The sequence below is a fragment of the Rissa tridactyla genome, chromosome 1, assembly GCF_028500815.1.
Source record: "Rissa tridactyla isolate bRisTri1 chromosome 1, bRisTri1.patW.cur.20221130, whole genome shotgun sequence".
Classification (NCBI taxonomy): domain Eukaryota; kingdom Metazoa; phylum Chordata; class Aves; order Charadriiformes; family Laridae; genus Rissa; species Rissa tridactyla.
In genome coordinates this window covers 25,516,825-25,742,574 of record NC_071466.1, presented here as the reverse complement: position 1 = coordinate 25,742,574, position 225,750 = coordinate 25,516,825, and the positions used below count along the sequence as shown (strand labels likewise).

The 225,750-nt window shown below is 41.8% G+C and overlaps 2 protein-coding genes across 12 annotated transcripts; one reads left to right on the top strand and one right to left on the bottom strand.

Annotated features, from left to right (window-relative positions):
* The first annotated feature begins 17,753 nt into the window (after positions 1-17,753).
* FLT1 (fms related receptor tyrosine kinase 1) lies at positions 17,754-130,463 on the top strand. Of its 2 annotated transcripts, XM_054219241.1 has the most exons (30): positions 17,754-18,041; positions 34,070-34,166; positions 34,466-34,686; positions 43,968-44,092; positions 50,385-50,547; positions 50,635-50,771; positions 52,289-52,463; positions 54,387-54,504; positions 56,478-56,647; positions 57,059-57,218; positions 72,430-72,544; positions 81,380-81,488; positions 87,797-88,087; positions 93,173-93,319; positions 95,265-95,396; positions 101,226-101,332; positions 104,242-104,380; positions 109,325-109,429; positions 112,656-112,769; positions 113,526-113,614; positions 115,435-115,594; positions 116,012-116,109; positions 116,655-116,777; positions 117,926-118,037; positions 119,698-119,797; positions 121,172-121,277; positions 121,367-121,497; positions 121,893-121,977; positions 122,837-122,928; positions 128,196-130,463. In XM_054219241.1, the coding sequence occupies exons 1-30, from the start codon at positions 17,984-17,986 to the stop codon at positions 128,398-128,400; spliced, it is 3,984 nt and encodes a 1,327-aa protein (XP_054075216.1). In that variant the 5' UTR covers positions 17,754-17,983; the 3' UTR covers positions 128,401-130,463. The 2 variants fall into 2 exon arrangements, with proteins under 2 accessions (XP_054075216.1, XP_054075226.1); XM_054219251.1 differs by lacking the exons at positions 93,173-93,319; positions 95,265-95,396; positions 101,226-101,332; ... (12 more) ...; positions 122,837-122,928; positions 128,196-130,463 and adding an exon at positions 88,251-91,167.
* A 1,192-nt stretch (positions 130,464-131,655) lies between these two features.
* On the bottom strand, positions 131,656-217,278 carry PAN3 (poly(A) specific ribonuclease subunit PAN3). 10 transcript variants are annotated; one of them, XM_054219264.1, is made up of 21 exons: positions 216,577-217,276; positions 210,782-210,922; positions 203,614-203,735; positions 193,176-193,242; positions 191,386-191,456; positions 189,100-189,162; positions 179,498-179,659; positions 170,681-170,831; positions 160,157-160,404; positions 159,480-159,584; positions 158,779-158,836; positions 157,475-157,636; positions 157,197-157,313; positions 156,996-157,097; positions 148,975-149,140; positions 148,443-148,530; positions 142,460-142,599; positions 141,500-141,629; positions 138,517-138,581; positions 137,649-137,787; positions 131,656-134,614 (listed from the first exon to the last, which is right to left on the bottom strand). In XM_054219264.1, the coding sequence occupies exons 1-21, from the start codon at positions 216,998-217,000 to the stop codon at positions 134,474-134,476; spliced, it is 2,862 nt and encodes a 953-aa protein (XP_054075239.1). In that variant the 5' UTR covers positions 217,001-217,276; the 3' UTR covers positions 131,656-134,473. The 10 variants fall into 10 exon arrangements, with proteins under 10 accessions (XP_054075239.1, XP_054075250.1, XP_054075272.1 ...); XM_054219275.1 differs by having other exon boundaries at positions 131,656-132,971; XM_054219297.1 differs by lacking the exon at positions 157,475-157,636.
* Positions 217,279-225,750: the final 8,472 nt, after the last annotated feature.

The window sequence follows — 225,750 nt, the reverse complement described above, 5'->3', positions numbered from 1 at the left end:
TGAGAAAAAAAGCATACATGGGTACAGAACAGGCATTGCTAGAAAATCTTGGCTGTGCTGGCAGCACAGCATAATAAACTGACACAAGAAGGTTTTCAGCACCACAAAAAAGACAGAAGAACCAATACCAGAGCTTTTGAACTCATTCTTTCAGAAAGGAAGAAGGTTAAGGAAGAGCTTCAGTTTTCATACCTTCTGGGAAGTATGTTACCAGTTGACAATGAAGCAACTGCATTCACCATCTTCAAGAAGACTTGATTACCGAAATATGAAACCTAAAGGCCTTCCAACTTAACTTAGTTAGGAGAAAATACAGAAAAAAATCAAAAAGTATGTCTCCACAAAACAAAAGAGCCTAGAAGGTGGATCTTCCTTGTGGAGACCAGATTATGCCCATGGAGCAGTTTGCAGTACAGTGTCTTAGCTCAGAAATCATTTCAACCAAACATGACTGTGCTGTTTCCAGATCCAGACTGGCTTTATTCAGTCAGCTCAACTCATTCAGCTCCTCAGTATTTCCAGTTCAAAGGGTAACAATACTACCAGTATGAGTTGAGGTCTGTCTGCATCCACTGGTGTGGTCGTGTCCTTTAGTCAGGCAGACCAAAGCCCACTTTGGTCCCTCTGCCTTGTTTCTTGTTGGCTCACTCTAGGCCTTCAAAGACAGTAGAAAACATCAATTACAAGGACTTAGTCTAAATCTAGGCCTAACTGCCTTTGAAAGTAAATTCCTTAGAAAATACCAGGTATTAAGTAGTATTAAATTACAACAGGTTTCAAAAGAACTTGGCAGTATCTTTTCTGGACGTTTCTGAGACATGTAAAAAAGAAAGCCTGAGGCACAATTCAGTTGTTCAAACACTGGCACCCAGTTTGTCATCATACAGACCCCAGGGAATCCCTCCTGGGCTCCGGCCATTGCTCCTGAGAGGCCTGGGTGTGCTGGACCCATGCCATCTGCAGGGGGACAGTTTGCATGCCCCAGGTTATGACAGGCGGGATTAGACACCTACGTCTGGCAACCAAATTGAACCCTGAATGTGGGCCAAAATGGCAGGGCTGCAAAAGGAGCATGAAGAAGTATCTGACTGAAAGATTCCTCTCCTCAACAGGGCTCGAGGGAGAAATATTTCACATCACAGGTCTTCAAGGAGCGCTCCATCCTGCGCCGACAGGCTTTGGTGAAACCTTTTCATACCCTCAAGTAGCACCAGTCTGAGAAGTTGACTGGTTCAGAAAGGAAGATGTTTCTCATTTCCCAAATGTTGCAAATGTTCATCTGTTGATTTTCTGCAACAGCTTCAGGATCTTTAAGTGGGAGAAGAGACAGAAATGCAAACAGGTTCGTTTCCTGTGAATAACAAAACTAAACATTCACTTTCAGGTCCATGTATTTGTTTTTGAATAGACTGGATTTTTGCAGGCACCTTGCTTTTTTGTTTCAGTTGGGTGGCTGTCTTCTGGAACAGTATGCAATTTTGGTGGTTGAAAACTCCTTCGGCTACGTTTTCAGAGGTTTGTCTCCTGAAATAAGAGTGTTTTGTTTTGGTTTATCTTGCAATATTGTGTTCTTTTCTGCAGACAGCAATCATCTCTTTCCTTGGCAAGGTGAACCAGAACTATTAGTTTTCATTCCCCATGGTTGCCAGTCTCACATTGCAAATTGCTGTGTATGAGAGAGGAGAAAATCCCCAATAAAACTGTTTTCAAAATGGAATAGGTTTGTACATAATACTTAAAATAACTTACCAAAATTTCTGAGTCAAGCTATGCTCATGACTGCATGAGACTGGGAAGCAGAGGGGTTATGAGTTCTGTTCTGAGTAAATTTCTCAGAAATATCTGCTATAGGTTTGGCAATCATGCATTGGCAATGACAGAGCAAAAAAAAAATGGACACATTAATTCATGACCCATCAGTGTGAAACTGCCATGAAAAGGCATGGTGGTTTTGTATGTTTAAAAAAAATTAGTTAAAACTGGAATAGGTGTAGGGGTTCGAAGGGATACCACTCTGCCATTTCATTTGAGAGAAGGGACAGACATTTAGAAATCATGGAAGCACCCGAGAGGGGTCTGGTGGGAAATGGGGCCCACACTCACAAAAAGGTGTTGGAGTCATTGGCACATCTGAAGTGCATCTATACCAATGCACGCAGTATGCGCAACAAACGGGGAGCTTGAAGCCATGATGCACCAGGAAAACTACAACATAGTGGCTATCACAGAAACGTGGTGGGATGCCTCACACGACTGGAGTGCCACAATCGATGGCTACAAGCTCTTCAGGAGGGACAGACAGGAAAGGAGAGGCAGAGGAGTGGCCCTGTGTGTTAGAGAATGCTATGAGAGCTCGGAAATCAAGTATACTGATGATGGGGTGGAGAGTGTTTGGATTAGGTTAAGGGCCGATAAAGCTGATATCGCTGTGGGAGCCTGCTATAGACCTCCCAATCAAAGCAGTGAGGCGGATGAAGCTTTCTATAAGCAGCTGGGGGAAATCTCACAGTCTTGTGGGGGACTTTAACCTCACGGATATCTGCTGGGAATACAACACAGCAGAGAGGGAACAATTCAGGAGGTTCCTGGAATGTGTGGAAGATAACTTCCTCACACAGCTGGTAAGTGAGCCAACCAGGGAAGGTGCCCTCCTGGACCTACTTCTTGTGAACAGGGAAGAACTTGTGGGGAAAGTAAAGGTTGGTGGCCACCTAGGGCACAATGATCATGAGATGATCAGATTTCTGATTCTTGGGGAAACAAGGAGAAGGGTTAGTAGAAGTGTCACCTTAGACTTCTGGAGGGCAAACTTTGACCTGTTCAGAAGACTGCTGGACAAAATCCCTTGGGAGGCTGCCCTGAAGGATATAGGAGCCCAGGAAGGCTGGGCATACTTCAAGAGAGAAGTCTTAAAGGCACAGGAGGAGGCTGTCCCCGTGTGCCGAAAAACAAGTAGGCGGGGAAGGGGACCGGCCTGGCTAAATAGGGACCTTTGGCTGGACCTCAAGAACAAAAGGAGAGTCTATGACCTTTGGAAGAGGGGGCAGATCTCTCATGAAGACTATAAGGGTATAGCAAAGCTATGCAGGGAGAAAATTAGGAGAGCTAAAGTGCAGCTAGAGCTCAACCTAGCTACAGCCGTTAAGGATAACAAAAAATGTTTCTATAAATTCATTAACAACAAAAGGAGGATTAGGGAAATTCTCCCTCCCTTACTGGATGCAGAGGGAAACATAGTCACAAAGGATGAGGAGAAGGCTGAGGTGCTCAATGCCTACTTTGCCTCAGTCTTTAGCAGTGGAACTAGCTGTTCCCTGGACACCCAGCCTCATGAGCTAGGAGACAGGGAGGGGAAGCTGGACGAGGTCATCACAATTAAAGAGGAAGTGATCAGTGACCTGCTACACCGCTTGGATGCGCACAAGTCTATGGGACCGGATGGGTTACATCCAAGAGTGCTGAAAGAGTTGGCAGACGTGCTCGCCAAGCCACTTTCCATTATCTACCTGAAGTCATGGCTAACTGGGGAGGTCCCAACGGACTGGAGGGTAGCAAATGTAGCGCCCATCTGCAAAAAAGGCAGAAAGGAGGATCCGGGAAACTATAGGCTTGTCAGTCTGACCTCGGTAGCAGGGAAGGTCATGGAGCAGATCATCTTGAGTGCCATTACAAGTCACATAATGGACAGGCAGGGGATCAGGCCTAGTCAGCATGGGTTTATGAAAGGCAGGTCCTGCCTGACGAACCGGATCTCCTTCTATGACAAGATGACCCAATTATTGGATGAGGGAAAGGCTGTGGACATTGTCTACCTAGACTTTCGAAAAGCATTTGACACTGTCCCCCATAGAATTCTCATGGAAAAACTGGCGGCTCATGGCCTGGATGAGCATACGATCTGCTGGATCAAGCACTGGCTGGATGGGCGGTCCCAAAGAGTGGTGGTCAATGGAGTTAAATCCAGCCGGCGGCCGGTCACAAGTGGTGTCCCTCAGGGCTCAGTGCTGGGACCATTTCTGTTTAACATCTTTATTGATGACCTTGATAAGGACATAGAGTGTATCATCGGCAAGTTTGCAGATGACACGAAGCTAAGTGGGAGTGTTGACCTACATGAGGATAGGGAGGCTCTACAGAGAGACTTGGGTAGATTGGACCGATGGGCCAATGCTAATGGAGTGTGCTTCAACAAGGCCAAGTGCCGGGTCCTGCACTTGGGCCACAACAACGCCATGCATCGCTACAGGCTTGGGGAAGTGTGGCTGGAGAGCTGCCTGGCAGAAAAGGACCTGGGGGTTCTCATTGACAAGCGGCTGAACATGAGCCAGCAGTGTGCCCAGGTGGCCAAGAGGGCCAGTGGCATCCTGACTTGTATTAGAAATAGTGTGACCAGCAGAAGGAGGGAGGTGATTGTCCCCCTGTACTTAGCACTGGTGTGGCCACACCTTGAGTATTGTGTCCAGTTCTGGGCACCTCAATATGAGAGAGATATCGAGGTGCTGGAGCGAGTGCAGAGGAGGGCAACGAAGCTGGTGAAGGGCCTGGAGAATAAATCTTATGAGGAGCGATTGAAGGAGCTGGGACTGTTTAGTTTGAGGAAGAGGAGGCTGGGGGGAGACCTTATCACTCTCTACAACTACTTGAAAGGCGATTGTAGAGAGGTTGGTGCTGGTCTCTTCTCACAGGTAATTAGCAATAGAACAAGAGGGAATGGGTTCAAGCTGCAGCAGGGTAGGTTTAGGCTGGACATTAGGAAAAAATTCTTCACAGAAAGAGTGGTCAGACACTGGAATAGGCTGCGCAGGGAGGTGGTGGAGTCACCATCCCTGAGTGTGTTTAAGACTCGTTTAGATGTGGTGTTGGGGGATATGGTGTAAGGGAGAACTTTGTGGAATGGAGTTTATGGTTGGACTCGATGATCCCAAGGGTCTTTACCAACCTAAATGATTCTATGATTCTATGATCTTCCAGTAGGACATTCCTGTCCTATGAAAGGAGGTAATTATAGTAAAAATAAAGTTGATTCTGTGTTCTGTGTCTTACATAAGTATTTACCAAGGAATAAATACCTGTAAATAGATAGCATTTCGGCTAGCAAGACAAAGCATAAGACCAGAAAAATGTAAAGTTGGCATGAATTCACTTAGACTGGAAATTGGAAGAAATTCTCTAAAATAGGGGAATAAGGTTCTGCTACAGCCTTTCTTTAGAAGGAACTGTGACAGCAAAAAAAAATAGGTAATTAGCATTGTTTTCTAAAAATTGAGAGTTATGTGAGCAACCGCCATGTACCTACATGGATCCTCCCTCACCAAAAAGCCCTTTGGAATCTGTTGGCCAGTTTTAATTAAAGCTGATATAAAAGAATGGGGTTTAAAGGTAATTATATTCCTACCGTTTTCATGAAAATAGGGGCTGGGTAGAGTAGAGAGAACCCATATGGGAACTAACTGAGGGAAAGGCTTTCATGTGGACTCATACCTCCTCAACCACCAGCGTGTCCTGGGCTCACTAGGGCATTTAAATACCTTATGAATGCTCAACCATGGGAAAAGCACCGATCAGAGCGCACACTTTCTCAAACACAGAAACCTCAAGCTATGTAGGAAACCCAGTTTCCGTAGTTCCTGTGGTCACAGCACTACATTTCTAGCACTGGAGCCTGGTCCACTATGAAAGGGATTGAATAACATCTCTGTCTGCAAAAGGACTGGTTTTGGTGACTTGACCGAGAGAATGCATTTTCTGACCCCTTTACTCATGCTGGGTGAAACCGGACACATAATTTCATTTTTACCTGATCTCTAGCATTACAGCATTTGTGAAGATTTACCCTTCACAAAGCAGGCAATCTGGCACCTTCAGGTGGATGATATTTTAAAGTGTTTGAATTAGATCTGTTAGTAATAGTGGCTTTTTCTGTGTGTGTGTGTGTGTGTGTGTGTGATATTAATGATGAACAGTTACAAATTTGTCCCTGTCTGGATGTATTGATTGTTTCAAACACACTGAAATTTTTAGACAGTTTGTACTGTACTGAGAAATCACAGGTAGAGGAGAAATTACCTCTTTGGTGATTTTGTGTTTCACAATTATGAAATATTTCTGTGGCAACTTCAACAATAGCTTTCATGGAACAGGAAAAACAAAGAGTTTATTTTTAGGTGCTCATTTGGTATATCCTATCCCTTAGGGCTGTGCCTATTTCCTCTCTTAATAAGCTTCATCCATCCCACCAAAATGATGGACATCTTAACTCCATTGCTGGCTGAATCCAGCATAAAGCAGATGACTAGACGTTTCCCAAGGTTCTAAATTCACAAGCGCTCTTTGTACTTTGCCATGAGGAGGTCATGCATGTACAGATGTAGGTGGGTGCAAGGCAGGGATCCCTCCCATTTCCAACCCATTTCCAGGAGAGGCCCAAGAAGCTGGGATAAATTGTTTTTCCATGGCTTGGTGACAGATGTTCCAGCAGGCATCGTCTGATACCCAGTGACCAGTCATCAGAGAGGCTGGAGAAACATACTTGTAACATTACAAATTTACTTCTGTTGTCAACCCTGAAAAACCCTTGAAAGCAGAAGGCGGCTGGCGAGTTGAAAGCAGAAGGCGGCTGGCGAGTTGAATGCACTCTTGTGCTCAGACAGCTCATGACAATCCTCCCGTTGTTACCATGTCTGCGTCAGACGCGCTGGCTCTTTCTTAACGTACTCTTCAGCTGCGAAATCTCATAAGCAGAACCTTTGCTCCTTGTGCTCCTTCTCCCACTGCACTCCTAACTCCCAACTTGGACTTGTGAGTACCCCCTACCATGGATGTTGAGTAGTAGCAGTAGCAACAGCAGCAGTAAAAATAAAGGAAATCTTACTTAGTGTTTTGCCTATGTCAGACTGTAGGTACTTACGTGATCTCTGTTATACAAATCGTGAGCAACTTTGTAGATTATCAGCCGCATTTAGACAACTACATCCCTCATTCCGATGGGAGTTAGGCACTTCAATGCCTTTAAGGATTTGTGCCTCTGGGGCTTATTCCAGATAACAGTAGTCTATGGCAGAGTCTGTGGGAGATAAACTTGAATTGCCCACATCTAAGAGCTGGGGGAAGGGTGGGCAGTACCACAGGCAGAAAGAGCTCACTTTTCCTGCCTGCAGTATGCCTGGCCTCTGTAGAAACCCTGGGAAGAGCCTGAAGAGCTGGCGTGCAGATAGCGTTGAAAACAACTGTATCTGAGTTTAGATGGGAGCTAAGGACCACGGGCCGGAGGTGGGCACAGCATTAGAAACTGCAGAGCCAAACCTGTGTCTCTGAGGAGGGAGGGCAGGGGTGTGTGCGTACAGCTGTAGGGTTGGAAGGCCACCAGTGATATTCACCACCATTCACAGCCAGCTGTATTCAGCAGCGAGCAGCTTGCAAGTTACTGGAAACCCAGGTGTTCTGTTTTACTTTGGGATTTTTGTTCTGTTTTGTTTTCACAGCAAAGGAGACAAAAAAGTTGTGCAAGATTTAGGATTTTTTAAAAGAGCCCTGCTCTTGGACATGGGAAATCCAGTTCTATTTTTATATAGGAAAGATTCATAATCGTTCTTGAAGGTTCCCCATATCCTCTTTCCTTGAAATGCCTTTAAAACAGCCTATCTACATGTGTGAAGAGGACCATTAGGTTTTCTTTTTGATGGCAAGGAGGCACATTTAAAGAAAATAATTTGCATTTTCTCATAATGAGCCGATGCCACTGTCACTCATTAATCGGCCGAAGTGATTCCATCCTGCAGACAGGTAGCTGCCAGAAAACAGTCAAAGCAAAAGCCTGACCCTGCTGCTCTTGCTGGACATAGACTTCCCTTGGAAATGGGATTGTATCCCATTAAGAAAGGCAGGAACTCGCCTTTAATAAGAACTAATAAGAAAGTTTATAACAACTATTTCAAGAATAAGAATTGTTCTTTCAAAAGCTCTTTTAAGAAAAGATTAACTCTTTAAGAACTATTGAACAAAAGGATAGCATCAGCAACAAGGGATAGCAGCAGCAAAATGGAATGAACCCAAATATCCAAAGATCCAAATACCCTCTTTTGGACTAACAGGACCCTTCTAGAGTAGGAATAAAGTGTTTCAGCCTTTATTACTTGTTTAAGGGAAGGAAAGCCATGATATTTTTCAAGCCTCTTGACAGGAAAGCTTGTCTCCCAAACTGCCTTTGGAAACACCGCGGCTCTTCTTCAGATGCTGCTTATCTTTTCATGCTCAGAAACCGGTGGGGCTCGCAACTGGCCCGAGCACAGTGTGCCCTGTGCCCTGGCCGGTGAGGAGAGGGATCCCCCCGGGCAGCCCGACCCAGCGGAGGGGATCCAGGCCCCTTGGTGCCGTGGGGGGTGGCGGTCGCCCGCTTCTGCCGCACCGCTGGCCACCGGGGCGCCGGGAGCGGGAGGTGCGGCACCGCCCGGCGCCCACCTGGGGGGACAAGGACCACGTACCCGAGGCCCGGGTCGTCGGCGGTGGGGGGGCTGAGGCAGCCCCAGCACCGACGGGGGAGACATTAGCTCCTTCCCGGTGACCGGGGCTTTGTAAATCATCTGCATTAAACCGGGGGGTGAGGGATGGGGAGGGGCGGGGGGGGGGAGAAGGCAGGAAGAGGCTCTTAATCCCTGGTGTCTTTGTTCCGGCTTGCACACATCGGAAGCGGGGCTGAAGCCGTGTGATCGCTTTTTATGGAAAAGGAAAGACATTTGCAGGCACTTCTGCGCATCCTGGCCGCCTCGGCGGGGCTGGAGGCACGGTGAGGGGCACTCCGGTACCGGCCGGGGCCGTCCGCGCCGCACCCCCCCCTCGCCCGCTGCATCCCCCTCAGCCCACAGCCCACACCCGCTTCTCTCTCTCTCTCTCTCTTTTTTTTTTTTTTACCCCCAAAGATCAAAAGCTCCTTGCTGTTGCAAAAGGACTATTTTCTCAGGCGTCCTTCCCCACCACGGCTTTGTGAAAAGGACAATAGACTCCTGTGTCAGTGTTGTTGGCACCAGCCTTGCATAATACAGGAAGCAGCATTTCCTTTCGGGGGTGGAAAATTAACTTGGATCGTGCGTTTCTCTTTTTATTGCTGACCGTACACACCCCGGGAAATTCGGCTCGCTGGCTCTCGGGAAGGGAAGCAGCAGCAGCCTCCTCTCTGCATCCTCCCCGGAGCAGGGGAAGACCCGAGCGTGGCTCCGCTGCCCGCGGGCAGCCGCGGAAGAAGCGCGCCCCGCTCCGCCCCGCTCCGCCCGCCGCCGGGGGCTTCCCGCCCGGACCCGCCTGGCCCCCGCCTGCCGCCTCGCCCGCCCGGTGCAGCGGCCGCCCCGGGGCCGCAGGGGGTCCCTCACTGCCCGGGGTGGAGCGGGGCTTCTGCTGCGCCCCCGGGTTCCTGCCGTTTGTCCCGCTCTCCCTCCGTCTGCCGTGGGCTGAAGGTGGCACCGGGAATCACACCCTCTCCTGGGTCTTTGAGTGGGAATGCAGCCTGCTTATCTCCTCTTCTGGGGAAAAAAAAAAAAAAGGAAAGAAAAAGTTTTGTTCCTAGTGGGAGAGTTAAAAACAACCAAACTGAGAGTTCTGCCCTTTGGCAGTTCATTGCTACCTGTAAAATCCGACTCCATGACATAACTTTTAACGAGTTTCTTCTAATGATATTAGCCCTTGGACAATGCTTGTCCCAGAAAGGTCACACACTTGTTAATAAAACATTAAAATGTCTTTCTAACCCAGGTCTCCCCAGGAGATGCTCAACCCCTTGTATTACAGGGTTAAAAAAGACATAGTTAGTCCCGTATAGACATAGAGCTTTGGGGCAATATTTACCTCAACAAAGACTGTGTGTGTAGAAAGTATAATACACATTCCACAACTGTTCTTCAAATATTGTGTTCTTCATTGCCTTGTGGTGTTCAGGCAAATAAATGTGGGTTTGGATTCAGCGACTGCAGCCCCATCCTGGCTTCTCCATCTTCCCTCTGTCTGCCCATTACTGGGACTGAGGAGAAGTCAGTGCAAACTCTGGGGATCTCAAGAGAAGTCATGCCATCAAAATCTCCTGGTCTGCTTCTCTTGCCTTTCCCCTCTTGCCAAAAACAACCTAAACCTCAGCTTCAGGATGCAAGGTAAGGACATGCATAAATCGTATCAGCAGCTCCTGGTACTTGTGAGATTAGTTTATGCACAGATCATTCTCCCTCCTAGACCTGTGCTGGATCCTGTCTGCCGGACCTGGTGACAAGAGAGCATTCCCAGACAAAGTTTCAAAGCACCAGATGGGCAGTTCTGAGGTTTGTCAAGTCATCAGGCAAGCCTTTTCTGCCCCCACGTTGTGCTGATCTGCCAGTTATGGTTTTCCTGCACCGCAGGAAGCAAAGATACTCATTTCATAGCGTGGAAATGACACTGTTGCATCATTAAGGTAATAACTGCCCACATCACCACGAGTGTCTTGTGGAACTGGAAGTGAAACAATCTTTCAATCGTTCCTGTCAGCCAGTTTCATTTTTTAACTGTGGTTTGTTGTGTTATTTTTTAACACTTTTTTATGCTTTAATTTTACTCATTTTCAAGGAAATGCATTGTGGAAAAGAGTTATCTTAGAACTGTTGTCTTGAAAATCTCAATCAAAAAACAATTCTAGTGTGTTTCAGAGGAAGGTCTTTTACTTCCCCCAGGCCATTGCAGCTGTCCTTAGTCTTCCTCTGTAAAACATCATCCTTGCTTCTTGCAGATGGAGCTGGAGATAGCCCTGGCATTGTTCTGGGCAAACATTGCAGTGGGCCCTCTTCCTTTCCACCAGTCTGGTGGGCTTGCATTGCTATTGATCTAGCCCAGTTGGACCTCCCCGTGCCCAGAGCTCCAAACTTGTGCCCTCAATCGTCTCTCCTGAAATTGCTCTGCTTGCAGTCGTGTAAGTGAACCAGCATGTGGGGCAGGGAGTACACCAACCCTACCATTTGGGGCACATGTGGTGTAACCATATGCATTACTCCTGTGCTGCAGGACCTTGACAGTGCTGTATGTAGCCCACATTTCCCAACACAGTTCCCAAGATACTCCTGTGAACATCATTTCTGTGGTCAGATAACTGTTTGCCTTTGTTCACATTTTGTATCTGATTTGTTCCAAAATAATCAGGACATAGGCATTCCTGCACATCACTGAGTCACCAGCTTCTCTGCGAGAAGCAGCTGCGCGGGCTCTTGGCGTGGAGGCCTGGTTTGTGTTATGGTGAGGGAAACACTAAGCCTCTAGGGGCTGGTGTTTGGGGTGGTAAGAGGAAAAGAGCTCTTCATTGTAAAGCTGGTTTTCTTTTCATGGCCCAATATTTTCTTGGGTAGTTTTCCCTTTTTGACATGTTTTGGTTTGGTTTTGTGGTTCTTTTGCTGACCTTCTGGTTGTCTTTCCCACTGAAATGCAGTGACCTTGGCCTGATTCCACAGGGAGGAGATGCAATCGATCCTTTCATGTGGTCATGCCTCTTTCTAAACACTTACCCTGCTACATTCATGTACTGATGGCTCCAGGAAAGGCATATATATATCCTCCGGGATAAAAGGAAGAAGCAAAGGCTGGGGACTGGATTTCACATGCCTGGGAGATGAAGCTGTGAGTGCTACGTCACCACCACACTAACCAAGCTATGCCCAAAGTGGGTCATTCCCATATTGATGCAGGTGTGCATGCGTGCGAGTGGGGTCCAGCATGCGTACGTGTGCGTATAATGGAAATGCTTACTAGCATTCTTCTATTGTACAAATAGAAGGACAAAAGTGCCCCTACCAATTAGGGACGAAAAATTCTTGTCCCACTCTTTTTTATCCTGTTCGGTGAAATATTGCTGAATACACATATAAAATCGGTTGTGTAGCATTTTGAAAGAAAATGTATATTGTAATAGAGTTTGCTTTTATTGAGGGGGGTGAAATCACTGACGTTCTGCTGTGTGGTCCTGACAGGAAGAGGAGATGCAGGCAGAGCCAAAATCGTGTTGGATGTGCCAGGGACCAGCGAGGGCTGGCTGCTTCCTCAGTGAGTCAAGCACAGTAAAAAGGCAGGTGGAAGCAGTCGCCGTGCCAGCAAGGAGCCAGGATGAGGAATGGCAAGTCTGTGTGAGGATCAGGTCCAGAGACAGTGATCAGACTCAGATACAGTCTGGTGATCCCCCCGCAAGGCCACAGTGATGCGGCAGGTCTGAAGGCAAGATAAGCCAGTGGGTCAGAGTCAAAATGGCAGAGGTACAAGACCACGTGCGGGTGTAGCTGCTGTGACACAACCACGGTGTAGCACAAGTGGGGACCAGTGGTACGGCCTCAGTTTCAAAGCCGCTCCCAAAGGACAAGAGTGGAAGATCCTCACCTCTCGGTTTCTCCACAACAGCAACTGCCAGCGAAGGCACTGACCATGTACTTGGCCAGATAAGCTCCTCAACTCAACCACCAAAACTCCTGGAAGTGGGGCTACTCTCCGTGCCCGAGTGCTACAGGAGCTCTTACTCATTAGCTTCCTAACCTCCCAATAAAATACCAAATAATCTGATTAATTGCTCATTCCATTTGACCAATTATAATAAAAAATGAGCTGTGGCAAATTATGCGCTCCCGTTGCTTCTGCTTGCTATGGTTAGACTGCTGCCTGCTTTGCCTGCCCTCAACAGTGGACCTAGCTTTGATGCAGGTGGGAAATTTGGATGACGAGGTGACACAAACTCTGCTCTGAGCTGTCGTACCCTTCGGTGAAGGATGGGCAGCACTGCCGTGAGATTGTCCTGCAAGAACTAATTCTTTGCTGCAGCTTTTGGCTCTCATTGCCACACACACTGACCGGGTACAGAGCCAAGAGTCTACATAATGTAAGGTAAAGCTCAGCCTACAGCACAACCACAGCTGTAGTTTGTGTCCCTGCATACACCTATCTATGCACCTGCCTGGTGGGCAGGTATAAGTATCTGTCCCAGTAAACACAATAGTATAGAAAAGACGTCTCAGCTTTTTCTTCTCACAGCCCTGGAGAAAACTAAAGCACTTTACTTTTGTTTACATGCAGCTTTCAATGTCATGGGCAAATCCAAATAACAGCAGCAGCTAAAGTTATAAGGATGATGGTAAATGGGACTTACTTTATAATGTGCTCCTTAAACTCTGTTCCTGCCATAGGGAGATGGGAGATGACAAAATCAGTGCGATCAAAACGACCTCATCGAAAAGAGAGTCAGAGGAAGGCCTTTGGAAGAGTAGACCCAATCCATCTCACCTAGGATCTTGGTTCAGGTTACAGTCTTTCTGGTAGCTTGATCAGTACCAAAAGCTCCAATATTCTTCCAGCTGTCACAGTTCACTGGGTCTTCCGTTATGTGGGTGTGCTGTAAGCTGTATCAGTGAAATGACACAGGTTCTAAGTGGCCCTCCATATAAAGCAGACAAGTTACATCCTGGCTTATTTCACCAAACTGTTTTACACTGAGCCCCAGAAACAATTGTGAGCCCCAGAAATGGTTGTGCCAGTGCAACTGACAAGGGACTCTAGGGATGGAGGAGGCTCCCACTGCTGCACAGGGAACATTGGACCCTTTCTCATTGACTCTGAAAAATTGTAATGTTTTTGGGCGACCAACTGAAATACTACTTTGCTTAAATTTTCAGTCCTGGGAGTACCCAGTCCTCTTAAAAGAAGTCAGTTGGCAGATGCAGATTCTGCAGAAGACCTGCAGAGGGAGATCCAATCTGCTCTGCTTTGACATCTTTCCTTCTTTCCCAACAGCTGAAGCTTGGGACCATCTCAAAGGCAACCTAGTCTGTTCCTGTGAGGTGCCTACATCTCCGCTATGAGTACAGTGATCAACAGATATCATAAGGTCCTTCAGCTGTAACTCTGGCCCATGTGGTCATCTTCTACAGGCAGGCACCTGCTGTGCAGGTGCTGGTAGTAGCCTTATGTGTAATGGTCTGAACACCAAAACCAGTGCCACTAGGAGCTATTTTGAGCACCAGTGCAAATAAAAAATTGCTTCTATGGCTGGAAAGAGACAGGTCAGGTTAGGAGGGTATCAGCTGCTGCTGTGAGTGGGATTTTCCAGGCTCTTTATTTTTGCCAGGTCCATGGGAACTGTCCAAGTGATTCCTCCCAGAAGACTTGGCTAAAGCCCTAACTCAGGATGTTCCAAGTGTCCTAATTCCAACAGGGAGTAGAATCCACAGCCTCAGGATGTGTCCCAGCAACTTGACTAAGTCACATCCGGGTTGAGAGGAGTCTCCACCCCACCTAACTCTTGAAACCAGACATGCAAGAGTCACAAAGGCTGGCAGAAAGCAAGCAAGAGGCAATGTCCTGGTTAAGTATTCAGCTATGAAAGGTCCTGTGGGCTCAGGGTGTTGTCTGTGTTTCTTTGCAGCATGGTAGTCTGCTGCTCAAGGCGGACCCGGGAGATGAATGCCCTGATTACTCGTCTTTTCAATCAAATTTCCTGTTGCTCATTTTCTGTGTTGTTCCAATGAGTCTTGTTGGCCAGGGAGGGGTAAGGGATGCACATTGGAGAGTTGGTGCTTCTGCTGCCTGACAACTAGATGATCAGATGTATGAGTTGTTCAAGCAAAAGGCTTGGTAGAAGACATCTTCCTGCAGAGCAGGGTAAAATGCAACAATACAAGGTACTGCTGGGCTGCAAGTGAAGGCTAAAAACAGATGTTGTCTACTGTGAAGGCTGTTTCTCCTCCCTCTTTTGCAGCTTCTGTAGTGCTGGAGATTGAGAAGATAATCAGCCTTGCAGCAAGGATGTTTGCCTGATACATTTCAGAGGGCTTACTCTCAGCTGCTAAATTTGGTTGATTTCCTTTCTAGTATTTAGTAATAGTATTTAGTAATAGTATTTAGTAATAGTCTTTTTAACAAATGCTAGAAAAAGGAAAAATCCCACATTTTAGAGCAGAAGGTAATGTAACAACAGTTACATATCCTGTATTCCAAGGACAACAATTGTCCTCATACCTGTTGGAGCGGATCCAGGGGAGGGCCACAAAGATGATGAGAGAGCTGGAGCACCTCTGCTATGAGGACAGGCTGAGAGAGTTGGGATTTTTTTTTTTGTTCAGCCTGGTCAAGAGAAGGCTCCAGGGAGACCTTATAGCCCCTTCCAGTACCTAAAGGCGGCCTACAGGAAAGATGGGGAGGGACTCTTTATCAGGGAGTGTAGCAATAGGATGAAGGATAACAGTTTTAAACTGAAAGAGGAGAATTAGGAAGAAATTCTTTCCTGTGAGGGTGGTGAGGCACTGGAACAGGTTGCCCAGGGAAGCTGTGGATGCCCCATCCCTGGAAGTGTTCAAGGCCAGGCTGGATGAGGCTTTGAGTAATGTGGTTTAGTGGGAGGTGTCCCTGCCCATGGCAGGGGGGTTGGAACTAGATGATCTTTAAGGTCCCTTCCAATTCTAATCATTCTGTGATTCTGTCCTCCCCACAGCTGAGCATCAGACCAAGGCCTAAGATTCTGGTATGAACAGATCATATTGCCTGGAGGATGGACATTTGCCTGGGACAGGTCTAGGACCAGCCATAGCACTTAAACCACTCTTCGAAATAACTTCTCACCTTACTATGTGTTGCCAGTTACGTGCTAGTACACAAAAAATAAGATCAAATAGGTTCCACACAATCCTCCCCTTCACACATGCACTGTCCATCTGCCCAGATATTTCAGCCTATGTGTTTAGAGAGGCCTTTCATCCAGTTCCAGGCACAGGCTTCCCACTGTTCCTTCGTTCTGCTTTATGGGAACGTCTGCTGCCTCTCCCCTGTATCTCACTACTGGTGTCTTTTCAGTCTTCATGCAGGCTCCACATCTCTCCCTGGCTTTAGTGTATGAAGAGTGATGAGGGGTTACGAGCAGATCTTCAGGTTTGCCCTTCCTAGTCCTCAGCTCCTTGGGTGGATCAGGAGCTGATGACATCTCTTGGAGACGGAAGGAGACATGCCTTGCCAAAGTCCTGTGGTCTTTGAAGGGCCATGGCTGAATGCAGCAGTGATGTAGGAGGTGTGAAGAGGGTGGGGAGGAACTGGTGTGGCATGGCTGCTGAGCTTGTGATGGAGCCTGCATCATCTCAGACTCAGCACATACTCAGCACTGGGTAGGTCAAAGGCAGGGACATACAGTTCTCTTAGCTCCTTCCACCGGCAGCCCTTGCTCCTAGGGGGTCTGAGCTGTCAGGATGCCCAGTGTCCTAGTTCTGGTTGGTCTGTCCTCACTGGCCGACTGTTTTCCCAGCTGCTGTCCTCTCCACTGGAGGAGGTGATTTCTTATGAGTCATCCTCTTCGGGAAAGAAACCTCTGGGTTGTTCCCCCCATGGTGTGAGCAGATGAGGAGGAAGGTATCCATAACCATTTTATTTTCAAGGTCTCAGCTGGGGGCAGGAAGATTGGAAAATGCAGACTTAAATTTGTAGCTTAGGGTGTAATTTATGAATAGGAGTTGGACAGAAGTGTGCAGGAAACATTCTCACAGACCTTAAACTTGAAAGCTAAACAGTTCTCAAGTTAAAAACAACACCAACTTCTCATCTTTTTTCTTGCACAGGATGGTCTGGTGGGACACAGGAGATCTGAGTTCTATTTCTGGCTCTTGTCACCAGCTTCCTATGACCTTGGACTAGCCGCCTAACCTCTCTATGTGCCTCCATTTCCTTCTCTGTAAAATGGGGGCGATCACATTTACCTGCCCCATGCAGATACTCTTGAGACTTATTTCATAGGACAAAAATATAGGAAGGGCCATACTGAGTCAAACCAAAGACCTGACTCACCCAATAGCCTTTCTCTAGCTACGCAGGGGAAAAGTGGAAGCACAGGGCTCGAGTTTTGCTGTCACAGGTTCTCTTCTGGTCTTTCACAAAATTAAACACGTATGAAAAACGTAAGGTAAGTGCATAGGGAGGAGAAATATGTTTCTAGGATGGTCCTGGATGTCACAGGGTCAGTGAAGGCCAGCAGCAGCGCTGGCAGGGCAGACTCCTGGAGCATCCTTAGCCAGTGCTGCCCCTTCCTGGCTTCCCCGCTCCGAGTGCTCCGTGCTGCTGGCAGGGGACCCGCGCCCGCTCCGGGATAGGCCCCGCACAGGGCAGGCTGCCCCGCCGCTCCCCCCTCCGCCACCCCAAGGAAGGCGAGTAGAGGAAAACCGGGCTCCCGGGGCACAGGCAGCTCTTTGGGGCGCCCCAAGCATCGTTCCCGGCGGCCGGGAAACGGGAAAAGACTGTGCGGCACCGGCCTGACCTGGCCCCCGGCCCAGGAGCCGGCGACGGGACGCAGCGCTGCCGGGGTCTTCTTGCGGAGCAGGAGGGGGGCTCTGCGGAGCGGGGACCCGCGCCGAACTCAGCGTTTCGTCCGGGAATCGCAAGTCCCTCTGCGCGCCTTCCCCGGAGGAGCCCGGCGGGTGCGGGCGGCGAGCCCCGCTCCTCGCCCCGGCAGCGCTGCGGCCCCGGCGGCTGGAAACTCCCCAGCGCCGGGCTCCGGGAAGGCACGGCCGGGCTCCGGGAGGGCATGGCCGGGCTCCGTGGGGGCCGGGGGCGGCCGGGGCCGGGAGATCCGCGGGGGAGCAACCCCGTGCCCGCCGGCGGGCGGGGTACGCGTCCCGGGGAGGGCGTGCTCCCGGCGGAGGATGTGGGCCGGGGTGGGGCGGAGGGGTGCGCGGTGAGGGGTGGAGAAGTTATAAATCAGCGGGGCTGGGGCTGAGCTGGTAATTGATGTCCGCGGGAGGTGAAGCTGGCAGGGCGGCTGGCTGCGGACACTCCCTTTCCGCGGGCCGGGGCGGGCGGGGAGGGTTCGGGGGCTGCTGGATGCGGATCCCGCGCCGCGCCGCGCCGTTATCTCCGCCACCGCGGGAGGAGCCCGGCACCGAGGAGAGCCCGTCGGAGCCTAGCCGGCGTCTCTGCCTCCGCCTCGCTGCCGTCGGCAGGGGAAGAGCCCTGCGCTCCCGCGGGCAGGACCATGCCCCGCCAGCTGCTCTCAGGGACCGTGCTGCTGGGAGCCGCCCTCCTGCTCGCAGGTAAGGGTCCGCCGGCACCCGGTGCCCCATCCAGCCCTGTCTCTGCTCCTGGCTGTCCGCGACGTGCCACCAGCGATGTGCCTCCTCGGCGGCGCCTGCCGTGCCCCCAGACCGGCCCCGCCGCACCACGCTTGTCGGCTGGAGCCGGCGGGCACCTGCCTCCCATCCTCCCCTCTCCCCTAGGTAGGGCCGGGGGACGCGATCCCCGCTTTTTAGAGAGTCGCGAAACGCCGCATCCCGAGCGGTCGTTATCCTTCGGATCCCCGGCGGTGTGCCCCGGGAGCAGCGCCCCGGGGGTGCCGGAGGTGCGGAGCCGCGGTGCCTCCCCTCCTCCGGGCAAGGCGGTGGTGCCGGCGGGGAGGGGACCCTCTCCCGGCCACAGGGGACAGCCGGCCCGGGCGACCTCCGAACCGGTGCATCACGGAAAGAAAGCATGTCTTGGCTGCAGGGCAGGCTTCTTTCCTCCCCGCTTTGTTTCCAAGTGTCAGCCTCTCCCAGCTCTGTCCGTGAAGCGGAAAAGATGCCCATTTCCTTCGCAAAAATCCAGCTCCTGCTGCCTCCTGCCCGGGCAGGGCGGCGGAGCGGAGCATCGGTCGGGGCTGCCTGCGGGGGGCGGCCGCACGGATACCCGGCGTGGATGTCTCTGGAGAGTGGGACGGAGCTGCTCTCCGGCGCCTGCATCCCGCAATGCTGCGTGTGCTGGGATGGATCAGCGCAGATTTGCTTTTCTTAATCGAGTTTTATTTTACTTTGAGCGAGTAGCCGTCCCTGCTGGGCCGGAGCGCCGTGGTGGGGAGCGCGTCCCTGTGTTGAGTCGTTTGGTCACCTGGGAGCAGGGCTGCGGGGGACCGGGCAAGGGCCAGTCCCGCGTGGGCACATCGCACCCCCCGTGGGGCTGCCCCACGGGGCGGTCCGGCCCTTCCGCAGCCCCCCCCAGCTCGGGATCTCCGCGTCCCCAACGGGGCTCCCCAGGTGCGCTTCGAGACGCGGGGCAGCTTCCGCGCAGCATCGCCGGGCTTGGCGGCCGGCTGGGAGCGACAGCAAATCGCGGGTGGGGAAGGAAAAACCCGAGCTCCCGCCGGGACAGGCGTCGAGGCCAGTGGCCGAGCGGCGGAGCGATTCTGCGGCTAGCGGCGCGGCCGCCCGACTCGTCACGCTCCCCCGCGCAAGTGGCCACGGGCTCGCTCTGCTCCGCACCGCCGCGGGAGCGGCTCCGGCGCGGCGCGGTGTCCGCCGGAGCGGTCCCGGCGCGGTGCCCGGTGTGACCGCCGGAGCGGTCCCGGTGTGGTGCCCGGGGTGACCGCAGAACAGCCCCGGCGCAATGCCCCGTGTGCCGGCCGGAGCGGCCCGGGCGCGGCGCTCCCCGGGCACTACTGGTGCCACCGGCCGGCGGCAGCCGAGTCTCGCGGCTGCCCGGGAGGAGGGCTGGTGGAGCCTCTCCGACGAGACGTTTTCCTGCTCGGGAAGTGCTGATTCATCAACTTTGAAACAGATATATAGGTTTGGTTTTGTTTTTTTTTCCCCAGGAAAACGCTAATTTCCCCACATTATTTGTCTCTGCCAAGGAGGTTCTTATGCCCAGGATGATATAGGCACAGGCATGGGACACCCACCCTGGATACAGGAAACGTGGGTTCAAATCCTTGCCAGGCTTCCTTCACAGCTTGAGCTTGAACTTCGGCGTCCCGCTCCCACATGGGCTCCTGCAGTGACCAGCTATTGCTGGGGGACTGGCTTCCTCTTTCCTGTCGGAAAGGTTTTCCATTGTGCAAATCATAGCAAACCCACTGCCCAGGGAGAAGGTGGACTCTGTGAGCTGAGGACTGTAAGAGACCCTGGTTCACCTTCCTGTTCCAGGGACTCTCAGGGACATGCACACCCTAGACCAGTTCCAATGGGAAAAACTTGGCTCGTTTAGGGGAAAACCTGGTGCTTTGGGTGCTGGGCTGTGTGGACGTACATCCTGGGGTAGCTCAAGTGCGATAGGCACTGGAAAGGTGCTTCTCTGTAATTTGGCTGAGTGCCTTTACAACCAGTTTGCTGGAAATTTGTATCCTCCCTCCTTAAACATACAAAAGATTGTCGTCCAAATCAGAATTTCAACTGTTTCAAACTCTTTGATTTTGTTCCATTTTTTTTTTTTGAAAGAAAATTATCCTTGCACAGCTTCATTTGGACATCCCAGATAGGTTGATCATGCTTCTTCTGGGTCAGTAGTAAAACTCTTCATACTTGACGTTTGCATGGCGTGTTTCAAAGTTGTTGGTGAAGTGGTGGGATGCTTTGTACCATGCGTCTCTCTATGCTTTTCTTCTCATTTCAGCCTCCTTCACTGCCTACCTACCTAAAATTCTTACTCGTGCTGTCCAGCACTTCCCTTTCAAATGTCCTTGATGAAACTTCATTCATCATCTCTGTATGGTCCGCTCTTGTAATTCAGTCTCTGCGGGTGTATGCGGAACTTCCATTTACTGACAGGTACCCGAAGAGATTCACAGAAATAGTCAGTGGCTCAGGAGTTACTACAGAGAGCTTCATAAGCATCCGATAGAAAGAGGTCTTTTAGCTTGTATATGTCTATTTATTAATCTAAATTTCCCCAAAACAACATGCAAGCTAGAAGCCATGAGAATCCCCATTTGAAAATGAGATTAAGGAAACTATGTTTCTTTGAAATGTGAGTGTTGGACATTTCAGCTCTTTTGTATTTCTATGCACACGCATATTTTGGCTGTCATAGGAAAGAACAATACTTTTGTCTGTGTTTTGCATAGTACTCGCATATGTTTCCTTTATAGCTTGTATATATTTATTCCACAAATTTTATTGCATACATTTATGCTACAGACTGTACACATAATGGTCAACGTGAAAATGTTGTAGTCATATTAAATTCAGTCTCCCAGTCCTAGACTTTGTATAACAATAATTTTAATCGATAGCATTTGGGAATGTGAAGGACTGGGTTTAAACCCTGAAAAGATCAGATTCTGCAGCCTGGATCGAGGATTATGTGGACACATTTCCAGAAACATAGGCAGATAATTTGGCTTTATTTCCAGCTGTCCACACAGAAGCAATACCTCACAATTAGCAGCTAAGAAATAAATAGAGTCTATTACAGTCTTATCTGTGGGCAGTGCTATATGATTCTCAGTTATTCCAGTTGGAACTAGATCATCAAAATCCCCAGCGAGTGGTAGACATTTCAATTTCATGGTCAGCTGGAAAAAACGAAGGAAGAAATTCCAGGTCAAATCTAATCAGCGCTGAGGTTAATTTCTTACAATAACTAACCTGACTTTTCTGAAAGTGCTATTCAGATGGAAGTTCATACATGAAGGTTTTGGTTTCATTTGGGTACTCAGCTGAAACAGCTGTGCAGACACCCAGCTACAGCGGTCTAATTTGGGATTAGGGCTGGAAATCTTAATGGAGTCTCGAAGAAAAGGGTTTCCCACTTCTTCTGGCTCTTCACAGAAACTAGGATCCCTTAAAAATTCTGGACTACATTCACATAAGGCAGAAGAGTTAGACCCAGCTGCATAGCACAGGTTTAAAAAAAAAGTATGCGTAGAGTTTAAGTATCAAACTTTCTGGCATTGCTAAAGAAAATCACTTACATCACTTACCGATGTTTTGCCAGATAGGCGCTTTGCTCATATGTTCTACCCAAAGCTAAATTTCATTCTCTTATAGCTGGTGTAAATATGGAGCAATTCCTTTGGGCTAGGCTAGCATCCTCTAGATTTATGGTTCACGTGGGAGGAAATCATGACTTGAGCTGTGCCTTGCCTAGTAAAGATCTTCATATCCAGAAGCACCCAATACATTAAAAACTCTACAAATTTGTCATTCGGGAGATCTGAGGATTTGTTCAGTGGCATTGGGTGTTTTTTTACATGTGAACAAACAAGCTGAGCCTATTTTTTGTCAAATGCTTCAAAGACTGAAACCAGTGGCCCTTCTCATTGTGTGGGTGTATAGGACAAAAGGAAATTGTCCACATTTTCAGGACAGTTGCTGAACCATATGCTTTAATGTGGTTTGGAAACTTCAAGCACAATGTTTATGAAGTTGCTAGTTTTCATGTCCGACTGAGATTGGGAAAGGAGGAAGCTCAGCAGATGAGGGTTAAGGTTTGGTCTTTCAAAAATCTGTGTCCAGTGGGGCTGTGGTGGGGCTTTATCAGCAAATTGTTCCTTTGAATCCCCCAAAGTAAGGCATTGGGTCTTTCTGCTGCAGCCCCAGTGGGAATGGAAAGTAAGAAATAAGTTTGCCATGAAGCATAGGATGCCCAGCTACCACAGGCACCTCTGCTCCTGGAGGCAAGTCTCTCCTACTGATGTGAAAGCAAACTGCAAACTTCTCCTTTCACAGCTGTGCTTTTTATCTTTAGATCTCACTCCCCCCCACCCCCAGCCCCGGCCCAAGAATCTTTTCATCCTCTATCACTGTTTGTAAGAATATGGGAAAGGTTTCTGGGCATATTTGAGCATGAATTCCACCCATGGACAGCACCAGGCCCTTCTCTCTTTGCCCTTATGATGCATCCTTACCACACATACTCCTGCAACTGAGAAACAGCCTTCCCCAAACATTCCCAGCTGGGAATGGCCTGACTTCTTAATCCACCACGTAGGAACCTCTCATCCTAAAACTGGTCCAATGATTGTCAAGAAGGTGCCCCACTGATGGAGGTCAACACTGCATAAATCCTGGTGGTTAAAAGAAAAAGATATGCTGCAAGCAGCAGCTTGAGAAGTGAAAATACAGGCATTAGTGCTCTCTCCAAAGCCAAGCGTGGCACAATATCTTGCCTTGCGCGATGGGCAGAATGAATTCATGCTGAAACTAAGCAAAGCGATAACAGATTGAGAAACACAAGGGTGTAGGGGAAGAGATTTGAAACTATATGTTTCAGAGGTACTTTTGGCTGAAACCTAATCTTGAGACATTGAGATGTATGGAGAAACTTGGACTGGGAGTGTGGATGACTGTTTCTTCTGTAGTAAGTCATGTTTGGTATTTGGGGTTTTTATTTTGTGGCACTAAAGATGAAGAGGAGGATGATTTTGCTTATGACGCATCTGTATTATTCAAGACCATTATAGATGCTTGTGAAACAGTTAATTGATTTATTCATCATCTTTCCCAGAGTTTTGTTTGGTTTGTATTAACGGAGAGGCAAAAATTCACGTTCATGATGACCTGATTTTACTGTCTCTGCTGTTTTTCCATCAAATCCCCATTGATTTTCATTACCAAAATCAATTTGTCCATATCCACAGTGTTAAGTCACCCCTGTAACATATTTAGACAGAGCACAATCCAGCGTGACGCGATTGACACCTATTTCTGGTTGCATGACTTTTCTAGGCGGTGGAGCTGCTCTTCCAACCTTCACTGTTAAGTGGCACTAAGCACTCCTAAGTGCAATCCCTTTTAAGTTGTATTCACTCTTTTGGAGCTGTGGCCTTGAAACAAGGTGCTGCTTGCCGTTAGAGCAGCTGAAAGATGTGGAAGTGGTTAGAAGGAAGCTATTTCTAGGACTTCGGTGGGTTGAAGATGCTGTGGCAATGCAGTGACATTATTTCCGCTCTGTGCCCGGAAGCGGGGGTGAAGCAGGCAGGGGACGGTGGCCCTCGCAGAGCTGGGGACCCATGAGCAGCTGTCTCTGCTCCTCGGAAGTTCCCTCGGGAAGCCCGTGCTCTGGGAACAGGACCCCCTGCTTAGTGCGTGGGGAGCGGCGAGGGATGAGTGTGAGGGCGTTTCATGAGAGGAATTTCACAATTTCACATAGTTCGCTTTGGCGTCCTTCCTGTGGGATTCTTCCCTGCCACGGAGCGAAGGAATTCGCCCCTTTTGTTCCCATTGTCCTTCCTCTGTGGAAAAACCTCTCATCAGGATCACCATGGACTAATGTTAACAGAAGCGTGAGAGTTGCCATCCTGGATCAGACAAGGGCTCTATTTAGCTCCGTGTCATGTCTCCATCAGTGTCCAACTTCTGATCTTCAGGGGAGGTTCAAGGAGCCTTGCAGGAAGCAGTTATCTGATAAAATTCTCCAGAGAGGAAATTTTTTTGTAGTATGATCTAAAATCCACTATTATTTACTAAGAAACCGTGGGATTGAGAGTCAAGGAAACTAAAATTAGTCTCTGCCAAAACTTAGGTGTTGCCTATGTTTATGGCAAATGGATATAACATAGTGGGATTAAATTGCATTATATTGTATAATCCAGAGAATTTTCTCCTTCTGTTGTGCTGGTAGCGTTTGGGGTGAAAACCTACCTTTCTTTGTTTCATCCAGTGTTTTATTCATTGACGCTCATTCTAATCTATTTTATGAGTATTAATGATTGTAATTTCCCAGTGTAAACTGAGCCATAGGCGAGCTTGTCAGAAGCTCTCTGCAAGTGCACCTACCCTAGGCTTTGTGATTTAGATGTCATTTAACTGCAGAATGGGTCCAGCCTCTTGAGCTGTTGCAAAGGACTCCTCTGCGCAGACTGTTCTGGTTTTCACCTCTCTAGTTTAAATTGTTGTGTCGCGTTACTGATTTTCCCTTGTTTTGAACCCAGGGCTTTTGCTTGTAGCTCTGTTTTATAGGTTAAAGTAGGGTGGATGGAAAGTCAGTTCCCGACTTTGTCTTTTTGTTGTTTTTTTTTTTTTTTTTTCTTGGAGTGTTACAGAACAGTTCAGCCATAATGATGGAGTATCGGAAATAATAACCGGCAGCCTTCAGTAAAGTGGAAATCCTGCAACTTTGCTTTAAGTTTTCTTTTATTTAGTTCTTAATTTACTTCAGTGTGCACAGCTTAATGGATAGTACAGCCCCAAATGGATTTGATAGGCCGGTGTTGCTGGGTGAGCTGACAGGTTACTGACAGGTAGGCAGTTTGACTGCTCAGATGTCTGTAAGAAATAGTCTTCCAATTCAATCCTATTATGTTGCTTAATTTGTCCTGCCGGGGAATCTGTAACAAAACTTAAGCATCAAGTTGGTAAATAAATAAAAATTGGCCAAGAAAATTTATCCCCTTAGTCTACATAGGAATTTTGAATTATTTTTTAGTCTTTTTTTTTTAATATACGTGCTTTGTCTTTGGTACCATATCAATGCTTTCCTACTACACTAGTTAATGATACAAACTTTTCTCAAAAAATATCAAACTGATGATTATGCGCTGGGATCCGGCACGGTGGAATTAGAGCAGAGGCGTGGTGATGGCTGACAGTGTCCGTAAGTGATAGAGTAGGATCTGATGGCTCACAGACGTAACATGGGTAGGGCTACCAACAGTCCTGTAAGCAGCACAGGCTTAATCGTGTATAGGGGCATGAAACCATATCCCTGGGTGAATGGAGGGGTATGTATGTCAGCCACACGGACCTGTGACAAATGTGGCTGTGAAAGCATTGCTACAGCCGAGCTCTGCTATAACCAGTCCTTACTGAGAACAGCCTCAGCAGACCTGGCTTTTTTAAGCTGGGAATTCATTCTGTTGGAGAGAAGACCAGACTTAGGTGGACACAACTGTGATACGGCTCTCGCTTTTCTTAATGCACGACATGTATTTGTGTGTTTTGCCCCGTTGGTGTGGTTTACCTGAGTGATGATCCCATGATGGTTCATAATGGAGGCGTTACACTGTGCATTTGGGCTGCCATTTTCAATTCCATATGCTCAAAGGGGAATAAAATCTTTGTGATCATGGCTGATTTAATTCTTCGATTTAATTCTTCTCTGTAATTGCTTTCTCCTTATATAGCTAATGAAATGAGCACCTTCGCCTCACTAGATGTTGGCAAAGGTGCTCGTGTCAGTGCTAAGTTTCTAAACTTATTAAACTTAGATGCATAGAAGAGGAAACTAAGATTATTTTTTTCCCCCAGGTTCTCTGAATGTTAAATTTTGAAAATTATTTTTAAATGGCATTATGTAAAGTGCCTGTGCCCATGTTCAAAATCGCCTGGTGACTTTAGGGCAGACAGGACACAGTGCTCTGACAAGCTGGTGTAGCTAGTGCCTTCAAGCAGGTATTGCCTGGGCACAGCACACTGAACTGCATGGCCTTGGCTGTCTTTGCAGCTTTCCAGATGCCCGGGTATGATGGGAAATGTTAATACTTGACTACTTGACTACTTGGTAGTAACTGGACACAGATTTATTTCAAATAACCAACTGTGATTTCAGCTTCCGAAATTTCTATATCTGAATTTTTAAATGAGCAACCCCTTTCACTCTTTAATAAAATGGTTTTACCACAGGCTTCTGCAAGCACCACCTTAGCTAGGGCAAATACTGGCAAAATATTTGGCATTTATAGGGGAAATATGTATTTGTTTACATTTGCAGCTATTGACCATATTGGCATCCTAATGTGTACTGCTCAGAAGTGCTAATGAAGTGCTCTCAGAATTGGACTTGCTCTATTTTTAGCTGCTGGGTGTTTTGCTTTGCCTTTATAGCATCTAGTCTTGCATCAGTGTGTTTACACACCTAGGGACAGCAAAAGTGTACAGATAGTAAATAAACTCTTATCACTTGCTCTGAGGTCCAGAACTGCGAGGGGGAGGACACACTTGCTCAAATAAGACATACGCATTTTTCTGTGCCTGTGGAGACCTTTCTTGGGCAGTAGCGTATCCATTTACCCTGATGACTGATTTTTAATTCCAGGGCATGGAGTCAGGGTCAAGGCATTTTAGTCTGCCCGGGACTCTTCTAATCTACTGTGATAAGTCTTATGCTGTTCAGACTCTGTTACGATGCTGTATCACACAGCAGCCCAGCTTTCTCATCCATTAACCTATCCACTTTCTTCGCTGACTGTTATGCCGTAATGGTACTGTAAATTCTGAAATTATAGTTGAGATTAATCAGATTTGAGCATTTGATCCAGAAATCACTGGGGATATGTTGCAGAACGTCAGACTGGATAATCGGACTGTGCCTTCTGGACCTGGAAGGCACAAATCAATGAATTGGTGTTTTTTATGCGTCAACGTGTAGTTTGTAAGTAAATAGCTTCCAACAATTTTCTTGATCTTGAAAGCAAACGAGAACACATTTCAGGCACAACAGAGGCATGTGTGAGTGATAGATCTGTTGAGAAGTGAGACAGCTTGAACCATGTCTTCTGCCCTGAGTGTGTTTCTGTTTGCGGCCGTGTCCCAGCACAAGAGCAACCAGGAAACAGGGACAAAGCTACCTTAGAGTCCAAGAACCTCATGTTACAATTAACCCTTGCAAGTCCACATGGCCCTTAGTTGCCCTGCAAAGCTTTGCTTTGATAGAAGTAGTGGTTACATTTTGCTGCTTCAGATCGTGAGCTTGCTCATCTGGACAATTGTCAGTGTCAGCTTGGGACATAGGTGTACCTCCTTGCTACCTCACAGATAAGCTGTCTTAGTTTCTCTTCTGCAGACTTTAGGTTGGATATTTGGATTTGCTTCAGAGAAGTGGTATGAAATTAGGTGTATGAAGGACTGTGAGGTTTCCTTTAGGATGGGGCTTGGATGGCATCTGAAAGACCTGGAGATAGTGCTTTGAACCTCAGGGTGGCTCATGGTTTGGCACTGTAGGCCTTTTCTGGAGGCTGTTTCTGAGTACAGGCAATGGAGATGGTGCTTTTACCTCTGGGTGCAGGAACCAGGCTGCGTTGGCTGCTTTGCCTGTGCCTGAGCTCTAGGAACCCAGGCAACATAGGTGAAATAGGGGCTATTGCTGCCACAGAGCAGGGAGAGTAGCTTCTTCCAGTAGCAGTTCTTCCCAGCAGTCACAGAAGTAGAAAGCTTCAGTATCCAGAGTGATCCCTTCTCCCTCTAGCCCTGTGGCAGGACAAGGCCAGACTTTCACCCTTCAGGCAGGAAAAAAAATCAATATTTTTTTTCCAATCGTCACTCAAATTTTGAGACAATTCTGCCTAGAAGTTTTCTTGTCTTATTGATGCAAGTATTGATGCTGATGAGAATCTCAGTGTTGATTAAACTGGGAAGCCTGTTGGTCAATATTTCTCCTTGTGGTCAGATGTAAATCAAAACTTTAAATGGATCTTCAGGGTTGACCACAAGTTCCTTTTTCTCTGTCTCCTTTTTTAAATAGAGTGATGTGGTATGATGGCGTAATTGGAATTATTATGGATAGGTACAACTGTTTGTCCAAAAAAAAAAAGTTATATTTATTCACAGAATGGCCTGAAGTACCTTTAGGAGTGTTGTTAATACAATAGCTTGCCAAGAAGAGCTTTGAAATAAAGAAAACTACCAAAACAGATTTCCTTATAAAATGGAGGAAAGCTGTGTGCCCCTTAGGAGGCTGGCTGGTGGCCACGTTCTGGTTAAGGTGCTGCTGAGACTCAGCTCATTTTCACTGGAGACGCGCTGAAGGTCAACCCACTGGGTACTGCATGCTCCTGAGCATTTCAGCCAAATTCTGCAGTTGCTTATTAGTTGCACGCGTGTGGGTATTACCATTCCCTTCAGTGGGACGACTCATAAGGAAGTGCTCATAAGCAAGAGTAAAGTCCTGGGCTGCATTTGAACCGAACGACCCACATTTTAAGGAGCACAGAGAGGTGAAGACCCTATTAAGAAATCATGTGTGCTCTCTTTCCAGTTCAGGAGTGTCCTCTACAAAATATATTTTTTCTGAATGTGTTTGAATCAGGAGGAAATGATATTTGATGGTAAAACCCACAAAGGGTCAGTTACATTTAACAAGCCTGCAAATCCAACAGTGACTGAAACAATTACTTCATGATGGATAACTTTATTGCTCACAGATGGCACTTGAAACCCAGAAGGTCAGATTCTTTGTACACACTGAAGTTGCAAAGATAAACTGATCGTTCTCCTTAACCTCTCATTGTGCAGGTGAAAAAAGATTAGTCAACATGTTCAGGATAACTGGAGCGGCTGGAAGACAGTCAGTCAGCCTTGAATTCTGAAAGAGATGTTAAAAGTAAAGGCTACCAAACCTGTTAACTTCAAGGAAATTTCTAATAATTTCTAATTTATTTAATTTTTTAACTAAGCCATAGAGCTAGCTTTTGGGTTTACTTCCTTTCGTCAAAGGTAGCAGAAATTCAAAGCGTATAAAAGGAAATTTAGAAGTAGAAGCTGGAAAAATCAGAATGGAGATAATAATCCAGAACATGCTCCCAATTTTGAGTTCAGCAGTTCTATCCTTTTAAGAGAAATTGCGGTTTAACTAAAATAAGTGGAAGGTTGTTCATGTGGACATCGTTACTCAGGTATCTGTCTGTAGAACTGAACTCACACATCATATTGGAAAAAAATATGCATGTTCATTTATTTTCTCTTCTTTTTAATTGCTTGTAATCAGTGTTTTTGGTTAAGAGGTAATTCAAATTTTTGTTTACTTCATTCAGGAAGAGCATCACCATTTCTGCAAGGCAAAAAATAATCAAAGAAAGTTAATTCTTTTGTTCCTTTGCAAATTACAGATTATACCCTCTGCTTTCTTTAAAAAAATATTTGTCCTTTCCTTGTTTTAGACAGAATGGCCAACTTTTGCAATCTAAATTAATGTTTGCTCATTAATTTAGCAGCCCTATTGACTGACTTTCCCATATATCTAATAAGCCTTCCGAAACAAATAGAATACGCAAAAAAAATCACCCCTTTCCCTATGGGAGGAGATTCCTCAGTTATCAGGATTAATTAGTTCTCTTGTTGTCACATGAAAAGAAGTTGCACCCCCCAATGTAGGTCAGTGTGAGGGTAGGCTGCTGATGGTCGCTTAGTGACAGGCACAATGATAAGTGAACGTGTCCTGTTGAGCCATGACCCTTCAGAAAAGACAGTGTCAAGTAAAATGCCCAGAGAAGGTACATAGAAGGCGTAAGCCGCTTCTAAATATTGACAGTAGGAATTTCCCTGCTATTCTCCTCCTTTTTTCTTTTCTGGTAAACATGTCAAACTCTATTGCGTTTGTATTCTGCTTCAGTTTTGAAGCATTTAAAAACGTAAGGAAGCTAATGACCCATGAATAGATAGGACGTCAAATAAAGCTATTTTTCTTCAAGACTTCGCATCTTGCTGGTAAAAGCATTGTCTCGCCTACTTGCAAAAGCCACAACGTTGGCTAGAAATAGGATCTTTTACTTCAGCTTTTTGTGAGTGAAAAACTAAATGAATGACCCTATAACAGATGTGGTATATCATGCCAAATACATTGATGTTAGCTCTTGAATATTAATATGATTAACTATTGGAGTTACATGTCTAAAATGTACTTGAAATCAACGATGAAACTCTGGCTTATATCAATGGGAGCAAAGTTAGACAAACACTAAGCACTCCTTAAGATCTCACCCACAATATTTACAAATACTGCGGTGTCTTTTAGATATACGTAATGTGTGTAAAAGGGCAAAAGCTTGAATATGTATCCAGTATATCTGGGTTTCTTTTTTGCCTGCAGGATGGGGTGAAAAGATCTGCTGTTTGTTTCTTTTTTATTTGATTTTAATAACTCTGAGGCAGATCTTCTGATACACAGGCTTCCAGGCTGTCTTGTTTTGTATGTTTGATTTAAGATTTTGAGATTTTCATGTGGATGTCTTTGCTTATAACCCCATAGAGTTACCAAGAGAAGAGTTTGTAACATTCATAATGTTTTCTTCTCCTTCGCCTTTGGCAGACTTTGACAACAAGAGCAGCCCACATTCCCAGGGCTGTCCCCCCGGTCCCGACATGGGTCGGGGGTGGGCACGGCGCTGCATGGCTGCCTTTGCCCCTGGGCAAGGTGTTGGTGCTGGTGCTGAGCAAAGCCGTGCACTCAGCACCACAGTCGTGAGCAGGCACTGCAGACTTGCTCTCCTGCCTTGCTCTCAGCGCTTGTGGATTATCCACCTTTCCATCAGTTTTAACTGAAAGTAATTTACACGTTACTCTCTAGCAACCGGGTTGAGTGTTGCAACTCCAGCAGCTGGGCTTTGGTCCCAATGGGTTCCTCTGGTAGACAATTGCTTACGGGTTTTTTCATACCTATTGAAGTGTCTGTAAACACCTTTGCATGCTTTCAGCTTTTCTAGAGGCTGAAATAAGGAGCAGTTCAGGGAAGCTTGGGGCCAAGTTGCCCCCTGAAGTAAGGAACAAGATTCTTAAAGCTGGATATAAACGCTGCCTTCTTGGGAGAGCATCTGAGCCTCCAGTTTTGGGATGACAAGAGGAATACGAATGAAATACAGGAACACGGTGGTTTTGTGAAATTGTCAGGTTGTTTAGTTGGAGTGCATTGACAAACCCGCTCAACCAAAGTGCCTGGGTTGGTCTTCACAGAAGCTGCCTGAGCTCTTGTAACGTCTTATCTCAGTTTCTCAGTGTTTAGCTTCAGGGACGTTATTTTAGAACTGCAAATGATTGACTAATAGACCGTAAGCATCTGTGGGAGACTGTCCCATACAAGCATGGTGCGCTATTTGGCAGAGCCAGCATTTCAGAGTTGAGATCCTTAAATGGTAGGTGAGAAAAATGTATGTTTGCAAGATACCACGTAACGAATTGCTTCTTCAAAGGTTTGCTGCATCGTTTTTCATCCCTCTTAATGGCTGGCAGAATATTTTCATTTCTAATCAGAAGTATGGTTGTCTAGGCAAATCACAGAGGAAGTCTGTATATTTGTACAGTTTCACCATTCAAATTTCTGGTAATGCTTGTGGTGCAGTTCAGAGGACCTTTTTTTTTCTGAAAACTTGTTATGCCTTTGCTTAAAGCCTGTTCAAGTGAGCTATAATTTAGTTTACATCTATGTTTAAGTGTACCCTTTAAATATTCTTTTGAATATGGATGGATGATAGCATATACAGGAAAAGTACTGGAGCTACAGCTTAAATAAGATCTACAGGGCTAAAAAGAACAATGCACATAAATGTGACTAACTTAGATGCCAAAGGTTAGTTAAAAGTTGGTTAACCCCTACAGTGTACATTTCCTATATTGCTAAGGAAAAGAAACAATCTCTGAAGACCTCTTGCAAACAGTTTTGCAGACCTAACCAGCTAATCGGTTCTTTGCATGGATTGTGTTAGGTAGTCCCAGAAGGTGATTTAGGTCTCTCGTCTCCCCTGATATTGTAGGGAATCAGTAGGAAATACTTACTGACAAATGGAGCAAAGCTGGCCCCTCAAAAAACAACCAAACCCAACACCCAAAACCAGCAGATGAGAGCAGTGCTTCTTTAACTTTTGTACAAAATCCGTGTACTTTTAGCATCTCTTTCCAAAAGTGGATACTTGGCTTCTAGGCCTTTCTCAGACCGAACGAGTTCAAGTCCACATCTCAGAACAAAGTTTTGCCGTTCAGCCTCTAATCTGAGGCTACATCTGGTGCTGGATGAAAGTTGCTGAATCTGAAGCAGCCATTGACTTTGGAGGGTTTATACAGTTGAAATTTAGTCACCAATCTCGGTCCAAAAGTTCCTTCTATAGGCAATGAAAGAGGGAGGCCTTTCCAGTGGGTGATCCATAGCAGCCAAAAAAGGTTCACGTATTTCTACTATGTTTGGTACATACAGCTGTTCATATTTGGTTGTGGCAGGAACCTCTTAGAAGGGCTTAAAATAGCTAAACTGAAGCTGTACTTGACTGCGTTCTAGTGGAAAATTCATATTATCCTTGTTTACATGATGCTGCTTCTCTTGTACATTGACAAAGAAATACTTTCTCTTGAAGTAAAGTGATCTCTCCCACAATACTGAAATCTTCATAAATTGCACTCAGGTCCAGATTTAGACTTAAACTGGTTTTCAACTTTAACTGTTTCAAAATATTTGCTTGTTTTGTTACTAGCTTCTGGAACACTTTGCTGTCAGTGAAAGGGCAACGGGATGAATCAAGGACTGTTTCTTCTCTAAGGCATGGATTTCTGTCTGCTTGCCATGAAAGCTTTTATGGCCATAGCCTGCCCAGGGAAGTAGTTGAGGCACCATCCCTGGAGGTATTTAAAAGATGGATAGGCGTGGTGCTCAGAGATATGGTTTAGTGATGGTTTTTGTCAGAGTTGGGTTGATGGTTGGACTAGATGATCTGAAAGGTCCCTTCCAACCTAGGCAATTCTATGATTCTATGAAAGATAAAACATTATGCCTTTCCAGCACTTGCTGGCTTGATGCAAGGGCAGGTCCTGTGTTCCTCTAGTCTTCTGACCATGGAACTTCATAGACTTCCTAAAAATTGCCTCCACATATCCTGTGAGAAGCCTGCCTTGATGTTTTCAAGTGTCCTAAGCCACCTCCACCTCATCTTATACTGACTCCCGGGGCTTCACCCATGCCAGAATGGTCTGGCCATGACTGGGGCCATGCTGGCAGGCTTGCTTTCTCAATAAGGAGCAAATGTTGTCTGGAAGGTGCCTTGAACTTATTCTCAGAATTTATCGTAGAGCTCTCCAGTTACCTTTTGACACCACTTCACTGGTAGGAAGCCTGCAGCTAGCGAGGGACCGTAGGTAACAGTGCTGTGACCTTCAGTCAGAAAGGGAAGATCTTTAATCCCCTTTCATTCCTTCCAGAGCAGTTCCAGCTTTGCAGCAAGTTGTTTGAGTAAGAATTCAGTATCTTAGAGGTCAATTCGTGGCTCTTGCCATGGAAGTGGCTGACTTTTGCCCTTCCCATTGAAGGGGCTGCCATGGTGGTGTTTCCTAAGGAAATGCAGCCAGCAGTGCTTGAGGGCACGCTTCCTTGGTTGGATGAGTAGCTGCAAGGTCCTGAACTTTTTTCATCGTACGCTCAGTGAATAGTCTGAGAGCAAAGTCATTGACCGAAACTTGCATAGCTTTCATTTCTACTCTCTTTCCTGAGTAATTCTCATGGAATATTATGTGAGTCCTGAGTCAGGACAGCAGGATTATGCTCAGAGCAAAAGAATATGTGTGGTAAGGCGAACATCTCCTTTTCTTTGCTTTCCCCTTCCAGTGTAACATCACAAATGCGAGTGGACTGGGAACAGGATGACTTGTCGTTGTTAATGTGTTTTTTTTTTTCTTTGTTTTTCTAGGATCTAGTTCAGGATCAAAATTAAAAGTTCCCGCGTTGAGCATAAGTGGCACACAGCACGTTGTTCAAGCAGGCCAGACTTTAAATCTCACCTGCAGGTAACCAGCTGGGTTGGATTCTGATAATTTGGCTGGGAGTTCATACACCTGACGCTTTCTTTTTTTTTTGCAACTGAAATTAGAAAAAAATGAAATCTTATGTTGTGGGGAAAGGTGGGGAGTGAACTTCAATGGCAATTGTTTAATAGTTCTTTGTTGTTTCTGTTGTTGTTTTTGGAAAACAAGATAAAAGAGAACCCCAGAAATAGCCTGATATAATAAAAAAGAAAGCTTGGGAACTGGAGCTATATAATTGCAGCCCAGCATAATTGTTTCTGCTTCCTTATCTGTATTTGCAGGGGGGAAATGGTTCATTCATGGTCTTTGCCTGAAACTCTAAGTAAGGACAGCAAAAGGCTGAAAGTAATTAAATATGCCTGTGGAAGGAATGGGAAGCAGTCCTGCAGCAGCCTGACCTTGAGCAGAACTCAAGCAAGTGACACTGGAAACTATAGCTGCAAATACCCAACAAGTCCAGCGAAAAAGAAGAAGGAATCTACAGTCTATGTATTTATTAATGGTAAGATTATGTTTTTTAACACTTCTTGGTACTTGCACTTCAATACAGCAAAATGGATAAGTAAGGCAGTTCAGCTGTGGTTAATACAAGGTTTTGAGTGGTATTTTCAGCCTTGCAAAATGTCACGATAATTTACCAATTAATGTATAAAATCTGCTTTGTCAGAGCTTGCAAATACAAAGGCTAGTGTTTTATCTGATAGGAAAAAAATGAAGGAAAGAACAAGACCCAATCCAGCCAGTCTGCTAGAGCAAATAAAAATCCACGTGGAAGGAGACTAGTAGTGGATCTGTGAAATGGCTATCAGAGAAATCACATCTTACAGAATCGGATGATGGCTGATGCAAACTATATATCTGGTACAACGTCCACTTCAACCTGTCTGTGTAAGATTATAGATTTCTAGGCAGCTGAAGGATGCCAGAGCTGTCTATCTAGATCACTGAATTAGGCTGTAGAAAATTACAATTTGCATGTTGTGGCATCAAAAATGTACCCTGTACTCCACACTACGCAGATTGTAAAAATCTAGAATAAATGGAATCAAACAAAACACTGAATTGTGTTCAGCAAACAAGTATTGTGTAATGTATGGGAAATGCTGGAATTAGGTCAGTTAGGCTATAACAGAAATTGCTTTCGGATCCTGTTTTCTTCCAGGATATTAATCAGATACTTCTCAGAACAGTTGAATTGAATAGACACAATAATAAAAGAAGGAATTATAAACACATTAGGGATTTAATTTAATTTTATATTTTAGTTTTTATTGATTTTTACAGGATAAAATTAATAGATTACTGTAAGATATCTGGATTCACAGATTTTTGAAAGCCCGTATTACAGAGAAAGTGCGACTGGAAGTTTTCCAAATTATGTGTCTGCTGCTTCTAACGAGTTCACATCAGAGTGAATTAGCCTTTGTTTTCATTTTGTGACACAAAGAGTGGGACTGGTGCTGTGAAAAAGCAGAATAAAGTGGATCTCTCACTACAGCGACAGAAAATAAGATAGTTTCCCCCCATTATTGTGTTTTGGTTTTTTGAGAATTATTGAATTCTCAAACATATTGAATTCTTGCTGTTCATCCTACTCTCCTTAATCTGAAATATACTCTGGAGTATTTTTCTTATCTAGCTATTTTCATGTAATTCACTGGATAACCAATTACAGATGCATCCATGGAAGCTTAACCAAAGTAGGTTATTCATTTAGCGACCAACATTTCCTGCTGCCTAGGAAAACTTACAATTTTCTTGGATGATTTTTGCAAGTTTGCCATCATCGTGGGACTTTCTTGAACCTCCCACCTCGGATGTCATCTCTATCTGAGATCTACCCACAAACCTCTTCATTCACCGCATGAGAAGGGCAAGGATTGCTGTGACTCTAACTGAGAACCTCTCTGCTAAACCCACTTTAAGTTATAAGGGATTAATTTACATTCTCTTGGTCTCTTTAATGTTCGAAGTGTTAATTTTTCTGGATCCTGAATTTTTACAAATGGAAGATGCAACCAGTCTTTCTAACTCTTCACTGCTTCCCAAGTTGTATGCAGCTTGCTTGCATGTGAAAGAGATCCTCAATGAGATGTATATGAACCGAGGTTATCTGCATAATGCACATGGTGATGGAAGAGAAACATATCATTGGAGAAATAGTTTTCGTACAGCCCCTTCCCCCCCTCCAATAATCAGTAAAGGAAGACTGCCTGAGTGTCTTGGTTTTGTTGATTTTTCAAGGACATTCAGTCATTAAATGTTGATGTCACTGTTGAAGGTAGGATTAGATTACGTTTCTCCTCCTATCTTACTTGCCAAAAACCAGTAAAGTATTTAAGGGACAGGCCTCTATCACACTTAGACCTCCTTAGCATCTTAGTTTTCTGAATTCAACAATCCTTTTGATTGAAACCCAATTTCTTAACATTTAATTATTGGTTGTGTCCTAGTAAGCACATATGAGAGTTAGGGCAAACTACTGATAATGAGGGAAGCTGCAAGGTAACTGCTCGTTTAACACCTGTTGAAAGTGTCACTTTGCCCTAAGATGGGGAAAGGTATATTAGTCCTCCAAAAATTTACAATTTCAGGAAGAATTTTTCAGTAGGTTGGAAAGAAACAAAATATGAAGTACCAAAGCTGACCCTTCCTGGTCAGTGTACCATTAGCATTTGGAAAGAAAATACTTAAGGAATCTCTTAATATAAGTTGTTGTTTCTGTGAACTTGCATGAAATTCAATTATCGGCTGAAGTTTGCGTGAGGGGGATAACAAAATCCTCTATGAAGACTACCTTTCTTGAGTTTGGTTTTGTTTTAAATGAATTTGTGGGTGCTTAGGAAATAAACATTTGTAAAATTTGGGTCCCTCCTAGTTTTGTATTGTTTCCTGTGGCAGGACGTTGTGTCAGTCCATTTCCCATATTAGCTCCATGTGGATCACCGAGGTGCCTGTTTCCCATGTCTTAGCATGCTGCAGATGAGAACAAATAGTTGCTATTTACAAACACAGAATCCGAATCAGGAAAGTTGATATTGTTTGTACAGGAAGTCATCAGTTATTGTTTTTAAAATGTTATTCATTTCCGTAATTAGAGTGATACTGAATATGAACTGTATTTAAAAAAAAAAAACACCCAATAAACCCAGTAAGTCCTTTAGTTCAGTAATGAGCATATACTATGGCAGAAGATGAGCTTCTATAGACAAAAACGAGATGCAAGACAATAAGTAGGAGACTGCAAGTCTCACGTGCCCCAGGATGGCTCGAAGCATTTCTGAAGTTCTGAAGCATTTGGGTGATCAAGAACAGGCAGGCTGGTGACATTTCTTTCAGGAGCTAGTCCTGACACCACCCTTCCTTCAGCTGGAGAGGTCACTACTGAGTTGCACAGGGGAGTGAGTGCGCAGTGTGTGCCGCAGCAGCTCTTGACCACACACAGCTCAGGAATTGAGACATCAAGCAAGGGAAATGAATTCTCTTAAGAGCCTTGGACTTTGCTCTAAGGAAGCTGATGGTCTGACTTCCACCACGAGCCATGGGAAAAATCTGAAATGAAGCAAAGTGTCTTTGCCAGTTCTTCCACTGTCTTGGACCAAAAGCTGCTCTGATCTTTGTTTTGTCATGCAACGGCAGCCTAGTAGTAAAATGGAAAAAATCATAATGAACACTCAGTGCCTACATTGGAGTGAGGCATGGGGAATTTTCTGCTTGAAAAGAGATAATTCTGGAATAAAGGCATTTAAGAAACACCTAATTATCACCAGGCTGTTTTGAAACCTATGTAGACTTCCCTGTGGACAATACTAAAGGCTTTTCTTTCTGCCTGCCTTTGTTTTGGTATCTCCAAGACTTTCTTTTCCAGTTGCTGGAGCTCATTCACTTTCTTCAAAAATGTGCAGTTCTTTTCATTCTCTACTCTCGTCATCTCTCACCTTTGATCAATTGTTCCCATGGTATGGCAGAGGAAAAGCAAAAAAGTTCAATTACATTGATATATCAAGGTTAGATTTTCGTAAGAATTTAAACAAACTTTGATTCAAGTGAAGTTTTGCTGCCTCCTGTGATGAGGGCAGCTTTCAGGTATTAACACACAAAAGTAATGTCTTAATTCTGCTGCAACAGAGAATTCACCTCTAAGTGAAGTTCTGCTTGGCTAAAGGGTATTAGCACATTTCTTAGTCAATGTTCTCCCTCTCCTTGTCTCTCCTTACGCTCCTGCTGTGCATGTCTTCTGACCGCATACTTTTCCTTGCAAAATGAAACCTTAACTGTTACTTCAATCAAGCACCATTCGAAATATTCTGGTTTAAAACCAGACCTCTAGGCTGAGTCAGTTGTCTATTCTCTTTCTATACTTAACAGAGAGAATAAAAAGAACCTTCTGGTGCGTGTTGCTCATCACTGACTATACAAGGAATCTAGAGAACAAGCTTATATAGATGTCTTGCTTTGAGATGATTTAAGTCAGGTGAGAGCTGGGTAAATAAAGGTACATGTCCTGAGAGTACTTGTACTCACAAATGCCTAGAGTGTCAAACATGTCCACTAGTTTTGGATATTTGGCTTGAGATGTGTCTCAGATTGTACAGTCCAAAATGAAGGGCTTTAGCATTAGTGAATGGTTCAAAATGTAAGACTTTGAAGTGCCAAAGCATCTGGGGTTTTGAGAGTGCATTTTCAAACTCTAGAGTTGCATTCTGCAAGTGCTGAGCATATGGCATCTCCTTGGGAGGTCCACTAGTTGACAGATAGTTGGATCCAGCCCCAGAACTGACATGGATTTAAGATTTATCTTGAATGGACTGACTCCTGTAACCCTAAAGGTACTATATTGCAGTACAGGGAGAGCATCCAAAGAGTTCTCCAAAAAGGTCTCTTATCATCTGAAGCATCAAAGCCAAAGTAGTTCAACAGGTGAAAAAAGCAGTAAGACAAAAGACCCTGAAAGCTAACAGAAAGGGAGATTTTCTTCTTTTTCCTTCTTATTTAGAAATAATATGCTGACAGAAGAACCTGCTGTGGCCTGGGAAACTCTTCCTCCCCTGTGCCTTTTTTGTGTCTTTGCTTTTGGCACAGTTTTAACGTATGAGCAGAACGGTTTTGGCTTACGCTGTCAGAGTCAATATTATGATAGGGCTTCTGTTATGAAAAGGAAACTAGTTGAACTTAAACTATGCTACAGCTGTATCAAGTATGCGGACACATTTTTAGTGTCTAATGAGGTTCCTGTTACAAAACAGAGCCCTCTAGGACTTGCTGACGTCAATCACCTATAATTGCCATGCTTTTGTCATTGCGTGTACATGGACTTCACATCATAGTACATTGTGTTGAGCGGAGCCTGCGTGGACCCCTTGGCAGCATCAAAGGCCATGCACTAAGCCCTCCGAGGTCCTTCTTCCTCACCAAGGCTTACAGCTCCTACTGAAACAGAAATACATTTCCAAGATGAACCATCGTGAGGGAGCGATACATCTGAAAAACTGTTCCTAACAACCACTAGCCTTTCTAGAGATTGCTTTCTGAACATAGTAATTGCTCTAGTGTGGATTTCCTGGCTGCTGCAGGCAAGAATATTTTTCCTTAAGAGTTTTAACTGTGTTTTATGTGTGTTATGGACCTACGTCGACGATAGCAAAGGAAAACAAACAAACGCTGCCTAAAAATCACTCCACAATTATGCTAGCAATGCTTTGTGTCTGAATGTGCTCCAAATATAAACTGTTCCCCACCTTTTTCTTTTTATTTTTGCCATGGACTTCTATAATTATTAATTTATATTTCAAGTCTCCCTTCAAGGTTTAGAAATCATTTGAATTTAGACAGTACTGTTTTACAGGCTAAGAAGAGGCAAGACTGGAAAAGCCCTTCTTGCAGATAAGTGTTGTGCTTCCAGACATACAAAATGGGAATTTTTTTTTCTCTTAAGAAACATAGCTATTCAACCTGCTCACATGTAGCTGTCTGCCTTTCCTAGGGCATGATTCATCTCATCATAAAACAAATGTATAAAAACAGGTCAGATGATGACTTCCATGGCAGAATTCCCCCTTTCTCCCCAGTGACCACACTAACAGTTTGGCCACTCAGCTCAGTGAGAAATGTCTATATTTTAGATGTGTAAGTAGATGAGAGCCACTCTTGGTGTGCGAGGTTATCCTCAAATTTCTTCTGAATAGGTCTACTAATTTAGCTGGGATAAATAGAGTTAGTTAGGGTGAATCCCTACAACGGAAAAGGGAATTTGGCAATTAGCCCATTAACTTTAATGAAGTTTACATGTCTGTGTTTTAGTAAAGACTTTGGTCCTATTCATGTGCATGAGGGAAAAAGTGTTACCTGAATGTGAGGAAATTGGTTTGGCTCTTTTAGTCTGAAAAAAATCTTAATAATGAGCCAAGCATAAGTAGGTATTTTGGAAGAACTTCAGAGGACAAACTTTCAGAGATTTCAAGGAGCTCAGACTTTCCTGTAGAGGCTTTCTTTTTTCTTGCAAGTGTATGTATAAGTACTCTGACTTACATAGCTCAGATTATTAAAAACAAAACAATCCCAAGAACAGTAGCTGAAGCTTGTGGAAATAAAGAACATCTCCATCTTTTCTGAATTTGGCATTTCAGTGTTGGCTAATTTAGTTGTTTGTGCAAACCCCATAAATAGCCTAGACAGGTTACTGATACCAGACATAATATTGCTTGTGTTAAGCCTCTTATCAAGTTTGTATCTGGCTGCCAACCAGCTTAATAAAAAGCTGCTATTTATGTTCTTTAACAATATAGCAAGTGACCTTCATGGATTTTGTGATTTCATGAATGCTCTTTGTGGTTTCATGTTGATTGTAACGGAGAGATATTGTAAGGAACGCAGTCAAACCACCACACAGTCATTAATTCCAGGCACAATTTAAAAATACACTAAACTTTCTTTTAAAGTAACCGTTAGCACATGCAAATACTCTGGCTGTCCATCTTTCATTTTGCTACCCTTGCATGCAGCTCTGAAGCAAAAGAAAAAAACCAACAAAAAACCAAACTCAAAAACCAGGGTCAACCCTCTTAGGTATTCCATTCCAAATCCTGATGGAGCTGAATGTGTAACTTGGATGTTGTCTTCAAGATAGGTCAATCCATGATGTTCCTTTTGTCTAGAGCTTTCTGAACATAAAAGTGAGTGAAGCTGACCCAGAAGACCTCTGGCGGGAGGTTAGGTCATCCCAGATGCGCTGCCAGCCAGCTGTTCGGGGAAGGATGGCATTTACCTCCCTGCAGGAAGGAATTCTGAGGAAATGTAGCAGAAGCTACTGGCAATATGTAGGACTATGATGGGAAGGAAAGAGGAAAAAAGAAGCAAGGATTGCCACTATTTGGGGGGTGGAAGGATTCCACATCTTTGGCACACCCTGCCAGCTTGGCATAATCTCCCCTGGTGCTGCTGTGGGTTCGTCTGTGCCTGATGTAGAGCCTGCACCAGATTTCTGGTCTTGAGGCACCAAGAGCATCCCCTTATGGCCATTAAGATTGAAGGGGAATAAAATCAAAGGGAATCAGGAAAAGCCTCCACACTCATTATGAAAACAAAACTGTGCTAGGAAACATGATGCGTATTTCTATTAATCAAAAGCAGGAAGACATTTGGAGCACTTGGGGCCATCGATTGCCCTCTGGCCCATGGCGGAAGTCCCCGGTGATGTCAATGGAAGCTCTGCACGCGAATAGCGGGGGCATGGAGACGCCTTGGCGTACCACTGCAGGGAGTGTACCAAGAAAGGCTGTGACTGGGCTTTAAAGCCTACCGAGAGCAGCCAGGGCGTTTGGTTGACTTTTATAGAGCACTTCATTAACTTCTCCAGGCACGAACGTGCATTTCCATTGAAGAAGAAGAAAAAAAAGAAGTCAGATGTGGTGCTCGTTTCCTGTCCCTGCCTTTGGATGGGCAGGAATCCTGTGAGGTCTGAGCTGCACAACCCCCACTGCCTTAATATTGGCATCAGTCAGTGGTGACACTGTGTCTGCAGACCTCTCCGGTAGTCTCCAGAACAGCTCTTCCTCACACTTGTAATGATCTGGAGATTATGATACAGGAAACTGCTTTGCAAAGCTTGCTGGTTTTGGGCAGGAGCTCTTAATTTTGTGACAAAGATGAACGAGTCTTTGGGGATTAGTAAATCCGTTTGGCTGGTGATGTTAAGGGGCAGGTGACCTCTTCTGTGGCTGCAGCCCCTGAAACAAAAAGGGTTCTTTTCACCGTGCTACAAACAGGTTCATTCTTGGTCTTTCCTTGAATCGTACTGCAGAGGAAACGTTAGCCTAACAAGTCCTTAGGGTATTTTTTTATTACATACGCATCCTCTATTACTCATAAGTTCCTCTTGCGATCTCAGTGGACATTTAACACCTATTATTAAATACAGCATTGTGGCTTTTATTTCAGAAAGTTTGTGTAACATTTTCATTAAACATCTTTAGGAAAACTTTTTCTGTATCCTGTGGTACATTTGCGATACTCTACCTCAGGATTCTCCCTAGTATAAATTAGAGCAGAATTTGCTTCTCTTCCTGTTTGATGTCTCAAACAAAAATATTATTGCATATAATAAGAAAAGAAGATCCTAAGGGCAGAATGGTTTTATGACACTGGGAAGTGCAGATCATACTTTTGAAAGAGAAACAAAAGTAATATATTTGAAGAACTACTAGAGTGAACACGCAGAACACTTGAATAAAATATCAGAATTTGAAGTTTTATGAAGGATCAGTTCTTGCTAGCTTTAATCATTTCTTATCCAAGAAAGATTTCCATTGTTATTTGTAAGATTTTTAACTAATTGAAAATAATAGGTTATGCCTGAAAAAGACATTGGAGCTGTAGGTAGGCACGGAATTAAGATCTGAATGTTCCACTTTTTTAAGAGTTAAAAACCAAACCTTATGTGAATTTCGAGGTAGTCTATCTGCAATGAGAGTCGAACTGAACCTTCAGATCTGAACACCTGCAAAGAAGATTTGGAACCAGAGCCTGTGGCTTGAGCCCCTCTTTGTTAAGTGGTCCAAACAATAGCAGCAGCTATGTGCAGCTATGTTCCCTGTTCCCAGCGCAAGCTATTTATGACAATGCCCTTTGTTAAAGGGATTGTTCGAGGGACGGTAAATTACTCTGCCAAGCTTTAGTTATTGAGTCGAACGGAATGAATGTTTTCCTGGCATTTTCATTTACCTTGTCACTTACAAAAGAGACATATAGGTATTGTGATAGTGGGAAGGAGAAGAATAATTAACTCTCGCTAGTCTGTATTCTCAGCGTTGAAAATATGGCTGGATAATCACAGTAGATTCTTTCTCCTGGTGAAGTTGATGTGAGTTTTTTCCATCAGTTTCCTCGCAGAAAGCAGGAATGTGTCCTGTTTAGTGAATTTCAGTCACTTCCCATCTAATTATTTCTCCTGGAGATAAAATAGAAATGCCCTGAAATAAGAAACACATCTCTCAGCAGTGGAGACGATGCTGTAATGGGAAAAATGTACTTTAACTCTTCTGGATTTTAAAGGAGATACCAAAGTACTGCTATTGATATTGAGTGATAAATATATTTTCTAATATTCAATAACATTTGATTAAAATTGTTTAGATAAAAGTAAACAGAAAAGTGATTTGAAGACTTTGTCTATCTTATGTTATGGACAGGGTTAGTCAGTTCTTTTGAGACTGTATGCACAGTTACAATTTCCATACACTGTCTTAAGAGTTCAGATATTAACGTTTTCTTTTTCTTCTCTTGCAGATACAGGCAACCCATTTGTAGAGATGCACAGTGATATACCTAAAATAATACACATGACGGTGGGAAGAGAAATGATCATTCCATGCAGAGTCACAGCACCAAACATTGCTGTTACTTTAAAAAAGGTACCTCAATCCAAGCATGCTATGAAAGTGTTATTGTGGATGATGCGTTTTTTGCTTGTTTGTTTACAACTATTGTAATGCTTTTGAAATATTTCAACAATTTAGTATTTCTTAAACAAGGTTTCTGGGTGGCAGTGTGTTTAGAAAGATTTCAATCCTGGAGGCTTTGTCTCATATCTCACAAAAGGGCTTCATCAAATCTCTTGAACTGGATGGGAGTTTTCTGAAGCAACTTAAGCTTTTCACACTGTTTTATTAAATTGTCACTAACAAAGGTTTCTTAAGCCCAGGAAGGAATTTCTTGTTAGGAGAAGAGATTTCCTCCCACCTCTTCCCCTGCCCTTCCTCCCCTTTCCTCTTCTGTCCTCTGGAACAGCCGGTAAGTGCAGTCCCCGGAGACTTGCTGGGGCTGTACAAGGATCTCACCAAGCCTTTACCCTGCCTCACTCCCACCAGCGACTTTGCTGCTTCCTTTTCCAGATAGTGCGCTTATTGTCAGGCAGGGGACAGCTTCTTTTTGTAAGGAAACGTGCAGAGTTTGAGATGGTGGGGGCAGTTTTAGAAAATCTAGACATTTTTGGTGTTCTGGGGAAAACATTTATTTCCTAGGTTCTTTGAGAGTTACATATAGGCTGTAGTAAAGTGCTTGGTATCAAGACAGAATGGTGCTGCTTTTTTTTACGGTTCCTTTTTTGGCTTAAAAATTAGGTGGAAGTGCTAGTGATGTTTTGTTTCTAAATACGGGGAGTTCTGTACGTAGTGGCATAAATGTTCATCATTGTTACATGGAAAAGAAATTTGTCTTTTTATAGAATAACATGTAATTGCCAAACAATCATAGAATCATAGAATTGTCTAGGTAAGAAGGGATCTTTCAGATCATTGGGTCCAACCATCAACTTAACACTGACAAAAAACATCACTAAACCTTATCACTAAGCACTATGTCTACCTGTCTTTTAAATACCTCCAGGGGTATACCTCCCTGAGCAGCTTGTTTCAATGCTTGATAACCTTTTCAGTGTAAAAATTTTTCCAATACCGCCATAAGATTCTTATCTAGATCAATACAAATCTTTGATTCTTTATTGACTATGGAGTTTTACACCATCCACAGATTTGATCCTGTGTTTTAACTTGCCCTAGAGGTTTACAAATTCTATCCAGCACTGCTTTGCTAATATACATACTGATTTTGCCTCCTGTTTTCCACCTGTTAAATCACATGCAAGAAAAAAAACTGCAGAGAAAAGGAAGTAATCTGACCTAGGACACCTTGTGTGTGTGTGTACACACACACACACACATACACGCGCGCGTGCACACACACACACACAGAGTTCTCCTGCAAGAAGTGCACCAGGGGTGGATGATGCACAAGATTCTGTGGCTCTAGAATCAAAACTAGGCGAGGAAACATCCATCTATAGGGTGGATGTTGTAAAGTGGGAACTTATTTGGGCAGTATATTGTCACACCTGAAATCTCAGAATATTAAATTCCTAACTGAGAAAATTCCTGTCAGGTTTTTGTCTTATTAAACAATATAAAAATATTTTTTTTCTCCTTATTTGGAGAAGATTGAGACATATATCTACTCTCTTTTTGTCATATTGACTTGTCTTTAGCTTGGATTTGCGGTGTAAGATGCATCTTTACACCATCAAAACCAGATATAATACTCTGGGAAGGAGAAAGAGGAGCTGGAGCCAAGTCTTGAAAGAAAGGATTGGTTGCTTACATGTTTTGCATTCCAGGAAAAATAAATGTGTTCCCTAATTCATCCCAGAATTTCCTGAAGTATGTAAGCTACAATGCATTACATCATATCTTACTTTATCTATCATCTGTGACACCCGTGTATGAAGATTCCAGCAAGTTTTTGCTCACAGAGCAATTAAGAGATGTGTTAAATGCATTTTACAGCTGCAGGCAAACTACTTCTGGAGAGCGGGCAAAAGCTATTCTGTGTTTTCCATTTAGCAATAAAGGAAGAAGTCAGTGTCCTCATAATGCAATCCTCTGGAGCTGGAAAGAAAATCCCAGCATTAGAGTCATTAGATTCTGCATTATATATTGCCAGGAAGTAAAAATACGGAATATTTTTTGGTAATCTATCTCTTCTGAAAGGACTCGTTGAGACAGTTGCATGAGCACTGCCTCCATCACTTTTTTTCCTGTGCCGTGCTGCTTCTTATTATCAGGAGACCAACATGGGGAAGGTTTAATGTCCATCTTAAACACTACAAATGATTTTTTTACTAAAACAGCATCTTTACCTTAGTCCTTTTGAGATACCGTGCTGCTCTAACTTCCAGGCTGAACATCTGCACAAATTGTATTCTATACCATGGTAATCATACACAACACAGGAGGAATCTTAAAAATTAAGAAGGTAACAAAACAGGGATCAGGAAATGGGGTTGGAGCTTTTCATTCCTGTTTCAAATCCAGCCTTCAGGTTCTGTTATAATTGCAACAGCTGACGGTCCTTTCTCTTCTTCATCATATGAAGACCTGTGAAATCAATTGATAGTGTTGCTTAATAGACGTTTGCTAATGCTTAATAGACAGATAACCAGAGCCTCTGAAACCATCATTCCTACCAATGTGACTCTGGCAGGCTGATTCAAGATCCCTAAAATAAGATAAACCTTATTGCAACTAAGGTACGCACTTCTCTTGCCTCTTCATTTCCTCTTATCTTGCTAAACAGAGAAAGCATCACCTTTTGGTACAATGGTTTGATCCCTCTGTTTACTCTCCTTTCGGATTCTCTGTCATAAAGTCAACAGCGACATTTGCAGGAACAGAAGTAAATAAACTTCAGCATAAGGAATAAAAAGAGGGGAAAAAAACCCCCAAGGATGTTGAGAGTGACCCACCTGGACAGTCTGAATTCTTAATAATGCTGTCTCAACCTTGCCAAATTAATGCAAGGGGAAACATGAAAGAAAAGACAAGCATTCAAAACTCTAATGCACATTTTTACTGTACTTTCAGCTGGCTCTTTCCAATACAATCTGCTTCTGGAGATGTGGAGAACCACAGCTTGCCTATATACGTATCTTGATCATACGTATATACCCAAAACCTTGTGATAGTACTGTGTTAATGCCAGCGGGTACCAAAAAGGTTCAGTGGTTGGTGCTGAGCAAAGAAGGAGGCGCAGCCTATACCAAAAGAAACTGAAGTCTAGTTTGAAATTAAGTACAAAGAAGGTAAAAGGCCAAGACTCCACTGGGAGCCACAGCGATGTGGTTCATGCAGATAAGTATGTAGACAGTAAATTCCATGTTTACTGCAGCTGTCACAACAAATTGATTCTTTGAATGCCTCTGACTATCTGCTGGTACCCATCTGTAAGCTATTATTTTAGCTGGATTTATCCCCTCTCTTCTGCTTCAGTGGAAATCTCACTGTTCCGGCACTATGTTCCTTCACAGGTTTTCTACTTCTCTCTGTGATGACCAAGGGCCAAGTTTTTTGGCAAGACCATGAACTATGTTGGCCTTGCTCGGTGTGGGGGATGGACCAGATGACCTCTGGAGGCCCCTTCCAACCCAAATTATTGTGTGATTCTGGGATCCCCTGTCCTGTACCATCCATGATATGATCATCATGGTGATGATGCCATGTCTCTAGGTGGTGGCCTGGAAGCTGGTTTAGGGCAGAGCTAAGCAACTGCTCTTTTTTGAGAGTGGGAAACAGGTCATCTGAACCAGTGGGGTTGGCAGAGGAGAACACTGTGGAGGAGAGCTGGGTAATGAACTGAAGCAAGTAAGGAAAGAGCGTAGAGCTGTGAAGGGCTGTGATGGTCAGCCCCAGCCACTGCCCTTGGCCTCTTCTGAGACAAAGTCCTGGTGTTTCCACACTCTGAAATTTGTTGCAGTTTCTTATTTCCCTGACTTACTGAGAGACCAGCCGTGCCACAGTGGTCTTTTGCTAGTCATAGACTTCAGTTTTCTAAAGTATTCCATACAGTAAACTAAAAATGTCAATTTATGTTTTTGTATGTGATTGCATGCAACTTTTTAGTCTCAAAGCTGCAAAAACTACACAAAAATATGTAGCTCTAGCTGTTTTTGAAAGGTATCAGGTGAGTACACTGTGCAGGCAAAGATTTGCCTCCAGGGCAGGTGAGCCTGTTGGATACACAGACAACGGACAGCATTCGGTGTTGCAGAACAAGATCATATTTATAAACACTTTATTTCCAAGACCCGGACACTTCCTGGGTCTTTTGGTTACTTTTCCTTTCCTGGAATAAGGCTAATACAAATTCAGTAATCCATCAATTAATTAATTAATGTGAAGTGAAAGCATTCCCTGGGAAATGTCAGTCTAGGGAGGCTCTGAAGTCTGACTTGACTCCCTCTTCATGGTATATATGAAAACCTATAGAGGAATACGGTCAGAAGTAGTTTGGTTTCCACCAAAGTAGCAAGGGGTTAAACCCAGTTGAAGCCCTTGAAAGCATAGCCATGAACTGGTTAAACAAAAGCTTGAATATTTGTTTTATTTAGAACAGAAATGGCAACAGAGCTCTTAGAGTCCAAGATTTTGTTGAATGGTAGCCAGCAGGCTATAATGTAATGGGCTTTACTTGTGTGTGTGTGTGTCTGTGTGTGTGTAACACACACTTCCCCTGTGATTTGCATGCTTATTATAGCATCTTATCAGCTGTTGTAAAGATAAGGAATTCTACCACGGCATTTTGTGCTCTGCAATTATTGTTCATTTGATTCATCGTGCACTTCTGGCAGAGGAAATAGCGTGAGATGAGTGGAGGTGATCTCGCGGGCAGCTTTTGGTCAGTGCTGAGCAGGCAGCGTCGAGGGTGCCGTGTTTTGGAGAGAGGCTGTGCCACGCAGGAAGGTGCCAGCCAGACACGTTTCCTCCGGTCCCTGGCAGCCGCCCACGCTGGCTTTGGCTGTAGGAAGGAGAGGGCTGGCCAGCGTACAAGTCCTCTGCTCAAATAACGGGGAAGAAAGAGATGAAGGGGGGATAGTGAGGCTGGGTGCACAGGGAGAGGTGATGGGCTGCGAGGTGCTTAGTTGACCCAGAGGTCTTTGCACTAATTCACTCAAACTCTGCTATATGCTATCTTTAAAAATATGTTATTTTTTACCATAAAATCAGGCTTTATAAAAGCAGAGACACATCCAGGCTTTGTACTTGTGGCTGATCTCTGTGTTATCCAAATGGTGGCATTTATTCCATCAAGAAGGTGTAACAAAAAAACCATGATGCGAAAACAAGAGGGCTTGTCTGAGCTGCAATGCCTGTGTCATGCTTTGCCTTTTCAGGGTTCTCTTGATACCTTATTAAAATGGGGCTTAAAATGCAAATGATCCTAATATAAAATATAATTTGTACTGCTGACAAAGTGAACACTTGGTCCCAAGTGGCAATATTTTAGTCAGTATTAGATTTCAAGTCTTAAGTTTAAAAACACCTGATGGCTTTACACTAATTACTTGTTGGGCCTTCAACTTCTGAGGGATTTAGAAGTGCCAAATTTTTAAAATGTGCTGAATACTTTTTCTGTGGAAATGTGATGTATTTAGTGTTTCAAGATGCCCTTTCAAAATCTCTAGTCAATATGACTTTCCTCATTCAGTATGATCAGTAGTTCTTAATAACAGTGGCCAAGGAAGCTTTGTACCTTTAAAATTTGCACGTCATGTTGTATGTAACGACCTAGAGATATGTACTCTGTGACCTGTTGACTTTGAAACAGCCATTCATGTCCTTAAATTTTTATTTTATTTTAACAAACCTGTCCAGTCCTTTAGACAACATAAACGTGATAAGCATCAGACTGAATCCTGGCAGGAATTTGTTAAAGGCACAAAATGACAGCAAATTAAGTCCATTTGTCACCTCCATTGAAAAATGTGTATTTGTGTCCCAGTGGTGAAACCAGGATACTTAATTGCAAAGGTTTGCCAAGATGAGCACTTTAGCTGCCAACCAGGAGCCAACGGAATAGCAGCCCAAGCGCTGAGACTAATGATAGCGTCGATCTATTGTGTCATAAATTACATCCTGTTATAAATAATGAAATCTTGGAAACAAATAAAACATTCACATTCTTCACCCCGATTTTTTTCCTCTATTTTGTGATGAAAATGTGACTTGAAAAATCTGCGTAATTAAATGGCATCCTTTCTACTTTGATTGGCATTTTTTAGGGCATTTTTTCCCCCATTCCTTTTTATTAAGCTGCTTTGATTCGTGAGTGGCATGAGCATGAGCTGCTTTTATGATACATGTTTGACACTTCCAGATTCCACGAGAAACCCTAATTCCTGATGGCAAGACAATAATCTGGGACAGCATGAAAGGCTTCAGAATACCTAAGGCAACCTACAGATTCATAGGGCTCCTGAGCTGTGAGACAACTGTCGGTGGACACAAGTATAGCACAAAGTACCTAACTCACCGAGAAAGTAAGTGGTGTTCTCCACTCCCCATCCTTCAGAGAGCACTTTGCCCTGGTGACATTATTCATTTTTCTTTCTCCTTGTCACACGCAGCCAACACAATTTTTGATGTTCAGTTAAGCACCCCACGTCTCGTCAAGTTGCTGAGAGGAGACAGCCTGGCAATTAACTGCACTGTCACCGCAGCCTGGAACACCAGAGTGCAGATGACATGGACTTATCCTGGAGAGGTGAGTGCTGTGGCTGAAATGAAGAATCCAGGGGTTCCCATAGATCACACTGCATCTGGCATCCTGGGAGGAATTTTGCCTCGAAATGCTTGCCGTTGTTCGCATTCCATCGTTTTGACCCTTGCTGACATGTCTTTAGAGGCTTCTTTTTTTTCTTTCTGGTGCTTAATTGAATAAGTAAACATGTTTACACAATGTACTCTGGTTATATTGCATAATTGCGAGCGAACGCTAGAGTTGTTTCGTCCCTGGGAGGTTCTTTTCAACTTGGAGAAATGGCAGAAATTTATCACACGGTCCCAGGCAGGGACTCTCTCTTGTGACAAAAAAGTTTTCAGCAAGGCTGTCTTTCTGAACACATTCATTTCAAAGACTGGCAGACAGTCAGGCACCCAACTCGAGCGTGTTTAGAAAAGATATTTTGATTTAGCTAGCCAAAATCTCATTTGTTAAGTGTCATATGAACAATCCTCTTGTTTTGACAACTACAGGAACGATCTTGAATGTGCTTCTCCTCCCCCCACATTGGGAGCATCCTCATAAATATTTGTCACTTACAGAATAACTGCCAGGGAGTCCGTGTAAAGCTGATAAGAAATTTGACATTAGTTTAAGGTTTACAACTCCCATTCCTTTCATGTCAGTTTGATTTACGCTGGCGATTCAAGTCAAGATCATTTATTATGTCACTCATTGTGCCTAATCACAAGCTAAAATTATGATTACATTACATAGGGAAGATTAATGCAGCCATTTCTTGCATACTGTAGCCATTTTTTCCTTGGCATTTTTTCACCTCCGAAATAAACAACTTAGCAACAAGAAATGCTCCAAATATATTGTATTGCTCATTGCTCTCTTACCAAGCCCTAGCCGGGCACCGCACTTGTGAAATTCTACTTTGTGGTTATTTGGATGGTAACCGAAGGGTGCTCAGTGTTTATAAGACACCAACGATGTCCTGGGTTAAATAAACTTTGAGGCCAAAGGCTGAGGGGGAGTTGCAGGAAATAACTCCTCAGACTCACATTATCTTCAGTTCCACCCTGTTATTCCCTTGCCAAATCTAGTCCCTTTTCCGTCTATAGCGTTTCCAGAATTCTCCCCTTCTTGTCTTAGTGAGCCCTTCTTCTATATGTCTGCTGCCTATGGACACTGAATCCAAGCACCAAACTTTGTGCCTGTGGCTCCGGGAATTTTTAAGAGCAATCTTGGACAAGAGCAATGGGGAGCCAGACGTGTTGGTATGGCAAGTTATACAGAAAGGATGATCTGTAAAGAACTATTGGATGCACTTAAAACTTTGTTGAAGATAAGAATGAATTGCCATATAATGTTACTTATAATTTTTATTGTTGACCCTCTGGAAATGGTAGGTGTCTTTTGCATGTCTGCGCTGTACAGAGCGATCCGGATTTTTTTATTAAGGTATGGTGGCAGTACAGTACAATAAAAATCTTAATAATCATTAAAATTGGTTTGATTAAGCTCTTTCTTGTTCTTTTTTGTTTTTATAGGCAAGGAAGAGAGGTTCTGTAACGCAGCGCATTGACCAGAAGAATACAGAAGCCAATATTTTTTACAGTATCCTCGTTGTTGACAGAGTGCGCGATATTGATAAAGGCCAGTATACCTGCCACGTGAAGAGCGGGCCATCAATCAAAGCTGTTAACACAACGGTCATTGTTTATGGTAAGAAATGTTGCAGATGTGTAGAATACTGAATGCCCATGTACTAAAGTCAGTCATATGATAGCTTGACACAAAGTGGAAGTTAAATTGTAGTGCATTCATCATTGGTAGAAAAAGGAGGGAGATAAGAGAGAATATGTGCCTTTTCTTCAGTGGCTGTTTTGTATTGTTAGCAGTAGACGCGTTAATGTTCATTTAGATCACCCTTGTCTGCTAAATACTGTGATGACCCTGTCCTTAGTCAGTTCTGGCAGCAGCAATCAGTTAAACTATAGTTTGCAAAAAAAATAAAAATAGATGTACAAGCTGAATTTAAATAGAAGAACCCCACTTCCTCTTCTACGGTACTTATTCATTGGTTTTAATGAAAAATGAAGAAGAAATAGATACACTAGCTCTACATGGAGCAGGTAGCTGCTAGACTGTTCCAAAAAATGAAGCAAGCACACGATACTGCAACTCATTGTTGTAGTTTTACAGTGGGAGCCTTAAACGAGTTCCCTGTGGTCTGCCTGGGCCTTCTGTGAGATCTGGAAATTCCTGGTGGTGTTTCAAATTTATTTGAATTAGGACTTTTCTGCATTGGGACTCTACCTTCTTTGTGGCATCCTGTTACAATCAGGACTGTCCCAGAAGCTTTGGAGCATCATTGGTATTAAAGACCAAGCAGTTGGTGGGTGTCTTCTACAACAGATGACTCCTGGACAGAAAATTGATTTATTCTATGTTTTCACTGGTCTACCTTTTCTCTGTCATCTGGAAGTGTGGACTAAGCACCCTGTGTTGGTATTCTTAAACAGTATTTCCATGTATTTTCTCTGTTTAAGCCTTGGACTAAGTCACTGGGAACGTAAGATGAACCATGATATCCACTTAATATATTTTTAAACAGATAAGGCTGAAGCTGTCAGAAACTGAGTTTTAGATTAAAATTAAAGTCAGAGAATCTGGACTCTTACTCGCATAAGCAATCCCACCTATGGGATACCCACATTAGAAAGAGCCTGTGTGAATAAGGGTTTGCAGAATCAGGGTTGTGTCTTTAAGTATAACCTTACTGGTGTAATTAAACTACTGGTTTGTCTCATGCATGTTATGTTCAATATATGTGGCAAGTGTGATTAAATATTGCACTTGTTTATAGATATCCAACATCCTTGGGCAGTCCATAATGTGAGTAAATATTGTACCACAAGTACTATCTGAAGGACACTCAAACAATTTTTCATGTTTTGAAAGTTTTATTTTGCTTAAGTGCATTTTGGAAAAAACAATTTTTTTTTCAATATATTGTACAAATAGTCTGTTTTATTGCCTCTGGTTAAACCCATCAACTTGCCAGAGAGTTTGAAATACAGGGCAGTACAACTGGAAAAGAACAAATTCCAGCAGGTTGAGATTGTTCCAAAGAAGCGATAAAGATTTGTTTGTTTGATGAAACAGCTGTTTACCAATGATACAGAAAGTTTCAGCTTTTTCCTTTGCTGTTTCTCTGAAGATCCCCTAAATCCTCTCTGGCAGAATATTTTCTTTTGGAACATTCATTGATTCTTGGCCTTCAGCGGTGGAGAGGTCATCTGCTCCTCTAGTTCTGTTTCCCACGTACCGTGAACCACCTTATCTCTTTTGTGTTGAAACCAGTGCCTTTTTTTCTGACTGAAGCACAATATGAATTTTGGCTAGAGCATATCTTCTCCAGGCAGATGCGTGGCCTGGGAACTGTGTCTCAGTTTCTTGTATATTTGTGGTATTCTTCTCTATATTTTATAGATCTATTTAGGGTTTTATTCTTGCTGCTGCCATGTGGGAACACGAAAATTATTAAAGATAATTTTCATTTGGGCTCCTCTTTTCTTTAGTAGAACAACTCTTTTTGCAGGTTGCAAATCAGTAATATAGGTGCACTCTTTTTCTTTGTTTAAGATAAAATGTTCATTAATTTGAAGCGTCGAAGAAAAACTGCACTGGAGGCTGTAGCTGGAAGAAAATCCTATCGTTTGTCAATGAAAGTGAAGGCGTTTCCCTCTCCAGAGGTTATATGGTAGGACACCAGTTACTTCCACATATGCGCACTGGACCTCTTCTTAGATGAAAAATAATACCTTGGTATAATATTCAAATAAGACCCCTTGAAATGGCAACAAACTGGAGACAAGATGGTTGGGAAGTTTTGTTGGAGGTTTCAGGACTGTCCTGGGTTTTAACAATAATATTCTATGAGAATGTTACCTCCATTTTGCAAATGCAAAAAAGTGGTCTGGAAAGGTTAAAGCTTGGATCTTCAAATATGTTAGATATGCCTCCTGTTGAAATCAATGGACGCTCTACAGCTAAATATCGCTACCAGCCTTGACTGAAGTGTTGCATCCAACTTCACTCACACCTAGATATGAGACCTGAACTTGCATTTTGCAACTTTAATTAAAATAACTGACTGAGTTGAGTCATACAGACATGCATTACTAGAAAAGCAATGGAAGTTGGTTTTATTATGTGGTGATCTGCAGGTTGTGGATCTACTTTATTGACTGGAGCATTGACTTTGGCTCACGTATACTGTGCTAAGAAATCTTTTGAACAGCTTTTTGTATTAACCCAAACCACTTTTATATAAAACAATGTTATCTATTCATGATCTCACTATTTTTTTTTTGTTTAAATCATTTTAAATACCAGTAGCTCTGGCTCAATTCATTACACTTTAACAAAGGCTCTATGACAAGACTGATTAAGAAAACAAACCATACACACATGAACAGTGAGAGTTCATGTTACTCACAGCCAGCAATTACTTTTGCTCCAAACATTTTGTTTTGTTTTACAAAACCCTTACATTTGTAGTTCCAGATGGAAAATTAAGGGGCAAAAGTGGGGCTGATGCTGGCCATTTATACAGTATTTTCTGTTTCTTTAATGGTGGAGCTTGTTGGCTACACATACAGATACAAAACTTCTGAAATAGAAAAAATTCCGCTTAAACCAGAATTTAAAAAAATTTTTTATTTATCACTGTGAGGTTGGTCAAAAACTGGAACAAATAGTCGAGAGAGGTTGTGGAGTCTCCATCTTTAGATATGTTAAAAACTAGACTGAAAATGGTATTGGGCAACTTGCTGAACTTATTTTGGCCAGGGGGCTGGACTAGGCGATCTCCAGAGGCCCTTTCAGCCTCAACGGTTCTGCGGCTCTGTAAAATACAGATACAGTGAAATGCCTAAATCCATAGTCCTTAGACCCAATTGTTAGTGCTCCTCTTATAACTGTAAGAGTTTTCTGTAAACATTTACTAAAACTTGTGAATCATTTCAACGAAGTCCATCATCATAGTGAAACTCTGTTGCACTCTTCTTCTAACATCATGTCAACCTTCATATAGCAACCTACCAAGATGTGCTTTACGCTGCATTTTAGACTTTGAAGAAAAATGTTGTGCTTCTTCAGGAATCTGTGTGTGAACAACAGTTAGTACTTTCCATGTTGATTTTCTGTTATCTTTAAAAACATTCACCTGATAGCAGGATATCTGATTCTTAAGTGCTTATCTAATCTACTTACTCTTCCTCTTCCTAAAATCCCAGCTGTGCTTAGGCTACTGTAATACTTTGTCCCAGGATGTACACTGAGGTCATAAAGAAATGGTCAGTGCTGGATGATGCAACTTTATTTGTGCAAATGACTTAGGCAAAATGGTTGTCTTGTAGACTAAATAGCGGCACAAGCATGGAAAACTGGGATCTTCAGAGACAGAGTTGCAATTTTCAGCAACTCTCGAATATTATATAGCCCTGTCAGATCCTAATCAATTTCAATATATAGAATGGTATTCTCCAAAGTTCTTTATAAATATCAGCAATCTTACTTGTAAGGCAAGAATAAGCCTCTGGTAAACAAAATCTCAGACTCTAAATTGAGTCCTTGCCCAAAGATCGAGAAATGTTTTGAAGTGAAATAATGCAGGCAGTTTAAGCAACACGACTTTTCAACACTTTTGATTTCTGGAATTCTTTTAAACAGGTTAAAAGATGGGCTACCTGCTGCTGAAAAGTGTGCCCGGTACATGATTAAAGACTATTCCTTAATCATCAAGGATGTTGCTGAGGAAGATGCTGGAAACTACACTATAATATTGAGCATACGGCAGTGGAACTTGTCGAAGAATCTTACGGTCACTCTTACAGTAAATGGTAAGTTTATGGCATGTTCCCATGCTTTTCCTGAACGTGTAAACGCTAAGTTTTCATTGAGCTAGATTTTCATTGATCTTGCACAGTTCAGATCATTGTGGGTTTTCTTACTGGCTTTCATGCACCCAAACCCAAGCCCCATATGCGGGGTGACAGACCTGTCTTGGAATCAGAAGACAGACATTGGTTTTCATTAGAAGGGTTTCTGTCTTCCACGGTCACGTACTTGCTCCTGATGACTTAAATGTGTTACTAACCACCCATCTGACTTGACTTAGGCCTGCTGCTTTCCTTTGTTCTCCTGGGGATTTTTCTTATTACTCACCCTGCAGGAATGTAGTATTTTCATGATCATGCAATACACTGGAAATGAGCTGGTTTTAATCACTTTCCAATTTTTACGCTTTGCAGTGAAACCCCAGATATATGAAAATGCCGTGTCATCATTCCCCGATCCCAATCCGTATTTACTGGGCAGCAAACAAGTGCTGACATGCACAGTGTATGGTATTCCTCAGCCTAAAATTACATGGATGTGGTATCCCTGTAGACAAAACCATTCCAAAATAAGGTAGGACATCTTTCTTACTTCTATTTAGTATGTCTTCCCTTACTATTACACTTAAATATTTACTATTTTACAAGAATAAAGCTTGTCATGACCATTGCTTAGTTAATAGAGTATGTATACTTTCAGTCAATGTATTTTTTAGTAACCGTGTATGCACAATGCAATTTTTTTTTCTGCATCATTATTTGAAAACGGAGGGCAGAGTTGTTATTTTGTATTGCTAGTTAGGTTTATTTATAGTTCACTACTATTCATGCATGCAATGAATGTCCAAAGGCGATAACTGCTTTTTAATTCTTATAAGTGAAGACTTATAGACAATGTCTTGCAAAGTTCACATGCTTTCTCTTGGAGATTTCCGTGCTTTCCTCCATGCACAGTGATTCCCCTGTGTGGCTTCTTCTGAAATTCAACAGAAATCCTTTATGAAGGTCAAATCTTTCTTATGATACGTTGACTCATAGATTCAGTTCAGCAAGCCAAATGTGCCCAGTATTCTCCAGATGATATTTCAACAGGGTAAAATATAAATGGCAACATACAAGCTTACTTGATGCTGATGAGGCACTTAACTAATCCTCTTTTATATTTAAGCTTTCTTTTGAACTCTCTTTCTTACAATTACAAGTTTTTGTGTTGACTCATTTATCCAAAGCTCTTCATGAATCAGGAAATCTGACACAATTTTAATGATTAACACTCAACCTCCACAATGGCATTAGCATTAAGCTACTATTGGAGGCTTCAAACATGCAAGGTATTTGGATCACAGCACAACGAAGATATTTAAAAACCTAACAAAAGTTTAGGAACCAACATTTTCTCAGTTTCAGTTGAAGTTAATCATTTTACATAGAGTTTAACTTCTCTAATGTTTTCATTGAATTGGGTTTTGGTGCCAATCCAGCCAAACATTTAAGCACATGCTTAATTGCAGGGATACAAGACACCCTATTCAATTATGGAAGACAAACACCTTATTTCAAATTGAGGGTGCTTTGTGGTCAGTGAGGGCGTGGTCAGCACTTCCTAGAGCATAGTTTTTCCAATTGCTTTGGGATTATTCTAATGGGTGGCTTTCTGTGCCCTTCTCGCCAAGAGGTGGCACTAGCAATCTCTCCTTTTGCTAGAATAGGTATAACCTGAAATTCTCCATTTTGAGAACAGGTGAGGGCTGCATTTCCTCTATCTGTTACGTTAACTTCGAAGGACGAGTTGCAAAATTCTGAGTAGTTTTACTTATAAGTGCAAGGTGTAAGAGAAAAGAAATCACAACCTCTTTTAAATAAAGAAACCCTGTGAAAGGTGTATATGAAGATTTTCAATGTTTTAGTTTCTTTCAAGTGCTTATACATCTGGGCATACGCTGGATTGAAATCATGGTGTGGCACTGATAAAACAGTTGGTTCTTCTTTGGGAGGTGGGGTGGTGCTAGTCCATTGTCAAGTATTTCCTTCTGTTAACAAGCACAGATCTGCACAACAGCAGAGGAGAGCGTGTCATCAGAAATAGAAATTAATATCCGCAAGCAGGTGTTTAATAATGCGCTAGACTCAATCAAATGCTAATTAGAAGCGTGTTCGAGCAGGTGATCAAAGGAGAAATGTAACCATTTGAATCAGCTACTGGCTCTGTTACAAGGTTGTTTCCAGACTTGCTTCCAAATTGCCTTCATAATTGTTCTGTGACAATTCTCTTTAACCCCCTCCCCTTCCTTCTCCTTTGAACGCTTATTGAAGAAGTAGTCTGGAGAACGCCATTTTTAATGCTTTGCTTAAGAGGAGTGGAATGAATCCCTCTGAATAATGTGATGTCAGTTAACTATTGCAGAAAGGCAGAAATACCTGAATAACCGCATTTTGTCTCCTGCTCTGGGAAAGGAGCAGGGTGGACTACAGCAGCTGGCATGGCTGATGTCTGTGCCAATTCAGGTGTTCTCCCTGAAGAACTGGAGAACCCTTTAATCCCACCTATTTCACTATACCTTCCTTTTTGTGTGATGGGAGGTTTGCCTAAACAACAGATTTAAGCTGTGTGTACCTTGTTCAGCAGCTCAAAAACGTATCTTATTTTCCCATGATGGCATTTCTTTGGATTTTCCTGCCCAACATAAAGTTTCCAAGGCTAATGTGTCACTCCGTTTGTGCTCAAATAGTGCCTATTTCTGTGCACAGATGTACCTTGTACCTTAAGTTGATAAACCCGTACAGTTTACCGTTATTCAGTGTATGGGAGTAGGGATTCTCATCAAGTTTCCGAGTCCCATACCACTGGCCAGAGCCCACACTCTGAGTAAAAAGAAGCTGTCACTGCAAAGACTTTGCAGTTCACAGATCTGTTTACTTCAAGATTTATATGTGTGCTTAACTTTACATCACTTGAGTACCATCACTGCAAGCTGGGGAATGACGCATAATGCATAAATTAGATGGTTTTGTTTTCAAAGGACTCTTGCCTACGGGCAACTTAATAGAAACCATTAGGTTATCTAACTGCTTCTTTCAATTTCTGTTCTAGACAGTATTTCTGTTTAAAAGATTTAAAAATACCTAAAAATACCTCAGTGGATTCCATTCCTTTTCTTTTTAAATAAAATGCAGATATATTTTAATGCTTTGTGATTAATACAATCAATTTGCATAACTCTCCTTTCTACATCATTCAGGCCACTAACAGGAGGCCAGCCAAATTAAAGTTTCCATAGATTCCTGGCAGCAAATAATAATAATAAAAAAGAGTTGTAAAATTGCTCAACAAATTTGACTTTTTGGAATGTGGAGAGACCAATGTAATTAAAATTCTCTGATCTTTATTTGCTGTTAAAATTGCTTTACTTAAACCGAGTCTATTGCCATTAAATAACCTTTTGTTAGCTAGCTATCTAACTAGGGGGATTCTGATGCTCAACCCAGCAAGGAAACATAAAATAGTCAAGAAAAACTGTCTGGGGTAAAATATAATGTTTTGGAGGGTTTTTTTTTTCAAGCTTATGCAGAACTAGTAAATTCAGAGAAGGCAGGCAAAAGACAGCAGAAGATGCAATGAGAGTTAAAATAAAATGCAATTTATTTTTTCTTAATTTTTTCTTAAATGACTGAGAAACTCCTTTTCCAGTGCTATCTTACTCCAGCTTACGCTGCTGCTCTGTAGCAGACACACACACTCCCGGGCTGGGCAGCTCCCGGTTGCTCCGTGGATATGGCAGAGGACAGCCTGTGGGACGCTTGTCCTGCAGTGTCCATCAGCCTCCTTGCCCTCTTCCTTACCACCCCGGAGTTGTTGGTTCTGGCTTTGTTTTCGCTCAGGTTGGGTTATCAGCGGAGGGGCAGCCAGTGTCAGGGCTTGCTGAGGAGCTCCGGAGCCAGCCAGGCTGGGCTCCACCTGAACCCCATCAGCTCTGAGGCTGCAGAATGAGCATCCGCATGCTGGGAACATGCTTGATGCTAATGGTTCTTGACCTGAATCTCTTCAGCAGATTTGTGTTTATCTTAAACTGGTCTGGCAGACATTGCCAAGAAAGGCATGTGGGATATTAGTATTGCTCAGTGGAGGCACTGATTTCTTCAGCGGTTGTGCAGCATCATTTGGAGGCAGTTTCTCTTTCTGGACATTTCCACGTAGGGAGTTCAAGACAGATCTTCATCGTGCTCTGCCCCAGGTTTGACCAGTCGGTCTTTAAGAAACTGCAAACAGATGCAACACTGAAATTGGATGTTGTGTGGATTGGGCGTTCCAACTCTCCCGCCACCTTGCTGCCTCTCTCTCTCCTTGAGCTATCAGTTTTGCTTAGCCTCAAACTGAATATCGGATTATTATTTTACAACTCTGTTGTTACATCAGTCTGCATTTCTTTGGCTTTTGTTTATTTCTGTGTGTGTGTGTGCATGGAGGAGAGAGAAACATGACAGTATTGTAGAGATGCCTACATGCCTACAAAACCAAAGTCACTGGAAAAACTGGTATCTGATTTTCGGCCCCCTTGACTATATGTCAGGATATGAACTCTTCTTGATGGTAAAACCACCTAAATGATGGGACTGGAAATGAAGAGACTGAACACCTGATGCTGAGGACAGAAGCAGGCAGTGGGGACCAGGGACTGTGCAGCAATACCTAACCTGGTACTGCTGCCAAAGAGCTAATCTTGGGAAACCATGATGTTTGTAGCGCTCCAATGTGTGTGGGTCCTCTTCAAAATCACTACTTATTTAACACAGACTGATAAGAAGGGAATATTGCCTCCCTTCGAGGCTTGTCTGCAGTGCAAAGCTAGGGTCACGTGAATGATATTCTACAGAAATATCTCTCCAGCACTGCACGGGGAGGAATGTGGTGTGCCGTGGATCTCAGTGAGGCAAAACCTAGAGGTTTTCCTCAACTTCTGCAGAGATGTAGAAAGCCTGAAACTACCATAATGAAAGTGCGCGGCCAGACTCCCACCAGCTTCAGTGAAAGAGGAGGCAGGCCATGTGTGCATAGCAGTCTAATTGCATTTCTGCATTGTTTATGTTAGTATATTAACAAGGGATTGAAAGGCAGAATCATTAGGATGTGCTTGGGTAGATTATCAGGGGAAACCAGATTTGGAACATCAGTGAGGTACGTAAAATGAACAAGTAAGGAACAAATGTTAATTGTACTTAATTAGAAATGTACTGAACCACCCAAATTTAATTGTGGATGTCTGCAAACTTTGATGCCCATTAGTTTGTCCACAGCGGCTGTTTTTGTTCCCCATGCCACCTTCTATTTTCGGGAAGGGGAAGTCTGAGTCCTTAGAGCTGGTAAAAGTAGGTCAGATGCCATTAATAAACAGGTAGTTCAAAAATGCCTTTGTTTAATTTGACATGTGGCCAGATCCTCAGCTCTAAATTCACACTGGCTGAGGATCTGGCTGGTGGCCTTTGTGGCTTCCACTCTCTACTGCAAGAAAATCTTCTTACGGTGATGCACTAACATAAAGGTACATTAAATGGGTACATAAAAAAATTATGCTAGCTATTCCTTATTTTCCTGCAGCTGAGGGAATACATTAGCATAACACAGACCCTGTGTTTTTCACATATCTTTCAAAAAAATGTAGAGGAACTGACACGAGCATACATTGCAGTAATGTGGACTTGCAGAGTGTTTGAAGCCAAAAGAGAGAATTGAAATAGCGACTGATCCGCTTCAGCCTGAACAAGCAACGTGCCGAAGCATCTCATTCTGCACTTCCACTGTGAGCCACTGTGTGCTCGTGAATACCTTCTATCCTCTGAGAACAGCTAGTAGGGCTGTAGCCTTGTCCTCAGTCAGTATTTTGGAATTTTTTTATCTTTTTTAATATTTTACTTACAAAATGCCATTTGGATGAGACCTGGCGTATACATATGGGTAGGTAAGGTTGACAAATATATGCTATACCACGAGTACAGTTTGCCTCAGGCTGTCCTCAGTATAACACAGTGAATGTACTGATGAATTTATTCTGCAAGGTGTAAATGGTTTCACTATGGGTCTTAGCTGAACCAGAAGCTTAAGCTTTCAAATTTCGGTATTTCTAGTTTTCAAACCACTTTAAATCAAAGCTTTTTCCCAGTCTATTTCCAAAATGTTTTAAACCAAAATGCATTATGTTGCCCGACTAATATTTTTTTTTTTTTTTAATGGGTCAGTGATCAAACCTAAACATAAGGAGTATGGTAACACCCAGACGGTCAGGAGTACTCTGCTTAGTATTATTCTTTTAACCCTCTCTGTCCTATCTTTTTTTTTTTCATTTGCTGTTCCTTTTTTACACACACACACATACACACACCCTTTCCAGTTTCTTTTTTTCCTCCTGTTCCCTCCACAGGGTAGTCTCTTGGCTTTACTAGGGACAGTGTGACACCCAGTCTTAAGGAAGAACACATAAGGGTCATGCAGACGTGGGATGTTATTGCTCGGTCCGGCCCATAGAAACCGAAGGGTGCGACAGGCTCTACGTGGGGACTGCACATCGTGAGCGAGGCCTTGCACGCTGGCTGTGTCCGAGGCAGTGGGACGTCCCAGCCCGTAGCCAGAAACCTGCTCCTGCGCTAGCAGGGGCTCTTGGCCAAAGGAAGGCACCAGGTCAAACCCTGTGTGTGCTTCGGAGTGATTATGAATGGAGTACTATTACTGGATCGAGTACACCTTTTACAAAAATATACAAACTTTAGTTAGCATCCTTTTTCCTCTTACGTGTACGCCTTTCAAAATGCCTTTGCAGAAGGCTTTGAACAGACACGGCGTATGAGGTAAGATCATGCTCAGAAAAAAATATTCAGCTAAAAAAATAGAAAACAGAGGTTAAGAGGGAACAGCCAGTTCTTGCAGCGCAGGGAGGCGACCACTGAAGTTTTTCAGGAGCTGGTCCTGGGGTCCGTACTTGTCAACATGTTCAGAAATAACCTGGAAAAGGGGATGTAGGGAGGTGACAGAGTTTGCTGATGATATTAAGTTATTCACATGTGTAAGGATGAGGGCTGATCATGAAGAAAAGCAGAACTATGTGAGTCTGGGTATCTGAGTGATAAAGTGGCAGGTGAAATTCACTGAAGATAAATGTGCATGATGTACATAGTAAAAACTAATTTGACTTTCACATATAAAATGTAAATGTAAAAATGCTGTACATGTAAAAAGGCTGTTGGCTGATCATTACTACCACAAAGAGAGATCTGAGTGTTGTGATACATGGGTTTGTGAAAGTATTCACAATCATGAGCAGGTCAAAAAGCAAATCAAGTGTTAGGAATTACCAGGAAAGAAATAAAGAACAAAGTAGAGAACACCATGATAACTCCACATAAATCCATACATTTTCAACATCTTTTGTACTATGTGCATTTCTGATCCTTTCATCTCAAAGGATGCAGCCAAAGTGGGATGAACACCAGGAGGGGTAACAAAAAAGATCAAAAGAATTTCGGGGAATGAGAGGAATGTGTGAGGGACGAGTGAGGAGGGAGGTCAGGGCTCTGTTGCCCAAAAAAGAGGTGACTTGGGGGGGCTGCATGATAGAGATCTACAGGCTTGTGAAGGACACAGATATCTGAGGATCAGTTGTGTATGTCTCTTACAGTTCAAGAAGTAGGGGCCATTAAATGAAGCCAGGAGAAGTGCAATTTGGAACAGAAAAAGGAGATGGCTTTTCATGCAGTGGGCAACAGATCTGTGAAACTCCTTGCCAGAGGATTTTGGGGGTTTAAAAAGTTTGCAGAAAGTCTTGGAAGAGAAATCCACTGAAGGGTAGAAATGGCCACCATTGCGGGAAGCTCTCGAGCTGATAATAATTGGTGACTGGGGGAGTATTAGGAGGAAGTATCTGAAGTTAGTCCTGCTCTTACTCATCCCCAACCATCTGCTTATGGTCATTGTTGAAACAGGATATGGGGTAGATGGATCCTCGGTCTTATATCCACGTCTGTCAGTATTTTCTCTTCCTGTTTTCCCTCTAATCAAGTCCCCTCTCTCCTTAAAAATGTTTCCCTCCATTCTTTCTCATCCCTTCCTTGTTTTCTGCCTGCACTTCCAGTCCCTTGCTCCAGTCAGCCCAGGGTTGCTCTCAGACCCCCACTTGCAGTGAAGCTGAAAACAAACCATCACAAAAAACTCAACCTCAGTGCAGCAATTGTTCCTTCATCTCCTCCGCTGGTCATTGGAAAATAGAAAAGGTGTTACTTGTGCTGCCTACTTGTCGACAAAGCAGGGAGATTAGTAAAGAGTCACTCCTTTCTAGAGCCAAGAGGACTCAGGACAGCAAAGAAAAGGAAGGGGATTTCAATATTATGAGAAGGAAGGCGTTAGGGATACCTGGATCTTGGAAGGTTATATATATGAGGTTATGCCTAAAAGTCAATTGAGCTGTTAGGAGTGACTTTTGCATGAAATATAACTTATGCCGGAAGGGTCTGAACAATATCTTGGACTTTATATACAGGGAACTTATTTAGAAATAGAAGAAACAGAGAATAAGAGTAAACATTGTATGGAAAGATTTCGTGGTCTTTATTTTTAGGTTTCTGACTGTTCAACAAAATCAGTAAACACCTCTTCCTTTCAGCACAGCACGGGCTATTAAAATCAAATGCTTTTTCCCATCGAGAAGTTCTAGGTGTTTGTGAAAACCTCGTGCTTTCAGTGATAATTCTGTAGTTCCAGCCAACGTTCAGCTCCTCTGTGGAGGACACGGTTGGTGCTCTCGGAGAAAGTGGAGGCTGAGTCACAGTGACAACATGGGAGATGAGAATGATTACAGTCTAGCAAAGGAGGGAAAGGAGGCAGACAAGAAGGAAGGAAGGAAGGATTGGCTGAAATATGGTATTCTGTGTCCATGAAGAATGCTAAACAGTGTGAAGCAGGAAATTGAGGGTCAAGAAACAAAATATAATTATCTGATAAGAAACTCAAGATGAGAAATTTTCAGGTCACCTCAGGATGTGCAAACACCCCAAAAACTACTTTCAAATTCCGTTATGTTCCCTAGTGGCCAAGGTTCTCAAGTACTGGCGAAGAAGTAGCAAATAAAATGTGGGGTTTGGTGACCCTCACCCTCAGTTACTTGCATTTTTTGTTGCAAATAGCTGGTGTTGCAGGGTGCCCAGGTGTGCAGATGTGGAAGTGATTTTTTTTTTCCCCCTGTTCAAGTGCAAGCATGGGCTGATGAGGGCTTGAAAGGTGGGACAGGTTAGACTGCTGTTGATCTTATTGCTTCTTTTGAGATAGTTCAGATCAGCTTTCTGTGATAACATACTGGAGTAGTTCAGAGCAAACCATAATGTTTGGAAAGGATGACCGTGAAAGGGAAACACTATCCATTTGTCTGGTTGCATGTAGATAATAGCAGGAAAGGCAGTGTGCCGCTGTCAAATGCTTTCTTTTTCCATACACCCATGGTGATATGCAACAAGACCATGAATGCCATATACCCTATCATTTTCAAAGATGCTCACCAGGAGGATGAGGCATTCAGGACGTCGGGGTTCTCCCCTAGAGCATGTGCTTTCCCTCTAAGTATCCCCCTCAGTGGGGACACAGAGCACCCTACAAAATAGAAAACAACTCAAACACCACTCTGGAAACTGTGTAGTGCACCAGGGCCCCAACCCAGCCTAATGCATTGAGGCCACCAAGAAATCCTCCAGTCACCCTGCAGCTCAGCAGTGAATGGCTTCTCAGCACAGCTGAGTGTCCTTGGCCACAAGTTGCTCCGGGTGTGGAGATGGAAGTTGAGGAGTGGCGATGGAGAGCTGCTGCTCTTTGGGAGGCACGAGCATGTCTGAAGTGAGATGGGCTGGTGCTATCCCATCTGTTCTTTATGGGCATACATTGACACTGCAGTGGGTAGCAGTAGGGTCCAGTGACAGTGAGAGCAGAGAGGTGAAGGGCTGAAGAATGAATCATGCAGAGGAGGAACCTGCACCATTTTCACCAAGACTGCTTGTTTGGCATTCCTTGCTAAGCTCCTAAGTATAAACAAACAAACTACAATATATGATGTCAACTGTATCCAGCTCCTACTATTTATAGAAGATTTCCTCCCAGCCCCTCAAACCCACGTACTCTATGCGTGTGTGTGTGTGTATTGGGGAAGGTGCTCGGGATGAGCTCCCAGATGGCTGCAGCTTTGCCACCGAATGCAGTGGGGCCAGCATTTCGACCTTTAACTGATTATTTTTCACCTAGAGCAGGAACGTTTGGACCATAGCTCCTTAATGGACAAGCGCATTATAGTGTTACAGCCAAAGCTCGTGGAGCACGCTGGCAGGGGGCCAGCACACATTCTCCCCCTCCACCCCCATTAAGCACGTTTCACAACCTGTACATGCTCCCTGCTACTATTTTCTCTCTGGGTTTCCTGCCTCAAATTGACTCAATATTCCCCAGGACACGTGGCTACGCCAGCCCCCGCTACCAATTGCACGGCGCTGGACACCGAGGCACGGAGCAGGCAAGGCCCATGTCATTCAGATCTTTTTTGATAACTTCCAAGTGGAAAACAGTCCCTATATATTCTTTACAATTACAGGAATTTCCAGAGTTCCTGTCTTAAAGTCGGTGCCGTCACCACCGCCTCTTGAAAGACGTGAGTCAGCCCAACTTGAATTTGTAATAACATTGCCCCCATGCTGTGAGGAATTGATGGCCACCCTAAAAAAAGGATAGGTGATGAGAAAAATATTGTGCCTGACATTAATCACTCTCAAAAATGACCACCATTAGCGAGAGGATGGCTTCCTCTTGCTCCTAGTACTGGTGCAATTGCCAAATACTACCTCAGTAAACAAGAGTGTGACTGAGGCTGCCAGTGGCTTTGCCAAGAGGAATGCTTGGAGAATTGGATGGGATGTTACAGGAGGGAAAGATTGCAATGGCCTCTGGCGTCACACAGGAGGGGATGGAAGGGAGGAGCTGAGAGGATGAGTGGACGGAAGATGAGTATTTTTCCAACCGATATGGGGATCGAGGCTCTTCCACTGGTATTTGTCACTGTATTACAGTAACTGCAAGTTGCAGAACTGCCTCCAGGGTGGGGAAGAAGAGGTGTCTAGACAGAAGCTGGGTCTATGGCTTTCGTTTCGGACTGTCTATCATACAGAGAGTAAAATCTGCCCTCTGAATAAGTAGACAAATCCTTTACCTCAGCTCCTATGCTCCGCTATAAATCACTGGGGTGACAACAAAACCACTTTTCTTCTGAGATCAGTGGTTTCATAGGCAGGACTTTAGCTTGGAGCTAGTTTGTAGTTTGATTTCAGTGAAATACATCAAGATGACATGAAGTACACTCTTACCATGGAAACTTTTCCCCATCGATGGTTATAAATATACCACGCTATTGTGCTTGGCATGCTGTATGCTAATAGAGGTGAGGGCTCTGAAACTCATTAGGAAAGGGAACGGGCTGCGGAGCAGAGTGAGGACAGTGTGAAGCTAAGGTTGATAACCATGGCCTTGTCCAGAATAGGCCATGGGAGTTTTCTTATCTCACTTTGGCAGGAGGTGCTGCTAGCTTCCTGTGCGAAATCAGGAGCATATGCTGCTTTCCTCTTGTTGTTTGGCTTCCTCCGCTACACAAGACGGTTCCCAGCACTGTGATTATCTTTGCATCTTCAAACATGGCACACTCTGCTTCCTCAAGGGCTTGATGTATTCTTGAGAAGCAAGCTGGCTCCCCTCCCCCAGGCCACTTCTCCAGGGCCCCCGCCGGTGCCAGCTCTGCACATCACAGACCTTTTATAAAGCTGAACTTACTTCTGGTTGCATAAACCTCCCCCTAGCCCTGTAAATTCCCAAAGCAGAGGGCGGCAAGCGGGTCTGCCGGGCACGCAGGGCGTGCTGCCGGATTGCCCCGGACCCCAGCCCCAGCCGAGCCGCTGTCGCCCCTCCTTCCCCCCGCGCCGGACTTCTCTGGAAACCCGCAGGAGAACTGACGGCTGCTGTTTTTACAAAGGAATAGCCTATTTCTCTGGCTCGTGACTCAAAGGACGAAGCGCGGCCGTGCGTGCGGGTGTGCGTGGGTGCACGCAGGCACCGCGCGTGAGAGCACGCACGCAGGCAGGCACATGGAAAAAAAACACTTTGAGGGGTGAGAAACCTGGTTGCTCTGCTTCTCCCAGCGCTTGACTAAGGCAGCAGAGTCTGGTCACCTTGCTCTGAGATCAAATAACGTTTATAAACACACATTTGTGTACACACCCCTCAGCATTTATCATATAGGATCCCTACACGTGCATCATTGCACCCACAAAGTAGGGACGTGAAAGGATCCGCGGGGAAACAGGTGTAAGAAGGGCTTAGAAATCTGCTGGCAGATGATCAGCTTGTTTATCAGTTTCTGTGCACACTGTGTGCTTTTTCATTAACCTGGTAGTAACCCTGCTGTAAGCTTTCCTGAAGATGCAAAGTAATGAGGCTCATCCCACAACAAAACATTTCAGGAATTCGTGCGCTCCGGAGATATCTGGAGTAAGATTCAGATATCCAAAATTCAGTAGGATTTCCCTGCAAACACGCACAGTTCTTGCTACAAGTAGGATATCCTTGCTATTTTATTGAGTGGATAGTTCGCAGTAACTTGTAATTTCTTTAAAAAGCATCAAAATGCATAGCTGATGTTATCTGAGGACACACAAAACAAAACAAAACATCAATTGAATTAATGTGAAGATGTTTGTGTATTTTGGTCCCAGCCAGAGCAAATTTTTATATTTTCATTTTTCTCTGTTTCTTTCCAAGCATCTGTACTTAACACAAACATTTGGTTTGATGACCACATCTAAGTTCAGCGGAGCCCTTTCTCTTTCTGTTACAAAATGCTTGTTTTTAGGAACTGAAGTCAGGTTAGGAGGCAGGACTTAATTACTCCCACTTGTCCCATTTTCATCTCTACCCCAAGCTGTTGGCTTAAGCACTGGCTTCAGGTGGCATTGCTGGCTGCAGCAAGAGGAAGGATGGCTGAGTACTAACCCCAGTAACCAGCTCAGGAGACTGGAGGTGGCTCGTGTCCTCTGTCCTTAGGCTGTGCCAGTGTATTTGAGGTTAAAGTGAGAGCATTTGGCAGCTGAGGAGAGAAAGCATCTGGTTCTGCATCCAAAGGGATGACTCTGAGTCTTGTCCGAGGCTTTGCCTGGCAGCCGCGCTGTGACTGATCCGTAAGCGTTTGCTGATCCAGCAGACCGTGGAGACGAAGTGGCGCGTACGACAGTGCTCGCATCTCCCGCTGTGTACCATGGGCTGTTGGATAATGTATTCTCAGCTTGATTGATGCTCCTTTTTTTATTAAAACCACGGACAGCAGCTATTAAGTGTACTCGATTTTCTACTGTAATTGCATTAACATTGTAATTGGCAGTTTGGGCATAGTATGGTATGTGAAGTCAGTAGAGTTCACATATGTGCCTCCAGGGCTAATATTTAATCTTGCATTTTACATGTGTTTTTCTTGTTATTGTGATGTTATTGTAATTATGATGGTGGTTTGTATTATGGTATTAATGAGTAATCAGCACCCCATTGTGCTAAGCATCAACAAAGACATAACGCTGTCCTCATCCCTAAGACCTTGCAACCTAAATATATACAGTCTTTTTCAAGGAATTATGAGGAAGTGGATAATAAGAACTAAGCCTGGAGGCTCCAGAGCTGCAAGAAAGGAGATTGGGGATGCCTTTCAGAGATGCACAAGCAGTTTTTGAATATGCATTGTACTCTCTTTCTGTCCTTTACCAGAATAGGTGTTGCTCTTATAGTAAAGAGCACAAATTTTCAACATTGTAACAAAAAGCCATCAATTCGTTCTGTGAGGAAAGGAAAAAAAAATAAAAAATACCTTTTAGTATGGATGAAATGAGATTTTGGACTCTCTGTCTTCCTGTGCAGAGATTGCCCAAATATCCAGTCACAAGAAAGTGCCTCTGGTAGCGCCTGTTTGTGCCTACAGTATTGGCATCATGAAATAAGTTCTGATATGTGCTATGGCATGGAAATGTTATCAGCTTACCAACACTATCATGTCTTTTGTGTCCTAATTTTGTTACAAAACTAGACTTCTCAAAGCATTAAATATGCAAAGTAAATGGCCTCTTCCCTTCTGAACAATTTTTAACAATTTTTTCCCATCTGAATGCATCAACTGTCTAAATGCAACTGTCTTTCATCCACCCTCAAGAATCATGCATTAGAAGTTCACTTTTAAACCAGAGTCTGGAAGAAATGGTTGTGTAGCTAGGGCTTTCTTGCCATGCCGTTGCTCCTTGACATTTCTCCATGCATGGATAACAACGGCCTGCTTCTGTTTTTTGGCTTTTTCAGCTCAATAAGCCTCTCAATGCATGTTAAGAAATTTGGGCAGACGATCGTATATCTGTGTTAATGGTTGCAGCCCAAGTGTGTTTGCGTATCATCGTTTCTTTAAGTGGTAATATCTACTAAGGCACTGGCCAGTTTGACGCAAAGCTGTGCAATTAAAACCAATCATGTAAAGTTAGTGTACCATTGATCTTATAAACAACACAAAGTTTAAGCAAGCTGCACAGTTAGCTGAAGGGAAATGAACCTCATTCTTTGGTCAGGATTGCATCACATGCCATCATCCAGTCACTGGGCTTTAAAGGTCATTTCTCAAACAGCTGATATACGTATCAGAACTATTTGATTACAGATACTGTGGTCATTATCTTTCAAATTCACAGAAGATCAAAGGAACATATCAAATTTGAAAGAGCTTGACCCTGCTGAAGGGTTAAGCTCTACTGTTGAAGCTGGAATGGAACAAGCAACAAGTAAATTTTGGATGAAAAGCAAGACGAGATATCCTCAAAGAAGAATAGGGACAGACAGTATTTAAGAAGCATTCAAGAAGCATTCCAATGTGTTTATTTCCATGTGTACCAAATTAGGCTTTGGGAAACAAATTAGCTCTACCATGACCACACCTGAATGTTCTGATTGCAAGCCAATTTGTTGCGTAAGGCAAAAAAATTTTTTTCCCTGAGATTTCCATTCATTAACATGACTTTGATTTTTTTTCAGATTAAAAGAACATGTAAATCCCTTTGGCAATTAGGTATAGTTTTGTTTAACTTCGTATTTCTGATTTGCAGGATTATGTAAATTATTATTTTTACTGTGCATCTTATAATCATTGAACCCCAGTATTGATATTTTGCCATTTTGTAAACTGAACTAAAGAAAACATTCAGAAATGAGAACTTGCATCATTTTTCATGATAACAAAATGAACCTGCACATAGTAAAATGGCATCAAATACCTTATGGAATGGATCTTGAAACAAATATAGCTTGTCTTGAATTTAAGGCTGAAAATAGTATGAACTCACTTTTGAAGCCAAGTCTGAACCATGGCAATGGCTGAAAACAGGAGCACTGGAAATGGAATGTTGTTTTTGCACAGCCCTATAATTAGGCTCAGATTGTAAATTCTGACCTCCCAGGCACAGTGGGTTAAGTGTTAACACTGACTTCAGAGAGCTAATATTCAAGGAGGGGCTGTGGAAGTGGATCCAATCATCAGGCTCCACAAACCTCAAGATTTTATGAAGAATAACTATACTTGCCTGGTCATCACAGCACCTGCAGTTTCCGCGACTGATCACTGTTTCCAGAAGAATTGCTTTGTCTTATGTGTTGAATGTTTCAGTCTATCACAAATCAATAAAACTTCAATTTTTATTGTCTTCAGGCATGGCTTTTGCTCTTATACCGAAGGATCTTTCATCCTGAAAGCTGGCAGCAACATAGGAAACAGGATCCAGACCATCACTGAGCGAACGGCAGTAATAGAGGGCAAAAATAAGGTACGATTCCTAGGAGCAGATACTCTTTCTGTGTGACAGCTTGTGTTGAAAAAGCACTGTACGATGCTGTCAAGGTTACAGTAAAGGAGCCAGTATTTTTATATTGTTTAGATTTGAAGAGCTGCATAAATGCAATTAGCTTCCATAGTTGGTATTTATCTGCTGAGGTGTAGAGATGTGCTTCTGCATGCAGTCATATTAAGGTAAGTGACGTACCAGGAGAGTACACCAGTGGAATTTACCATATCTGCTTTCCTAGAGCTGGTCTGTAGTATCTTGGGGCACCTCAGGAGCACAGAGGCAGGGTTCCAGGCCATCTTTGCTTCATTTTGTGACATTGCACAATTTCCTGTTGTTTTTCCTATGAGAATTGAACAATTTACTCTCTTTAGAGGGTTTATTCACAGATGTGGTCCTAGGTTATTAGATGACCAGGTCTTTTCTTGCAATAAAAAGTTTAAAGGGCCAAATGAATCCACATTACAGAAGCAAAGAGACATCTCAGTCAGAGAGAGCGTGGTGGGATTCATGCCAGCTGCGTTAACTGCCTAAGTGTTAAGTGTCTAGGCCAAGTCAAACATCCCTTTATGGGCCACGGAGAGGTGCGGGCGCTTCTGAAGGACGAGTAGGCCTGCTGTGTGTTGGTGTCTAATGTGGGAGAGAAAGCCAACAAGATTAACTTGCCAAGGGCCATGGAGGATTCTCCATCAGTTAAAACCTTTAAATCAAGACGTTTTCCTAAAGAATGCCCTAGATTAGCTGCACTTCCCTGGGTTATACATGAGACTGATTTGGTGTGGTTGCGTAGCCTGTGCTACAGAGGAGCTCAGGAGAAGGTGCACAATGCCATGCCACTGTCACAGCATCTGATTTCACTGACTAGTTTTATTAGTGGCAGTAATGGCTGAAGAGACCATAAATTTTAAAGCCTACCTTATTCTAGACCTGTCATTTCTAAGGACACTGAAATGCTTTTTGTAATTCTAAGGTCACCAGTGATATAGGTCTCCTTTCCTTGATGGCTGCCTTCAGTCTTCTGCATGTGAAAGTGGATATAAACTGTAATTACTCTCCTGTTAGGGCCCTTTCACACACCGCAGAATAAATAGGGCTTTGCGTGCAGCCAAGAATCGGGCCTGGGACTGCATTTTCTCCTGCTGTTGTATTATTTAGAAAGTACCACAGGTGTTCGTGGCGCCATTCCAGCACTTGGGAACAGGCTGGATCCCAGTGAGGCATTTGCTCTATTTAGCTGGCCACCTCTAAGTGCTTAAAGATCAAGGCAGACATGGGAGAAAACAGCTTCCTAGGGGAGACTATCGTAGGAAAGCACATGAAAAATGAGACATAAGGAGGGATTTGAAGGAGGAAAAGGAAATCATTTCAGGCACAGGAAGACACAGTCTATTCCAAAGGGGGAATGATGAACAAAAGATGATGAGAACCAGTTATTTTCCAGAAGGCCTCTAGCCATGCTACGGGTGAAGTCCTACCTGTTCACAGGGTGCAGAAGGAGCTGTCTAATGACCAGACCTCATTCTCCTTTTGGGCCATGCGTTTTGGAGTCAGCGGAAGAGGAGTGGCTGAAATGTCAAAGCAACTTCCAGTCAACAAATAAATTCCTCCCTGGAGGAAGAAGCTAATAACGGGTCCTTGTGTCAGAACTGCAGGTTTTGCTTAAAGTCTTTGGCAAGCAGCCCTTTTTAAAAATATGTGCCTAGAAATGAACCAAGGAATGGTCTCTGCATGTGTTAAGTGGAAAGTTTTGCAGTGAAACTTTGTGGTTCTCCTTGGTATTCCTTGTCTTCATGCTGTTTAGTTCGACTAAGAAAGGTCTACCTTGCATTGCTTTATTCCTCCTGGCTCCTATGGGGAAGGGGAAGTTAGTGAAACAATCTCTTTGCTCAGCTTTCTCACAGCTTTTCTAAGGTTTCTTCATTTCTGCTGCTCTTCCATAGCTTTTCAAGCACAGCTGGATTGCTATTGTAAGTAGAAAATGCTCACTAAGCCTGGGTTCCTGGCCAAGCTGTGAGTTGCATAATTTGTGTGCACACAGCTGCTCTAGAGCATCCAGGATTTATTTTTTTTTATTTTTTTTTTCCGTGAGAGTCTATAGCTTTTCACTCTTTGCAGTCCAAGAGTCATTCTTGGTCTCCCAGACCAAACTCAAAGGGACACAGTTCAGACAAAACCCTTCCTCATCCACTGGGATATTGTAAAACTGTTAATAGCACCGAGCTCACTGAATGCAGCACGTCATCACAAGTGCCTGGCTCTGATGGACTGCTACTGTGAGCAGTTCTGCTACTGCAAGCAGCTATGAAGAGCTCTCTGAGGCACTTCCACATCAATGGAGTCCTGCTATCTAAACAGAGCGTCTACCCCACTTCCACATCCAAGCATAGCAAGCATGGTAAAAACAATCTCAAAGCTCAATGGAAACAACAAAGACGTAGGAGACAAAGCAGTAGGAAGTGGATGAAGAAACTCAAAAAGTTGCACATTTGGGTTAGCATGAAAGGAGAAATGGGGGTGACCACAGGATGAGACTATTGTAATCAAGGGAAGACATGAACAAGGAACAGTCAAAAGGTTTCTTTTAGCAATCAAGGTAGCTGTTTTCACCTTGCTTAAAGACATTGTGCCAGTTCCACCCATTTCCTGTATGCACAACATCTGAGTCCCTTCAGTGTGGGTTTTCACCGTGGTAGGTTGATTGGTTGTTTGTTTGTCTGTGGTTATCAAGGTAGCCACAGGCATATATTTAAAGTTAGAAAAACCTCAAACCCTGTGTCTGTACGGTTAAAGTAACGCAGGAAGCCTGCGCTACATTATTCTTCTGGTGACAGAGAAACTGTGACAACAGTGTTCTAGTAACATTTCCGCTGAATCCTCTCTAAACGGACATTAAGAAACTTGAGTGATATAATGGAAGAACTTTGTAACATAAGCCATAATACTTAATCATAAGACAACTCTTAAAGTGATTTGATTCCCCCACCCAACATTTTCATTCTCATTTTGTTGGACATTTCAGTGACTTCCTACAAAGTTGGGCTATTCTTAGGCTTATCATGTAAACCGGTCACAGACGCTCTCCTGTCATTCAGCTGCTAAAAACCATCACTTCTCAGTGTTCCCAGCTAAAGCTAACTGCTATGTATAACTCAGGGATAATGCTGGTTATTATTAACCTTAGCATGATCAGTGTTCATTAAAATGTAAATCTGTGAATGACCTGCAATAATGAGGTATAAAGAGCTGGTGTAGTCATCGGTATCCGTGCATACATATCAGGTTTATGTTCTCTCCTGTGTGTGCAGGCACACACTGGTTTATCAACAGCTTTGAAATAAGTCAGTACTCCTTGTATGGGGGGTACAAGGAATAGGGAGCTGCAGGAGAGGTGAACAAAGAGCTTGGGCATGGAGAATGCACAGAAGGCAAGTTCAGATGGGAGTAGAAGGAGTTGGCCAAGAAGAAAGGATGATAAATCCAAGGGAAGGATACAGTAGACAGGAGGGCAGTTGAGTGCAGGGAAAAGTTGGAGCGAGTGGAATAAAACGCCCTTGTTTTGGGGAAATAACCTACTAGAGCTAAAGTTCTCGAGAACCTGAAATGGGACGGAAAGTCCCTGACTGCCCCAACCCTCTGCTGCTATTAAATGTTGGGGTACCACTGACAATAACAGGTATCAGGAAACCTGGGTCTGTGTCACACTGCATCCCCCCCAGGAACAGTGTATAAAGAATAGTAATGCATGAAGTTGTGATTTATCATTCATATCTGTATGTGTATGTAGAGATAGATATATATACGACCTTGTTTTCCACTGCATAAATACCTTACTGACACAAGTTTTTAATGGTCCCATCCCTTGTGAGTGACAAAGCCACTTGACTTCAGGGAAAATGGAAAGTAGTGACCCTGTAACAAGATTCTGCAAGACCAAACCTAGGCTCACTCTTGTCCATCTCTGGTTTGGCTGGCAATGATGGGTCAACATGGCATGTGCTGACAGTGGGTAGTATTAAAAACTGTGACCGTCCAACATAAAGGTGCAATGCAAGATAGTCAGAAGAGTCAATATCTCTCGGACATGACCGATAAGTTGTGACCATGCAAAACAGGATGGGTACATATCTCCTGCATCTTCTATGCCAAGCCCTAAACCTCTAGCTCTCTTCCGCGTCCCCTCATTACTGATGAGACGAGGAAGCATGTATTGTGTCTGCTCTCAGTGCCTACACATGCCAGCTGTCTGGCCAGTACGTCTGTGCTGATTGGCCATCTGGAACCCAAAGCAGAAGAGAAAGCTGTTTAGCTCACTACAACAGCACTTATTTTGATCTTTCTCCTCTTCTCAACATCTGGTTTTCATGAAATGCATGAGATCTTATGAGCTTTAAGTTTTCTGTCAATTTTGGTTGAAATCGGGCAATGGGTTCAAAAATTACTGAGGGGATGATACTGGCAGACAGATGGAGAGGCTGCCAGACAGATGGACAGACAGACAGACAGTGTGATCTTCCTAGGAAGCCAAGCTAAAGATAGCAGTGGGAGCGTAGCTTGCCTCTCTTTCAGCACATCGTAACTTCTGCTGGGGCCTTCCTGAGTGCTACTAGAATCGCTGTCAACACTTCGAAGGAGATTGCTGGGAGGTGCCAGCTGACCCTAGCCCGTGGTGAGATTAAAAGCATCAGAACTTGGCACCTGCCTGCACTTGGCCCTTGGTGCATGAGGGAGGCATGAATCAAGCACTGCCTCTCTCTGCCTGTGGCCGGGGAAGGAAAACAGGGGATGCCCGTGGTATAGCTCTCTGTAGTGTGGTCTCCTTGCCAGTCAGCTGTCTGCATTTAGTCTCATGGTCTGTTCAAGCTGGACAACATGGGATGCAGAGGGAAACCACAGCTCTAACAGCAGCGACTCGCCTGTCTGACCCAAAGGGGAAGGGGGTGCTGTCCTGCCTGTGGTCATGTCCTGCTACTGGAGTTATTTTGGTGTTTCTTCTGTGGCTGTCCAGAAGGTGAAGCGTGTTGTCCAGATGTTTTGCACTGATGCTCCTTGCTGACATGTGAGGCATGCAGATCATATGTCTTTGGCATAAGCAAGAACAAGCTGATGGTGTGCTGCCAATATTTCAACATGGGTCTTCCTAAATAATATTGCTTTAGCCAAAGATAAATCTATTTCATTTTTCATCAATTCAAATAATTTCATTTACTTCAATTTGTTTTTTTAACAGATAGGTTTTCTTAAAAGCATAACTAGGAGAGAATCAACAATATTTGGCAGACATGCACTAACCTACTCAATGCTGAAAGGACAGTATTTTGGTTTTTAAATATATTTAAATGTACGGGCTGTTTAGAGAAGTTAGCACAGCAATCTCTGGATGGAGAGTCATGAAAGAGTCAAGTTACCAACCATTTTCTGGAACCTCCTCCTGCTTCTCTGCCATCAGTTGGAGCAGTGGGAATACTCTACCTAAGCTACTTTGAGACAAGAGGAATTCAAGCAGACCCTCCAGAGGAAAGACAGGCCAACCCTGACTCCAAGCACAGCTATCTTGCCAGTTGCTTTGCGCTCTTCCTGCCCCCCCCCCCCCCAAGTCTTTTCCTCACCGGTTTCTACTGCGAACAAATCTGTAAATTCCTCTTCCATCTCTCAGGACTTCTGCTTTATGCCTCTTTTCTTTGCCAGCAGAAGCAGTGTCGGATTTGCTTCCCTAGCCCCTGGCTTTGAGATGAGCCTGTAGAGCAGTGCTTCAGCTGAGATGATGGGTGCAGAAAGGAGGAATAAAGGATGAAAGCTTTGGTAGTAAATGGGGTTTGTGGACAAATGATGCTCAAGATGCTGAGCATGCCAGGAAGGATTTGCCCTCTTCTGTCTGTTCATGGCAACTGGATTCAGACTTTGTCTATACAACGTGGTTGCAAATCCAGGGCCTGAAACTCTCTGTTGCGAAGCCAGATGAAACAAGGCTGCGAGAATTTTTTCTCTTGCTTCTTTTGTAGCAATAGCTGTATAGAGGAACCAAGTGGCACAGACTGATCTCAAACAGCCATGATTGCTCAATAAACAGCAACATGCCAGGCTTGGTTTAGTACACGCTGCTTCTCTGGTGGGTTTTGGCTAGCATCCACAATGCAGAACACAGACTGCACCACTGGAGGGCTCACAAACTGTTTAAAGAGATGTTATCTTATCCTTATGACTAATTTATAAGCTAAAAGATTTATGCAGAGACATGTTGTCTCTAAAATATTCTATTCTCGTGTAAATTCAGTCTCTTTTTCCTAGACACTATGGCTTTCCCTGCCTTAGTCTAAGTAAACATAGCAATGACTGGTCTCTGGCACGAAGACCTGTGTTCATAATATTTATCTCCCTTACCCTCCAGAAGATGCTGGTTGTGTGCAAGTTGCCTTTCGGCATCCCTGGCCCATGCTAAAGGAGTATTTGGGACCATGCAAGTTGGTCAAAACCAAAACAATGCTGGGGAAAAGCATTCAATTTAAATTACTGAATTTCAGTACTGACGAATGTTCTCTAGGTTCATTTAATATGCAAGAAAAGGCATAATCTATAACACTCTGGTCAATAACTCCAGTCATACTGCTTAAGTGTAACTCTATGTGCCATCCTCAGTGTAATAAAAGTAATAATCATATCGTAGTGGGTTGGAGCAGTAAAATTTGGATAGAGTGCACAATTTTTCATTAAAATCTAATACCTGATAAAGTCAGGACAAAATATAGTTTGATACTACAGAAAAAATTTCCAAACCATTGGACTAATTGTGGAAGGAATAATTTACATGAGCTTTTGAGGCTCAGTAATGCGCCGGTTCTGGGTGTAGTGGGATAAAGACAGGTGCCCTACAGTCAGAGAGTAAGAGCTTCTTTCTCCTTCACTGTGCATTTTAGGTCACTGCTCCTACCTGGGTAAAGTTGCTATGAGGTAATGCCAACTAACGCGAAAAAAAGGCTAATTTTGTGGTGGAAAGTCTGGGATGGCAGAAGCAGTGTTTAACCACCCATATTAGGCCTCTGGCAGATGTTATGGGACTTCCTTCTATTCTGAGTTAGTGTTGATAAAACAGCTGCAGGAATCCTGCCGCTGGGCCCTGTGTCCGCACTTTACAAAATTATGTTTAAAGACTGGAAGGAATTCTAAGAGAATGACAAAATATAGACAGGGCTGGACCCACACTTTATAATTAGGAATTTGTAGAGGTCAGACGACTGAATTTAGCAAAACAGGATGATTTTTTTTAAGGGCTGTAATTATCTATCTGGTATTACTGAGCCTCTTTCATCTCACAGAAGAGCCAAAAAGTACATTAGAAAAATTCTGGCTGGAAATGAGATGTCGTTTGTTAGCAGGCAGGTAGCTGACCACTGGGACAGCTTAACAGGGTAGAGGTGCTGTTAGCGTCACTTGTGGTCTTGAATTTGCCATAGGGCAGCTTTCTAAAACAAATAAGCCAAAATCAAACAACTTGAATCCACTGTGTTTGCTCAAGGAGTAGAGAAAGTAATATACTCTTCCTACTAAAGAATGTTTTGGGAAATGAGAAGATCTGTATTATTTAGGGGTTCAACAAGGAGTTTGGGGATAGTTATGAAGTCTTTGAGTTGGAGACACAGAAGTAGTACAAACGTTCAGCCAGTGTTTATGTAGAAATGTAGATAACTGGTCCTTATTTATTACTGACTCACCCTCTTGTGCTTGTTTCTGGACTCCAGCAATCAGGCAGACTTAAAAGAATGTATTAATTGCACAAAAATTATTTTGAAGGTTTTTAGAAAAAAAATGTAATTACAAACAACGGGATTCCGCGGTCACACAATTTTCTTTCATCACTGTCCCAGCTCTGCCTGTAGCTCCAGCCAACACGTGTTTTACAGAAGAAGTAAAACGGAGTCAGAAAAACAGAAAATTAAGCCACTAAGTAGTATTTAAGAGCATGTCCCGCTGCTGAGCTCCGTGTTTATGCCCCGTGTCTCAGCTCCATATCAGAATGACACCTCACTTGTTTCTGCATAACTTTCTTCTTTAACTTTGTGCCCGAGCCATTAGACCACGGTTTTCCATCACGATGAAGGTATAAGTCTTGTTACTACAATGATTTTTATTTTTCTAAAGGCGCATCAAATGTTATTGGTCCCTGGCGTTCCGAGGTCTCATCATGAAAGTCATATCACTTTGTGAAAGTATTTACTGTGCTGAACCTCTGAATATGGTGATAGAATACAATGTAAAGAAATCAAACATATCATTATTTAGTAATAGAAATAATAAGTTCCAAGAAGAGGAAATATTCCAAAAGAGGATGAGTAAACATCTCTTTTGCCCCTGTCTTTTCTCACCTGACACTTACTTGAGAGCATGAAAGAGAAATAAAATGCATTTAGTGTCAAACGGATCTAATTTTTTCCCAGCATTACCCAAATGCCTGGAGCATTCCTCACCTATTCCCTTTGCAGTCTGGCTGCCCTACCGGCTGCTCATCTCCTCGGGTGAACCATGTTGTGTCACGTTTTGTGTTTTGTAGCTTATCATTACATCGGCAGCAAAAAAGAAATCAACCTGAAAGACACATTCAAAGATTTTTGGTTATCGTGGCTCTGAGAAGGGTCTTGCTCTCTGCTATTCTGCCACTGTTTCCAAAACTGTATATGGTGACATCTCCTTTAAATACCCCAATGGTACCCGTCACTGAGAGATTGAATCATGGGATTTAGGAAATGGTGACTTAGGAAAAAGAGAAGGGAAGCTTTAACTGAGCTCCTGATCCAATGAGGGCTAAAACTCTTCTTTCTTTCGCAGACTGCTAGCACTCTCGTTGTAGCTGAAGCCAAATCTTCTGGAATCTACAGCTGTGTGGCATCCAATAAAGTGGGAAAAGCCGAAAGAAATGTCAGCTTTATTGTAACAGGTAAGATCTAGTCCCCACTGGAGCCAAACGTGTTTGCTGGTCCTGGGATTATAACTGTTAGGCTGTTGTGGCTTTTTCATATACCACAGTTAGAGAATTGTTGTAACGTGTGCACCTGTAAACTGATACCATGCTTTTGGGTGATCCTGGAAGGGTTTTTCACAGCAGCTGGTCTGGATTTCTAAGAAAGACCGCGAATTAGGTGAATGACTCATCCCTCCATCGAGTATCCCACCGTGACACAAACTGCTCACAAATACAGCAACCTGTAATTCCCCCTTTTAAACGCCCTGGCCTCTGCAGTCATTCCACACGTGACATTTTACTGTATTTTCATAAACCAGTAAGCCAGTTTCGTGTGTGACACTGATGGTGTCTATGGTCTCATCCTGCCAACCAGGGGATCTCATAGGGTAGTGCCCAGAGCAGTGCCAGCGTCTGTAGGCAGCATGGTGCTGGAGGAGGGATGCCTGCGGTACCTGGGCAGCCCCTCGCAGCTCTCGGGGACTATGGCAACTTGTAGGTAGAAAAGTGACAGGGTACAAAGTAGAGAGTTTTGTTCCCTCTTCTGAGATAAACAACCTTAGACATCATTTGGGCCATGGCACTGAGAAGACTCACTGTGTTAGCTGCACATATGAGCATGTTTCCAGTTATTTTTACATTATTAGATGTATGCAAGTGTTTGCAGGTTCGGAGACAAATGATTAAACATCTGATTTCGAGAATTACTGAAAAAAACACCATGAGTTTTTGAGAATAACTACTGCATGATTTAGCAGCATGTCTGCAGATACCATAGCAAAGGATTTGTTTTCTGGTGAAAGATGTTATTTTGGTTTTGTTAACAAAATGGTAGTTCTTAGAGCACTTAGGCTGATCACAACTTTCAGTGTAGGCCGTTAAAGACAAGCAATTCATTCCGAAATATGGAAAAAGACAGAGAGATTAAAATATTCTGATACTTTAACCCCAAAATCATAATCTTGAAGTTGAAAGCAAAAAATAATTTTCGTGCATCCTGTTTAATTTTTGTTGTTTCTCTTGTCTGTTTTTGTTGTCAGTCTCTCACTTATCATTATGATGTGTTATTGTAGTGAAACTCATTTTGTAACTATACCGAGAGATACCAAAAGAGAGCAGACACACATTCACTAGCTTTGTTTAAAGAAAAAAAGAAAAATTCTTTGAAAAATGTCCCCCTTCCTGATTTTGTGGGACAACATTTTTATTTTTTAAATATTCCGACTAGCTGTGGTAATGCACTTCCACATTTCGAAAGTGCCAGTTATCTATAACATAGAACACTGGTAACAAGCATGAGAAGTAGTTATTGAAGTCTAAACAGATAAGTGACACAAAGGCAGTTTGTTTGTTAAAATACAGGAACAAGAAGAACATCTCCATGTTCTATTAATGGATGTGACAAGAACATTTGCCACCTTGAAGATGTCTGCTGTCCCTGCTCTCAAATCACAGTTTTGCTTTCATTCCTATCCTTACATTGTGTCTGTTTGGACAGAAAGCTAACAACAGCACATAGTTCTCCATAAATTAATGTGCCGATGGAGCTGTGTTCTCATCTTTATGTGGGGACTTCACATGTAACTTTGAGCAGTCACTGAGAGTCACTCGCTGAGGCTCTTTTAATGTGCAAGATGCTGAATCTGGCCTTCTCTAGCTCTTAGTCCTCAGTCTTCAAAAAGTCCATGCAAGATCCTGAAACCAAAAGAAGCTGAAGCTTGATGGGGCCCATTCACTGTACCCACATCTCCCTTTCAACGTTCTGATGGCCGTTTTAAGATATTTTAGTCCAGTGACATGAAGGAGTTAGTTTCCCTACTTAGATCTCGCATACTTAGATCTTGACCAGGGATAGAAGGAAATCCTTCTCCTTGATACCAAAGCTTGCATGAGAACATGCAGAATATTATGAATTTCCTTTGAAGGCTCTTGTATTGGCTGGTGTTCAGAAAGAGGAGTGGCTGCTTTATTATGGCTTGGAAATTCTTAATATCCTCACTAATAGCAAACTTTCTATATAGGGTGGTGAAGTTGAAGTGCATTTGTCCTTTTGTTTCCTGGAGCTGAGCACTTCAGTTGTGTGATATGGAAAGCCCTGATCATCCACTGATACTCGGTGGCACTGATTGAAGGCAGTTTGTTTAAACAATACTGCTGTTTTGTCCTTGCAAAAATCAATTTTGGCTCATTCTTTGGATTTGCGCACATAGCGCATCAGTTGGGCTCGCAGTGTGTAATCATAATTCTCCTCCGTTGCGCTGAGACCAAACTGCTGTGGTTGGGTAACAGCCTGTGTTTCATGACAATGAAACAAATGCGTCCAGCGTTTGCTGAAAAACACATTGAGGGAGCAAAAAAATGAGAGCCCTAACAGCTGATGGATGTGAATAGGACACTGCAAAGTATTTCCTTCTGATGAGTCCAAAACCAATACTTCAGGTCTTGTGTGACAGCTTGGGGCCAGTTTATCTTATGTTGTTGGGTCTGCTGGCGCCATATGAAACTAGCCTGAACCACACCAAAGTAAGTGTAAGAGAAGTGTCTAAGCAGGAGAAGGCGATTCCATGCAGGAAGAGGAGCTGCTGCCCTCTGTAAAAAGGGACAAGACAGAAAGGAGACAAAGCCTGTCCTGAACAGGAAGAATCCCTTTCCGTGAGGACAATCTCCTTCAGATCTTGTCCTGGGGATTAGAAAACACACGTGCTCCAGTGAAGCAGCTGTGGTGGTTGAGGAGTCTCTTTTCTATAGGCACAAACTGTTGGGAAAGTTGTGGGAAGGCAGAGCTTGTCTCAGCAAACTTAGTTTGACAGTGGCATGTTCCACCCCTTCAAGAAAAGGTAGATCTGAGGAGCTAAGTGGAAGAAGGTACAGCAGAGCACACCCAGTAAGAACAAGCCCTTTCTTAAGTTATTGTAAATCTCATTATTTCTGGGCTTGAAGTGCGACTCACATATGTGTTTCTGGGAGGTCTGAGAGCGGTATAATTTTATACCCTGTGCCCCAGAGTGTAGGACATGAAGTCCATGGGCTCTGCCATAGCTTTCCTTTCCTATGGCCTCTGTCAAATGGGTATTTTTCGGGTATTGTCACACTGACTTATTTCTAAAAGCAAATCTTTGTTCAGGGCACAAAAGCAGCTGTTGGACTTATATAAGGGAGATGTGGAAAGGTGATTTCTGAAGGCTCTCCGGCTCACTGATACCACAACAGTCTCTCTAACAACCTATTTATGCCAAATTTAGCTGGGGTAGCCCCCTTCCCTCCAGCCTGCCCCTTTCCCTACATTTTGGGCTGTTTTGCTGGCACACAGCAGGCCCATGGGTGTGTTTGCAATTACAGAGGGTGAAACAGGAACAGCTCTGCCTTATCTCCCTGGTTTCCCAATGTCACTAAGCGCATTTTATTTTGAGATTCCTGATGGTGCTTGGCAAAGATAAACAAAATCTTCCATCAGGAAACCTGGGAGCTATTTCCACAGGAAGCTTCAAATCACTAAAGTAAATAAAACCCTTTTACGTTATTCCCAGCCATGTTATTTAGCTAGCCTGAGCCTGTAACAATTGGTGAGAGGTGTCATATATTAGGGGCTCCCAGCCTTTAAACAAATGATTCTCTTGGAATCCTGTGCATTTTGCTTTTGTCCTTAGATTTTTCAGAAAATAGTCTTTCTTCACAGAAGAGACATCTAGGAAGAGCTCCAGACCTGACAACATGGAAGTAGTTACAACTATATTATTCTGTTGGCACGTTATCCTTTTACATTAAAAATAGCTCACTTGCCTTGATCCCAGGGGATCTTTAGTTTCATCTTAAGAGTTTTGCTTGGCTCTTCCTAGCATTTGCTGAGTGCTGGCATCTGCAAAAGCCAAAAATGTGCAATATTTCAGACCTGTACCCTGGCTTTCCCAACACAGATCAGAACAATTTGAGGTGTACTGAGAGTAAGACGCAGCAGTTTCTTTCATCCAAATACTTACTCATGATCAAAACTTTGGACCCTGGATTGCATTTAAGTGTGTCTGGATTCAATGCTGTTTAACAAAATCAAGCAGAGGATTCACTTCATCTAACTTAAGCCTTAAAGTTAGGTATCTAAGCCTAAACTGGTCATGTAGGATCTCTTCATGAGTAAGCGTGAGGGATTAGGATCTCTGGAATTTGGCTCATCTTAAGGCAATGGGTTGCATTGCTCTCTGGAGGTGCCTCTGTCACACCATGGGCCATAAACTTTAGCCCATACGCAAACCAAGTATATTCAAGTACATTTCGATGGCTTAGGCTAAATATGCTGTAACCCCATTAGGGAAAGGTTTAATCTTAGTAGCACTTCCAGTCAACACGTTCTTAACTGAGACCAGAATCTGGCACCATGCACCCTTACATATCAAAAAGGATGCTGGTGATAGTCACTCATAGATGAGTTCACTAAATTTTAAGTTTTTCTTTTAGTTTTGTTTGCTGGATAGAGGAAAAAAGGGAGGTCCCAATCATGTATAAGAGGAACAAGTCAACACACGGGCTTTAATGTCCAGTCTAATACATTAGTGTCACTGCCTCCATTAGGTTGATCTTTGGACTACACAGCTGAACTACAGCTGGTGACTGTACAGCTGCCTTGCTCTCACTGCAAGGGCACAATGAGCTCAACCAACAGAAATCCTCTCCCTGGAAGGCACCTACTGTCAGAGGAAATTTCAATCCAGGACTTGCAGGAGCTCATTTACCCTGTATTTAACACTCAGGGCTAAGTGCAGAAAGAGGATATTAAGGGGAGCAACTGATACCAGACTTTCAACAGGCAGAAACTTTGTTTGAAAGGCAGCGGTGAGCAAGTCGTGTTCGTGGTTCCCCTGGGGAGCCAAGGCTTGTACAGTGGGGATTTAGGGATAAGCTTTCTGATGGATTGGTGAATCAATGAAAAATGTTACTGAAAGGTGTGGGATCCTATTCACTGCAGATCTACTCTTCATGTGCCCCTGCTGCTGTGGCATTAAACCCGAAGCAACGTTGGTAAGCATGGAACTGAATGAAAGACGGCGTTGAGTTGTTCATGCTCTATGAGACAAGAAAAGAAGGCATAATTCTCCATTATGAAAGATGAAACCATTCTTATGGTTTTGAGTCAAGTTCACAGCCAAGTGCTGTAGCAATTAGCAGTGAAAGAACAATTGAAAATGGCCAAAGTCGATGTCACTTGACCGAGAAGAAGGAAATGACTTTATCAGAATATTGGCTACAAATAAACGCAGAGAGCTTGCATTCTAGGAGTAAAACTTGGAAGTGCTTTCTCTCAGGAACTTTCACTGAAGCCAGTGGCGTAACTCTCCCTCGCTGGAGAGATGAACCCCAGGCGGAGGCAGTCAGCACCACCACTGGTCTGTGCTGCTCCCCAGGTGGATGAAGCTGCAGTAAAGTTACAATGAACGGCAAACATGACTTTTTCAAGTGTGTCTTTTTACATTCGTAGCTAAATTATTCCTACCTGAACTACCAGCTATGAAAATTCCTTGTGAAAACTTAAGATTTAGTAAATGGTTAGTGCAGTGATCCTTGATTTCTCTCAGGTGGAAATATTGTTCACTTACGTTTAATGCCAAGCAGCCTGAAAAGAGCGATCTTCACCCTAGTGCTGCCCACACATGGCTGGCCACCCAGGCCAGCAGGTGCTGTTTCTGCTCTCCTTTTGGGTGCCTGACAAGCTTTAAATGCATGGCAGGCAAACACCTCTGTTCCAAGGGAAATGTCAGGCGTGTAATCACAGATTCAGTAATTTCTCAGGATTTGAAGCATTTTTGAGAAAGAGACATGATTTGTCTGAATACTCATGAATAACAAGAAAACAATATAACCTAGCCTGATGAACTGCAGTATTTTTCTGCTGTCCCCTTGAGATTCATTTTCTCTCATGCAGTTCACAAACTGGAACTGAGATCAGAGTTTTACTCCTTTTTCATAGTCCCACTGTGCTGTCTTTAAATAATTCTGCTTTTGGTACCCTGCCCCAGTCTGTCTTAACTGGGCATAACATTTCTACAAACTCAATACTTCCAAGAGCAGCTTCAGTTTACACTAACTGATGCCTGAGCCCAAGTGTCTCGTAGCTCCAAGACAAATTATAAGAATAGTTGGAGCCTAGCATGTGAAAGGAAAGATTAGAGACTTCAGCAGGAAGACAAGGACATCGATTAGTTCAAAGGCTTCCTGATAAAGGGGAAAATATACGCCCCGTTAATTTTGGCTCATTCATTTTGTATAAACTAAAAAGTGTTCTTGATTTTTGACAGATGTACCGAGTGGATTCCATGTTAGTTTGGAAAAAATGCCCATCGAAGGAGAGAATTTGATCTTGTCCTGTTCGGCCAACAAGTTCCTGTACAAAGACATTGCCTGGATTTTACCGAGGACAGTCAACAATCAAACGAAAGCAAAAAGATCTCTCAACAAGGAGTACTCCATCACCCTCACTCTGACCATCAAGAACGTTTCCCTGGCACACTCGGGCACCTATGCCTGCCGAGCAAGGAACATATACACGGGGAAAGAAGTGCTTCAAAAGAAAGACGTTACAATCAGAGGTGAGCACTGCAACAAAAAGGCTGTTTACTCTCGGATCCTCAAATATAAAAGCACAAGGAATGATTGTACAACACAAAGCAATGTAAAACATTAAAGGACTCATTAAACAGTAACAGGTGTCTCATATCATCTTGATTTTTTATTACTGTTGCTACCTTTCAGGCCCTGAGGTGGTGCACATTCCCCCATGGGTTGGACATAGGAGGAATAGCAAACAAAATCATAACGCGTGAGCTTCCAGTTGAGTTCAGACGGGTGTTTTCTGCTTTGACAAGGCACGTGGAAGCTGGGGTTTGGAAGATCCCCTGTGCTACATTTTGCATGTTGTTATTTTTTCTCTTGCTGTCTCCTACTGAGCGATAAGGAAAACTTTGGATCAATCTTTTCTTCCACTTTGATATCGGCCTCGTCAAAACTGTCAAAGCTGAATAAACTGATTAACTTTAAAAACTGCTGTTTTCAGTCAACAATGGACATTTAATAAGTTAACTTGAATGTGCAGAATGAGCACAATTCAGTTTGAGATTGACTGGACTATATATTTTTTATTTTAATCTGATCTTGATGGACTTATAAATATTACCTGCTGAGCAAGTTCTAATGCTTATTTATTTGAAATTATTTTCTACACTAAAGTACATTAATCTTAAAAAGTATCTTCTAAAGGAAGTATGCAGGGAAGAAATAAAAATGTTGATATAATGCACAGACCAATCATATCATTTATAATAATGACGATTTTAAAACTGACAGACGTGAACCGTGTTTCTCCAAATAAATCCAGGTAGACTTCCAGTTGCTGTGTTGGTCAATTTTTAAAGTCAGTTCTGCACTAATGTAAAAAGCTACTGATAAAAGGGTGAATGTTGCTCTTGGCCTGAAGATACAGGAATTTGTAATGTTGTAATTATTTTATTAAATGAGAAATATTACACTAACATGACTGACAAGGTTGCAGCCAGCACAGTGAGTTCTTTAATATGTTTTTAAAATCACAAATTCAAAATTGAAGCCATTAAAAATATTCATTGCTTTTGGGATGCAAGTGACAATTGGATTTATTATGGGGATTAAGAACCAGTCAAACTGCTGAAGGAGAATTAAGGGCAACATAAAACTTCCTTGTGAGCGTTTCCCCTTTTTTTTCCTTCGACCTGATTTTGCTATGAGATGTTTCTGTGTATTATAAATTCTGTATAAGGAAGAAGTTGCTATTTTTAATAGATCTGATAACTTTATTTTTTTACAATACATAGCTTTTATTATTTTTGGTTACATTTATGATTGATCATTTATATAGCATTTACATAAACCATAACAAAACAGGCCGTAGTGACCAAAATAGCTACAGCAAAGGAACAAAGTGGCTGTGCTTTTAAAATAGAGGGTGACAACATGACAGTTTCTTGCGCTTGGGAACTCACCAGGCTATTTCCTCCTTTAGGTGTCGAGACTGTGTCCCACGGCTAAACTTGTCTTTCACGTGGGAATTGCTTTTGTCAAGTGTGAAAGGGTAAACAATAGCATTTCCCCGTAATGCCAGTTTCATGGAGCCTAAAATGCTTAGGAAACAATTGATAACCTGGAAGTTGTCAGAGTAAAGAAGAGAATAATCATTTATATCTTGAAATGTCACCTATAGCCTGCTTGTATACAGTAGCTCTTTTGTTCATTATTAGTGTGATGGCTTCCAGAAACAATGTGCTCTTGCAAAGGGACCTGGGTCTCTTTTTTTTTCTAAAATATGCCTAAAAAGCAAGCGAAATCATTGGTGACTGCTGAAAAATGGGGCAAGTGCGCTCTGTAGCATTTGCAAGTCTTCAAAAGAATTACAATACAGAATCCCCTTTTTTATGAGGCTGTTTTGTGAGAAGACATTTGATGGCAAGGTGGGCGGTGATGACAGGACGTTATGAATTTTCCATGGCCTTGTGAGCCGGAGTGTGATGACTTGTAGCAGCCAGTTGCCAGGCAATATGAGTTTGGGTCAAGAAAAAAAAAAGAGATGTGGCAATTAGACTGTTCCTCTGTGAAATTGTTGTGAATCGCGATGATGTGTATCACTGCTGGGTGGACGTCCTGCCAGCCTGGTCTCAACCAGACCTCGGGGGGCCACGCTGTGCACGGATGTCGTAACATCCCGATGTGGCTGCCCGTGTTGGGAGGCACAGAGAAACCTCACTGGAAACATTTGAGGAAAGCAGGTCTTGGGGGCCAGCTAAAAACTACTGATGTCACTTTTGATGTCCTCAGATGACTGGAGAATCTCATTGGTTTGGGTAGTTTCTCTGCTTTCTGTTGTGTAATATATTATTTAGGGAGAAAGGTGTGAATGATATTTCTTCTTTTTTTTTTTTTTAAGTGTTAAAATTAAAGCTTGTATTTATATTTTTGTACTGATTAATAAAAATAAGTGAACAGACAACGTAATCATAACAAAGGGCAAAAATGGATGGAATGCAAAAGTATACCCCAAAATGAACAAATTGTAATGTTTTCCCCTTGTTTGCCATTGTTTGCTTTTGGAAATGCAAATTTTCCCTCCTTTACCGCCCTCGGGTGGGCTGAGTGTTCTGACACCAGCGTCCCCTTCTCCCCTGTCACTCCCCTGGGCCAAACTCTGCCTACAATGAAGTTCCTCGGGGACACTGAGAGCAGAGTTTGGTCCGGCCAGGCAGCGCTTGCGGGCAGGCACAAGGGCTGGGGATGAGCCCGTGGGGGCTGCCCTGGGCGCTGAGCCCTGCACTGGCTGTGCTGGTGGGCAGGGCAGCCCCTCGGCTTTGGAGTGAGCAGAGCCGGGTGTTGGAAACTGCCCCCCTTGGCTTCACTGCAAAAATGAACAGAAGAAAACGGGGGGGGGGGGGGGGTTGCAAAAGAGGATAATCCTCAGGTTGACCATGTCCTTGAAAAAACAGCTGACTGCAGCAGAGAAATTATTGAAAGTATATGAATGGTGACTTAAGTTTTAAGCAAAAAAGTTTTTCGTAATATGAAAACCCATCTTTAGTGTATGGCTATAAAAAAATTAAAATTAATCACAAATAACTCACTGAATGTGTGATTTGCCTTTGTTGTGTCATCTTGTCTGCCTTCATTTTGGATGTCTGGGCTCGGGTGTCCATCAGGGACCACTGATAAATGTGAACTGGGGAGCTCTTCTCAGCCTGGGTACACAGACATGTGTCAGACGGTGACTGTTCATAGGCAGCGTGTGTTGTGAAAAATGATAACTCTGTAAAAACTGAGGTGAGATACCAGTGAGAAGAGGGCAGTCTTCTTGGCTGCCAGGCAAATATTGTTGACCATGTCATTGTGTAGGTATTTGATGAAGATTTTACTTTACAGCCTCTCTTATGAGCATTACTGTTTGGGAAGAGAGAACAGATTGTGTACTACACTGTAAACAAAAAATAGCATTGCCTGTGGAAATTACAGACTTGCAGCTCAGAAAAGCCCAAACTGATCATTGCAGGGTCATGACTATGCTGGAATTAATTTCAAGGGGTAAGAGCATAGCAAAGATAGCCTACTTTAAAAGTGCTTTTAGTACTGTGGGGTTCATGCACACTGCATAAGCTGGTGGTACCTAAGTGCTTAATTTTTCTGAAGAGTTTTTTATGTACAGCTGGTAACAGAATAATTGTGAAGATGAAAATGTCTGACAGTTGGTTTTTCTGAAAGACTAGAGTATAATTTTCCAAACCCAGAGTGTCAGAAATTCAGCTGATATTATACTTGCTGTATTGTTATCTACTGCAATCCAAAAGAAAATATATACCAAGGGTTGGGTTTTGCCTTGTTTTATTTTGGTTTGTTTCATATTTTGTAATGTGTGTCTTATTATGTTAGCAACTGCTGATCCTGGCAGTATCAATGAAGAGAAATATTACAAATAATCAGTTCATGCAAGACTGGGGAATTCAAGGGAATCTGCAGAGCTTTTGCATCTGTGAGATTGCTCAGGAGCTCCCTGGATTCTCCATCACTACTTTGAAGGGACCAAAAAGGATCATGTGAGAGTTGCAAATGTGATAGAAGGATGTTGCCATATAATGTGCATAAACGTCGCATATATCTTGATCTTTGTCAGAACAGCCTTCAGCTCTGCAAAGAATGAAGGAAGGAGTGGCAAAGGGTTGAAATGAGGATGGGGAAGATTTGTTGTTTTGCTTCTTTCAGGGATGACTTTAACATGACATTTACAGAGTGTTTTTGAAATGCCCTTCTGGGAGCAGAAGCAGACCAGATGAGATGTGCTTCCAATACACATTGTCACTGACTGTCATTGAAATGTGTTTTATTACCTTGCCTTTGTACGAATTTCAGTAGATAAAACAGGAGTGGTATTGCTATGCTGTGTGGCTTGCTAGCACTCGGCTTCGGCCCCTGCCGTCAGGGTTTCCAGCGTCTGTGGGCTGCTGGAGGACACGGGCGCATTTCTCACCAACTCAGTTTTGGCAGGCGGGCTGCGGTGTGGTTTGGCCAGGCCTTGTTGTGTTCAGCCAAATATGTGAAACGCAAAAGTGGAAGAATTTATGAAGACTTTGGGACATGTAACGCAATGCTTTTGTGCTTATGGTTTCTGGTTTTAGATTATGTGAGTTTACTGAATACAATTTGTAACTGTACTCTTTAAAAAAAGTCACTTTGGCAGGTATTGTGGTGTACAGAACTGTGCGGGGCTATCAGTGATGCAAAGATATTCTGCTACGAGGGTGTCCTGATGATTGTTAAAAACCTTGGTGTCAGAGTTTGTTTCTTCTGATGATGCCAAACTCTGAGCTTTCATGGAAACTCGTTGCTTTCAATAAACAAGCGTGGTTGGTAATGGAACTGAGGAAATCTTTTAAACAATGTCATCACTGGGTCTCCACTGATCATCATAACCTCCTATTGCTGAGTAACGAGAGTTTTCTGCACACATCAAACGCTCTTAAACAAACTGGAATGGTAAATAGAATCTATGAACAATGAACTTGGTAGAACATCCATAGCTGTTTACATCAGTAAAATGCTGGTAGGGAAGATAATTAAGCCCCCACAGTTACAGGAATGTAAAACGGAGGTGTTGTTTTGTCTTGTAGCTCAAGAGGCACCAGCCCTCCTGCGGCACCTTATGGATCAGACAGTGAACACCAGTAACTCGGCTATGCTGGAGTGCCAGGTTCGTGGCATCCCCGAGCCCCAGATATCCTGGTTTAAAAACCATGAGGAAATACAGCAAGAATCAGGTGAGAGCTCTGTGTACTCGCCTACCTTTTACAGCTTTTTTATTGTGCCCTGTCTGCCTTAGATAGCCATTCGCAGAGTCCTTGGCATCGGTACCCAGACATAAGGAAGGAGAATTGCCCAGCTGTTACAGGCAGAGAAGCACAGGTGCTCCGGGTTATTTTGTCTCACTCCAAAACCCCAGCCAGGCTGGAGGTGTAGGCACAACGGGCTTCTATGGAGCCAGTGGGGAAAATACAGCTCTCAATTTGCATCTGAGAAGAGTCATCTCCAGAAAAAAAATATTTCTCTCCGTTTACTATAGAGGGAGCCTAAGGATCAGGTGTCTTGGTCGGTGTACAGCTAGGTAGGGGGAAACCAAGCTTGCATGATGTGCATAGGAGTACCACAGGGAGTCTGTGGTCAGGCATGCAAAGTCTGTTCTTGATTGACAACCTAGCCACCAGACTAATTCTGTATCTGGGGTCAACAAAACCAAAATGCATCTGCTGGCAGCGGAGGAATCCAGGTCTCATGGAGCAGAAAGGAACAGCTTCCCAGGTGGCATGCTGCAGCTACAGGAAAACTCTGGGAGATGTTTTACTGCTGTATCCGGAATGTGGCTTGAAAGATCAACTGAGGCTCATATCCAGCTCTGATGGCACAGAGGTCACGAAAGTGCTCCTTGGAGATTTCAGATCATCTGGATCTGAGAATGATCTCAGGATCATTCCGATAGAAGGCAAAACCTTTCTTATGGGAATTCATCCACGTTTGGATCCAAAGCACACAATGATCTAGTGTTACAGGCTCAGCAAAAATGTTCAAGGAGGCTTTGTCTGTAGGAACTTGGATCCCAAGTGTAGTTCAATAATAACATTTTAGGAAGTTGGTGTTTGAGGTTCTGTCCTGCATTATTGGAAATCAGCATAACATGAATAAAAGCAACAGGGAATAACTCTGAGGATTTCTCAAAATGAGTTATAAGCACTTGCAGATTTGCAGCAAAGGCACCAAACTTAATCTAGAGCCAGATCCCATGAAGCTTTACAGTGACCACATGGTTGTAATGTGTCCTATTGTCTTCTAAAATGTGTTGTCTGTCTAGGGTGTAATGCAACACATGAGGTTAGGAGCCAGGAAGATGTCTGTAGAGGGTAGGTCAGAGCACTTCAGTTAGGTGCCTGAAATAGATGGTGGGAACAGTACATTTTGACAGAACAGTAGTTCTGATGGAGCCAAACACACAAGTGTCCACTTGACTGCCCGTTTCCTGGCCATACAGTGCCTTAATGGCAGTCCTGAGGCCAAATCTGCTCCCTGACATTTCCTCTCTTGCTGGAGTATTGCCCAGGCTGGCTTCTGGGTTGACCCGGCTGGAATACACAAGGTGTTGAAAACTTCAGATAACTCCTGTGTTTTAGGGTATACCTCACGGGACCTCTCTTTGCATTGGCTGGGGTTCTTCTGAGAAGGGGCTCATTGTCCCATACCACATGGACAAGTGAGACTTGGAGCGATTCTGCTGCCCATAAGGCCAGTGTGGACTTATGGAGTTGGTTCTTGGAAGTACTCTGAGCTTGAGCTGCTTCCGGTGTGGACCTGAGCCTGTAAGTGTAGTGGTTAAGTAACCACACCACCCATTTTCCAAAGTTGGAGACATGCTGAAGAACTCATTTGCATGAACGTCTAGGCACAGTGCTAATCAATATATATGATACCAAGTGCTCCCAAGATCGTTCCCTTAGGCTGAGCTTTTTCACTCAACACAAGTGCTTTGTAAACACTGATTTCCAAAAGATTTCCAAAACATCCAAGTATATTTGGCTTTCCTGCAGATAACATTGTGCTGTTCAGTCTGTGGCTCAGATTTCTTTTGAGAAGAACTTGAAGCAGATATTATTACACAAGGGCCTGGTTTTGTTTATATCCTGGCTCCCTCTTATTGCAAAATATTTCGTTTCACAGGAATAATTTTAGGGCCCGGAAGCCGAATGCTGTTTATTGAAAGAGTAAAAGAGGAGGATGAAGGACTTTACCAGTGTATAGCCACCAACTTAAAAGGGTCCGTGGAGAGTGCGGCATACGTCACGGTACAAGGTAAAGCATGACATGAAATGGGAAGAGCAAGCTTGCCAGGGTGATGTTCCTACTCAGGCTGGAAGGGTGGGGGTACAGCTCAGGGCTCATGCGGTGATCTCTGAAGGCAGCAATTTGAAGGAAATCCTAGCAAGGGAAGTGTACCAGGTTGGAAAGGAAGCCTAGCAGGAAATGCTAACTCAGAGCATGTTTACACTGACCTAAAAAGAAGAATTGCTTCAACCCAACAAAGATCAGGTCAGGGTAGAAGACAAATGTAAATTTAGTATCATCAAAACAAACAAAAAACAGAATAAGGAACACTCCTACCCACTCATTTTCCCATTTCAGGTTAATTCCAAAGAAATTAGAGGCCTGGGATATTTTCATTTGTTTATTTTCAATGTAAAGTGAACTGCCAGATTGGACTAGAAGATTTTAGCCTAGCAATAGCTACACATGCATTTTTCAAAGGTACTTGTAAGAACTAAGTATGTTCTAGTTATTTCTGTAACCATTACTTGAGATATTTTGCTATTCATTTAAATATCCAGCATCATTCTGCCTTCTGCCAAGCTTGACTTAGGTCTGTGTCAATGACTTCTGTCAAGTAATTTTACATTGCATAAAAATAAGTGTTATTCAGTGACTTTTCAGTTTCATTGAATACCCTTTTGGTTCATATATTATGAGTTAGGAGAACTGGTTGACATTCTCCATGTAAGTCAGTGCCATGTATGAATTGAATTTGACATAACCTATCTTATTGATCTCATGTGTTAAGTAAATAGTCCTTAATGCATTTAGTTTCTCTTTATAGAAGACCGTTTGACTACCACCAGGTCTCTCAGGCAGGGATTATATCTTTGTGGACGTTTTCATACAATTACTAAATGTATCTGAATACTACTGAGCGAATACTCCCCTACAGCAGAAGACCATTGATTTTCTGCCACAAGTGTGTTAGCAGTCTCAGTTAATGGTCTTCTTTGATAATACAACGACGTTTTTTGCTTTAAAAGGTCAGGGATAAGTATATGTACATGTGGGCTGGCCTAAGTGGTGTAATCAAGGAGTTAAAAACACCCCTCTCCTTATAAATAATGCTAAGGTTTTTATGGCTGCTCTCATAGCTAAAAGAATACTTTGTGCCTAAGTACTTGCTGTCCAATGCATCCTACTAATTGATGGACTTGGACAATATAATTAATTATTGTATTGATTTTTAACATCATCGTGTCTTGGCTATTTATTACAACCACAAGCATTCTGTCCGATGGCTTCTAGGAAGTCGTATCTCCTTGTCCATGATCCAGAGAAGAGGAAAGACAGCAACCAGGAAGTCTTTGGAAGCTTCTCTGGTTACATGTCCTGGGGGACCACTGGCAATGCTCTTGTGTGAATCCTATGGGAACTCTTTGATAAGCAGGGGATGAAGTCTACCATATTAAAATGTATAGCTTTGAGACTGCATGAGAAAAAGAGAGACTAGTATGGTCAAGGAAAATGTCTTTCCATGCTCTCTCTTCCTACTGCCTGAAGGGACATCACTGGAGGTTTTTTCAGTCACACCAGAGTGTCTGTCCCTCTCCCAGGGAACAGCAGCCTCCCACCCCATCCCTGAGCCTGGAGGGATGAGATCAGGGCTTAAACGTGGCTTAAATGCGGGGTTCTTAAAAGTGGGCTTTGCCACTTGCCTGTCTTTCTGAGAAGTACAGACCGTGCGACTGCCACTGTGAGCACCAAAGCCTTCCCTCCATCCCGGCAGTTCTCGGAGCGTTGAGGCTGCCGATCAAAGGGAGCAGAGCAACGCCTCATGTGGATGGCTGTGTTTAGCAGATTGGAAGAGTAGTTTGTGAATGAGTCAGGAAGGAAACTGTCTGCTCTCTTTATTTCCTCTGAAAAAACATTCTTATACTCGCAGATAAAACAATGTGTTATTTTTATATCCGAGATGGATGAATGGATGGTGAAATTCAAGGGCCGTCTTTAAATAATCACAGCCCATGTTTGGTTTGGAAACCCTTTTTGCCAGGTTGTCTGAGAAGGAAAGGGGCTGCTTTTGTGGACATGTCAGAGCAAACTGTCCGCTTGCTCTCGGCTGAGGAACTGAAGAGGCAGAGAACCTGCAAGGGCTGAACAGGAACAGCAAATGGCCGCCAGAGCGCCCAGCAGGCGGAGGGGACTGTGTCCCTAAAAACCTGGGGACACAAGCTGGTGGGCACGGGGGGAACATGGGCTGTCTTGGGCAGCTCTCCCTGGGGGGGACACCCGTCTGCCCCATTTGTAGAGTGGGCCACTTGCCATGAAAGCCTTGCCCTGCTTCTCCTCCTGGGGACCCTCGCACCCCCCCTCAGCCGCAGCCAGCGATACAGCTGCTCGTTGCAGAGGTGCTGCACCATTTGAAGGGGATGTGTTGCTGAAGGAAGGAGCATCTTTTACAGTTCATGCTCACTGAAATCCAGACGTATAACAAGCAAATGAATACAGGAACACGCACTGACTTAAAGCCGATGTTGATAACTTGAAGTGATCCCTGCTGATGAGAAAGGAAAACCTCTCATTTATTAAGCATTCATTGGACTATTCCGACACTATGAAAAGGGTGTTTGCTTTTTAAATAGCTGTCTGGTTTTCTATCTATCTGCCTTTCTGACTTTGTATCTCAAAAAGTTGTTGTGCCTTTTGGGTCACTGACTCTGAAGTCATCAGGAATGTTTCCATGAAGTTTAACTGGAATCCCCTTGGCTACTGAATGACATTCAGCCTGGGTTATGTGCATGGGTGTAAGAGAAAAGGTGAATATCAGGGGACACTTATACTCTTGTTACTTCAGGGGACGACCAAAGGAAGTCATGGAGGTTTCTAGTTCATCACAAACGCTACCTCCAGTCAGTGATGGCTTTGTCTGGCCAGGTCATGAAAACCTCTAAGGATGGAAATTCCTCAGCATCTCTGAGCACCTATCCCAGTGCTGCACTGCCGTGATCATGGGATCACATGGATGAAGCAGGGTAGATCACATTGATCTAGGGGTGAGGGACGCTTTGGGTCCAGCAGGGTGGTGTTGGTGCCCCAGGCATTGCTTTTCCCCTGGTTGACACCTGACACAGAGCTGCACCTCGATGTTCGGAGCTGAAATCCTAACGACAGAGCCTACGCCAGCCCATGGCCTGAGCTCATTCCTGGAGGGGTCAGTGCATTAGTCCCGGCTGTCGTCCCTGCATGCCTGCACCATCCTGGTGGCTCTTGTAGCTGCTGAGAGAGAAAAGCTGCTGCCAGTGGCACTTCTTCAGTCGCTCTCCCCTCACCCGTCTGCAGCACTGAAGGGGCACGGGATGGTGCAGGGGGACTTTCAGAAGGGCTCTGGGCAAGAACGGGACTGCTGCCTGCTGAAGAGAGTCACGAGGATGGCGCAAAACAGCACATGGCAGAAAGTCTGTGTCTAATGAGATGTCTGGGGAGTAAAGGTCTGGGACAGGTGTAAGGGGGAGCCAGAAATCTCAGGCCACTGGGCAGAGAGAGGGATTTGGTCCTGCTTACAGCACCTCCAAACTCTGCTCATCCTAAGCCCTCTTCTGAGTGTTCCTGCCCGTTCTGCCTCAAATCAGACCTTTTCCTACCCAGCTGAGAGGCACTCAGCCAGCTCTGGCTGCAAGGCTTTTAGCAAGACGAGGAATCCAGCCCAACCCCAGCCTGGAGAAACGCTTTCTGGTTGCCTAAATTCACTTCGACATTTCAAAAACATCACCTTCATGTCTCTTTGCTAACTCCTGGGCAGCATACAGTAGTGGTTAGGGAATTGCTGCCTTCCACGCCAGGATGGGCTGTAGGATGCCTCATGGCTTTTCTGAGTCCTGCCATATGGAGCAGCGGCAACAAATGAACCTTCAGCCCCTCCAGGTTTTGCTGAATAAATGTCAGAAACTATTACTCGCCATCTGCACGGGTGCAGCTCAGAAGCAAGAGGAGAGTATCCATACGTAAAAGGAAAGTCTGATGCTAGAGGATGGGCAAGCTGCATTAGGCTGTATCATTTATGCCATCATTATGACCCCTATCTAAATCAAGCCTTTAAAAAATACTTAAGAAAAATTAACACTCTTGGCATTTTGGAGAAATAGATACTTTATATCTCCATTTGTAGTTGCAGTCGTATTTTTCTTCAATGAACTGTATTCTCAAAGCTCCAGAATGGACATACTGGAGGAATCTATAGGGTACGAACACAAATCTGATTATCACCTTTAGAGAGGGAAGATATTAAGCTGCTTAAGCCACAACTACAAGAAGAAATTCAAGCTCTGAACAAAGCCTTACTTAAAACAAGGCAACACATCCCTCTGGATTACCTGGTAAGCCCACCATTGAGACATCGATCACCCCTTTTTCATGTGCCAGGAGTAGCACCGAGCTGCCCGGCATCTGAAGCTGCTGCAAGTGCAGTTGACGAAACCACTGTGAAATCATGTTCAGAATTGCTCCTTCTTGTCCTCTCATTTTCTCTCTCTGGAGGGTCTATCAGAATAAGAGGCAGAGAATAAGGGTTTGGGTTCTTTTTTTCTTGCATTTGCTACCAATCAGATGGAAAACATATTGTGGGAAGCATGGTATTTTGACACGATCACAGTATTTGCAAAACAGACTGCTCTGAAACCATTTTATGAGTCCCTAAGTAGCAGTCTGAAGTGAATTTTATTTTGTCTTTTTTTTAAGATCTGTCAGTGGTCTTTAATCCTCTCCAGATTTCTAATGTTCATGTTTTCTTGCTGCTTTGTTTTCAGTTGTTGTTGTTGTTTTTGTTTTTCCCTTTCTGTGCTTAATCTGTTCCCTGGTTTGGAGAGCTCTCCCAGCTCCCCGCCAGCTGGGTTCTAGAAGGTGCTGATGGGTCCCCTAGAGAGGGTCCCATGTCCTCATTGGGGAGCTTGTCCCCGTGCTGCTGGTGTGACTGGCAGGAGACCTGAAAGCTCAGAGCCTGCCAGGGGACCAGCGGGTTGGAGGGAGCGCTGGGCTCTACCCCCTAGGTTTCTGGCCACACTGGGGATTAAGATCAAGACTTTGCAGAAGCTGAGATCACAGGTGCCAGACCAGGTCCATCCAGGCCATGAGAAGGAGAGCTCATGGACTGCTGCCAGCTGCACGGCGAGCCTCCAGGGGAGCCCCCAGCTCCCCACAAGATAGGTTTTTGGTGAGAGCTGGTGGGTTGTACCCAAGGAAAGGCATCAAAGGAAAACCCAAGCAGCATGTCCTGGGCCACACCTGGATTCACCAGCGTCTACACCAGCACAAGCCCTCCCTGGAGCTTCTCCTGAGTGTTATCAGCCGCTCTCACACAGCAACGTTGGCCCCCAGGACAGGCCAGCAGAGCCATCCCCTCCCGAGGCTGCTGGGGACTGAGACCTCTGCTCCTCTCTTGGATGTGGGCTTGGCCAGATGGGTTTTGCTCTTGGGGAGTGGGTGTGAAACTGCATGAGCAGGCCCACACGCATTCTCACACAGAGAAAATTTGGCTAAAAGAACCCTGCTGCTGAATTTCCGCCTCAAAAGGAAGTTGTTATCTGACTGGCCATCCTCAACCCGGTTTACTTCACCTCCTGCACCCCAAAAAAGAGCTGACTTTTTACTGAAAAACTTATGGATGGATTGAACACAATTTTGCTGTGTTCAATATAACAGCTTTGCTGGGGAGACCGTTTTTTTCCAGGCTCTGCAAGCCAGTCCAAGCGGACATTAATAGCCCATTGAAAAGAAGTTGGTCCTTCCTGGTATGTTATTTTAATGGCAAAGAAACATAAAGTGCCCTTGGTTCACAGGTCATTTTCTGAAATGTTTGCTACTTGATTTTCCCAGGCACATCGGAGAGGTCAAACCTGGAGCTAATAACCCTGACCTGTACCTGCGTGGCTGCGACGCTTTTTTGGCTCCTGTTGACCCTCTTCATACGCAAGCTGAAGAGGGTAAGAAAGGCCAGGGAGCTCCTGGCAGCACCTGCCTCTCCTTACCAGACCTTTGCTCATGTTAGAAAATCTTTCCCAGACCACTGGGATTGCTGAGACTACAAAAAAAAATTAATTTAATTCACTTAATGCTCACCTTTGTTCCCTGTGCAATCACCGGGCTGCTGATGGGTGCCCAGGGACCCGTGACCCACATGGCTGAGTATGAACCAAGCCAAGAAGCAAAGCCTGGGTGGGGGCAAGGTCCTGAGAGTCACAAACATTTGGATGCCTGACTCCCACCAGAGGCATCCCCATTCTCTTTAAAGCAGTGGGGGTTTGACATCTTAATGTCTTTGAAGATCTGAGTGAGCGGGAACGACAGATCTTCACAGACTGCGCTGGGGTCTGGTTTGCACAGTGTCTGGTGTAATTACATCGCTTGCAAAGTGATATTTTACTGAAGTAGTTTTGGTGGTGCAGCCTCTAGAGCAGATGATCTTGTATCAGCGTGATAACGTTAACTGCCCACGCAGCTGACCCTTCTTCTTGTCCAAGGATGACCGTGATGGTTTAAAGCCCCATTTTGCTGACAGCACCATGTCCGCATTGCCTGGTGTGTGCAGGTTAAACCACGGCAACTCTCATAAGCAGAAAATACAGTTCTTCCACAGTGCGGGAAGATCTCAGAGCAACCTGCAGGAGCAGACGGGTTTGAGGGAAGGGAGGTATTGGGGCGATGGGGTTCACTGCAGGACATGAGATGAGGGATGGCTGCGTGTCCCCCTCTCCCCTAGTCCCATACCACAGTGGCACTGAGACCCGTCTGCCATCCTTCACTCAGCCTGAAAGGTGACACTGGGTGGGAAAGAAAACTAAAGGTCAGCTGAAGCCATCGAGAAACTTTGTAGCTATAGAGAAATTGCAAAGCAAGTGGGACCAGTTCTGACTGCTCACCAGTTATGAAGCAATTCATAACATAACTGCAAACCCTTGGGAAAATGTAAGTTTTCAAAGTAGCAAAGAGGTTCTCATTTGTTATACCAAAACTTGGCATTTGCTTGGTAGATTGTTAAAACATAGTAAAAATAATCATCCTTGCTATAGAACTAGACGGCATATGAAGGGTTCTTTCCAGATGAGCCTTTCCAGCTAGTCTGTTTAGGGTCTTCTCTGTGTTTCTGTTACAAACCCTTACTCTCAAGGATTTATGTCTGGAATTAACTCTAAATTAAATTTCATACACAAATTATGTTGCCACAACAGAAAAAGATGGTTTATATACTCTCTGAGAGCATTTCCTTAAAGCCTGTTACACATACAGGGACAAACGATATACTTAAAATTCTTCATCATTCAAAATGTTGTTTCAAATCTCTAATTGTGACAAAAATTTGGCATTCATTGCGTTTGAATAAAGAAACATAGGAAGCTGTCTGCACATTCCCACTCCCCTATTGCTTTTTCTGGGTCAGGTCTACTTAAAATCTCTTCTCAAGTGACTGGTAGGAGCAGTCTGGTACACACATCTCTATCAAGAAGTGCTGTTTTTGGAGCACCATACATGCTTCTGTATCTATCCATATCCCACTTATCCACTTCCTATCCAGGGTCAGGGGATTGTTTGGAGCCAGGCTTTATGCCACCTGACTTTTCCCCAACATCAGTGTAATCTTTCTTGGGATTAATCTTCTTTGTATTTGGGATGGTGAAAGGCAACTGAAACAGGAGCTATTAACTACTGTCATTTTAGTCTAGTTATGTTTTAGTTATGTTTGTAACCAAAACATACACAGCTAGTAATAGCCTTCTAAAGCAAAGGCCTGGAAATGCATGTGTTAGAGACATATTTCCAAGCTGTAGAAGAGGAAAGCTGAAAGTCACACAGAGCAGTTAAAGAAACCACAAAAGAATATGCAGATCTGTCTGTGTGTCTGTGTATGTGCCTGTGTGCTCTTTCCACGAGTTTAGGAAAAGCAACATGAGGGGATCAGTTCAACAGATTTTCCATAAACTCCAGCTAATAGCCAGGAAATTAAACCAAACTTGATATCTTCTCTATAGTACTCCTGTACTCCAGTACACCACTCTAATCCACTGGACTTTTCTCCTGTGTCAAGAAAAGTCCAATGGATTAGAGTGGCGATCTTGGTGCTCTTTGAAGGAAAATATGTTTCAAAATGTACGGACTGCAGAAAACTTTGCAATTAGGTTCATCTTTCCTTACATTTCTCATGTGAAGTGAATAATCCATTTGCTCAGTAGAAACAGAACTTCTGGCAAATTCATTTGAAATTTTGTGTTTGAAATTACGTGTTTGAAATCACGTGTTTGAGTCCCGGTGTTTATTAATTCCTTGAAACTCAAGTAATTTCAATAAATTTCTCAGAAATTATATCAAAGAAATAAAAAATTCTGAAAATTTGTAAACATGTATAATGTCTAGTCTCCTGATGACTGGTCTTGCACAACTTCTAACCACATATGACCTGTCTTTGCCGGGTATATGGAAAAAACAAACACTGGCAGTTGAACTCCATCTGTTGCATATGGCCACATCTTGCTTTGCACAATCATGAAGGAAAGTTATTTTTATCAGCAGTGTTTAGTCATTTGCCGAAAATATTTCTCTTGACTGTGCAGAGGGCCTGTATCATAACACCATATGTTAATACAGATAGATCCACATGGATTTCATTGAAGAAACTGGTATGTCACATACAAGGAAAGCTAGAGGACAAGGGTTTTTCTACATAAAAGATCTTGCAATATTTAAAAAAGCCAAAGGGATCTTAACCGAAGCATCTATTGGACTGTGGAACATGCAGCCCTGAGGGCAGAATTATCTTGGAGCCCTTGATCCAAACAGGAAGATTCTGACAGATACCCTTATCCTTTTTTTTCATTTTGCCATATTATTTGTTTTCTAGCCTTATTCCTCTGGAATGAAGACCAACCATTACCTGTCAATCATAATGGATCCTGACGAAGTCCCCTTAGATGAGCAATGTGAACGTCTGCCTTATGATGCCAGCAAGTGGGAGATTGCAAGGGAAAGGCTTAAACTAGGTAATATTGGGATACTTCATGTTGGGTTTGCAGTGATTGAATGAGAGGAGCTGGGTGTGTTTTGGACATAGAATCATAGAATACACAATCATAGAATCATTTATTTTGGAAAAGACCCTTGGGATCATCGAGTCCAACCATCAGCCCCACTCTACAAAGTTCTCCCTTACACCATATCCCCTAACACCACATCTAAAAGACTCTTAAACACGTTCAGGGATGGTGACTCCACCACCGCCCTGGGCAGCCTGTTCCAATGTCTGACCACTCTTTCTGTGAAAGACATGCAGCACAACATCCTGCCAGGTTTGGTGTGAGCTATTCTGTACCAAGTGCCCTGGTCCCTGACTGACTTACAGCATTTAGGACTGACTGAATCTGTCTACCTGACTTTCCATATGTATATTTTGACTCCAGGTAGGAAAACTAAAACACAGACAAAAATCCTGCAGTCTATTTTTTGCAGACTGGTTTGCTTAAAACATGACATAAAAACAGGACAACCGGAGTCTTCCAAATCAGACCACTGACTTGGATACTTCTCTCTCTAGACTTAGGAGCCTGACCTTTGGCATTTACTGTGAGTTTCTTCCCTTGTAATCTGGTTATGTGATCACCTGGTAAAAAACCTATGCAGAAATGGGTCCTCACAGTCCACCCTGTACCCCTCGCTGTTTCTCCCTTTCCTCCTCTCTCCAACACGCTCTCTCTGTTTTCCCTCTGTGGTGCAGATTTATAAACATTCTTGTTGGTGCACCATAAAATGCAAGAATGTGACACATGAGTCCACGCATAAATAAATAAATATCCACAGAAACTTTGAACCTGCAGCTAGCTCACCTACAGATGCTCAAAAGGCACGGGTTTATGACTGCTCCTTATTTCCTTAGCCCAGTGTGGGGTTGACAAGAAGGGCAGGATGGTAGGGACCAGATTTTGGAGTTGAGGAATCCCTCTAGAAACCACACAGATTTTAGTAAGAGGGTCAACATTAAAATATTAGTGATAAGCTCAGACTGTTGCTGTACTGATGTTTGTACTTTCAGGCATGCATTAGATTTGTCGTACAGCAAGGGCTAGAAAATCTCTGCATTTTAGCTAGGAGCTGTAAAGATTCCTTTTGTCCTCCAGGGATCAGGGGCAGAGGGTGATTAAAACATGCATACAATTAGGATCACACTTAATTCGCTTGCTAGAAGTCACAAGGTGACCAGATGTGGATAAGCACAGCTGAAATATATTGCTAGTGATTTATAATTGTCATACACAATTCCGGGAATGCTGAAACATAGCTTTGCATTGGAGTGTCTTCAGTCTTCAAATAGTTTTCTTACAATGATGGACCAAGAGCTTGATGTGCAGACGTTGTGATCGCTGGTTTATGCAATGCTTTATTTGTGTGTAAATCCCATGGAAAGAATCAAGCAGAAATGGAATGTAAACACGAAGGAAAAGCCCACATCTTGCAGGGTTGGTGTTTGGAGTCTGGAGGTGAGGAATGATGACCAGAGAATGAGTTAAAAGTAGAAGAACTGGTGTAAACAAATAAAGAATGCTGACAATGAATGAGAACCAGATTCAGAGAAAATGGGTATGTGCAGTATGCTAGATTAGCTCAGTGCAAGTCCTGCTTACATGGCAGTTGGCTCAGTCTTTGAGTAACCTTGGCAGTCTCTGAGGATTAGTGTCTCACAAACACAAAATGTGCTTCTATGGTTTTTTAAAAATATTTTTACTGAGAAATGCAACCCCTTCCAGCATCAGATATGTCTGTTTTTCTCTTGCCACCTACTTATCCTCCAGGATACATATTTATTGTAACTTTTGCAAATAAGTCTCTCCTTTCAGCCCACATCTCCTTTGCTGTGTGTTCCTCCAACACGCATACATACAGCCCACAGCTGTGATGCAATGCTTGTAACAACAGGACTCCCCCTTCATCTGTAAGAGCTACAGATGTTATAGGAAATTTCGTATGGGCACCACTGAAGTTAGGATAATTAACATTCAGTACAGATTAGTCTGGCCGAGAGCAAAATGTCATCTTTTCAGTAGGCAGAAAAATGCTGGTGCTATAAATCACTGTCAGAGTGGTCGGCGATAACGTTGCCGGCCAGCATAAGTGTTGAGCTAGCACGCCTTTCTCACCTTACTCTTGGGCTTGACCTTCCTAATCTATGCGAGGTGACACACTGCTGACGCTGCGGTGCAGGACCCCGCGGGAGTGTTGCCACATGGCTCCGGTGCAATGACAAACACGCCGGTGGTGACCGGCTTCCCGAGCCCCGCTCCCTCCTGTGCACAGCCAGCCCACAGCGCTGGCACCCAGTGGAGCGCTTTCCGTCCTCCTCCACGTGCAGAGCTGCTGTATGTAACCTAACGGAAAATGTGAAGCCATGTGTGGGAAAACCCCAGATGACTCAAACTGCAGCAAAGGAACCGAGAAACAAACACACCTTTGAGCCTCTGCCTTCCAACACAGATGGAGAGCGGTGTCTAAAAGTGCTTTTTGCTGATGCCCCAGTCCAACAACTCACACGCTTGAAGGACCCTGCTAAAATGGGACTGAAACGGGAGCCTCCTGATCCAAAACTCCTTCAATAAGGGGTATGTCCACTTTAATGGGTTCTGAATTGCCCCAGGAACGCAAAGTCAACCGCAGAGAATTTAAGTTGAGCATTTTCCTTCCTTGATCTGGATGTACACGCTGCAATGTTTCATAACCTGAGCGTTATCCCAAACATGGCCAGTGGGGCTGCTTGAGGGCTGTGACGAGCTGACTGCTCAGATGGTTGGGCGCCTTAATATTCCTCTGTTTAATTGCTCCATTTAATAATTTTGTAATTACTTTCTGTGTCAACATAAGGGGCTTTTGCAAGAGCAAGCCATTAGGGTCATAGACACAACTCTGCAAACTGTGGAGTTTGGTATATGCTCTGAAAAGTTAAAGCAGCTTTATTCTGCCCTAAACATTTAGCACGGTACAAACAATAGCGGAGCAACAAAGACTAATACATCAAGTGTTATTACAGTTTCCCATTAAATCACAATCGCTGTTTGGAGAAGGAAGTGTTGTTTGCAGTGCTCATTCTCCTTTATGAAAGGTTAGCAGCTTTGTGTAGCTTTATGAGCTAACCAGTATGTTTTCCAAGTGGTGACTAAGTAGGTTATCTCGATGTGGGAAGTGAGTTAACAGTGATGGAAACAGATTAAAGCCATGGATTAAACAAAGGTACGATGGGTTTTACAGGACCTCAAACTGCAACTTCATCTAGTAGAAACCATGAACAGTCAATACATTAAAGACTAAGAACATAATTTACCAAGAAAACTGAAAATTTAATGTTCCTTCCCTTATATACCTGCTATATGCAGTAACTGAAAAAGAAGGCGACTGTAGATTTTTCAAAAATACACACTGATTCACCTGTGTTTCTGTGTCAAACTCTAAGCCTTTCACATACCAAGGCTTGATGCTTTTCAGCCATGTAGATTAAGTTCCTCATGGTTTTTATTTCCTCCAAAAATTACAGCACTTTTGCACATCTAGAGGGGAAATAAATTTTGGGGCTTTTTTTGGCTTAGCGTATTCCACTTTATGTTTCCATTGCTTTGATAACATATGCTGTTTGCTTCTACTGACAGACATACTGAGAATTACAGTTTAGAAATGTGATACACATATAAAAGGTGGTATCCATTTAATTTAATTTAGAACTGACAGCAGCTCTTCTTCTTTGCCTGTGGGTGTCTGAGTGGGATTCATCTCTCACTTAGGTGCCTGGGTTCTGCTGAAGGTGAAGCACATATGCAATCTGAGAATAGTTACTACTTGGAAATAAAATTTATTGCTAGCTGATACGCTGACAAGATCTCTCTGATCAAAATTCTGCTAGCCACTCGAGAAGGGCAGAGGCAGCCAGGCCTGTCCATGTGAGCACGGTGTCAAAGAGGTAGTCAATACTCCCTGCTGCAAACAGTAATAAATCATGAAGGAGACTGTGAAGATCATAAGATTGGCTTAAAATGTCACGAATTCTAGAAAAGCTATAACAGCACACTTGGAGTCTTGCCTGGTTCTGAACATGAAGGAAGTGGACATTCAGCTTCTACTGCTGGAGAATTTTATTGATGCCCACTGATTTCACCCAAGGACCTCTGGGTGCTTCTCCTTGAGTCTGCTCAGTAGCAGCATGATGATGATATCACAGCACAAATGTCTGCCCTTGGACACCTGGAAGCATCGTAGCCACCATAAGCAAACCCATCATTCATTACTCCAAGTCCCCTCTTGCTGAATCCCCCCCAGACCTCATTTTGCAAAGGCGAAGGTCTCATTTGCACAGATTTGCATCTTCTCACCACTCCATGATCTCAACCTACAAGGGCTTGCTAGGGAAGAGCATCAGGGGGTTGTGCAGGTACTCCAGGGGCTGCGATGCAAAGTTGCTGCCGCCTCCCTGGAATGAAGATAATTTTAAGGCACCTTGTTCAAGAAGGAAGAATTTCACTTGTAAAAATTACCAGAGTCTGTGACAAGCTGCAGCTCAGCGTGTGTGCGAGCAGAGGCCCTGTGTTGTTGAAGACACAAGCAGCAGTGTCACAGCCTGCTGCATGGTGCAGTGTGCCCAGGGAAAAAGGGAGCAAGCCTTTCTCTGGCAGAGCCAGACTGAAAAAAATTGGGTCAGGAGCCAGCGTACCTCTACCGAATGGTTCCATTCATCTAGCATCATTTTCAATCATATCACCTATTCCCTCCGATGACTCTGTCTTCTGTTTTGTCTGCTTACTCTTTAAAAAAGCCAAAAAACACAAAACCCTCAAAACACCTATATGTTGGAAATATACACGAGACTCATTGTAAACGACATTTGTCAATTCATTATCTAAGAAACCGTTTGCTTTTTTACCACAATGTATCTCTCCAATTTATTTTCTTTACAGGAAAGTCTCTTGGACACGGAGCTTTTGGAAAGGTGGTACAAGCATCTGCTTTTGGAATTAAGAAATCACCAACATGCAGAATAGTTGCTGTGAAAATGCTCAAAGGTATCTTGCTGCAAAGCGGGGCCGGAAAAAATGATGCCTTTTATCATAGAATCACAGAATGGTTTGGGTTGGAAGGGACCTTAAAGATCATCTAGTTCCAACCCCCTGCCATGGGCAGGGACACCTCCCACTAGACCAGGTTGCCCAAAGCCCCATCCAACCTGGCACGTCCCACTTTTAATATGATTCTGTTGAAAGCAGGAATATATGATGTTATCCCCTCTTTGTGGCCTCCAAAATGTGTACACCAAGTTTCAGGTCCACTACAAGTGAAATGGCAGAACTATGAAATAAAAATTGCATTCACAGTAAAAAAGGTGATAAATTGTCACATGATACAGGAGAAAGTTTCAGATGCAGTAAGAACCTACCTGATTGCCTAAATTTTTTAAAAATCATGTTCCGCTATTTCAAATGCCAGAAAGAACGAAAGAGTCACTTTCGTAGGATCAGAAGGAGCGATTAGATTCCCTGCATACTCTATGTTGTGCCATTATGCGAGACTGACCCCGTACTGAACACTGTAAATTAAATTTAGCTGAAGCATGACACAAAGACATTCGGATGGAAGCGTTCATATTTTCCTTGGTCATTAGTTCCAAAGATTAATCATGCCTGTTAAAAACAGGTACTTTATGTCTAATTTGCATCTGTCTGACTTTCGCTTCTCATTCCAACCTTCTCCGTGAGATTATATAATGATTTTTCTTCGTGAAGGCCCTTTTATTAAGCTGAACAGATTGAGCTGTTTAAATCCTGGTGGTGTTGTACAGGTGTGTCCTCTCTGAGCTGTCAGAGGATGCTGACACCCAGGTTGTGTAATGGATTTGCCAGCGCCCTTCACCCACCAGTGCTCTTCCCAAGGTGAAATCATCTCCCAGCTATTCACTGCCACTTTTCTCATTGGAGCAGAAAGGACAAAGCCCCTCATCAATTTGAAGAGGGCGCTTGGGAAATGAGGAGGCAGGATGATACTCAGTCATAGCCTGCAGCGGCTGTGGCTGAATTCCCTAACCCAGAGTCCTGGTAGCATCCCTTCCTATGTACTTAGTTTCCTCTTGTTTATATATCTAAGGATAATATCAGCCTTTTTTTTTTCTTTTTTTTTTTGCATTGCCCTGGGAGCTTATGCTGCATTGCTTATCTGTCTTAATCCTTGAATCCTTTTCAGCAGCATTCTCTGCCAGGACACATCCCCTGTTCAGCCAGCAAGGCTTGGATCCCTGATGCTCTCAGTTGTCTCTGTTCAGGCATAGTTTGAATACGTCCCTCTTACCCAGTGGCTTCGAGCTTCACAGCTGCTTACTTAGCGGTTATCAGGAGATCTGTACATGCTACTTCCATCCCTTAGAGGGACCCATGCAATACTCTCAAACATACGGTCTGTCCATGCAACACGCAACCTGAAGTAGCTTCTATTTGTTGCCGGCAATGACCTCACAGCTGCACTCGGTGTAGGGTGTGCCCTCTTGATATTGTCCTCAACAGGCTTGTTCTGCAATATAACGTCAAATGCTTTCGCAGGGGGTGGTTCTTGCTACTGCAATATCCAGGATCATCCCCAAGGAGGGGATTTGCAGCTGAGAGGGTTGCAAACCTTTCTGCTTTCTCTTATCGCAGAAGCACAGAAATACCTTGTTGGCCAATGCCAAATGAACAACTGCCCTGCAGCATGTCTGGAAAATGGGAGGAAACTAAAGCTTTGGTCCCTGTCCAGACCTTCTGCAGCAGTGGGCCAATAGCCATCTGTGTCACTCGTTTCAGTGGATGGCCTGTCACCTGGGTCATTGCCTGACCCCTGGTTAACTGAGCTGTTTTGCCAACATGCAGACATAGGTGCTGGCAGAGGGGTCTGCCAGAGTCAACATTTCTTTAGGTACATCAGCAGGCTTCTTGTGCCAACCAGCACCATAAAGGCAGCAGGGATTGCTCCTGGCATAGATGGGAGCAGACGGCAGCTACGAGAAGTCTTCATGGTGGGATTCATGTGTGTGTGTGCAGGGTAGATGCTTGTGTCTGAGTTAGTCACTCAAATTCCCTTTATTGTCAGTGGTGAGAAACAACAGCTCATCCCATCCTAAGGGAGATCCCTGCATATGGTGAGCTGGGTGCTTGTTTAGTTCTGCTGACTATGAAGAGAGCCTGTGGTGACTAGATCCTCTGTAGGTATCTTCGCTATGGGCATCTAAAGTTAGGGGGGGTCTGCCCTATTCCTAGTGTCCTCACTAGATTATCCAGGAACTTTGCAGTCATTCATGGTCTTTATCCTTGCAGAATTCCCATGAGGTGGAGGGAAAGTGTCACCATGTATACAGATGAATAGTGGATGACTAGTAGGTGACAAGTTTTGTGGGGGGCCACCAAGAAAATTTGTTTCCATTCAGATGTTGAAATCCAGACCTAGCTCTAGGTTCTTTCCACTGGACTATTCATCTTACTCTTTGTGTCACTAAACTGCAAAAGTCATTTTGGGTCTACACAAAGCAATAACTTTTTTCTTGTTTTCTTGCCAAAATAAAATTCTGGAGAAAAAAATTTGCTTGGAGGGAATTAAAGGTTTCACTCAACAGAAAATAGAATCTTTTGGGCTTAGTTGTGGGATTTATATTATTACTATTATTAGTAACATTGACCATAACTAGTAAGGGTCAGATGCAGCCACATAACTTTAACCAATTAAAACTTACTTCCCTGGTCTATCTTAATGCTCCAGGCTTCCTCTATAATGAACTGAACTAGGCAAGTATCTCCAAGGGGTGGTTCATTTCTTCCCTATCCAATGGCTAAAGCTGATGGCTGCATCAGCCTCTGTCTTGCCACCAACTCCTTGAGACATTGACTAGGTCAGGCTAGTACATAACCCTAACACGGCTGAAGTCAGGTCAGCTGAAACCCACTCTAGATAGAGTTAATTATAGTCTTGAAATCCCTTTTTATTTGTTCTTTCATTTTTTTTGGCTGAAACAACAAAACTATTCATGTGAAAAGAATTTCTCTCAGTTCTAAATATAACAGAGTCTACTGGGAGGAAGCTGAGTGCCTAACTCTTTTTATTGGTTTTATTGCGAGTAAGAGGATGCTGAGCAGGGAGGAACAGACAAAGAACATCAACACACAGAGTACAAGCAGGAATGGAGGTTATTTCAATGGACAGTAACGAGAAGTGGTAAAGCTCAGCAGGATCAGTTCTTTGCCATTTCACATTGACTTTATTTTGCATTTACAGAAGGTGCCACAGCAAGTGAGTACAAAGCACTGATGACTGAGCTGAAAATCCTGATCCACGTTGGTCATCATCTCAATATTGTGAATTTGTTGGGAGCTTGCACGAAAAATGGAGGTAAAAAAATCTGCACTGCACTGAAAATGGGTTTGGATCATCTCCCAGTAACAGTCATTTGGTTGTGTTGTTTTTCACCCAGAGGTCAGGATATTAACTTGAAATATTTGAACTCATTCTGTGGTTGGTAAAAAAAAAGAGGAAGAGAAAAAGAGATTTTTAGTCATTTAATTAATTGATTAAACATTTTCTCTACTTAAGCTCTCTTTTAGTGTTAACATGAGAAGTGTGAATTTAGGACTGTGCCACTTGTTGTCCTTTATCTTACTCACTTCACCGCTGAAGCTCAAGTTAAACTTGTTCTGGAAAGATTGGGAACAAGGGATATCAGCTGCTGGCCCTGAACAATGAATCACAAGGCAACTGTTGTAAAATCCTTCATGACATTCCACCAAGAAAATCAAAGGGGCAGTATGAGTGATGGTTTGTTTTAGATATGTCACCTTTTTCAGTTCAACAAGTGTGTGTGGGCTGCAGGACTCCAATCTGAACCCAGACTGCCCGAAGAGGAAACGGAGGGTCCCTCAGGACCCAGGTTCATGACCCAGCTTTCAAAAATTAGTCTCTTCCCTAATTTCCAGAAACAGTATTGTTTTACTAACATGTCCAGTGTCCTTCAAGCAGCCTTCTACTTCATTAGGACATGCTGTTAGTTATTCTGGACTCAAGTTTTAGCTACAGGCTAAAACTATTCTCGGAACTGATAACCCCTTGTATTGCTTTATGCTGCTCAAAATGCGCTTTTCTTTTGTCCAGGGCCTCTGATGGTCATTGTTGAATACTGCAAATATGGGAATTTATCAAACTACCTGAAGAGCAAGAGGAATTTTTTCTGCCCCAACAAGGTGAGGAGGCAGATGCCTCTGGTAGAGTTCATCTTACCTAACCTAAGTGTCCATAATGTAGATAGCAGCCTCTGAGCTAGTCTCCTAGACTCTCTTCTACCAAAGGAGAGAAATGACTTTTGGGTGCAGTTCACCTGAACTATTTTAATGTTTGGTGTGGGATGTGCTGTGCCAAGAAAGGGCGCATTTCTCTCCCCTGACTGTCCAAGGAGACTGCTGGGAGTAATTCGGATGGAGCCATCTACAGAGAGAGGAAGCGAATCCTATCCAAAGTGTCCCCACATGCTCTCACTCCACTGCTGACGAACCCATTCCTGCTGAGCTTGGGGTCACTTCAGAGACTGGTGTCAGCGAAGCCGAAGGAAGTGGTTTTGCCCACTGATTCCCGTACTGCTGGGAACACAACCGAGATAATGCCATTTAAAGCTCATGTTCCAAGACACCCTAATGTTCAGAGATTTGCAAGTAATCTTATTATTGTGTGAGGAGAAGGGCTATCAAGAAGAAAAGAGATTACAGTCTTCTCTTCACATCCCACAGCCCTCTGAATCAACTCTAGAGCGTGTTTCTTATTACAAAATTGAACCCAAATGTGCCAACTATATCCTTGCTTGTGCACTTTCAGCAAAATCCCCCAAAGGATTAAGGGCTCTGAAGTGGGGTTTAGGAGCCTGGACCCAAAACGGCAGTCCTCAAAACCCCTGCTCAGCTGTGCCAAAAGCTCAGCAGCATCTCAGGGTTATTTCGGGAGGGCTCTGCAGGGAGTCGTGCTCAGCAGGACCTCCCCCTCCAAATGGTTTTGGCTGAGCGTCTGTTCCCAAGTCCATGCTGGACTCTGCATGAAACACAGTAGCCGCCTCCTCCAACATGTGGTTGTTGGTGTAGGATGCTCAACGGGGAGCATGGTCATGCAGGGTCTACCATGGGGGGAGCTGCCCACATTTCCCCCAGTGAGGAGCCTGCTTGGTCTCGGTGCTCCGGCACCCCTGGGAAGGGCGCCTGGGTGGGAGGGAGAGAAGGACCCTGGCTCTGCACCACCACATGCAGGGGAGTAAGACGGTTACAGGACAAGAAGAAAGGGGAGAGTGGGCAAGACCATGGCCAAGCAGGTAGGCTGCTCTGTGGGTGGCAGTGGAAAAGCCTTTTCCAATCAGTGTTGCATGTGTCCCAATAAATCTCATTGACTGTAACATAAAAACATTGGATAAAGGTGTCAGGGTAGAGAGGTAGTCACTTCCAATAGCAGCTGTATTTCAAACATGAAGTGTCCTTGCTCCTTGTTGGAAGGGCTTAGAGTCTCGTGCTAAGCACTGCGCAAGGACATAGAGGCAGGTGCTTTAAGCTGCCTGGGATGAAAAGCTGACTCTATTTTGAGAAGGCTGGGACACCTGCACTGTGGGCACATCCTTCTCAACTCATCCCACCAGGCTCCTTCTCTGCGTACCAGAGCGAAATAGGCCCTTTCAAATGTCCCATTTCAGGCTGAGATGAGCCACAGCCCAGCAAACGTGTCCACCCATGGACCCCAGAAATCCTCACCTCGTTAGCTGTAGCCCACCACCCAGGGTGCCCCAAAATCATGTGCTGATGCTACCACGACATCATGTTTCTGTCCTCTGGGGATGGCAACCTTGGTGCAGTACTGCCCTGCCACCAACCCCCACCTGCCACTGGACACCTTCGCCCATGGGAAACGTGACTGCACGTGCCATGGACTGGCATTTTGTCCCCATGGAAAGGTGACAGAAGTCTGACTCGGTTTCTCTCCTATCCCCTCCATCGCTCTGATGTAGCACCTCTTCTTCTCTGTTTGTTTGAAGGACTCATCTCTGCAAGGAGAACCAGTGAAAGAGAAAAAGGATCTTGAGCCAGTGGAAGGCAAAAAACAAAGGCTGGCCAGTGTCACCAGCAGCGAGAGCTTTGCGAGCTCTGGGTTCCAGGAAGATAAAAGTCTGAGTGATGTGGAGGAGGACGAGGAGGGTAGGTATTAATTCCTTCCTGTCCCTACACGGTCTGTGATATTTTTACAACATACTGTGCATCCCTGAAATTTTTTTCCTCATTTATCACCCTAATAAACATCCGTGGGAGACGCTCACAGGGTCATGTCCAGAGGGTAGAAGATTTAAAAAAAGATTATTTCCAGGGTTACTAAATCTGACAGGAAAATGTGTGATTGTTTCTTCTGACTGCTCCTTATCTTTGGGGAAAACACAGCAGTGTCCAAAGCGCGGGGTGTAAAGCAAGCACTATTTTTGTTTCCAGTGACAGTGGGTTGACCTTCGAATACTACTCTATGAACGCTGAATTTATGGGAGTAATAGGGTCAGTAAGAGGGGGAAAATAACTGCCTGGTGAGTGATCTTTGTAATGAACCGCATTTTTCCACCTTTGCAGAGGCTGATGAGCTCTACAAGTTGCCCCTTACTATGGAGGACCTGATTTCTTACAGCTTTCAGGTGGCCAGAGGCATGGAGTTCCTCTCCTCCAGAAAGGTAAGTTTTGCACTGGGGACTTTGCCCTGCAGAAGGATGGGATTCAGAGGTGAAATCATGTCTACATTTTAGTGACACCTTCCTTGGGAGGGCTCCCAAAGGAAGAGCCTTTTTCCTCTTGGCATTATAAATATAACCATGTGTTTATCCAAGTCTCCATAGTCCATAAACACAGGATCATGGCTGAAGGCAGTGGGTCAAGCTCATTCACTCATGGAAGATCTTTTGGGTGTGGTGTTTTTTTTTTTTTCTTCATTTCAACATATATCATGCAGGGAGCTCCAAATGTCCCTGCTTTCCCTGCAAATGTCAAGGGGCTTAAAAATTTATCAGTTTCTGGACTTGGGAAGTTTGGTGGGTTTTTTATTAAGAATTGTCACTGTTTACAGTAACTTCATGTAAACTATAGTCAACTTCCCTAAAAAAATATTAAATTGATTTCTCAAATAATAATAATAATTTTAAAAAGGATATGGGAGACAGTCAGGAAATTTGTGCGCAAGATTAAGGAAATGCAGTTTGATTGTGAAACTGTTTTATTATAGTGCATTCATCGTGACCTGGCAGCCAGAAACATCCTTTTATCTGAGAACAATGTCGTGAAGATCTGCGATTTTGGCCTCGCAAGAGATATTTATAAGAATCCTGATTATGTGCGAAAAGGAGACGTAAGTCAAGATGCTGTTTATTTACCCAAATGATTATAACATATCATTTCAAACTGTCCACCAAAATGTTCTGTAGATGTTCACATTTCCTGGACTTAGAGGAGCTTGAAAGCTATCATGGTTTTTATGTGAAGATGAGCTATCCGATGTATTGTAGATCTGGAAAGCATTTCTGTCCTTAAGCGCAAGGCTCGGACACGCTAACTGTTTCACAGCTCTGCCCTTAGATATTTTTTCGACATTTGTTTCTTGGCGGGCTCTGCAGCATAACCCACTTACTCAGTTAACTTCTGTTAACTGTTAAGGGCAGTTAACTCAGCCCTTCTAGGAAACCAGTCCCTCCCGAAACAAGGTGCGTGGCCGGCTGTGTACCCACACCAGGGTCCAGCATCGCTCGTGGTGCCTCCAGCAGCCAAGCTGGACTCACTGCCTCCAGCACCTACTTATTTGGGTTTTTCACTTCTCCTGTAAATATCAGGCAGTAAGCCCCTTGCCAAGCCTGCCGTGAACGCCGGGTCAGAAAACTGTGCCTGTGCCCACTGGTGATGTGGGAATTTGCTGTGGGCATCAGGCGCATGCAAAGAGTCTCCTTCTGCATCTCACCCACCTGCCGGCTATTCCATCATCCATAAACAGCTTTCAAGACTTGCGGCACTGCATATTAGCTGTGAAGTGTTATTTGCATAATTTGGGTACTGCTCAGAAGACACTACGAGGCTGCGCTGAGGGGGCTTCAAGGGTTCCTGCAAGTCAGGCTCTGAAAATTTCCCCAAGAACATCTCTGACACCGTTACAGAATGATCTGCGCTCGGATGTAGGGTTTTCTCCCCTGTCTCTAGGATGCTGGCAAGAGGCCTCTGTTCTTGCATATCCCCACAAATCCATAAAGAAAAGGCCTGGTCGCTCTGGTCACAGGTTTCCAGTCTCTGGCGTTTTGTGCCACGCATCTTAAAAACAGCTTTTTACTCTGATAATTTGTTAAGAAAGTGTCTGAATGAATGTGGGTTTATCTTGACCACCTGTAAGGAAATCCCACAGGTTCCTGTTTGAATGGTAGTTATTTACGTAACAATATATAGTTGATTCATCTACGATTAAATTCTTTTAGACTTTGAAAATAATAGTCAGGTTTGTCCATTTTACTCCAGGCTCGACTTCCTCTCAAGTGGATGGCTCCAGAATCCATATTTGATAAAATCTACAATACAAAAAGCGACGTGTGGTCCTACGGGGTCTTGCTGTGGGAGATATTTTCCTTGGGTATGTTAACTCTGCACCCCAGGAGCTGGACTCGGCGGCGGAGGCTGTAGCTGGGGCCGTCGTTTCAGCCTGGGGAAAAACATCCTTATCTTCAAGAAGTTTTTGCCAGGTCTTTCATAAAGAAAGGCAGAGGTGGGGTGTGAGGGTACAGGGGAGAACTCAGTGTATCATGCTCCCGTGAACTGGAAATTTTGGTGATTGTAAGGGCACTGAAAATTGACTTGCCAGGCTGAAAGCCTTAACGGATAGCGCAGCTGTCTGAGCACTTCTCCACCTATTTCTGCCATGGGCAAAACCTAAGCTTCCCTCTTTCTCCTGTAGAAACCCTTAGTAGGGGTGCAGCGCAGCACAGCTGGAGCGGGCACAGCCCTTTGTCCAACTGATGGCGCAAACCAGGAAAATCGGGCAAATTTTTTAGGTGTTTCTGTTGAATATGGAACCCTGTGGGACAACATGGAACTGTGGGCATGGGTTGGCAGCTGCCAGAGACTGAGGCATTGCGTCCTGTGCCACAGATAGCATCCAAGACACCCAGTGCCAAGGCCTGGATTCTCCCTCAAAACCTTCTTACATCCCCAGTGGGAGCAAGGGAGCTGAACGCGCGCAGGGGTTTTTGCACGTCTCGGACTGTGTCACCCCATTTCCAGCCTGAGACCAGGCGGTTGCCCCAGCCCAGGGGGGGAACCAGCATGTGTTCCCCCCCACCCCAACCCAGGCCACTGGACACAGCAGGCAAACAAGCATCCGCACAGATGCCGCAGGATGAACTAGAGCATGCAATCTGAAATTAAAACCCAGTGAAGCTTTTTTTCACACGCACACTCCCCCCCCTCCTTTCTTTCACGTGGAAAAGGCAGGATACAAGATGTACACTGGGCGGGAACAACAATGACCGTCAGAATAGAAGAACCTTAATTGGGTTCAACATAGAGGCTGACAAAGGAGGCGAACAGCAGAGGAAACAATACTATACAATTCTCAGGACAATCAATCATTTATTAGTTTAAATACATGTTGTTGGTCAGCCTGCCAACTCTTGTGATTTTATGGTCAGCCTCATAATACCTGCTATTTTTTTCTTAAAGCCCCAGCTCCTTGAACCTGGTGACTGTCAAACTCTCTGAAAGATTTTGGTTGGTTTTTTTCTTTCGTTTTCACTTTTCCTGATTTTTTTTTTCTACAGAAAAAAGACTGACAGCACAATCAGTCTGCATCTTAAAACCCCAGAAACTAAGAAAATAATGCAAATGTACTGTGATCTGATTTAAAACCACAATTTTATTATTTTCAAGGTGGTTTTGAGCATTTGGGGTTTGTTAATACTCTGCTTACTAGAATTTGGGGTGATCCAAACCAATAGAGAGGTCAGACTCGGCTTTTCTTGAGGGATGCTTTTCAAGTCCAGTTCACATTTATTTTTTGCACCACCAATAATGCTGGGTTTGATCCTGCCCCCCCTCCAAAGACTGGGGTTTGGGGCAGCATCAGCAGCCGTTCCTTGCCTGTGGGAGATGGGGATGGGGAGGGACAGCCCCGGGCTCCCAGCTCTGCAAGCAGATGCTGCACACCCCGAGTCTTTGCTGGAGGGGAAGTATAGGGCCAAAGCTGAGTCTCAGGTACCCAGCTCAAGGGATGTATGACCCTGTTCTCCTGCCTCCAGGTGCCTCTCCTTACCCTGGAGTCCAAATAGATGAGGATTTCTGCAGCAGGCTAAAGGAAGGCACAAGAATGCGAGCCCCGGAGCAAGCGACGGAGGAGATGTAAGATGCCCTTCTCTGCTGGCCTCATGTACTGCTGCCCTCCTGGGCTGCCTTGCGGACGATGTACGAGTCGCCACAAAAAATACCCTGTGCCAACATAATGAAAAACAACCCGATGCTGCGTCGTATCTTCCTGCTGTCATCAGCATCTTCTCGCATCCCTCCCCACCCTTGTCCCCCTGGCCCTCCCGTGGGGTAGGACAGGGTGAGGAGGGACGTGGACCTGAGCCCAGGGCACCACCAGGGCTGGGCTGAGCGAGCAGCCCGGAGGAGGAAGGTCATTCATTCCTCTCCAGGTTTACTATTTACCGACACGCACACAGATAAGTGCTGGAGGAATGTGACATTATTAACGTCGTCTTGACTTAGGAAGCGACAGTGGAGGCTTCCTCGCAAACACTCGGGTGACAAGGGTCCACCCTTTCCCGGAGATGGTGTCTGATGGTAGAGGAAGGTGACAGGGACCCACAGCCTCCCAGCCCATGTCGCCTGCGGGGTTTGCCTGAGCTCTTCCACTGCGACATTGGCTGTCCCTCCCCAGTCCCCTGCCTTTAGGTGCAGCCTCCAGCTGCTGCTGCATGGCCAACACCTTTTTGGAGGCTTGAGGGGTGTCCCAAGGGAGACTCTGAGTTTGCAGCCCCTCTGCCCTGGGACTGGGATGGAGTGCCCTGACCAGGGGGGCACCTGCAGCACATCGACCACGCACCTCGTGGCACGAATCATGCAGGAGCATGAACATATCGAGGGTATTTTACCTCTGGAGGCAAAATCAATTACGTATAGGTGTCTTCGGTGCCTTTTTGAGTACTACGTCATGACTCTAAATAGCAACACTTACCAAAAAAAAGTTCTGGAAGAAGAAAAAGGATGCGAGCCAGCCAGGCCTATCTGGGAGTATTACCCATTGGCTAATTTTATTATCCTAGTGACAGTAGATAAGAATTTTTTTTTTTTTCCTCTTCCACATATTTTATTGCAGGAAGGAAAGCTCGACTCGAGCAATACGAGGAAGTGACACATTCATATAAGTCATCTTAGGATGCCTTAACTTAAACATTGCCAGTTAATAGATGTTTAATACAAAGGTTTCATGCTTAATTAGGAATGAAAAAAGAAAGTATGACTAGTTGGCTAAATTATTCTTTTGATGTGGTCTTCCCGTATCTTGTGGGAAGAAGTTTTTTTTCTTCTTCTGTAGAAAGTTTATTCTTTTACTTTTAGTAGGAGGCCTCGGTGGTGTTGGAGACCATCTTTGTAAAATCAGGCGGGCTCAGGAGTTAAGTCTGTTGACGACAAGCTGTCAGAGACCGCGCTGCCTTGGATCAAAGCAAGCTGTAACCCCTCCGTGTGCTCATTTCGCTTTTGTCCTCACAGCTACCAGATCATGCTGGACTGCTGGCGAAGCAACCCGAACGACAGGCCGAGGTTCTCTGAGCTGGTGAAAAAGCTGGGCGACCTGCTGCAAGCAAACGTCCAGCAGGTACTAACGTCACGGCCACGGGCTGTCACCAAGGCAGGGGCGACCGGCCGCACAGTGCCAGGAATAACTGATTTCTTGTTTGCATTTAGGAAGGCAAAGACTACATACCCCTCAATACTATATTTACAACGGAAAGTGGGTTTCCCCCTGCATCTGATCCTTTGTGCAATGAAAATTTTTCTGTTACAAGCCCGAGTTGTGGAAGCACTGAAAACGTCAGGTGAGAGAAGCAAGATGAAGGCTGAGTTTGTTGGGTGTCGCAGCTTGCTGCTGGGGGGAGAAAACACACAGAGGCAACCCACCACCGAGGGCCTGAGTGTCCCACCAACCACCGAGCCCCCACCGCCGCCATCCCGTTGGGCTGGGGTGGCCCGTCGGGATGTCCCTGCCCAGGGGGACCATCATGTCACCGGGGTGGGGCGCTCTGAGAGGGGCAGCCATGTGCGCCGCAGGGCTGAGGAGGGAGGTTTGGGTGGGGTGTGGTTAACGAGTCCCTTTTGTGTAAACTACCTCGGTGACAACTGCTAAAAGAAACAGAGAAATACCCAGCGCTTCCTGCTTACGCACTTCACACCCTCACCAAAACTTGTTCTGCTTTTTTTTTTTGTCGAACAGATATATAAACACTTTCAAAATAAAACCACCCCAGCGCATAAAGACATTTGAAGAGCTTCCCGTCAAGGAAACGCTTGTATTTAATGTGAGTGACTCTTGGGCCAAACGTTATGCCATTTATTTCTTTTTATTTGTGTGACAAATTTATACAGAGAGAATCACGAAGGGGTTTTACTGCTTTGTCAGATCTGCTGATAGGAGGTGCAAGATTACCTGGGCTTGCAACATGGTGTTATCCCACTGTCCTACAAACTGGGGACAGTAGATGCTTGCTGACCATGCCATGGGCTGCAAACTCTCCTTCCCTGATAAGAAACTGCCAGTGGGACAGCAAGATACAGCTGCCAGGCTCCCATCTGAGTGCCACCGGTGTGGGAGAGCCACTTAAAATCCCTTGGATTTGTGTTTTCATCTGAATAGTAGTCCATAAATGAGACTCATGGGTCACATTTCCATCAGAGGTTCCTGGGATGAACAAGTCCTGTTATCACGTGGACAGGATGGGGCAATGTCTACTAACGGGGCACACATACTGTCCTGGTGGGGGTGGGCATGGGTGGGAGGCTGGGGGAAGCTTTTAGCGGACCTGTTGTATGCATGAAGCAGTGGGAGGTGGGAAAGGCGTGGTGGTCCTCTCAGGGATGAACTAGTGGCTGGCCAGGACCTCCACCTTGCGCGTAGACACCTTTCTTCCAACACCCTGTATCTGCATTAATGGCACACGTTTGCTGCATCCCAAAGCGAGGACAGTTTAGAAAGGCACCATCAAATACCTGGGCACTGTGGCACCTCCAGCAGCACGGAGCTTCTGTCTCCTAGAGCTCTCTGAGCATAAACAACGAAAATGATGCTGAAAATCAGACCGAAGAGTAATTGGGCCCATTGCAACAGTAACTTTCTACAGTTAACACCTAATAGGGTTGTGTCTGTCTTTTTTCTTCAAGGATTACCAAGCAGACAGTGGGATGGTGCTGGCTCCAGAAGAACTGAAACGTTTCACATGGACAGGCAGCAAGCAGAAATGGACGCTCTTTGGGTCTGTATTTTATGTTTCTTTCTTCTACTTCACAATTTAGAAGGCGAAGGAGGATTCAAGGTCCTTATGCTAAATCAGACATACTGAAAGTAGCCGAGGTGTCCCCAGTCCCTGCAAACATTCTTGCTCAGGTGCGTGCTGCTGAGTTGGGTCAGCAGTCGATCAGTTCCTGCACCTAACCCTCCATATGCCTTTGAGGAAACAAATAGCCCTCATAACCTCCACTGTTGATTTATTAGCACTCTATTCACAGAATCACAGAGTCACAGAATGGTCGGGGTTGGAAGGGACCTCTGGAGATCATCTAGTCCAACCCCCCTGCCAGAGCAGGGTCACACAGAGCAGGTTGCACAGGAACGCGTCCAGGTGGGTTTTGAATGTCTCCAGAGTTGGAGACTCCACCACCTCTCTGGGCAGCCTGTGCCAGTGCTCTGCCACCCTCAGGGTAAAGAAGTTCCTCCTCATGTTTAAGTGGAACTTCCTATGCTCAAGTTTGTGCCTGTTACCTCTTGTCCTGTCCCCGGGCACCACTGAAAAGATCCTGGCCCCATCCTCCTGACACCCACCCTTTTAGTATTTATAAGCATTGATAAGATCCCCCCTCAGTCATCTTTTTTCCAGACTGAAGAGACCCAAATCCCTCAGCCTTTCTTCATCAGAGAGGTGTTCCAGTCCCCTAATCGTCTTGGCAGCCCTATTGATCAGCCTGATCCCCAACTCAGTGCCAGGCTGGACAAGTGAGTGCCAGAGAGCACTAAACCATGGCAGAGGTAGGTAACTATAGGAAATGAGCCCTTGGCAGGGCAGGAGGGGGAACGTGTGGCTATGAAGGATTTGCAGTTGTTTCTGCAAGTCCCCAAGGGCACCCCAGCTGGGACAAGGCCCTCTGTGCTTGTTTTTGCCCTTTTCCATGACTCAGCTAAGCACGGCCCATTTAACACCCATGGGCTCAGGATGCTAAAGTGGCAACTGTACAATAGATGGATGTGAGGGCCTCACTTCTCTTCCTGCCTTTAAGCACTTTAATATATTGGCCACCTTCCTCCACCTAATTCCTGACAGCTGCCCAAGCAGGGAATGAGGGCTGCTCTAAGAAATGCGCCGCACTGACATGAACTCTCTGTAAATGGGAAATGTTTATTTTCTCAACGCCGGCGTTGCCTCTGTTCCCAGCCGCTGCGAAGCTGGCAGTGTCTGCGGCTGGTTTTGTCTCACTGCTCTCAGCCAGCCCGGGGACTGCCCGGGCCCAACCCATCCTTCATCTTACGCTGGCAGGAGGTCAAGGCCATCCCGCCATCCTGCCTCTGCCAGACTTGTCAGCGACTCGCAGCTGGGCAGGCTGGGAGGTGTAGTATTGTCTCGACGAACAATTGGAGCTGGCTGGAACGTGCGGTCAAGGCAGAGAGGGCTTGCTTCATGAAAAATTCCAGTGACTAAGAGGGCGTCGCTTAAACGCGGAGAAACGGGGGTAGGAGGGCGTGCGCGCTCACACAGCCATTACCATGCGGCGCGCGGGGCAAACGTGCGGCTGGCAGGAGCCTGCGGGGGAGCAGTGCTCACGCGTGGCAAAGCCGGGGTGACTCAAGCCACTCCACACGAGTGCTGGAAAACCCTTTCTCCTGCCTTGACCGCTCGCATTTCAGAAAAAAAAGGCTTGTGAGCAATTTTATGGTACTTTGATTTTATTGAGACAGTTTTCCATACTCTTTTGTGAGGAGACAAGTATTATAGAGCTTGGAACGCGTGTGCATATTAGAGGGCTCCAAAGGATGCAGTGTTTCCTAGAAGTGGTTTAACCCGTTTTTTCTTTGTGTAAATGTGACATTTCCGAAGGGCTGCTGTGAGCCACAAAGACAACAGGGCAACCTCCCCAAATGAGATGTACAAAATGCCTTTTTCTTTGCGTGGCATGGAATACATGGAGCGTGCCCCAAGCATCCCTCTGGAATTGCTTTAAGGAGCAGTTTCAGCTGCAGAAGGAACGCTTGGATGGGGTGTGTGGGGGGGAAGAACTCAGCAGTGGCTGCTAGAACATAAATGCTCGGGGAAACAGAGCAGCTGGGTGAGAACACACGAGGCCATCTGGTCTGCAAGCGAAACAAGTGGTACTGTAGCACTATGCCAAAAAGCACTCACGTATGTGAATGCACGCAGCCACCCTTTATTCTGCACACATTCCTAAATGAGGTAGCTTCTTAGCTGAGCATCCTTTACTTTGGCTAAATTAGAGCAGTAAATAAATACCCCTGAAAGTAGCAGTAGAGAGGTAAAGCCTGGAGGGGTTTGGCACATGTAAGCTGATCTAACCAGATGCACAGTCCTGCTTCTTCCCTTGCACCTCAGGCATCCTTCTCTGCGGTCCTGCCCCCTCTCTTGTGCAGATATTTCTGCTTGGCTTGCCTTGCAGAGAGCTGCTTCAGGTGGCTGGACTATCAGAAAAACGACCCCAGAATAGGTTCTGAGGGAGCAGTAGCAGCTCACCGCCAGGGCAGATGGTGCCAGCGGCAGGATGAGGAAGGGGTCACCCCCCTCTTAGCAGCAGCTTACAGCTCCATCACCTTCAATGCAACGCCTCACCGCTCCCAGAGCGCTTACCATCATGCTGTGAACCTCAACGCTGCAGTTTAGGACACAGATGCAGAGAAATGCACTCGCAGCAGCCGGTGGGTCCTGAGCCGAGGCTGAGGATGCTGTGGGGCTGTGCCCTTGCTGCTCCCCACTTGCCTGCAGACTGGGGCAGAACAGTTGGGCTCAGGGTGGTTTTTTTTCTCAGTTCAAAGCATGTGAAATCACACGCGACCCAGCCAGGTGGGGTGACTCTTTCAGACCAGCCCAAGGGTGTAGGCGTGCCCTGCAGCACGGCGTTAGAGGATTCAGACTTGGCAGTACCACGTCTGCCACCGCACTGCTGAAGGACTGCAGAGAGGGTGGAAGGAGCCAAAGCTGGTGGCACCCTAACTGTCCCCAAGAAGTGCACCCAGGGTGTGTTCGAGAGGAAACTAACCATTTTATTTCAGGAGAGAGCCAGTGCATGCACTGGTGCTTATGCAGCGTGACCAACCTGAGAGCAAGGTCCTGGGGAGAGCAGAGAGCCTTGCTCCTTTGCAAGTGGAAAGGATCCCAAGTGCAACTCTCTTTTACCTTTTCAGTAGTGGTGAAAAAGCCCAACCCAAGTAAGCCAAAATCCTCAGGCTGCCAAAAAAAATGGCTGCGAACTCCACCACTTCTGAGCAGGAACAAGCATCTCAAGAGCCACCACCAACCTCTAACCTCACTCCATTCTTGAATCTGTCAGGAAAGCAGCTGACGTTTCCTCCAACAAATGATCCCAATTAAGAACCAACTAGACGGAGTTTCTAATTTACATTCCCAGAGTGGAAAGGAGATAGTCCACAGCTAGAGAAGCCTTTACTGACTGTAAGCTCAGTCTGAAAATGAAGCCTGACCATGGATGCCAAAACCCCAGGGGCTCCCCTAAAGCTCTCTGTGGGAGTGTACGCCCAGGTACAGCAGCGCACTCAAGTGCATTAAAGTTAACAGATGTAGCTCTACTAGTATGAAGATTTAATAGCTAAAGTAGAAGCCAAGTCTAGCTTGCAAGAAAATTCTCAGGATGCAAAAGCCTGATGATGAATGGAAGGATCAAAGCATGATGATTTTTAAGGTCGTAACTTCACATGCACACTCCACTTTTGCCAGCCCACTGCTCCCTGAGACTCACAATTACAATGTAAATCACAGGAGCGTTTCTTTTTAAACCCTTCACAAAAAGTCCGTTGAGTCTGTGACTAACCTTGTCACATAGTTATGGAATTTATCCCAAGGCAATTATTTGTCCATCTGCCAATGGACGCAATATAAAAATATGGGATGCATCCACAGTCCTCATCAGGAGGGCTCCTTCTCATGGACTCCATCCATCTACAAACAAATGTAATGGGGTGGTCTTCTTGGGAGGACCCTTCAGTTTCCTACAGTAGGAGAGCAGACCAAGACCACACTCTCCACAAAGCACACAGGCCTGTGAGTTAAAGATTCAGGAAGACATGAAATCTAACAGAAACTATTACTTCTCCATTTCCAAATCAGTAAAAGGCCCTGTGCTATCAGTTCTGTACTTTACTGAAAGATACGACAGTGCAAATTATAATGAAAAGCAAAACCCTGGGCTCCCAAAACCTCAACAGATGTTCTGACTGTCTTCTCTGGAATTCAAGACTAGGGCTGCCAACGTTCCCGACCTTATAAAAGGAGAGGGGCATGAACTTATAAAAATACGGGGGAGGGAATCTAATTTTAGGCATTGCAATCCAACATATGTTTACATTAGGATTTCACATATAATCAGTGATGCAAAATGCTCTTGGTTGTCTTTTGTCTACAGATAAATCTTCAGTATCTAAATTCAGTGGTGTGAAAAATCTTTTTGCCTTAACTTTCTTCATTATTGAAAGAGCCCTTTTAAGCGCTGCTCTCTCCAAATATGGGTGAGAAAGTGCTGGAAGGTGAAGAGGGTCTTAAAGAGCAGCTCAGCTGAGAAGACATTAAACCCTTCTTGTAAAGAGAATCTTATAAAAGGCAGCTTACAGGATAACTGGTTGTGGGAGAGGAAAACTAATCCAAACCAGCAGTTCATGTCTGCTGCTGAGAGAAGCCTAAGAGAGTAGATACCCAGACCTTGTGCCCTTCCTCACAAACATCAGCCATTTAGCTTAAAAATTCATCCCAGCATTAGGCTTTGGGAACATCTACACTAGCAGCTTCCTGCTTTTGCCCCAAGGCTTGAAACCTTTCATTACTTCATTCCTGCTCAAAAAAATCCCGGTTCCCTTAGGAAGAACATTTAAGTGTGGGGACCCTATTGGGATCCACAGCCCAGCAGCAGCACAGATGCCAGACTCCACACTATGCCCTACCATGAAGTATCACTCCCTACCACCTGCCACAAATGAGCAATTAGAGCTTAGGCTGAGCAATCAAGTACTCCCCATAAGCACCAAGACTCTAATACTTACAATGAACACAAGCACCCTAACAGTGATGTTCAGTCACAGCATCTCTGTTCAGAAGGGGACTCGAGGGGGACACAGGAGGGCTCTTTCAGTCCTCCCTCCCACTCCCTCATTGAGCAATCCCATCTGCATCAATGCCATTCCCATCATGAGAAAACAAACAAAGCCGCTTCTTGTGACATGGTGTTGCTCAAGTCATTAAAACAAACGCTCATACATGTTAAATGTGTTAACAGTGAGGCTGCTCTGTTACAGAGTGAAAGGTGCCAGCAGGAGCAAGGAGTCGGTCCTTTCTGGAATAACCAAGCCAAGAAGTTGCTGCAGTTTCAGCTGTGACCAGCTCAGTGACTCCAAGAGAAGATACACGTACGGTAACGCCATGCTGGAGAAAATGAAAGTGTGCCATTCTCCCCCTCCTGACTACAACTCCGTGGTCCTTTATTCTCAGCCACCTGTTTAAGTACTTCTAGGGCAAGATTTAAATATGCTTTTAATTCAAAAAGGTTCTTCTGAAACACTGTCAGTTTAAAAACTTTGACTCAAATAATGTTAATTATCCTAAAATTTAAAAAGATATCATTGGCTTAATCTCAGTGACCTGCTTTTCTACAGACTGCAACAAGCATATATAAAATATAGTAAAATACTAATGCTTAGGCCTTGACTTTCCCCGATGCTGAACACCAACAGCTGCCACTAAATTTGCCCAGTGCTTCTGAAAACCCGAATGGTCAACATTACAGAGCAAAGCAGTTTGCTGTTTGGTCCCTGGCAGCAGGATGGTATTTCACGCTCCAGTCACGCAGCCTCTGCTGGGACTCAGGGGCAGCACCAGTGTCCTGGTCGTGAGAGGCAGCTGGGAGCCCTCGGGACCCCCCGTGTCAGGCACCGGGAAATCTGCACCCTATTGCTGGGGCCTGTGTAGTGCTGGAAAAGAAAGGATTCTTCAAGAAGAGAGAAGCAAGGAATAGACCATGCTCTACAGCTTTTAGAGTTTCTCTCTACTTTGAGAAACTTGAGGGATGGCTAACGCTCTGGGGAAGCTGAATTAGCTGGGGCATTATACGGCTCTTACTGCTTTGGATGGCAAACGCAGTAAGGAGTCCCGCGAGGAATTTCAAACACGTTGTGTTGCAAAACACAATTGGCAAAGATAGAGGAGAACTAAGATCAGAGCCCGGGCTGCAACAACAGGGAATACAGATCAATTCAGTTTGGACAAGCCTGCTGAAATCAAGTAAATATTCTTGAGGTTTTGCACTTTGTCAGTATGCCAACACACACACACTGGAACCAAACCACAAGCTAGATAGGTTAAAGCCAAGCTCTGTCCACAAAACCTCGTGGACCTTCTAACACTGCACTGATTATATCTTATTTATGGGAACCTGTCTGACAAGACAGGATGGCTACTAAACTGCGTATATATATATACTATATATATACACACACACACTTTAAACAACGAATCAATCATTAGAGAGTCTGAAGAGGTTAGAAGTGACAAGACAAACTCTTTGGAAAGTTAGTGGAAAGTTAGGGCAGCTTTTCTATGAAGACAGGTGAATTTCCAGGTTAGTTATCAATATATATGTACAGGAATAAAAAGGTATCATTCATTTGCAACAGACTTTCGTACAGCATCTCAGAAAGGGCATGAACGTTCTTTGTTTGAGAAGCATAAGGATGCACCATCCCCTTCCACCTTTAAATGCAATATTAAAATGAAAGTTGGCCATTTAACACAGTAGCGCTGAGGTCTTCCAAATCAACAACTACTGACAAATCTCAGCTTCTTGTGGTCCACTATAAATATATATTAACTAAAATGCTACGTATAATATGGTTCTGACCTCTTAAAACTCAGCTTAGGAGCTGCGACTTTAACCCACTAACAGGCTTAAAGGCAAATGACCATTTGCATACTTAAAAAGAAAAATGTTCTTGGATATTCAAATAAAAGAAATATGTACCACTACTTCTAAGTATCAATTCCAGATCTTCCTGGCCAAGAGATCATCAGTTTTAAATATCTATTGCACTGGCTCCTGCTGGTAAAGTATATTTGATCTTGATCAAAACAAAAGGAAATTTTAAGAACCATTTCTTAACTACAATAGAGCAAAAACAGTTATGGGATGATGCATCTCAAAGGAAATGTTTGCACAATGTAAATATATAAATATGCTTTTTGTGCATAAATATTTAAGAAAAATGGACTACAAAGATTACTTTTATATGAACCCCCTAAGTTTCTTCAGATGTGAATAACTCTTATTTTGTCTTCCATTTTCTGTCTTCATATAATGTATTTGACTGCTAAATTCACATAATAAAGTTTGCTTTTGAAAGAATCTGCAGAGTTCTGCCAAACTTGTTAATCTGGTGTCAAGAGACTGCTGCAGCAGATGATTCAGCTCTGGGCAGCACTAACATCAGGCAAACAATCGATTCGCTAGGCCACTCTTGTGAGCAAAGGAGAATATGGAACAACTGCATGAAAGGCAAAATTCTCGCACAACAGTGGATACAGCGATGGACACTTGCACCTCTCCCCAGGCAAGTGAAATCCCTTAGATTCAGCATACGCAAGAAGCACTCACTGCTGTCTAGAGGAAAAAAAAAAACCTCAACTCCACCCCTGGGAAAGGCAAAGTTTCACGGTGGGGGAAGAAAAAGCAGCTTATTAGCGAACATCCATTCAACTGCCCCCCCGCCTGGTTACTTCGGCAGCTAGAAGATCTGGTAGAGATGAAAGGCCATGAGTTAACACCTCAGGCCTGGTAGATGCTTTCTCTTCTTCAGGGAATCTCCACATCCCCACCCCATCCATCAGAAGCTGAGGACGATCCCTACAGAGACATTCAGTTGAGGGCTCTCTGCTATGCAGCATTTTATAATGGGAAGGGATCTCCAAGCCACACTGCAGATAAACTACACACAAGTGCTGGAAGGAAGGCGAGATGAAACTTCCTCTGGGGTGGCAGAACGTAACGGGATCCCCTACTGCTGTCACAGGAGGTTCTCTAGTCGTTACTGCACATCACTAAAAGAAATCGGAGACTAGGTAACTGCGCCAATCAAGCCTGCTGCAGCTTTAGTTCAGTCTATGTAATAAAATTTCTAAAACACTGCAATTTAACTGATAATGACTCCCTGTGTGCAAAGAATATCGACAATTTCACACACATTGCACAAAATTTCACATTACATAAACATGGTCAGGACTGGATGGGTATAGGAGATTTTACCCCATTGGTAACTCACCTCAGCTTTGATGGTTAACAACACAGAAAAATAATTCTGGGAAATGACTCCACAATGACTCCACATGCAAGTTGTCAGAGAAATTAATATACTTTGTTATTGGGCAAAAAAATCCTCAAAAAAGATGAAAGTAAGGGTACTTTAATAGAGTTTTCAAAATTAGGGCTTGTCCAGTAAAGCAGACCTGATCTGGCAGAAGCAGACGGGACTTGGCTTGGGAGTTAAGGAAACATGTATTAGTACGACTCTAGTGAACAAGCTCTCTAAGTTTTAGGACACCTGACATACTGTAAGTGGCAGGCACTAAACGCACTTTGTGACTCCTGATTGTTTGAACTCCGCATTGCAGACGGCGAATACAAAAGAAATATGATAGAATGAAATACAATTCCAGTACCAAAGTTGAAAAGCCCTGTATCCAAGTTCACATTGTCAAAATAAGGCCACGTTATTTCTGGTATTCTTTATTAAAAATACTGCTGTACACATGAAGAATGAAAACAGGATTAAAGATGAGTAACACATATTGGGATCATGACATTAGAACTTAACATACTGGTGCTTTTTAGGGGAAGCAGTTGACACCTGAATTACTGAAACAAGGGCAAATCAAAAATACAGAGGTACCCTCAACAAAATATTTACAATATAGTAAATACAGCAACAGAATTTAAAACAGGTATAAAAATTAAAATGACCAACATCAAATGATTTCAAAGGTTGTCCCTTCTGTGCTTTTAGCTGTAAAAAATAGGAAGGTCGGAATTAAATTTCCCATCTGGGAGGGCACATCCTGGTGGCTCTTCTTTTTAAATACAGATACACAGTTTTTCCTATGAATGGATCAAACTACAACTTTAGGACAACCTTCTTAATGGAATCAAAATGGGGTAGAAGGGCTCTCCCCAAAAAAACACCCAAGCTGAACTTCAGACTGTTCAAATCATTCCCAAATACGGACCAAATGAAATAAATAGAAAACAAAACTCAACTTTTTTTTTTTATGTATTACCTGACACCAAATATTTTCCGGCTGACATTACGTATGAAAACTTATTAGCTGTCTACCTTTTTATTTTTAAACCAAGTCCTGAGGTTACTAGGGGCTGAAGCAAACTGACATTATGCAAGTACACACAGGTTTGCAATTTAGACATGTCTTGCAGAGGGTGGTTTGCTGGTCTAAAAAGGATGAGAATTCAAGCCCTATTTTACCCCTGCCTTACACTTTCACAAAATATTGGTCCACAAATTAAATTTTCAAAGGTTCCCAAACCCCACAACTGAACAGATGATCCCCTTTCATTTTCAAAGAAAACAATACTGGAAAAAACCTCAGCCCGCTTATAAATTAAGCATTTCATATTTCTTCTAGAATACAAGTACTTCTTTTTTGTACAAAAGAATTACAATATGATTTGTCAAAAAACATATAAAAGACAGCTGCTCTTCCTCAAATACATGAGCTAATGATAAAAGACTGTTTTGCATGTTCACTTTTCAAAGTTCCTGTTCCTTTTATATTAAAAAGAACATTCTGGCAACTGTTATCGTTTGAATATTAAACATTATGTTCCTTTTAAAATTCATTCGATCAAATGCAACAATAATCGATTTTTAAACTCAACAACTGATGCTACCTAATGTGGATTCAACCACATTTTCTAAAATGTGTAAAGCATGTCCCTAGTCTTCAAAGCTTTCGATGTGAAGAGAGTTGCTTTTTTCTTGATGCAAGTCTCAAGGCGGAGAATCATTTTAAAGCTTAAAAAAGTGGACAGAGAAATATTAAAAACTTCTCTGAAAACTACAAATATTGAGAATTATTAAAATTGATGTCAGTAACATCAGTTGCAAGTGCTTAGAGTCTGTCCTGACCTTTTGAGTTTCCACATTTTCTTCATGGTGAGCACCCAGTGCTATTAAAACATTCAGTGCTGGGAAAGGGTAGATACAGTCTTCACTACTGCTTTAAGAAAAGAAAATTCCTACATATTTGGCAGTCTTCAGTATCAAAGTGTAGGTGTTTAACTAGAAATCCCACGAATACCCAAGTTTGGAAACAACTGCATGTCCAAATATTAGAAAGTTAATTGAGGAGGAAAATTCCAGACTTTTGAGACTGAATTACTTCAGGAATATTCATGTGTTGAGCATTATCAAAAGTAATATTACTTTGGGCTAAGCAGTGACTGCAAAGGCACAGCAGATCATTATCCCTCCAGATTCAGGCTGTAAAACTTGAAAAGCTCTTGATGCCAGACAACTGCTGTGTTTAGTTAATCTTCTTTTAACAGTGTCTTTGTATCTGTATCCAGTGTAGCGTACCATAATAAAGCTGTGGTTCAAAGAACAGAACTTTATACAAAAATTATACTGTAAATAACCTAAAGTAATACACTCCTGAAACTTCAGGCATTTAAACAATTTCTTTAAAAAAAAAATCTATTAAAAAAATTGCATAAATGTAAATGCTTCTGACTAGCAGGAAAACGTACAAACAGTTTTTAAAAGGCGCTGGTTGTGTTTAGAGCAAGTTTGATATGCTCCTTAAATTATAGATGATTCCCATGTTGCTATTTTCGTCACTTCGCTTAGACAAAGTTTAAATCAAATGACAGGGGGCTTGCTTTCCTTTTTTGTCAATTCACCGATACTTCACTTGACTGGTTTTAAAAAGTTTTGTCTTCTCGCATCTCTTTTTGAGCTAACAGTGGGTGGCATACAGAGCTTGCATACAACACACTTTTACAGAGGTTACGAACTAAACGGTCATTAATAGAACACAATTTCTATTAAATTATTTACCTGGTCCTTTATGCTATTCTGGGTGCAAATAATATCAAAAATGAATAAATTTTGCTATATCCTCAGTGACAAAAATGTATCCCAGAAATGTCCTTGCAAAGAGTTTCCCTTAAGTATACAATGTGGCAAAACTTCAGAGATCAGAAAAGTCTTAAAAAAATTAAAATTAGTGCATATACAAGTGGAAAAAATAAAAGCAGGAACATCATGCACCTGATGTGTTCCTTAATCTAAAATAAATTCTTCACAGATAAAGCCTCCAATGGCAGCCTTAGCTCTAGGATAAGTGAAACATTCTTCCCTTCAAGTAACAGTGTACCTGACTGAAGTGCAAGCAGCTTTGCTCATCTCCTGTTTGTTTCCCAAATGTGAAATGAGATGACAACAACAATTCAGCTGTAGTGCAATTTGCTATTGGTTAAGTTCCTCAGCAATGTCCTGCATGCTTTCAGCAAATACTACAACTGACCATTTGCGGCTGCAATCAGTTCTTGAAAAGTATTTTCAAAGCAGCGTTTTAAATCGCTGTAAGTTACCACAAGTACACTCTTCTCATCTCTGGAAATGAGGCTTATTTTTTCTGGCACACCAGCATCTAACTGTAACAAGAATGCAAAAGATAAAATAAAAGAAGTGTGAAAGAAATGGCAAAACATTTCCCCAATAACAAAAGCAATCAATTTCTTGGCGAGTACATTGTTGTGGTGCAGTTCAAATCTGCTAACGCCACAGAAAGGAAGGATCTGAATCGCACCACAACAACGTACTTGCCAAAAAATCGAGACATTTTGGTCTTAACCTGATGGACATTCCAGACCTTTGGACTAGGTTACCATTGTTTTCTTCCCTTTCCATAAAGCTAATAATCCTTCAATGCTATCTTCCCCTGCGTAGAAAGCCTAGCAAAGTTTCCATAGAGCTCCTGATGAACAAAACCACATTTGACATTACATTTGCACATAACGTTCACAAGCCTCCAGGCAGGGTAGGTAAACTACTTCTTGCCCACTCTAAAATGAAATAATGGATGGACCAGCCCCGGGTAGTTTGAAAACTGGTAGAAACCCAAGCCTCACATTTTTGGCAGTACTGGAAACAAATTTAGTTCCCAAGCTGTATGGTACTTTTATTCCCTTAACAAAACAAACAAACAAAAACCCAACAACCAAACAACGACAACAACAAGATTACCTACTTATAATCCATAAACAAAGATAATTTGGGGTTAAAGATAAAGTCTGTTCCACATTTGTTTTCATGTTTTGTTCTGACTTCTCAAATTCAATATTAAAAAATTGTATGTTATGCTATGTACTTCAGAGATGTACCACTGAATCCCAATTTGGAACAGAGGAATATCCTACTTTACATGCTGAAGTCCCTTCCAAGACTGTATCTTATGTTCTCCTCACTTTGCAAGAAATGTTCACCAATGGAGAATTTTCGGATTCTCTTATAACGCAGAACTTTTGTAGCTCTGTTTTAGTTGATATATCGATACTTCCCAATACTTGACACTACAAACTTTCTTGTTCCAATACAGAAGGTGGGGCAGAGACAAGTGGGATATGACATTATTGAGGCAATCTTTGGAAACACAACCCCAGCAGGATTACATAAATGAATTATAATGTTGTATTGAATAGCAGAAGAACAATTATGTTTGTCACTGATGTTCCACTAGCTGCTGCCTGAAGCAACACAGCAAGTTAGAAATTTCTTGCATGTATCTTCCATAATGGTGTTCTGAGCTGGAACCTCCCAAATTTAAAGTTCCTGCTTTGTGAATAGCTTCAGAAGGACAAAAGCAAGCCAACTACCTTTTAATTCTTGTAGAGTAGGACAAAACCACCAGTTTCTTCCAACATCCATTACAAAATATTATTGTAATTAAGGTGTTTGTGAAATATATACAGTAGACAATATTTAGCATCATTCAAAAAAAATCGGTGAATTACCTTAACGAATTTAGGATATGGAAGATCTGTATTAAGAAAGCCACACAGCTAACTAAACATCAATATTTATGGCTTTCTTCCTCTCCTCCTGTGGAGGCATAAATCAGTATCTCAGCTGAAAAGATCCCCAAAATGCCACATTGAATAAAAGATATATTTTTTTAAACAACAGAGTAATTTTCATTCACAAGGAATGCTTTTGGAGCGTAGCAGGAAAGCCCAGATAACCACTTCTACTAGTGCACACTACAGTTTCAGAAGTGTGTTTTGGAGTGTATTTCCAAAGTAGAGTTCTGTAAGCCTTACATTTTTTGTGTGCTGAGCCCACAACCACAGAAGAGAAGAGCCTCTGTTTAAAAAGGTAAGCCATGAACATTTATAGAACAAGGCATTCTTTGACACCATCTCTTACCTGACCTATGAATTCAGGACTGTCCCCTCTTGCTACAGTACTGTACGGGTCACTGCTTTCAAATCATGATGGCATTTCACTGCCTATTTGAATATCAACATGCTTTCTTTTTGATTTAGCCTCAATCCCTTTAATGTCCTTTTTAAAGTGATTACAGACACCAACCAGAAAGATAAAAAGGAGGTTAAAGAAATGCACAGCAGTGGTCTAATAGGAGATTAAAAGCCCTGATAATTTAGAAAAAGATTTAACTGTAGTTAAGTCAGTTGTTACATGTCAAATGGTCTGAATATGTTCTGGAAGAGAAAGTTGGCTACCCTAACTAGAGAATACTAGCCACTGACTCTCTCTATTGTCAGTGTCCGCATCACCATTCTCTACAGAGTGAGTGGAATGACCAAGCAGCTACAAAAAAAAGGAAGTAGCAGCATCTTATTCTCCTATGAATTACAGAAATTTGGCAAAAACAATGTAAAGTAAGTTGAAAGCTGATCTGCCAATAAAAAAAAAAAATCAGCTTACATTTTTTAATTTATGAAACAAAACACGTGCTACAACTACTGAAGATCTTGCGATCTCTCACACGTCTCCTGCTATTAATCAAGAGAGTGCTCAGCTAAAATCTTGATAGTGGTGCAGCTCTTGGAAAACTGCAAATAGCTTTGTTAAATCAATCTTGGAAACTGAAGGGCTGGAGAGGCTAGGGGAGTTTATCAGAGGTAGACTTAACATTGTAAGTCTTTCCAGCACTATCCCAGACAGTAAGGATTTTGCACAAACTTTTATTGCAGTTTCCCTCCTGATATACCCTCCTGTCTCCTACTCTGGTCAGCACAGTTTAGGAATGGATCCTCTTGCCTTATGACCACCCTCTGTGATAACTATATCAGTAGAAATCTCCCCCAGTTAAAGGGGGTTCATGGATCCTTTATGCTGTGTTGAAAGACCAGAGTAGCATAAAGGGACCAGCATTGCTCATCCACAGTATTCAATGCGTTCTAGGATGAAAAGTTAATACTGTATCTCATGCTATATTACCAAATTCCAAATTTTAATATTAATGTACTGAGTTTATTTAAAATATCCATAAATGTTTGAATATTAGCTTAGTGAATACATTGTTTTCATCCAAAACGGGGAAAATAACCATCAGTTAAATCAACAGAATTAACCTGCCAATGACAACTTGCTTTGAAGTGGAATATTATTTTAAACAAAGTTAACCCAAACAAATTTTTAAAAGCTAACCCAAGTACAGTGTACCTTGTTAAGACATGAGATAATGTGACTGAGGTCAATCCAAGGAGTACCCGCTTCTGTCACCTGATGGAAAAGGTGATCTCGAAAGAGCTTTAGTAAATATCTGTCTCCAGTTTCTGACCACGTTGGGTCCTTCTGAAACCTGGTGTAAAATAAAGGCTCATATTAAAGCTCAGAAAGTTAAGAAAAAAGAAATCAAACCCCACAGATGTATACTGACTCTTCAATCTAAACTGAGTAATCTTACTGCTTTGCTAAACTACCCATTATAATTTGCAATTAAATGAGTCTCCACCCCCCGCAACAAACAGAATATAACATAATCAAAGTTTTTTAGCTGAAGTACCCAAAGCTAATGCCTACCAAGGACCACAGAAAAGTAACAGAAGAAAGCAAGAGTTATATTCAACAAGTTTAACGTATTAGAAACCAGCATTACAAACAACTCCAAGTCTACAATAGAAGTCAACTCCAAGTCTCTTCAATAGGGTGGAAAACTGACCATGAACACTTCATTTGTATGTAGTAGTTGATAAAAAATAAGCTGAAAATTAACTAGCTTAAAACCAATACCTACACCATCTGCTACAGTTAAAGTAAACTATAGATTTCCTCAAAAACTTTTGTCACTCACAGGAGACTGCTAAGAGAAACCACACTAAAAAAATGAAGCAACTTTAGCATATCTATTTGTAGCCTTCGCTTCTCCTTTATTTAAAATTTTGGTCAAAGTCGCTTATCTTATTTTTCTCAAGGCTTCTTGAATACTCAAATATGGGGAAAATGTTTAGCTTAAATTTATGGAAGAAGAAAGCTTGCACTGCAAATTGGGGTTTACATACTTTACACCATGAAAACAAGTATTTCTTACTCTGGCCTCTCATTGATTGTTCCCAATTTTGCTAGAAGCCTAAACAACCTTCCATTCTGCACCTCCTAGAAAACAAGAAAGAGATTATTAAAGTTTCTGAAACATAAAATTAAGAAACTTATTTGCAAAAGTTATACAGTAGTAATGTCAATGAAGCACTATTAATTACAATTATTTATTTAATTTAAGAAGAGGGTATGATTTTTTTTAGAAAGCGACAGAATGCATTATATTGTGTATTGGTAGACCAATGCTCATTTTAGCACTTCATATTCAAATTATAATGTGGAGATTTAACAACTAACGACACTTTGCTGCTCCAGCAGAAACTGGATCAGGCAATCTATTTCGTTGTGGAAACGTAAGTCTAGTCTTTTGCCAGCCTCCGCTTACAGGTATGCTAAAACATAGTAAGTTAAACAAGAAGAATATGTTAATATATATATACACACACAGTATCAAGACCTGTAGAAATATATAGTATAATACCTTATTTCAGGTAAAGATGAGAAGCAACATAAACTACCAGATTTGTTTTGCAGACATGCATTCAAACATTCAAATTACAATTGATTCCAAATATCATTTTGAAACAAGTTTTTCCAAAAGAGCTAGAAGTTGTCTTAAAACAGTATAAATGCTGAATCCATCAATGACATAGATAAAGCAATAAGAATAAGCTCACATAAATGACAGAACATTAGAATTATATGTTTAGAATACATGCAATTGAAAAAACGGTTCCATACATTTTTCCCCATCGATTAGGATTCAGTAACAGTACATCCTCACTTACATTACACTGTAGAATAATGTTTTAAGTAAAAGCTGCTCAAAGCTGGCAGGAAAATGATTCTCTCCTGATATTACTCATATTCGCCAATGGCCCAGCTCTCCAACATTATTCATGCTAAGCTGCATCACATTCCATGCATGATCATATTGATTTCAAATGAATTCAGTGTGGAGTGGATTACTGTGCACAGCTGGGTAAATAAAGTAGGTCAAGGTGATAATAGCTTGACCTTAGACAACCTATGAGTTGCAAAACTTCTACTACCAGCCTAAAAACATTCAGGGGAATGTACCACGACTGTAACTACACTCAGAGACTGACAGGGAAGACTTACCTTGTCCAGCTAGTAGAGGTCTATACAACCTCCAAGTAATTTTTTGGTATGTGGCCAAATATACAAAAGCCAAAACCACATTTGTGTGAACGCCACTGCCTTGCAGATTCCCAGTCAGTGGTGACACAGCTGAGCAACAACACTGGCACTCGCTCTCCAGGTGGCCTCTCTCCAGGCTTAGTAGCCTGTAAGGCAGGGAGCTCTTCTACAGAGTGGATTAGAGGACTTGAAAAAACTGAGGCTTTGAATGCTGGCATGTATATATGATGGGAATTTTAAGGTGAGGAAGGAAAGGGGTGGAGTAATGGGGTCACTGTGGTGTGAAACAAGAGCATTAAGGGAGTAACAAAATATTCATGTCTTCGAGAAAACAAATTTATTAATTGCATACAAACTACTTGCAGCATGAGAAGCCCCTAACCTACAGATGACAGCATGCTAGGAGAATATGAGGGAAAATATCATACATACTAGTCTTGTTCTAATACTCTCCCTGAAGCATCTGCTTTGGGGCAATAATGAAGAGAGAGTACTGGGATAGACTTAAAGGATGCTGTAGCTCTGAAGTTACTGAGGATGTGGTAGTACAAACAAGTTATAGTGTGACAGCTAATTAACAACCGCTATTTATCACTGCCAGGCAAACAGCTATTGACAAACTGGGGGCTATGCAACAACTTGGATTTGCAGTGGCCCTGCTCACCTGCCACAGAAAAGCAACTGCTACAAACAACCTGACTGAAAATGTGAGCTGCTTAATGCTGATTACCGGACAATCTCCATCTTTGTTCTGGAAAAAGGTCCGCCTGCCCAAATCTGTGCAGGCACATTGGGTCACCTTAATAAGAAATTACCTTAAACATCTTCAGAGCAGGAGTAGTGGATAACTCTGATTGACTGAGCACCAGTCATCTAGAGCTCTACATCCAAAGTAGATACCACCTTGCTCTTCTACAGCTCTTTACTTCTGATAGATTGCAATATCTTACACTAAGGAGGGAAAAACAGTTATCCAACAAGCTAATGGTGGAGAATTTAAGAGAACCAGTTCATCAGAATCCCAACCATTGGTTTACTACCTCTTAAAAAAAAAAATTCTCAATGAGGGCATGTAATGGAAAGGAGTCACAGGACTTGATTAGATCCTTAAAAACTTAATATCCTATCCCACACATCTTCAGCATCATGAAAGCCTTCTGTAACGTACCTCAGTCTTGCTAGAAAATCCTGTGACCATTGGCTTCTGATGAGCAGACACCCTTTCTTGTTGAACAAATACTCACTAACATGGGACAAAGTACATATTTCCTTTGTAGCTAGCACTTGGTACCTTGACTGAACTTGATAGGCTAATCAGATCCACACAGCAAGAGGTACACACTTCAGGGAAACTGAGGATGGCTGCCTTTCCCTCCACGATCATTCATTTGGAAAGGAAAATGTATGACGTAAGTAAAGGGACACTGGAATCCAAATCTATCCAAGAATTTAAAGGCAACGTTTGTTGCTGTATAAACTCTAGCACAAACTACGTGATCTAGCATGTGATGACGTGCATGGCCTTATTTACTCAGAATTAACCATTCTATAAAGAACATCTTTACCCCAAGACTACTGGTTGGACATGAAGATGTTACTTTAGGTAAAGCCCAGCTGAGGGCATCCTAAAACTAGTGGTTCTTGGAGCTTTTGGACTTTAAATACCTTGAGCTCACAGTTCTCAAGTCTGCATGCAGATAACTTAGGTTGCTAACCAAGCAAATGGAAAAAATGGTAGAAAACGTTCCCTCTTAAGGTACAGCTGTAAGAACACTGACTATAGGTCTTCCCGTAGGATTTACTAAATGATTTACCTTTGCAAGGTCTTCCTCTATAACATCATTTCGCATTTGAGCAGCATCCAACTGAGTATAGAATCGCGCACCAATCATAGGCATGATATCATTTACACTGCGAAGCCTGTTTTGGTCGGTCAGCAAATACCTGCCAAAATATCCCCACCCCCAAAAAGATCACTTAAACATGTTGCAAATGCCAGAGAGATCATCCTATTACAGTTTTATAACTATTTGACCATGATGTCTATTTAATACACAAAGTCGACAATTGCAGCGTTTCTTTAAAAAAAAAAATATTAACAGAGAAAACGTGTGTTAACTTACATGTATACATCCAGTCAGTTACTTATACAAGATAGGAGTGTACTTTCATGGAACTGCGTAGAGTTCACCCACTCAAATAGCAAGAACATACTCAAAAAGAGAGAAGATGCGAAGATTCAGATTGTCGTGCAATTGTTTTTCAAATCAGAGAGGGGACAGTTTTCTACTTTTCCCTCTTAGGCTGCAAGAGGAGAAAGGCTAACTACACTAAAGAACAACTAAAAATAATACACAGCCAGGAGAAAATAGCACTCAACCAACCCTTTGGTCATAAAGGCAATACGCCTATTTCTCAACACCTGAAACTGGAAGATAAGACTAGCATATTACTATGGTAGATAATAGGCAATGAAGCCCAGTACTGAAGACAACTTAAAACTGCTTGTTTTCTTTAAGCTCCTAATTCTTATTAGGAGCTTAAACAGCACATAATAAAGAAAGGACACTGATTTTATTAGATACACCATGAAAATACACATTTTACAAACAAATTTTAAATTATGTTTAATGACGCATTGACTGTGCAGACAACTCAATGACAGTAGTTATATCTGTAATCTTACTCGCATCTAAAAATATCATTTGACATTTTCACTTGTATGTTTAAAAAAAGCAGTAATTTTCTTTAAAAGATTTATTAAGTAAACTTACAAAATCAGATTCTTCAGATCAGAGGAATAGTTGATTGTCACTAGTTCCATTGCTTTCTGCAAATTCTCTCTCTGAATTCCTGATAAAGAATTGCAAGCCAAAGCCAACACAACTTTCCCCAGGGACATCAGATCTGCTTGCTAACAGGGAAAACACACAGAGATAAGATTCTTAGTATAGATAAACATTACCTATGGTACTAGATGGTATTTAAAGAGAGACAGTTCTTCAACAACCTTAAAAGAATTTAAGCAACATGCTATTCAAATCATTGTTCAATATGCATGCCCAAGTTACAGTAGTCAAAACGTACGGAGGAAAATCTGTCTTGATTTTCTGGCCTGATAACTAGTGATTTCTAGGTATAACATTTATCTTTGAATGCTTAAAATTTACCTATTTTTAGCTTAAGGACAGTACCAGAGAGAACTCTTGCATAGTGAGCAGAAGCTCTGCAAAGAGGTTCTCCTAACCACCCACCTGTTGGCTCCTGACAAGTCAAGGAATTGGTGGCAATTAGAGCAACTCTTCTTGATACAAGAGGCAGAAATACCTATCAAGGATGGCCAGTGTGAAAAATATGAACTACCTGAAATAACTAGACAGGAACAGGCTTGTACGGCTGACAAATTGAGCAGCATGACATTTTATGAAAAAGTCCTCAGTGTTACTAAATGCTTTCCTTGGAGTAGAACAGCTTTTAAAAGATGAATGCTGCATACAAACTGCTTTGCCGCAACGGAAAATCCTGCCTATTTTAATAGACAGCCACCAGAAATTATTTTGAAAAGCTATACCAGATTTTAAAGCCCACCCCTAAAAACAGGAGCCTAATTTAGTAGCAGGCAATGACATTCATAGCAAAAGCTGCCTGATTCTTTCCATGGAAAGGCTTTCAGCTGCACACAACTTGGCCAAACTTGAAACACCTGCAGCTTTCCATGCTGGATGCTTGCTTCAAACTGAATTTAAGAGTCAATTAGAGATACAAATTTAGTATTTTCCTGAGTTTTTTTTTTTTCTAAGAAAGTAAGATATTTTTGCAGAATTAAAAAAGTGAAAGCTACTAATTATCAAGAATGTCAACTCCACCGTCTGGAACAAGGCTGTGTCATTTAGCAGAGAATGCAGTCGTACAAGGAATACACCTTTGGTCACTTCTGTAAGAAAGGCCAAAAATTTGGCAGCACTGCAACGTCAAAAGTTCTGCGTAGAATTCAGCAGCTTTAGAAAACTGCTGTGATGGTGAACATGCCACAGTCCCTCACAGCTCTTCTACCCAGAGGTGTAACCACTTTTGCTGCCTCTGGCCGCAGGAGCTGAGCAGAGCTTTGCCTGCAGCCACATCTCCCAGGTGTTGAGGGACAGAGTGAAGAAAACATTTCCAGGTCTTTCAATGTCCCTGCTGTATCCAGATCAAGTATGATTAAGTGGTGCAATTTAAACATGGATATGCAACAAGTTAAATACCGTAGTAATCTTGTAACTACTGAAGACAGAAACAGGATGTGGGAAATGAGACAGAAATAAGGACGAAGCGGTGGAGGAGATGGGACTGGCATTTGCTAGACTTGATTTCCTAAGGAACCAGGAATTCCCAAGTATCAGCATTCCTTTGTACTTTGGTAAAGAGAAATGAACCAGAGCAAGAAACCCCATTTTCGTGGGAACTCACTTGCTTTCACTGCCAAGTGGTGAATTTGAGCAGCAGAGGACACTGCTATAGGACTAACAGAAGGAATCATGCTGATGCAGTATCTATACAGACACATCACCTGTCACAATGGTGTTTTTATTATTATTTTTTTCTCTGAAAGACTTAGAAGAAATATGTAAGTATCTGTATTAACCAAAATCTTTCTTCTTTCTGCAGTCTTTACTTTAATACCTTCCAACTTTTAGTAATTCATAAGGATGTATCCTATATAAATTCTCTATCATCACACAACCCTGAGACACCAAAAATATACAACTTCAGGCAAGACCCTATGAAAATATAGTCTTCCTTTATATAGGTATTTTCATAATACAGATTGCATTAGATTTTAAAAATTATTGAGAAAGAGTCTTATGCTAACATCATCCAGGAAATTCTAAATTCAGACTTTTGATTTTTTGAACATTTGACTTGCAACCTTAATTTTTGTCTGTTTTGCAAGTTGCATCTAATAGAAAAACTGGCAGAGAGGATACAGTACACCAATGCAGCCTCAAACACACACATTTCAAGTTACAGTCAACGCCTAACTTGTTTTAGTTGCAAAAGTGGCTTGGATTCATCCCACTGGTTTTAGGGACTTAAACTTCAAGTGATTCAGTTAAGAGTCTGATCGATTTAAGATATCTGTAACTCTGCAAAACAATTCAGATTGAGTGAACTGAACTGCTCTCTCAAGGTGCCTCACTATTCACCGACGGCTGAAACCCTGAAAGAAAATGTTATTACAATGCTCAATGTCTGAAGTTTTACAAGTGCACAAAGACAGGCGGTAATTTTCCTGTGTGATAGGAGAATCATAGAATACCTTGAATGGAAGGGACCCATAAAGATCAGGATTTATGGAAGTCAGATTCCTATGTTAGAAGGGACAAAACTACCACCCACTGACCAACTCTATGCATGCAGACAGGCTACGCAGCTTCCCAGGCATTGGGGTACATCATCCTTTATAGAAGAAAGCAATCCACGTATGCCTATTAAGCCCTAACCTACCCTCTGAAAACATCAACAGATTCAGCTCTTCCTCCTCCTACGTAGGAAAAGCTTAAGGGAAGCACACAAAAACTACTAGCCCTCCTTGGAGGAGGGACACCAGAAATAAATGCTGTATTCCTGTAGTACCCTTGCTAGTGCAAGGTACAGATGAACATTAGGTACAATCATTTCCCTGTTTATACTCCATATTGTGCTTTACACGTATCTATGGATCACACCAGTTCCTTTTGCCACAGACCTGCCAGAAGACTTTTGCTACGGTTACTATCAACAGTGACTAAGTCATACCACGTTGACTCTCAACTTGAAGGAAAAGCTTTACACCTTTTAAGTACAGGCTGACCTTTGTTCAAAAATGGACCTTGCATGCAACTAATGACCATTTAATTAGCAATTCAATTCATAACCAACCTGTACTTAATCTTTTTATCTCCTGAAAGCTTTGCTAGGAAAGATTTTATCAACATCATCTAGTTCATTGATAGAAGTGTTAAATAGCATTAGACTAAAAACCAGCCCCTAAGAGATAAACTGAGAAACAGCCCTCTTCATTACTGTCTCCCTGTTATCAAATGAATTTCAAAAATGTCAGTGAGCAATTTAAAAGTTAATTGAATAGGTACCCATTCTCTTCTGCATAATTTTTTTTTAATGTTAAAAAGGTATGTGCGACTATGCCAAATGCCCTGGAAATACCTCAGCATTTTATACACTTGGCTTTATCAGACAGACATATAAGCTAGTCAAATCTAATTTTTGAGAAGATCCATTTTCCATAAACTCTTTGAAACTGACATTACTTTTTTGTCCGTCCTGTTCCACTGCTTTGCTTGGATCAATATCAGCTCATCCATTCTACTACTCTGAGGATTCACTTATCCTTTTAAGTTCTGGAATTGCACTTAGAAGTCCCTCCAAGTTCCTAGATTTTTTGATTATTTTTTTTTTTAAAGTCAACATTAATACTTCAGATGCCTCTTCAGCTAGTTTCTTTAAATTTGGGGAAAGTTATTTTGGTTTGCTAAATTAAAAATATTTACTTTGAGCAAATGTAACCTTATAGCCCTTGTTAAATCAATAAAACTTATGTTTTCACTTACTTTCATATGAATAAGATTCACCTTCATTTTATTCCAAATACAGAAATATTTATTAAACCTTTCCATTTTTTCTTACATCACCATTTACAGTTTTCCCATCTGTGTCTCGTAACCGACTGTCACAAGACTTACGGATTGGGGGTGGGATGTGATGTGCTGGAATTTATATAGGTTTAACACCTTGCTTTTAATGCAAGCAGCCATTCATATTTCATTTACTACTTTTTAGCTTCCCTTGCTGTTGCCTTTATTTAACTCTTAAATGATCATATAAATTAATGTTTAACACAGATTGTAAAGTACAATTGCATTCTGTTTACATAGCCCCTCACTGTTCTGGCCGAACTCTTTCCTATCTATATTAACAATGGGAAATAGCCAGAAAGTGACAAATGCTAACAAAAATACCTTCCTCTATTGAAGACAGCGACAAGGAAATGCATATTAGCTGGGCAGTAAACCAAGAGATAACCTACATTTTTAACAGTCACACTGGAGTCCCAGAGGAATTCAGGAACTGGGTCATGGATCGAGAGGAAAAAGGACAAGCAGCAGCTGTTATTTTGTAATTTTATCTGGCTAGGGCAAACAAAGGTAGAAGATGATAAATGACTCCTGAATTGAAGGAATGAACCCAGTCCAGAATCTCTGAAGGAACAAAATGGATAGTGAAAGCCAAGCCCTTCTAGAGGAAGCGACAAAACAGAAGGCAATACTGTGTTTTCTAACTCCAGTTTAGATCTTCCAAACTATGTGTTTAACAGTATTTCTTTTCTGGTTTAGTAGCGGTACCTGAGCAATTTGAACACTAACAATGTATAAAACATGCAAAAATATCCCCCTCTAAACAAAACCAGGAATTACCAAGCAAGTTAGTTGCCAATTGTTGGGCTGCTATGGTGGTAAATGCTTTTGACAGATTCGCGTACCTGCAAGTATTTTTAGATTTGTACCTCCAAGTACATTAAATGTTTTGCTTTAAAATTACTTGAATGTCATAGTATCTCAGGAGGATCTCTTTCCCAGCTGCAATTAGAATAAATTCTAAGAAGTATTCAGATTTAAAAAAAACCACACAAAGAAAACTCTCTACATTTTTAGACATGGAATCCCTCACTTGCATGTATTCTTATCATCTCTCAGCTGTTTTCCACTAAATCATTACCAAAAGCCCATTCATACATAGCTGGGGGGGTAGGGGGGGAATCCTTTGATGTACTACTCAGAGTACACTGAAAATTGCTTTACTGTATCATTCATGAAAAATGAAAAAAGTTGCTATGTTTTAGGAGATGGTTTCCAACAAGCTAGCTTCTGCCTGGCCAAAGTTCAAACATTCCATTTATTACTGGAAGACTCTGAATGACCAATTTTCTCACAGTGAATAAGCTCAATTAATGAAAATAAATTAAAACCAACTCCCTACTACAGTCTTTTACTCCCAGTATAGACAGGGTATGCGATGACTGCTGAAGCAATGTACTTTACCCTGAGGGGAAGTTAGGGAAAGAGGCACTCCTCTACACAGTGATGCTCCAGATGACTGCGGAACAGTTTTTGTTAAGTCTAAAGGGATTCTTCTTAATTCAGGAATTATGCAGAGTCCACACTTCAGAGAACGCCAGGAAAGCACGGAAAAACTAGGAGCCTAAAATAAAGATACACTAGAACCTTTTAGGATTGAGGAGAAGGCCTAAGTGCAGTTTTTTAAAAGATGTCCTACTCCTCTGTGAACAGGTATTCAACACTTAGTTATTTTTGTTAAAATAATAAAAGAGAAAGCAGAGCAAAAACTGTTACTCAAACATTATTTTTTGACCTCTAACACTAAATGTAAGATTTTTCTTCTCCTTCCTTTAGAAATCCGTATTTCCAACCATTTCTGACTTAAGTTCGTTAAACACTAATAGTTCAACCTGTTTGGCGAGTTTGCTGAAATTTTAGAAGAAGATAGCAAGATGAGCATTCACATTTCTAAATTACAAACAAATTTGAATAATGCATGGCAGAACCAAGATCAAATCAGGAATGAAAAAATATGGTCATTTAGAGACAGATATACTGGACTACAGTTAAATGAAAATACTTGTCTTCCAAAAGGAATCACACCGGTTTTCAGTACTCCCTGTGCCAAGTCACCAACCTAACTACGGCGCTATTGTCTTACCTGAAACTGAGCCATTAATGCCAGTGGATTATTTTGACTGTTGTCAAAAGTCAAAACATCAAAGATTCCAACGCAATTAACTCGTAACCTTTAGGAACAAGAAGAGAAAAGGAAGAAGTGACGTTAAATTTTGTTGGTTACTCAGTTTTTCCTCTGGCATTCATTGAACGCTTTGATATGACAAAAAAAAGTCATCGGTGCTCAGCAAATTGCTATGAAGCAGAGAATACTAATTTTACTATTTGATAAAATGCAACAGACAGTCTTCAGTTTACGAATAGATCAAAAAATTTCTAGGCTGTCAGTAGTGGATCTGAATAGTGTTTGGAGGATAATGCTTAAGTCCTCCCAAAACACGTTTAAAAAGAACTTAAAAATTTACAAGTTTTAGCATGTGTTCATTTTTAGTCTCATACCAGTTAAAAATAACAGTACTTTCTAGTGAGACTTTGCTATTTCCGTAACAGGTGCGTGGTCAGCAGCTACCACCAACACAGCTCACAGTACACCGCGAGATGAACGCTTTCATTACCTTGTTTTGCCTGTTACTAGAATCTTTGTTGGATCCATAACTCGACATGCCAGTCCTGCTGTATGAATGGTCCGTAATGCAGAGCTGAGCTGCACGATATATGCCCATATCAAAGACTCCGGTAGTAATCCAGCATGCTGCCGTGGTAGAGGTCCATCATGCTGACCTAGAAGCAAAACGTTGTAAGCATCAGTTGTAAGGCTACTACATAAAATTAAAGTTAGCACATTTTGAATTATACAGTTAATTCACATACTCATTTCACTCAGCTCATAACAGTCCTCAAAAACTTATCTGTTGTGCTTTAATGGTTGTGTGGGGTTTTTTTTACTTCGTTTAGGTTGGGTTTTTTGGAAGGACAACATATTTTAAAATGCTCACAATTCATTAGGCGTTATTATTTTCACTCTCACGTTCAGGAAACCTATGCTGATTTTTAAAGTTTAGGATGAATAATCACTACTAAAAGAACACTGGTTAGAAATTGCTGCAAGTGGGTGGTACATCAAAATATGCAGGTACTTCAGAAGTAAAACTGCAGGTATTCTGAAACAAGAAGCATGTACCACAGGAGCTGCAACCAATCCCATTTTACCTCCTCTATTGTAGGAAGGCTTACAAATCAAACATTCTGTATCATCTGATAAGATAAAGGAGCGAGCTAGTTTCAAATTAGATGGACAAATCAGACTGCGAGATTTGGTGGCTAAACATCACTGAACTTCACTTATGTTCTGCTGTGACCCAACTCCCTGACACGCCATCACTGTGTGACCCCTGTGTTCAAGGGGCCATATGAAAGCAACGCATCACTCCCTTTCTAAGCGGATTTGTAGCCCCCCTTTCAAATGTAAAACCAATTCTTTGCAAACGACCCCAAATTCTACATTGCAAACCGTTTCTGAGTAATAGTGAGCCAGAGATGAAAAAATAAAGATACAGATAACAAGTGTTATTTTTAGTAAGATGCGTGTAATGCAAAGAAGTTGCTACTGTTTGTGTGGCACAAAGATGCCGAGAAGAATGCGCACCTAGATTAAGACAGTGCATCTCAATTTTACAAAACATCATAGGCATTTCATGAGGTTGCCTCAGGACTGATTTTGCTATTTTTGAGACCAGTAATATCATCAGTATTCAGTAAAATCATATAAGCATCTGATTCAGTTGTAAACTGACTGCACTCCTCTCCTCCAAACATTTGTTTCTTGGGTTTTTATTTTTGTGTGTGTGTGTGTGTGTGTGTGTGTGTTCTTGCATGCGTACACACAAACACACACATACGTACGTGAGAGTTAAAAAATGAAACACATCACAGAAAAAATTTTTACTGATTTTGGAGTGATGGGCTGGGAATGTTCCCAGCTTTCGTTTCTGGGCTTTTGTTTATTTTTTTCTAAACTTTAGTTCATTTTTCAGGTTTAAGGTGCTTTGGTTTAGATTATAAAGATCAAGACACTGACTCCTTTAAATAGCAGTAAGCCTGGCATGTCTACTGAAAGCTGAATATAATGAGATACTCCTTGTTTTTTCTGGAGTCCTGATGAATCATTATGCAAATCACTTCCCACAAACCAGCATACCAGAAGTCTCACGTAGCAAACTTTTTTTTGCTCATGATTCTCTCTGCTTCAGCATGACAAGAATTATGATGATACAAAATGACTGAGGAGATATAACCTCCTTTATTAGTTAAGGGTCCTCCTCTAGTTGCTACTTGCTATAGAATACACTTTCTGTTTGGTAAACAGCAACATGTGTCAAGTTTAACAGGAATGCGTATGGATACTGTAAAACAGAATTACAACTGTATGAAATAAGTAGTCTAGAACAGAAATGTTGCTATATCATCCCAAAGAGAGAGAAAAGCCAAAACTCGAGGCTTATTTTTCTGCAGGCAACTTAAAAACAACAGCACTTGTTCTTTGATTTACAGATAAGGGCAATGTAACCAAGAGAATATTCAACATATGCTGAAAAGCTGAAAGATCAGACTTCAACACAGCTTCTCTCCCCCTCTATCAGAAAATCTCAAGCAACAACATTATTTTAGTACTGGAAAGACTTGCTTGAGGCTACAGTTGAATCTAGTCTGCTGCTTTGGGGCTGGCTGGCTGCACCCCATGTTCCCATACACTAAAGGTACAAGCTAAGACATTGGAATCAGTTTTGAAATGCTCTCTTACATATCTATCTGTTCAAAGGAAGTAAGATTAAAAGTAGTTCAGTTTGGCTGCAATGCTAACTACAAACTATGACCCATGAAGGCCCATCAGGCCTGCCACAGACGGCACTTGAGCAAGGAGCCAAAGAGATTAGACCCAAAAGCTCACTCTTCAGGCAAAACACACAGTTTTCAAAAAACTACTGAACACAGTGGAAAACATCAGAAGAATATAAGAAAACATTACAAAAGTGATCAAATTACTTTACTCCAAAAAGTGGTATTTTAAGAGGTTTCATGGTTGATTTGAAAAAGGCCTCTTATCACAGGTTGAATCCAAAGCCACAACATGCAAAATTTCTGATTATGTTCTTCCCATCTACAGACTCACCTCTCCCATTACTTTCATCTCTCTGAGATGCAGAGCATAGATACTAATGGAAAACATTAAAAATTAAAGAACCACCACTCCAAAAACACAGGTTATCCATTACTTTTCCTTGCTGTGTTAAGATAAACTCATTATCATCATTTATTTATTTATTTTTATGTTCTACAGTATGAATTTTTTCACTGAGCAAGAAACGTCCCCTTGGCACTGGTGTGTGTATATATACTTCTTTTTTGTTTGTTAACAAAGCATTCAAACAAAATTCAGTTCCCCAGAGCAAGGATAAAGCCAGGGACAGTCCTGAAGGGAAGAAACAGCTGGGACCACCGGCAATAGGACCTGTTTTACATCATCAGGAATACTGTCAGAAAGCACACTAACAAACAGCAATTCTCATCAGACGGTTATGAAAAAAATAACCAGAAGCCCAATGAAAAATTTAGCTGCTCACTAAATTGAACCTCTCAGGCCTGTAAATCGCTCTTTTGCATCGAGAACTGTGAATTGATGAGTGTTTGCTTAGTGTTCCTGAGTTCCAGTACTGAAAGTAAGATAAATGCAGCAGCTTTCATTTCTCCCCCTTCTCCAGGGAAACCTGGGCTTTGGTTTTACATTTCTCAGTTTTCAGTACACAGAAAGGTTCTGAACTACTAATGCAGCATTAAATTTTGTCAAAAAAATCTGAAGATATTGAAAACTTGAATTTACTTCAAAAAAGTTGCAGCTTTTGGCAAAACCATTTTAGGATAATTATTAGTCACATATTTTGTCCTCAGCAACATCACGATGATTTTCAACATTCACATATTCTTTCTTCTCATCACAGTCTAAGTACACAACTTATTTCTTTTCCAATAGAAGAGGTATTTTATGAAAAAACGTTCAGCAACTGGGGATGCAAAAACTGTAAAGTCAGCAATGAAGTCTATTTTTGTGCATGACATACTACTATTAATGTGTCCAGAGGAAAACAAGGTCCAGGAAACTTGCCTATCTTCATTAGAAAGCATGTGTTTGCTGAAAAGCAGAATCTGTGGTGCTGAAAACTACTGTAACAGCATGTAAACCAACGTTTTAATTACTCAGAGCATTTTTAATAAACAGGCCAAAGGACATATCAAAGGCATGCTTATCTCTGCCAACCACAAAAGCTCATCAGGACAAAGAAAAAAACCTTAATTGGCAGCAGCAGATAGCTATTGTTAATTTGCCAGGATTCTCTAGCCAATAGTTTTAAAGCACATACATTCAGAATGTGGTTTATCATTTAATTATTGGACTGTTAAGAACAATGTTTCAGTACTTTTGGGTTAATTTGCTAATTTAAAGAAAACGCTTTTGCAGAGATAAATGCACTAACATGTACTATAATCTGAGGTTGAGAAATATCAGAAAGGTGGAATAAAACCAGTAAATTCCAGAACAACAGATTTAATGTTTAGACACTTTTGATAGAAATAAGTGTATTGAGAAAATATGAGGAATTAGAATCAAACAAAAAGGAACTTTTCAAACAAGTAACAACTGAAAAGTCAGACTCCTGATTTTAAAACTTGTATAAATTTAGTAAAATATGACAGAACAACATCGGATTATCGCACTGTACCACGTGAAGAAAAAGGATATTCCATTGCATAAAGAACACAAGCAGTAAATACTATAACATTCAGAAGTGACAAAGACATTAGTTTACAGTATAAAAAAAATAAACACAAGTTGCTGGGGTTTTTTCCCCCCCCACACCAAATCCCTTCCAAAGTAGTTCTGTAATAGGGTCTGTAAATAACATAGCAAAAAGAAAAAACCCAAGACTGACCACACTGACACCAGTGACATGCAAGACAGCTATGTAAACCATAATCCTCATCTTTTAACTGTCAAAGTCTCACGTTGCCAACTGGAGTGTTCAACATAAATAAGGTTGCATACCTGAAATCAAATTCTCTGAGTTCACTGATCAGGTTCACAGTGTTGTGCCTCCTAAAACCTTTAAAAGCAATTGTACTAATCTGGGCCTCATGCTGCAGAGTACCCAACTTCCATCCATTCCCCTGCTTCTCTTGGGAGTCTCCTCTAGGCAGGCAGACGGCCAAGAAACTCTGTGAGGGGATGGAGAAAGGATCCGTGAAGGCAGGCAATTCTGAGAAATCAAGTTATAGGTATGCAATCTTATTTTTCTCTTTTAAATTGCTCCTTCTACTGAGGACCAGACTAGAGAGCAGCAGCTACCAAAAAAGAAAGGCCAAAGTAAAGATGTGCAGAAAGATCTGTCAACCCTGGGGAATTTCAGGTGATTTTTTTTTTTTTTCTAACTTATCTAATAAAAAGACTGGAAGAGCAGGTAATGAGAAGTGCCATGATCAGGAGAGAGTCATCTTTTTTACATATCTCTCTAAGTTCTGCTGCAACAGTTCATTTTAATTAAATAATACTTTAGTTTTGCTGAAGAGAAACTGGTGTCTTATTTCCAGTTTCAAAGGCCATCCCTGCCTACAGAAGGAAGTTGCAGTAGGCCAAATAAATGGTCCAGATTGCCCACTAACCTGTTTCAACACATACACTAAAATCGGAACAATAGATTGCAACAGATACCTGAATGTAAAAGCATAAACAAGTAGAATATTCTAGTAGCCCCTAAAGATTTGCAGCTCAGAGAACTCCTGAGCTAGATAAAGTGTCCTTGCAGTTAACAGTCCTCAAGTATTTCCCCTTCATGAGTAAGCCCACTTTCCCCTTGAACCCAGACAAATGTCCACAATAATTTGTGACAAAGACCCATGGCTTAATTTACACAGGTTTGGAATTTGCTACCTGGATAGTTTCATTGCCAGTCCCTAGTTCTAGGCTGGAAGAAATAGCAAACTATTGTTGCTTATTCTTTTTTTTTTTTTTTTTAATCCCTGATGATTTTTTCAGACACCTACCATATTCCAGGCATTTTTAACCCCATCATATCTCTGTTCATCTTTAAAAGCATGAAAAGAACTATTCTACTTTGCTGTTCTTCATACAGAAGCTGTTCCATGCCTTTGATCATCCCTGCCACTTCTTCGCTGATGTTCCACAACCTTCAAAATTGTGTAGGGAGGACCACAACTACAGATCTGAGTCTATGATATACCCACATCTTGAATACAACGTCTTCTGTTTCATTGTTTACTCTTTTATTAATGATCTGCAACAATCCATTTCCTATTTACTGCTATTCAGCAAGAGGACAATATTTTCTTTAATCTACTTAACTATAGCCCCAGAACTGCCAAGTAACAGCCAAGACAGAGGCCATCATTTTACGTCTAAAGTTAGAGTTATGTTTTCCCTCAGCCACATCGGTTTATGTTACACCACCTGCTAGGTTACTGCCAAGAATCCCAGTCTTGTAAGATCCTTCTGCAATCCATAACAATTGGCCTTTGTTTTTAACAATCCAAATAATTTGGTATTATCAGCCAGCTTTGACAGACCATTATTTATCTTCAGTGCAAATAAGTGAATGTGTTAATACAACTCCCAGCACATATTCTTGTGAGACTCCATCAGTGATCTCCTTTCAGTGTGAAAAATCAACTGTTCACTCTTATTCTGTTTCCTCTCTTCTAACCAGTTATTAACCTGAGGACTTTCTCTTATCTCATGGCCACTTCATTTCTTTCAGAGACTCTGATGGACTCCGCTGAAAACCCAAGACCTTATCTACTGGATCTTCCTTCAAAGAACTTTAACAGATTAATGAGACCTGAGTGCCCTTTACATGAGCAAAACTTAGTTCTTTTTCAGTGTCACAAAAGAATGTGCCACAAAGAATTTTATTATACCTTCTATTATTTTATCTAGAATAGACATCATTCTTCTATAATACTCTAGAGAAGTATAAGAACATAACAAGGACTGATTTACATGGAAATTGAAAACCATGGGTGGGAGACACTCAGAAGCATCGTCCTGCACGTAACGGTCATTAACCTGGCAGTGAACATTCCAGGTTTATCCTACCAAATTCGTTCCACGTCAGGCTCACTGAATTTGTAATTACATTCTTTGACTTGCCATGGGATATGACAAGTCAATCTAGGGTTTCCTCTGAGATATTACTACCAAAACCAATGATGGAACTGAAGTTCCAACCTCACTTATACTGGTCAGCTCAGTGCAAAGCCAGTGGGAATTATTCAGTATATAAGGGATCTACAGGCCTTTGAATGTATTCACACACTATGAATCCATTATACTCTGATCTACCAGATAGTCAAGTAAAGTTTTCCATGTCAACCTTTGAAACAGAATTCAATCTAAAGCTAAAGACTGTAATTGCAAAAGGCACCAGAAAGAAGAAACCTCAGCTTCTGCTTCTCTTTATACACTGGTAGCCTAAAGACATTTAGGGAACTTCTACTCTAAAAAAATAAACAAGGCCAGGTCATAGTCGTCTGGTCACCCCTGCTGCTGGATCTAATTTCAGGGTTGGTCCTGTGTCAAGCAAGAGGTTGAGCCAAGGGCTCTGAGGATACTTTCCTACCCTAAGTCTTTCTGTGATTCCATTCAGTTGTGAGCATCTCTGTCTCTCAGTATGGCGCTGGGCTCTACTTTGGCCAATAGCTTTGGCCTGTTGTGTCCCAGGCAACACCTGGATGCAGTCTGAGAGACTGCATGGGTCATGAACTGGTTCTCATAGGCAGCATGATTGGCAGCATACTGTTTTGGAGGGGAAGAGACTTTAGCTATATGGATATGAGCTCTGCTGGGAAACTTGCTGAGCCACAGACCATGCTGTGATGGATTTTATTCACAAATGTACATGTAGTTTTAGTGACCCCTTTGAAGTCATAGCATAAATCTGAAAAAAAAAAAATCAGACTTATGATGTGAAGTTTGTGTCTGAAAAGAATATATGTTACAGGGATTTTTAAAGCCATTTCTTGTCTTAACTGGTACTTCACATTTCAAAACATTAAATAAAACACTGTCTAATTAGTCCTCATAATACTTTATGAGGAAAAAGAAAATTATAAGTGGAGGGCACCTGAACAGCAAGCATCAAATTGACATAGCATATGTGTTTTATGATTTGGGAACATCTCCAATAAGCGTCAGGTAACAGTCTGTGACAGACCTGCAACTGGGACCCCAGAGTTCTTGGGTCCCAATTAAAACTTATTTCCCTGCCAAAAAATTGTAATTCCCTTACAAACTGACATCAATTTTGCAAACTAGCCTTAAGTCAAATGTGACCAGAAAAGTAAATTATTCATTGTTAGACTTTTACCGTAACTTTTAACTCCACTTATATTTTTCTATTATTTAAAAATACAGACAGAAAGTGGAGTTCTCTAATCCCTATCAGTTTATGATACCACAGGACCGCTTAGCTAAAAAATTAAGTTGGAAGACTATTTCTGACCATCTGTTTACTGCTTAAGTATTAGAAACAGTTTACAGAAGTATTGTATGATAATGTATTTTCCTTACCCCATTTTCGTTTTGTGAAATAGGCATCAGCACTAGGGTCATTGAAGTGTCTGCTCATCATAGTCTCTCCACCAGCGTGAAAATCATATGCAAACACAAGAGCTTAAAAATAGAAACATGTGACAATTACTAACTCAAGCATATTTAGAAAAAAGTCTCAACACATCAGTTGGGGAAAAAAAAAAAAACCAAAAAACTTACAATGTTCTCCAAATGCTTTAGTGGTAAACACTTCACGCAAGGTTACTATATTTGAGTGCTGAATTTTTTTCCACATGTCAACCAATACCATGCACTTTGTGTTAACAAGACGAAAACCTAGAAAAGAACAAAAGCCACGGCTTAAAAATTTAATGTTTTAGGGGAGAGTTTTTTACTTCAACATTTCTTCTGAAACTACCGAAAAGCAACCAGACGTTAAAATATGACTAGCATGCTTAGGAATGCTATTCCTGTTGAGACAACTCGATTTTTCTCACCATGTATCCTCCGAAGGCAATATGGCAGGTCATCTTTACTATTTACAGCTTTATAGCATGATGTAATGTACCCAAAGTTGCTTGTTTTCTGTATCCGATTGGGCGGTGGCAGTGGTTCCAAAGGAAAGAGACTGTGGTAGCTGTCCACTTCTGCAGGAACCGCTAAAATCATCAGTTTATACGCAGAAACATATTAGGCGTCAGTTGACTTTGGAAAAAATTATAACAGTAGCAGAGAAGATTAAAATGCCTGTCATTAATACGTAAATACGTTTTTTAGGTGCACGTAAAGTTAAAAGTCATTGGTTTTGCTTTAATGCCAATATATAAGGTTCCCGGAAGAGATTCCACGGAGCTAAAGTAACAGTCTTCAGAAAAACAGTTACACCAAGTAAAATCAACAGAATAGATGCACGGTTCCATCTGCCATTTTTTCATTTGCCTTAAAAATTCACCCTTCTGAATGACGTTTCTTTGGTGTTTCTTTTTCCTGCATAAACTCATAAATAAGCACCAATTTCCATACAGACTTCATAGCACTGTAAGAACCCTGTTTTCATCACAAAAAAACAAATCTCAATCTTATGCGTTTTAACGTACTGGTTTAGAAAACAGAGACAGAGGTGCTGAAGGTTTACAAATCAGATTAAGAGATTAAACTTGCAAGAAGAGATACGCTGGTACTTCATCTGGATTAGTAAAATAAACTGCATTTTTTTACTGTATCATTATCATATTAAACACACGTTTGAGAAGGGTACGGCAGACAAAAAAGCGATCTGTTTAAATCAAGTTGAACACACTCAATTGTAAATTCTCCAGAAGCCAAATTACTATGAATAGTATATGTTTCTCTTGCCTGATAACTAGTACAAAGCCTTCTCTCATATACCAGCCAATACACTTTAAAACAAACTAATTTGCTAGTTTATATACAGCCTTTGAAAATACATGCATCCTTTAAAGAAAAACCTAACATGTATAAAGTAATACAACATTCTTCTTCATGAGGCTTTATTGCTTTAATGATTTTTCCTTTCCCAGCAATTTTACATACTCCCAACTATTAAAGAGTTTCAAAACAGAAGAAAATTGCAGAAGAAAAAGAAAACAGAAGCAAGAAATAAATTTAATATTTCTGAAATACTTTGTATCTGGTTATCCATAGCCCAAGCTGGTGATCAAGGCTTCATGAAAAATTAAAAAGAAGTGGTGTTTTTTGCAAGATGTTGTTAATATTGTTGAATATGCATGGTTGCAGAACAATATCATCACAGTTTAGTTTGCAAGAAACACTTACTTACCAGGAATATCAGCCTGATCAATCTGGGCCATAGTTATTAAGTGTCTGTTGATCAGTTCCTGAAGGACAAATTAAGTCAAGCTTTGAACATTCTAATTCAGCTCATCATTTTCTATAAGTGAACAGTACACTGTTTTTGAAGCACCAGCTACTTGTACTAAAACAGGGAGTTGATCCAAGTGTCCGGGCCAGGGGAAGAGGACCACTAGCTTGAAAACGTTGATGACAATATATAAATTCTTGAAGTAAGGAGCTGCAGATGACACATTAAGCTAGAGCTAATATTGACAGCGGCACCTTCTACAGTAAAGCTGAAATAAATAACAATTACAGCCAGCCCTCAGAGAAGGACTCATCAACTAACACCTGCACATATTTTCATTTAAGTGAAAGACTTTAAAACTGGATAGGATTACAGCTTAAAGGAATGCCACATAAATGAACTCACACACACCAAAACAATACATAAGAAGTAAGAATACTCAGCTGAATCATGGCATGCAGATTAGGTTGGAGTCACATATGCTGTAACCTGCCCCCACCCTCTGTTGTACTCCATCCATTACAGGACTTGATTTTTTAAATTCTCCAAAGGGAAAATTAACTGCACAGATTTTGAGCGGCTATTTCTCTTCTACCATTAGCGATTTTCTAGTTTTTGCCAAGGTATGCGATTTTCCTTTAAATTCTCCATCATCTTACCTGTCTGAGCTCATCTGCCATGAAGAAGGAAGGTGCATTTGCTTTTGGCTGCATGTAAGCAACATGAGGTGCAGCTGGATGGTAAATGTGGTAGTTTGGAAATACCTGAAAACAAAACATTTTAGGCAGTTTAAAATCCTTAAGGATAGGGAAAACAAGGTGTTTTGTCACCCTTTTAGTTTGACCTACTGAACTACGAAGTCTTCATGCACAGGACATGTTACAAATACACTGTCAGATACATTACAATTTCCTTATGCGATATTCATTACTAATGATTTCAAGGGGGTCTGCATACGTATGTACATACTTACTTTAACACTTTTATAACTGCCTTTTCCCTTCCACTGTAAGAGTTATTTAACCTATCATAAAAAAAAAAATCTGAATTTTTGGTATCTTCTCATCATGTATGTATCCACTGAGACAAACATAAAATGCTTTCTCTCCGTTGCTGTATAGAAAAGAAAACCCAAAGTCTCCATAGAGGTAAATGAAAAATACATTAAAAATTCTCTGGTTCTTAAATTTCAGTTATTTTGGAGAACAATTACAACAAATAAAGATCAAATCTTCAAACAGAATAAGGGTTTCAGAGCATTAAGAATAATCTCTGTAGTATCAACCAATTCAGCATTTGGAACCTCCACACACTTCTGTATCGAAAGCAAACATACCATTCCCGTGAGAGGTGCTGGAGTTGTATCAGTGTAGAAGTACGTGGTTCCACCCACTGTTTCCTTCTGGATCACCTGGCCAGTAGATGGAGGCTGAGAGACAGCATTAGCAACAGAAGCAGAGGCACTAGTAGGCACCATATAGTTTGCTGGGTTAGGAGTATGACTTCTTCTTCGAGGAGCAGGAGATGTATGAGGAGTTATTTTGGGGGAATGAAGAGGAGAAGATCCTGCTGACAGTGACATTCCTTAAAGAAACACAAGAAGATATTCTTGATCAAATCCGTCATCAAAAAAAAATTAGCAATTTGCAAAAACAGCCTTCACTACCAATAATATTCTGAGCAGGTGAGATGCTTTAGGACTGCTACATCTACATGAAGAGTTAAAGGGTAAAACATTAAGAGCAAGACTGAACAGATACGTTTTCACAAAAATCTTTCCTTAGTTCAGGGAGAAAGGGCTTGGGAACTTATGATCTACACATGAAGAACTGGAATGAAAGACACAGAAATTGCAGAAAGGGGGAGACAAATCAAATTAATGCTGTGTCTAGAACAGAGTTTATTAAACCACAAAAAGATAAAATATTACAATCATAGAATTGTTTTGGTTAGAAGAGACCTTTAAGATCATCAAGTCCAACCGCTAACCTAGCACTGCCAAGTCCACCACTAAACCATGTCCCTCAGCACCACATCTACATATCTTTTGAATACCTCCAGGGATGGTGACACAACCACTTCCCTGGGCAGCCTGTTCCAGTGCTTGACAACCCTCTCAGTAAAGAATTTTTTCTTTATATCCAGTCTAAACCTCCCCTGGCACTACTTGAGGCTGTTTCCTCTTGTCCTATCGCCTGTTACCTGGGAGAAGAGACCAACCCCCACCTCTCTACAGCCTCCTTCCAGGTAGTTGCAGAGAGCGATAAGGTCTCCCCTCAGCCTCCTTTTCTCCAGGCTGAACAACCCCAGCTCCCTCAGCCGCTCCTCATAAGACTTGTTCTCCAGACCCCTCACCAGCTCCGTTGCCCTTCTCTGGACCCGCTCCAGCGCCTCAATGTCTTCCTGTAGTGAGCGGCCCAAAACTGAACACAGTACTGGAGGTGGGGCCTCACAGCACAGAGGCACAATCACTTCCCTAGTCCTGGTGGCCACGCTACTCCTGATACGAGCCAGAATGCTGTTGGCCACCTTGGCCACCTGGGCATGCTGCTGGCTCATATTCAGCCGGCTGTCGACCACCACCCCCGGGTCCTTTTCCACCAGGCAGCTCTCCAGCCACTCTTCCCCAAGCTTGTAACGCTGCATGGGGTTGTTGTGACCCAAGTGCAGGACCCGGCACTTGGCCTTGTTGAACCTCATACAATTGCTCTTGGCCCATCCATCCATCCAGCCTGTCCAGACCCCTAGGTAGGGTCTTCCTATCCTCGAGCAGATCAACAGTCCTGCCCAACTTGGTGTCATCTGCAAACTTACTGAGGGTGCACTCAATCCCCTCGTCCCGGTCATTGATAAAGATATTAAACAGAACTGTCCCCTATATTGAGCCCTGGGGAACACCACTTGTGACCAGCCACCAAGTGGATTTAACTCCATTCACCACGACTCTTTGGGCCTAATCATCCAGCCAGTTTTTTTTACCCAGTGAAGTGTACGCCCATCCAAGCCATGGGCAGATAGTTTCTCCAGGAGAATGCTGTGGGAAACGGTGTCAAAAGCTTTACTAAAGTTCAAGTAAAGAACATCCACAGCCTCTCCCTCATCCACTAAGTGGGTCACCTTGTCATAGAAGTAGATCAGGTTTGTCAAGCAGGACCTGCCTTTCATGAATCCATGCTGATTGGGCCTGATTGCCTGGTTGTCCTGCATGTGCTGCATGATGGCGCTCAAGACGATCTGCTCCACAACCTTCCCTGTCACTGAGGTCAGACTGACAGGCCTGTAATTCACCAGATCCTCGTGGCCCTTCTAGTAGATGGGTGCCACATTTGCTAACCTCCAGTCAACTGGGACCTCCTTGATTAAACAGGACTACTGATAAATGATGGAAAGCGGCTTGGTGAGCACTTCTACCAGCTCCCTCAGTACCTTTGGGTGGATCCCATCAGGCCCCACAGACTTGTGTGTTACCATGTCCTAAGTGGTACAGTAGCTTGTAACCATTTCCTCTTGGATTATGGAGGGTTCATTCTGCTCCCCATCCCTGTTGTCCAGCTCCAGAACAACTGGTCTTACTATTAAAGACTGAGGCAGAGAAGGCATTAAGTACCTGAGCCTTTTCCTCATCCTTGGTCACTATGTTTCCCTCTGCATCCAATAAAGGATGGAGATTCTTCTTAGTCTTCCTTTTGTTGTTAATGTATTTATAAAAACATTTTTTATTGTCTTTTAAAGCAGTAGCCAGATTAAAATCTAGTTGGGCTTTGGCCCCTCTAATTTTCTCCCTGCGTAGCTTCTGAAATCTTTGTAGTCTTGAGTGGCCTGCTCCTTCTTCCATAGGCCATAAACTTTCTTTTTCTTCCTGAGTTCCAGTCAAAGATCTTAGTTTAGCCAGGCCAGCCGCCTTCCCCACCAGCTCATCTTATGGCACATGGGCACGGCCAACTCCTGCACCTTTAAGATTTCCTTCTTGGAGAATATCCAGGCTTCCTGGACTCCTTTGCCTTTCAGGACTGCCCTCCAGGGGACTCTGTCAACCAGACTCCTAAATAGGTCAAAGTCTGCCCTCTGGAAGTCCAAGGTGGCAGTTCTACTAACCCTCCTCCTTACTTCTCCAAGAATTGAAAACTCTATCATTTCGTGATCACTTGGCCAAGACGGCCTCCAACCTTCACATCACCCACAAGTCCTTTTCTGTTAATTTAATGACTACATAAGTGAATGTTTATGTAACAGTTACATGAGCAGTCAATGCAGTTTGCCAAGCTGTAACTCACTTCACCTAATTACACGTGTACCTGTTACTAGAACCAACTCTACGGCTATGAATGAGTATTAGAGTTAGATCTCCAGTAACTACAGCACACAAATAAGCAATACCAATATGCTACTTTTAGTAATTTCAAGAGAGAAAATACCTATTTTCCTACAATTATTTTCAAATTTATTTAAAATTATTTTATTGACTGGTGTTCACCCTCAACATCAGACAGACAACTCAACTGAAACTCAAGAAGCTCAGCTTCTAAACAAAGTGCATCAGTGGAGAATAACAAGGGCAACCTTATTTTGCACATGCAATTTTTAGTTACCAAAACCTAGTTTAGTTACTTCACGAGTCATTGTACGCAGAATTCTCAGATATGCTTATTTATAAAAGTTTAGATGTCAAAGAAATATTCCAGGGTGAGGAAGAGATTACCCTTCAGAAAACTCCAAGTATTACTAGTGCAAGATCCTAGATATCTAAGTATTCAGATTAATACAAAGACAATCATCTATTAAACATATTGTTGCTCAGTTCAGATTGGGATGTACTTTCTCTTCTTTAACAGTCAGAACTATATTAGTCATACTAAATTCTCTTTTTTTTTTTTTAAAGCATGTAAGATACACAACTTTTATATTTAATGCTCAACAGACAGCTAAGAATTCTTCTCTAATTAAGAATTCAGTTATCACTCAGACATTTGCTTAAATGACTTCCATGTATAAGCTCTGGTAACTAGAACTTATACATGTAAGTAATTTAAAGCAAGTATCTGAGTAATAAAAACAAAAGCAACTTTTTTTGCACACACACTTTTTAGTTACCAAAAGCTAGTTTAGTTCCTTCAATCAAGAGTTACTGTATGCAGAGTTCTCAATATGCATCATCGGTAACATGTAGGAGTGTTTTTACACTCATGTCTTGTCTCTACAGTAGTCGTATCCCTCCTACGCTAACTTTTTTTCTCTTTTTTAAACAAACCACAAAAGCAAACAACAATTTTCGCATCAACGGTTTAATCAGTAGTTGGGGAAAAATTATTTTGAAGCTATGTTATCCTAATAATATTAACAGAATGTTTGTAACCTTTCATTTAGCTCCAACCAGGTACATTTTTGGCATCCCAAAAACTATGTGTATTAATTCAGCTCAATTATTTCTTCTGTTCTTGAAAAGTGAATAGTTCCAACAAAATAAATAAGATTTTTTAATATAAGCCATAAGAAAATCTTACACCTTCCTCTTCAGTTGTGTCTCTTCAGTTATTTATTCTTTTTATAAAATATAAAAATATAAAATATAAGAATATAAAAAAAATATAAAGTCTGCACTTTCCTGGGGCAGAACTTTTCTTTATATTAATACATATACATGTGTGTGTACACATACCTTAGAGATAAGCAATATTGTGGAATAACTGCTTGCTGATTAGCATATTAACTTAATAAAATGCGACTTATATAATAGGCACTTCTGAATGTTTAATTTTTAAAGTACTTCTGAATGGAAACATAACTAGTCTCCTAAAAATCTTTACAAATCAAGTATGTGACCATAAAATGTTACATATTGTGATAGCAGCAGTCTATGCTACAAAATAAAGTAAGTTTCAATTAAGATTAAGAGTTGCCTTGAGTGACTGAATAACAAATATTTCAACAGCTACTGTATAAATGGTTACATTTTTAACAAAAGACTAACACATGAATGCATTCTTAATCCACTCTGGGAAAAGAGCAATTTCAAAGGAAATAACATATTACTATTAAAACTTGAAGGATGGATAATTAAAATGGCCATAAAACTGAAGCAGCTCTACAATTTCCATCTATGATGTTCAAGGGATTCTCTTCAGCTAGGGAAAATTATTGACATGGTCTTTTCACTCTATTCCAATGAAACGTAATATAAACTGAAGTCTTTTCAAGCATGTAAGCTCTACCCAGATAGAAATAACTGGATTCAAGAAACTTTTTTTTTTTTTTTTTTTTTCAATAAAACATTCAACTGTAGGAACTAGGAAAAAAAGCCAGCAGCCTTCATATATACTAATGAAAAATTAACTCTAAAATAAAAACTGTACATGCAAGACACAATGTACTGTAATTCTTATCTTAAAAATGAAAGTGATGTCTTGCAACCTCGCTAAAATTATATTGCGACCTTCTACTGAAAGTTTCTCAGAAAAAATATCAAATCTATCACTAGTGGTGCTTACTGATACAATTTCAAACAATTCCTACTGCAAGATTTATTTAAAAAAAAAATATTATTCCTTCCAAAGGATAGTTACAAATATAAATCCTTCATGCCTTTACTGGAGATTAACACAAGACTGAAAGCAAAGGAAGATAGTCAGAGTTACACAAATCCTTTCAAATGTCCTTCCAGTCTCAGTTAGGTCTGATTTTGGAAGGACACTGAGTGCTCAATGAAAATCATTGAACATATGGGCTTCCCATTTGCCAGTATATGTAGTAAGTTCAAGATAAAAAAGAAGTTTGACTACAGTTTGGTTTTACACTGCTAGAACAACATACTACAAGTTGAAAGAAATTTGCTGCTAGCGCTGAGGTGGGTACCGATAGGCTGAGGCAGCAAATATTGGAGGTGACAGATTCTTTTGAGAGACTTGCATTAAATTCTGCAGAGTCTACATAAGTATTAATTATTAAAACTCCAGTATCACATAAAAAAGAAAAAGCCTTTTAATACAGTGAAACTGATGCATAGCTAAGTATTTAAGGAAGCAAATATGCGGATGCACAAACTCAAGCAGATCTCACCAACCTCATTAGTATTTCAATCGATTAAAACCTTACTAATGTTAATATTTAACCACAACAAAATAGCATTAGAGGATAATACTCATTTTTTCCTTTCTCAAAGGAAAAAGACGGTACTGAACATATGATAGTAACAATGTGGTGAATATGGAACCACCTCTCACAGAATTAGACAAGCTGTTTCCAAACTGTTTATATACACACTTATCCACTTAAAGGCCTAAAAAAAATGGGGTTTGAATAATCTATTTACGATTTATTTCTATATATATAAATGTTATTATAAATTTATATTCATATAAATATATATAAAAGGGGCTGTGGGTCAAGATAACTGGTAGGAGATAGATACAGAGAGAGCTCTCATTTTAAGCTTTCCCTATGAGAGAGTTGAGCATTCCCCTGTATTAAAATTCAAATGTCAACAGGAGTACTACGACAAAGACAAAAAAGCCAGCTTTAAATTGTCCCTTGTGAGACTTCTCTGCTAGTAAAGGTGTCTCTCCATTCCTTGTCTCGGTGCATTTTAGTATCTTTCATGAAGAGGTCAAATACTGTCTTGAAAGGTAAACTGCAAGGAGAAAGGGCTTCGTTCACTTCACAATTATTTACATCTAAAAACTGGTGTCATGGTATGCGGCTGTCATGGCATGACACCAACACGGAAATGATTGCAGATTTTAAGGTCTTTTCACAACATTCACAGTGACCGTACAGGCTACCTACACATACCTGGAGCTCCTCCTGCTATTCTCATTTTAGGTAGAGAAAGAGATCACGTTTACATAACTCTCTTTATTGTCATATTTCCACTTCTTGCATTTTTTTTTTATTCTTGAAGTTTCATTGTGACTGAGGAAAGGGAAGTGGCAGACTTTGACATTCGAGACAGTGCCCAACGATATTTTATGAGATTAACGCTTCTAATAAAGCTTTGTAGCATGCAATATATTTGAATTAAAAGCTAGGTTGCATTTTGCATGTGAGAATTCATACCGATAAACAGGATTAAAGAGAGGGCATCAAGCATGAACTTTCATTAGGGACTCTGTCTACAGTTTTTTTGATTCAATGAGAGTTTACAATTTAGCAAAGCAGGATTTCATTAAGCTCACAGGTATGCAAGTCAGCTGGCCTACAATGTGAGTACTTTTAAAGAACCTACAAGTTTTCCCTACAAATTTACTCACCTACAACCATATCCCTACGCCTCTATGGCTTGTAACATTCAGAGGTCAAAAATTAAGCATTTATCATTTTATCACCTTAATGCTCTGTATTTTAGAGATAGACTACTAGGTACATCTTGAGGAACAACAAATCGAAGTAAATAATAAAACCAGACTATTTTACTAACTTAAAGCAGCATCCTTAAATTCATTAAATATTTCTTTTTATTATAAGCTTTCTATCAGGTCATTAGCATTGTAGCTGTGTATTTTCAAGTTAATTAAATCTGTTTAATTCCCTAAACAACTTTAGAGTCATCAGTTCTTCCTCCTCAATTTTATTTGGGAAAAAAACCCTAATTTTACAGTCTCTTTGCCTTCTTCCTTTCTTGTATTATTCTGGAATGCCTATGGAACTTCCTCCACAGAATGGCTTCACCATACTTGATATGGGAGGTCGGAACAAGCTCTTAGGCCACTCAAACCACCTCAGCTGAAAGTGCTCCATTTCCTCCTGGGGTGATAAGCTCTGAGAATTACAATCTCATCGCCCGTCATGAATGGAGATGAGTCAACTGCGCACAAGCACATCACCTTCACGCTCCCGGCTCCTAAGCCTGCAGGTTCAGACTGGCAGCAGAAATGGGATCTCTTACATTCTGCGTAAGCTCAGAGCCTGTCTTGGACTAAATATAGAAGCAACAGCAACTTGCTGTCATTTCCATCAATGACAAAGGCATCACTCTGGAGCTATAACCTAGCTTAAGCAAGCCCAAGCCAGACAAAGATCTTCTCTGCTGGGGGCTATACATCTGTTTTCTCTCAAGTTTAACACAGCAGTGATACCTTATCACTTCAATGACATTCATGAATTTCTTTCATATGCTTTGTTGAATATTTTAATGGCAATATTACTCTGAAACCACTATACAGAACTGGTTAAGATAAGCTTGTTAGCAAAAGTACTATTTGAAGATTGTCAACAACTCACTAAATTTCCCATACAAATGATAAACAGGATTTGTGTGCTGAAAGGGAATAGAAGGAGCAAAAATCTTCTCCAGCTATTTGTCTAAGTCACATTTTATCTCACTATGTTTTCATATTATATTAAAGGCTACTGAGATGAAGACTGACCATGTGTTGAAATTATGCGAGAAGGCACTTATCTAAATAAATACACAAAAAAGTAGGAGTAACCTTCTTCTGTACTACACCCTAATGGATATGTCAGATGTGGATACAACAAATTTACTATTAAGGTATGTTAGGTTTCAGTTGTCATATTTTTCTAGTACTGTTGATAAGACAGGCAGAACAAATCCTTTCCAGGGACAATCAATTTTGTGAACAGTTATCTATGAAATACTAGATGTCAAAAGTGGTTTTGATTTACACCTACCTTCAGGGAAATCTCAGAAACTAGAGATGTGAAAGAACTTAATTTTTTCCATCCTCAAGTGGGAAACCAAAGGATTGTTCTCATCATTTACCTGCTTTGTTATGCGTGAACTAAACTATGGAACTTTTAACAAATTATTCCTACTACATTACCTTATTTCTTATGAAATATTCATTTCCTCCAGTTTCCTCTGTAAACTACTACAAGCAATCTTAATCTTATGCAAATGCTTAAAACTTACATACATTTCCTGAAAGTTATTCTACTGGAGTATAGGCACCATTTAACTGGAAAGAGACTTACCTTTGATTAAAGGAAAAATCTTATGAACTCTTTATACGTGTTTCATTTGATTTTTTTTTAATTTATTGAAAGCTAACGGATCCCGACAATAATTTATAATGGCAATTTCATAACATATTTAAATCTTTTTTTATTCTATTATCCAGTATGACCTAAATAGTGACATTTCCCCACAATAAATACTGCTTTCTTATTTAAGAGCTTAACTGCTTAGAAAAAACACCTCCTAACTCACCTTGAAATAACAAAGTTTTTGTGGATGTATACTATATTGACAGCTAAACCATTTAAATAAAAATAAATGTCTATGAGTATTATTTACACAGGACATTTAGGTTCAGATAATTCTGCACTCAGTATAGAGAAAGAAGCTTCTAGAGAAATTACGAGCACCCAACCCAGGTCCCTACCTCTGAACTATATTCTCTTTTTAGAAGAGCAGGGAAACAAGCCAACTTTGCCTGAAGTTCGCTCTTGTGAATACTCCCCCATTCCTCTCATCCATAAACAATACTATTTGAACCTAGATAGTTTTCAGCATTGGCATCTATATTTCTAGGAGTTCAAGTTGTTGTATGTACTTCTTTCATCAACAGTGTTACTTATCCTTTCAAGTGTTACTTACAGATAGTAAAGAAATTGGACTGTGAAGGATCCCTCTGAGATCCCACTGGACACTTTCCAAAAGTAGATCATTTTACTGTATTCTATTTACTCCTTTATACACTTTTCAATCCAGGTGACAAGGCTGAGAGGCATATAAACACAACAGTTTTCCAATAAGACTGTACAGTACAATATAGTATGAAGCAGACACAGTACTGCAACACGTTCATTTGGTCATCAGAAGCAGCAATTGCTTTTCTAGCCTGTTCCGATAGTTCTAACATGCGAGCTAAGTACTGCCTTCTTTCACGTTGACACTGAGATTTATCCCCTGGCATCCGGAAAGACTAAAGGTCAGTTTACCAGATGGTAATTGCCAATACTGATTCAAAACCCCAAACATTTACAATATTTGCCCCTCTGCCTTTTGGCAGCTACCTAATGCTTCTTGTCCATTGCAAGAGATTGCCAAAGATTTAAGTGCATACAGAAACTTGCTAAAGGATCTGTAATGTGTAATATCCAGATCTGCTGATGGCTGTATTTTAAAAAGTATTTAATTTTATTAAAAAAAAATAATGTTAGAATTAAGCTAACTTTTTAAGATCAGAAGTCCAAAAGATGCAAGAGGAGCTTGAACTTTTTAAGTGTAAAGAAAAAAAATAAATCTTGCCACTCAGAATTGTATGACTGCATGGAACATTTCGCTAAGAGTTTTAATGTCTTAAAAGTGAGATTACACATGACAGATACAATAACAATTAACACTACTTTGCAAGGCAAGTTATTTTAGAATAAGCTTACCTTCTACTTTTTGGTTCTCATTGAGATTTTTACATCTTTATATATACTCACTAACTTTGTAAATAATTACTTCTACATTACATACTCTAGAAACAAATCAAAAGAGCAGATCAACGTGTGGTAATTAAAACGCACATTCATTGTAGATTGCAGTGCATTTCTAGACTAGGGGTAGTTTAAATCATCTTCAGGTACTGCTTTGGCAAGGACTGCATAGAGCACAGCATGTAATAACTCAGTACCCCTTTTCCCCAAAAAGGGCAGAGTAAAAGTTAGGCTGAGTTAATTTCAGTGCTGCTGTGGCTGAACAGACTTCACAGTTTCCATACTGGACTATTCCACACTACTGGAAGATAAATCCCAAGTTCCTGCACTTTTATATGACTGAAGACTGCCTTAATTTTAAGAGCTAAAGCAGGAGGTGGCTACATTTACACCCAATAAACCTGATCACTATACAGGGTTATGTTTGACATTAAGTTAAAAGAAGCAACTGTACTGCAAATCATTGCTCTCCACTTACCTGGTGCTAGCCCAGCAGTAGCAGGACTTCCCATGGAGGGGTGAGAGAACAAGGCTTGAGAGAAGGCAGACATACTTGACTGGGATACATTACTCAGCCTGGAGGTTGATCCTCCTTTAGGAATAAACTCACTTGCAGAAGGATTTGGTGTCTGTTCAAAAACAAACGTAAATTAAATGTTTATTTTAAATGTGAAGAGATGGACAGTGCCTATTTAGTAGAAAATACTTTCTAGGCAAGCCTACGAGTACAGGGGATATTTTTAAGTTACAGACAGCTTGCTGACATGAACTGCAGATACTGGAAGCTGGTCTGCACAAATAAATTTAAACGTGTTTCTAGCTTATGTCTGAAGTAGCATTAGCAAGCTTTCTATATGAACAGCTGATGTATGAGCTCATACAAACACTTTGCAAAAGGCTTTCCATAAGCATTGCATTATAAAGTTGGAGAACAGACTTGACACTGAGAAAGCCTTGCCGCTGCTGCACAGACTGTTCTATGTGACTTTAGCAATTTCATCTCAAACTGAGTAGCAGTTTCAAATTAAAGCAGTAAAAATGATTCCTACTAAAGAAGCCATCCCTGCCTCTATTTCAAATAGGCCTATACGGTCCTTTTTTGCAAAGTTAACTTCTGTTTTAATTACTTATTCCATTTACGTAGCAACTTTAATAGTGAGGTTTAACTTAGTACTACAGAAAGAAAGAGCAGCCCAGTGACCACCAAACATTCAGTATTTGTTAGCACATAAAATATATCACACAATCAACTTTTAATTTCTATTAAAATCTGCGCACAGTTTGTAGTTTTGAGGCAGGGGTTTCTTCAGTTTTGGGGTAGGGAGGGTTAGAAAAAGAAAATCCTAATTAGAACTCAAAAGCTAAAACGCTTAATACTGGACAGCCAAATACAAAAGACATTAGTGGAAGAAAAAAAGAAATTAAGCCAAGAAATAAACCCAATTACAACAGTGAAAAGCTTGAAAATTATTAACTGTCAAAGTTTATTAAGTTATCTCCAGAATCCCTCTCGAAAGTGTCTAAACAAAAGAGAAGATAGTAACAACTCCCAATAGACAAAGGATACTGTTAAGATAATCCATGTTTTTTCTAAGCAAATTCCATTGGATCCAGTTTTAAAATTATTCCAGTTTTAAAATTATCAAATATATCAACGGTTAATTAAATCACCAATATTGATTTTTATGAATATGAATAAAGTGGCATCAGAGAAGTTGTTAGTGACAAACTAGAAAAGAATTGTGATTACAAAACACTAATTTGGACAGTGACGAAAAGTATTTGAAATGTATTTTTGTGTTAATTTGTTTTTAATATCTTCATTTGAATACTTCAGCCAAATATCAGAGTATTAATGTCCAAAGTACTGGAAAAAGAAAAGGAATCTAAAAGCTGTAAAATTAAAGAGGATGTTCAGGTTTAAAAGCAAATAGTACGAACATTCCACCTTTAACCACACGGTAAATTTTAGCCACTAACCACTTTTTGATGGTGATTCTATATATGCACGTGTCTGAATATTCAAAGAACAACTATCACCAAATATGTAGACTAGTGAAGTAAACCACTTAGATTTACATGGGTAAAAGGTTCATAAGAATCTTAAAACTCTTCAATGACATTTAGTCAAGGAAAACTTGCTAAGGTATACACTAATGCACCAAAACAAATGGTAAGCTGCATTATCGAAAGGTAATACTCTGGACTTATCTGAATTTTAGGTACAGGAGTAACTAAGAGAATTGTGTTTCTCTAGATAAAATCTGGCATGCAACAATTCAGCAAAATCTGCACTGAAATTGGAGAAAAAGACAGCAGTGGTAAAGAGACGAGCAGAATTTGTCCAAACAGTGATACAGATGAAAAGTCGTCATCAGACAAAACTGGGAGAGCAAGGGACAGAACTTGTAGCATCTTACTAAAAGCACATAATTTCAAAGAACTACATGAGAACCACATTTTTCCACTGCTAAAACTAGCCATGACACATACACTGATCTACCACACCTAAATACTGTGTCAAGTAGGTGACAAGGGCAGGGCAAAAAAATTTAAAGCATGCAAGTGGAGAGGACAGGCATCTTCTGGAAGATAACCTCAGCCTTTCCTAAAGCAACTGAGGGAATTCCCAAAATCCCATCCATACCATTCTCTTACCACTTTCACCAACTGATGCAATCAGTGCCTGCAGAACAGGGCTGCTTTTTATTTCTAAATGCATTCTGCAAGCATTCATAGACCAGTTTCTAAAAGTTACTTAAATATCCATCATAATTTTAAAATGAATCTGCTTAAGAACTCCACTTTATCTGGTGGAAGCTTTAGTTTAGCCACATGAAAGAGCCAAACCCAGGAATCTGGCAGAGCTGTTTGGGTTTATGCTATAAAATTATCAACAGCAGTGGATCAAGCCTGATGGAAATTCAGTTTTCATTCCATTTTTTGGTGTCACAGTTCAGGATCAGAATCAAAGCCTGATAAGACTGAGCTGTTCCTATATAACTTCAATGAAAGCATTTTATGTGAGTAAAGACCTTTGCTTTGCACAGCTAGAGCGTTTACTATAAAAGTCGGTTTATTTCTCTGTGATGTTACAAACGTAAAGTTGTAACTCAAGACTTTCCCTATTGGTAAAAAGGCGATTTAAATTTTGCTTCCAATTTTAAAAGACCTTTCCACATTCAAGTTGTTTTGAAAATACAGAAAAATGTCCGTGTTCCACAGCCATCAGCCAGAATAAGATAATTATAAACTAGTACAACAAAATTTAGTAATTTGTAGTCAAAGATATTTAGTACTTCATCAGAAAATTTGAAGCTTGGCCATGTTTGAAGACGTTACATCTGTGTGAAGCTGCTCCTTAAAATGTTTCCAAAAGTATACAAGTTTTCATCTGAAGTAAAACACTGATTTTTCTACATACATTTTGCTTTTAAGAAACTAACATAAAACATATCTCAAACACTTTCACAGTATGTAGACTAAAGTAAGTGATTAGAATAGACTAAATGAGGGAATGGTATATCACTGTTAGTTCTTTATTATCTAATATTTTCATTATTTCTTCCAAAATTTGTAGATAACATTCTGCACCAATGACCATGCAAATATGCCAAAATTAGGAAGCCACATTCTTAATGGCCAAAGATTCCAAAAATTATGTTCCTGGTCCGGAAAAATATCCTACTTTCACTCTGGCAATTCATCATACAAAGTATAAATTCTAGGGTTAGTTTTACATTTGGGTCAATGGTAAGCTTGAAAAATCTATCTAAAAGGGGGCCTATGCTTTAAATCCTATAGAGTATTATTACAGTTTTTCTGTTAGAATCCTACCAGGCTTCCCAAAATGGGATTTAGTTAAAAAAATTAATTTTTTATAAGAATTAAAAAAAAATCTATATCTAATTAATGAAAAATTTTCTTCATTCTGTATTATTCTTAAATTTCCTAAAAGCACAGCTTTAAAACAAATTAATTTCTTGTCTTGGAGTATAGTTACTGCTTCATGTTAGACCAAGGCTAAAATTTGAAATCTGAGTAAATCAGGATTGGTAAAAAAAGGTAGAGAAAATAGGAACTGAAGACATTAATTAAACCTAGGGAGTAATGAAAAGAATGGAGATGCAATACTTAGAGGTCATGTAATGAATCATGCAATATTGTGATGTTAAAAACAGAAGCAGCGAATGCACTTTCTAAAGCCCAAACAAGAAGCACAAAGCCTGCTAGTGCTCTCTCCAGTATGCAGAAAAATGAAGACTGTATTTTCAGTTTCAGATGCAAATGTCCTATGAAAAGGCACATAAAAAAACTCTCAGAACATTAATTAATATGTTTTCAACAAACAGCATTAAACAAAAAGAAGTATAGCTTTGTCACCTACGTTAGATTTTTCTAGAAATCCACCTAAAGTGGCTTCCAACTCAAGCATTTGCTAAAATTACCACCATACCTTTTTCCTCTCAACCTGGCCTGTTTAAATCTCATCCCCCTTCTTCTAGGATATTCATAAAAATACTATCAAATTAAAGCAGGGAAGCAACTTTCCCAGGCGTTACCTGAATGAATACCTGCATCATGCATTCTTACCAGAATGATACCATGAAGAAATTTTGCCAAAATACCCTATTTTCACATTCTTTGTCTTTGCTCTCTCAAAGACAGAAAAGCCTCTTTTCAGACAGTTTTGCAAAGAATCTTCCAAAGACAGACCATAAAACTGAGTCAATCCAGCTCCACATATAAGAATTATTTCTATACTTCCATACATCAGAGAATGCAAAATGTCACAAAACACATAAAATACAGTCCAAATGAAGGCTGAGTTTAGTTATGATGCAATTAGTAAGGATGGAACCACAAGAGAAAAAAAAAAGCGGGGGGAGAACTATAAAACAACTCATTTGTGTCACCATTCAGCACAGAGTTTATCTCTCTGGTGGCTTTTATGCTTTTAAAGATATACAAGGAAATATAATTTGGAGAGGAAGAAACAAATATTTTTGTAGGTACCACTGAAAAACAATTCAAGGCTCCTTAAAGGAAGGTGCAGATTAAAGTAAAGAGCAAGCCAAGGATCTCAGCTGAAGACCATCGCTGGGAGGACCGCACAGCAGCATGCAGCGTTACTTATGTTGAGCAGTTGCACGCATCAACAGACTTCCATAGTCCAGAAATAAGATGAAAATTCCCATTTCACCAACTATTGATTTCAATACATATGCTTTTTTTTCCCTCTATGATCCTCAGTGATAAATTCCTAAGGCCCCACTTTGAATGAATGAAGGCATTCATTCATAAATGACTCCTGAAATCACCACGAAGTACACAGTAACACAGGGATGCACAAGTTATGGAGCCTTTGGAAGATCATGCAGGGATCCCCCAGGAGTACTGGAAACCACCCTTTTCTCTCTCTCATTTCCAGTTCAGCATCTCGCTACATGAAACAAAGCTGCACAGCAGTGGCAGAGCCACCACCTCTGATGTGGCAGCTGTAAAGCTACTCCATAAGATCAGTCCCGGTCCCACGTTCTACCAAAGCCAGCTACCTAAAGCAAAAAGTAGGCAGATGTCATTTTATTTTGGAAGAATGTGCTAACGTACTTACCATGCTACAAACGGGATACAAGCCTTGTTGTTCATTTTTTATGTTCTCCTTCACCTCCAAATTCATGCTGATCTGTTCCGACATCCCAAATTGCATAATCTTGTAGTGGTTACAGAAAATCACCACTAAACTAAACCCATGCCATAAAGCGGGGCCTCTACCAGTCTATCTTTGGCACAGTTTTCAGAACATCCCTTAGGAACCCAAAAACACACAAAAATGCTGCTTGGTTTTTATGTGTGGTTATTTTTTTGTTGTTCTGGGGGTTTCTTTGTTGTTGTTTTTAAATGGACAGATGTGCCATCCAAGGAGCTTCACTTTATGTAGAGAGCATCATTGCAATCCCTCTGCTCCTAGAAGGATTCCTTGTTAACTATGACATCAGGGAAGGACACATTCTGTGACGTTGGAGCAGCCCATCGGACACTGGAGGTCGCCGAGGGCTTCAAAGCAAGTCTCTTTCCCTCCCACTATTAAACTTGTGCGACATGCTTCTTTATTTCAATTACTGTGACAGGTCGTCACCCATACAATAAGCTCTAATAAATTTCAATTCATCAACATTATTAGCCATATTGCTCTACTGCTCCTTTAGAAGAGTTACAATTTCATTAAAACTGGGTAATTTTTGTTGGCTAAAGACTTCTTTTTTAAACCAGAACACAGGCTCAGAGAAATAAAACTACTAGCAAAGTTTTGTTACATTTTTACAAGTAGATTTCACTAAAAAGTAAACTTCTAAAGACTCAGAATATTTCCAAATTTCTCTAAAAATACTTCAAAGTACTGTAAAAACTATAAAGTTTTTGAAAGTCCATGTTCTCGATGCAAAATATTTGAAGAAATCATTTATATGTTGGGGTTTTTTTTGTTCAAGAAACAAAACAAAAAATGAGATAGTCATGGTGCTTAAGAACTGATCTGTATAAGAAAAAAGGTATCCCTACTATTTTAAGCAGAATTGCCATTTGCTGTTATAGTATGTATCATGCAGTGGTGTAGTAGCTCAGGATATTTCCTAACAGGGTAGGACATGTTGCTGAAGAACAAACTTTTGATTTGTTTCTTTTTCTATTTCAATGCACAACCCACAACACAATTCACTCTGTGGACTCCACTTTTAATCATGTAAGTGTAACACAGTATTTAAAGTAAATAGATCTGGATTATAAATTCATAGCCATGCCTGAGAAACATTTATGCTGTTTTACAATGCATGTTTTAAACTACTTGGCTTTTTAAAACAGCCACTTCTTGGACTAAAATCTCTAAACATAGCACCATGAAATAGCGTATTCTCACATCTTAAACCATACGTTTGGAAGAGTGGAGATTCAAATAGACACATGAGCTTCAACCCTGCCCAACTCTGCGGGCCCTCAGCAATTTTGAGATGTAATTCTGCTTTCTCATCTTCAAGCATAAACAGAAAAAAGATACCGTCAAACAGAAGTGCCTCCATCAAAATTTAATCTTTCTTTTATTGCTTAGCACTCACCATCAGCCAAAATTTAGTTTATATAATCTATATTTACACCTGCAAATATCACTAAACAGCTTTGCTATCTGTGGATTATATCCATACTGAAGTAGAAAAACAAGGTCAATCTGAAATCTCAGCATGAAACTACCCGGTTTTGAGTAGTTTCATGTACCAAACTTCTCCAGCCATTTTTTGTGCTTTTATAATTAAAATTTCCAATTTTTAGCAGTTTGAGCTTTGTTTTAGCTCTAGTTTAGAAGACGTTCACGTTAGAATACAAAGATTTACAATGATGAAAATGAAAACATCAAGATAAAATTCAGCTTCTCATCTATGTAGAACTTCATATATCCCCATAATCTCCTCTGCAGCTTGTTTTTACACCTTTCCCCATTCACTCTTGCCAGACTCCACTGTCTTCTGCAATCCCTCCCCCTTCTTCTCCTATTTCCCATGGCTGGAACATCCTTCTGTTCCTATTTCCAACAGATATGCATATATGTGCTTTTCTAAAGTTCCATGTCTCCATGGGAAGCTATGTAATTGCATCATATAATACAAAAATCTTATGCTGTACACAGTTTAAGTCAATTATGTAGCTGGGATTCTGGCACAATAAAGGAGCTTGGAATTGCACCTTTCAATAGCCATGTGCTCTGCAGTCAATCCCAAGCTCTTGCCACTAACCTTGAGGGGACCTTGAGCTTTCATTGCCACACTTTCAACACAACTTTGGAGGGCACAGGTACTGAAAAGACAATTGCTCCTGGCCAGACGCTCCACTCTCAGACTACTAGCACTCCAGCCTCCAAAAGCGTTAAGTTTTTCTGCTCTACGCTAAGTGGATTAGATCAATGACAAACCTTGCTGCAACACAGAGAAGACAATGGATGACATAAGTGGGGCTTTTCCTGCCCTTTAACAACCACATGAAATTTGAAGACCAATTTTCTGTTTCTCTCTTCTCAAAACAACTGCCTACTAATTAAGGTTTGCACTCCCATTAGATACACATGATCAATTCAATGTATCAGTCTTCTCTCCCCTGAGAAAAGTACTGCTTCGCTGGTTCCAACCACTCCTCTGCCACCTCGCGTGGTCCTTCTACCTATGCTTCCTTTATGCTTCATCTTTACCACCCCGGTGGCTTTGCTCCTTCCCCTGCAGCAAAAGGGCCAAGACAGACTTAAGCACAAACTCCCCTATGCAACGTAGTATCGGTTGCCTGCATCACGCTGCCCGTGACTCCCAATTTCAGTCACGCAAAGATGTCAAACATCAAGTAATGCAGCACTAGTATTGGTATGGAAAGGCTCTGGTATGAGCTTCATGTTGGCCCTTACATGGCAGAAATTTAATGAACGGAAAGAAACTCTTAAGGTGCCACAAATTCTAGTTATAAGTCTATTGTCAATTTACCCGTTTCACTCACTCAGAAGACATCAAAAAGATCATAACCCTCAAAGAAAGACTAAAGTAATGATCTGTGAAGAATCAAAAGCACCACACAAGCACAAAACAGTAATAGCAGCAGTGTTGCAGTTAGGACCATTATAAAAATTTCCATCTAAACCCCATCTTAAGGGACACCAAGCAGGTTCCTTCCAGACTAGAATCATCCTTCATTATCATCCCAAAGATAACCTGCTACTTCTGTACAGAGATGCTCAAATCCAGCTGTACTTCTCGTCTGTTAAGGAGCTGAAGAAAATTCAGGAATAAAGTAAAGTAACAATAAAATTTAACAAACAAGTTGAGAAATATAAATTATCCCAACATAAAAATTAAGGATTTACACTTTCTGATCATGGTGGTTACATCCTCAAATTTTGTACTAAGGGAATTTGCATTAATTGTCAATCATTTTAACAAAGATGACTAATTTTACCAGTAGAAACCTTCCTCACATGAAAATTAAAATAAAAGGTTGTGTTTGTTTGCTTTTAGAACACATTTAATGATTACTTTTGCTCCTCCTCCACAGATTACAACATAACCAAGCAAAGTACATAACATAGTGGTGGGTGAAGAGAATAAAACATCTCTGAACCAACCTTCTGGAGGGCCACTATGCTTACTTTGTGAAATATTTGACCTGATCTCAACCCATATTTGGAGTAACTGCTTCTAACATTTTCCAAAATTTAAAATAAAGCATCCAAAATACTGAAAAAGTGACTAGTAAAAAATAATTTTACCTGTAAATTGTTTTCTGTGACTCTGTTCCACCAAACCATATTGATGGGTACTCCTGTTTTACACCTGTCAGCCAGACAGCCGATAGGGTTCTTTGATTTTCTTGCTTTTGATCCCACCGGAACTATCCTCTCATCCAGCATCCCCAGTCGATACTTCCTGGGCTACGAAAAAGAAGGAGAGAAACCAGGCCACTCCTAACAACCCTCATCTAAAGCTACACTAAAATAGGTATTACATTGCAATATAATTTCTGGATTGGTGGAATAGGAAACAATTTGCAAGTAAAATTTATCTGAGACTGTTTCCTTTCAATCCTGACTATTTGGTTATAATAAACAATACTTTTAAAAAAAGAAAACAAACTCCAGGGACTACTAATTATTTGTAAGCAAAAATGTCCATCACAAGTCAGCCACTGAAATATAAGTTGGGGAATTCTGTAAAAATGATTGTTTTTTTTTTTTAAAAAAAAAGCCATATTTCTTAAATAGATACCTTCAACCACTTCATAATAATGAACAGTTCCCTTGGATTAACGAGAAATTACCATTGGCTTTTGTATGCTTCTTTTTAAATTCAAATTTGCCAAGACTCATCTCCTGAAGACTTGCTTTTAAAAATCACGTAGAACTGAGTAGCCAATTGCAGCAGAACTAAGTGAGAAAAACATTTCTGCTCAAATTAATATTCAAAAGACTAACTTCAGCTACTGTCTTAGGTGAAAACAGACAAGAACTACCACCATAAATGCATTGGAAACTGACTTAAACTTGAGAAAACAAAACACACTTGAGGAAGTGAACATGCAGGAGGTACTTGCACCTCAGTAAGAGTGACATTTCTATTACATCAGCAATGATCTCTGCTAATGAAACTATTTATAAAGCACGATATGAACATTAAGTCAAAAAAGCACACTGTAAAAAAAAAAAACACAACTGTTAAAGACTTTCAAACAGGTAAAGTACAGAAGTTCTCCAGATTTCTCTATGCTCTCACACCTGTGTGTACTTACATAGACAGTAAATACCACCAAAAGAAATATTTCAGCGTCTATGCATATTTAGACCAGGTCCTTTTATACTGATTATATCAATAACTGGACCAATTTTGAGGGGTTGGTCTATTTTTCTTTTGTTGTGTTGTTGTTGGGTTTTTTTGATGTGAAAATGCAACTATCATCATCTGGATATAGACCACTTCTTAAGTAATCAAAGCTTAACTTACCTTTATTCATATATTTACTTCATCTGGCACCTTAGAAATCTTAGCAATGTGTACCTTGATATGCATTTTAAATACTGTTCCTCAAGAAACAAGGTGAGGATCTAATTGGAGAAGATTCCACACACACACGCACACAATTTGTAAGACACAGGACAAATCTACCATAAAATGTCTGCAAAAACAAAACCCAAACAGATTCCCTCCTCTACTTCCCTTTAAAACTTTTAGGCTGAAGGTTTTGGAAAGAATTAAAACTGAGTAAAGCCACCAGTACCTCATTTGACACACACACACACACCCCAAAAAAAAAAATCCAAAACAAAACAACAAAAAGCCCCCAAGGATACCAACATTGACTATGAACTACAAAGGCAATAAAGTTCATGAAGATCAAGTTAACCAACTTTAACAACAATAAATAAGACTGAATTTTGCCATACTAATCAGAAATTTGGTAAATTCTGTGATGGGTAGCAAAGCCCTCCTATAGTTCAAATGCAAACTTCATCATGACAAATCTAAATACTGGTTGTTTATTGAGAGAATCACTTAACTATTGGGCAACTTCCCATCTTAGTAATTCAGAAGTACTACTAATATCATAAACTGCAAAGCTGTAAGGTCTGAGAAGCCAGACATTCAAATAATGTTGGACTTTAGGGCAGGGTTTGAATGCAGTATGTGTTTTTCTTAGCCTGGCTATTGGAAATAATAACGTAATGAAGAGTAACTGTTTCCCTGGCAGCTTCCCCATCTCTCTCCATGTTGTACCAAGTACAGAGGCCCAGTCTCAGACTACTGGACTACAACCCAGTGTCCAAACACATTCCTATTCATAAAGGGTACTTTTAATCCTCCATAATAAAAGGTGACCTATAAATATTTTGAAGGAGAACCAAAACAAAAGAGGAACTGAGTCAACATGGAGGGAGGCTATTTCGGTTACAATGGGATTCAGATATCAGGCAACAGAATGAAACTGTATTTTAGGCTTTATAAAGGACCATACTGGGGGATCGGGGAGGGCAAAGAATGGTCCATTCTATGCCATAAAGCAACATAGAGACAATATGAGTTCATATACCAGTAGTTCTGGGTCTACTAGTACGAAAAAATTAAACTAAAAAAAGGGTGAGACTAAATTAAAATTTCACTTTCATTATCACTATAAAACATCATCAGAGGATTACTAGGCCAGGATATCATTGTTCAGACAGACAACAGAAGATGGAATATACAATATTAACATTTGGAAATCAATTTCAGTCTATTTGCATGAAAATCGTTCTAAATTACACTTGTTTTCAATGAGAAAAAATGGCATCTGATTCATAAATCCGATTTAAGTTTACAGGAGACCAGAAAACACAGAAAAAAGCATCTGCCAAAAGAAGAGTCAATAGAAAAGAAAGATCAAGTAGATTGAGCTGTTTGAATAAGCATATCAACTTTGATACACAGAGCAGCCCACAGAGAGCCCTGCCCTCTACACAGAGCAGCAGATAAAGCAAGAAAGACAGAATAGTGCATCTTGAAACAAGCAAGAACTCATCAACCACTGGTCATTTCTGAACTAAACTAATACATCTATCTAAAACACAGAGACATGACAATCTGGACAAACAAACTCAACTTCTTGGCATAGGGACAATTTCTCTTGGATGATTATGGAAGTAATTGAATTTTTGCCTTCTCTAAAGTCTTTCTGCGAGGTACAGAAAACCTGTTCAGCCGTACAGATAAAAAGATAGTTCAACATACCAAATCTTTTTCTTTTCTCTTGTCTTTTTTTGGGGGGTGGGGATGGTGGCTAAAGCATTTATATACTTTAGTGAGTATTTCTCAAACTAGGTTGCAACTCCAAATATGGTTACAAGTTCCAAATGAGTTGCGAAAGGTCAAAAACATCACAGAATCACAGAATGGTCAGGGTTGGAAGGGACCTCTGGAGATCATCTAGTCCAAGCCCCCTGCCAGAGCAGGGTCACACAGAGCAGGTTGCACAGGAACCCGTCCAGGCGGGTTTTGAATGTCTCCAGAGTTGGAGACTCCACCACCTCTCTGGGCAGCCTGTGCCAGTGCTCTGCCACCCTCAGGGTAAAGAAGTTTCTCCTCATGTTTAGGTGGAACTTCCTATGCTCAAGTTTGTGCCCATTACCTCTTGTCCTATTGCCTGGCACCACCGAAAAGATCCTGGCCCCATCCTCCTGACACCCACCCTTTAAGTATTTATAAGCATTGATTATCACGATTATTTTTAAATGGAAAAATAAGGTTAAACTAAAATAATTAAAATGAAGTCTAAAAAAAAAAAACAACAACCAACTAAACCAAATTATTACAAAGGATTACTGGAAGAGTTCAGTTCCTCCTGGGCAAAGAAGTGAGAAGCAGCAGCAATTACTGGCTGCAAACGTTTACATGAGGTAGGGAACAGCTAACTACCTTTAATTGCTAGCAACAGCTTGGCTCCCCAGGGTGAGAAGGGTAAGCATTTTCAACCATAGCTAATAATTATAACCCTTGCCCTGTAGAACCAAGCTGCTGCCAGCAATTAATGATAGGAAGCTATTGGTTGGCATGATTAGAGGGAATGTGTTAGGATAGGAAAGATAAACCCCCCAAAGTCTGAGAAACATTACACTTCGACAAAAGAAATCCACTCTAAAACCTAGAAGGTCCTTCCCAAGTAGCATCTTCACATCAGAACACTACTACAGATAAGTAACTTAATCATCCCACACTAGAAAATATTCCTCAAGTTGGCTTAATTACTTGCTTCCCATGCATGCAACAAGAAGTTTGGGAACATGTTTAGCAAGTCTATTTTCTTCTTACTATTTGCTGTAACAGCACCTTTGCCCCTGGTTCCTCCTGTTTCACAGACAGTGGGCAACGCCACACTTCCTCTTTCCAATTCAGGGTTGGACACGCCACTGGTGTAAGATGTTATGAGACTATCCTAGAGAAATAAATCTAAACAACAAAGAGGTTTACGTAGATTCAAACAGTAAAGACCCCTCCTGTCTAATAACTTGCATGTCATATTTAAGCCTGGATAAGCTGGCAAATCAAACCACACAATTCCAAAGTTTTCTTCCACTGAAGGTCTGCAACTGGATTTTGTCAGGATCATTCGTGACCCAAATTACATTTCTGTTCCTTAAAATGCACTTACTCTGGTGGGCTTTGAATTTTATATTTACAAGATATTCTCTGTACCAAAAATCGTACAATTAACTTTGGTGTACAAACACACGAGCAGGCTACTGTGTTTTCAAGTACTGTGAAAAATCTGAGCTACAGTAACGCTGTCTATGTGCATATACTACTGAAGCAAATACAAGTGATCTTAAGCCTTTCCCATCACAGGCTAAATTAAGCAGCGTTACCTTAAATTACCATAGCTAAAAGCTATCACAGTAGCATTAGCTAGGGCTCATCTGTTGTACAGTAAGTTGACTATATCTGCATGTACAGACAGATAAAAATAAATATTACACTGTCAGACAGGAAAGATCAGGTACATATTTTCCCTGTACTACTTATAACAAAATTAAGTAATATATGCAATTTTAAATTTCAACATTGTCTTGTTTTCTAAGACTTCAGTTTTTTAGCAGAAGTTAGTGGCAAAGAGACCATTAGAAAAGGAGGTTAAACACTCAGCTAGGGTTCTAGTCTACTGAAAAAGAAACAACTTTTGTTGTATTAAGTCTTGAAAACCAAAAGCTAACTACAAGACATTGGTGTCATCATTGCTATTTTCCCCCAACAGCCACAACCAATTAGCTGGAATAAGACAGTACTTGAAACACCCAGCTACAGATACAAACCTCAATACATTATTGAGGAAAACCACAACAGTCTGGGCATAATCCCTACACAGGCACAATCAGCTAAGAAGCATCTCAATTGTGAATACAACTGTGTAACTGGATTTAGTATTAAGTTCTACAAGGTGTTACACCTGAACACTAGATATAGTCACCATAAGTATCCTAACAGATTTGCAAGCTGGTAACATGAAAAAGAGAAGTTGTCTGGTCGTTACTTTTTAAGCTTTGCGGCCAATAGAACTACAAACCCCTTCACGTGGTTTGCGTTTCTTGCTAACCAAGATACTCTCTCCTCTTCCTCTTTCATTACAACCTCTCACTAGTAGAGAGGCAGAAGATACTTGTTTCCCGTACCTCAACTTCTGAAGGCAGGAATCAACTTTTTTTTTTACTTTAATATCCACAAAAAAAAGGGATAGGAGCCTGGTCAACGGGTTAAAAACAATTAAGTGTGTGTTTGATTGGTTGGTGTTTGTTGTTGGGTGGTGGGGTTTTTTTTTCTTTTTTATGAAAAAAGGAAGAATATGCTAACATTTATAATGTCCATATGTTTATAATTTTAAAGTTTATCATGTCATACATCGAGATTACACACACTTACAAACTAGCCCCCCTTCCATCTGGAACACTTTTTTTTAAATTGTTCATGAAACCCTGGGTTTAGCTGGGGATAAAACTTGTACTAGTTGAAAAGTATCAGAGACAAATAAAAAAGATTCTTCTAACCAAAGAAAACCAAAATGTGCAATTTAGCACGGAAATAGATTTTATTCCACAGCAACATATTTGACCACTGCAAAAAAAAAAAAAAAAAAAAAAAAAAAAAGACCCCAACACATTCTTGGTTCAATCAAATTTTAGAGTGAAAGCTGCAAAAGATCAAGCATTACATCATGTATTTTAACTCAAAGCTAAGGAAAACTTTTCAGGTGTACATACTAAATAGTGTATTTCATGAGTATGTATGCTGAAAACATGAAAACCTTGAAGAGTTCAGAAGGAGCTAAGGAAAACTGACTTATCTTTAGGTCAAATATTTTCTCACCAATTTTGCAGCCTAGCTAGGTTGGATGAAGTATGAATTACCACAACAGCTAAAACCTAGCATGGATGTAGTTATACTGGCAAAGTTCTTTACTAAGAAACTAATACCACCTGCTAAATTGAAATACGCTGGTGGAAAAGCGGGCTTTTCCCACCATCACTAGAGCAGATAGTTCTAACTGTGTAGTAAAGACTTGTCAGAGTACCACCACCCCAAGACGTATTTTCAAAAACTCCATTGCTAAAGGAGCACACAGTGAGCAAACCACAGGGGTTTTTTGAATGTTTAAAGATCTCTTTTCTAATAGGCCAGAAGTTTTTATATTATTCGCAAAAATAGTGGAAAAATGATGCAAAGTTAAGAACTAAAAATATAGGTAGAAGAGGACTAAAGATTGATGCAACTTTTATTCTGGTCTTTACTAAGCATATGATTTCTCAAAAATGGCATGATTTCTCAAAAATAACTGCTTTAAATATTTGTATATTTACAAATATTTATTCACATTCAACAACTGTGTGTACAAGTTTTAAAAAAAATATCTTTCAGTTATCTTACTGCAAAATCACTCTTAAAGACTACACACACCTTGCCATAGGAAGAACCAAATACAGCTTGTTAAAGATAAGCAAAAGCATCTTGTACAAATAAGTTACATTTGTAGTTAACTGCTTCAGCACCTGACAAAAGTCTAGGTGGCTAACTGAAAACTTACGCTTTAAAAGTGGGGAGTGAGGGTAGCATTTGAAATTGTAGATGTCTAAGTCATAACATATATCTGTCCTGTTTAGATACAAAACCAAAACTAGCAAAGGTCTTTTAAATACAATTCTACGCTAAGTGCTGCGCTATGCAGTCACCTTATTCCTCTCTTTTCCTTCAAATACACAATAGGATGAGGCAACAAAAATATGATGACTCCTCATCAATGTAAAAATCTTACATATTTCTAAAAGGAAATGTTTTAATAATTTTATTTCTTATATAACACAATGATCACTAATCCATACACACAAATGAATGTGAATAATATATTCTCTCACATCACACTTAAAAATGAAAAATAACATACTATGTAGTAATTACTAAGACAGAAAGAGCATACAACCAAGGAATAACTCCAATAACAAACTATTCCAAAGAAAAATATAAGAGGTTAGATGACATCATACCCTTAAAACACATTTTAGAACGAGGTAAACATCATACTACCTGCAAACATTTAGTGGTTTTCTCTGGAAGCAAAGTTTGTCTTTCTATATTCCTGCAACAACTTTTTTTGCATCACTTATAAACTGTAATATTTTATTATTGCTGCAGGGGTGTGTAATCCCAGAAGGAAAATTTCAGGTTTGAAATATCAATTTAGCCCAGGTACGTTATAAAGTCTGTGCAGCCATAATTCTGCAGTTTACAACACAGTGACATGACGTGATGTTTGGAAATGACCTCCCAACTTCTCAGAACAAGATTCATGCTTCCGAGATGGTATTCAGGAGGCTGTGAAACACGAAACAACTGTCTCGGTACGTTTTTATTAAAGGTAAATACAGCAAGACCAAATACTGCACGCATGGCTTTTCAATGAACACCACTGAGGAATATAAAGATCAGGTATCAGAGGTGTCAAGACAGAGCTGGAGATGGGAAGCTGGAGACGAATACAGCTTCCTAACAGGTAAAAAAACTAGATGGAGGACAGGACACTCAAAAATAACCTAGCAATAGTTTAGGTCTTAAGAATTTGGTTTCCACAGGACCTGAAGTTAGCATTATTGTTTTCTTTTAACATGAGAGGGGAAACTCTCCTTGTCCTCATTAAAAAGCTTGCATTTGTGATGACTAGGCTTACAGGCAGTCTTTTGTTTCAATATCATTTTCTCTGCACGTTTATTAATTCTGTACGTTGGTCAGCAGTAAAGAAGTTTGCTGCCCAGTCTCACTTGCTGTAGAACTCCATAGAGAGTACTAAACATTCCGTTCTAGTCTAGTTTAGCGTCTTTTGGTCCTGGCTTTTACTCACCTAAACCCAATGGAAGGTGTTGTAAAAAAAAAGAATTCTTCAAGATACACATGAAACAGCATTAAAATTGTATTGAAAGTCATTCATTACAGCAGTTGGTTCACTCCTTGCAGCCTGTGGATTAACAGTGGTTCTCACCTTAATGGCCCTCCTCTAGGTATGACTGAACAATTGAAAAATGAAATGGAAATAAACCAGCGTTAGGAACTTTTCAGAAGAGTTCAGTTTTCATGAGGATTGAAGGTATGAAAAAACAAAGTAAAATGTAAAAGCAATGCTTTCCACTACCCTGTAAGGCTGACCAGTGACAAGTAGGGGGACCCTTTAGCCTGGATTGGTGGCAACAGTCTCAGAACAAATTTAAACAAAAGTTTCATCATATATTTTCTTTTTAGTGCATTAAACTGTCATTCCCTTGGCAACAGATTCTGATTAGTTATGTTGCACACATTTTTATGAACTGTTTACCAGAACCACCAAAATGAATGCAAGGAGTTTTCCAGCCAGATTATTTCAGGGTTTAGAGAGGTACATTTTTCTAGGTAATGGCGAAAGCCAATTTAGGGAAAACACCCAAGAAGTTCAAGTTCAGAATGCCACCCTATTTTTAACAAGCATAACATGTATTTGAAGAAAAAACGAAATAAGTGTGACATCATTATTCTCAGGAAAGAGGGTTAGTCTATTACTAGCTCTAGCTTTTGTTCCATGCTTCACAAATCCTATTTGTGCATTGTAGATTAATACTTACCTGAAAATCTCTTATAGGAAATTCACTTTAAGGTTGCTTGTCTTACTGCATGTGGAGTTACAACAACCGGACAGTAAATCCAGAAGGTTTTACAGTTGACAGAACCTCCACCAAGGCTCCATCTACAGAAATACTTAGCTCCTTTGATTTCATTTTAAGTATCCTATAAAAATGTCTTTAAATAGTAATCTTAGCTTTCCTGAAATCTAAAATTGAAATGCAGTTTAATAAGTTCTAAACAGAAAAAATAACCTCGAGAATGTTCATAAAAATTCAAGGACTACGTTTACTTTTTAAACAAAAAGTAGAATGTCTTTAAAAATCAAAATAATCATAAGCAACTTATATAGCCCAGTCACACTAACTAGTTTCAAAATGTTGTCTAATTAAGAAGCAAGTATATTCAGAATTACAATCATCAAGCCTTGTTTTTAATATTTTATTGATATCAAATATTTACATCCATGTGGCTTACCCATTGTTAAAGGGCTGCCAGGATAACATCATCAGCAATATCCAGAGACAATAAAGATTAATAAACTTAACTTTCTTGCTTGACACAGCTAGGTATTAGTGCTTTTACAGAAACTATTCAGAGTTTTACACAATACAAACATGCAGTTTTTACATAGTTGCAAATAATTAAATAGTTCTAAATATTTAAAATATCACAATTTTAATTTGTAAAGGAAAGCAATTGCTCTTTATTCACTTACCAAGACTGTATTATATCTGTCCTCCAAGTCAGTGATAAACGAAGGAAATGCTGGTTTTGCCAGCTAGTTCAGAACAAAAAAAAAACTTAGCTCTGGGCTCTTAGCAAGAAAACTGAAAATTTTTTTTCAAATAGTAGATGTTGTAAACACCTACATTTGAGCTAGTCACCAAGGCTCCCTTGAGAGTCAATGAACAGAAGCACGCACTTCTAGAAGGCTATCTATCTTCTGTTACAGCAGGCGTCAAGCGCTGGCCTGATAAATCACATTGCTCAAGCTCTAAATAAACCCCAGTTACAGGGGTGGGAGGAAATCACACAAGTTTTTAAATACCTGGCACTCAAGCATTTAGTGCTTTTGAGGAAATCACTTAATTGTGATCACTTGAATACTGTACTCAAAAAATACTAAAAATATGAAGATACTACATCCAGGACTATTTGCAATGTATTGTCTGGTACCAAAAGTCAGTCAGTCACACAAGCATGACTAATTTCTCATAACTTTAGCCATCAATTTTTGTTCACTTAAAACAGTCACTGATATCTAGTCTTTTCCCAAATACTTCTCTTGATGTGAGCTGAATGTTCCTTTAAGCTGCTCATCTCTCTCTACTGACTATAGAGGGAGCCTTGATGCCTAGATTTTAGACAGCTCAAGTAATATTAGATGAAAACTTCCCCATTACTAGTATTATTTAACAGCCTTTTATACAAACATACATTACAGAATAACAGTCATAATAAATGTTAAATTATTAATATGCAAAGGAAAACACAAACCTCTTTCAATTAATGCCAGTTATGTCTGAAATATTAATTGGAAACAATCCAAGTCAGTTTCACAGACAAATCTTTCTCTTGATATTATTTTAGCCGCGAGTAGCTTAATTTGCTGATTTTTTTGTGGGGAAAAAAGGGACCAAGTCAGAAAAGACTCTACATTAGTATTTGAGCTTTGAGTTGTTTGAGCTTTACACTCAAACATGAATTGGTTTGTTTCCCATTTGCACTGTTTCATTAACTTTGAAGTAATTTTTAGTATTAGAGGCAGTGGTCACTCTGGAAATACTTCTGTATGATAATTCATTTTCTTTGGTGCGTGTGGTTTATATACATAAGCACACTCACATATACATATGTATGTATGTGCGTGTGTATGTCAAAAAGGAATGCATGCTCATTTTAACTCTTACTATCCTCAGTAAGTGGATAAACAACACATTTCTAATTGTTTACATCCAACTTTCCAGTGGACTATTCTGGCATTAAGGAAAAGGGCAATTCAGAGATTCCGTGTAGTTTGGATACATCATAATATTTGGAAGTTAACATTCTACAACAGCATTTCATTTCAAGGAACATTAGTCTGATGGGGCAACTATAGTAATTATCTTTAAGCTCAATCTTCACCTGCAGGAATGATACAGAGCTCCCAATTGCCAACCCACAAACAAAGCTCTATGAAAAGTCACAAGCATGCTGATGTAGCGTGCTTTCAAGACAATGCATTATCCACTACAGGAAAGTTCAGGATATGGGGCTAATAAGAAAAGTAGTAAAACATGAAAGACATCAGCGAAAGTAAAATTTGGTAACTGGCTGGGAAAAGATAATGTCTTTTTTGATAAGCCGCAGTTCACAAAAATGAGAAGGAACTCTGGTGTAACCAAACTTTTGTCTCTTATTCCAGCCACCGCATCTGTAAGTGTTTAATTGGAAAATACCACAACCTCTGTTGGCGCAGGTCAAAGGTGTTTAAGGAAGCTGTCTAGCCCTCAGCAAAAGAAAGATTTCTCAGTACAGATTAGAAGAGAAAAAAATCCCAAACTCTAGCTTCCCAATAATAGTGTCTTTCAAACTAAGTGCATTCCAAATTGTAAGAATTATTTTCACACTATGTATAAATAAATGGGGGAATGATTCTTAATGTATTCAGAACTTATCGCCATGAAGGCTTGCAGGTGGCTTGCCTTGTGCCTCAGTACAATAAAAATAATTTGTTTTCAAATTAAATGGGCTATATCCTAATTTTCATACTCAAAGCATTCTTATAAACTTCAGTTTACAAGTGCTTGGAATATTTCTTAATAGCAGCAACAGTCTGATCTGGTGTAGCAAAAATTAAGTAGTAAAATCTTATTTATATCAGCAGTGACATAGTCAAATAAATCTAGTAACATCAGAAGAATCATCCTTATTTCACCTAGCATTTCAAGTTATTCCAGATCATCTTCCCTGTCAACTCATATACAAATATGCTACTTTAAATTTAGTGGTTGCCTACCTTCCTCCTTTGAGACACGCTGAGGGCAGCAAAGTCATTAAACAAGGATGAATTTGGTGAAGTTAGTGGATCTGTAAAAAGCATGTAAACCAACATGTTATATACCTCTAATATTAAAAAGAAAATTCAGATTTTTTAACTTAATTCTGTATGAAAAAAATCCTGTTGACAAAACTAAGCTTAGCAACCACACTGCTAAAAAACGCAGCATTTATTAGATTCTGTGCAACTGCTCAACTGAAATGGAGCTCATTAGCAGAAGTTAGTAAGTTTAATTGCTGTTGACGTTATTTAATATCCATCTAACAGTTCAAAGTCTTTCTCTCCTGTTACCTGAAATTAGTAACCTTCTGTTAACACAGTATTACAAATAATTATGTGGATCTTATTTGTCCTGTCACTGTTCTGCATAAACTTACATCAGAACTAAAGGCAGCAAAAGTCTACATTCTATTAGTTGCTTTTTATTGCTTTTTCTTCATCCCTATGCATCCCTTCCAGAGTTGAAGCACCAAAAACTGAGTAACAATCACAGATCCAACTTAAAACTCCGAAGTCCATGGGCACAGACGTCAAATTAGCAGATATCTGCTAGCTGTAAACACTGGTGTTTTGATGAAACACTTTCTTCAACATTAATCAGTACTCCTTAAAGGGGTAATTCTACAAGTGAAGCACAGCTTAGGAAGGGGGGGAAGAAAAGAACCTGAAACACAACAGAATTTAAACTGGTTTCCAAAAGTCAGTCTGATTTCTCTCCTTCGCATGCATCACCATCACCATTTGGCCTGTCACAGACAAACTCTGACTGCATTTAAAACTGGAGACCTTCACTGCCTTGAATAGATAATTGTTCAGTGGGACAAAAGAAGTACAATCAATCACAAAACCTACTGGAAATGAACCAGAAGGAGGAAAAAAATAAACCCAATAAATTTCAGCTTTCAAGCAAGTTAATTTCATAGTAGTTACCACCATGCTTAAAAAATTATAACCCTACTTACTAAGTAGACTAGCTGCAGGGTCAGACATGCAAATGGATTTCTAGAACAGCATTTACACAGCAATTTTTAGAGCAGAAATATGTTTTAAATGTATGTCCTTGCCATAAGGGAATAGTATCCTCTTCTTTAAAGAAGTTAGTTTGACAGCTATAGCTGAAATAATCTGCAATGCCTGTTATAATTTGGAAAGCGATTCTGCAAAGTGCATTACAGAAGTTCAATATACCCACCACAGTAATTTAACAAGTACGGTGGTCTGCACTATGGAGACATTTTGTTTGGTTGAAAACCATGTTCCCAACATCAGGGAAAAAAAATATAAGATGTAAAGTACTGCTTATAGGACAAAACTTAGTATCTATTAAAATCATGAGTTATACGATACATTTCACAAAAACCATACAGCCTAAATTTAAGAATAAAAACCTGTACATTCGTTCCACACAATAACTTACTTGAAAAGCACAATAAAAAGGTATACTGCCATGAAACAACATAAATTTAAGCTCTCAGTGCTTTACAGTGGATACCCAAACTAGCACTTCACTTGACAATAATGATTTTTATTTTTATTTTCCCCACCACTGGAGCAAAGAGAAGGCTGAAAATGTATGACTTCAGCTTTGGGTTATAAGTAATCACACTACTGTTAAAAAAATACAGTTCTACTGCATCTCAAATCAAATCAGAGGAGGAAAAAAAACTCCCTTCAGTCTCAGTTTTACCAAAGTAAATCTCTTAAATTTCCAAACACGTTTTTATACATATTACTTTAAAAGTACTTACCATGGCCTGCGTACTGCTTGGCACTGTCATTGAGAAGGCTAGGGGAGCTGCTGCTATTTGTCATCCTCTGCAAAAATAAAAGACAAAAGTGTACACTTAAAATAAAGCTGTAAAACATGAAGTGATGTCATTGGGGATGACATTTAGAAAGTTTTAAGAACAGACTAGGAAACCTGTGCTCATTCCCTGTTTAGTAAATACTCTAAGCAGACAGTGGTTTGTAGTTGACAAAAACATTTAGTAAAATAAAGCACTTTGCATTTGAGTAATGCAAACCAAAAAAGACTGCATACTAAAATAAAACACTATCTTCATGAATTTATTCTATAACTTAGGAGGGTCTACCAAACCTACTGTTCTCTTCCTGTACGTTGTCAAAATGTCAGATAAGCCAATTACTTATCTCCTTTAAACATTCTTTCACAATGTACTCCTGAAACAACTCCTCCCTTTATTACACATCATCACAACACGAAACTTTTGCAATGAAAAATACGCAAATTAGTACAGAATTAAAAAAAAAAAAAAACCAAAATCCACAGAAGAACCTTTTGAGATCTTTCAGCAAAACCATGCAATTCTTGTAAGCCAGCAGGACATCTGAAACCCTCTCAACATTCCTCCTAGGCTCCACCTGCTTCTCCTACATTCTTCTAGAGATACGGGCTGGCAATAAACTGGACTAAGTGAGGCAGTGCTGCTCTAAGAGCTATCACTGCTTTGATAGAGAAGTTTAAGAGTGTCTCTTCTTACTCCTGCTTTGAGTTTGACCAAAGCCTCCCAACAGGAAGATAAAATGTGAAAAGAAAAGCAAGGCAAGGTCAGGAAGTATTTCTCCATCACTGAGAGACACAAACAGTAATTTGTTAAAATATTCCCTGGCATGCTTTTGGCCTACATCAACCAGGAGTCTCCCAGCCAATTTTCAGGCACTATTCAGCAGTGAAAAGTTTTGAGATCCCTTCAAATAGCCAGTTTACATGCAGCCTCTGCTATACTGGGTGAGCATACACCATCACAAACAGGCTGTTTTGTGCCAGCTGGCCCTAAGCATCAAGGAAAGTTTCCAGAAATGTTTAATTCAGTAGTCTAGACACAGACTAAGACTCAAAACTGGTCACTGGAGTTGCTCTTTATGCTCACATTTTTCCATGGCCAATCTCAATGTTGGGGACAGAGAGCAAGAAGCTATTATATTTCAATACCATTTCATCTAATTCTTGACCAGAAAGATCAATATTCTGGAGTAAATTTGTTTAAAAAAAAAAAAAACAAAAACAGAGGAGAACCAACAGAAGCTGGAGTGTTATTCAATATGGTAGAACTGTAAACCTACTGCAATTCAAGTTTCTCAATGTTTGTGGTTTTCATACTACCACTGACTTCACCAGAAGCTGCAGCTTTTAATGCTTGTGTCTAAAAGAACAAATAGATAGTGTAAAGTAGCTTTTATGTGGAAGGTAATGTGTAAAAAACCAGCCTGCACTATTTGAAAAGTAACTTGAAGAAAGTTTTGGTAAAATTTAGGTACTTCAGGACTTATCTACAAACATTTCCCTCTCAACAACATGCTCAATCCCTCAATGCTTTATTCCCCCATGTATTATTTCCATTATCTGTGCTCCGTTGCTACAGCAAACTTTCTACAATCATTCAGGCTTCTCTGATACAACTCTTCACTCAGTACAAGTACGTAGTACTATATGAAGCAGAACATGCAGATGCATGATGCAGATGTCCTAGAACTATATGTGTAATATATATACACATGTAAATATCATGTAAACCTTCAGCTTTTTCAAGACCTAAATGAAGAAAGCTCTTTGCTATATGCTCTTTCGTTATTTTGATGCCACGTGTCATGTTCCTAAATACTGAACTGACACAACATAACTCTCACTAAAAGTTTAGTGCGCAACAATTAATTCTTTATACAAAAGGGATGCCTCTAGTGAAGCAGTTTATTTATTTCTAGAAAACAAGGTAACACTTTAGGAGACCCACACTAAGTTAACAATCTTGCCCAAGTTCAGGATGCTTACCCTACTGTCCACCATCATCAAAATAAGAATATATAAAAATAAATAATTTCTGGATTATAGTACCTCAATTATTCATATGTCATATTCCCTTCCTGACTAAGCAATGGAAAGTAGTTACATAGTTTTTCACAAATATTTGAAGGCCATACCTATTACACATCTTTTCCAGGCATTTGATACATCCACACTGATCCTTATAAGAGGAAGTGGTTTAGGAAGAAGTTTCCTAAGGGGAACCTTTCAGATTTGCACAAAATCTGTCCACTAAAAATAGTGTTAATGTCTATTTATAACACTTAGATTTTGAGATCAATTATTATGGTCTGTTGAAATGGTGATAAACATGATACTGAGATCTGGGTTAGTATCAAAGATGGTTAAACATATGGCTTAAACTTGGAATCAAGCACTTTCATGCCATCAATATTGTACCTCTTCAAGTACAGGAGTCAAACATTCAATCAACAGACTCACAACATGAATGGGTGACTGCAATGATGAAAATCAGTGCTGGTATGATCACTAAAAACACAGTGCACGCAAGACAGATTGCAACAGAACGCATTGTTCAGGATTCTGAAAACACAGGGCAAACAAAGCCTATGAACATCAGCTGTGCTTTTACTACGTCAAGTCTTGCTCAAGGTGCAAACATAGTTTACGTGAACCAGGATTCTGAAAAACCAAAGCTTCCCTCACTGATCTTGGGCAGCTCTTGCTACAACAACTGCTTGTCAGCTGTACCTTGAATGAGGTTAAAAACCTCCACTTCACCACTCACTTCCATGAATTTTTCATTTTGCTCACTTTCATTACACATCCACAACCTTCATACCTTAACATTATTCATAGAAGTCCTGCATGTAATCAGTAAGTGATTTTCAAAATTAGTATTTTTAACACACCCAAAAGCATTTAGTCTTAATGAAGGCTATTCCTGTATCTGATTTTTACCAAGTCAGGCTGAAAATGTCTCGAAAGAAAAAGAGAAAAGAAAAACCAAGTACTATTTACTTGTGTTTTCTGGAAGGCAGTTTTGATTTTAAATTACACTTCTCAATCTTTTCTAATGGTGTTGAACTATTTTTCATACAAATTCAATTTCAAGAAGAATGAGATCAGAAGAACCTCAAGCCCAAAAGATGAAAGCTCCAGAAAGGTAAGAGCAACCATTAACAAGAAAAGAAAACAAACTATTCATTCCTACTAAGCCCGCCAGGCAAGGCAAGCACACACATATGAGAGCTTCAGCTTTTTTTCAGTACATTATGACTTTCACCATACGGAAGTTAACATAGAAAGACAACTTCATCACAACCAAGTGCCACGCCAATGTCCCTCAGTTCCATATAAAGTCCTTTTCTTTGCCTGCCTATTGCTATGATTTATTGAGGTTCTTTAAGCACTAGTTAAAATTCAACTAGGCTGACTGGCATACAACCTGCCCCTCTCCCTTTAAAGGAATTAAAAAGTTGATTCTGTTCACATCTCAAAAGAAAGCCACCGCAGAACAAAACTGTCACACATTCACCCCTGTCCAAGGATTTAACCTGAGGCTTCAGCTTAGAGTTCTTCCACTGTCAAACCCTCCACCAGTAACAAAATACAGGCTCTTTAATTTCATGGGAAAATTGAGAAATAAAGTTTTTCAGAATACTGTGTTAATTCCTGAACATTGAAGCAATTAAGTTACAGGAGGGGAATAGGCTTGTTCAGAAGTCTTTACTCTTTCTTCGAGCATCAGGATTAATCAAAGTAACTCATCTCCTCTTAGGAAAACTCTGTGTGCACTGGTACTATGTCAAAAATGAAACTTTTGCCAAAGTGATTCATTATCTTACCTAGACTTAAGATAGCCTATTGCATATTAACATTTCCTTTTCAGAACCACCGCAAGTTAACGTCTTTTTAAAAAAGTATTATTTTCACACAGACTCTAAGACAACACTGACAACAGATCAACAGCACCACTGTAAAAATAATTTCCATACTAAGTTGCTGTTTTAACAATAGTTTTGAGGATTAGGTACCTTTCAGAGACTCACGGAGGGATTAAAGTGGGAAGGGATCTCTGGAGGCCAACTGGTCCAGCCCACCTGCTCAAGCAGGGCCACCTAGAGATGGCTGCCCAGGACCACGTCCAGACAGCTTTTGAGTATTTCCAGCGATTGAGACTCCACCATTTCCCTGGGTGACCTGTGCCAGTGCTCAGTCACCCTCACAGTGAAAGAGTGTTTCCTGATGTTAAGTTGAACCTCCTATGTTTCAGTTTGTGCCCATTGCCTCAGGACCTGTCACTGGTCACCACTGAGAAGAGCCTGACTCCATCCTCTTTGCACCCTCCCTTCAGGTATTTACATACATGGATGATATTCCCTGAGCCTTCTCTTCTCCGGGACGAACAGCCCCAGCTCTCTCAGCCTTTCCTCGCAGGAGAGATGTTCCAATCCTCTCATTATGTTCATGGCCCTCCACTGACTCTCTCCAGTATGTCCATGTCTCATGTACTGAGAAGCCCAACACTCCAGGTATGACTTCACCAGTGCTGAGCAGAGGGGAAGGATCACCTCCCTTGACCTGTTGGCAATGCTTTACCTAATGCAGCCCAGGACACCATTCACCTTCTTTTCAATACTTCCTAGGTGCAGTATCCTAGGAAGTGTTAAAAGAAATACTCCCACCTTCTAAAGGTATACACCACATTGCCTCCGCCCCTCAATGTTCAGTAGTGAAACCCAGTATTATAGCTGCACTTAAGACAAGGCTGCTTTGCTTTCATCTCCTGCCACTAAAGTACATAGTTAGAAAATTCTCATCAAGATAGAGTATGAATAAAGATTTGCTGCACACAATTAGATCTAATTTTACATAGCTTATGTTACAAGACTTAAGTGAGGGTTTTTGCCTTCTTCTCTACCTCTTTCTTCTCCCCAAAATACCTAAGAGATAGCATTTGTTCCCTGTCTCCATATTCCCTGCCCTAACCCCAAGAAAATAAGCACTTTCCTCAGGTCCATTCCTGTGCTGAGAATGTTATCTCAAATATTTTGTAGTGGGTCACAAGCTGTACTCTTCATCTTAATATTATTCTACTGGAACTATATTTCAGAATATTTCTTTGTAATTTTTAGAAAAATGTTAATTGGACCACAAAAGAAGTCATCCTGCAAGAGAATGAGATTGCCACAACCAAACAAATCATTGTTTAGTTGTCAGATTCTGTGACCTACAAAGGGTGATACGTTTTGCTTTCCTTACAAAGGGTGATACCTTTTGCTTTCCTTACTGAACAGTCCAAAACTTGTCTTCGACTATATATTCGGCACCATCTACAGCATGTCCCACTCACAACTGTTTGAACTAAAGCAACAGGATTTCTTCAGGAAGCATTATGTAAACAACTGCATAATTTTATATTTAAAATAGCACACCTGTAGTTCCACGCAGTTAAAAACTGAAGACATTTACAAGCTTCTGTGCTATAAGGAGAGTTTTATTAGTAAAGTCTTGGCAGTTGCAGCAATGGGAACAAAGGTCTTTGTGTTAATTCAGCTGCAAGGCTTTGAAGTGAGCATGGTCTCTACTTCTCAGGCTTTTGAAGAACACTTAGTATACCAACATTAGCATGGTGAAAGCAAGCAAGACCAATTCTTCTCCACTGCTTGGCCTTGCCAACTTTAATACTGAAGACTGTTGGGTCCTTTTTTATTTTGATTAGGGTGATTAATTGAGAAGTTGTGATTCTTTCTACACAACCTGCAGTCCAATGGAAGCCATGTAGTTATAAATCTCATCCTACCAAAATAAGGAAAACTGGATTTCTGTGGAGTTACATTCATGAAGACACGTTTTACTGCTTTATGCTTAGAACCAAATTGCCCAATTCTAATATAGAATCATAGAATGTGTTGGGTTGGAAGGGACCTTTAAAGGTCATCTAGTCCAAGCCCCCTGCAGTGAGGAGGGACATCTTCAACTAGATCAGGTTGCTCAGAGCATCATCAAGCCTGAATGTCTCCAGGGATGGGGCCTCCACCACCTCTCTGGGCAACCTGTTCCAGTGTCTCACCACCCTCATTGTAAAGAACTTCTTCCTAATGTCTAATCTAAACCTACCTTTTTTTTTTTCCCAACATCAAGGTACTCTTCTGCGTCATCCTGCTACAAATTCCCCCAGATAATTCACATATCCTTTTAGCATGCCAACATCATACTGCTAAAGCTCCTTCTCACACCACCTGTATCTTTGACCAAGCCACAAGTCAGTCAAGGGGCAGCACTAATGCCAGAGGAACACAGACATCAGTCAGCCAAGTGGCACACGCAGAGCAGCTGAGGAAACTGCCAAGCATCAGAGGCATCCTGGCCAGCCAGCTCCTGCCTCCTCACTGCTGGCAAAGCCAAAAGCAATGAGCTGCTTCTTGAACCACACCTCTGACCATCTCTTGGCTGCTGCTGCTACACCAAAAAGAAAAAGAACAGCTTCGGGGACAGCATGCAGCCTGTGGGCCATGTGTTGTGCAGGCCTGCTCTGTTATTACTTAGAGAAGGGAAAAAACAGAAAATACACGCTTTGATAAGCTGGAAGCCAATACTGCTAACGTAGTATATGAAAGCACATGCAGATTCAGGCAAGAAGAGACACATGAAACAGAAAGAAAAAAGAAGAATAAGAATTACAGCCATAGCCACTTCAAAAATCCTGCCTCTTCAGAATATAGTAAGGATTTTTATTCTTTTTTCCCCCCCACTGCAAACTGAGCATCGCCGCTAATTGCATCTTCACCACCAATCTAACCCCAATGAGATGTTCTAGTTCTCATAAAATATTCTTCAGCAAATACAAATAAAATCTCAGAGTCAGAAATATCTGTTCTGCAGAAATGTTGACTGCTAGTCACCTACATTACTTATGATCAAAGACACAGATCCCCTCCTCAATTCATCATGACACAATCCACTTTTACTTTCCTTCCTTTTGCTGCTTACTGAACACCATAACACTGATTACGCACCACACACAAAAACATGATGATTGCAAAATTTGAATATAGCTTTGCTTGAGGCAATTTGTCTCCATTACACATTAGTAACCCAAATATACACAGTCACAAACTCTTTTCAACAAACTGCACATGACAAATACATTCTGGAGATTAATCTGGTACAGTCAAGAAGACTCATCTATTGAATCCCTGATGATTAGGTTGGAAGGTATCTAGTGACTAAAGCACAGACTGCAGAAAGATTATCTCATGGTAAAAGAAAACGAGCATTACCCAGAAGAGACTGAACTCTACTACTATCTTTTCTAGATTGAGGCCAGTTAAGCAACTTGAACAAAGCTTTCTACAGGTGGTCATTAACTCCGTTTCTCACCTTCCTGCCATACAGGTTAACTTAAAAAACTCTGGGGACTCCAGCTTGCCAGCACTGTCGCGGGGGAATTGTTTGTTTAATTCCCATCCTTTTTATTCCCATGCCTCTATGAAATGCAGACTATTTTCTTCTTTCATAAGGAAAGTATTCCACAAAGTCAGACACAATAATGGTAACCCATACAGGAAAGCACGCTGCCAACTAACAGTCTTCACAAGAAGGATGTGAACAGCATGCAGGAGTAAGGCACGGAATCACAGGATTAACACTTAATCGTCTACCAAATGGATGTTCATTACACGTGTACTATGCATCTTGTGTCCTGAATTAGTCCCACTTATAATTTTCCCACTGAAAAAAATTAGACGATGTTATGAGGAATACAACTCAATATATAACCTTAAGGCTGCATCAGCAACGTAAACTTAACATTTCTTAATATCTAACTGTATCTCACCAGTGTTTTTCTATCAGTGTGTTTATTTGCATGTTTGCGCAATTTCCCAGTTTTAAAAAACAAGCTGAAAATGTTTCCTCATATTGCATCACTGATGCATCTATTTGTGAACTACACAGATCCACCAGAGATGACTAAGTCAGTCATAGATGGAACTGATGTTTTCACCTGCAAAAGCACCACTGAGAGGCTAATGAGATACTTTACAGAAGACTTCTGGTGTTTCATCAATGGCAGAATAGTAAATTTCCAGTATCTTTAGTTTGAGTCAAGGACCTGGAGAGAAACAGGCACACGGATTTGTTCTCTCCACCCTACTCCTCCCTAGCTTCGCATTACACCAACTTGTTTCTTTCTCCCAATTTCTGTGCATTTCACTTGCGCAATTCTAGTCCCCATTCTCTGAGTGTCCCACCAACGTCACCTCTCAGCTCCAGTCCCTCTCCTCAGCCTTTTCTAGTTCCTTATTCATTTATCTTCAGCTCAGTTTCTCTAAGCTCACAGCACATCTCTTTTCCCTTATACATCTTTCTGCTCCAATTAACACAGACGCAGCTCTCACTCAGTAAACACAGATCCATTTCCCTGCTGCTTCAGTTTGAAGTGGAAGAAAAGCAAATGAAGCAGATCAGCATTCCTGCTCGGAGTTCGGGCAAGGCCTAGATTAGGCCAGAGCTCTAAGTGCAAGAATGTACTCAAGCTGGAACATGCCAACACAGACTACATCTTTGGGAAATTATCTAACATCTAGGAAGTCTCCAGGGAGTCTATATAAAGCAGTTTTGCAAAGGTTTAATCAAGTGACAAAACCCAAGCAAATTTTCATAGACAGAGCAAAAGGTATATCCTTGACACAACCACCAATCTATCAGATTTAAATTCTCCGTTACAAACCATGAAGCATTAGCATTATTCGAAGTAAAAGTCACTAAGTTTTTTCCCTTGTCTTGTTCTCCAAAGGGCTGATTGACATAGGAAACCTTATTCCAAGTGGCTAAACTTTGTCAGTATGGACTTAATTTAGAAGCTGACGCACAATCAAAACAGACAGCGTTATCGGCTTCACCTAAGCAACAAAAAACTTAAATTACATGATTCAAAGGAAAAATAAAAAATCAATATAAGAATGCTTTTCAAACTGTAGCTTAATGCCTATAAGCACTTTCTCAACACTAATGAAATCCTTCTTCACAAGTAATTTTCCTTAGCCTCCAAAAGGTAAGAGGCACATAAATTTCTTCTCTTTTGTTAAAGAAAAGCACAATGCCTTGACTGTAATCTCATAGGCATTAGTAAAGTATTTAAAAATCCTATGAGCATTCATATTAGATGTATGCCTTATTGTCTTTCTAGAAGAAACAGTTATAATTAAAAATCTGTGTTTAGAAAGACACCAGTGTTGCTGTAGAACACAGTTTAAGGATACAAAACATAATGACTTTGCACTAAAAGGATAAAATTATATCATCCCAGTGATACCAAAACTTGTAACTGTACATACTACAAAGCAATAATCTCCTAAGTACTATTCCAGCTCCAGTAGTACACTTTGGGATCAGAGGTTAAAATTTTTATGTTTAAATCATGCATCACTGAGTAGTAAACATTTCCATAGTCTTGCAATTCTGTTGAATGAGAAAATCCAGCCTTCTTGAAAACATGCAGGAAAAAAAAATAAATAAAAAGGGAACACACCTAATTATTTCCCACCTTTTGCTGAGTTATTTTTCAATCCATAATACAGCCACAATTGAGATCAAAGTAAGCTCATAAGGAGAGTTTCCTTGATATAAAAGAAGAGAGTTGTTGTCAGGACTCAGTGCGAACTGTTTGACTTGTGCTCTCTTTCATTTACCAGAAACTGGTTTGTCAAACCTTTGAGTACAGGGAGAGACCATCTTCTTTGCAGCTTTTAAAAAGCATAACAGTTTGAGGAAGTTATTATAGCGCTTCATGTGTTAATTAAATAGATACTCACTTAGGTTTAAAATATGACAGCCTTTTGCTATAAAATTTGCATAATACTACCTACATAATAAGTTCTACCTCATGGGAGTTCCTATGCCAACATCTACAGAACACTATGAATACAAGAAAACATTTCAGAAGACTTAAATGTATATTCAACATCAATGAACACCAACAGAGGTTGGGTTTACCAATTCTGACTCTTTTTGCGTTGTAATTTATTGGTTTGACATACATCACGTTTTGCTTCAGTGACTTTTGATCTTTGAAATGTTTCAAAATCTAATTTTTATATGTTTAGTAAAAGGCTATCAAAATTAGCTATAACCCTAAAAACAAATCTAGGAACAGATAATTTATGTGGCAAAGCCCAATGCAACAGCTCAGATGTGTACCAATAAAAACAGACTCATTTTAAAGCAATGATATTGTTTCATTTCTATTTGCAAGAATTAAGTGAGTATATACTATGTATATCCTAGAAGATGACACATATCAGAAGGACCATTTTTCCTGCCTCTTGAACAGTTTTCCTTTCTTGGTGTGACGCCAGTCAAAACTAATGAAACGCTATACAATTCATTGCTATTACCTGCATCATGGGATACTTTGTTTCAGCGGGATTTCCAAATCCATTAACGCCAATGAAGCTGGTGCTAAAGTAGGAATCTGTGAGGCTAGCATCAGCTAACCCACCGCCATCTATCCCGGGAACTAAAAGAAAAAAAGAAAAATGTTTCATAAAAAATTTAGTTCATCATGGGTTTATTTGCTAATATCTCTTAAATATTTTTTTTTTTTTTTGCAAGGGGGTAGAATAGTAAAAGGTTAGTGACACTATTTCAAACCTATCTTCTCAGCAAAACAACTAAAAACATATTAGTGCACAGAAGGAAAAGGAAACTTTATGAAACAGGTTGCTAAATGACAGCATATGCAGCATGAAGTTACAGCACAATTACAGGAAGAGGACGAAAAGTAAAAGACTTTGACAGAAATGATGAGGAGTTTGAACTTTAGAAAAACGAATAACGAGGCAAGTAATGGTATCACAAAGAAAATAAATCAACGAAAAAAATGAGAAAGCAAGCTTACTTTAAGAAAACCTACATCTTGGAAATATATCTGTTAAGTACAGTTTTTAACTGGATGTACTGTTTTTTTTTAAAGGGTAACAGACAGAAAACGTGCATTTAAAACTATCTCAAGTCCTCTCATATAAAGCACAAAAAATTTAAAAAGCTTCCTTAAGAGCATAAGACTATTTTTATTAACTTATACTTCATAAAGGGGCAACAATTTTATGAAATGTGGCCAAAAAACTCTTTTGGACTGAAAGCAAATGTGAAGGATGTAAGAAGAAATTAATCTCCTGTCTAGAAACAAGCACCTTGACATAAAAGCACAGTACTTCACCCACAAATAAATGAATTCAATACTACGAGACTACAGAGAACAACAAGAAGCAGTCATAATTAACGCAAAACACTCAAGCAGGTACTACTTTGATAACAAAACAAAAAAAAGAGTTTACAATGGTATACAAGCCGCAGTTCAAATTAAGCTTCCACAAAAACACCCACAGCAAATTATAAAGACACTAATCAGTATGGCCAGGCCACTGCAAGCCAACAGGCATGAGTAATTGGTAGCTCCAAGGTAGGAAGGCACACATCCAACTCAGAAGAACATCCTGTACCAAACCATCCGACTTGACCTCCTGGGAGGACTCGCAGCCAGCCAGTGACACCCGGAAACAACTTCCTGATCCTAATCCTCAAAGGAAATAAAATGCAACTTTGTGGCAGGGCTAAAGGAATGCTGATTATAACCCCTCAAATTTCATCAGAATGGGAATTTTCCCTCCCAAAGAGACTGCATAACCTGGCGAGCTATTTCCAGGCTGTAGACACAGGAAACAGCAAAAAAAGTACAGCCAGATGAAATCATGGGAAGGGCTGGAAGAGATGACTAGTAGCACCCATACTACAGCCAGATGGAAACACTGCCCAGCTGCACTCCCTGAGACTGGGGCTGCATGAACCAGCCAACCAGGGGTAACACCAACACCACAAATAAACCAAATACTTCAGCTGCAATTCAGACCAGCTTTGCAAGCAAAAAGCATTCTTAAAATATTGCTGCCAAATCTAGAACATTATTTGTACACTCTGCAGGTTTGAAGGAGACACCTAAGGAACTTTAAAAGATGCTAATTACTAATGAATTGCAACATTTTATTTTTTTTAAGCTTTAAAAGTTAGCTAAAAGAGTAGGAAAATAAATTTTATTTTCCCCACACTATCCATGCCCTAGATCCTCCTTCATAATTTCAAAGGAACGGCCACAGAGAAACTCCAGAAGCCCTCTTGCTACATCCCTGACAAAGACAAAGCTTTTTTCCTTTGCCTTTTAAACATCTGTCCCTCTTTTGCCTTCATTTGGGAAATTTACATTCAAAAGCCTAGGGAAAGTATTTTATGGTTGAACTATTGTATCAGAGAAAATATTACTGTCTGCAGTAATGTCAATTACTGTCTCATCCTATCTGCTACGGTCAGTCCCCAGCTCACACTGTGAAGGTTAGCATTTTAACACAACCGTTTTCTGGCACCATGAAAAATACTACCACCCGTTCATACAAGAAAGCCAAACGATAGCAAATCCATGTTTAATTACGAATAGTAGTTTCACTCTAGTTTGCCCATAAATTATTCAGGGTTTACTCTGTGTTTTTTATTTATTTTAGAAATGCATTTCCAATATAGCTTTCTCTGCCTGCATTTCAGCCATTAACAAAAACTGCTGCAGTTTTTATGCTACATCCTGATTCTAAAAGACCAAGAAAACCAGTTTAATTTCCAGGATCTACTGTCATTTCAAGGTACACTATATAATTTCAGCATTATATGTGCTATTTCATCTCATACTTCTGGCAGAAACTCCAGATTCTATCCAATTTTTAACAAACAACTAGCAAGCGACTCCCTCAGATTACACGATCAGCTTTCAAATTCTTCAGCCTCTGTTGAAGAATCAAGAAACAGCCGATTCTTTCCACTTCTCCCACTGCTCCTTGCTAGGCTAGTGAACTTAAGAACACACATACCTTCATTTCTCTGTTGGACAGATACAGTTAATGCACAAAACCCTTAAAACTGGAAAGAGTTAAGTGAAAACTTTCAAGTTTCACCATATTTATCAACAAGGCATGCAAAGAGCCCCCTCTGCATGAAGAAATCCCAGAGCTGACCTCTAATAACTCAAGACAGCTGCTACAGCTGCAGTTACCCAAAGCACTGGACCTGGCGCAGGTAGCCTTGTCAGGGCACAAATACAGCACCAGGTTCTCCACTCCTACTTTGGCTGAAACATCCTCAGCGTCAGGCACCTCAAGCTGCAAGCAGGACCAGGCTTTGGGTAACAACCCCAGTGCTGAGCAAGGCTGAAGACGCTGATGGAAATCACAAAATTCACCTCTGACACTGCTAAAATCCTGCTGCCTTTCCACTGCTAGTATTTGCTAGGCTAACCAGTCCAAACCACTTAAAGCTGCTCAAAGCTACAATTCAGGCTTTCTATTGGCACACTGATACCTAACGGGGTGATACAAATTGAAAAAGCTATTCCAGAACTACTTCCTTTATCTAGTTGTATGAAGACTATCTCTCTACTGAAGTGCAATGGTTCGGTCACGCTAACCAGCTTCCCTGTGGGGTTACCACCAATTGCTGTACTCCAGTGCTGATCCACCATCCTATCACTGAATTCTACCGGTGTTCCACCTGCTGCACTAACTGTAATTACTTCAGGGTGGCTTCCAACTATGAGGCTTTCTATTGTTCTCTTCCAAAAACAGTCTAAAAAAAAAAACAGGTCAAATGATCTAAAAACACAACTCTAGCTAAGGGACCAAGACCACAAGAAAACATACTCTGCAGGAACAACCAAAAGCAAACGATCAGAAGTAAGCTCCCTGGAGCAGAAGGCAGTTTTCTTGACAGTAGCTGATATTCAGAACAGAATGCTCTAGATGTGCTAAGTACAACTATTGCCTTCAAGAGAAAACTCAACACCAGCTTCCTTAAACTAACTTCCCTATAGTAACCAACAAGAAAATTAAGGCTAATGGAAAAGATGAAGCTTACGTAGGTAGAAGGAAAAAAATAATTCCTACATTTCCTATAGAATGAAATAAAAGTGTTCACTCTACACGCTCCATTTCTGTTCAAAGAAGGGACATTCAGCTGTTACAGTGATGAAAGCTCAGCAAATACCTAAACAGCCAAGGCAGTTTTACTGTATTTGGCACCTGGCCTTCTCCATGAGACGTAGAAGGCTTTTATCCTCTTCTGCCAAACATTTGGCAAATCATAAATTCTCACTTGCTTCTGGAAGACCACAGTAGCTCAGAGCAGAAAAAAAGAAAAGTGATTTATCATAAGCAATACACAGGAGAAAGTCTTCAGAAGTAGGCACGCTTCACCACACGAGCAGTGTGGTATTAAAAAAAATAGAAGTCTAAGCTGGAAAGAGAAGATTTTAGTCCCTATATAGTTTTTATTCTCATGTGTTTCCTAGTTTACATCAGACCCTATTCAAATTGTCTGTCCAGAACTTTCCTATATAGCAATTTTAAGCATAGACTTTCAAACATTCTGCACACAGTGCTATTACAATAACAAATAGAAAACAGCTTCTGAGGTTTATACCTTTTCTCTCTTAAAGCACTGATTATAACTTTATTTAAGCAAGTTTAAACAATTTTAGAAAAGTCTTGAATTGGCTATTTTTGTCAAACGACAACAGTATTATCTATGCATTGAAGTTGTATATATTTTCAACAGGCTCTTCCATGGAGAGAAGTAACAACTTCCTTATAAAAGTAGTAAGGTTGACTAGGCAGGTCTGAGAAGAAAAGATGGATATGCAAGGGAACTAGGAATCCAGTGGCGGGGCGGGGGGGGGGAAACCCAAACGCTAACACGTTATGTAAGTACATATGCAAAAACAAGAAGAAATTTTAAATTCCGTCAATATTAAAGCCAGAAGTTACATCCTGGCAATTCTGGAAAGAAATTAAATAAAACACCTTGAGAAATCCAGAAGATGTTTTCTACTTTTTATACACACATTATCTAATAATTTTTTCCTTGGTGAGTAACACTGCAGCTTAATGTGACAACTGCAATTAAAAATAAATATCTTCTTATATAATTCTTCTCCCACAGAATTTTAGCAGTAAGTAGGCTTCCCATCAGATGCAGGCACCAAAGAGAAAAAAAAATACAGATAAGATATTTTTGCCTTACTTATTACAAATACATTTTTCAGGAACAAAGAATCTCATTACACCTTAAGTGCTTGAGTACTACTGTAATGAACTCAACACACATGCTTCAACAGAATTGGTGGGGTTTGGTTGGTTTTAGTTTAATGCTTGTCTTTTTTAATACTAGCACTATCTGAATGCTAACACTAACATCATTTGAAATATGGCATTTATGGTATTTTCATTCTAACATTTTACTAACCAGTAAACAAATACTATAATATCCTATACTACTTCTTTCATGAACTTAGTATCAGCACTGATCACCTCATAAACTGTTCTTAATATAAAAAAGGATCCTTTACCATAATGTGATCTATTGCTCCAAAAATGAGTGGCCTAAAATAAGACCACAACAGATTTTTCTTGAGATATTTTTCAAAACAACAATTTAAAGATTTCTAGTGAGGTAATAAAACACAGATTGAAATAATTAATTTTGCTACTAGCACTGCTTAAAAAACTGTACTACAATTATTTTTATGCTGGGAAAAATGTATATATAGAGAGGTAATCTTGATATAAACTCCCGGCACAGTAACAGTACAGGCACTTTTCACCTCAACACAACTCGGTAAACTGAATCATAGGCTTACTGCATACATGTGCATACAAAGGACCAGGTGTTATCTCAGCTAGATATAAAGCAGTAAAAACTACAGTGCCATATCTCCAGTGGAATTTTACACGGAGATAGCTATCCTAATATTGAGACAGGAACAATAAAACTTTTATACAAAGCCTAGCTATATGGCAAGTCATTTAAGGCTTGTGTCCTTTTAGTCTCCTAGAAGCACTGAGGTGCGATAGGAGCTTATGCTTGGCCTACTTTGTTTTATACTGACATGTTGGTATCAGGAAAGAATCATGTGCTTGAGGTGCTAGCACACCTGTACACCTCTGTAACAGTTCACACACACTATACATACTAGTACGTGCATCTCAGTGTTACTTTCTTTCTTACAGCCCCACTACTGTTGCAACTTGTCAGGGAAAGTGCATTCTCCGGTGTTTTTATGCCTCTCTTATTTAATGCAATGCTTTTAAAACACAGGCTAGGAATCACTGAAATAGAGACAACAGACAAAGAAAGAGAAACACACCCCCAGGCACGAGAGGCAAAAGTAAAAGCGCACGCCTGGGTTAGGATGCCGTGACAGAGAGTGCAGTTGGAGGGCAGACAGCACAAATGAACCAAGTTGGCTGAAAGGCAGACAGGAAGCAAAACAGTTTGGGAAATGCTGCCTTATTTACAAACACTCCCACTAGGCGATGAGATATTCATAGGCAAGCAAAGGAAAACAGTAATCTTTACCATGAAACTAAATGACTGGGTTGTCTCTTCTTTTTTTTTTTTTTTAAAGTTTATCTCGCATATCATGGAAACATCTTATAAAGACTGAAAAATAGGATAGCTGCCATCCTTTCGCTCTGTAAAAATCTCAGTAGAGAGTCTAGAGCAGCAGGACTCCTCGTCATGGATCAAGTCCAAAAGCACAGTGATAATACAAATTAAAATTGATACTTTTTCAAAGGAGTCACCAGAACTACTCTGTTATCAGAAACAGCAATTCAAAGTAATGCAATTACTTAATATCACAGTTTCCAGAGCTAACCCTCTTCAAAAGCTTTCACAATTCCTCATATATTGCATCAAATTATTCAATAACCCACATCAAATTTTTCAAAGCACACATGTTTAAGCTTTTGTTTTTAATAGCCTCCCTGCACCTACAACTCAGCTTTTTTATATATAAATAACTGTACAAAATGCGTGCAGACAACCTGAACAGAACATTAGGTCATTTTTCACAACAGTGGGGGAGAATGCATAAAAGAAAGGAAAGGTGTCCCTGGCAGTTGCATCAGCATTAGACCAACCGAAGTTGAGGGAGCCTACCCACAGACTACGGGAATTGCATATCGCATAACCAACCTGACAATAACCTGTACAATGCATGTCTCTGCTCTCACTTTTGTATATCTGTACCTTGTTTCTAAATCTCTATTCTCAAATAAAAATAAAATTAAAAAAAGGGTCAGGAGTAAAAGGCTGTTAGGAAGCAAATTAAAAAATACAAGTAAGTTCTAAGCACAAAGTATCTCTGAATATCAAACAAAACAATCACATAATCGGAACTTTTTTAACTCCTGGAAGACTCATGGAACAAACACACACGCACACACAAAGCGTGATCTACTCCAACTCAACTCCAACACACAGTAATTCACCACACCATTTTTCTGGCTGTGTAATGCATTACATCTTTACTAGAAAGCAACCGATCAGGAAAACAACAGCTTACTATCTAAATCCCTCCACTGACCCCCTTTCCATCAGCTGCCCCATGACCAAGATTATTTTTTTCTGCTTTTGAGGTTCTACAGAAGTGCTTCTGCCTGTGTTTATCACCCCACCCTCACTTACCATTTGTCCACTTTTCCCGCAGCAGTCTAAATTTGCTTCTAGGTGTTTCCTTACACATGGAACTTTTTCTGAGCTGGTCCCCAAGGTCACTATTTTCTGGGCATTCAAATCCTTCCTGAAGGCCCACTCCTACAGTGATACCTACAAAAAATCAGTTATCTAATACCTGCTAGATAAAAACTACACGGGGATTCTCTGTATCTTAAAAAACATTATCATAACTTCAAATTATTACAATAAAGCATATAGAGTTTGCTCATATAACGTTAACTATATCCCACACACACACTTCTTTTCATCTTTGCCTCTGAAGCAGAAAAACAGTTACAACAGTAACAGTGCTTTCTTTACATTTTTCAATACCCAACACAGAGCGGGTACTACCAGAAACAAATAATTACCAGTACTCCTCAGGTATCTGTAATTCCTGTGGAATATCTGAACTTTGAATGACTTCCCATGCAATGTGGAAAATCCACAAAGTATATAAACAGATATAATCAGTTTCAAAGCCAATTAATAGTGTATTTTTTTAAGAAGTTTCATATGCTAAAACTGCCCCTCAAAATTCCATATAACTTTGCAGACTGACAAATTTTTCCTTCCCTCCTTCCTCTTTCATCAGCTCCCCCCAATAATTTTCCTCACCATTTCATTTCCACATGAAACATGTAAAAGCAGCAAGAAAAAACATGCCTATAATTTCCTGATTCTGGAGTTGACATATGAGACAAAAAGTGATTAAGTGAAATCAGTAATTTTCATCTTCTGACATGCATCTGTAACTGATTATTGTTTTTAGTCTTCAATTCTCAGTCGTCTCTAACCATCTCCAAATGTCCCAAATGTCTCTTCAATTCTCAGAATTGTCTCCCCTCTTCTTAAAAATATTCAGAGCAAAACAAGATGAAAACTGTATCATCTATCAACTCCTGGAAAAGGCATCAGGAAAATTCAAATGGGAAACATCTCTCTAAAATGAAAACCAAGGCATACAACAACTAATACAGCATTACTTGCAAAAAGTATAAACAGGTTTGGAAAAAATTCTCAGCCACACACCTTTACTATAATACCTATTTTTCTGTATACAAGCAAAGAAGAAACAAACCCAGAGAGAAGTGACCAGTATGTGACATACCGCAACTACATTTATATTTATAAGTTTGAGATAACTGGCTGTTTCTAAATACTTCAAGCTGTAAATACTGAAATTCTACCAAAGATAAGAAAAATCCATATTCAGAATAATCCCGACCATTGTTTTATTGCATTAAGAAGTGTAATCCAACAGATTACCTTTAGTATCTGTTTTGCCTAAATAGCTTATCTTTCTATTTTTTCTATATCCACTGCTTCATTTTGTTTAAAAAGGAATGGACTGGTAAAGACTTAAACACCTTTTAAAAAGTAGAAAATATACAAATGTATAGGGTCTTTCCAAGCCAAGAGTACTTATGGATTTCACAAAACCTAAGCTGTAATGCTCACAAAGCTAACCACTAAGTGATTGCATACAAAGAGTTGCTACAGCGGTGGCCGCTATCCACTACATAACATGCGGGCGGCGGGCTGCAGAAACAGACATAATGCTTTTATTTGGCTAAACCAATGCAACCCAAGCCTTGATGCTCCTTTCTACCTTCTCACAGGCTGGCAACAAAGTCTATTTACAGACAGGCTTTCCCAACAGCTGTGAAGAAACGCAGAGCGAGGGTGCTCGGGGCAACATCGTGGGTGCTGTATTTCAACTACAGATTTCCTAGGAGGGCTTTGAGAAAGGCTTTCTGGTGGAGAACCGGATGAAAAGGTCTGAGGAGGAGAGGGTGAGCTCACCTCTGGCCAGGGGACCTGGGCCAGCAGCAGCACCACCGCCGTGGCCAGCTCCTCGGCCGGCAGCTCCGGGGACAGCAGCGACCACCCGCTGCCGCCACCACCGGGCCCCGAGGACACCAGGAGCTCCCAGCTCAGTGGCTCTGGTTCGGTCGGGTTTATAGGAATAAAGACAAGATGAAAGAATGAGCGCTACGTATCAGGTACTTCATGGCAAAAAGCAGGGTGGGAGTTAGCAAATGCTTAGAGCCATACCTCAGCTCGTCACTAGTAATATATAACATGATGTCTACATGCAAAAGAGTATCACATTTGTTAAACTACTCAAAAGCCAATAAATACAATTGCAGTTACCCATGCAACTTTAACTTATCCAACTTACATATTGACATGAATACATTTTAACACTGCAATGACATTTTTCTCTAGACACTCCCTTGGGAAAGCGTCGAGAAGAGGCAGTGCCCTAGGAAGGAGCCAGCAGGCTGCCGTTTGCTTCTTACAGAAGTTGGAAAGTGCCAGAGAGAACAGAGAGCAAATACAAGAGAAGTTTTTTCATGCTATTACGTCCCCTACCCATCGCTCCCTAGGCTATTCCTTCCAATCATATCTTTTCCCTCTAAATGACAAGCAACAGTCATTTCCCCACCTCTGCTCCTTCTACAGCCTTCTCCAATAAGGTACTGCAGCTCATTGGGCTGACACATGGGACATGCATGTATTAGAAAAGCACCATGTGCAGATTTTGGCAGCTAACAAATCTGGAGGAAACTTTTTTCTATTTTTTTTTCTTCCCCCTCCCCTTTTTTTTGGTCACAGAGGTCCTATGCGAAAATTATTTTATTTATTATTATTTTTAAATAAACTTTAGACCGGTAATACCAGCTACACTTCCTATTTTGTAGGCAGTCAGCTGTCCACCTTAGGTCACACAGGTGAAACCACGCAGAAGGCTGTGCGCTTACAGCTCCAGGGGAAGAAGCAGGGACCATGCTTTGAACACATGTGCTCCAAGTGTCAAGTAGTTTGGGGGTAGTGGGCAGCAGGGCTAGCTTCTGAGAGCAGGCAGAGTTCATTGGCATGGTCCGTCTTGTTCCCCAAGAACATAAAACACCACACAGTCAGGCCAAATCCACATTTAGCCCACTACCTCATCCCTGACACTGGACAGCAGCGGATATATGGACAAAAGCATAAGCATGAGGCAAGGATAAAGCAGGATTTCCCAGCAGGCTCTCAGCCATATGTAGGGGAAGATGAGTCTGATTCAGAGATGATTTTTTCGCATTTAATAATCTCAAGCAGAGTTTTCTTCCAAGAATATCTGATCACTTTTGGAATCCCTGTCAGATGTTAGTATCCAAAACATCTATGGCACAGAATAGCTTAACCACATGTCATGCAAGAAACTTCTCCCTCTTAGTTATGAAGATGTCACCTGCTCATTCCACCTCATGCCCTCAAATTGAAATACTTCTGCATTGGAGTATTTCTTGTACTTTCACAGTTCATCTTCTCCTTATCACTCAACTTTCTTATCACCTACGTTGTGAAAATAAGTTAGTATTTGGGAAGCCTTTGTGATTACCACAGAAAAACCTATAAGTAAATTAATAATCCTGTACTCAAAGCAGGATTAGAGTAACGCGCATGTTAGAATGAGGCACTGACCCACTTTTAACAATAAATAGGACTACACAGTTAATTAGTCAATGAGCATTATCTGCTCTGTGCTCTGAATGAGACTGGGGTCCAGCAAGGGCGGAAGAAGAGAAGGTGTCATCCACAGCCACATAACTGAAGACTACCAAATACTTTTGAATTAGGGAAGAAAGTCAGTGAGACTGTACAGGCAGGCGATTTTGGCAGTTCCCAATTTCATCATCTTCGTCTCAGAACTTTATTACTTAATAGAACTTTGTGTATTGCATCTTACATCCATAGAAATAAAACCTTCATTCCATCCATTTGGAAATCATACTGTTAACATCACGGGTCATCAGCAAGGTAAGGATTTTAGACATCAGCTTGTCAGTACCTATACAGATCAATTTCAGACTTTGAGCAAGGATTTTCCTTGCTTATTTCACAAACATATGCTGAAGCACAGACACTTAGAAGCAAGACTGGGTCCACTCCCTGGCTCCTCAACTTTAATTTCTCACTCCTTCCTTTCCTTACTCTTTTTTCCTAGTTAGTCTCCTTCCTGGAAGATCTTCTTCTACCAGCCCAAGCTTTTGCCTCCTATAACTTCAAGCGAGTTGGCATTCCCAGCAGGTAGTCACAGATAACACCAGCGTGGGTTTGTCCATTCTTCATGCCCTCACTCCTCACAATGGGTGCAACTGCAGAGAGCCCACATAGTTTTAAACATCTGACACATTCAATAGAAGCAAGTTTTTCAAATAATTTAACTGCTCAGCAGTATCAAGCTTAGAGCACACAATAATTCTGAGGGTTTTTTCTTAGATTTAGGGTTTGGGAAGATTTTGGAACTCTTTCTTACAAGAACAGCCTCCCTATAGAAGCTTTTACTCCCAAGCCAAATTATGCACCCTCTCCCCAAGCCTGAATCCCCTAGTTTAATAGATTTTAATGATTTCCTTTTGTATAGGGAAAAAGTGTATTTTGTGCCTAACTCTGTCCAAAAGAAAAATGAACAAAGACTTATCGCTGCTGAATCTAAGATATTTCTACCTGTAAAAAAAAAAAAAAGGCAGGCAAGAAAGGCTTCAGTTTGAACAATTAAAGTTCGACAACATGATCAAAATCTGAAAATTGCGTCTTTTAATAGAAAGCATTAGGCAATTTTATATTATAGGCTCCTCCTGGAAGGGTAGGCATGACAGTGCTGTGTTAATGCAAAACACTGACAAGCTACCAACTGCAGAGATAAAACTGCTCACTGGCACAAGCTCACCACTCCTGGCAAAATAGCAGTTGCAGGTCCTGAAATACGGATCAAGCACTAAAAACCTACACACAGGATGTTCAGCATGGTTGCATCTTAATTTCAGAAAAAATATGGTTGTGACCATTTAGTAGTTAAGTCATTTAATGTAAACAAATACCAGGTTTATGACAGAAATCAATAATGCAGCCAAGCTTAATAGACTCATTTAAAGGGGCATGACTTTTCTGAAGGAGCATCTTTTCCTAGCTGCCAAGTGCTGCTTCACCTACTGAGGGAATGGTTATTAAAAACAGTTTGCTGCAAACACCATCTAACTACTGGACTGCACATTCAGAAGATGCGTAACCGACCAGTAACACCAATGCTGCTCCGCATGGCGTACAGGCAATCTGAACTCTCACCATTTGAGAAGGGGCTGTATACAAAGGCTAAAAAAGCCTTGGGAAAAGAAAATTTAGAAGGAATTTCTGCTCATGGCAGCAGATAGTACAGATATATATAGTTATTTTTATATTTTTTTTAATGCAATATTTCAGCTGGAACATTTCACACTTCCAAGAGCTGTAACTCCGTATAGGTTGTTTGGAAGAGCCCACCCAAGGGTACCACCACCTGCCACCATCCCCCTCCCGGCCGGACTTTGGGCAGGGAGGTCCGGCGGACCCGCACCGACCCCGGCGCTGAAGGGACCGACGAGCAGCTGCCCGGCTGCCCCCCAAACCCGGCCGGGAGGGAGGAGGAGCCCCTTCCTACACACACACCTGCCCGTTCCGTCCCCATCAGTACCGGCCGGGTCGGTGCCTCGGGGCGGCCGGCACATCCCCGTCCCGCCCGCCCGGCACCTCCGCGGCCCCGCAGGCGGGGAGGGCGGCCCGGGGACCCCCGCCGCCGCCACCATGGCTGTTGTTATTTGTTTCCGGTAGCACCACAGCGTGTCGGGGAGCGGGAACAACGCGCCGTCCGACCCCCCTCCACCGCCCCCCCCACCACCACCCTCCCGCCATCGCCCCCGCCCCACCCCACCCCCGGGCCGCCCCGCCGCACTCACTCGCCAGCCGCGGGCCATCCAGCCCCCCGCCGCCGCCGCCTCCGCCGCCGCCTCCCGCCCCCAGCTCGGCTTTCTTAGGCCCCACCACCGCCGCCGCCGCCGGGCCCGGGCTGGCCCCGTGCGGCGGGTAGCCAGGCCCAGCGGCGGCGGCCGGGGGGATGCCGAGGGGGAGCCCGCCGAGGGGAGCCGCGGGCCCCGGGCCGGCGGGGGCGGCGCCGGGCTCCTCATGCAGGAACTGGCACTCTTCGCCGTAGAAGCAGGTCTTGTCCTTGGCGTAGTAACGGCAGAACTTCAGCTTCACGGCACCGCCGCCGCCGCAGCCGCCGGCCCCTGCCCCGCCGGCCGCCGGCCCCGCCACCGGTGGGGGGGGCGGCGGCCCCACCACCGGCGACGGCGACGAGCAGGGCAGGCCGCTGCTGTTCATGGCAACCGCCCCGCCGCCGCCGCCGGGGTCGGCACCATGGGGAAGGAGGGCGGGCGGGAGGGGGCGGGGAGGGGGAAGGGGCGCGGGAACCGCCGTCACCCCGGGCTCCGGCCCCGGCTACCGGAAGGGGGAGGAGGGGGCGACTCGGCGCCTCTTAAAGGGGCCGCGCGGCCCGCGGCGGGGGCGGCGGCGCCTCCTCAGTGGTCCCGGCGCTCGGGGTTGTTTATGCCATTTTCCTCTTCCTGAGCGGCCGGGCGGGCGCGCCTGCGCCGGCGCGGGGCATGATGGGTAGCGCCGCCGGGCCGGGCCCGGCCGAGCCGCCGGGCTCGGGGTTGAGGTAGAGGGGGAGGAAGGAGCTTCGGGCGGCCCCAAACGGGGTGTCCGGCCGGGGTGAAGGAGGTTGGGGGCCGGCACGGAGCGAGCCAGCTGCCCAGCCGGCTTGGCGGGGTGCGGGAGGGCGTTAAGCGTCCGGCGCGGCGGCAGGCGGCCGTTAACGGCCGTCTCGACGGGGCGAACGGCAAGTGCGGGTGACCCCTCCCCGCCGCTGCCGCCCGGCCCTGCCCTCGGGCCGGGGGAAGGCAGAGCCTGGTCCCGGGGCCGCTCGGCTCCCGTGCTGGGTCTCATGCCTCTTCCACCTCCTGGGGCAGAGGGGGTCAGGCCGCCGGCGGTGCCGGCAGGATCTCAACCGATTTCCCCCCAAAATAACGCAGGTACCTCATTGCTGAGGGAAGACCCAGGGCAGCCCCTCCACTCTTCCCTGTGAGAACAGAGCCTGAGGGATTCTCCCCTTCCAGCAGTCGAAGCGGCGGGCTTGCCGTTTTTAAGGGGATGTTTGAAGTGTTTTCCCCTGAGCGTGGAGAATTTTTAAGTGAATTTTCAGTGACTCGCTAAGCTAGTCAAGCTTTTTATTTTCCCCTCAATCAAATTGCTGGCATAGCTTGTGGTGCAGTCACTGAAATGATGTATATAGTGGGAAAACCATCATATGTTAAAGCACGCTTGTCATTATTTTGGTAAGAAAAACATTTACTGTAGAATTAAGACTGCTTTTTGTCTGTCATAGTCTTCTCTCTTATTAAAAACGAAAAGGAAATCAGGGCCTGCCTCCAAGATGCTTTGACAGTTTGTGCAGAAAGAAATTTAAAAAAATAATGAGTGAGCTTTTAAATGCCATGTTGGAACAAATCAAAGTCTTTCTTCCTCAGATAAAGTCTTTTAAAAAGACTTCAAGAAGTAAGCGTGCCTTAAGCTGAAATCTCAAGGTCAACATTTTTGCATTTGGAAGCGTGGCTTCTCCAAGGGAATGAACCGGCTGAGGAAAAAAGGTAGTTGCTCTGCAAAAGAAGGTTGGACAGAAAACTAGAGAAGAGCAAGGCTACAAGAGTCGGGGCTCAAGTTCTAGCCTGGTATCCCAAGAAAACAAGATGAAGGATATCATATCTCTGTTGTTCCTCAACAATTTTCAGCCTTTTGCATCATTGCAACTGTATGGCAAAAAGCTTACAGCTTCTGCGTTCCTACAAGTTCAGAAAAGTAGGCAAAAGGGTGGAAAAGCCCTGTTGGTTTCTCCATTAAAGTCTCCGTGTTGTAGCTCAGAAACAAACCGCAGGAGATTCCACGGGGGTGCCCTCATAAATGCCTCGACCATGGGAAACATTTCAGTCCCAACCTGCGCCTTCTTAGATAACCGAAATTGGTTTAGTTCATGGATCAGAGGTGGTCCCAGCTGCTTTAGCTGAGGTGCCCACAGCACTACGAGTTGTTTATCAGTCAGTCCCCCAGCATCAGTGTTAGGGGAGCACATTGTTTTCTGTCCCTTTATCCTGCTCATCCGTGCCCTGGGAAGATGCCAGCACAGGACAGAGGTCTCAAGCAGATGGGGCCTTCACAGAGATGGAAGATGGCTTCATAGAGGTGAAAGATGTTGTGTTGAGGTGACGCCAGGCATGAGGGAAGAGATGAACTCAGTATGCTGAAACCCTATTACCATCAGTCTGTTTACCACCCCTTATTCCAGCATTGATGTCCCCTGGAAAAGCATCCTTTTCCTCCAGAAAGGTCAGACTGAGTGGACAAGTTATATGTGTGTGTGAGGAGATTGGAAAGGGTTGCAGAAAGATGTTAATATAAAGGGAGAAGAAAAATCTCAGCTTTCACCCAGAGCTTTCCCAAGCCCTGTGGATCTTTTATCCAGAGCTTTAGTACTGTGGATTTAATGGCATCAAGTTATCTTACAAGAGATTTCATGATACACATAGGGAAATACCTTTTCTGGGTAAACTGGTTGAACATGAAATGACTTCTTCCAAGCAAAGGCTTCAATTGTGTAACCACTCCCATCACTGAAGTGTATTCTAACCAGTGTTTGCAACCTTGTGAATCTGCTTTTCCCACAGCTCTTTTGCTGATCCGTGCATATGTCTAATATTACATACACACAGTGAGGTTGGGAACAAGGACACAAATGGGCTTGTTTATACACGACCCGCATTTTCTCTGTCTGCATGCTGTAGCTCGGGTTGAAAACATTCCCACTGGATGCAGGAAGAGCTGAGATAGCGGACCGGGCAGTAGCACGTGATCGTGCCAGGCAGAGTGCCTGGATTGCAATGAGACATGTGGGATGGTGCCAAGGGCGCTCAGGTTCTCCTTCACCGAAGTCAGTGTAAGTGCTGTACCTGAGCCACTGAACATCAAACCGGCTTGGAAGCGTCCCTCATCTTTTCTATGTTCTTTTGGCCAGTAATAATGGGAAGAGGCTCAAAATGGCATGAGCTTCTTTTTGTCGCTCTGGCAAGCTCTCACTTCTGTCTCTTCAGTTCTGTTAACTATATATAAGGGCTTGGCCTGAAGACTTGACCTGCAGCTACTGAGTGTCCATATGGGAGCCTGACACTTTCTTATTAATCAAAACCATGCATTCTTCTCCCGAATTTTGTTTCCATTGCCTGTTCCTGCTGGTCAGACAGAGTGATGAGGAGTCCTGCCAGCCATCTCCTGGAACTTACACCGCTGCCTCATGCAGTGCACAGAGACTTACTGGGCATTCCTGCAACGTAGTGATTGATGATATTATCATTTATTTTTTCCACAACTAGGTCCCCTTTTAATTGAACCTGGCACCTATATGGAGCGTGCTGCTGCTCCTCTCCTGGGCACATACCCAGATTTACTTTGCACAAGATCCAGGGAGAAAGACAAAGGAGAAACACATAGATGCCCCTGGGTCTTGTCCCACTTTGTTGTCAAGTCATAACCGTGGTGTGCTTTTCGACCCAGAAATGGGGAAATACTCCTGTATGCATGCATGCAGGCGTAGCCAAGTGACAGTTTTTATGAGTTCTGTCAGAAAGGCAGAACCAAACATTATGAGATAAAAAATTGGAGGGGGGGGGGGAAGGGCAGGAGAAAAAAGGAAATCCTTGAGAAGGAAAGCCCTGCCAAGAGCTCTTTTTTCCAGCCAAATCAGGTTGTAAGTGCCAAATAGCTCTCCCCTAACATTCAAACCAGTGTTGAGAAAGCCATGTGTGCTATTGAGAGTGACAGTTTCTCTTTGTGTCGACCCAAAATTAACATGTTTAATAAATCATGTGGAAACAGATCCTGAAGTGCAGGCTGGCATCAGATAATGCGAACGTATAGCAATACTTTTTGAGGGATAGAATTATTGTAGCTGTGATTTTTTTTTTAAGGCATAGGCAAGACAAGTTTTGTAAGTAGGAATCTTGTTGAACCAACAAAGTAGTTGAAAAAAGCAATACATGAACACTGTTTTTTTCAACAGTACCAGTTGGTCTATTAAGAGATATTATCTCTACTTACAAAACTGGCCTTGCTTAATATTTTTGAAACACATCAAAGGAAATACTTCTAAAATTTTTTTCACATATTCTGAATTTAAACTTAAAGTCTATCATTATAGTATCTCATTAAGAAAAAAAAATGAGCAAGATTTACTAAAATATAAGCATGATCAGAGTTCACAGTATATTAGACAAGAATTTAGCATTTGTTCATTTATTTTTTGAAGGAAGAGTAATAAAGCCTGATAGTTCAGGACGTACACGCACTGCTGTCTGAAGTCTAAGGGAAATTGCCACTCTTGAGAGGATTATTCCATGAAATTAGGGTTTTTTTTAATCTTCCTTTGAAGTGTTTGAGAATGACTTATATGGCAGTCAGGATAATGGATTGAATGGACCAACTTGTTGTGGCAATACCCACGGGTCCCTAACTAGGCAGTTGTTTTTAGTAACAGTATCTGGAACAAACCGAATGTTGCTCCGCACCAGACTCCCATTCACATGCAAAAAGAAATTCATTCCGACTCGGTGAAGTTTTGAATTCAAATCAAGTAGCAAGTCAGGAGTTGACCCTGAAGTGCTCCTGGTAACACCTACGTTAATAATGTATGCTAACATCTACATTAATAATGTATGGGGAGGGAGGTCTAGCCCTAGGCTGGAGTTCGTATTAGTACAAGCACTAAAATGTAAGTCTAGTTTCACTGTACTGGTAATCCGGTCATATGGTTTAGCTAGGGAGTTTCCTACCATGTGGCTACTCCCACTGGAGCTGGCTTTATCTAACTGTTGCAGTGAAGGCCAACCATGATGTGACATAACTTAGATAAAATACTTGGTAACAGAAGCCACTTTCCCATGAGGGCAAAAAACCTTTTCTCACTCAGAAGAATGCTTTACTGTCATACACATGTGTATGTGTATATGTCATATATGACACATTTGTTGAACCCCCTCCACCCACAGTCCAGCATACAATCATAGAATTGTTAGGGTTGGAAGGGACCTTAAAGATCATCTAGTTCCAACCCCCTTGCCATGGGCAGGGACACCTCCCACTAGATCAGGTTGCTCAGAGCCCCATCCAGCCTGGCCTTAAAATCTTCCAGAGATGGGGCTTCCACCACCTCTCTGGGCAACCTGTTCCAGTGTCTCACCACCGTCATGGTGAAGAACTTCTTCCTAACGTCCAGTCTGAATCGACCCATCTCTAGCTTTAATCCATTCCCTCTAGTCCTACCATTACCCGACATCCTAAAAAGTCCCTCACCAGCTTTCTTGTAGGCCCCCTTAAGATACTGGTAGGCCACTCTAAGGTCTCCTCGGAGCCTTCTTTTCTCCAGACTGAACAACCCCAACTCTCTCAGTCTGTCCTCATAGGAGAGGTGCTCCAGCCCTCGGATCATCCTCGTGGCCCTTCTCTGGACACGTTCCAGCACGTCCATATCTCTCTTGTAGTAGGGGCTCCAGAATTGGACGCAGTACTCCAGGTGGGGTCTCACAAGAGTGGAGTAGAGGGGGAGAATCACCTCCCTCGACCTGCTGGCCATGATTCTCCTGATGCAGTCCAGGATACGATTGGCTTTCTGGGCTGCTAGTGCACACTGACGGCTCATGTTGAGCCTCTCGTCCACCAGCACCCCCAAGCCCTTTTCTTCAGGGCTGCTCTCAAGCCAGTCACTGCCCAGCCTGTATCGGTGCTTGGGATTGCCCCGACCCAGATGGAGGACCTTGCACTTGGTCCTGTTGAACTTCATGAGGTTGGCATGGGCCCACCTCTCCAGCCTGTCAAGGTCCCTCTGGATGGCATCGCTTCCCTCCAGCGTGTCAGCCGCCCCACGCAGCTTGGTGTCGTCAGCAGACTTGCTGAGGGTGCACTCTATGCCACTGTCCACGTTGCTGACGAAGATGTTAAACAAGGCCGGTCCCAGTACTGATCCTTGAGGGACTCCACTTGTCACTGGCCTCCACTTGGACATGGACCCATTGACAGCCACCCTTTGGGTGCGGCCATCAGGCCAGTTCTTTATCCACTGAATTGTCCATCCATCAAACCCATATTTTATCAGCTTGGAGACCAGGATGTCATGCCGGACAGTGTCATGCGGGCTTTGCTAAGGTCCAGGTAAATGACGTCAGTTGCTCTCCCCTTGTCTATAGATGTTGTGACCTCATAGAAGGCCACCAGGTTTGTCAGGCACGATTTGCCCTTGGTGAAGCTGTGTTGGTTGTACCCAGTCACCTCTTCGTTATTCTTCTGCCTCAGCAGTGCCTCCAGGAGGATCTGCTCCATAATCTTACCAGGCACGGAGGTGAGACTGACTGGCCTATAGTTCCCTGGTTCCTCCTTCTTTCCCTTTTTGAAAATGAGGATTATGTTTCCCCTTTTCCAGTCAGTGGGGACCTCACCAGACTGCCATGACTTTTGGAATATGATAGAGAGCGGTTTAGCAACCTCATCCGCCAGTTCCTTCAGTACCTGTGGGTGTATCCCATCAGGTCCCATGGACTTGTTCACTTTCAGGTTCATCAGATGGTCACGAACCTGATCTTCACTTACCACGGGCAGTTCTGTCCAACCCTTGCCATTGTCTTCTGTGACTCCGGGAGTGTGGCTGGAGCCCTTGCCAGTGAAGACTGAGGAAAAGAAACTGTTGAGAACCTTGGCCTTCTCCATATCACTTGTCACCAGCTCCCCCATTTCCTTTAGGAAACCCGTTTGCCATCTTTAGGAATAAGTTAATGTGCCAGATTTTATATATTTATTTTGTCCAAATCCAGTAGATATGAACTGTCCTAGCTGATGGCAGCTTTCACAGAAGCTTTTAAGCTGAAAGCATCACATGTACATTAAGACTTCTGATACCAGATCAGCTGAATCACCAGCAACAGATTTTCATACTCATGATTAAGAAAGTCTATGTTTGTTTCTTCTTGTGTGAAGCACAAAAAGGCAAAATATCTTCAACAAAATCCCAGCAGCTTCCAGTGAATGCATCACAGAAGAGAAAACAAAGGACTTTGCTCGCTTGCAAATATTAAATCAAAGGACAAGCATCTACTGTTTCGCTGTACATGTAGGTGTTCAGACAGGTCATTGCCCTGCCACCCAGCTGCCCATGAGCAGTAGGTGACTGGAGTAGATTGCTCGTAGTTTCAGAACAGAAGCACAAACTGTCTACCCCCTGGTTTCTGAGGGCAAAACCTGTATATAGATGTGGTGTTGAAAGGGAAACAAGAAAGTACAGGACAGACATGGACTGGAGTGAGTCCAGTGAAGAGCCATGAGGCTGATTAAGGCATTGGGGTATCTGCCGTGTGAGGACAGGGTGAAAGGGCTGGAACTGTTCAGCCCACAGAAGAGAAGGCTCAGGGGGATCTTATCAATGTGTATAAATAACTGATGGGGGAGAGGAAAGAAGACAGAGCCAGTATGGTGACCAGCGACAAGCCTGAGGCAACAGGGTAAAAGCTAAAACACAGGAGGTTTCCTCTGAACATCAGGAAACAGTTTTTCACTATGAGCATGGTTGAGCACTGAACAGATTTCCTGTAGAAGTTGTGAAGTCTCAATCCTTGGAGATATTTAAAACCCGACTGGATGTGGTCTGGAGCAACCTGTGCCAGCTGATTGTGCTTTGAGCACAGGGCTGGACCAGGCGATAGCCACAGGTGTCTTCCAATCTCATCCATGCTGGGACTGTGTACCAGTGAGGACTGTGGAAAAAAAAGGCAACCTGCCAGCCAGGAAAGCTTGTTGCCAGCATGGCATTTCCTTGTTTGCAATGATTTCTCTAAGGATTCCTATACTTCTTTCCTGGTTTTTGCATCCTTGCAAATATGTCTCTCCCTAGTTTTCCTATCATTTCAGCTCCTCCCTTTCCACTGCATCACATACAAACTCGTCTTCAGCACCAGAGTGCAGTGGTATCGCCTCAGTCTCTATTTCTAAGGCAGTCTTGTAAGCGGTCATGCGCTCATCTTTGCTAACAATGTGGTCTCAATGCCATTTTCCCCATTGGGACATTTTCTTTTACATATGATGTCTGTCTAGTTCTGGTCCACCTATATTTTTATTTAATCTTCCCTAATGCAAAAGAGGCTATTTACCAGGTATCAATGAAAAATAAAAAAATCTAGATATCATCTCTGGCAGGTATCTGAGAACGCCTTACTGACATTGAATTTATTTGCTCAGGGATTCTTTTTGTCCAGGTTCTGTACAATTGCAGAATGGATGCCTAGTCCCTAGCGAGTAAAAATATAACAGCTGAATGAGTAATAAAAATCCCCCAGCATATCCTGGGGATTCCTGAGGAGGATGCTCCAGCTTATCTCTTAGACCTGGATCCATTTTCTGCCCCAGGGCTGCGATGCACAGTGGTGGAAGCCAGGGAGATCTGCCTGCCCCTCTGCGGTGTCCCGTCCTGGTACAAAGCAGGGGCTCTCCCTGGGGCAAGCAACTTCAGTCATGGGCTGGCTACTCCACCTTCTACACACCAGTGCCCTGGGGGCCATGACAGACAGTCCTGGAGTGCCACACTCCAAGGGAGGTGGCGAGCGGGGACAGGCTGAGGGCAGACAGACTGTGTCCCTAGAGGCTCACATCTAAAGGTGAGCCTGTAGGCCTTTATTTTTATTCTCCAGACAAGTCATCTGCGAGACGACTTCAGAGCAGCTGTAGGTCAGTTTGAACCTTTGTGCAGACCATGCTAGTTCCCTTTTCCTCCTCGAGTAGACACAGCCCCGCACTGCAAACCCAGTCCCTGTCCGGAGGTGACTGCAGCAGGTCCTCTCTCACCAGCAGACCGAGCGCTCACACAGCGCGGGAAAACTCCCTCAGCCCACGACGACAGATGCAGCAGGGTATTCCCATGGCGTCGCGCAAACTTCGTTTGGATTTTTTTTTGAGCCTGCCTCTTCAGCTTGGCAGCGCCGCTTGCTCTT

Coding starts and splice junctions, on each gene's coding strand:
- FLT1 (XM_054219241.1), top strand. CDS start 17,984: ATGCCCCGCCAGCTGCTCTCAGGGACCGTGCTGCTGGGAGCCGCCCTC. Junction 44,093..50,384: donor TTGCTGTTACTTTAAAAAAG/GTACCTCAATCC, acceptor TGACACTTCCAG/ATTCCACGAGAAACCCTAAT. Junction 50,772..52,288: donor CATGGACTTATCCTGGAGAG/GTGAGTGCTGTG, acceptor TTGTTTTTATAG/GCAAGGAAGAGAGGTTCTGT.
- PAN3 (XM_054219264.1), bottom strand. CDS start 217,000: ATGAACAGCAGCGGCCTGCCCTGCTCGTCGCCGTCGCCGGTGGTGGGG. Junction 170,832..179,497: donor TCACAGAAAACAATTTACAG/GTAAAATTATTT, acceptor GTTTTTGAACAG/ACACCAAATCCTTCTGCAAG. Junction 148,531..148,974: donor CTAGTAACAGGCAAAACAAG/GTAATGAAAGCG, acceptor TTGTTCCTAAAG/GTTACGAGTTAATTGCGTTG.